Source organism: Mercenaria mercenaria, chromosome 3, assembly GCF_021730395.1.
Source record: "Mercenaria mercenaria strain notata chromosome 3, MADL_Memer_1, whole genome shotgun sequence".
In the NCBI taxonomy this organism is placed as follows: Eukaryota; Metazoa; Mollusca; class Bivalvia; order Venerida; family Veneridae; genus Mercenaria; species Mercenaria mercenaria.
The window spans coordinates 43,823,346-44,111,703 of record NC_069363.1 but is presented as its reverse complement, the minus strand read 5'-3'; the positions used below and the strand labels follow the sequence as shown (position 1 = coordinate 44,111,703).

Below are 288,358 nucleotides of genomic sequence, written 5' to 3'. Positions count from 1 at the left end.
TGTGGCTTGTCAAGGAGATGAAGTTCTGATAAAAACTTATAGTAACTGGCAAACCATTTATCCAGCTGTTGTGAAGTCACCTTAGCTCTGGAATTTTCAAGAGAAGATTCTTGTCTCTTCTCAACCAAATGAGAATTGCGCGCCATGAAACTATAATACCAAGTGTAGCTAGGTCTGTCATTAATAAAGTCAGTTTTTCTCTTTTCTTTTTTTCCCACACCTTGAACGAAATCTAAAAATTCTGCTGGTCCAAGCCCCATTCCTCTTTTTGACATTTCTGACAACCACTTTGCCATTTCACACTCTTCAGCACAAGAAAATACTGGGCTAGGGCCATTTCTACTGTCAATCTTTACTTCACCATTCACTCTTCTCCTAAGAAAGCTTTCACTAAAGCCAAATTTCTTGGCCATTTTACAAACAGAACTTCCATTCTCTACCTCAGTAATAGCATCTCTTATTCTGGCAATTTTCCCAGGTAATTTTCTGTACCCCCTTTTATATTTCAAAGTCACTTTCTTTGCCTTACTCTGTGCTGGGCTGACAGGAGTTCTACAGGCCACTTTCTTACTTTTTGTTGGGGTCTTGTTGAACTTACAAGAGCATGCCACCTTCATCATGCAAATAGCCAAAACAAACAAAATCAGAAATTGTAATTTCTTGAAAAATGCAGCCCACATTTCCATTTTACAAATAGGTAATATTACAGACAGGTAGACAGAGACAGACAGACAGACAGACAGACACCCTGGGAAACAGAAAAAGTTACCTTTAAAGGCAAATTAATGTTAAAACATTGATTTTCTAATAATTGCTACTAAATTGCATGAAATCAGCTGTTTACACATTTCCCCACTGGATGCCTCTTCTGGATGTTAATTCAGTAACACATGCTTAGGAACTTACACAAATGGCTATATGATATAATACACAGATAAAGTAATTTCTGTACTTTTTTCCAACTAAGTTTAATATGTAACATACACATCTGACATGTAAGTCCAACCAGAAAAAAAAATAGATTGAATTTGTTTGCAAAAAAAACAAATGCCCGCCATGTGTCAACGAAACACTCAAAATGCTCTAATCTGACATATTCGATTTACATACACTCGACACATTGTAAATATGATTTTGTTTACCTTTTTAACTTTAATGGGAGCTGAAATATATATGGTTAATAGCTTGTTTGAGGAGGAAAATAAATGGCTATTCAGATCAGTAATGTCACGTTGTTGACAAGAATTACATTCGGAATACTTCGGAACCGGTGAATGCGTCGGAACCGTCGAATTAACTGTACTGATTAGGGCCTGTTTAGACGTTACAGTGCATGTTGAAAATAAAATGTAAAATAATGAATGTTGAAGGTGAAATGAACATGTACACATCTAATATTTTGGACTAACACTTCGAGGTCATCCTCCCCAATTCGACTGTCCCCGCACCTGGCAATGTCAGCCGATATTTCAGCCATTTAAAACAACCTGAATTTAGGTCTAGATATTTAATGTTTTGTTACAAATTCAACATGTTTTGAAAAGTTCCATTGACTATGCATAAAGAAGTAAAGACAACTTTCTTAGAGGAATTCAAAACAATTTGGTTGTCCAAGGAATACGAGAATCAATATGAGCTTGATTGTAGTTGCACAGTTAAATTTACTAACAGCTGGGAGACAGACAAAGTCTTATATGGTTGTACAAATTTAAGGTCAGAGACGCTGGTTTTTAATATCAATTTTTTGTCAATGATGAGGGTTTACTTCCCCTTGTGGACAATGTTTTTCTTTAAATCTGTTTCTTATTGAGATCATAAGTATTAGAATTCATAAAATCTTGATCGTTTTTCTTTTTGTTTATTTCAGAGGGTTTACGATGAATGGAACGCTCTTTCGCAGAAATGATTTTGTGTTTGTGTCAAATGATATGACCTCCAAAGCCACCCATATCTACAAACTGCTGGATGTTTTTGATACTGGTATAGAATACAGTCTTAATGACTTTCAATAGTTACAGTACTTAGTAGATGTTACAGCTATGTTGACTAGATAACGTAGACATCAGATTGAAGTTGAAAAGTTCATTTGATCCAAGAATAGACTTTTTATATTTTTCTCAGCCAAAGGTGGAGGGATATAAATATTGCATTGTCCATCCGGCTGTTTGTCCGCACATTTAGTGGAATAGTTATGTGGCTACGAAAACCGTAATTCTATTCATTCTGTTTCTTATGTGTAGCTAAAATTCTTTTACATGGCTTAAAAGAGCAATAGAGAGAAAAAAAGGAAAAGCCTCATTTAACTTCTTTACTGCAAGAATGAATGTCTGTCCATCTGTAGTCAGAAATTGAAAATCTGTATGATTCAAAAAGTGTTCTAACTAGAATCACCAATTATAAATTAGCATATGACCTTTGCTCAGATGTAGTATTATCCCCCTTGACCTAGTAAAAGAGTTTTTCCCCTTGATTTTGTAAAAAAATAGGCACTTTTAACTAAGTATTATCTAAGTAACCTGTTGCTGGATCTTCATGAAACTACACAAAATGTAGATCACTAGTGCACATGCAACTTTCATCAATTTCAGAGTTACTGCCTGTTTAACAAAAGCTGTCGGACAGCAACACTTGACTACTCAACAGCCTTCTCAATTGATTTTATTTTATTTTGTTGGGTTTAACGTTGCACTGACACAATTATAGATCATACGGCGACTTTCCAGCCTTGATTGTGGAGGAAGACCCTAGGTGCCCTTCCGTGCATTATTTTGTCACGAGCGGGCACCCGGGTAGAACCACCGACCTTTCATAAGCCAGCCTCACATGAAGAATTCAATGCCCCGAGTGAGGCTCGAACCCACATCGATGAGGGGCAAGTGATTTGAAGTCAGTGATCTTAACCACTCGGCCACAGAGGCCCCGCCTTGTCAATTGAATGAATATAAAAGTCGAAAAAGGGGCATAATTTTGTAAAAATGCAGAACAAAAATTGTCGAAGTCGAAAAAGGGGAATAGTTCTGTAAAAAAAGTAAAATAGAGTTATGGAACCTGATCAGTATAAGTCAGTTTATCACATTGTGTGAAGTTTCAATCCATTCCCAAAAGTTGTTACTGAGATACCTACTTACATACAAAAACTTAACCAAAAACTGCTAAGTCAGAAAAGGGGCATAATTTTGTAAAAATGCAAAGTAACATTATGGAATCTTTGCACTGCATGTTAGATCATGCCTGAACAAGTGGGTGAAATTTTAATTGACATTCCAATAAGTGGGTACTGAGATACCTGCTTACATGCAAAACCTTAACCAAAATTTTCTAAGTCAAAAAAGGTGCATAATTTTGGAAAAAAAGCACCGTGAACTCGTTTATTTTGTCGGCATGAAATTTATTGGTTTTGGTCAAAATGGCTGTTTCGAGGGGACGTAAATTTGTGGATTTCAAATTTTTATGCCCCCGGCATCTACTGATGCGGGAGGCATATAGTGATTGTTCCGTCAGTCCGTATGAGGTTAACCAAATGGGACCGTTTCGTCTAGCATCAATACCCCTTACTAGAATGACTTGATACTAATGCAGATGTAACCTGTGACCATTCCTCATCTTCAGACATCACCTGACCTCAGTTTGACCTTGACCTCGTTTTGGACTTAGGTCGCTTTGTATGGGCTATCTCTTGGTTAACCAAATGGGACCCTTTCGTCTAGCATCAATACCGCTTACAAGAATGAATTGATACTAATACAGATGTAACCGTGACCATTCCTCATTTTCAAACATCACCTGCCACTGGGGGCATCAAGCGTTTATTGAACGCAGCTCCTTGTTTATTTTATATTTTTAGCTCACCCGTCACAAAGTGACAAGGTGAGCTTTTGTGATCGCGCGGTGTCCGTCGTCCGTGCGTTCGTAAACTTTTGCTTGTGACCACTCTAGAGGTCACATTTTTCATGGGATCTTTATGAAAGTTGGTCAGAATGTTCATCTTGATGATATCTAGGTCAAGTTCGAAACTGGGTCACGTGCCATCAAAAACTAGGTCAGTATGTCTAAAAATAGAAAACCTTGTGACCTCTCTAGAAGCCATATATTTCACAAGATCTTCATGAAAATTGGTCAGAATGTTCACCTTGATGATATCTAGGTCGAGTTCGAAACTGGGTCACGTGGGGTCAAAAACTAGGTCAGTAGGTCTAAAAATAGAAAAACCTTGTGACCTCTCTAGAGGCCATATTTTTCATGAGATCTTCATGAATATTGGTCAGAATGTTTATCTTGATGATATCTAGGTCAAGTTCGAAACTGGGTCACGTAGGGTCAAAAACTAGGTCATTAGGTCTAAAAATAGAAAAACCTTGTGACCTCTCTAGAGGCCATATTTCTCAATGCATCTTCATGAAAATTGGTGAGAATGTTCATCTTGATGATATCTAAGTCAAGTTCGAAACTTGGTCACGTGGGGTTAAAAACTAGGTCAGTAGATCTAAAAATAGAAAAACCTTGTGACCTCTCTAGTGGCCATATTTCTCAATGGATCTTCATGAAAATTGGTCAGAATGTTCACCTTGATGATATCTAGGTCAAGTTCAAAACTGGGTCATGTGCGGTCAAAAACTAGGTCAGTAGGTCTAAAAATAGGAAAACCTTGTGACCTCTCTAGAGGCCATATTTTTCAATCGATCTTCATGAAAATTGGTCAGAATGTTTACCTTGAAGATATCTAGGTCAAGTTTGAAACTGGGTCACGTAGGGTTAAAAACTAGGTCAGTAGGTCTAAAAATAGAAAAACCTTGTGACCTCTCTAGAGGCCATATTTTTCATGAGATCTTCATGAATATTGGTCAGAATGTTCATCTTGATGATATCTAAGTCAGATTCGAAACTAGGTCACGTGGGGTCAAAAACTAGGTCAGTAGGTCTAAAAATAGAAAAAACCTTGTGACCTCTCTAGAGGCCATATTTCTCAATGCATCTTCATGAAAATTGGTGAGAATGTTCAGCTTGATGATATCTAGGTCAGGTTCGTAACTGGGTCATGTGCGGTCAAAAACTAGGTCAGTAGGTCGAAAAATAGAAAAACCTTGTGACCTCTCTAGAGGCCATATTTTTCACGAGATCTTCATGAAAATTGGTGAGAATGTTCACCTTGATGATATCTAGGTCAAGTTTAAAAGTGGGTCACGTGCCTTCAAAAACTAGGTCATTAGGTCAAATAATAGAAAAACCTTGTGACCTCTCTAGAGGCCATATTTTTCAATGGATCTTCATGGAAATTGGTCAGAATTTTTTATCTTGATGATATCTAGGTCACATGTGCTCAAAAACTAGGTCACTATGTCAAATAATAGAAATAACGATGTCATACTCAGTTGAACACTGGGTCATGTGGAGATAGGTGAGCGATTCAGGACCATCATGGTCCTCTTGTTTAGCTCACCTGAGCACAAAGTGCTCAAGGTGAGCTTTTGTGATCGCCCTGTGTCCATCATCCATCGTCAACAATTTGACTGTTAACATTCTAGAGGTCACAATTATGGCCCAATCTTAATGAAACTTAGTCAGAATGTTACCCTCAATAAAATCTTGGACGAGTTTGATATTGGGTCATCTGGGGTCAAAAACTAGGTCACCAGGTCAAATCAATGGAAAAGCTTGTTAACACTCTAGGGGCCACATTTATGACAATATCTGTATGAAACTTGGTCAGAATGCTAACCTTGATGATCTTAAGGTCAAGTTCGAATCTGGGTCATGTGGGGTTAAAAACTAGGTCACCAGGTCAAATCAAGGGAAAAGCTAGTTAACACTCTAGAGGCCACATTTATGACCTTATATTATCTTAATGAAACTTGGCCAGAATGCTAGTCTTGAAGATCTTTAGGTCAAATTTGAATCTGGGTCATGTGGGTTCAAAAACTAGGTCACCCGGTATAGATAAACTGGTTGCTAGACTTTCATCCAAATGCTTTTTGCAAAATGAATGCACGTCTGCTTCTAAAATTACAAGCTGTTGAACTTGTGCATGTGTTACATGTATTTGCTGCCAAAAAACATGTATTGTAATGTGAATTGGGTAATAATGCATCAAACGCAAATCTAGCAATTGATTTACAATAATTAAAAGTCCCAAAGTACTAGTAGTTTACTACATGTCAGTAAAAATAAAGGCTAGTGTATAAACATTTCAGAGTGGGTCTGAATAAATGCAAATAACAGCCGCAACATAGTGCGGTCTGTCACATGACACTACATCAAACTACTTTTTTTAGTATCTACCTTTACTTTGACGAGCATGTTGTAAACAAACCACGGGTAAATGTCTGAATGAACTAGTTGGTTTTGTTTCGATGCATACCTATGTTTATCAATGGAGCCTCCATAAACTGCACGAAAGCTGCAGGTCAGTACTGCCACATGCACACTACTACGGACCAGATCGGACGGCTATGGTGTCTATTTTCTGTGACTTTAAGTACAATTTACATTATCTTGGGCACAAAATTTTTCGTTGGGACTTAATTTCATGGTTGGGCAGAACCACGAAATCCACGAAAATTATCCCCCACAAAAAATAATGATTTCACAGTAAAATAGAGTTATGGAACCTGTGCAGTGTAAGTCAGTTTATCTCAGTGGATAAGTGTGTGAAGTTTCAATCCATTCTGACAAGGTTACTGAGATACCAGCTTATATATAAAATCTTAACCAAATCGGGACACAGATGCTCACCCATGGGTGAGTCCCATAGCTCTTCCTATTCTTTGGATAGTCAAGCTAAAAAATGACAAACCCTAACACACACACGCACAAACAAAAGGAAGTAACCCATTGATGGAGCTTCATGAAGCTTAATACAAATATAGACCATTTTAGGGGGTAGATTTGCACAACTGTTGTGATCTCTTCAGTAACTGCAGAATTACTGCCCTCTAATTGTTTTGAAATTCATAAATTTCCATGTAATAAAGTAACTTATTAATGGATTTGCATGAAATTTAATAAAAAAAAACTTGTAGAGCAGTTGTACACACGCAATTTTTGTCGGGATCTCTTCACTAACAAGTGTTACTGTCCTTGAAATTTTGTTTCAAATTCTTAGATAAACAAAGTAGCTAATGAACAGAATTTCATTACTTAAAGTAAATATACAACATATTATTGCAGTGGTTCACAATCAACAGTGTTTAGGATCTTTTAAGTTGATTCTTTCTGCCATTTTTTTTTTCAGGTAAAGGAAAGCATGCTCAGGTCAGGTACTATATAACCAAGGATTTGATCCAGAAACCTGCCATATCCATACTGTCGTCTAGAGGTTACACCTGTCACCCCCAGGAGGTCTTCCTCAGTACTGACCCCAGGGATAACAACGTTATAGAGCTGTCACAGATCAAAGGCAAATGCCAGGTATACAGATGATATTTGATTAAATTTGTGAGCACGAGTTGGGTTTAACGGTTTTTGAAAAACATAGTTCTTAGAAGGTCGGACCTGTTCATGCCTTAAATGGTGCCTGAAGGGGGCACCTTGGGTTCTGCACTACTTACCGGTGAATGAACACAGCCCAACAGAAACAAAATAAAAAGTGATTTTCTTGCAGTACGGTACCAATGTCCACAGAACTGAATTACTCTACAGTTGAATTATACTTGTAAACTGTCCATTGTTTCTTACTACAATAGTGTTTTCTACATAGTATGAAAGTCATATTGTATACAAGGAAGAAAAAGTTGATGTATTTAAATGTTTGGTTTATGTACCATTTCTAGGTAGAGGAAGTAAAACAGATACCAGCACAGTCGCCAAGCAGCCGTAAACCGCGAGTGCCAGTATTCTATGCTACTATGAGTTACGATGGACGTAAATTTTCACCAATTTTTGATGACAACAAAGAAAACACTTACAGGAGCAGCAGTGCTTCATCCAGACGGAAAAACTTAAATATGGAGGGCACTGTTGATTCCCCTATAAAGATTACTGACAGCGTTCCTTTGGCTTTAAGCCCAAAAGTATCTCTTAACCAAGTAGGTAAGTGAGACTTTCAAAACAGGTTTTGATATTTTCTATGAATATAATATTTAAATATTGCAGTTGTGTTTTACCACGAAATTTAGGCAGCCATGTTAAAAATACTCTATTTCTTGAACACTATTGCCCCCAAAAATTTATGTGGGGGGCATGTAGCATTACTGCTGTACGTATGTCCCGAAAACTTGTATGTCCAAGTCCTCCCACGCTAATTACAAATGAACAAGCTTGATGTGCAGATGACCATAAAGGAAGGAGTTTTTTCTATGAATATTTTTACTGCAGTTATGGCCCATTGATAATTTTTGCCTCAGTGTCACTATATCCTATGGACACAATTTCTAGATACAGCTTAAGTTGATGTCATTGCTGGTTTGGTATAAGACCAGCTGTTAGACTAAACCACTGTTTCTTTAAAAATGAAAGTGACAGAAAGGACATCGGACATTATGCTAGGGATTTTGCCCTAAGTTCAATGCTGTGTTTTTACTTCAGTAGCTGATAGTTTTATATAACAGCTTCAAATACTGATAAATAAGTTATATTCCTATCAAATTGTCACAAAAATTACTTTTATTTCATATTCATTTTCTTGAAATTCGAACAGTTTGTAACTAAGGGTCATATTTTTGAAAAATTTAAAATGTGTTTTTTTAGTTAAAATAAGCATTGGTATTTAAGGTATGTCTACTATGAAATATTTTAACACAATAAATAAACTGATACCATGCAGATTATCAGTTTTATTGACATTTTTGAAAATAAACGAAATGGAAAAAATAAAAGGAGAACAAAACATTTGGTCCCTAACTGTACTTCAGTTATTTCCACCCGAGTGCCCATGATAACACTGATGCATTGATCATATCCTATTGTTTGTTTTCTATACATCTATTGCTATACTGTATTTATACACATGTATATTACTGACCGGGCATTATGTGGAGGATTATTATTGAATACATGCAGTGGTGTAGCTGGCCATACATTGGCGTAGTTGGCCTTTTTCAGTTGAGACGGAGGGGTGCAGGAGACTGCGTATTTCACTGCGGGTTCAGGGATGCCTTACTTTTAGCATTTTATATCAGTGGAACAGAACTTCACTAGCTAGTATCAATATTTATATAGATATTCTTGGGGTGTCTGTGTTTGTTCTTTGAGGTCCTTACTAGTATTTCGGTTGGCTTCGAAATAAGTTTCAGTCGTGTGAGCGAATTGATGTTAATTCTGGGAGTGTCAGTGTTAGTTATGGGCGAGTCAGTATTAGTTCTATGGGTGTCAGTGTAAGTTCTAAAAGCAACTAGGTTAGTTAATGAGATAGTGTCTGGTGTAGTTCTGTTAGGGTATAGTATGCTGGATCGAATAAAAGCAAATGTTGCTCTTAAAATGCATTCTAGGTTCGCTTCAACTGTGTCCTACAAAAGGTAAAAAAATTGCACCTAAGTGGCACTATTCCCATAGAAGTTTGTTTGTATTTCTTTGTTATGTTTAAGTTGAAGACACATATGTAATATGTCGAAGCCACTTGCTTGGTTCTTGACTTATGACTTTCTATGTCCACTATTTATTTAGTTTAGTGTTTTCTGTGCTTGAAATATTTACAAAAATGAGTAAAGCTGTATATATGTAAGGTTTAGGAAACACATGCAATAAGTGTCAAATATTTATGTAAAAATTTATTTGCTGACACCCTGTACATAGTTTTTTTTCAATTTTAAACACTTTCCCACCTGTGACCAAGTGCCATTTTTGCAGCATACGTATATAATAATTAATTACAAAGGCATGTGAACTATTTTGTTGCGTCACTGGTGGGAAAGATGTTTAAAACGTAAAAATGATTTATGATCATATTTTAATAGAAAAGAGAACGAGAAATGTCTACAAAGTCTTCTTTTTTGTTCATAAACTTGTAAAATGAAGTCGCATTTATCAAGAAATGATCTTCAACTATCATAACTATGCAATTTCAGAAGTCTATCCCTATGTCACTTTTTCCTTAATCGGATAGGCAATCTGAATAGGAAAATGTCCGAGGTCCTTTGGGATGTTAAAGTAAATGTGTAAGACTTGTTACTGTTCAAAAAATAAAAACTGCAAAAGTTAGTCAGTTAATTAGTTCCAGGGCATTGTGCTGTCAATATCCATCAGTAAACACTAGTGAATGGGCTCAATGCAATCTAAACTGTAGTAAACCATGAAAAGCTTTAATGTACAACAATGTTATGCCTAAATTAGGATGTCATTCACATAGTTCCTTTATAACAATCCGGTTAAAAAGAAATATTTGTCATTTGACAAGAGTGTTTTAAATTGAATTTACATTTAGGGAATGGGAAACATAAGTATTTCAAATTATACATGTAATCCTTCAGCCTTTCTACCTGGTGAAAACTTGAAAACTCACATAAAAACTTCAGACATAATTAAATAGGAAAAATATACAGCAGATGATACTGATAAATCTCTAACTATAAATGATTCAACAAACAAGTACATACCAACATTTATATATAACAAACTGTCTCTTATTTGGATATAACAATAAAATTTTCACTGTTCCGACAAGTTCACTTTATCCAAGTTTTACTGTATTGTAGATTTTTTTCCTTCTTGACAGAACATTGAAAACATTTGTATTTGTGTCTACTGTCTGTGTTAAACCAAAGTCCCAAAAGTGTCTTGCCAAAATGAATAGAAAGTATCGGATATTTATTAACAAGTCCAGTCGACATACTGCCATTCACAATGCCTTTCAACTTTATTGAGTCTTCATCTGGTGAATTTATTCAGACATTTATTTTAACTTCCAGCTAGATTTTGGAGTGATTTCTGACATAATTATTGCTTATTGACGTAGTGAGTCTCTTGTATGTCTCTATTTTATGTATATTAGCTTAACATGTTTTATGTCTACAAGTTTGTGTTTTTAGCTCAACTGAGCACAAAGTAGTTGTGGTACATGCTTATAGTGAGCTTTAACCTTTACCCTGCTAAATTTCTAAAATGAACCGGTCCATCATTCAATTTGGGCAATACCATTTATTATTCAAAGGGGTGTTCACTGAAAATTTACTGACTGAATAGCGCACAGTGCAGACCATGATTAGCCTGCATGGATGTGCAGGCTAATCTTGGTCTGAACTGGTCGCAAAGGCAGAATAACTCGCCGCCAGAAGGCTAAAGGTTAAGGATCAGTAGATGGCCATCTTCTGACTGTCCCTCATCCTAAATTATGTAAAGAACATCTCTTACTCAACAAAGCTAATTTCAGCCATAATTCACAGAAATGTTTCTTTTGTATGTCAGTTTCAGATTCCTTTAGATCAGTTTTGATTGCCATGGCAGCTAGGTAAAAGTTAAATTTAAAAACGGCAGATCAAATTTCAGTATAATTTCTTAGCAATGTTCTTTCGATGGCCGTCTTAGTCAAACAGATTCCTTCTAGGATGGTGATTTTAAAAAAGTTATGGCCTCCGGAGAGTGTGTCTGGGTTAATCTATTTGGCTATATGGAAGACTTCAAAAAAAGTCTTCTCTTGAAATTGTTGACCCAGTTTCAAAATAATTTCGCAGTAAAGTTCCTTGGGTGACCCATGAAACTCCTTTAAGCCATGTTGAAAAACATGGAGGCCATTAATGGAGCTAATCTTGCTGTACATGGACTAATGGACTCTGATGCCTCTGGACTGATTTCAAATAATTTCATTGAAATGCCCCTTAGGTGCCTCTACCAAATCCCTTCAAGTGATGTTGATTTGCTGAAACAAATACAAAGCCCTTAAGGATGGTGACAAGTTTTCTTGTTAGAAAACACTGATCCCAATTTCAGAATTAATCATCAATATTTCCCTTGCTTGACTCTCCACCAATATGGTTTAAGCAAGCTGGGATACTCAGGTGTGCAATCTTCCGCCCTCTTATTGAACTAAGAGGAAAAAGGGCCTGTGCCTGGTTTTTTTTTTAGGAAAGTAGATTGGTAATTGGATAATTTAGGAAGAAAAGTCTTACTTGGAGTAAAGTTAATGAGAAAAACTGTATGAATTTAAAGAAAATTGAAAAAGAAAGTTGAAACGTTTTAAATCCATTGAAAGTTTCTACCAAGAATGATAGTAACATAGTCCCTATGCAGTCAGATTCTGTCAATCAGACTTAGTTTGCTTGCCAGGTTGGAGCACTGTTGCAATTCATAATTTACAGAATAGAAAGTCTATGAAGTGATGAATACTGTTTTCTCAAGTAATACATATTAAAGCTATTACATCTACTGTGCTTTCTGTATGTACAATGTATTTTTGTTCTTTATTTGACAGATCTCACCAGTCCTAAAGTCAAGGGAAAAAATTTCTCCTTTTTGAAGGGTGCAGATGTCACAAAAATGATAGAAGATGATGCATTGTCTCTAATATCAGACTGCTCCACAAGCACCGATCATAGCACGGCAACAAATTCAAGTCTAGGTTCACGTCGTAGCAGAAGAAATACTCCTGTAAGAGAGGTAAATACTCCTGTCAGAGATGTTGCACCAAGTTCAGTTTCTAAATTAATTGTAAAAGGTTTAACAAGTTCACCTAGTCGTACACCTGACAGACAGGCTAAAAAGTTTATTGTAAAAGGACAATCAAACACGCCAAATAAAAGTAAAGTTTCTGATAAAGTTGACATGCCAAGTAAAGAAAGTACTGCAAGTAAATCATCAGGAAATGCTACAAGTGATGATGAAACTAATAAAAGAAAATCTGTAAAAAATGAAGTTTTTTCTCCTAAGAGATTAAAACTCGATTCACCTAGGACAACTAGATCCGCCAAAAAAGCAGAATCTGATAGCTCAAAAAGCACACCAAAATCTGTGAAGTCAGAATCTGTGGAGTACTTAGAAAAAAGGTCAATGACAGAGCCAAGACGGAAAAGTTTAGCAGCGTGTGAGGACTTGACACAGAAAGAACCTCCAAAAACTGAAGGAAAGGTTCGAAGAGTACAGAGTGTAAGAATTAAAAGACTAGGAAGTGTGTATCAGTCTTTCAGAAGTAGGACCCCAGATAGTGAGGGGAGGGTGGTACGGGCACGACTTACTGACAAATTTATGGAAAAAAAGGTTGGAGAAGACTTGAGAAAATCTGGCCGAGGGGTTTTCACTGAGATGACAAATATCAAGTCTCCAAAAGTGAGAGCAGCTAAATCAAGGTAAGTTCTTTAGTTCGTTGACAGTAAGATTTACAGCAGTTTACTTTGCACTTCAGTAGGGCTGTCATCGATAGAAACGATATCGATGTATCAACGATTTTTTTTTTGTTGATCGATTATCGATTCCCGTTTTCAAAAATCGATATTTTACAGGGAGAAAAAACTACCCAAATAAACACTCAGACCCTAAAAAACAACTTAAGTTCACAAAGTTGTAAATTTGGATGAATGCAAAAAAGGAGTGAAGTCAAAATAAAAATGAAAGATGTTATTAATTTTTATGTATTTCTTTTATTTCATAAATACAAATACAACACAAACAGAAATATTGAAAGTAGGCAATAAAACTTAAAATAGCATTTACAGGAAGGTTTATAGTATTATATGAACAAATAGGTTGTTAATCTAACTTAATAATCAATATATCGATGTATCGTCGATATTTGTCTTCTGATATATCGGTATCGTCGATACGCCTAAGACCCAATCAATGACAGCCCTGCATTTCAGAATTAGCAGTTATGACACCATTCAAACAAGAGGGGTACAGTAAACCTCACTTATAAGGAACTCGGATATAAGGAACACTCGGTTATAAGGAACAGTTTTCAATTCCCCGATCTAATTCCTTCTTCATTCAATTTAAAAATCCTCGGTTATAGGGAACTCGGTTATAAGGAACACCTTTTTCAGTCCCAAAGTACGAAATTCAATGGAAAACCCCTCGGTTATAGCGAACAGACAAAAAGAATAAAAATTATTAAAAACCGGAAAAAATTAGGAGAATCGCTGATGAAGTCGGAGTCACGTCGGCACTTGCATGTGCTTTCATGCGCATGAATAAACACAAATTATTTCATTTAGAATTATGATCTTTATTTTGTGAATTCATGGATACGATAAAAAGAAAATATATAATATCATCATTAACATTTACCAAATACTAGACGATAGTAGACTTATATATTTACTCTCAAGATTATGTTCGAGAGCTACATGTATTAGGTATTTTATGTTAACAATGGTGAACGAAAATCAGTAACGGCCACCAAACCTTGGGATATTAATATTGACCCGCCCGCTTAGCTCAGTAGGTAGAGCGTCGGTCTACTGATCGCGGGGTCGTGAGTTCGATCCTCGGGTGGGGCGTATGTTCTCCGTGACTATTTGATAAACGACATTGTGTCTGAAATCATTAGTCCTCCACCTCTGATTCATGTGGGGAAGTTGGCAGTTACTTGCGGAGAACAGGTTTGTACTGGAACAGAATCCAGGAACACTGGTTAGGTTAACTGCCCGCCGTTACATGACTGAAATACTGTTGAAAAACGGCATTAAACCCAAAACAAACAAACAAAAAATATTAATATTGGTCATTATTGTCTCATATCCTAAATAAATATGCTAATTACGTGTAATTTACAATGGCAAGCAGTCCAGTTTATAGCAGGTGCTAAAATGGACAATAGCAAAACTATATAGGTATAATTTATACTTTAATCCGTATGTTGATTTTGCTATATTAATGTTGAAATTTGAGTTCTATACGATATTTCCCTTGTACATGTACATGACAATGTGTGAAAAAATAAATATTTGAACATTTATGTTATATTAGTACTGATTATTCTCGAGCAAGGTAAGGGGAGAAACTGCAACATATCTTATAGTCATAATGTATCGCTCTCTAAAAATGAAGATAAGTTGAAATGAATTAATATAAGTTTTCGTTGAAAACTTGTTTTCAGATCCTTTACATCATTCTGATTGTGAATGTTACTGTATATAATTATGTACGTGATATATCTAATAAATACTGTTTAAACTAAAAATGAAGATAGAAATAACCGACAAAAATAAACACAAATTACGGACATTCTTACCGATGTACATTTTGGCTTAGTTTAGGATTAACGCCGTGTTTCAACACCATTTCAGTCATATACATGCAGGCAGTTTACCTTACCATCTCTCTAGGAAAGGACCGGTACTACTACTAGACTCGCAACTTTATCACATAAAGATTCATGGTCGGCCCGAAGTGTGAACACATAGCCCTTTTCAGATGTCAGTCAGATAGTGTTCGCTATACAAATTGTGTTCGTTATACAAACCTCTGTTACAAGGAACTAGTTTGCTATACGGATATAAGGAACCTCGGTTATAAGGAACAATTTTTTGAGGTCCCAAGGTGTTCCTTATAAGCGATGTTTACTGTATATTGTTTTGCTCATGTCAGTTTGTCTTGTGATCTGACATTTTTTAGCTTGTCTATCCGATGAATAAGGAGAGCTATCCTAGTCACCATGGCTTTGACGTTGGCCTCAGCATCAGCATCACACCTTGGTTAAGTTTTTCATACCAGTCCACATTTTGACAGAACTTTTTGACATTATAGCTTTGAAACTTCACCACTTGTGTACCATCACCATGTCCAGTTTTAGGCAAGAGTACATAACTCCATCCATCAAGGATTTTGTCTGAATTATGGCCCCTTTTATTATTATTATACCAGATTTATATAACACTATTTTCATGATAAACACGTTCAAAGGCGCTTTACATATAGCAAACGCAGCCGCGGCGCGAAATTCATCCTCTACTAGTTCAGACACAGAGCGGTCTGACCAGAGGGACAGAGTGAGATAAAGCCCCCAGAACAGATAGAGAGAAATCCTTTTTAAGTACACACTTGTCCGGCTAACTTAGCCTAGCTCTTTGCGAATAGACAGTCTGGTTCTTTAACATGCCCGGTGTATAGCACCGATACATGCGAAGCCGTCTTTCCTGGGAAGAACCAGTACAGGCCTCTAAGTTAGGTGGGAGACACTCAAGAGCATCTCAGAAATTTTCAGTGTCTGGACTGGGATTCGAGCCCCGGACCTCTGGATTGACAGTCAGGTGTATTACCACTAGACCACCGGCCCACCTTCAACTTAAAAATCTTGGTTAAGGTTTTTGTACCAGTTCATATTTTGTGTAAACCGTTTGACATATGGCTTTGAAATTTTATCACTTGATTATTATAACAGTCTCCATCTGTAGGCAAGAGTACATAACTCTGTCAAGTATTTTGACAGAATTATGGCAAATTTTGGACTTGGAAATTGGTTCAGTGTTTTAAAAGTCATTGTATTGTCAAAACTATTTGACATGTGGCATTGAACACTTGTTCATCGTAATGATCTCCATCTGTTGTCAAGGGTATGTAATTATGTCAAAGATATTTGGCTGAAGTATGCCCCTTTTTGGACTTGGAAATTAATTTAAGTTTTTCGTACCAGTCCATATTTTTCTAAAATGTTTGACATATGGCTTTGAAACTTTGACCACTTGTTTACTATCATAGATTCCATATGTAGGCAAGACTACTAACTAAGATAAGGATTTTGGCACAGTTATGGCCCTTTTTAGCTCAACTATTGGAAGAATAAGTAGAGCTATCATACTCACCACGGCGTCGGCGCCACCCTTTGGTTAAGTTTTTCGTACCAGTCTGCATTTTGACAAAGTCTTTTGAGATAAAGCTTTGAAACTTTCAGCACTTGTTTACCATTTCCATGTCCAGTTATAGGCAAGAGCACATTACTCCATCAAGGATTTTGGCTGAATTATGGCCCCTTTTGACTTAGAAATCATGGTTAAGTTTTTCGTACCAGTTCATATTTTGACAAAGTCTTTTGAGATAAAGCTTTGAAACTTTCAACTCTTGTTTTCCATCACCATGTCCAGGTACAGGCAAGAGTACATAACTCCATCAAGAATTTGGCTGAATTATGGCCCCTTTTGACTTAGAAATCTTGGTTAATTTTTCGTACCAGTTCATATTTTGTGTAAAGTGTTTGACAAATGGCTTTGAAATTTTTATCACTTGTTCAGTATTATAGTCTCTTTCTGTAGGCAAGACTACATAACTCTGTCATCTATTTTGGCTGAATTATGGCCCTTTTTAGACTTGGAAATTGGTTTTGTTTTCGTACAAGTCCATGTTTTGTCAAATTATTTGAAATATGATTTCCATCTGTAGGGAAGAGTAAATAATTCTGACAACTATTTTGGCTGAATTATGGCCCTTTTTGGACTTGGAAGTAAGTTAAATTTTTCATACCATTCCATATTTTGTTTAAACTGTTTGACTTTGAAACTTTGAACACTTCATAACCATCATGGTCACACATTGCCATTAAGTGCAAGACTTATCGAATCCACAAATAAAGGAACATGGTTTGTCTAATCTATTTTTAGCTCACCTGAGCACGAAGTGCTCAAAGGTGAGCTTTAGTGATCACCCTGTGTCCGGCGTCCGTCGTCGTCCGTCGTCCGTCCGTCCGTCCGTCCGTCCGTCGTCAACAATTTGACTGTTAACACTCTAGAGGTCACATTTTTGGCCCAATCTTAATGAAACTTGGTCAGAATGTTACCCTCAATAAAATCTTGGACGAGTTCGATATTAGGTCATCTGGGGTCAAAAACTAGGTCATCAGGTCAAATCAAAGGAAAAGCTTGTTAACACTCTAGAGGTCACATTTTTGGCCCAATCTTAATGAAACTTGGTCAGAATGTTACCCTCAATAAAATCTTGGACGAGTTCGATATTAAGTCATCTGGGGTCAAAAACTAGGTCATCAGGTCAAATCAAAGGAAAAGCTTGTTAACACTCTAGAGGTCACAATTTTGGCCCAATCTTAATGAAACTTGGTCAGGATGTTACCCTCAATAAAATCTTGGACGAGTTCGATATTGGGTCATCTGGGGTCAAAAACTAGGTCACCAGGTCAAATCAAAGAAAAAGCTTGTTAACACTCTAGAGGTCACATTTTTGGCCCAATCTTAATGAAACTTGGTCAGAATGTTACCCTTAATAAAATCTTGGACGAGTTCGATATTTGGTTATCTGGGATCATAAACTAGGTCACCAGGTCAAATCAAAGGAAAAGCTTGTTAACACTGTTGAAGCCGCATTTATGACTGTATCTTCATGAAACTTGGTCAGATTGTTAATATTGATGATCTTAAGGTCCAGTTTGAATCTGGGTCATGTAGGATAAAAAACTAGGTCACCAAGCCAAATCAAATGAAAAGCTAGTTTACACTAGAGGCCACATTTATGACCATACCTTAATGAAACTTGGTCAAATCTTGATGATCTATAGCTCAAGTTCAAATCTGGGTTAGGTGGGGTCAAAAAACTAGGTCACTAGGTCATATCAAAGGAAAAGCTTGTTAACACTCTAGAGGCCACATTTATGACTATATCTTCATGAAACTTAGTCAGAATGTTAAACTTGATGATCTTTAGGGCAATTTTGAATCTGGGTCATGTCGGGTCAAAAACTAGGTCACCGGGTCAAATCAAAGGAAAAGCTAATTAACACTGTAGAGGCCACGTTTATGACCATATCTTAATGAAACTTGGTCAGAATGTTAATCTTGATAATCTTTAGGTCAAGTTTAAATCTGGGTCAGATGGAGTCAAAAACTAGGTCACTAGGTCATATCAAAGGAAAAGCTTGTTAACACTCTAGAGGCCACATTTTTGACTATATCTTCATGAAACTTAGTCAGAATGTTAAACTTGATGGTCTTTAGGTCAAGTTCGAATCTGGGTCATGTCGGGTCAAAAACTAGGTCACGGGGGTCAAATAAAAGGAATAGTTAGTTAACACTTTAGAGGCCACATTTATGACCATATCTTAATGAAACTTGGTCAGAATGTTAATCTTGATGATCTATAGGTCAAGTTTAAATCTGGGTCAGGTGTGTTAAAAAACTAGGTCACTAGGTCAAATCAAAGGAAAAGCTTGTTAAGACTCTAGAGGCCAGATTTATGACTGTATCTTCATGAAACTTAATCAGAATGTTAATCTTGATGATCTTTAGGTCAAGTTCGAATCTGGGTCATGTGGGGGCAAAAACTAGGTCACCGGGTCAAATCAAAGGAAAAGCTAGTTAACACTTTAGAGGCTACATTTATGACCATATCTTAATGAAACTTGGTCAGAATGTTGATCTTGATGATCTTTAGGTCAATAGGTCAGGTGAGCGATACAGGGCCTTCATGGCCCTCTTGTTTTCTTTTGTCTGAAAATCTGTTGTAATATTTTGACCCCATTCTTCAATCAATTCTTCGAATAGTTGAGCGCACTGTCGTCCGACAGCTCTTGTTTCACATAGAAATCAGTGAAGTTTGCATACCATTCATGATTCCGTATTTTGTCTAAACTGTTTGATATATGGCTTTACATTTGTAAATATCATTACACATTGCCATATAGTGCTAGGCTTATCCAGTTCCACAAATACCGGTACATTGTTTGTCTTATCTATTTTCCTTCTTTTGTCCAAAAATCTCTGGTAATATTTTGACCCCATACTTACATCAGTTCTTCAAATAGTCGAGCGCCTAATGGTTTCCTAATGATGATGGGCAGGCAAACTTTATAGGATGATATCTCAAGGTCAGTAGATGGCACTGCCATTTTTAGGTTTGTTAGATCAAAGGTAAAGGTCGTAGCATAATTAACACCCAGTTATCGAACACAGACCATCATGGGGGATATGTGTATTACAGACAGGTTGTGTTTAATAATAGCCTAAAGCAAACTAGCTCTATAACTGGCCAGTTTCTACAAGTTTATTTGTTCTGGTTTAAATTAAAGATGGCAACATTATTAAGTTGATAATTTATTGCCAGGGCTTCGGAAATTTGCCGGTTTGTCGGTTTTGGACCGATTTTTGACTTTTCAGACCGATTCGTGAAGTGGAAAAACGAAAAAAATCGGTCCCATAAAAATGGAGAAAAGCATAAATTTCGGTCTGATATCTCAATACACGACCACCTGCCAAGCAGGAAATTGTTGGTCGCACCCTCAGATAATCAATAAACGTGTCAATCGGTCTGATTGTCACTTTGATAATCGGTCCGTAATTAGCACGTGACGCAATCAGCGCTCGCGCGGCACATCCTTTAATGTTTGCAGACAGCCGACTGCAATGTATTAAACATTTTTGACTGGTTTCCAAATGTTTCTGACTGGATCCAAATCATTTCGACGGGGAGCCACTTCTTTTATTTAGAATCCGACGGATGTTTTATTTCAAAAGGCTATTGTTTGACCATGGTAAAAAACAAATGGTCACTGCATTTAATGAGACATCATACGGAAAACCGATAAAACTAATTTTTATAATTACTTGATTTGAAAAAATTACATGATTCATTCGTTTGGGCTCCAGTTGAAACAAGTGCAGAAAATCGTCTTTGCAACCCGAAAAGAAAAAGAAAAAAAATGGACTGGCAAACACAAATGTTAAAGAAAACTGGAGTGGCGCTGTTTATCAATTCGGTCTTTTAAAAAACGTTTCAAAATGAAATTTTGTTAACATCAGAAGAGAACATGTAACTTTATAAAATGCAGAACTTTGCTTACTGAAATACAACGTAAGTGAAATGAAATATCCGTGGCCAACCCGCATGACCTTTTGGTACTATATACATGCGGATAGTTCGATCTTAGCGTTCACATAACGTACACATTCGGTCCGCGGCAGAGTATTCTTAAAATACTGAGGCTGTTTAGCAGAGAATATGTGCCGTGTAATTCACTTTGACGCATTCTATTTTATAGAATTCCGTCAAAGAATGAGGAAACAGCATAAAGTATCTGCCGTGTATACGGTACCAAAGTCACGTGCGATGGCTTTTAGACTAGTTACGCACACGGTGTCAATGCCTCGGCAATTTTCCTTGCAAGTATTTTCTCGGAAAAACATCGAAATTTAAACAAAGTAACGATCACACATAACGCTGAATAACTGTCTTCATTGTATGGTAACTCGCAGCGACCGGTAACTCAGTTTTAATGCATGACATGCTTATTTCTTTACTCTATCACGTTTTACAAAACGTATTATTGGGAATGCGGTGGGTGGGGTAGCGCCGATGTCAGGATTTTCGTTTCGGACCGATTGAGTTACCAAAATTTCCGGAGCCCTGTTTATTGCGATATATGTAAATTGGTCCAAATTTCTGAGCATCACATATTATTGAAAACTTGTGATGTAGTTATAATTTCAATGTTTTTTCATGTATTTAGACCTATGAGCTATGTAGAAAGCCTGAGTGATGCTTTTGACTCGGAAGATGATGAAGCGTTAACAGGGTCTAAGTCTGCTAGAAAATCTACAGGCAAAAGATCTGCTCGCTCTACCGCAAGGTGAGGTTTATGTCACAGGCTTTTATGATATTTAAGTCAAGGGTACCATAGTACAAAGTTTTAAAGTATTCAGGTAATTGAAACATTTTTCTTGTGACCAAAAGGAAATTGTGCCTGTGGACAGAGTCTAATTTGATTGACTATAGAAACTGTCTAAGACCTGTATTTGCTTGCTCACAAGACTATATGTGCGTGAAAAGTGGTACAAGAAGCAGTATTGTATAATTAAATTGTTAAACACAGGGTATTATTATTATTAGTGCAAAATTGCTCATAGCACTGTTGATGGTTGGACCCTCATAGAAGGTCTGCTTCTCAACAGTTTATCTTTATAAATTTATGGAGGTTAGGGAAATGATTATAGGGGAAGGAATGCTTAACTACAATTTGTTTAAAATTAATTTCATTGTCCATCCATTCATAACATTCATAACTTAAAAGTGGACTGTTACTGAAGAATGTACAGCATTTTAAAATTTTAGAAAGTGGTAAACTATTAAGGCAGCCATTTCAGTATTTTAGTGTGTTTATGATGTCATTTACACACTGCTGAATTATATATATACATAATACCCTTTAAAATAGATTAATTTCTATAGTTTCTTTAGATTTAAATTGTGAAATTTTCTTCCATTTTAGAAAATTACGAATGTATAATAAAGATTAAATCCTCCATTTGTTTTATGTTGCCATGGAAACTAAATAGCTGCTATTTTGATCATTATTTCAAGGCTAATTTTGAAAATTTCTTTACTCCTTAAATAATTTAAGAAGAACTGGCAGACACATTATCACAATTTTGCCTTTCCTTTCTGATCAAAGAAATAGATTATGTCTAGACATACATGTAATTGTATCACTCTTACAGTCCTTAAAAGACGTTTAGAGACAGTACTTCTGAACAATGGTACAGATATTGACTGAAAATATTCAATGTTTTTGGTGCCCCCACCTCTCGGTGGATTTGGTCTTGCCTGTGCGTCCGCCCATCCAAAAAAAGTTGACGTGCCAAGATCAAAAAGTATTTGATACAAATTTATGAAACCTTGCATGATTCTTTATCATGATATGAACTTGCACACCTCCTATATTTCCGTTGGCTCCGTCCCCTGTTTCCAGAGTTATAGCCCCTGAAATCGTCAAAAATGCACATTTTCACCTTGTATCGCGCCTAGCTCAAAAAGTGTTTGATATAAATTGATGAAACCTTGTGTAAGTCTTAATCATGATATTAACTTGGGCACCACTTATTTTTCTTTTGGCTCTGCCCCCTATTTCCAGAGTTCTGGCCCCTGAAATAGTAAAAAATGCACATTTTTACCTTGTGATGTGCTTAGCTCAAAAAGTATTTGATATAAATTGATGAAAACTTGCATGAATCTTTATCATGATATAAACTTGCACACCTTCTATTTTTTTGTCTTGCTCCATCACCTATTTCTACTGTGTTGGTGCACCGTAAAACCCAAATAAATAAAGTTATGGCCCCTGAAATAGTAAAAAATGCACATTTTCACCTAATGACGTGCCTAGCTCGCGAAGTATTTGATGTAAATTCAGGAAACCTTGCACGAGTTTTTATCATGGTGTGACCTTGCACACTTGGCATTCTTGTTGAGATTTTAGCGCTAATTACTGAATTATGGCCCTTGAAATAGCCAAAATAGTTGATTTTTAGCTCACCTGAGCAATGTTATTGTGATCGCTCGATGTCCGGCATCTGTCTTCCGGCGTCTGTCTGTCGTCTGTCAAGATTTAGCTTGTGTATGCGATAGAGGCTGTATTTTTCACTTGATCTTCATAAATTTTGGTCAGAATGATAACCTTGATAAAATCTAGGCCAAGTTTGCAAAATGGGTCATGTGGGTTCAAAAACTAGGTCACTAGGTCAAATCAAAGAAAAACATTGTGTATGCGATAGGGGCTGTATTTTTTATCTGATTTTCATGAAATTTTGTCAGAATGTTTACCTTGATAAAGTCTAGGCCAGGTTCGAAAATGGGTCATCTGGGATCAAAAACTAGGTCACTATTTCAAATCTAAGAAAAACCTTGTGTATGCGATAGAGGCTGTATTTTTCAATTGATCTTCGTGAATTTTGGTCAGAATGATTGCCATGATATATTCTAGGTCAAGTTTGAATATGGATCGTCTGGGTTCAAAAATTAGGTCATTAGGTCAAATCAAACAAAAACCTTGTGTATGCGATAGAGGCTGTATTTTCAAACCACTCTGCGTCCGTGGTCCGTCGTCCTTCTGTCCGTTAACAATTTCTCGTAATCGCATCTCCTCAGAGACTACCTGGGGGATTTTGATCAACCTTTGTCAGAATGATGTATTGGTACCCTAGTTGTGGCCCCCTGAAAATCAGACTGGTTCAACAATTTTTAGCTCACCTGTCACAAAGTGACAAGGTGAGCTTTTGTGATCGCGCAGCGTCCGTCGTCCATCCGTGCGTTAACTTTTGCTTGTGACCACTCTAGAGGTCACATTTTTCATGGGATCTTTATGAAAATTGGTCAGAATGTTCACCTTGATGATATCTAGGTCAAGTTCGAAACTGGGTCATGTGCGGTCAAAAACTAGATCAGTAGGTCTTAAAATAGAAAAACCTTGTGACCTCTCTAGAGGCCATATATTTCACAAGATCTTCATGAAAATTGGTCAGAATGTTCACCTTGATGATATCTAGGTCAAGTTTGAAACTGGGTCACATGCCGTCAAAAACTAGGTCAGTAGGTCAAATAATAGAAAAACCTTGTGACCTCTCTAGAGGTCATATTTTTCATGGGATCTGCATGAAAATTGGTCAGAATGTTCATCTTGTTGATATCTAGGTCAAGTTCGAAACTGGGTCACGTCCGGTTCAAAACTAGGTCAGTAGGTCAAATAATAGAAAAACCTTGTGACCTCTGTAGAGGCCATATTTTTCATAGGATCTGCATGAAAATTGGTCAGAATGTTCATCTTGATAATATCTAGGTCAAGTTCGAAACTGGGTCATGTCTGATCCAAAACTAGGTCAGTAGGTCAAATAATGGAAAAACCTTGTGACCTCTGTAGAGGCCATATTTTTCATGGGATCTGCATGAAAATTGGTCAGAAAGTTTATCTTGATGATATCTAGGTCAACTTTGAAACTGGTTCATGTGTGGTCCAAAACTAGGTCAGTAGGTCTAAAAGTAGAAAATCCTTGTGACCTCTCTAGAGGTCATATGTTTTTTGGGATCTGCATGAAAATTGGTGAGAATGTTCATCTTGATGATATCTAGGTCAAGTGTGAAACTGGGTCACGTGCGGTCCAAAACTAGGTCAGTAGGTCAAATAATAGAAAAACCTTGTGACCTCTGTAGAGGCCATATTTTTCATGGGATCTGCATGAAAATTGGTCGGAATGTTCATCTTGATGATATCTAGATCAAGGTTGTAACTGGGTCACATGTGGTCAAAAACTAGGTCAGTAGGCAGGGGTTTTTTTCGGCCGTTTTTATAGCCGTTATTGGGCTATATTCCCAATGCCAAAAAGTATGTTTTTTTTCCCAATATGAGTGCAAAAATTCCCAATCTACATCCTGAAAAAAATTTCATCAAAATTGCACAAACACTGACCAAATTATGGACAATTTTGTAATGGAAGTATGTTAAAGAGGTTGTATAATTTGAAATAAGTGTATGAGAAAGTGCTAAAACATATCCTTTCTATATCCTATGGGACTAATTATTTCCCAATTTGGAACATTTAAGCGTCAAAATTCCCAATTTTGGGGGTATAGGCTATGTTCCCAAATTAGCTAAAAAAAAACCCTGGTAGGTCAAATAATAGAAAAACCTTGTGACCTCTCTAGAGGCCATATTTTCATGGGATATATATGAGAGTTGGTCTGAATGTTCATCTTGATGATATCTAGGTCAGGTTTGAAACCGGTTCAACTGCGGTTAAAAACTAGGTCATTAGGCCTAAACATAGAAAAACCTTTTGACCTCTCTAGAGGCCATATTTTTTAATGGATCTTCATGAAAATTGGTGAGAATGTTAACCTTGATGAAATCTAGGTCAAGTTCGAAACTAGGTCACGTGCAGTCAAAAACTAGGTCAGTGGGTCTAAAAATAGAAAAACCTTGTGACCTTTCTGGAGGCCATATTTTTCATGAGATCTTCAGGAAAAATGGTCAGAATGTTCACCTTGATGATATCTAGGTCAAGTACAAAACAGGGACATGTGCCTTCAAAAACTAGGTCATTATGTCAGATAATAGAAAAACCTTGTGACCTCTCTAGAGGCCATATTTTTCATGGGATATGTATGAAAGTTGGTGTGAATGTTCATCTTGAGTTTAGGTATTTTTGAAACGGGTCAAAATGCGGTCAAAAAACTAGGTCATTAGGTTTTAAACATAGAAAAACCTTTTGACCTGTCTAGAGGCCCTATTTTTTTATGGATCTTCATGAAAATTGGTGAGAATGTTTACCTTGATGAATCTAGATCAAATTCGAAATGGGTCACGTGCGGCAAAAACTAGGCGTGGGTCTAAAAATAGACAAACCTTGTGACCCCTTGGAGGCCATATTTTTTCATGAGATCTTCACGAAAATTGGTGAGTATGTTCACCTTGATATCTAAGTCAAGTACAAACTGGGGCACATGCTTCAAAAACTAGGTCATTATGTAGATAATAGAAAACCTTGTGACTGTCTAGAGGCAATTTTTCAATGGATCTCCATAAAAATTGGTCAGAATTTTTATCTTGATGATATCTAGGTCGGGTTTTCAGAACTGGGTCACATGAGCTCAAAAACTAGGTCACTATGTCAAATAATAGAAAAAAACGACGTCATACTCAGTTCATGTGGGGACAGGTGAGCGAATCAGGACCATCATGGTCCTCTTGTTTGGTAAGTTATGGCCCTTTGTTATTTCTATAATTTACATAGATTTATATAGGGAAAAAACTTTAAAAAATCTTCTTGCCCAAAAAACACGGGAGCTAGGGCTTTGATATTGGTATGAAGCATATCTAGTGGTCCTCTCCCAAGATGATTCAAATTTTTTCCCCTGGGGTCTAATACGGCCCCCCCCCAGGGGTCACATGGTTTATATAGACTTATATAGGGAAAAATTTTAAAAAAAACCTCTTGTCCAAAACCACAGGGCCTAGGGCTTTGATATTTTGTATGTGACATCATCTAGTGGTCTTCTACTAAGATTGTTCAAATTATCCCCTGGGGTCAAATTTTGGCCCGCCCTGGGATCACTGGTTTTACATAGACTTATATAGGGAAAAACTTCGAAAATCTTCTTGTCCAACCACAAAGCCAAAGGGCTTGATATTTGTAAGGGTAGCATCATCTAGTGGTTCTCTACCAAGTTTGTTAAAATTATCCCCTAGGGTCAAATAGGGGCCCCCCGTGGGGGTCACATGGTTCATATAGACTTGTATGGGGAAAGTTTTTAAAAATCTTTTTGTCAATAACCTAAAACATTCAAGTTTGGCCCACATGTATGGTTTTGAGTGGCAAGATGAACCCTTTACATGAGTTGACCTTGATTTTGACAGTGACCTAACTTTCACATTTCTGTAGCTACACTCTTCAAATTTGTACCACATGCATAGTTTTGTGCACTGAAAAAAAACTTTGACCTTGACATTGACCTAGTGACCTACATTCACATTTTGAAGGTACGACTTCAAATTTGGACCACATGCACAATTTTATGTTCCGAAATGAATTTGACCCTTTATTTGACCAGTGACCTACTTTCACAATTCTCAAGCTACAGCCTTCAAATTTGGACACATGCATGGTTTTGTGTACCGAAACAACTTTGACCTTTACATTGACCTAGTGACCTACTTTCACTTTTTTGAAGGTACAGGCTACAAATTTGGACCACATGCATAGTTCTGTGTTCGAAATAAAAAATTTTACCTTGATTTTTACCTAGTGACTACTTTACATTTCTAAGTACAGCTTCAAATTTGGACCATTGCTGTTTGTGTTTCCGAAATGAACTTTGACCTAGTGACCTACTTTCACATTTCTGTAGCACAGGCTCAAATTTAGACCACATGCATAAAATTGTTTACCGAAACAAACTTTGACCTTGACATTGACCTAGTGACATACTTTCACATTTTTGAAGGTACAGGCTTCAAATTTGGACCACATGCATAGATTTGTGTTTTGAAGTGAAATTTGAACCTTGATTTTGATTTGTAGTGACCTACTTCACATTTTTCATGCTACAGCCTTCAAATTTGGACCACTTGCATAGTTTTGTTTTACCCAAATAAACTTTGACCTTTACATTGACCTAGTGACCTTTCTTTCACATGTTTGAAGGTACAGGCTACAATTTGGACACATGCATTTGTTTTGTGTTCCCAAATAAATTTGACCTTGATTTTGACCTGTGACCTACTTTCCATTTCTCAAGCTACAGCCTTCAAATTTGGACCACTTGCATGTTTGTGTACCGAAATGAACTTTGACCCAGTGACCTACTTTCAAAATTTCTGTAGCTACAGGCTTCAAATTTAGACCAATGATAAGATTGTTTACCCGAAACAAACTTTGACCTTGACATTGACCTAGTGGGCATACTTTCACATTTTGAAGGTCAGGCTTCAAATTTGGACCACATGCATAGATTTGTGTTTTGAAGTGAAATTTGACCTTGATTTTGAGTGTGACCTACTTCACATTTCTATGCTACAGCCTTCAAATTTGGACCACTTGCATAGTTTTGTTTTACCGAAATAAACTTGACCTTAAGATTGAACCCAGTGACCTACTTTTAAATTTCTCAAATAAGCCTTCAAATTTGATGCACATGCATAGTTTTGGTGTACAAAGAACTTTGTCCTTGAAATTGATCTAGTGACCTACCTTCACATTTCTCAAGCTACAGCTTTCAAATTTGAACCGCATGCACAGTGTTGTGTACGGAAATGAAATTTGACTTTGAGCTAGTCAATAAGTCTTGAAATTTGGAACACTCAAAAATGGCACATTGGTGGGCGCCAAGATCACTCTGTGATCTCTTGTTCAATTGATCTTCATGAAATTTCGTCAGAATGAATGCCTTGATAAAATCTAGGTCGAGTTCGAATATGGGTCATCTTGGATCAAAAACTAGGTCACTAGGTCAATTCAAAGAAAAACCTTGTGTATGCGATAGAGGCTGTATTTTTCAATTGATCTTCATGAAATTTGGTCAGAATGATTGCCTGGGTGAAATCTAGATCTAGTTCGAATATAGGTCATCTTGGGTCAAAAATTAGGTCACTAGATCAAATCAAAGAAAAACCTTGTGTATGCGATAGAGGCTGTATTTTTCAGTTGATCTTCATGAAAGTAAGTCAGAATGATTGCCTTGGTGAAATCTAGGTCAGTTTTGAATATGGGTCATCTCGGGTCAAAAACTAGGTCACTAGGTCAAATCAAAGAAAAACCTTGTGTATGGGATAGAGGCTGTATTTTTTAATTGATCTTCATGAAATTTGGTCAGAATGATTGCCTTGATGAAATCTAGCTCGAGTTCGAATATATCTGGGTTCAAAAACTAGGTCACTAGGTCATATCAAAGAAAATATTTGTTTAAACTCAAGGGACCACATTTTTGGTCCAGTCCTAATGAAAATTGGCGAGAATATTTGTTTCCACGAAATCACTAGGTCAAACATGTTTACACTGTTATGGTGCGTTTCTCAGGTGAGCAACCTAGGGCCATCTTGGCCCTCTTGTTTGTTTGTGATGCTCATAGCTCAAAAATTATAAGTTATGGCCTAGAATAATGAATCCTTTATTAACCAGATTTTCAACGAAAACCTGAGTTATTAGATTGGGGTAGATGTCGGTCGGTCGGGCGGGCGGGCGGCGGCGGCGGCGTCAAACTGGTGTTTCCGGTCAATAACTTTTGTTTCGGTAAAGATATTTGAATAAAACTTGGTATGTATGTAGCTTATATCAAGACAAAGGCTGGGATTGATTTTGGGGTTTCTGGGGTCAAGGTCAAGGTCACTTACTTAAAATAGAAAAGGGGTTTCCGGTCAATAACTTTTGTTTCGGTAAAGATATTTGAATAAAACTTGGTACATATGTAGCTTATATCAAGACAAAGGCTGGGATTGATTTTGGGGTTTCTGGGGTCAAGGTCAAGGTCACTGTTACTTAAAATAGAAAAAGGGTTTCCGGTCAATAACTTTTGTTTCGGTAAAGATATTTGAATAAAACTTGGTATGTATGTAGGTTATATCAAGACAAAGGCTGGGATTGATTTTGGGGTTTCTGGGGTCAAGGTCAAGGTCACTGTTACTTAAAATAGAAAAAAGGTTTCCGGTCAATAACTTTTGTTTCAGTAAAGATATTTGAATAAAACTTGGTATGTATGTAGCTTATATCAAGACAAAGGCTGGGATTGATTTTGGGGTTTCTGGGGTCAAGGTCAAGGTCACTGTTACTTAAAATAGAAAAAGGGTTTCCGGTCAATAACTTAACTTAGGAATGAGCTATCATGATGAAACTTGGTGTATAGCAAACTTATATAAAGTTGTAGCTTGGGATTGATTTTGGGGTTTCTGGGATCAAGGTCAAGGTCATTGTTACTCAAAATAGGGTTAGGGTTAGGTTAGGGTTAGGGTTAGCATATCTTCTACATGCATGGAGGGATTTTGATGAAAGTTGGCACAATTGTTCACCATCATGAGACAGAGTGTCATGCGCAAGAACCAGGTCCCTAGGTCTAAGGTCAAGGTCACACTTAGAGGTCAAAGGATACAAGAATGAAAAGTTTGTCCGGAGCATATTTTCTTCATGCATAGAGGGATTTTGATGTAACTTGGCACAATTATACACCATCATGAGACGAAGTGTCTTGCGCAGTTCCATTCTTTAGAACTACTTCCCTTTGTTGTTGCTATAAATAGCTTATATTGTAACTTTTTCATTACTAGACGTAGGGAAAAATCGAGACCACTTTTCTGTAGTACAACATACATGTTACATCCAATTTTGAGGTGTATTTTGACCAATCTCTACCTGGTAAGGATTTCTGTGTGGACTTAAAATTATTTTTTTTTTATTTTTTTTTTTTTTTTTTTTTTTTTTTTTTTTTTAAAGATTAACTTCCCTTAGTTGTTACTATAAATAACTTATATTGTAACTTTTTTTATAATTGACCGTAGGGAAAAACCAAGACCACTTTTCTGTGGTACAACATAGTTGTTACTTTCTAATTTTAGGTGAATTTTAAGGTATCTCTACCTGGTAAGGAGTTTTTTTGTGGACTTAGAAAAACAAAAGAATTACAGTGATTACTAAACAACCACAAAATTAAAATTACATCTGCAAATACAGGTGCTAGAGTAAAGAAATTTGCTGTGACGGGCGTATATTGTGACATTCTGGCACTCTTGTTTATTCTTATGAAAAGTGTTGAAAACCTGGTTTCGTGGCATTGCCGCGTTTCTTGTATAAGATATTTGTTGAGGCTATACCCCTTTAGTCTACAAACATTTGAATTATTGCCCCTTTTTTGTGACAAATGTACCAATGGGGGCACACCCTGTGTCTTACAGAAACATTCTAATCTTTTTAACTGGTTGATCCCTAGTGTATGGTTTTTATATGATTTTCCTTTTCTCCTTTTCTCCTGCACATCTTTACAATGACCACACTAGATTTAGAGATAAATTTATATATGCATTTATTATATTTCACAGAGGTAAGAAAACATCAGTTGATGATGATTACAAGGCAGACAATGATTTTATGGACGGTGATGATGATGATGATGATGATGTCTTTGCTGATACTAAAACTCATTTGAAGCGTAAATCTGCTCAGAGTCGGAAGAGTTCAACAGCAACACCCAAAGGAAAGAGAACTCCAAAGGTAAGTTGTAAGTCTTTTGATAAATCATGTTTCAGGACTTGTGGATTCTACAGGCATAAGTTTAAAGTCATTTTTTCTAGTCTCTCACTGTAACTGGTCTAAGCTTTCCTAGTTATGGATTCAGTTCCGATTGGCTTGCTGAAGGTCTCAGCGTTATCTGATTTCTAGAGGCTTTATTAAGCAAATATCAGTAATAGATTGTTTAAATTATTGTTAAAGGGATCTCCTTGGCAGAGTGGTTTAGGTCGCTTACTTAAATCACAAATTCTTCATCATGTAAGGAAGCCATCCAACTGACTTACTGAAGATTGGTGGTTCTACCCAGGTGTCGGCCTATACCTGAAAAAGTTCCCCTTGGATCTTCTTCCACCACCAGAAGCTGGGAAAGTAGCCACATGATCTAAATTATGTCAGTGTGACTCTGACCTCAGCAGGAGAAAAAGATATGTTATTGTTTATAAATATGAACTGTAATATTGTACTATTTCAGGCAAAGGTTTCAGTGCTTGATGCTGCCTCAGCAACAGTGCCAAGTAGACAGCGGCCTCTCATGTCCCCCAATAGTGTTCTAGAGGAAGCAAGAGCCAGGTAAAGTAAAATGTACACTGAATTCTTTCTAAATTGTTGAGGCAATTTTGGGTTGCCAGTACCACAAATGAGTCTTTGACTGTAGAAAATCTTGAGTAAAATTTATAAAGTTAGAACATAATGAAACAAAATTGTACAGCTCTTAGTTAGGATTTTCATGCAAAGAATTCAGAGCTTAAATTTATCTGTACTTAAGCCCTTCATAACATGCAATTTGTAGTAGATACTGACAATATGTTGAGATCTTTTTCCAGTGCAAGGAATTATGATACTTACACTGGTGACAGACCTGCACTGTTAGGCCCACAATCAGCCTACATCTCAAAAGTTCCAGGTTTTATTATGTTTGACCAAAGACATTTTTCCCAATGGTATGAATTGGTTACTGAAGATAGATCTAGTAAGAAATCCAAAAATGCTGTACAGTTGTTGCCTTTGTTGGACGAAATTCTGAGCTTCAGCACAACAAAAACAACCAGTGATACGCAAGCCTTGCTTTGAAGATTTTGGAGAAGGGCCTCTATGGTCACATGGTTTTGGTCAGTGACTTCAGTCGATTGCCCCCCACTGCTGTGGGTTTGAAACCTCACTTAGGGTGCGAAATTCTTTCTGGTGAGGAAGTCATCCAGCTAGGTAACTGAAGGCCAGTGGTTCTACCCAGGTGCCTGCCCTGCCTGGAGTCCTTGTCCACCATCAAAAGCTGGAAAGTCACCATGTGACCTACAGTTGTGTTGGTGTGAATTTTAACCAAATGAAATTGAATTTCTATTTTCCGTTAAAGTTGCTTTGAATAAACTCTAAATGAATATTACAGGTTGCATGTGTCCGCGGTTCCGGATACCTTACCATGTAGAGAGAATGAGTTTGATGATATATACAGATTTGTTGAGGGTAAAGTTATAGATGGGACTGGAGGGTGAGTATGGCGTGAAATATTACCTTGTTTTGCAAACATTTTATAAGTTTTGTTATTAACCCTTACCCTGCTAAATTTCTTTAATGAACTTGTCCATCTTTCAGTTTGGATAGTACCATTAACTGTTTAAAGGGGTGAATACCAAACAGACACCTACTGAATGGCGAACAGGGCAGATCATGATCTACGCTGCTCGCAAAGGCAGAATCAATTGTGTTCAGCATGATAAGGGTTAACAGATTCATGCTTCTTTGTTAGAAAGATTGAATGCATTGTGTTGCTTAATTGTAAACTATGATTAAAACAAACTTTGAATGAGAAATTAAACCTGATGGCATTTTAGAGATAACTCTGTTTCTTTCCTGTTCTTCTTAATTTAGTTGGAATAAATTTAGAAAATTTGACAATTAAGGAAGCTAGTTATATTTTTACAATGAACAATATTGTTTCAGTTGTATGTACATATCTGGTGTACCAGGGACAGGAAAGACGGCGACTGTTCATGAGGTGATACGATCTCTCACACAGGGGTATGAAGACGGGGAATTGCCATCATTTAAATACTTAGAGGTCAATGGCATGAAACTAACAGAGCCTCGACAAGCTTACGTAGAAATACTGAAGGTAAAACTAATCTTGTAACTAATCAAATGTCGAAGAAGCTCTTGCACTTTTCCCTATTAAACATTTTGGTGTTTGGTATTTTGGTGAGGTTGATATGAGATTTCACGGAAGATCAGAAGTGACTATTATTTCTTTGATTTAAAGAAGTACTGACATACACAAATTTCATGTTGGGCTTTTGAAATGCTATGTTTTCTGTGCCAAGCTCTAAAGTCCATATGTCTGTATTTTTAGGTGAGGTTGTAAAATGAAGGACCATCTTACAATAGCTGTTAAATCTGTTAGATTTTGGCATACATTTCAGCAACTTACAGGTCAAAAGGCAACACCAGATCATGCTGCTGATCTGTTAAACAGAAGATTCTGTGGTACCAGTTCACGGGAGACTGTTGTTTTACTCGTGGATGAGGTAAGACAAAAAGAATAAGTGATAGCTTTAGATTTCTTGGAATATTTGAACCCAGGCTTTTCATGTAGGTGAACTAAATAATGTATTTTAGCAAAGGATGTTGTTTATTGTTGCAATTTATAACAGCCTTAAGATTTCTTAGTCAGCTCATGAAAAGAAATTTACGTACTTGAAGATGCTATTGTATATTTTCTATATTGGTTGCCCATGTACCATTCTTATACATGACTGACATAATGTAAATGTTTCCCTCTAACCTTAAAAATTTCGCCAAAGAACAAATGAAAATGACTAAAATTCAATAAAAAAAAATTAGAAAGTTGTTACTAAAATGTTTGTGTACACTTTTTAAATTCTTCTATATGATCTAGTTGGAACTGGAGATTATGAATTTTTGCTTTCCTTTTACTGCCCCTGTATAGAAAGGTAAAGTTGAATGATATTGAGATGTAGTATAATATGATTTGCTACCCTTCAATTAGCATATTTAGCATGTATTGTAATAGGGTTTCAGCATTAATACTTCCTGTATTAATTTATTGGAATTTTATGTGTGATAGTGGATAGGATGATGTAGTGGCTGATTTACATAATAATGTCTGATTGGATTATAGTTGGACCTTCTCTGGACAAGAAAACAAGATGTGATGTATAACGTGTTTGACTGGCCGAGTAAACAACATGCAAGGTTAATCGTGTTAGCTGTAGCGAATACAATGGATTTACCAGAAAGGATCATGATGAAACGAGTCTCAAGTAGACTGGTTAGTTCAAACCTTGTTATCTGTACGAGACAATCTTATTACAATTTGAGATCAATGATGCATGATAAGACTGTCGATAGATTTCAATTGTTAGTGTCCAAGTGGTATGCATCATTGGTGAAAGTTATTTTCTATTAACTTAAGGCAGATACTTTCCTAACTAGTGATATATTTTTTAGGGATGTCAACGAATACCAAAACTGGTATCCGAATATTCGGTCAACCATCCGAACGAATATCCGGATATTCGTTCCGCATATAACTTCTTTTTTCTGGTGACCTAAACGTATTTATATAAAGGTTTATAACGTTTTTCTAGGACCCGTCGTACTTGCAATAAATTAGCGGTCGCCATTTTGAAATGGAAGAAAGATAACTCTGACAAGATTTTTCTACTTTCGGTTTAGTTTTATTATGCAAATTGGAAGGATTCGAATCCCTTCTGTCAGTAATATGTAATTAGTTATATTAGTCCGGGTCCAAAATATATTCTTTCAAAAATAGGCTTTTATATAATGGCAAACTCGGTATGAAAAACGGATTTGTTTCTTTAAATGCACAAACACATTATCAAGTGCAGCGCCGATATTTATCGGCAAATGTTTGTCACAGCCGTCGTCAATAAAAGAGCATATAATGCACGTGCACTAATTATCACTTTTGCACTCTCTTGCATCTTTTCTTTAAAGCCGCAATATTTGCCGACGATTTGTAAACACGTGTTTTAAATTATGCATAATTATTAATTGACAATAATTGCATTGTTTGATCAAACAGGACTAGCTAAGATGACAAGTATGTTTCGCACACCTGTCGGGTAGGTGTCATCGCCATGGCGACTGTGTATTACGTTTTGACACGCTATCTACGTGACGAAAAATTATAATGCTATGAACATGAAAATAAATATTTCAGTAATCTGTATAGTACTACCGAATATTCGAATACTTAAATTAGATCCGAATATTCGGACCCGTGACCGAATAACCGGATATCCGGATATCCGTTGACATCCCTAATATTTTTAGCTCACCTGTCACGAAGTGACAAGGTGAGCTATTGTGACCGCTTGATGTCCGTCGTGCGTAGTCCGTCATCAGTCGTGCATCAACAATTTCTAAAAAAATCTTCTTGAAAACCACTGGGCAGAATTACACCAAACTTCACAGGAATGATCCTTGGGTGGCCCCCTTTCAAAATTATTCAAAGAATTGAATTCCATGCAGAACTCTGGTTGCCATGGCAACCGAAAGGAAAAACTTTAAAAATCTTCTTGCCCAAAACCACATGGCCTAGGGCTTTGATATTTGGTATGTAGCATCATCTAGTGGTCCTCTACCAAGATTGTTCAAATTATCCCCCTAGGGTCAAATATGGCCCCGCCCCAGGGGTCACATGGTTTATATAGACTTATATAGGGAAAACTTTGAAAATCTTCTTGTACAAAACCACATGGCCTAGGGCTTTGATATTTGTTATGTAGCATCATCTAGTTGTCCTCTACCAAGAATGTTCAAATTATCCCCCAAGGGTCAAATATGGCCCCGCCCCGGGGGTCCCAAGTTTTACATAGACATATAAAGTTTAAAAATCTTCTTGTCTGAAACCACAACACTTAGACCTTTGATATTTGGTTTGTAGCATTGTCTTATGGTCCTCAACCAAAATTGTTCAAATTGTACCCCTTGGTTGAAAAGAGGCCCTGCCCTGGGGGTCCGCAGTTTTATATAGACTGATGCAGGAAAAAGCTTTAAAAATCTTCTTGTCTGAAACCATATGACCTAGGCTTTTGATATTTGGTATGATACATTGTCTAGTAGTCCTCTACCAAAATTTTTCAAATTATGCCCCTGGGGTGAAAGAGGCCCCGCCCTGGGGTCACTTAGTTATTATGTGAGTTCTATAGGAAAAATACTTAAAAAATCATCAGATCCTATTTCCAAGACTGTTTAATTATAATTACCTGATGACCCCAAGTAATATGATGTCACTTGACTGTGACCTTGACCTACTGACCTACTTTCTTGTTTTTTAAGATACAGCCTTGAAATTTTGATGACATACAAAGTTTTGCACACTAATTGTAAAACTGAATTTCATTTACCATGAATGTGACCTACTGACTTTCTTAATATTTTATCATCAGTTTGACATTTGAAACATGTAGCTCATATTACTCAGGTGAGCGATCCAGGGTCATCATGACCCTCTTGTTTATTGTGTTCACAGAAGCATAATTTCTTATAAGCTAAGCTAAATATTAAACTAAAAAGCTTTCCACTTTATCCCTCTGACATGTTGTTATATTAAATGTCATTTTGATGTTGCCAATGTAAATTGACGCCACAAACAAAATCACCACAGAGAGAATTTCTTCAAAATAGTGCTTGAGCAAGTGCCACAGACTGTTGCAATAGTATCAAAATAACGTTGATGTAATATCGGTAGAACTACAATTCTTTCCACAGTACCAATGATAATATTGCAGAAGTTAAGATTTATAAGTGAATAGGCATGGCTCAAGTTTAGATACTGCAGACTGGTCATTTTACTTAAAAAGAGGACCATTCAAGTATTACCTAGTAGTCATTGAAGATTATGAAGAGAATTTAGACTGTATATAATGAACATTATTATGTCTTCAATACTGAGGGGAAAATACAGATTTTATGTCTAGTAAAGCTGGAATTCAGCCAAATTCGTTAAGAATTGTCGATACCAAATCTTGTTAAGCAAGATGTTCTATTTGTGTTGATACTTATATCAATCCTTGAAATGTTTATCCAATAAATGTTGTCTGGTCTACTACTGAACTCATAACACAATTTAAAAATATGTTTGTTGGTAGAAATTTATAAAGAATACAATATAAAGCAACCGTAATCAGGAATAATTTCAGGTTTAGTTTGTTTGTATTACAAAGTTGCTACACCACAGTATATATAATAACTTTGTAAGCTATTAATAATGAATTGATATCAAGTTTACTGTATGTAAAATTTACAGGGTTTAACTAGAATGACGTTCCAGCCGTACACGTTCAAGCAGCTTCAGACAATTGTACTCTCCAGAATGAGAGGATTGGAAGCTTTTGATGAGGATGCCATTCAGTTAGCTGCTAGAAAGGTCGCAGCTTTGTCCGGGGATGCCCGCAGAGCATTGGACATTTGTCGTAGAGCGACAGAAATTGCTGAACTTATATCTCAGAGACAGAAGAAAAATGTTCTAGTCGGGATGACCCAGGTTGACGCTGCTCTACAGGAAATGTTCTCCTCTCCAAAAATTGTTGCTATCAGGTTTGTTGACATTCTAAGAGAATAAAATTAGCGTTTTCTTTACATACTGGGCCAAAATTAAAAATATGTTTGTTTGCTGTTTTCCTACCTACCCACTTAAAATGCTGCACCCCAAAAGTTTTTATTGGACAATGCTAGTCAAATTTTTTTGTTTGTTTTTTTAAGTTGCAATATGGCAAGTGCCGCATAGATTTTAAAGTAAGCAAAATAATAAGTAAGAAAGTTTTAAAATGTATTGTTTAATTTTATCCTTTTATACAACAGATACAGATTAGTCTTAATTTTACAGAACAAATATTCTGTATGAAACAATCATATATATCTACTGGTGAAAGTATAATCCCCCCCACCAAAAAAAAAAAAGAAAGAAAAGAAATTGCCTACCTACCTACCCAACTTTAAAATGTAGGGTCGGGAGACAGCAAACAAAGACTTTTTTAAATGTGGCCCTGTCAGAAAATACTGGCATTTGAAATTCTCCGGCCTTGTGGTAATAAAATTAAAACCTGCATTTTTGAAATTTGAATATCTTGAATATGTTAACAAGACAGTTTTATCGAAGTACCTGGGTTCACAAGTTTCCGTTAAGTGCATTATAGGCGAAAACACGCCTTTAGTATCAGCTAACCTGACTGAATATGCAGAACTCTTGTTGTAAAAGTTCTCCTTGGCCAAGTGGTAAAAGGTCACTGATTTTGAATCACTTGCCCCTCATTGGTGTGGGTTGGAAAACTTGCTTGGGGTGTAGAAGTCTTTCATTTGAGGAAACCTTCAAGCTGACTTAGGAAGGTCAGTGGTTCTACCTGGGTTCATGCCTGAAATAATATACTCCGCTGGGAGAAGCTGGAAAGTTGCTTTATGACCTGTACATGTTTTTGTGTGATGCTAAAACCTAACATAAAATGAACGAGCCAAAATAATACCTAAATATAAGTATTCTAGAAAAACAAATTTTCAAGTTATTTGTGATGATACACTGAAATGATATCCTCTGTAATTTCATACTGAATTCTTTCAAAAAGAAAACATTGGTAATCGCCTGTCTGAATTACAGCACATAATTTGATTATACAAATGTCTATGTAATATTTTGTAACTGTTTTTGCGCGCGGGACCTTTAAGGCTGAGTCACTTGCCCATCACAGATGTTGGTTCGAACGTCACTAGGGTAGTAGGAATGTTCTGGTGAAGGAGCCATCCAGCTAGCATTCGGAAGGTTGGTGTTTCAATCCAGGTGATAGCCCGTGATGTAATAGTGCAAAGAGGAGCGCCTGGGGTTTTCCTCCACCAGAAGATGGAAAGTCGCCATATGCTTACCCCACGAATCTGAACTTTACTGGAAGTTTTTTATGTTACTCCAGTCACCAGTCACTGATCCTCCTTGGTATGCCTTCTGTATTAAATTTGTTTTGTATTTACAGAAATGCCTCTGATCAAGAGAAAACATTTTTGAGAGCAGTGGTGGCAGAATTTCAGAGGTTAGGATTGGAGGAAGCTGATTTCTCTAAAGTGTATAATCAACATATATCACTGTGTAGACTGGAAGGTATACTGGTTTATATTCAGTTCACATAAAAATAGCTTTAAAATTAAGATACTCTGTCACAACATGTTAAAAGTAAATTGCAGAAATCAAGATCTTTTATCCACTTTCTAATACTCGTCATTTCTGGTAGAAGTTCGGTCTTTCAGAATTCAAAAGTTGTCTGGTGTCAGACACATGAATAGGTGTAGAATGCTGGCAATTCTTTCTAGAACAGAAATCTAACAGCTGAGAAATTTAAATCCATTTTTTTGATTAAAAGTTCTGTTTTAATTACTGGCATTTTATGAACTTTGTTATCCCCCGACAAAAGTTGGGATATAGTTTTGGTGTTGTCCGTCCGTCCGTCTTTCCGTCCGGAGCCATATCTAGGAAATGGTTGGGAATATTTATTTAAAACTTCATATACATGTTCACCACTATGAGTACTTGCGGCCCGTCAAGTTTCAGTCAGATTGCCTAAGTAACACCAGAGTTATGGCCCTTAGAAATTTCTAGTGTTAACTATATAGGGTACTATAAATATGGCAATTTCTGCATCATAAATTTTGATATATTTGACCTAGAACTATGAAACTTAAACAGAATTTAGATCACCATAATGTGGTTGTGCACAGACAATTTTGTACGGATTTCTTTTGTAACTTCAGAGTTATTGCCCTTTAATTGTCTAAAAATCCACATATTTGAACATAACAAACTTACCATTTGGCAGAATTTCATTAAATTTCTTTCATTCTTTTCTGTGAACATTTATTATAAACGTGAAGTTGCGCACCCACACCTGGTCACCCACTTGCCTTGGTCACACCCCCCCCCCCCCCCCCCAAAAAAAAAAAAAAAAAAAAAAAAATCATTTCTTATTTTAGATTTTTTTCAAACCTTCCAAGTTGTACCATTCCCCCACCTCACTTCTCCACCCAGTCATGATCCTCTGCCCCCCCCCCCCCCCCAACTTCACCCTTTTACCCGTTTTTTTTTCAATCAATATTTATAATCAACATGTGAAATTTTGTTTCCTCTCCACTTCCCCTGCACCCCCACCCCCTAAAAAATAAATATATACATAAAAAAAAATTATATCTATAGATACATATATTTCCATTCCTCTTTTTTTTTTTTTTTTTTTTTAAATGTTACAACCTTCAACATGTTAAGTTGTGACTGCACAAACCTTGCCCTCAGCCATGTTCACGATATCTTACCTGTGTTCTCTTAAGGACATCTGTTCTTTTAGTTCAAATGTACATGTTAAACAGCAACCACTCAAAGACAATATTTCGTTCCAGTTAAACTTCAAGCTCACATTTCAATTAACTGCATTTAATTTTAAAAGCTAAGCTTATTACAGTAAGCATATCCCATTCAAAATAAATTCTTTAGTCAGGATCAAAGTATCATACATTTATTATGTACTCTTTAATTAAACATTTGTTTTCTGTTAAATTGATTTTGACTAATAAAATTATTTGCTTCTTATTAACATCCTTAACTTTTTGCCGGATATATCTTTTTGCCGAATTATTGGGTCCTAGTGTGTTACTGTAGTGATACCCTTCCAAGAATCAGTATTTCAGTCTTCTGCAGAATACAGTATCCGACCTTTTTCAGCTGTAGTGGAGGCCTTTAATAGACCTCTATCCCTCAGAAAATTTCTTCAAAGTCTGAAATTGAGTACAAGAATTTTATTCCCCTTTGACCAAATACCGAGCTTTTTCCGGACAAATCACTGGTACTGGTGCAAGTATCTGCACTGAACTGCTTTAAACAAGCAACACTTCTATTAAATCATAGTGAATATTGGAAGCGGTATTTTTAAAAACAAAATGATTGTACACCTGAGACATAGAATTGCTATATATTTAATTTTGAAATCATTCATGTGTGAAAACAGAGTGAAGAATTTAGTGTTTAAATCACGATTTCTGGCCCATGATAAATTGGATATATGAGATCAGTATTGATGAAAATCCCTTTACTATCAACTGTAGTTCCTAAAAGCATTCAAAGCTTTCTTTTAAATATGTAGACATGGATACTTTTGACTTGTTTTCTGTCTCAAGGCACATAACTTGTGATTCTAGGACACAAAAAGAAATTTTGAAGTATCATGCTCTATCGCATCATAAGTTTAACACAAAACAACATGTTTTGTTAAATATCAGACATCCCAACTCTCCCGATCCGATCGGGTTTCTCCCGATTCTGGTTGTAAAACCCGATCACCCCATCAGAAGTCTCAATCTCCCGATTAAAAAAAACAACAACAAAACAACATAAACACACAAAAATTATGAAATAATCCGCTTCTTTGCGCCTATCTGATACTGTATCACTACTGACGAGTCTGTAAACAACAGCTTTCGGATATTTTCGCACTTTATTCTACCCGTGCTGATTATTGTTTATTACACGATTTAACAAAGCCAGGTGTTGATTAATGTGTCACAGTTGAAATTAAAATCCAGACTTTAGATATCTAATTAAATTCAATCAAATTTAGATTAGAAATTATACTGGCTTTACCTTTTTCTGTAACTTTTTGAAATCGAAAGTAGATGGTCGCCGAGTCAACCTGCTAGGTTTTAAAAAACATTTCTCTTAAAATCATTTTGATAAGAGGAAATGTCATGGTAAATTTTAATATCACTTACTATCAAATGCTGTTAAACTGTCTTTGCATCATAACAATTTGTCAAACACATCCTTTTAAATGGAGATTTAGGCAAATCTACTAAAGTGTAACAATACCCGGACATTCAATTTTGGATAACAGGATTTTGATCAATAAAAGTATTTGAGCCAGGGGTTTTAAATACTGGTTGACAGGGATGAGAATAAAACAGTAAATTTTCTATTGCTTGAACTTTTATTCTTTTAGCTATATACATTTTGTACTGTTTGTCATGTAAAATTCACCTGGGGAGTCTTCTTTCCAACAAAAGAAATAAAAGTGCAGGTTTAATTCTCAGTGGTGTTTTGAATTTAGACATAGTGCTTAAAGTGCCATAACTATTTAATTTTGCACAGAAGGCTTCATATATTATTGTTCCAAAACATTAAAAATGCATGAATAATAAGATATAGACAAGTGAATTTTTTTTAAGACTAGCGATTTTATAAGGGCAAATAAGTTTATATTATCATTAGATTTGTTAAAAGCTTCGTTATCATGAACATTATTACTGCGGTATAAAATCTCCCACTTGAACACCTCAATCTCCCACTTTGGAAAGCAAAAACTCCCACTTGGCATTCAGAAAAAGTTGGGATGTCTGAAATATTTTCAAAGAAATCTAAACTTTAGGCTCATTTTGGAAACTGTTAAGGAAACATGAGTATAGGCAGTTTTGACTTTAAAATTTTCAACTGACAATAAAGAATACATTGAAAATCATTTTAATGATAAATAATCGCAGATTTGATCAGTACATGAGGCAAAAGTCCATATTTTGATGAATTTTGTGACTCATTTCTGTAGTATGTTTTACTAAGCATGTTATGCGAATATGCATTCTTTCTAATCAAGCATGAGTTACATAGAACGCATTCTTAGAAAATTTGTCTAAAATAGAAATTATTAATTGAAGACCTATGGAAGTCTTGTGTTTCTAAAGTGGTTTAATGTTGGAATCCATAAATTTAAAATGCTGATATTAAAAGTACTTTTTTGTGCAGTCTTGTTCCAGTGTAGTTTGTCCTAGAATAATTGGTATAAAATTATTTATAGTCCACATTGAAGAGCTGTCATGTACATAAATATTGTAAAGATTCATCTAAAATTTATGCAATTTGTAAACTTCAGGTATGCAGCCCCCGTCAACAGGTGAGCTGGCTGGTATATGTTCACGATTGGGAAGTATACGTCTGCTTTTAACAGAACATTCGCGTCATGACCTCAATATGAGAGTGAGGCTCAATGTCTCGCAGGATGACATCATTTATGCTCTTAGAGACCAAAAGAATATATGAACACCTCAACAGTATCCGAGTGCTTTCATAAAAATAGTAGTAAAAACAGAGGGTATGCCATACGAACAGTTAGAAATGGAGGGAAGTGACCAACTGTGAGTTGAAAATAGAGGGAGTTGGATATATGAGCTCTTCTATTCAAATGTGCAATAATGGAAGAGAACTGACATGGTGCATGAAGAACAGTGGACAATTAGACGGTAGATGTTTTAACTGTTTACTTAGAACGAAGCAACATGTTGGCAGATGAAAGTAAAACTGGTGATTCCATAGAGTCAGGAATGTGACTTTTGTTGTATTAAGTGGTGTTATTTCTTTTATACTGATAAAAAACATGAAGAATGATGTAACATCTAGATAACATGCATCATGATTAGTATCAAATATATTCATAGGATGTGCAGTTGAGGTAGTGATTTTGGGACTTGAATGGAGTTGGAAATTCTGATGCAAAAATATTTCAGTGCTACTGAATTAGGATTTTTATTTTTCAGTCCCATGAAGTGGACATCTTGATTTAATGACGTTATGGTCAGTTGTCAACATTATTCCTCACAAACAAAATTTCTTTTGATGCAATCAGATATAGCAATACAAGTTCCAAGATTCCTTGTAGAAAGTTTTCACTGCTTACGCAGAACTTGTAGCTTGGTTATTAGGCCAAAATAAAAAATGTGTGGTTCAGGGAACCCGACTGACCCTAATTTTACCCACCGACCCTAACAATATTTTTCCGATTTTTTGGGTACGAATATTTTTTAGTACAAAACAATTATGATACCAAAGTCATAAAAATTGACCGCTGTCTTCACTCCCGCGTCAATTCTCGCTACCAGTTTCCCGGGTGAACTCGAGAGTTTGACGAACCTCCGATGGATGAGAATGTCCTGCATTTCGATTTGTAAATTTATACAAAGCCGTACTTTGGAGGCAGTAAACAGTTTTCAGCTGTTAGTGTCGAATTGGCCAGGGTCAGATTTACAAATAAGAGGCAATTTACGGATTGAAGTGCATATTTGAACTTTAAAATAATAATAACTGCTAGAAGTTTCAGTGGCTAGAATTGAGTTTCACTTATTTAAAGAAAATTAGTTCTTGATCTTGAAATTATGACGTAATGACTTGCAGATGCGAATACATGCCTCTGCTGAGCTAGCTTAAAGTGGAGTTGTCATTTTAGCAGGGGCCTCGGGGAAAACTGGAATAGTGGAATACCGGTATGGATGGCACATATATTTGAGCTTATTTTCAGATTTTACAGTGTTACTGGAGTATGAAACCGTGTAGCAGTTGGGGCTATCATTTGCAGGGAATTTTCTACAGCGATTTGAAAATTGGTAAATTTATTTTTTTTCGTCATCAGTTTACGCGATGGGGAGAGCACAAAATTCAGGTCTTGTAAGCAGAAAACTAGATATTAGAGATGTACTGCAGATGGTTTGTAACGATAGTCATACAGTCATGTTAATGTTGCAATATCTTTATTTCAGGTGGGTGGTTACAGACTTTTTTTATGAGGTTTTGAAAGTTGGGTAGGCGACTAGGTCGAGAAGCTCTGAAAACTGTTTACTGCCTCCTTTTTTCCGATGAAAAGTCGCCGCCAACTTGAAAATTGAAAACATACATCAGTATGAAAATAACCGATAATTTAACGAAAAAGTTATAAAAACTTACCGAGTTTTCAATGAATCAATTATAAATGCAAGGCCCTAGTTATTGTTTCATAAATAATTTGTCAAAATGATTTTATAAGGCCAAAACTTGAGTTGAAAATGCCTGGCCGCAAACATCACTATACGCCGAAATTTCGAGTTGAAATTTACACAAAATAGGTTTGTTCAAATTACATGTGTTTTGTTTATTTTGCATTTTGTGGTTATATTTGTCTAACATTGAATTAAGATAATAAAAAGGAAGAGAATGAAGTTTAAATTACCAAAATACAGAGTTACAAACAACGGACAGCACCGCTTGCGGGCACCTGTTATTACTCAGAATTCAGATAACATCTTTTTGGATATGAACATTCAAGCATACTTTCTCCTGATATGTTTGAAGTTTATCTAGCTTTTAATTTTCAATTTGTTGTTAAAAGGTGAAATGTTATTCAATTATCGCCTTCTGTAGCACAGTGGAATATCCTGGTGACTTCTGTCAGCAGATAAAACTAAGATGATAAATGTATTAAGTCGGACTGTCTGGAACTTGGAAGTATTACTGTACTATCCTCGTCAATGTAAAGAATGGTATTGTTGTTGAACTCTTGGGATGCAGCATAAATTGCTGGGAAAAATTGTTGAAAACGATTGACTCAACTTCTTCAAGACTTACAGTAATTGAAACATTCAACTTTATTTTATTTATTCAAGTGCTTCCACTAGGTGGATTGAGTAGCCTAGGAAATCTGACAGTCTTTTACTTTCTCTACCCTCCCCCACTCACCCCCCTACCCCTATGCAATGCCATAATGTATCACCATTACTATAAATGATGATGAAGTGCAACATATTTTATTTGTGTAAGATGACTTTCTCTTCCAATCATCATATTCTTGCTTAATTCTCTGATTGTTAATAAAAATCTGTTTAAGGACAATCCAATTCACTGAATGTTAATAAAAATTTGTTTAAGGACAATCTTATTCATCATTTATTTTTTATTTAATTCAACAAAGCAAGCATAGGAGAAAGGAATATACATGCTACATGGTTTAAATAGTACAATCTTTCAGTTAAGCAGGTAAAGAAGCACACATGAAAATGAGATGATTTCAGAAAACCGACCTGAACCACATATTTTTTTTTTATTTTGGGCTTATCCTTATCTATCCATCTGTAGACTTTTCTTGGATTTTTGTCATTAAATGTTTTAATATGGCTTGCATATGTAGTTTGAAAGTCTAGTCAACATAATGATATGCCTAAGTTCTAAAAAAAAAATCAGTGATGGAACTGTGTTGTGTTTGCTGGTTGTAGATATTTAGAGACTAAAATAAAAATTGTCTGGTCAATGTCTTTAACTGAAACTGAAATGACAAGACATTTTAATGTCCTCATTTTGTAATAAGTATCATTCCTTGGGATTGCACGAATCCTTTTGTGGGCAAGATCTAATGGTTGAGTCCAGCAATTTGTTAATATTAGATTGATGGAAGACACATAGAGCTGTCCTCTCCAATTTGTAATGTCTTCCCATTCGGCTTGTATTTTGCACAGGTAGGAATCTTTCATAGAACCTGCCTGGCACACTTGTATTTATTTTTTTTAATTGTATATTTACATTCATTACATCAACTTTATTTTATTATACATTAAAATGGAATAAACTTTTATATGTTTTAAAGTTTGTTCTCTTGTTTTCATTTAGATCTTATGCACTGTTAGTTACTTGGCAACTGTATTTTTCACTTGCTTACGGTGAAGTCATTGATGTTTGTGTGGGACCAGTTCATATGTATTTAAGGATCATGTCCATCTAGGAAACTAAATACCAACAAGCACAAAATAATCCCTTTAATTTTATCTCCATGAATTCATACCCCATGAAATAATGTTCTGACCAAAACCATGAAATATGTTTCTAGCGATCGTCTCAGTTCATGAAACTAGATCCAAAGTAACCCCTTTAATTTTGTCTCCATGAATTCATACCCAATGAAATAAACGTTCTGACCAAAACCATAAAATTTATGTTTCTAAGGATAGTGTCAGTTCACGAATCTAGATCCTAACAAACACGTGTAAAAATGGGTAAAATTAAGCCTGTGGTATTTAAGCCAAAAATGACAGAACATATCGGTTGCTGTGAGATTTTGAATTGTCATTTTTAGCTCATCTGATTTTTTGAAAAAAAATGATGAGTTATTGTCATCACTTGAGCGGTTGTCGGCGTCGGCGTCGGCATCGGCGTTGCCTGGTTAAGTTTTATGTTTAGGTCAGCTTTTCTCCTAAACTATCAAAGCTATTGCTTTGAAACTTGGAATACTTGTTCACCATCATAAGCTGACCCTGTGTAGCAAGAAACATAACTCCATCTTGCTTTTTTCAAGATTTATGGCCCCTTTTGTACTTAGAAAATATCAGATTTCTTGGTTAAGTTTTATGTTTAGGTCAACTTTTCTCCTAAACTATCAAAGCTATTGCTTTGAAACTTGGAATACTTGTTCACCATCATAAGCAGACCCTGTACATCAAGAAACATAACTCCATCTTGCTTTTGCAAGAATTATTGCCCCTTTTGGACTTAGAAAATCAGTTTTCTTGGTTAAGTTTCATGTTTAGGTCAGCTGTTATCCTAAACTATCAAAGCTATTGCTTTAAAACTTGCAACACTTGTTCACCATCATAAGCTGACCCTGTACAGCAAGAAACATAACTCCATCCTGCTTTTTGCAAGATTTATGGCCCCTTTTGGACTTAGAAAATATCAGATTTCTTTGTTAAGTTTTATGTTTAGGTCAACTTTTTCTCTTAAACTATCAAAGCTATTGCTTTAAAACTTTCAACACTTGTTCACCATCATAAGCTGACCCTGTACAGCAAGCAACATAACTCCATCCTACTTTTTGCAATAATTATTGCCCCTTTTGGACTTAGAAAAATCATTTTCTTGGTTGAATATTATGTTTAAGTCAGCTTTTCTCATAAACTATCAAAGCTATTGCTTTAAAACTTGCAACAGTTTTTCACCATCATAAGTGGACACTGTACGTCAAGAAACATAACTCTATCCTGCTTTTTGCAAGAGTGATGGCCCTTTTTAGACTTAGAAAATCATGGGTAGGACAATATTTCTATTATACAAAAAAAAATCAGATGAGCGTCAGCACCCGCAAGGCGGTGCTCTTGTTATACGCCCATCTCTGAAAGAGCGGGGTGTAATGTGAACACCCAGGGTGGCGGGCGGCGTCCAAAGCATATCCGCTCGAGTCGAGCAGTTTCGCCCGATCTTCACCAAACTTGCTGACAATGTTTGTGGACATAATATCTCGGGCAAGTTCGATAACCAGCCAAATCGCCCCAGGCACTTGGATTATGGCCCTTGAATTTACATACCTGAATATTTAGACGGGCATATTTTGTGATAGTCTGGCACTCTTTTGAGAAATGTATACACATAAATAAGACTAGTTGTTAAGACAACATTGTCATATCAAGACAATTTCGAGATAATTATTCTACATAAAGGCAGTTCCATACTGGACAAATAAAAGCAGACAAAGGCAGTTGTAATAAAATTCCGCTTAAGCAGATTCTGGAGGGGTGTATCGCTCATGAACAAACTAGAAAACCGAGTTTGCTAAAACAACTTTCAGGTTGCATTCTGTGCTTCCAAAGGGTGTATAAACTGTAACAACAGCAGTCTGTAAGTGCTGTGTTGGCAGTAGAATGTCTCCATACTTGGGAATCGGTGTTGTTATATTATCAGGTCTTTCTGGATCATAGCAAGAGTCCATTCATTTAATAGGTATGATGGAATTCTGTTGCATGATTATAAGGTCTCTGCCAAAGTTTGTTGAAATGGGGGCACCTGGCCCCTTTTTGAGGCCACTAGAGCTAAAAATAGAAAAGATTTTAAAAATTCCTTCTTATGAACCGCTTGATTGATCTTCATTTAACTTGGTCTGTAGCATCATTATAAGGTCCTTCCAAATTTTTGTCGAGCCCACTGGCGGAAGCAAAGATATAGTTGTCCAAATGGCTGTTCTGTGTATGTGCATACGTCCATCTGGATTTGTTCGTCCGGACCATAACTTTGACATGCATGTTTATATTTAGCATGAATGTTAACCTCAGTGAGATGGAGTGTCATGCTCAAACCCCAGGTTCCTATCTGAAAGATCAAGGTCACACTTAGAGGTCAACGGTCAAATTCAATAATGACTTTGTCCGGAGCATTTCTTTTTCATGCATGAAGGGATTTGATGTAACTTAGAGGTCAAAGGTCAGATACAAGAATGACTGTTCGGATCTTTTCTTTTTCATGCATGGAGGGATTTTGATGTAACTTGGCACAATTGTTCACCATCATGAGACTAGAGGTCACAATTTTAGCCCAATCTTAATGAAACTTGGTCAGAGGGTTACCCTCAATAAAATCTTGGACGAGTTCGATATATAGTCATCTGGGATCAAAAACTAGGTCACCAGGTCGTATCAAAGGAAAAGCTTTTTAACACTAGAGGTCACAATTTTGGTCCAATCTTAATGAAACTTTATGATTGTATCTTCGTGAAACTTGGTCAGAATGTTAATCTTTATGATCTTTAGGTCAAGTTTGAACACACATCGATGAGGGGCAAGTGATTTGAAGTCAGCGACCTTAACCACTCGGCCACGGAGGCATTCAAATTGGGGCACTTGGCCCCTTTTTGGGGCCACTACAGCTATAAATGGAAATACCTTTAAATGACTTCTTTGATGGATCTTCGTCAAACATAGTTTGTAGCATCATTATAAAGTCCTCTCTCAAATGGGGGCAGTCAGCTAGGTCTAAAAATAAAAATAGCTTTTGATTTCTTCTTATGAACTACTAGATGGATCTTCATCAAACTTTGTATGTAGCATCATTATAATGTCCTCTCCAAACTTTGTTCAATTGTGGGAGAGTGGGGGTGGGGGGGGCAGGGAACTGGGCCGCAAGAGTTAAAAATAGAAATGCCTTCCAATGACCTGATGAGCTGATCGATGGGTCTCCATCAAACCTTGTCTGTAGCATCATTATAATTATTATTTAGGTCCTTTTACATGTTTGTTCAGTTTGGGGCAATTGGCCACTTTAAGGGGCCACTAGAGCTAAAAATAGAAATACCTTTAACATACTTTTTCTCATGAATCTTCATCAAACTTGGTCTGTAACATCATTATAAGGTCTATAAGCTTATCCCAAATTGGGGCACTTGTGCCCTTTTAGAGGCCACTAGAGTAAAATAGAAATACTTCTAAATGATTTCTTTGGATGGTTACCGGTATGCATTTTTGGTACGTGACAGCAAAATGTAGAAAAACCTTGAAATAACTTGTTTTAATAAACAGCTTAAAGGACTCACCAAACCTAGTTAGAAGCAAAATCAGATGATTAAGGTTTTCTTCAGGTGAGAGACTTAGGTCCATTAGGGCCTCTTGTTAGCTGTAGCAGCCACTAAAAGAGGCTAAATGTCATCATTGGAAAAATATTTGGAGAGGACCTTATATTGATATACTGGTTGTTTATTTCTATTTTAAGCTCTAGTGGCTTCTAAAAGGGGTAAAGTGCCAACATGGGACTTACTGTTATGCTACAGGTCAATTTTTTTTTGTTTTTTCTCATGCAGCCCATAAAAGGGGCCAAGAGTCCAAAACTGAACAAAATTTAGCGGACCTTACAGTGATGTTACAAATAAAGTTTGCGGCCATGTATTGTATTGTATTGTATTGTATTGTTCAGGTAATTTCCACTTCTTGTATAGGCGCATCCTCCGGAGAGGTAGTTTTTCCTTTTTATATAAACTGTGCTATGTACAAGTGTCTGACAGGTGCAGATTGTTGAAGAGATGGATATTCAGATACAAGGGAATCCGGGTACCAGACCCTCGATCTTTTAAGCTCACCTGAGCGTTTTTCTGATCACTCGATGTCCGGCGTCTGTCGTCTGTCTGTCTGTCAACATTTAGCTTGTGTATGCGATAGAGGCTGTATTTTTCAACTGAGCTTCATGAAAATTGGTCAGAATGATTACCTCGATTTGAAAATGGGTTATCTGGGGTCAAAAACTAGGTCACTAGGTCAAATCAAAGAAAAACCTTGTGTATGCGATAGAGACTGGTTTTTTTCAACTGATCTTCATGAAATTTGGTCAGAATGATGACTTTGATGAAATCTAGGCCGAGTTTGAAAGTGGGTCATCTGGGGTCAAAAACTAGGTCACTAGGTCAAATCAAAGAAAAACCTTGTTGTATGCGATAGAGGCTGTATTTATGTCTCCCCCAGGAGACATATTGTTTTTGCCCTGTCCGTCCGTCCGTCCGTACGTCACACTTCATTTCCGAGCAATAACTAGAGAACCATTTGACCTAGAACCTTCAAACTTCATAGGGTTGTAGGGCTGCTGGAGTAGACAACCCCTATTGTTTTTGGGGTCACTCCGTCAAAGGTCAAGGTCACAGGGGCCTGAACATTGAAAACCATTTCCGATCAATAACTAGAGAACCACTTGATCCAGAATGTTGAAACTTCATAGGATGATTGGTCATGAAGAGTAGATGACCCCTATTGATTTTGGGGTCACTCCGTCAAAGGTCAAGGTCAAAGGGGCCTGAACATTGAAAACCATTTCCGATCAATAACTAGAGAACCACTTGACCCAGAATGTTGAAACTTCATAGGATGATTGATCATGAAGAGTAGATGACCCCTATTGATTTTGGGGTCACTCCGTCAAAGGTCAAGGTCACAGGGGCCTGAACATTGAAAACCATTTACAATCAATAACTAGAGAACCACTTGACCCAGAATGTTGAAACTTCATAGGATGATTGGTCATAAAGAGTAATTGACCCCTATTGATTTTGGGGTCACTCCATCAAAGGTCAAAGTCACAGGGGCCTGAACATGGAAAACCATTTCCGATCAATAACTAGAGAACCACTTGACCCAGAATGTTGAAACTTCATAGGATGATTGTACATGCAGAGTAGATGACCCCTATCGATTTTGGGGTCACTCCATTAAAGGTCAAGGTCACAGGGGCCTGAACATTGAAAACCATTTCCGGTCAATAACTTGAGAACCACTTGACCCAGAATGTTGAAACTTAATAGGATGATTGGTCATGCAGAGTAGATGACCCCTAACGATTTTGGGGTCACTCTGTGAAAGGTCAAGGTCACAGGGGCCCAAACATTGAAAACCATTTCCGGTCAGTAACTTGAGAACCACTTGACCCAGAATGATGAAACTTCATAGGATGATTGGTCATGCAGAGTAGATGACCCCTTATGATTTTAGGGTCACTCTGTTAAAGGTCAAGGCCACAGGGGCCTGAACATGGAAAACCATTTCCAATCAATAACTTGAGAACCTCTCGACCCAGAATGTTGAAACTTCATAGGATGATTGTTCATGCAGAGTAAATGACCCCTATTGTTTTTGGGGCCACTCCGTTAAAGGTCAAGGTCACAGGGGTCTGAACATTGATAACCAGTTCTGATCAGTAACTTGAGAACCACTTGACCCAGAATGTTGAAACTTCATAGGATGATTGAACATGCAGAGTAGATGACCCCTATTGATTTTGGGGTCAGTCTGTTAAAGGTCAAGGTCACAGTGGCCTGTTCATGTAAAATCATTTTTTGGAAATAACTTGAGAACCACTTGACCTACAATGTTTAAACTTAATAGGATGACTGGACATGCAGAGTAGTTGACCCCTATTTATTTTGAGGTCACTTGATCAAAGGTCAAGGTCACAGGAGCCTGAACAGTGACTTGAGAACCACTAGGCCAAGAGTGTTGAAATTTAGCGGGATGACTGGACATGCCGAGTAGATGATCCCTATTGCAGCCAACCATCAGTGTCTCTTTGATTTTTGCTCCTGACCCCTATTGACTTCTTGCCTATAGGACTTTGCATTGGGGAGACATGCGCTTTTTTACAAAAGCATTTTCTAGTTTTCAATTAATCTTCATGAAAATTGGTCAGAATGATTAACTTGATGAAATCTTGGCCGAGTTCGAAAATGGGTCATCTGGGGTCAAAAACTAGGTCAAATCAAAGAAAAACCTTGTGTATGCGATAGAGACTGTTTTTTTTTTCAACTGATCTTCATGAAATTTGGTCAGAATGATTACCTTGATAAAATCTAGGCCAAGTTTGAAAGTGGGTCATCTGGGGTCAAAAACTAGGTCACTAGGTCAAATCAAAGAAAAACCTTGTGTATGCGGTAGAGGCTGTATTTTTCAATTAATCTTCATGAATTTTGGTCAGAATGATTACCTTGATGAAATCTAGGCCGAGTTCGAAAATGGGTCATCTGGGGTCAAAAACTAGGTCACTAGGTCAAATCAAAGAAAAACCTTGTGTATGCGATAGAGGCTGTATTTTTCAGTTAATCTTCATGAATTTTGGTCAGAATGATTTTATTGATGAAATCTAGGCTGAGTTTGAAAATGGGTCATCTGGGGTCAAAAACTAGGTCACTAGGTCAAATCAAAGAAAAACCTTGTGTAAGCGATAGAGGCTGTATTTTTCTATTAATCTTTATGAATTTTGGTCAGAATGATTATCTTGATGACATCTAGGCCGAGTACGAAAACGGGTCGTCTGGGGTCAAAAACTAGGTCACTAGGTCAAATCAAAGAAAAACCTTGTGTATGCGATAGAGGCTGTATTTTTCAGTTAATCTTCATGAATTTTGGTCAGAATGATTTTATTGATGAAATCTAGGCTGAGTTTGAAAATGGGTCATCTGGGGTCAAAAACTAGGTCACTAGGTCAAATCAAAGAAAAACCTTGTGTAAGCGATAGAGGCTGTATTTTTCTATTAATCTTTATGAATTTTGGTCAGAATGATTATATTGATGACATCTAGGCCGAGTACGAAAATGGGTCGTCTGGGGTCAAAAACTAGGTCACTAGGTCAAATCAAAGAAAAACCTTGTGTATGCGATAGAGGCTGTATTTTTCAATTAATCTTCATGAATTTTGGTCAGAATGATTTACTTGATGAAATCTAGGCCAAGTTCTAATATGGGTCCTCTGGGATCAAAAACTAGGTCACTAGGTCAAATCAAAGGAAAAGCTTGTATATGCAATAGAGGCTGTATTTTTCAATTGATCTTCCTGAAATTAAGTCCAAAATGATAACCTTAATGAAATCTAGGCCGAATTCGAAAATGGATCATCTTGGGTCAAAAAGTAGGTCACTAGGTCAAATCAAAGAAAAACCTTGTGTATACGATAGAGGCTGTATTTTTCAATTGATCTTCATGAAATTTGGTCAGAATGATAGTCTTGATGAAATCTAGGTCAAGTTCGAATATGGGTCTCGTACTCTGGGGTCAAAAATTAGGTCACAGTTCGAATCAAGGAAAATACTTATTTAAACTCAAGATTTTTGCTTCAATTTTAATGATAATTGGTCAGAATATTTTTTTCCATGAAATCACTAGGTCAAACATGTTTACACTGTTATGGTGTGTTTCTCAGGTGAGCGACCTAGGGTCATCTTGGCCCTCTTGTTTAATAGGCCCCTTGGTTCTTTAACGTGCCCGGTGTATAGCACCGATACACGCAAGGATTGCTTGGGTTTCTGACCAGTACACTATGTTTTTTAACGATGTTGTCATTTTATGTAAAAAAGTCTAACATATAGCTCTTTGTTTTGAACATGATTATCTAATAACTCCCCAGGATCCAGCAAATTATATTTCCAGAATAAACGCTTTCACCCTCTATTCTACTGCTTTCTCAGGTTGTAGACAGATGTTGTTGAACAGTACAAGCGCTATTTTATCAATGTGTGCTTCTACAGGTAGAAAGCCCGTATGGTATACACTGCTACATCAGAAGTGTTATATTAAAATTATAACTGTTTAAGAAGTCTTTTTTGGTATACTTCGAGTTTATTCAGAAGTCCTTTATTCGGAAGAATGGTTTCTGAACGGTAATACTTAAGTTCCAACAATGAGGAGCGCTGTTTGTACGTTTACCTTAACGCCTAAGAAAAGAAAATTACAGTTCTAGGACAAGGGGTAGCTGGAGAATCAATTTTGATTTGGAACTTTCAGGCTTATTGTCTTGTCAGCATGATGTCCCATTAAGAATCAGAAAATGTGAATTAATGGCACTGACCAATTTGATAAGCTTGGAATCTGTTCTAATGGTGGTTTGAGAATTTTTGAACATGTTTAATGATTGTAAATTTTTAGTCAATGTTAAATTTTGTGTCTCACAACAAGAATGAATGTGATAACTCAATAGTTGTTTTATTTTGAGATGTGTTTTATTAAAAATCTTTATTGAAACTGTTTTACAAAATGAAGTTAAGAATAAACAGTGTAAGCATTTTATATTGTAACGTGTGATAAAATATAATTTACATTGTAATTAGCAATGTTTTATTATACTACAATACAAATGCAACTTTGAATCACAAGACCTAGGGCTTGAAATTTATAATTCAAGGGTTTAGTTAGGCTAAAATGGAATTGTAGGCCACTGTCCAAGGAGTGTATGGTATGCTTCCACAGAAAATGTTCACATTATAGATGCAAATTGGTTTTTATCTGGACTTTTTATGTTTTTTATTCGTCAAAATGAAGTGTAGACCCGTGATAGCTATTGTACAATTTAGAATGTACACCAGTGTTAAAGGCGTAGCTGAACCGTAATGAAAGTAGAAGTCACTGTTCTAAGGGTGATAGGGGGATGTCTTCCCAGAAAAAAATACATTCTAGATAAAACATGATGCGTTTTAGCGAAATTCATATTCAATTTATATTTTAACATTATGTACAATTAGTAAATATTTAGAATTTACTTAGAGAATTTTACTTTTTGTTGATTCTACCTGACAATAATTCATAATACCTATGCTCTTAAGTCAATGATTACGATCTTAAGTCAAAACGCATGAGAGACCTTCCGTCAGATTGTCTGACCTTTATTCAGAATAACTGGGACTAATAATTTCAGAATGCCTGTGCCCTTAAATCAAAATGACTGCGATCACAAGTCAGAATAACTGTGACCTTTATTCAGAATATCTTTGAATCAAGTTCAGAATGCCTATGCCCTTAAGTCAAAATGACTGCGATCACAAGTGAGAATAATTGAGACCTTTATTCAGAATGTCTTTGAATCAAATTCAGAATGCCTATGCCCTTAAGTCAAAATGACTGCGATCACATGTGAGAATAACTGTGACCTTTATTCAGAATGTCTTTGAATCAAGTTCAGAATGCCTATGCCCTTAACAAGTCAGAATAACTGTGACCTTTATTTAGAATGGCTTTGAATCAAGTTCAGAATGCCTATGCCCTTAAGTCAAAATGACTGCGATCACAAGTGAGAATAACTGTGACCTTTATTCATAATGTCTTTGAATCAAGTTCAGAATGCCTATGCCCTTAAGTCAAAATGACTGCGATCACAAGTCAGAATAACTGTGACCTTTATTCAGAATGTCTTTGAATCAAGTTCAGAATGCCAATGCCCTTAAGTCAAAATGACTGCGATCACAAGTCAGAATAACCGTGACTTTTTTCAGAATGTCTTTGAATCAAGTTCAGAATGCCTATGCCCTTAAGTCAAAATGACTGCGATGCCCTTAAGTCAAAATGACTGCAATCACAAGTCAGAATAACTGTGACCTTTATTCAGAATGTCTTTGAATCAAGTTCAGAATGCCTATGTCTTTAAGTCAAAATGACTGTGATCACAAGTCAGAATAACTGTGACCTTTATTCAGAATGTCTTTGAATCAAGTTCAGAATGCCTATGCCCTTAAGTCAAAATGACTGCGATCACAAGTCAGAATAACTGTGACCTTTATTTAGAATGGCTTTGAATCAAGTTCAGAATGCCTATTCCCTTAAGTCAAAATGACTGCGATCACAAGTCAGAATAACTGTGACCTTTATTCAGAATGACTTTGAATCAAGTAACTACAATGATAGTGACATTAATTCAGAATTAATTCAGATTCAGAATGACTATGACAGTTTTGTAGAAAAACCTACCTTAACTCAGAATGACTTTCATGGATGACTGATAAAAATGAGTCTAATTTTCAGTGCAAAGAATAACTCTTATGTGAAGTTTGGTAAATAAAAGTCTGTCGACCATACAATGACAAAGTGTGTAGCAGTTGTCAGTCTAAAGATGAGAAGACAGTGCAAACTGCTTTCAGTGCAAAGAATAACTGTCACCTAAGTGTAGTAAATGATATTTACTTCCACAAACATGTAAATTCAAAGGAAGAATTCAGGAAATCAGACACTGAACTTGTTGAAAAAGAGCCGTGTGATTTTCATTAATTATAAAAACAAATAAATGCATTTGCTTTTACATTGTGAACATAGTTGAGATGCAACACACATTTTTGATAGCAAAAATGTATCTCACTGCATTTTATACATTAATAAAATTATGCAACATTGAAACATTGAGACTAAAAATAGAAAGCTAAGCCATCAAAACTGTGGACTTAAAAGAGTCTGTGCTGTTGCCATATACATGTGTAGTTATTTGTTTTACACATTCCTTCTTATCATTTCACACATTGTCCAGATTTGACCACTGTCGTAATCTATAGCCCAATTGCTGAGTGTTAATGTCCATTTTATTGACTTGGGGGTTAATATTAATTACATGCATCATCCTAGCAATCTAGGAGAAATTCCCTCTCTACCCTTGTCCTATAACTGATTAGTGGCGTGCTACCTAATCACAACAACAACAACAACAAATATGGCGAACAGAACGGTGAAAGATGCTCATTCAATTAAAGGCACAAATCCCCAGTATTTAATTGAGAAGATTATTCGAACAAGAATATATGAATGTAGATACTGGAAGGAAGACTGCTTCGCTCTTACAGGTATTTTGAGCTTTGTTTTAGAGGTGTTTTAGTCTTCAACTGTTCATGATTTTGGATAGTATTTATTCGGATAAAAAATGAATTCAGAGACCATTCCTCGGGTTATGGCATTTGTTGCAGTGAATGTAACACGTGCTTAATCTATTTTATTAATTTTCACTGTATATATTATTTTATTACAAACCAATATTGTTTTTTTTTTTCAGCAGATTTTATAGCCATTGTTCACCAATAAAAAAGCGTTATATTCCCCAAATTGTATATTCTCAGACAAGACTTTCCTGTCAAAACCTCCAAAACAGTAAATTTGTATGTAAACTGTAGTTGCAAGCTGTCATCTCAGGGTTCTCGGGAAGGCTTACTTCTGCGTATTTGTATGCATACTTTTTGGAAAAAGACGCCAAAATATTCCAACTGCGAGTCTACGGGACGGGATGCATGCATATAGCTTACCGAGTACACAAAATAACTACTTGTCTGATGCTATTTCGCCTGTAAATCGAAGGTGGAGTTTGCGGTGGCTGCTTTGCGCTCTCGACCAATCAGAGATCATTGTTTTCCAGTAACGGCATGGTTGGTTAAGGTAGTAATGTTTACCCAGGGTTTCCGCTGCAATTCGCCAAAGGCAAAAAAATAAAAAAGTTGCGAAAAAATATTTTGCCGTACATGTATTTTTTTATAATGTGTATTTCTTTGCCAGAAGTTCTCTCTATCCAGCCTAAAAATCAATATTGCCCGCGGCCGTTTCCGTTCATAATACACAATACACAGCGTGTCACCAACCGAGGAATAAGCGATTCGACATCCATTACACAAAGCTGCCACGTGCATCTTGATCTTTGACTTTAATCTAGATATGCAATAAACCAATGACAGCTTTGGTTGTACAATGCGTGACGTATTTTATCGGCAAAATTATTTAGCTCCACCTTTACATATGTCATCATTGATTGAAGTAATTTGGCGAGGTAGTTAACCGTTTACTGAATAAAAAGCCAATGACAGGTGTTAATTGAAAAACACAAATCAGTTATAAATTTCGTGGCAATGTTTTTTCGTATAAATTTGATTTATACATGTTTTTACTAGCGGAATAACGAAAGAAGTGTCAAAGTAGCCATTTCAAAGTTATATTTTGTAGAACGACGGGACATCCGCGATAATTTCCAATAATTTTTAAATCATGATTGTAGATTGATTTTTGCAAATTCCAATAAAAAAACTGCGATAAACAAGCAGAAATCAATACCTCTGGTCTTATATCTAGGTGTACAGTGATGAGCGAGCCAGATGTCCAGTGTTTCAGTTCTTAACAGTCAACTAATATTTATACACTTAAATCTTCTTATGCAGACCACATGCTTTGACATTTTTTAACCTTGGAAATTCTGTTAGAGGGTCATCATGACCCATTTGTTTACGATTTGGACCATAAACCTTATTACCTGAGCTGTGCACTCTGCATTTCTAAAGTGTGATTTGGACCTTGTTGCCTGTGTTACATGCTCTGCATTCCATCTTTATGAGGCAATTATTTGATGCATGTTTTTATGTAAATCTTGGGGCACACTGCATTCAAGATGGCGGTCTGATGAACATGCATTGTTGATATTATTCTTACAAGTACGAGGCCTTAAGTAGGAGTCTACCCATTGAAGAGCTGTTTCACACTTGAAGGCCAACAGTCAGTATCACAGTATTTTAGTTACCCAGTATCAAAGGCTTCAAACCAATGTCTCGGGGTGTTAATCACCTTTGGTGATAGCTCTAGTTACTTTTGTACTTTTCTAACAAAAACACATTTTTTATAAGGCACAATTTGGATTTTTTCTCAGATTTGAGAAAAGATACTTATTCAGTTTAGAATATGACCCAATAATGACTTTAAAATAAGCTGAAAAAAACTCCAGTGGTATGTTTGCTAAACAAAATTAGTGGATATAATTAAAGCGTTTTAAGAATGATCTCTTAATTACTGTTGCTGGATAAACATTTAAAGTGAAATCCTCCATTTTGAAAAAAATATGCTGTGTTTCTCTAGATAACACCACCAAGGGAGTATGAGAAGAAAACAAGCAATATAGTTGGTGAAAACATTGTAAACTGTACTCCTAAAATCAGAAACATTATTCCAGGGCAGAATGTTCTGGCAGGGCTTTCATTATTTGAACATTTTGTATCTGTATTATATCAGCTGACAATATCAACACTATTTGGATTAATCTATTATAAAACTCTTATTCAGAAGTTTTGGCAGCAGGAAGAACCCTTCCAGACCCATTGCATTGAAAACTAACAATTATTTCATATTCTCCTTCCAGCGGAACTTCTTGTTGACAAAGCCATGGGCCTGAAGTATGTCGGTGGAGTATATGGAGGCAACGTCAAGCCAGCACCATTTCTGTGTTTATTGCTCAAGATGTTACAGATCCAGCCAGAGAAAGATATCATTGTAGAGTTTATCAGAAATGAAGACTTCAAGTTAGTATCAACTGTCTTATATCAGTTAGGAACCACACTTTATTAACCAATTGAGCCGTGCCATGAGAAAACCAACATAGTGGGTTTGCGACCAGCATGGATCCAGACCAGCCTGCGCATCCGCGCAGTCTGGTCAGGATCCATGCTGTTCGCTTACAGTTTCTCCAATTTCAATAGGCTTTAAAAGCGAACAGCATGGATCCTGACCAGACTGCGCGGATGCGCAGGCTGGTCTGGATCCATGCTGGTCGCAAACCCACTATGTTGGTTTTCTCATGGCATGGCTCAGTTTTTAAAATCACATGTTTAAGTAATATTTCAAATATTTCATGGACAAAAACATACCTGTAACTGTGAGAAATATTGCACATGCTTAATGAGCGAAACAAAACCAAAAAAAATCATATAAGGCAGCTGATATAAGGTCCTTTCTTTCTAGTAGATTATGATGACTTTTCAGCCAGACAAAATGGGTTTATTGCCATATGTTTTTTTGCAAATAATTCCTGTATATTTGCTTATTTCAAAGATCTAGCTGAGAAGCATACATATATTGTATTGTTGCGTTTGAGCATTATTATAAAGTCTTGAAGTTCAGTGTTGAAAGCGGGTTGTAGGGAAAGGGAATTATTTATACTTGACAAAAAATTTGTTTCCTTATAGAAAACTTATGTTTTTTTGAGGTATTTGAAAAAAAGAGCTCGTGCAAGTGATCTTGACTGAAAAAACAAACTTACAGAAGTGATTTAACATATGCTGGGCAATAAATAAATAAAATTGAAAATAAACTGGCAGTTACCAGCTTTGCAAAAAATCCATTAAAAATTTGCATGACCCCTGACTGATTACTGGTAAGATATAACAGTACTGAATTCAGTTTACTAAAATTTGTTAACTTGTATACATTTTGCCAGGCCCGTGTGCAGGATTTGTTTGCTGGGGGGGCCCAACCTGGGGTGGGTTCGGGAGGGGTATCCCCTCCCGATTGTGAAATTTTTTTAATATGGCACATGAATAGATGCATTTTCCTGCTACCTGAAACACCTTTAAGGATGCATGAATGTATTATATATTTAAGGAAAAGTCTACTTTTTAATAATTTCATCAAGCCTTTTCAATGTATGTATGATTGTACAGTCATAGTGTATGAACTTATTTTTCTGTATGATACCCGGTTGAAAAAAATGTTGAAGTTTTAAGATGATTATTAAGTAGACTAGCTCCTAGACTGATGATTTTTTTTCCACATTTTTATGATTTCATGTAGTGAACTGAGCCAGTCTATATACTATGTCCAATATTACAATTTTAACATCAGTCCTCTTAGAAAATCTCTAGAATAGACTGGCTTTTGTCTCTATAAGCATAAAAAAGAAAAAAAATCATAGAAATATCGTAATTATCAGTCTAGTGGCTAGTCTAATTATTAAGGGTATCCTATTTGCAAAATGGCCAAATGTTTTTAGATTTCCAACAAAACAAACGAAGTATTATGACAATTACTATTTACACCACAGATTTCAAATGACAATGAACTCTTAATTGTACCAAAGATCTATAAAAATAAATAGATGTGTATTTTTTACTTCTTTGACTGTACAAACTATAACATCACAGCACATATTAAATGATATTTTTATGTATAAAACCCCTCATAAGTAACGAGTTTTAGATGCGTTTTGTAAGATTTACTGAGAAACTACTTTTAAAACTATGAGAGTTTTTAAGTAAGGTTATTGGACCCAAAAGAGTAAAATTGATACAGTAGTTTCAAATTCATAATTGTTGTAAAATAAAAAGATAGGATAAATATCTATCAATTTAATAAATTTGGGGAATGTGTCTTAATGTAAAAACAAAATACAACCATCATAATGTTTCAATTTTCAGATTCATTTTATGATTTACTTAACAAAACCAACAATGTAATGATCATTTTATAACACTTCCAAAGAGTAAAAAACATAATAGTTTCTCCACTACCCAATCAAGTACCGATCAAGCGATCAATGAAGCATGCACAGATAAACTTTTACCTGTGACATGCCTGGGGCTAATTTCCACTACTGGACACCGTTTTATGGCTCTTTAGCCTGTGTATTGCTGTCAAATCAAGCCAGTTGTGCTGGTGTATAAATTTGTTAATTGAGGGGCCCATAGTAATAAAAATCGTAACTAGCCAGCCAGCTGGGGGGGCCCGGGCCCCCTGGCCCCCCACCTGGACACGTGCCTGTAAAATTGCTGTGCTATTAATGTTATTATGCTGTAGATATGCTATGCAAATGTAATGTTATAATTATAACTGTTTGACAAGGCCCATGTGCCATTATTCATTAACCTGTATCATTCTGGACACGATGGATTCTGCCTTGCGACCAGTGTAGATCATGATCAGCCTTCACATCTGTGCAGCCTGATCAAGATTTGCACTGTTTGCCATTCAGTCAGTATCTTTTTGGTAAGCACCCCTTTTAACAGTTAATGGTACTGTCCAAATTGAAAGATGGACAAGTTCATTATAGAAAATTAGCAAGGTAAGGGTTAACAAAAACCAGTAATTTTCCTTTAAAATTAAAACCACAAAATATATTTTCTTCAAACTTCTGTGATTTTTTGAAACGCTTTTAGAAATTTGTCCTAGGAATATAAACACAGATTAAAATAATTTATACGATCTGTATTATTTTGCAGATATGTTCGAGCTTTGGGATCATTGTATATGCGTTTAACAGGATCTTCTATAGACTGTTACAAATACCTCGAACCTTTGTATCTTGACTACAGAAAACTGAAAAGACAGAAGAAAGATGGATGTAAGATCTTATTTTATTGTTATTAATCTATACATGCAGATGATGTAGCTGCTGCTAATGCTTAAACTAGCATCAATTTACACACATGCAGTCATATCTGCCTTGTTCAGAAGTAGACACATTTCTTTCCATTTTTCACTGTATTGCCTGACATATGCTTGAGTTTTGTTTTATTTCTTACAAAGTTAGAACACAGAACACAGAGACTAATAAGCACTGATAAGATTCCAACTTGTTGCAGATTATATCTGACTTACGTTACTGTGAAATCATTATTATTCGTGAGTGATTAATTTTCGTGGATTTTGTGGTTCAGCTGAACCACGAAATTAAGTAACAAGGAACAAATTATGCACACGGTAATGTAAATTGTACTCAGTGTCACCAAAAAAGACACCATAACCATCCGCTTTGGTCCATATAGCTGTTTACTGACCTGCAGCTTTCGTATAGTTTATGGAGGCTCCATGAATGTTAAACATAGGTATCCGACTTTTTCTTTCAGACATGTACCCTTGGATTGTTTACAACATGCTCATCAAAGTAAAAGTAGATATTAAAACTAGAAGTTTGACATAGCGTCACGTGCCAACTGCACTATGCTGTGGCTGTTATTTGATTTTTTTTCAGCCCCGCTCTGCAATATTTATATTTACTGAATTGTAGTAAATTACCACTACTTTGGTACTATTAAATATTATAAATTAATTGCTAGATTTGCATCCGAGGCATTATTACCCCAGGGCTCCAGATAAGATGCGTATTAGCGTAAATTACGCTTTGAAATAATGCATATACTCATGTCTGATAATTTGTATGCGTATAAAAACATATATGAAATTGCAGAAACGCACGCAACGGCTTTTTACTAGCGTAAACAAAATCTGAATCGTCTGGATGCTTTACGTAACAGAGAATGGTCGGCATTAATTCTTCCACTTTGAACGTACACACACATTGAATGGTGCTCTATACACCTAGGTTAAATAATATTATACACTCAATGCGTGCATAAATCAAATAGTTGGGAATTAATATGGATGGTACAGTAGTGTATTTTAAAGCGGTATCGATTTAAAATATCAACTTCTAGTGCAGAATAAACAACAAAAATGTCTCTTTCTATGAATGTAAAAAGTGACCAAAGCATTCTTTAAACCAACTAAAATGATCCCCAAAACATAGTTAAAGGTATATTGAATATATATTCTATTGGATTCGGTAGCGAGGGTGAAGCCAAAACAAGCCAATGGAGTAAAAAAAGAAGCAAAAACTTGAATGCTGAATATTGAAACCATGAATTGATATTGAATTCATGGGGGTTACACCCAATAAATATGTTATAAAACTGATTTCCAGTTTTTCACATTTACAGATTCTCAGGAGTAAAATTACTCCTAGTCAATTTCAGATTTTACCATTTTACTCATTCACATAAATTATAACGAGTAAATACTCATAGGCCAAAAAAAATATCTGTAGCCCTGTTACCCAATTCACATTACATGTTTCTCGGGGCGCAAGTTCAACAGCCTGTAATATTAGATGCAGACGCGCATCCATTTTGCAAAAAAAAAAAAAACACCACAAAAACATTCAGATGAAAGTCTAGCAACCAGTTTATAATAGTTTATGTAAGGATTACTATGGTTATACTAGTACTACTTAATAAAAACAACAGCCATGTACGGAACCTTTTTATCATGAGTCTAAACCAATTATATTGTATCAATCATATGCAAAAACACATTTTTAGCAACATGAAGTCAGTAAATATGCAATACAATAACTAGTTCTTGTTCGAAACATGATCAATGTGGATGAACTTTATATTTGTTTCGATTATGAAGTCTAATTGTGCAAGTCTATGTCCAAGGTGCTACGGCTTTTACACTTTTTAATTGGCGCCCACTTTTCTTACTGAATAATTCACAGTTTCATTAAGTTTTGCAAAGTAGGGTTCGTATGCTTATAGATAACGCGGTCGTTAGTTGGCACATGATCACTTGCTAATCTCCCGCGGTGTAGATTGCAAATTCAGTAACCATGGTAGTGTTGTTGGACATGTGTAGGTTTCACATCTTAGAACAAAATGATGTATTAGATCTATTCCTGTGGAAATTATGAAAAAATTTTTTTTTTCAAAAATCGAAAATCCACAAATTTACGTCCCCAAGAAACAGCCGTTTTGGTTAAAACCATGAAATTTGTGCCGACGAAATTAAATGATTTCACAGTATATTCCTCCTAAATCATGTTTTCATTTTTCAGAATTATGATGAAAAAATTAATGAGCACTTGTATGTGAGGTTAGCTTGAATGTTTTCTTTCCACACTTTAGACCATATTTCTAAACCATCTATGTTTTTTTCTTTTTTAAAAAAGAAGTTAAATGTAAATTAAAAGTGTTATTTAGAGTTATGACTATATTATTGTGATCAATATGTTTTTATATTCCAGCTTTTGAATTGATTCATATGGATGAATACATTGATGACTTACTGAGAGAGGAACGCAGTTGTGATATCATATTACCGAGAATCCAGGTAATACCAGTAACATTTGGGGGCTTAAAACAAGTAGCAAGTGTGATGTAGGTATTTATGCTAGTTTTATGCAAGAAACAGTCACATCCCAGAAAAAGAATGATTAGTCCTGTTTGGAAAAGACTTGCACAATGTTCCACAGACTGTGCTTGATTTAAAGGAATATTTATTATGCACAACCACATAACCTTGGTAACCTGCCAGGGAGTAGGGATCCACTGTGAAATTAGTAAAGTAAATCAAGAACTTCCATTCTTGGTGTTTTAAACTTCTTTGTGTTCTTTAAGACATGGTATTTTTTGATTGGCATAGAATTTTCTGTTTCTGATACAGACTTCTTTGGTTTACTCCAGTTAATGTACATGCAAGATCATGCATATTTCTATGTACATGCATATGAAAATATTTTTCTTAGTATCAAAATTGAAAATGTATGGTGTTTGAAGAAGAAGGCAGTAAACTACTGGACTTGAGAGTGAGTAACTTAGCTATGAGATTATCCCGTGTGTTTATGAAGAAGAATATTTCTTTGTTTATCTTGCACAGAAACGAATGGTGTTGGAGGAGAGTAACCTTCTAGACTCGAGAGTGAGTGCCCTTGATGAAGATCTGGAGGATATGGAAACATCAGATGAAGAGGATATAATGGTAGGTTCACTAGACCTGCCACAACCCAGTCTAGGTTCACTAGACCTGCCACAACCCAGTCTAGGTTCACTAGACCTGCCACAACCTAGTCTAGGTTCACTAGACCCACCACAATCCAGTCTAGGTTCACTAGACCTGCCACAACCCAGTCTAGGTTCACTAGACCTGCCACATCCCAATCTAGGTTCACTAGACCTGCCACAACCCAGTCTAGGTTCACTAGACCTGCAATGCTAGGTTCACTCGACCTGCCACAACCCAGTCTAGGTTCACTATACCTGCCACAGCCCAGTCGCTTACTATCTTCCCTCTACAGCAACTTCATGAAAATCATTCTGATAACACAGTTATTACAGCTACAATACAATGTGACAAGTAGATGATTTAATTTCCTTCCAGAGTCATTGTAATTTTGCATTTATCTGTTCATTTTTTTATGCCCCCCGGTATCTACTGATGCAGGCGGCATATAGTGATTGTCCTGTCCATCCGTCCGTCCGTACGAGGTTAACCAAATGGGACCGTTTCGTCTAGCATCAATACCCCTAACTAGAATGACTTGATACTAATGCTGATGTAATCTGTGACCATTCCTCATCTTCGAACATCACCTAACCTCAGTTTGACCTTGAACTTGACCTCTTTTTGGACTTAACTTGCTTTGTATCGACAAGGATGCCACCGGGGGCATCAAGCGTTTATTGAACGCAGCTACTTGTTTTGCTTTAATTTTATTCACTTAATCTTTTTGCCAGTATATATATTAAGTTTTAAAAACGTGGCTAAATAAATATTTTACAATGTAGTAACAAAGGTTCATCAAAACCTGACTAAATACACCAAGTACTGTACTTTCTGCCATATTGATTTATAAACTAGACAATAAGCGCCCAAGTCTGAGCCGCCTAAATGTCACTGTCAGTTTTTACTGGGTAGTTGTAAAATTATAGTACACTCTTATATTCCTCAATTTTTCTATGTGAATCGTGTATAATTACTGTCATGGCAACACAATAGAATACAGTTATTCTGTGGTGTATCTTTAATCTTATTACTATCTTGTCTTCAAGTTATTTTGTCTGCAGCCAGTCTGGTAAGTTCAATAGCGAATAAGCTAGACTATCAACCCAGAGGTTGTGACTTGCATCTGTAGGTTAGTTTTTTTCGGTGACAACTTTACAGAAGGCAATGTCTGATGTTGTTTGTCCTCCATCTCTGATTGATGTGTAGAAATTGTCATTTGCTTATGGAGAATTACTTAGTTCTTGAAAAAAACATGTCATAGATTGAATGATTTCTGTTTCCTCATTGAAATGCCATGAAAAATTTAAGACTGTTTTTTTTATCTGATTCTTGCATAAAAGCTACTTTTTTCACTGGTTCTGCCATGTATTAATGGGAGAAAAATTGGGTGCAAACAAGCAAATGTGCTGTTAATACATGATTTTTATTTTTGAAATGCTTTCCCAGAGACGTATATGTATTTCTTCGCAGAGTGACATTTGGTATCTGCATCTTGTTTCTTCCATAATGACCTCTTTTTGTAGCATAAAAGATGCAATCTGAACCATAAAATGTTTTGCTGTATCAGTTACCAATGCCAAATGCATTGCCCCCAACAATGTTCATACTCGTTTCTTCCCTTGTTTACTCCCCTTTTTGAACTCGGTGTCATTTCAGTTTTTGTAGATAACCATGAATGTTTAAGAATCGCGTGTACTTTGTGTGATTGTTTGTTTTCAGTATTGTTTTTGTATTTATGATTTTGGTTAGTATCAGTCAGTATGTTTGTATCTAAAATCGCGAAGAATTAAGTTATATGAACAGTTATTGGTAATTTCATGTTTGTAATAATGAGAGATTACAAAAAGCGTTTAAAAACCTTCAGTATGTGCTTTTGGCAGTGTTGTTGATTTCTAGGCCCTGGTTATTGATATTTAAAACCTGTTTACCATTTCCAAGAACAACAGAATTGTAATTAAAAAATGTACCAGAATCGTAAATTCATCACATATGAAAACAATACATGTAGCCGTCGTGTAATGTTTTTTATGCAAGAATAGCGACAATACACGTTTGTTTTGTGTATCAACAACTGCAGAAGTTTAGAAACAAATGTATTTGCTTATAAATTACATCTGTATTATTTGATTAGGATATATACAAAGAAGCGGAGAAAAAGCGTTCAAGTTACAGAGAGACCGAGAAGTCAGCTAGAAGTCCTTCACCAAAGTCAGGTAGAGCTGCATCACCACATCATAGGTGAGATATTTTCAGTGTATGTCTTCTAGTTATACTAACATTCAGCCAGAGGAGTTGAAAAGATGGATTTTGTATTGACTTTGACTTTTTTGTCTGTATTTCCAACTACTCCTATAATTTGACCAGTTTCCATACTTATTTGAATTCTGTTTACCTGTGATGACTGCTTTATCTTCCAATACTTTGTGGTTAAAGAAAAAGTTCATGGCATTGTTATTTTCCTCTCCTGCACAGATAGTAAGTAAAGGTATTTTGATTTTCAGGGACCGAGGTAGAAAAAGATCAAGGTCAAAAGAAAGGTCTGATAAAGACAAGAAAACAGGTACGTAAGCTTTGTTTTAAAGTGGTAATGTTTACAGATTACTGTGAAATCATGAATATTCATGTGGAACTAAGTTTTTGATTTCGTGGCTATGTCAAGTAACAATGTTAAACACCAGAAAAGAAAGAAAATACCCATTCATTTCTCTTCAGAAGTTGAACCAATTTAATTTCCAATGAAATACCTAGGTGTTTTGGCAAAAACTATGGATTTTGAAGCCTGGGAAATTAAATTTTTTCACAGTATGTTGTGTCATATTAAAGGTAATGAAACATTTCTAACTTTTCTGAATTTTATAAAAATCTACAAGGTATTGTCACTAGATTGCCTGCATTGGAAAAGATTTTCGTTTCAGACCACTTTTCAAAAAAAAAAGCCATGAGAACTGTAGCTTTGCAAAAATCTTTGCACACTTGTTTATCTTCATAATAGATGGACCAAGAACCATAATTACTTAATGCTTTAGGTAGGTTAGAATTATTTCAGAGCTATAAACATGACAAATGTTAAAAGGATTTCAAAAATATTTATTCTTGCTATTTGATATTGCTTGCTTTAACGTTTTTTAATCCATTCAGAATAGTTAAATTACAATTATGTACAGCGAATATTTCTTTCTCTTTAGATAAAAGGCACAAAGATGAAGACCGGTATGTGTTTAAGTTTTTAATGACCTGCTATATACTGTTTTATGTCTTTTGGTAACTTGATCGAAGTGTATTTTTAAAGGATGATTTGAGAAGAAAAAACAATTTTTAGAAAAATATTATACATGAACTGTTCTAAAGTTGCCATATGACATAAACTGCGGCTTGTGACTTACTAGTATAAAGAAACATGAAACAACTACAAAAACATTTAATATTTATAAGCATAACTTTTTATAATGGCTTTAATTGATCTGTCAGAGGGGAGTCATACTGGCCACTACATATTTTCTGATCACTTCAATAAAACTACTCATTTATTAGTAAAACATCAAATTCAGTTATAGCCGATTCAGTGTTCTGTAAGATTTCTGGCTGTGATAACTAAAAGGTCTTTAAATAGCTCTTAGCTCCAGGAATTAAATGTGTGTTTGGTTTTGCATCACATCAACACAATTGAATGTTATATGGCAGCTTTCCAGCTTTTGTTGGTAGAGGAAAACCCCAGGTGCCCCTCAGTGCATTATTTCATCATGGATGGGCACCCTGATAAAACTTTGTCTTGTTTCTAATAAAGATCTATTAGAAATAAAGCCCATTTTTAGCTCCACTTTTCGGAGAATAGGGGGGCTATTCTACTCACCCTGGCGTCAGTGTCGGCGTGAGCTTTCTTGGTTAATATGTTTCGGCAACCTTTGTTTTTCTGTCATTTCTTTGTTACTTTTGCTTATATCTTACTGTAACTTCACATAAACATTATCCAGCATATAAACAAAGTATTTGCAGGGGCTGGGCCCATTATACGTAAGGTCAAGGTCACCAAGGTGTTATACTTAGGTTATTTTTAAGGTTAAAGTTTTTGGGCAACCTTTGTTTTTTTCTGTCATATCTTTGTTACTATTGCTTATATCTTACTGTAAGATCACAAAAACATTGTCCATCATACAAACAAAGTATGTGCAGGGGCTGGCCCCATTATACCCCAGGTCAAGGTCACCAAGGTGTTATACTTGGGTTATTTTTAAGGTTAATAATAAAGTTTTTTGGCAACCTTTGTTTTTCTGTCATATCTTTGTTACTAGTGCTTATATCTTACTGTAAGTTCACATAAACATTGTCCAGCATACAAACAAAATATGTGCAGGGGCTGGGCCCATTATACCCTAGGTCAAGGTCACAAAATTGTTATACTTGGAATTATTTTCATGTTGAATTTTTTGGAAAGCTTCGTTTATAGACATATCTTTGGTGCTTTAAAAGATAATGACTTGAAATTAAAATTAATTCTTTATAATCATCATCTGCATGTGTGGTTACAATCCCCATAACTCGAATTGTATTTTTGACAGAATTATGCCCCTTTCATACTTGAAGTTTTTTGCCAATCTGCGCTTTCTGGATATAACTTTAGTACAGTATAAGATAAAGACGTGAAACTTAAAATGTATCTTTATCGTCATCATCTGCATGACTTGTATGGTAACAATCCCCATAACTCGGATTTGTATTTTTGACCAAATTTTGCCCCTTTCATACTTAAACTATTTGACAAACATCTTTTTAATCCCCCGCCACAAGTGGTGGGGGGTTATAGGAATGGTCTCGTCCATGTCCTGCCGTCGTCGTCCGTAACACTTATTGTGTCCGCTCCATATCTCCTAAACCCCTTGAAGGATTTTCATGAAACTTGGGTCAAATGATCACCTCATCAAGACGATGTGCAGAATCTATGAGTCAGCCATGCCGGCTCAAGGTCAAAGGTTTGAGACTTCCATTTTGTGTCCGCTCTATATCTCCTAAACCCCATGAAGGAATTTGATAAAACTTGGGTCAAATGATCACCTCATCAAGACAATGTGCAGAACCCATGAGTCCGCCATGTCGGCTCAAGGTCAAGGTCACAACTCAAGGTGAAAGGTTTGAGCCTTCCGTTTTGTGTCCGCTCTATATCTCCTAAACCCCTTGAAGGATTTTCATCAAGCTTGGGTCAAATGATCACCTCATCAAGGCGATGTGCAGAACCCATGAGTCAGCCATTCCGGCTCAAGGTCAAGGTCACAACTCAAGGTCAAAGGTTTGATTATGAGACTTCAATTTTGTGTCCGCTCTATATCTCCTAAACCCCATGAAGGAATTTGATAAAACTTGGGTCAAATGATCACCTCATCAAGACGATGTGCAGAACCCATGAGTCAGCCATGCCGGCTCAAGGTCAAGGTCACAACTCAAGGTGAAAGGTTTGAGCCTTCCATTTTGTGTCCGCTCTATGTCTCCTAAACCCCTTGAATGATTTTCATCAAACTTGGGTCAAATGATCACCTCGTCAAGACGATGTGCAGAACCCATGTCAGCCTTGCCGGCTCTAGGTCAAGGTCACAACTCAAGGTGAAAGGTTTGAGCCTTCCGTTTTGTGTCTGCTCAATATCTCCTAAACCCCTTGAAGGATTTTCATCAAACTTGGGTCAAATGATCACCTCATCAAGGCGATGTGCAAAACTCATGAGTCAGCCATGCCAGCTCAAGGTCAAGGTCAGAACTCAAGGTCAAAGGTTTTAGTCTTCCATTTCGTGTCTGCTCTATATCTCCTAAAGCCCCTTAAGGAATTTTATAAAATTTGGGTCAAATGATCACCTTATCAAATTGATGTGCAGAACTTACGAGTCAGCCATGCTGGCTCAAGGTCAAGGACACAGCTTAGGGTCAAAGGTTTGAGCCTTCCATTTTGTGTCCACTGTGTATCGCCTAAACCCCTTGAAGGATTTTCATCAAACTTTGGTCAAATGATAATCTCATCAAGAGCTCATGAGTCAACCATGTCAACTCAAGGTCAAGGTCACAACTCAAGGTCAAAGGTTTGAGCTCTGTATCTCCTAAACCCCTTGAAGGATTTTCATGAAACTTGGGTCAAATGATCACCTCATCAAGACGTTGTGCAGAATTCATGAGTCAGTCATATCAGTTCAAGGTCAAGGTCACAGCTAAAGGTCAAAGATTTACCCTTTCACTATCCATAACAGTGGCAGGGGATTTAGCTGTCTTTCAGACTGCCTTGTTCTGGACATAACTTTGGTACCTATATAAGATAATTACTTGAAACTCAAAATATATCTTTACCATCGTCATCTGCATGTATGGTAACAATCCCAATAACTCCAATATGTGTTCTGCACATAATTATGCCCCTTGGTGTATCTTCCTTTTAAAGTAGAGGTCTCTTATTGAGACATATATTCATTTTACTGTCAAATCGCCGAATAGTGGAGCGCACTGTCTTGTGGACAGCTCTTGTTATATTAAATTATTAAAAAAATCTTTTAGACCAATAGGTAGAAGCAAATTGTTGGTGTTTCATGGTCAATAAAACATTATCTCCTGTTCATTTTCAGAAAACATCGTAGTCACAAAAGTGGTAAAGAACACCGTGAGAAAGATCGTGGAGAAGACAGACATAAGGACAGACACAGAGATCGCCATAGAGATCATGGTTCTCGCAACATGTCAAAGGATGATCTTGATATACAAGAAGCAAATGAACTTAGAGCAAAACTTGGAATGGCCCCCTTGAGGCCTTAAGTGTGGATTGAAAATGTTATGAATGAATTTTCTTTGCCTGAAAGAACTGCATGTTTTTAAGACACAGACACATTTAGTTTATATCAACGTCCCAGAAATAAAAAGTTGTATGTTAAAGGTAGTACTTTTGAGAAGACTGTAAAAGCTAAATGTTTTTACAGATTACTCAACGAAACTATTCATATCTATATTGTAACATTATAACGAACGCTTTTGTCATATATTTAATTGAGTTTATGATTTTCATTCGTCACTGTTAAAAGGTTATATCTGTTACTTACAGCCTATTAACTATATAATTTTTAGCTTGACTATTTGAAGAAATTGAATAGGGGAGCTATCCTACTCGCGTCGGCGTGAGCTGAGCATGTTAGCGTTAGCATCACACAAATGTGAAAGTTTGCCTACCACCCCAAAAGTCCATTGAGATATTGCTTTGATATTTTGCATACTTGTTAACCATCATGACCCCAGTCTGTAAAAAGGAGCAGACAACTCTATCAAGCATTTTGACTGAATTATGGCCCGTTTTTGACTTAGAATATGCTTATTGTAATGTTAAAGTTTGCGTACCACCCCAAATATTTTCAAAATCCATTGAGATATTGCTTTCATATTTTGCATACTTGTTTATCATCATGACTCCAGTCTTTAAACAGGAGCAGATGACTCTATCGAGCATTTTGACTGAATTATGGCCCCTTTTCAACTTAGAATATGCTTATTGTAATGTTAAAGTTTGCATACCACCCCAAATATTTTCAAAGTCCATTGAGATATTGCTTTCATATTTTGCGTACTTGTTTACCGTCATGACTCCAGTCTGTAAACAGGAGCAGAACTCTATCAAGCATTTTGACTGAATTATGGCCCCTTTTCGACTTAGAATATGCTTATTGTAATGTTAAAGTTTTACCATAGTATATTTCATCAAGCACTGAGAATGTCCAGCGTCTGTCAATCACCAGCTCTGTTATATGCAAAATTACACATAGCAATCTAAAAGGTTGTAAGTGGAAAATAGCCTTGTTTTCAGAGTATTCTAGAATATGCAATTGGTTGTAGTAACAGAAACTTGTATTCTGACTTGATATTAAAGACATTTTTGAATATTTAACATCAGATATCACTTGAAATGTCCAGCAAATCATTGAGACATTTAGAGTATTCTTAGAAATGTGAAACTGTATGCAGTAAGCCAGATTTTATTCTTCCATTAAATTGTGACCATAATGATGCCTGCAAGTTTACAACTGTTGTCTTTTCATTATGTTTTTTTTTTAGCTCATCTGAGCCAAAGGCTTATGGTTAGCTTTGTGACCGCACAATGTCTGTCGTCCATCTGTCAACAATTTCTAAAAAAAAATCTGCTTCTTCAAAACCACTGGGCAGATTTACACCAAACTTCACAGGAATGATCCTTGGGTGGCCCCCTATCAAATTTTTCAAAGAATTGAATTCCACACAGAACTCTAGTTGCAGTGGCAACATAGACATATAGGAAAAAACTTTAAAAATCTTCTCTTCTGAAACCACAAGACCTAGGCCTTTGATATTTGGTATGTAGCATTGCCTTGTGGTCCTCTACCAAGATTGTTCAAATTATTACCCTGGGGTGAAAAGAGGCCCCGCCCCGGGGGTCTCAAGTTTTACATAGACTTATATAGTAGGCATAGGAAATAGAGATCAATATAATTGCATCTATACTAATCCTACCAGGTGTTCTGTATTACAAAAGTGCTTCTATTGTGACATTTTGATACAAGCAAAACTGTATTATCTGCACTATTATTTACTTACTGGTACTTCATTTTATTATTGGCTTGTTAAAAGTTAATTTTTTACCATATGTAAGTTGACAAAATCATAGGAACCATGTTTTGAGGGGTAAATCAAACACAAATAAATAAATCCTAAATGTTTTTGTTGTGCAAAAAGTATGACATTGTGTCTTAAACCGTTTTCATTTTCCACTCAATTGTGTAATTGCAAGGGAAGTAAGCTAATAGGTATCTCTGCTTATAAGTACAAGCCCAAGGCAAGAGTTGTCATTCTTTGTGGATCACAACTTTAAATTAAAAATTTAAACTTCTGTTATTGATATTAACAAAACTATCATAAACTTCACATTTGTGAAATCATTTTTTTTTTCATTTCTAGGACTTGGGAATCAATTTCTAGACTTTATTTAATATATTACTATCATTGAAAATTTTAGGGTCTATCTCTATATATAGGAAAAGACTTTAAAAATATTCTTGTCTGAAAATGCAAGGCCTAGGCTTTTGATATTTGGTATGTTGTGTTGCTTGGTGGTTCTCTACCAAAATTGTTCAAATTATGCCCCTGGGATGAGAAGAGGCCCTGCCCTGCCCTGGGGGTCCCAAGTTTTACATTGACTTATATAGGAAAAAACTTTAAAAATCCTCTTGTCTGAAAGTTCAAGGCCTAGGCCTTAAAACTGACTTTCAGTGACCACGAATGTGACTTGCTGACCTACTCTCTTAATATTTTAGCATCAGTTTGACATTTGAAACATGTTCACACAACTGGGAAAAGATTTCAATGCTTACTTATATTTGACTGTCTTACCTGATCTCTTACACTAGTCGAGATATTTCATATCATGACATAAGAGCCGTATGGGGAATACGTTTGTTGTTGTTGTTTTCTAGTTACAGGTGGCAGATTTCAATACTTGTGCTATATTTTACCTTTTGTCTTATGACAGGTGGGCGATCCAGGGTCATCATTTATCTTTACCTTTGGCTTACTTCAATTTTTTTTGTTACATTGAAAGTCTTTCTTCTAATTTCAAATCTTTGGCTCACTTAAAATTCTTTTGAATTTGAATCTTTGTGTTCTTGTAAAATCTTTGGTTTCATAAAAATCTTTCTTTTGAATTTGAATCGTTGTATCCCTTTCAAATCTTTGGCTTCATTTTAAATCATTTTTCTCATTTTATATCTTTGGCTTGCTTTAAATTCTTTTGTTTCATTAAAAGTCTTTCTTCTGATTTTAAATCTTTGGCTCACTTAAAATTCTTTGGTTTAATTTAAAATCTTTCTTTTGAATTTGAATCTTTGTGTCCCTTTAAAATCTTTGGTTTCATTTTAATCATTTTTCTCATTATTTATCTTTGGCTTGCTTTAAATTCTTTTGTTTCATTAAAAAAATTTCTTTCGATTTGAAATCATTGGCTCACTTAAAATTCTTTAGTTTCATTTTAAATCTTTGCGTCACTTAAAATTCTTTTGTTTCATTAAATGTCTTTCATTTGATTTTAAATCTTTGGGTCACTTAAAATTCTTTCGTTTCTTTAAAATCTTTCTTTTGAATTTAAATCTTTGTGTCCCTTTAAAATCTTTGGTTTCATTTTAAATCATTTTTCTCATTTTTTATCTTTGGCTCACTTAAAAGTCTTCTGTTTCATTTCAAGTTTCTTTTGAATGAGAATTGTTGTGTCCATTTCAAATCTTTGGTTTGCTTTAAATTCTTTTGTTTCATTAAACGTCTTTCATCTGATTTTAAATCTTTGGCTCACTTAAAATTCTTTGGTTTCTTTTAAAATCTTTCTTTTGAATTTGAGTCATTGTGTTCTTTTCAAATCTTTGGCTTGCTTTAAATTCTTTGGTTTCATTAAAAGTCTTTCTTCTGATTTTAAATCTTTGGCTCACTTAAAATTCTTTGGTTTCATTTCAGATCTTTTTTTTTTAAATTTTAATCTTTGTGACCCTTTAAAATCTTTGGTTTCATTTTAAATCATTTATCTCATTTCCAATATATCGGAAACTTTAACAACCTTCTTGTATGAACATACTGGCCCAAGTTTGATGTAATTTCACACAAAATTTAATGGTCCTTGTGTGACTCATCTCTACAGGAATACGGTCAGTAATTCGGTCGAAAATGTGCTTCAGTGGTGTATCGAAAGAAGTCCATAATAAATAGATCCTAATTTTCCCATTTTCTGCGCAAATTCGTGTAGAATGAGTGCTTTAATCACACTTTTTCACTACTAGAATACATTCTGCATGAAATGAGACGGTTTTCATGTTCATACAACCCACATGGCAAGTTTTGCAGATCGAAACCGGAAGTAGGTGTTTATTGCGCGGAGGAGAGCAAATATGTGCCATTTTTAGAGTAGCAGACCACAACTGACTGGCATTTCACTAGGAACTATTCAACCCCCTATTTTCTTTTCACTTTTTCTTTAATTTGTGATAGAACTTTCATGAAAAATTGGTGTAGGAAAAAGTGATGTTCTCTAAAGATAAGTAAAGACGACATGAAGTTGTCGTTTTTTATATGAAACAAAGAAGGATTTGAATTACTGACCTTCAACCTACAAAGATTGATTCATCAAAAAACATGGCCACCAGAGAGCATGGTCACTTTTCCCTATACGTGTATAGTGGAAACTTTAAAAATCTTCTTGTATGAAATTGCTGACCAGATTTTAAGATAATTTCACACAAATGGTCCTTTTGTGACCCTCTACCAAGAGTGCAATTTTTTCTGATTCATCAAAAAACACGGGCTCCAAGGTCAGTGGTCACTTTTCCCTATGTGTATAAAATTAATGGAAAGTTTACAAATCTTCTTTGAAAATGCTTGCCCGATTTTAAAATAATTTCACACAAATGGTCCTTGTGTGATCCACTAACAAAATTGTTCAAATTATTCTGATTCGTTAAAAAACATTGCGGCCAGAGGGCATGGTCACTTTTCATCAACAGTTTCTTTAAACAACATCTCCTCCAATACGACTGAATGGATTTTGATGAAACTTTACACAAATGATCTCTGGATAGCCCTCTTTCAAAGTTGTTCAAATGGTTTTTGTTCATTGAACATAATTATGGGTCTTTTTTTGTTAGAAATCTGTTTTCAGCTATTAGACTTTTCTATATTTTCTATAGAGCTTTGATATTTGGTATGTGATAGAAGGGTGCGACTCTCTACCATAATGGTCTAAACTTTTGCCCTAAGGTCAAAAATGGCCATGCCCCTGTGTGTGATATGTACTTACTATAGGCTTATATATAAGAAACTTTGAAAATCTTCTTCTCTGAATCAAAAATAGCTAGAGCCTTGATATTTGGCATGACTGTGATATCAGAGTTGTACTGTCTACCATAATTGTTCAAATTATTGCCCTATGTTCAAAAATATATGGGATATGTATATAATATAGGCTAACATAGAAGAAACCTAACTTTGTACCAGTATGTTACACAAACATGCTTGAATCCTTTTACACAGGTGATCACTTTAGGGTCAGTGATCCTCTTGTTATTAAGTGGGACTTTTCGGAAATTATTTTTGTGTCAAAATATGAAAACAAATAAGGGGATTATGCCTTTAGAGCATCAGTAAGTTGATTTCTAACATCACTGACCATGTTTAAATCATAAAAAGTGCAGTTTTTTTCCTTGGATAATTTTTTTTCTCAACATTTTGTTAAAAGTTGAGAAAAAAAATTATCCTAGGCCATAAAAACATTGAGGGTCGGGCCAAAAATTTAGGGTAGGTCGGGATACAGGAAACAAACAATTTTTTTAGGCCTTATAATAAACAGCAGGCCCAATTTTAAATTCATTGTCAGAAACTGCTGGCCCTTTACAAAGATTGTCGCATATACTGTTTCATAATAATTTCACAGACATTTTCCTTGCATAATCATTAATTTTTCCAAAACTGTTGAAGCAAGCAGTGAATCTTAGGTGAGCGACCTAGGGCCATCATGACCCTCATGTTTTAGTTGTGCCACTCAAAATTCTAAATCCAAGATGGCAGACTTGGGCTTAACAAAATTTATTATCAGTATTCAAGACTGGTGAATACTTTGAACAACAAAAATGATTCGACATCATAGATGTGGCAGATAATGCTGTGGGAAAAAAAAAGAAAATCTTATTTTTGAATCATTAATTACTACAATTCGAGGGCTCAGCGCGAAACTATTGTAACTTATATTCTTGAAATTGTTCAGGAGAAGGAAAAAACTGTTTCTTTTTTTAAAAAATTCATAATATTAGATAAGATTTAAGTATACTGTGTAAAAATGTTATGCATTTAGCTATTGAGAGCTTAAACCATGATAATATTGTAAATTTTTGATAGATTTGGAATAATGTCACTTACAATACTTTCACGCTGAAAATCCAATATGAATGCCTACAAAATTTAGCGTGAAACTATGGTAACTGACTTTTTTTCTAACAAATACAAAATATGATATTGTTATCCATCTCAGTGTCTGAAGTTAAAAACCAGAATGCTTTTAATGAGTAAAAACAAATTTCAAGGCAAGTCACTTACAATAGTTTTGCGCTGAAAATCCAACAATGAGAACCATAAATCTCAGCGCGAAACTATTGTATCTGAACGTTTTTGTCTGACAATTTCACCCTAGTTTTGAACCTTCAATTACTTTCATACTGTTTTAGTTAAAAAAAAAAATGTAATGATTTTGAAGGGGTCAAAACCAAATATCTTTTCTTCAGTAGTATGCTAAATTAAGCTATTTCCATTCTACTATTTTATGTAGAATTTATACGTTTGCTTCACACATTATGAACAGACAATCAAACTAAAAGTAGGTATCTTGCATGTTTGTTGTGATACAACATTTGTATACAAATGGTATTTCAATATTGTAATAGAATATATATACATGAAAATAAAAATAAAATATTTTGTTGACCATGATGATAATACACAATCTTATCCAGTATGGTTTTGAATAACACTGTAAAAGCAAGAATAAGAGCTATCAAATACACCAAAGTGGGGAATTTTCCAACAAATTCTTATAACAGCTAGCTAGCAGGAAATTCAAGGGTGTAAACTAAAATGACAAATGATGCATACTAAGCACAGGGTTCTGTCTCATTTTGTTATTCACTGCTAAGCATTACAAAACCTGCGAAGTAACATTATTTGAATCAGCAAAGAACAAAGCTCAACTACAATAGTTTAATAATAGTTTAGCTTCCAGTTTACTTAATAAAAAAAAAGAATTAATATACAATGTACCTCACTTAAGCTATTTTTCTCTCGAGTCTTAAAAATAATTCCCAGAAGATCACGGGAAAGTATAAAATAAAATTCCTTTGCTGCGACAATTTTTTAAGAGACACAAGAGCTGTCACAGGAGTGACAAATAATACCCCCACAATACGGCTTTGTCACAGAAGTACGGCAAATTTTAAGTTGGAAAGGGACCATAACTGCGTCAAAAAATAGGTGGTTTGTAGTTGAAGTCAAACCTGTATTTCATGAGGTAAAACCTGTGTACCAAGATTTATTTATATATAATAAATCGATCAAGCCTTTCATGAGTTATTGCCCAGAAACCATGAAAACAGACAGACCGATAAGCTTATTCCTATAATACCTCCCACTTTGTGTCAATTCGCCGTAAAACCCAACTCACTCACTCACTATATACCATCCCCCACCTAACTTTGTTTGTGGGGGTATAAAAATGTGTATAAGCAAATATCATGATTTTGAGTATTCCTTATAAAATTTGAAATAAATTGCAGAGCATTAGATTTTAATGCCCCCCTTCGAAGAAGAAGGGGTATATTGTTTTGCAGATGTCGGTCAGTCTGTCTGTGTCATTTCTCAACTGGTTAAGCACTGGGTACATCTGAAGTACATGGAGAACGGCTTAGCAAACTGACATTGTGGACAGACCCTTTAAACTTATGGTCTTTATTATTTGATGAAATTTCAACAAATGAAGTCCATTCCAATGGACCTTTTGTTTACTTGTGTCAAATTCAAAATTGTTCAGTTTATCTGCCAAAAAAGTCATTTAAGAGACTAACCATTTGAACTTTTGTGGGGGTGGGGGCTGAGATTTTACTCTGAGTCAAAATTTTATTTTCTTCGCTTTCTATTAAAGTCAGAATTTTTTTTTCAGAACTTGAAGGTCAAAATATTTTTTTCTAGAGTAAACCAGAGGTTTTTTGTTCAAAATAGTTTTTGTTATTAAAAAAAAAAACAAAATAAAAAACAACAACACACACACGATAAAGAAATACATTCTGTTCTGTATTGAGTAATTTGCTTTAGAAGGTACACATGAAATAGCTTAAAATACAAATCCCTTTGATTTTTATAATTATTTAATTCTTATACTTCTATACGCAAAATGGTTAAACAAGGTGATCGGTAACACTGACAGATGTTCCATGAAATTACAGTAACAAAAGGGTCTTTACAGACACCGAGGTTGTGTTAAGGAAAAATGTGGTCGAGTTGTGGTACTTTAATACTACACTCCAAAGCCTGGGAAGCCGTTGATAATATTTTGCTTTGTCAGAATAAATCATACCTAATATCTATGCATTAAAGATCCCGATTAATTTGCGCTACTCGGTGTTAATTGGCATTCATCGTGTTTCTGATATTATCAATGCCTGGGGAAATCTGAAGGAGTTTCCATGTCACTACTGATTATCCATTTTCTGTAAATAACCTAATTAACAATTGATCATATTTGTGCTTGTTTGAAATGAAAACGAGGCAATGCTGCCAAAAATTAGGCAATTTTCATAGATAATTAGGTCTGCATTAACATAACATCTTTCAATTTGATAGCTATAATGACGCACATTTAAGTTTATTCTGACATATTTAATAGTCATTACAACTTGCTGGAAAAACTGTGGTAGGTACAAACTAGTGTATGTCTATGACCTGGAAATGTTCCGAAACCTTCGTAAGTACATGATTCCGATCTGTCTCTTCCGTGAGAATTCTGTTTCTATTTTTGGATTATTGCTTTCAGAAGTTATCGTTCTTTATCATACACCAGCATATCTCGAGTGTAATATAGGTGGTGCTGCGGTCAAAAAACAGGCTTCCCAGGCTGTCAATTTGCAGGTAGAAACAAGGAGCTGTGTTCAATAAACGCTTGATGCCCCCGGTGGCATCCTTGTCGATAGATTTTGCACCAAATTGAGGTCAGGGTCAAGGTCAAACTGAGGTCAGGTGATGTTTGAAGATGAGGAATGGTCACAGTTTACATCTGTATTAGTATCAATTCATTCTTGTAAGCAGTATTGATGTTAGATGAAACGGTCCCACTTGGTTAACCAAGAGATAGCCCTTATAAAGCAACCTAAGTCCAAAATGAGGTCAAGGTCAAACTGAGGTCAGGTGATGTCTGAAGATGAGGAATGGTCACAAGTTACATCTCCATAACTATCAAGTCATTCTAGATAAGGGTATTGATGCTAGACGAAACGGTCCCATTTGGTTAACCTCGTACAGATTAACGGACGGACAGGACAATCAGTAGATGCCAGGGGGGGGGGGGGGGGGGGCATAAAAAATTGTTAAAAATTGTCAGACTGGATTCCCAGGCTATGCACTCCCCTCCCTCTCTCGGATCTCAATTAATATGGAAAGTATCAGGGGAAATATTTGAACTGTACAAGTAGCTCTGGAGCACTGTGATATATATTTGGAGAAATTAATAATATTCTAGTTTGGAATTGTCACGCCAAGGCCTTTGTACTTAATAGGTCATTCTGCTAATAGCTGCCTGTACCTGTTTTAGCCTATAAATTTTTAATGATTGCTTTTAGGTTAAACAAAGGTCAAAATTATTTTAGAATTTATTCAAGGTACAAGCAGTCTTGTTGGTAGTGTAAAACAAGAGCTGTCCGTAAGACAGCCAATACTCGACTATTTAAATTATTGTCCCAGAAGCAGGAAAATGTTTCCCTAAATGTTAAAATATCTATAGAATTTCAATCCCGTATCTGCATTAGTTTTGGAGATAGTAACTTGCATGCAAAACTTTAACCAGAAGTTTTATATTCAGAAGGGGACATAATTTGACCAAAATGCATGTCAGACTTATGGGACTTGATGCAATCAACTAGTTTTATAACCCCAAAGGCACATGACTGTGAAGTTTCAATTTGATATCTGCATTTGTTCTGCAGATTGGAACTTGCATGCAAAACTTTAACCAGAATTTTCTAAGGTCTTAAAGGAGGCATAATTTGCCCAAATTACATGTCAGAGTTATGGGACTTGACCCAGTGAAGTTGGTAATTGATCTAGAAAAATTAAAAATAAGTTTCAAATATATATGCCTTTAAGTAATAGCTGTATGTACTTGCTCGCAAAACTTTAACTAGGATTTTCTAAGTCAAAAAGGGGGCATAATTTGCCCATAATACATGTCAGATTTATGGGACTTGACCCAGTGAAGTTGGTAATTGATATAGATAAATTAAAAATAAGTTTCTAATAAGTATACTAGTGTGTATCATTTTTATCAAAGTTGGGGTAGGGGTGCCAGGGTGGGGATATCGTGGAAGGAGGCCCCAGCCTGCAAAACTTTGGTATTTAAACCCAAAGTCCTGCAGTTTTAACAGAAAATTATTTCTGTCATCAATAATTTTGCACTTTTTTACCAGAAGACTAGTTCTATTTTAATTGATTTTTTCTATCATAAAGAGTTAAAAAAAATCATAAGTATTTTTATTTCAGTTTTTTAGTTTGTCTGACTTTAAAAAAAAATCTACAAGATACTGTCGTCACTTGATCGTCGGTGTCTGTGTCGGCGTCAGCGTTGGTTTAAATTTTGTTTAGGTTCAAATTTTCTAAAACATTGTAAAAGCTACAGCTTTGAAACTTTGCACACTTTTATACCATCATTAGATGACTATGCAGGCAAAGAAATAAATCTGGTATGCATTTTTTTGTCGGAATTATGGTCTTTTTTGTACTAAGAAAATTTTAGTTTCTTGGATAAAATTTTGGTTATGTCCACCTTTTCTCAGAAACTGTAAAAGCTACATCTTTGATACTTTGCATACTTGTTTATCATCATTAGGAGACTATGTAGGCCAAGACCAATAACTCTGATACATGTATGCATTTTGATAGAAATATTGTCTTTTCTGTGCTTATAAAATTTGAGTTTATTGGTTAAAGCTTTGAAACTTTACACAACTGTTTATCATCATTAGGGGACTATGTAGGCCAAGACCCATAACTGTGATATGCATTTTGTTAGAATTATGGCCCTTTTTGTACTTAGAAAATTTGAATTTATTGGTTTAGCTTTTTTGTTTAGGTCAACTTTTCTAAAAACTATAAGCGGTACAGCTTTGAAACTTAAGAGGACAATGTAGGTATTCAAGAACCATAACTCTAACTTAGATTTTATCAGAATTATGGCCCTTTTTGTACTTAGAAAATTTGAACAAAACTCTTTTTCTTAAATATTGTCCAGCACTTGCATACAAGCGATGGCACCCATAGGCAGTGCACTTGTTTAGTCTAATAGTATCTTTTTGAGAACTATTTTCTATAAAATTGTCATCTCACTTTTTAAAAGTGTTGCAACCTTTATATGTATGATGGTTGTATTGGGTTCTCCCCCAGACAGAAAATTTTGAAATTTGTGCATGCCAAATCCTGAATTCTAATTATGGCAGTATGTTACTTTAGGTGAATTATGTCCAATTGTCCAATTATCCTTGAAAAAAATATACTTTTGTGTAGTATCATTGGTGTTTGTTTCAAAAGTTAAATGCAGAATTCTAGTGAGCTTTTAAGATAAAATTATCTGTATATTCTTATAAATAAGAAGGAAAGGTAGGTATAATAGTACTAAATAGGTAATCAAACAACACTTCCAGACTATTGAGGTATAATGGCAAAAAGAAAAAAAATCCTCATTTTATTCCTAGTTAAATTGGCATTTTCATGTTTTATGTAGCCAACTCCAGTGGACCTATCCTTGACATTCTTGTAGCATTTTCAAGGATATTTTTTGCATTTATAGAAACCTAAACAAACCTTATAACTTATGTGTTCATACCCACATTTTAGCTGTCAGTTTAGAAGAGATAGTGTTGACCTGTAAGACAAAAAATCTCCCCTGGAAGATCTATACCTGGCTCCTTCTTTTCTTGGTGTTTCTGTGATTTATAGGTCAGCTTGTAATTCTTTTTTAGAAAGAGCCTGTCTATGTGCTACAGTTCTCAGAAGATTGCTAATTGTATAAAGAATATTATAGCAAATAAATAAATAAAAAAGTTCAGTTCCTTTGAAGTCAGTTTTTTTTTCTTCATGCTGAAGCCAGAATTTTTTTTTTCCAGCAAATCCAAAACCAATTTTTTTTCTCTCTAAAAAATTCCAACCCCCTAACAGTCAGTCCTGACACACAATATGCAATCTTCAAACCAAAAATACCAACAATGATACAAATGGAACCTCTAAAAACATGACATTTTAAAGCAAAATGAATTTTGCTAGGTATTGTAACTGACTCAACTAGATTTTTTTCCAGCGCGAAACTATTGTAACTACACTTTTTCCTTTTTTCTCTCTCGTCAGATGAAGAAGCTATTTCTATACCAGTGTACTATATAACAGACCTTGAAATGAATGACAAAAGTACATTAATTATTATATGGATACAGTTACAATACTTTTGTACCAATGTAAAATTTAAAAATCTTTGTGCGAAACTATTGTAAGTGCACTAGTACACTTACAATAGTTTCGCACTGAAAGTATAAATGAAATGCACATACAATAAAATGACAAATATCATTTTTCTCCTTTTTTTGTTGGAACTGAACTCCAATATTTTTTCACATATTGGAGGATATAAAAAGATCTATAAATCTGCAAAAAGATCATTTTAGGCCAGAATGTCACTTACAATAGTTTCGCGCTGAGCCCACGAATTGTACAAAACTTGAATAAATATTGTAATTTAAATATTTTCTTTGTTTGCTTTAATATTATATTTTCTTTGGTTATAGGAAAAAAAGATTCCGGTTACTAAAATTATATATTTTATGGCAAGAGTTACCAGATTTTGACACAGTTTTTAGCCCACCATCATCAGATGGTGGGCTATTAAAATCACTCTGCGTCCGTGGTCCGTCCGTCCGTCATTCCGTCCGTCCGTTAACAATTTCTCGTTATCGCATCTCCTCAGAAACTACTGGGGGGATTTTGACCAAACTTTGTCAGAATGATGTATTGGTACCCTAGTTGTGTCCCCCTGAAAATCAGACTGGTTCAACAATTTATGAGTGAGTTATGGCCCTTTGTTTATTTCTATAATTTATATAGATTTATATAGGGAAAAACTTTGAAAACCTTCTTGTCCAAAATCACAGAGCCTAGGGCTTTGATATTTGGTATGAAGCATCATCTAGTGGTCCTCTACCAAGATGATTCAAATTATTCTCTGGGGTCAAATATGGCCCCGCCTGGGGTCACATGGTTTATATAGACTTATATAGGGAAAAACTTTGAATAACCTCTTGTCCAAAACCACAGGGCCTAGGCTTTGATATTTTGTATGTGACATCATCTAGTGGTCTTTAACTAAGATTGTTCAAATTATACCCCTAGGTCAAATATGGCCCCGCCCTGGGGGTCATATGGTTTACATAGACTTATATAGGGAAAAACTTTGAAAATCTTGTCCAAACCACAAAGCCTAGGGCTTTGATACTTGTAATGTAGCATCATCTAGTGGTTCTCTACCAAGTATGTTCAAATTATCCTCCTAGGGTTAAATATGGCCCCGCCCCGGGGGTCACATGGTTCATATAGACTTATATAGGGAAAAGCTTTTAAAATGTTCTTGTCAGTAACTACAACATTCAAACTTGGACCACATATATATTTTTGAGTGGCAAGATGAACCTTAACATGAGTTGACCTTGATTTTGACCTAGTGACCTACTTTCACATTTCTGTAGCTACAGCCTTCAAATTTGGACCACATGCATAATTTTGGGCACTGGAAAAAACTTTGACCTTTATTTTGACCTAGTGACCTACTTTAACATTTTTGAAGGTACAGGCATCAAATTTGGACCATATACATAGTTTCGTGTTTCAAAATGAAATTTGACATTGATTTTGACCTAGTGACCTACTTTCACATTTCTCAAGCTACAGCCTTCAAATTTGGACTACATGCATAGTTTTGTGTACCGAAAAAAACTTTGACCTTGACATTGACCTAGTGACCTACTTTCACATTTTTGAAGGTACAGGCTTCAAATTTGGACCACATGCATAGTTTTGTATTCTGAAATAAAATTTGACCTTGATTTTGACCTAGTGACCTACTTTTACATTTCTCAAGCTACAGCCTTCAAATTTGGACCACTTGCATAGTTTTGTGTACTGAAATGACCTTTGACCTTTACATTGACCTAGTGACCTACTTTCACATTTTCAAGGTACAGGCTTCAAATTTGGACCACATGCATAGTTTTGTATTCCGAAATAAAATTTGACCTTGATTTTGACCTAGTGACCTACTTTTGCATTTCTGAAGCTACAGCCTTCAAATTTGGACCACATGCATAGTTTTGTGTACCGAAACAAACTTTGACCTTTACATTGACCGAGTGACCTACTTCCACATTTTTGAAGGTACAGGCTTCAAATTTGGACCACATGCATAGTTTTGTATTCCGAAGTAAAATTTGACCTGGATTTTGACCTAGTGACCTACTTTTACATTTCTCAAGCTACAGCCTTCAAATTTGGACCACTTGCATAGTTTTGTGTACCGAAATTAACTTTGACCTTAAGATAGACCTAGTGACCTACTTTCACATTTCTGTAGCTACAGGCTTCAAATTTAGGACCACATGCATAGTTTTGTGTACCGAAACAAACTTTGACCTTGACATTGACCTAGTTACCTACTTTCACATTTTTGAAGGTACAGGCTTCAAATTTGGACCACATGCATAGATTTGTGTTGTGTACGGAAATGAAATTTGACCTTGAGCTAGTCAATAAGTCTTGAAATTTGGAACACTCAAAAATGGCACATTGGTGGGCGCCAAGATCACTCTGTGATCTCTTGTTTCACTTTTACTGTAAAAAGAGTAATTTAAGTTTAAACAGGGCCAGTATCATCCAAACTTCCAAGTCAGAAAGGCACAAGTGGTTACTATCAAACAGCAAGATGTACCTTCACAGCTTAGCACATATTTTACACATGCCATATAATTCATAGTATTTTAATACGCTTTTTTTAATCATTGATGAATACAGATCCTAAAATTGCCCTACAAAATATTAAAGCAGCTGGCATTATAATGAACAAGTTCATCCGTAGAAGCCTGCCCACTTAGCTCAATAGGGAGAGCTCAGATATAAGGATCATGGAGTTGAGAGTGCAATCCTTGGGTAAGGCATATCTTCTCGATGAATATTTGATCAAAGACATTGTGTCTGAAATCATTCGCTCTCCACATCTGATTCATGTCATGAATTTGGCAGTCACTTGCAGAGAAAAGTTTTTACTAGTACAGAATCCAGGAACTCTAATTAGGTAACTACCCACCGTTACATAACTGAAATACTGTTGAAAAACGACAAACCCAAAACAAACATGGTCCGCAGACAGTCTTACAAAAAATAGCTTGCCTTGCTACATTTGTTCTCTCCATTGTCTGAGCAAAACTACAGAAGGAATACATTTATCATTTATATAGATTGTGTGTAGAGTTTGTTGAGTGGCAGAAATATCAATCCAGTTTTCTCCTGTTTAAGTTGGGTAGGGTGTCAGGAGGTATCATCAGTAGCCCCCTCCCACTTTGCCAATCGTCTAGGCATATATTTATGTGGGGGCATATAGCATTGCTGCTGTCAGTACGTCCCAAAATCTTGTGTCCAACTCCTCCCACACTATATCAGCCTGATTTGCTTCGAACTGACAGGTGAACAAGCTTGATGTGCAGGTGACCTTAAAGGAAGGAACTTTTGCTGGGACTATTTTTACTTTGTTAGTTTTGCTATATAGAATATAGAGAAAAATATTCTGTGTTCAACTCCTCAAACACTATTGAATGGATATGCTTGAAAGTTTCACAGATGAAGGACCTTGATGTTAAGATGACCATAAATGACTTTTTCTGTTGCTATTTTTCTAGAAATATGATCCTTTCTTAAGTTCAGAAAGTAGGCCATGGTAAAGAAATTTGGTGTGTTCAACTCCTCATACACTTTTTGAAAGAATGGATTCAAAGTTGCTCAGATGCACAATCTTATCTGAATACAATTTGTTTCATACTCTTAGTCAAACATCCTTCATGTGAAGATGGTCTGTACTAAAAACTTTGCTGTTGGGTATGGCGCAGTATGTGGGGACATCCGTGTCCTATGGACACAATTCTAGTTCCAGGCTGTCCAGCACCTTCTGACAAAAATTTAGGGTGATTTTAAATAAACTTAGTGCTAGAAGTAGGAATTTGTTACAATTTCTTCGATATTTTCTGGCAAAAATTAAGAATGTTTACTAAACTTTAGACCTTTAGAATTCACACCTCTGTCATCCAGTCACAGCCAATAACAGACTGAACCCATGGAACCACAGGTCACTTGTCTATAAACTGGATAAAACTGCTTGCACTGAATAAGGCCTATATAACTACATTAAAACATATTTAGCATGAAATAATTCCCAAACTCCAATTTTATATTAAAACAAATATGAATTTAGGGAAAAAAAGTAGGGAATTTTTAGGAATTCCCGTTGATTTTTTATTTTTTCTAGGAATTATAGCCAAATTGAAAGAAAGTAGGAATTTTAGGGACACTGTAGTTCTGTATTACTATGGAGCATTTGCATCATTTTAGCCAGCTGTAAAGAACCACTTTAAACAAACGACATTGGCTGACAACATGCAATCTTTCTTCAAGTCAAGTCTGTACCTCCTTATTTAATCTGTATAATGTGAAGGAGGGGCCAGCTTGGGAGGAGTGGTTACTGGTAATGTCGCAGACTTCAAACTACTAGTACTTGACCCTCAAATGTTTGAAACCTGTTTGCGGAGACCGTCCAGCTGGCTTAGAGAAGGCCTCTGGTTCTCAGGTGCCTGAAACAATGCCCCAGAGAAGCACAGTTTAACTTCCTGCATAATTACAAGCTTGTAAAGTAGCCCTGACTTAAATTGTGCAAGTGCGACTATTAAACCTCAACAACAAAAAGTATGGTGAGGGTAAGCACAAAATTTACATTACAAGAATGGTTTTGGTTGTAAAGGTAAGTAGTTACCAAAGTGATGTTCAAACCTACAAATTTCATGTCCAGCTGCCAATGCCTTGCTGATGATTAGTCTAGAGTACGGCTTATAGCCACGCCTCTTCCTCAGTTGAAGAATATTACAGATAGAAGTTAACAGTTATAATGAGACTGCAGGTAAACAATGATACAAGGACCATAATCTCGCACAAATATTTAATTAATTATTCCCCTCTATCTCTATTACCAAATGGATTTGATTCAAGCTTATTTTTTTTTTTTATGTAATTTCAATAAATATCTTGTCATTACTGACTGGAATTCATTTGAGCTTAAAATAATTGTTCCACATCATCACCCACATCATATGGCACAAGGGCCTTAACTTATGCACCAATATTTCATGAACTGTCCATCCTTTTTTACTTAAATTTAAGGTTAAAGTTTTGATGCACTTTCAGGTTCAAGTTTTGACAGACGTTCCACCTGACGGACAAGGGCAACTCTAATGAAATGGACACAAAACTCGGAACAGGCAGACGGTCAAAATCACAATCCTATTGTCCCCAAAATGGGTTTTGAACCAGAAGGGGACTAATAAATATATGTGCTATATGTGCAGTGACAGCAAGTTATATCCCTTTAACCATATAGGAAATTTTAGGTCTTTTTTTTTCTTTCTTCATAAATCTTGTGACACAATTCCTCCAAGCAGGGAGTGTTTAAAATGCAGTAAACCTTGCATTTTAGTCGCTTACTGACATATTTTTTGTGGTCACAAAGACTTACTGTCTTAATGAAATAAGGTGTTCCTATATCTTATGAGTGAGTCATTTTTAGCCCGACTATTCGAAGTATAAGTAGAGCTATCCTACCAAACAGTGTTGGCGTCACACCTTGGTTAAGTTTTTCATACCAGTCCGTATTTTGATAAAACCTTTCGAGATAAAGCTTTAAAACTTTCAACACTTGTTTACTATCACCATGTCCAGTTTTAGGCAAGAGTACATCACTCCATCAAGGATTTTGGCTGAATTATGGCCCCATTTAATTTACAAATCTTGGTTAAGTTTTTCATACCAGTTCAATTTTGTGTAAACTGTTTGACATATGGCTTTGAAACTTTTATCACTTGTTTATTATAACAGTCTCTATCTGTAGGCAAGAGTACATAACTCTGTCAACTATTTTGGGTGAATTACGGTCCTTTTTGGACTTGGAAATTGGTACAATTTTCGTACAGTCCATGTTTTGATGTGGCTTTGAAACTTTGAACACTGTTTATCATGGTTTCCATCTGTAGGAAAGAGTACATAATTCTATGAACTATTTTGGCTTAATTATGGCCCTTTTTGGACTTGGAAATTGGTTCAGCTTTCGTACAAGTCCATGTTTTGTCAAAACTATTTGACATGTGGCTTGAAACTTTGAACACCTGCTTACCAATATGATTTCCATCTGTAGGCAAGAGTACATAACTCTGTCAACTATTTTGGCTGAATTATGGCCCTTTTTCGACTTGGAAATGTTAAATTTTTCATACCAGTCCATATTTTGCCCAACCTGTTTGTTATATGGCTTTCAAACTTTGACCACTTGCTTACCATCATCGTCTACTTATGTTGGCAAGACTACATAACTAGGACAAAGACTTTAGCTCAGTTATGGCCCTTTTTGACATAGAAATTAGTTAACTTTTGCATACCATTCCATATTTTGTCTAAAATGTTTGATATATGGCTTTGAATTTTTGAACACTTGCTTACTATCATGGTTTCACATTGCCATATAGAGCAAGACTTATCCAAATCCATAAAACAGGTACATTGTTGTCTGATCTATTTTTCTTTTTTAGTCCGAAAATCTCTGGTAATGTTTTGACCTCATACTTCATCAATTCTTTGAATAGTCGAGCGCACCGTCAACAGACAGCTCTTGTTGGATGAGAAGTTAATCTCTTTCGCTAATTACAATGCATCCAAGCTCCTGCCTATATTTCATTCTTGAATAAAATACAAGGGCAAATTTATTCCATGGAAATTTTTAGCAAATAAAATTTCATGAAGGTGTTATATTATGCCATCTTTAAGGTAAAGCTTTCGGCATTGCTTCAAAATTAAAGTTTGCATACCAGTCCCCCATCGTTATACCCTCTCACTGGTACAAACATAGCCAATCGCAACTTCTGTTCCACAAACATTTGTTCTGGTTACGACAACAAATATATAATAAACTACAATGTTCCTTCAAAAACATGTTATTTACAAAAATATCGTACTGCCTTACACATTTATAAAGACACTAAACAAGAATAAATTCAAGAAAAACATCTGCTACCTTGAAGTCCTTTGGTCACGGACGCAAGTGGTAGGACACATTTTTAACTTTCAAAAGTCAACCAGATTTAGACCCATCTGAAACTGTAAAAGTTTATGGCAACTTGAAACTCATATATTTTTCAAGGAACATATTATGGAAATAAGTTCTGATTAGTACACATAAAGAATATTTTATCTACATCTTTATTGTGACAAAGATAAAGACAGTTTCGACACAAAGTGCTTACACTGTTGCTGGAAGTTATTACATACCTTACTAGGCAATGCAAAAAATACCTTGAGAAAGCATTATATGGGAATAGCCGATTACCTGTATGCCTAACTCTAGATTTAACAAGTCTTTAATTAACTTTGTACTTTCTTGGTACTTTACAGTTGCTGAAACAACTCCGAGGACTATCCAAAGTTGAAATTTAATGCAGTATTGTGAAAAACATTTTAAAATAGCAACCACATTTAAATAATTGTGTTATGTAGAGTCCAGATCTGAGCTTTTCATTGAGAACAACTTCCTACTGTTCGTCCGCTACCCCTCCTTTAATTTACAAACATGACAGAAGCTACCCCTGGGGCAATCAGAATTGCCAAAATTCACTCTCATGTCGCATCCATAAATATTTAGTTAAAACGGATCATTCTTGCAAAAATCATTTACATGAACTTTACCAGAACTGATGAAAACCTATAAAACAGTAATTTTTATTAAAATAGCATTTCATTCCATTTTACTGCCGATAATTCTAATACATATTCATATACAAATGATATTTATAAACATGGCTACTCTTTCTGTGATTTAACACCGATTTCATGTAAAAACATCAACAATAACTGTTTACACAAACTTTGCTATATACAAGAATACAATATACAACAAACACAAATCAACTTCCTGTCTAAAAAGATTTAAACTGTTAAAAATATACACATTCACACATCCATTCTGACAGAATCCATGCATTTAAAAAAAAAAAAAAACACTAAAAACTTTCTGTTTTCTTGAACCTACAACAACACTTCACTGACTCCAAGAATACTGGAACTGATTAATATTTGTTTTTAATCTTTGCTTTATTCTCAAATGTTCAAAAACCTAGATCTCTTGCATTTTCTGTACTATACATCTTGTGTACTCTTAAACTAATATATTTCACCAGGGTTTGACAATAACAGGATCCCAGGGCCCAGAGAGTCCTTGATAACTAGGACAATTTTCTCTGACAGCTAGGTAGCAAGCCTGTTAGGATCCCTTATCTCAGCATAACTCTTTCATTGAAATGCTACTTCTTAACTAGCAAGTTGGAATCCAGTCTGACAATATTTTTTTTTCTACCTGCAAATTGACAGCCTGGGGAAACCTGTTTTCTGACCACAGCACCACCTATATTACACCCAAAATATGCTGGTGTTTGATAAAGAACAATAACTTCTGAAAGCAATAATCCATGGCTAAAAATATAAACGGAATTCTCACTGAAAAGACATATCGAAATCGTGTACTTCCAAAGGTTTCCGAACATTTACGGGCTATAGACAAGTAGGGCTGTAACGATACATTCGAATATTCGATTTAGTCAATTACAGTTTTGTCCAAATTGTATTCATCATTCGCCATGTCCCGAACCGAATATTTACGAATATAACACAAGAAATCTACCGAAAATGCTCCCATTTCATAGCGCATTGTGCATTAATTTTCGTTTTCTTCGTATATTACTCCACCCGCAACAGTAGAAAAATATTTTCACGACATTGATTTGATAAGTCATAGGGCCGATATTTGATGTTGGTTTAGCATTAATAAAATGCTTTTCATGATTTTCTGGGTTTGAAATGTGATTGAATTTATACAAGGCAGTCTGAAAGACAGCTAAATCCCCCGCCACTGCTATGGATAGTGAAGGGTAAAACCTTTGATTTTAGCTGTGACCTTGACCTTGAACTGACACGGCTGACTCATGAATTCTGCACAACGTCTTGATGAGGTGATCATTTGACCAAAGTTTCATGAAAATCCTTCAAGGGGTTTAGGAGATACAGAGCTGAAACCTTTGACCTTCAGTTGTGACCTTGACCTTGAGTTGACATGGCTGACTCATGAGTTCTTGATGAGGTAATCATTTGACCAAAGTTTGATGAAAATCCTTCAAGGGGTTAAGGAGATACAGAGTGGACACCAAATGGAAGGCTCAAACCTTCGACCCTTAGTTGTGACCTTGACCTTGAGCTGGCATGGTTGACTCATAATTTCTGCACATCATCTTGATGAGGTTATCATTTGACCCAGGTTTTATAAAATTCCTTCAAGGGGTTTAGGAGATACAGAGTGGACACGAAATGGAAGGTTCAAACCTTCGACCTTCAGTTGTGACCTTGACCTTGAGCTGACATGGCTGACTCATAAGTTCTGCACATCGCCTTGATGAGGTGATCGTTTGACCCAAGTTTGATGAAAATCCTTCAAGGGGTTTAGGAGATATAGAGCGGACACAAAATGGAAGGTTCAAGCCTTTGACCCTAAGTTGTGACCTTGACCTTGAGCCGGCATGACTGACTCATGGGTTCTGCACATCATCTTGATGAGGTGATCATTTGACCCAAGTTTTATAAAATTCCTTCAAGGGGTTTAGGAGATATAGAGCGGACACAAAATGGCAGGCTCAAACCTTTGACCTTGAGTTGTGACCTTGACCTTGAACCGACAAGGCTGACTCATGGGTTCTGCACATCGTCTTGATGAGGTGATCATTTGACCCAAGTTTCATGAAAATCCTTCAAGGTGTTTAGGAGATATGGACCGGACACGAATTTGTTACGGACGAAGGACGGACGCAGACCATTCCTATAATCCCTCCGCCACGGCGGGGGATTAATAATTAATATTTGATTTCAACATAGCGCAAATAAGTGGGATCTTTAATGCATAGATATTAGGTATGATTTCTTCTGACAAAGCACAAATATTATCAACGGCTTCCCAGGCTACTTCTTAACCAGATAAAAGCTTTGGTTTACATTTCCAGTTTGTTCAATCTAATCGATTCAACACATTGGTTTAGTACCCATGTCTAAAAGTTGCCTCTGACCTTCACTTGTAACTGGTTTTCACGACCTAGAATTGTGGAAATTTTTCAAAATTAGGAACCCCCATCACTGCACCCCCACGTCAAAAACTTGAGGAGTCCTTCTGGATACTTAGAAAACATGTTAGTGCCAAACCCTGTTCACATTTTTCTTCTTCAAGCAAGGTATACTAATAGTAGAGTTTCAATCCAAGTGCGAATTTATTCTTTTCTGACAAGAATTTTTGTTGCCAATATTAAGTCTGTCCCCTTAGGCTCCCACCTTAATAAATTTTGTAAACATTTCACAATCAAACACACAATACTGTTTAAACGGCCTTCAGTTCTTGCCTTCAGTGTAACCCTACACGTTTTTCTGCTTCTATTACCAGCGGACCAAAGTCATAAATGCCTGCTCAGACTCGCATTCAAGGTTATCTTTGGTAACATTTTACACTAACAGACAGGAAAACACTTTGTTCAGTTTTATGAGCAGTACAATATTTTGATGGTTTTACACTTGACCATTTTGTTTAACCAGGTAGAAAGTTTGTAAATGTTTTCCAATCAACCAAAACATACTGTGAAATCATTAAATTTCGTGGGCATGAAATTTCGTGGTTTTGGTCAAAACGGCAATTTCGTGGGGATATGAATTCGTGGATTTAAACTTTTGAACATAAAATGAAGGGGAATTTTAATTGTTCGTTGGGATTAAATTTCGTGGATTGACTCAACCACGAAAATTAGTCCCCCACGAATATTAATGATTTCACAGTACACATTGAAACGTTGAAGCCTTGATATCCCTTAAATAGAAATATATTTGTGGCAGCACTGAATACAACGACTTCAGCCTCTTAATCAATCTCTTTCCTTGTACACTATTTTCCAGTTTTCATACACTCGTCAGTGACTTTATGCATTATCTTGTCTTGTTTGTGATTCCCTTACGGCTATCACTTGGCTGCCCTGTCCGCTTCCATCTCTCGACTTTTTCCCCTCCTTGTAGGTAGGCATATATCCATTTAACCACCAAGTTAACATGTCTCCTTTACCCTGCAATATTCACATATTCATGTAATTGTAAATTACAGGAAGGTTAAAGTACGTCAAAAAGCAAATTCATTGAACTGGCATCACCTGCAAATGGGATAAATGTTTCACCTTTGAAAAAGCATTGTCTGCCTATAAAAAACACATTTATTTTCAAAATAGATGCAAGTTTGGTCCTATGCCTCATTCTTTACTCAAATTATTTAGATGAAACAGCTTACTTCTTTTCAAGAACAAGAAATATCAGTAAAACCAATGGATGCTCCCTGAAATGTGCATATTAAAAGAACACAAGTGGATACTGACTGGGCACATATAGTTACTGATGCTGATTGATAAAAGGGCAATATCTCATTGAAAACTCCAACGGATAATGAAGAAAATATGCACAACTTGCATCCCTTGAATTTTTGCTTAATCCCAACCAGTGGTTGCAGAGAAATACTCCTGACTATGATGGCGTTATAGTTTACTAATGTTGAATAATCAAAGGGCAATAAATCAGTGAAAAATCATCCAGCTAAAACACAAAGGTAATATGCGCATCTCCTCTTGATAGTAAAGCTTCCTACGAAGTATGGCTAAACTAGAAATTGCTTTTGTAAAAAAGCACATGTCTCCCTGTCTCCCCCAATGCAAAGAAGTCAATAGGGGTCAGGAGCGAAAGTCAAAGAGACACTGATGGTTGGCTGCAATAGGGATCATCTACTTGGCATGTCCAGTCATCCCGCTAAATATCAACACTACTGGCCTAGTGGTTCTCAAGTCACTGTTCAGGCTCCTGTGACCTTGACCTTTGATCAAGTGACCTCAAAATAAATGGGGGTCATCTACTCTGCATGTTCAATCATCCTATTAAGTTTCAACATTCTAGGTCAAGTTGTTCTCAAGTTAATTCTCCAGAAATGATTTTACATGACCAGGCCCCTGTGACGTTGACCTTTAATAGACTGACCCCAAAATCAATAGGGATCATCTACTCTGCATGTTAAATCATCCTATGAAGTTTCAACATTCTGGGTCAAGTGGTTCTCAAGTTATTGATCGGAAATTGTTTTCCATGTTCAGGTTCCTGTGACCTTGACCTTTAACAGAGTGACCCCAAAATCGATAGGGGTTATCTTCTCTGCATGTTCAATCATCCTATTAAGTTTCAACATTCTGGATCAAGAGGTTCTGAAGTTATTGATCGAAAATGGTTATCAATGTTCAGGCCCCTGTGACCTTGACCTTTAACGGAGTGACCCCAAAAACAATAGGGGTCATTTATTCTGCATGAACAATCATCCTATGAAGTTGCAACATTCTGGGTCGAGTGGTTCTCAAGTTACTGACTGGAAATGGTTTTCAATGTTCAGGCCCCTGTGACCTTGACTTTTAACGGAGTGACTCCAAAATCAATAGGGGTCATCTACTTTGCACATACAATCATCCTATGAAGTTTCAACACTCTGGGTCAAGTGGTACTCGAGTTACTGACTGGAAATGGTTTTGAATGTTCAGGTCCCTGTGACCTTGACCTTTGACGGAGTGACCCCAAAAACAATAGGGGTCATCTACTCTACATGACCAATCATCCTATGAAGTTTCAACATTCTGGGTCAAGTGGTTCTCTAGTTATTGATTGGAAATGGTTTTCAATGTTCAGGCCCCTGTGACTTTGACCTCTGATGGAGTGACCCCACAAACAATAGGGGTTATCTACTCTAAGTGACCAATCATCCTATGATGTTTCAACATTCTGGGTCAAGTGGTTCTCAAGTTATTGATCGGAAATGTTTTTCAATGTTCAGGCCCCTGTGACCTTGACCTTTGATGGAGTGATCCCAAAATCAATAGGGGTCATCTACTCTTTATGATCAATCATCCTATGAAGTTTCAACATTCTGGGTCAAGTGGTTCTCTAGTTATTGATCGGAAATGGTTTTCAATGTTCAGGCCCCTGTGACCTTGACCTTTGACGGAGTGATCCCAAAATCAATAGGGGTCATCTACTCTTCATGATCAATCACCCTATGAAGTTTCAACATTCTGGGTCAAGTGGTTCTCTAGTCATTGATCGGAAATGGTTTTCAATGTTCAGGCCCCTGTGACCTTGACCTTTGACGGAGTGACCTCAAAAACAATAGGGGTTGTCTACTCCAGCAGCCCTACAACCCTATGAAGTTTGAAGGTTCTAGGTCAAATGGTTCTCCAGTTATTGCTCGGAAATGAAATATGACGTACGGACGGAAGGATGGACAGGGCAAAAACAATATGTCTCCCCCCCTCTAGGGGGAGACATGATTCCAACTAGTGGTTGTCGAGAAATATTCAGGACAAGAATTGTACTATAATATACCACGGTGCAGTGATTTTTTTTGCGCCGATTTGACTCCGAAATTCGGTGTCTTCCCAATTGACAAAAATGGTCAAATTTCCCAAAAAATGCTTGAAAATTCCCCAAAACAAGATGATTTTTCCCAATTAGATTGATTTCTTGTGAAAGTTGAACTAAAACGATGCGTATAATCATAAAAATTCCGACTCTAATTATGGTTTATTCGCAGAATTTTGTTGCCAACTGGAAGCGCGTTGTTTACATAAAACGGGTCACGGCATAGTACGGCATTTAGAAAGTATGACTTTCATCACGGTCGCTAAACGCCTTTTCATGCGTCAAAATGAGTCGGTAAAAAAATTTGTTAGAAACTTACCTAAATTATCGAAAAATGTAGCATAATTCCAAATATTATAATAAGAAAATAAAACTAACACGCCATCAGTACTCCGGACATTCAAACATCTTTTAGTAAAGTTAAAGAGAAATTAAATTCAAATCAAACGTCAGAAAAGCAAAGTGATCTGTCCAAGAAATCCGAGTCCCCACAAAATGACCCTCAGAAATCAACAGAAGCTTATGGTGACCACCCTCAGAAATCAACAGAAGCTCATGGTGACCCTAAGCTTTCTGAGCCATCAGAAAATAACCTGTCTGTTCAACCTCAGTGCATATTAATGAATGAAATAAATTTACCTTAAAATAAAACTTTTCAAAATGATTTCTTTATTAAGGTTTGTTAATATTTCCCAATTTTGAAGTTTATCGCGCTAAAAATTCCCAATTGAAAAGGCATGGGCTGTTGCCAAAAAAAGTAAAAAAAATCACTGCTGTGGAATAATTAAAGTGCAATAACTCGGTATGAAATCATCTGACAGGAACACGAAGAAAATATGCCCATCTCCTCTTGATGATGAACTTTCCTATGAAGTATGCCTAAATTCCAATAAGTGGTTATAGAGCAATACTCTGGACAAGAATTGTACTATAGTATATTATTGTTGAATAATCAAAGGGCAATTACTGGGTGAAAAATCATCCAATGGGAACATGAAGATTATATACGCACCTCCTCTTAAGAGCAAAGCTTCCTAGGAAGTTTCACTAAATTCCAACTAGTGGTTGCTGAGAAATACTCCGGACAAGAATTGTACTAAAGTATACTACTGTTGAATAATCAAAGGGCAATAAATCAGTGAAAAATCATCCAACCCAAACAAGAAAATATGCGCATTTTCTTTTGATAGTGAAGCTTCCTATAAAGATTCACTAAATTCCAACCTGTGGTTGCAGAGAAATACTCCGGACAAGAAATGTACTATAGTATACTATTGTTGAATAATCAAAGGGCAATAACAATGAAAAATCATCCGACCGGAACATAAAGAAAACAAGAGGACCATGATAGTCCTGAATCGCTCACCTCTTCCCATATGACCCAGTTTTGAGTATGACGTCATTTTTTCTATTATCTGACATAGTGACCTAGTTTTTGAGCTCATGTGACCCAGTTTTGAACCTAACCTAGATATTATCAAGATAAAAATTCTGACCAATTTTCATGAAGATCCATTGAAAAATATGGTCTCTAGAGAGGTCAAAAGATTTTAATAATTTTAGACCTACTGACCTAGTTTTTGACCGCAGTTGACCCAGTTTCAAATTTGACTTAGATATCATCAAGATGAACATTCAGACCAACTTTCATACAGATCCCATGAAAAGTATGGCCTCTAGAGAGGTCACAAGGTTTTTTTATTATTTGACCTACTGACCTAGTTTTTTATGGCATGTGACCCAGTTTCAAACTTGACCTAGATATCATCAAGATGAACATTCTGACCAATTTTTATGGAGATCCATTCACAAGTATGGTCTCTAGAGAGGTCACAAGGTTTTTCTATTTTTAGACCTAATGACCTAGTTTTGACCGCACATGACCCTGTTTCGAACTGGACCTAGATATCATCAAGATGAAGACTCAGACCAATTTTCATACAGATCCCATGAAAAATATGGCCTTTAGAGAGGTCACAAGGTTTTTCTATTATTTGACCTACTGACCTAGTTTTTGATGGCACATGACCCACTTTCAAACTTGACCTAGATATCATCAAGATGAACATTCAGACCAATTTTCATACAGATCCCATGAAAAATATGGCCTCTAGAGAGGTCACAAGGTTTTTCTATTATTTGACCTACTGACCTAGTTTTTGACCGCACATGACACACTTTCGAACTTGGCCTAGATATCATCAAGGTGAACATTCTGACCAATTTTCATGAAGATCTCATGAAATATATGGCCTCTAGAGAGGTCACAAGGTTTTTCTATTTTAGACCTACTGACCTAGTTTTTGACCGCACATGACCAGTTTCAAATTTGACCTAGATATCATCAAGATGAACATTCAGACCAACTTTCATACATATCCATGAAAAATATGGCCTCTAGAGAGGTCACAAGGTTTTTCTATTATTTGGCCTACTGACCTAGTTTTTGATGGCACGTGACCCAGTTTCGAACTTGACCTAGATATTATCAAGGTGAACGTTCTCACTAATTTTCATGAAGATCTTATGAAATATATGGCCTCTAGAGAGGTCACAAGATTTTTCTATTTTTAAACCTACTGACCTAGTTTTTGACCGCACGTGACCCAGTTTCGAACTTGACCTAGATATCATCAAGGTGAACATTCTGACCAAGTTTCATGAAGATCTTGTGAAATATATGGCCTCTAGAGAGGTCACAAGGTTTTTCTATTTTTAGACCTACTGACCTAGTTTTTGAAGGCACGTGACCCAGTTTCGAACTTGACCTAGATATCATCAAGGTGAACATTCTGACCAAGTTTCATGAAGATCTTGTGAAATATCTGGCCTCTAGAGAGGTCACAAGGTTTTTCTATTTTTAGACCTACTGACCTAGTTTTTGAAGGCACGTGACCCAGTTTCGAACTTGACCTAGATATCATCAAGATGAACATTCTGACCATTTTTCATAAAGATCCCATGAAAAATGTGACCTCTAGAGTGGTCACAAGCAAAAGTTTACGGACGGACGGACGCACGGACGGACGACGGACACCGCACGATCACTAAAGCTCACCATGTCACTTTGTGACAGGTGAGCTAAAAATGCACATCTCCTTTGGATAGTGAAGCTTCCTATGAAGTTTTACTGAATTCCAACTAGTGGTTGCTGAGAAATTGTAACTTCGGTGTCACAAATTGACATACGGGCCTTATTTTATCTGTAGTGTAAATGCAGGTATTGCATCATCTTTTTGTAAATTTTTGAGTTATTGAGGTAAATGTCAGATTTCACGCATGAAATACCTCTCATGTTTTTCTGTATTTCATAACTTAAATTTCCATGTAAATTTCATTAAATTCTGTTTAGTAATAAGAAAGTTGATATTTTATAAACTTCAGTAATTTATGTTTTTATCCCCAAAACCACTATAATGGGCCTCAAATTGTCAATTTAAATTCGCGCCAAAGTAGTTAGATTTCCCGGCTATATCGTGAATCCCGTGAAAATGACAATAGTCATAGCTCACGGCTTAGCCGTGAATCCCATGAAATTTAGTATTTGGCGGGACATTATCCTTTAAATAGACTGGACTAGATATGCCTTGCGCACACCACCTTACGACTTTATAGACGAATCTATGTCTGAATTATTTTCTTGCTAGAAATTTATGCTCGATCGAGGTAAGAAATTTATTTGTTAGATTTTTGTATGATTTTTGCATTACGATTTTTATTTGGTAAATTTTTGTTCATTCTACAGAATTCTGTAACATTTACTTTTCGGCATATGATTTTAGCTAGTTTCGGTATGTCAGGATAATTTATTAAATTTTTCAGACTTTTGTAAATTATTTGGAAAGAGGAATCTAAAATATTTCATTTATATAAGATGTAAAATTTGTACTGAAATTTGTAACATGATATTTATAAAGTACTTTGTTTCAAAAACTTATGTCAAACATTTTGTTAATTATGGAACGCCATTACTGCATTGTATTGTTATGTATAAATCTATATGGCAAGTCTAATACCATGTATGTAATATATTATTGTAATTTGTAATTGTGTGCCAGTCTATAGCACATCTAATTAATGTCCGTTGTAGTGTATGGCATTAGATATTATATGGATGCCAACTATCATATAACGTTTGATTTACATTGAATTTTGTTAATTTGTAGTTGTAAATAATGGCTGCAGTTTATCATGTCCGTATCTATAATGTTTCATCATATACTTTTCGTATCTTTTTCATACTTTAACTTTAGTCTTTTAAGTAAGTAATCTTTGTAATAATGGAAGTAATAAGTGACGTATTTTAATCACGTGACGTATGAACTTAGTAGCACATATGTTTTGTATAAGTAGCACGTATTATTTATGGGAGCCTACGGAGGTATGGTGTACCCAAAGGAGCAGCTTTATGCCCTGACTTATTTGTTTTGCTATGGTGCTTACCATATGTTATATATTTTAGCTTCTTCCGCCAGACGATTTTACCTGGTGATGTCATAACCCGGAAGTACAATGCCCGAGGTTCACTTGTCTTCACTCGCCTGGATGTGATATTCCCAGCGCAGAGCTTACGTCCCATGGTTGTGCCGTAAACCGCAAAGACGATGATTTTTGTTATCCTCTGAAGTCAGCTCAGGGATGCAATCACCTACCACCATAGGGAGCCAACACGGAATCAACGTATTCACGGTTTAAAGGGACTGAATTTAGAAATCTGTTTTGTTTGTGCTACTTAAAGTTCACAATTACATTAAGACCTGTGTCACGTCAGATTAGAATGGACTATAAGAACTTTTGTATCTAGAGATACTGAACTTTCTTTTTTTTCTTTCTTATAATCAGTTTTTTTTTTCTTTTCATATCTATCCATTGTTAATAATCATCTTTTGTAAATAAATTTGTAAATATTGTAAAGGGTGTTGATTTGTTCTGATGGTTACTGTCGCCGGTACGGCCTTTCCTGTCACAATGGTGTCAGAAGTGGGATTGGTCGACCAGTCACAGTAGCTATTCGAACATTATTAACACCCATTTAACTGCAGCATTAATTTGTAAAGATTCCTCTTGCTTTGTTCTATTGGTACACATATAATAGTTTTATTCATTTTTCAGAGTGACGTCTTACCTCAGACAAGACAAGACAGTTCCGTAGCTTCAGCTAACCAGCTTTTGTGGTCACAGACTGATAGACAGTTGCTTACGACACTTGGATTCTGGGGTGAGTTCGTTCCTTTTATTTTTTTATTTTTTTACCTAGTTTTTGATGGCACATGACCCACTTTCAAACTTGACCTAGATATCATCAAGATGAACATTCAGACCAATTTTCATACAGATCCCATGAAAAATATGGCCTCTAGAGAGGTCACAAGGTTTTTCTATTATTTGACCTACTGACCTAGTTTTTGACCGCACATGACACACTTTCGAACTTGGCCTAGATATCATCAAGGTGAACATTCTGACCAATTTTCATGAAGATCTCATGAAATATATGGCCTCTAGAGAGGTCACAAGGTTTTTCTATGTTTAGACCTACTGACCTAGTTTTTGACCGCACATGACTCAGTTTCAAACTTGACCTAGATATCATCAAGATGAACATTCAGACCAACTTTCATACATATCCCATGAAAAATATGGCCTCTAGAGAGGTCACAAGGTTTTTCTATTTTTAGACCTACTGACCTGGTTTTTGACCGCACATGACCCAGTTTCAAACTTGACCTAGATATCATCAAGATGAACATTCAGACCAACTTTCATACATATCCCATGAAAAATATGGCCTCTAGAGAGGTCACAAGGTTTTTCTATTATTTGGCCTACTGACCTAGTTTTTGATGGCACGTGACCCAGTTTCGAACTTGACCTAGATATTATCAAGGTGAACGTTCTCACTAATTTTCATGAAGATCTTATGAAATATATGGCCTCTAGAGAGGTCACAAGATTTTTCTATTTTTAAACCTACTGACCTAGTTTTTGACCGCACGTGACCCAGTTTCGATCTTGACCTAGATATCATCAAGGTGAACATTCTGACCAAGTTTCATGAAGATCTTGTGAAATATATGGCCTCTAGAGAGGTCACAAGGTTTTTCTATTTTTAGACCTACTGACCTAGTTTTTGAAGGCACGTGACCCAGTTTCGAACTTGACCTAGATATCATCAAGGTGAACATTCTGACCAAGTTTCATGAAGATCTTGTGAAATATATGGCCTCTAGAGAGGTCACAAGGTTTTTCTATTTTTAGACCTACTGACCTAGTTTTTGAAGGCACGTGACCCAGTTTCGAACTTGACCTAGATATCATCAAGGTGAACATTCTGACCAAGTTTCATGAAGATCTTGTGAAATATACGGCCTCTAGAGAGGTCACAAGGTTTTTCTATTTTTAGACCTACTGACCTAGTTTTTGAAGGCACGTGACCCAGTTTCGAACTTGACCTAGATATCATCAAGATGAACATTCTGACCATTTTTCATAAAGATCCCATGAAAAATGTGACCTCTAGAGTGGTCACAAGCAAAAGTTTACGGACGGACGCACGCACGGACGGACGACGGACACCGCACGATCACTAAAGCTCACCATGTCACTTTGTGACAGGTGAGCTAAAAATGCACATCTCCTTTGGATAGTGAAGCTTCCTATGAAGTTTTACTGAATTCCAACTAGTGGTTGCTGAGAAATTGTAACTTCGGACAAGAACTGTACTGTAGTATACTATTGTTGAATAATCAAAGGGCAATTACTGGGTGAAAAATCATCCAATGGGAACATGAAGACTATATGCACACCTCCCCTTAAGGGTGAAGCTTCCTATGAAGTTTCACTAAATTCCAACCAGTGGTTGCTGAGAAATACTCCGGACAAGAATTGTTCTATAGTTTACCACTGTTGAATAATCAAAGGATAATAACTCTGTGAAAAATCATCCGACCAGAACATGGAGATAATAGAGAGTTTGAGATTTCAAACTTCGCCTTCCCCTTCAACGTCTCTCATATATATTTTGGGTAAAACGTCACCGATATGCGTGTATTTTATTTATATCACACGTTGCTACTAAAGTTTTCCATGTAATATCACGTAAGCCTAAGACTTCTCTTTATTACTATGCGAAATATAAAGCTTAGTTTCAGGATGTCTGCTTATTAAGCTATTTGATTATCCATATATATAATTAGACTAAATTTGATGCGAAACACTATCAACAGGTATAAGAATAATGAAGTTTTGTATGGCTAATGATTTTAACTAAATACATTGAATTGAACCTGGAAGTATGAAGTTATTAACTGATTTTGAGAAACTTTGAGATTTTGTTCAAACTTTAACTTCTACGGCATATTTGTGTCCCCAGGCGGTATCGATTATACCAGATGGGCCTTTTTGTCGTATAAAGTGAAGTTTTGAACGTCCGAAGATGTGAAATCACGAAAGTCGAAACTTCAGTCTTTTTACATCTACTCTGTCCACATACTCGGCATCGAAGACTGAAATCTGGATGGAGGCACATGGCATGACAGTCATTTTACTTGATAAATAAATAATTACGCGCAATTAACATTTGGTGGAACATTTTATTTTCTCATCCAAATTAAATCAATCTGTTTCTGTCGGATACTTAATACGACAATTGCGTTTTAATCATAAACATAAAATGGTACTAGTAAGACGGAAATTCTTCTGAAGTATCAAACAATTTCAAATATATGATATCATGATGAGAGACGTTTCCTGTTAGCCGTATGGGATAACTCCATTTTTAAAATGCACGGAACCAGAGCCTGGCAGAGGGACATTGTGGGTTAATTCCCCCTTTGTTTCTTACATTTTACAAAGAAAGTAGGTCTTGAAACTCGGTGTGTCCCTACCCCCCCCCCCCCCCTCAGAAATGGGTGACCCCCTCTTTAATGTTGGTGTCCCTCTAACCAAAATTCCTGGATCCGCAGATGCTTTTCTTATAAAATAGTATATTAAAATCATATTGTGCTGTCTGAGAGTTTGGCATTACATGTATACAGAGTCATACAGAGTGTCATTATCACTTTGATTATTAGGTTATTAACTTTGTATGTGGATATATGTACGAGTTCTGCAGCGGTAATATTGCGCGACTTTAGGAGCGCAATATTGTCTGCGAAAGAACGAGTGCCTATATCCACATACAAAGTTGATAACCTTTTTATTACATATCCATTATCAAATGATTAATTTATATCTAAATTATCGTTGTGTCACGAAAGACAGGAAAATACGAAAAAAAATTCTCCGAAAACGCAATTAACAAATCAAACTGACGCGCATTAATATTTTCCGCGAAAATGACGTCAACTTGTTATCGCAACGTGCGCGTGGTCGCCATGCACGTCACGCGATTCTTTCCATTACAACGTTAAGAAACCATTCCACGTCCTATATTAGTCCAACTCATGACGTTATTATAACTTTCATTTCATTTCAGTCTGATAAATTACTATATGCCAGTATCTAATAGGTCAGATTAATCAAAGTGTAAAAGTAAACAAAATGTTGCATAAATTACAAATTAAACAAACACACAATAGCAACAAAAAATCTAAAGAAACGAGATCCGCAATGGACGCACCGTCAGGGGAGGTAACTAGAGTCACGGATTGGGACTAGTCCGATATGAAAGCGTTCAACGTCATGATATGGAAAAATATTGCACGATCGCGGTCCATTGAAACCGAATGGAAAATAATTTTAGGTATGTAATAATCATTTTTATTTCCTCTCATGTATGATTTACAATCGTGCATTGTATACTGACTATACTGACATAAGTTTATATAAAACCTAAATGTTTGGAGCAACACTAACGACTTTTTACATTGTTCACATTGTTTTATCGTCTGATTTTTTTTTCTTTTTTTTTTTTTTTGGTAATCGCTCTAATATCCATGCGATGATTATATTAATTGAAATGTTTTTTATTTAATTTTCAATTCCTGCCCTTTCGGACAATTGGTATCAAAATGCACGAAAAAACGATCATAATTACAGATAAATTGAATGGGCGGATTAAAAGAAGTAAGGTTCATTCTAATGTTTGAAATCTCAAGCAATTTTAATCGAACTTCAACTTTATACGTTAACTTCGCAAGAGACGTTGAAGGGGAAGGCGAAGTTTGAAATCTCAAACTCTCTAATATGCGCATCTCCTCTTGATGGTGAAGCTTCCTATGAGGTTTCGCTAAATTCTAACAGGTGGTTGCTGGGAAATACTCCAAACAAGAAATGCGTGACGGACTGATGAAGCAGTGACTATTATGCTACCAAACTTCCCCTTCGGTGAGCATAAAAAGTATATCTTTTCTCAAAGAAATTATAGAGTAAAACAGATTTTATATTTTAAGTACATGTGTAACAATTACCTTGATCCAAGCAAATCAAAATACTACTAAATCTTTGTCTCTGTGGAAAATAGCTTAGTAACAAGTTTAGTGTAAAGTGTTATATTTTTCCTCTTTAACTGAAGTTACTGACCATAGTATTTTGTTCTACTTTAGTAACACTGTCCTGAACCTCGACCAAAGCAACCCAAAATGAAACTGAATTTTGTCCTTTGTGAATGTTACATATTATAAAAAGTTTGATTCAATTCTCATTCGTAAGTTAAACAAATCACATTTAAATAACAGAAGCATTCTCTAGTTAAAGATTAGAAAACAAATGGTCTAAAAAAAAAAACACATATCTGTCAACATTAAATAATTTATGGCCCCCTATCCTTTGAAGGGGAGGGGGCATAAAAAATCATATATCACAATAAGAGAATCAAGTCTCTGTGTTCCATACCTTAACAGCAATTGTTCCTCTCTTTTCCATATCAAACACATTTTCATATCTCACCAACTGTTCATAGCAAGGGTTACTGATATGGATTTTATATGCTGCGAAATAAAGAAAATGTTAAATGCAGTAAAATGCTGATCTCTATAGGTCGCAATGAGTTGTTCAAGATGTTCATAACTGAGAGTAATGTGTAATTAAAGATCTTCTCAATTACATTTAATGATAAGTTAATTCATTACTTTGTATCTTGCTGTACATATCAATTTCTTTTAACTACATTTCACTTACAGGTGCTCTTTATAGAAAATATATACTAATTATGTGGGTCTAAGTGTTCAACTAAGTGTTGAACACACTGTTAAGCAGGTGGTGTGAGATGAGAAAACTGGGCACCACAAAAGTAACAAAGTATTGTCTTTCAAACTGTTGCTACTTGTATTAAGAACATATGTACAATGCAAACATGTCTAAATTCAACTCAGTGTTAGAAGAATAAGACTTGTTATTTTTTTTTCATTTCTGAAAAATTTAAAGGTTTTTTTCTAATAGTGCTCAAAAAATTACATCTAAAATTGAATATGAAAATATTAAAAGTCCAAACTTTTATATCTTACTGAATTTCATTTCTGACAAATTTGACAAGAGAGCTATTCAATATTACATATTTCTGCTTTACTCTGCTTGAAACCACTGATTTTTTATGTGTGGAAAAAACATTCCCATATGTACTTGTTATATCTTTACATGCATGGAAAAAATAAACTATATACAAAACAACCTAAACATCTTGATAAATCCAAAATTAATTCCAACTGTCCACTTCCTTTCAATTTTCAGTTCAAAAGTGTCTATAAATAAAGCAAATCCATGTTAAGTAACTCTCAAAAGCGAAGTTATATGGTTAGTTTTCAAATTAATGAGGCTTTTTCTTCTCTCTCACCTTACTTTTATTCAGTTCAGTTTTAGAAAATGTTTTGGGCAATTTATATCCAAATCAATGTAGTCAATAAATGTGTGCAATTTCAGCTTAATGGCTCAAGCAGTTTCAAAGTTATATTAAAATTATATAGCTAAATTTTTCCCCTGTGCACACCAAAAACTGACATTTTACATGAAGGCTAGTAACTGCTTTCAACTGTGTTTTATTTTTTTCAAACCAAGCTTAACTGTTACAGCTATGATTTTTTATGTAACAAACTCTGCACATTTAAAGCAAAATACTTTTTGGCATAAAATGCATCTATAAATTCTTACCAATATTTCACATCTTGTGATGGAACCCCCTTCACAAAAAATAGTGAAAAAAAAAACACACTTAATTTAAATGTTTAACACTACAATTTCATAACCACATCACTTCTCTAAAGTCCTAATGTTTTTCTTAGACCGAAAACCTTTCAGCTTTGAAGACACAATAAGATTTTTTTGTTTAATAAATCAACTTTCTCAGAATCTTGATGGATGTCTATACACCCAAAAATGTCCCCTATGCACCTTTTCACTAGTTAAGTGTTGTGTTTCTTTTATTCTTTAAATAAAATGGTTTTTTACTTTATTTTCCTTGAATGGGAGTTACCATGGATATAAAAGCAGCTTTCAACTTCACATATAAACGACTGTTAAGCATTCACAAAGTCAAAAGTGATGTCCCCTGTGCACCCATTTTTGACATTCATCAATTACCATATGTGGTGGCAGTTCTATATTCTAAACAATGTGTACACAAAATATAGGCATTACTTGATAATTTAGCATTATATTAGTTTCAAACCATGCACATACACCTTTTCATTTACATGTGTATGTAGAAAAAATTACTATTCTGTATTTCCTTGTCATAAAACACTGTACTGGAAATACACTGAACTTTCGAATTGAAGGCTGAAGTATCTTCTGATTGGGCCCCTATGTCACGCTTTTGCTTCATTATTTTGAAAACCACCCATATTATAGACTTCCCAAATTATTGGTTATTCTATTTTTTCAAATTGCCCGAGTCTGAAACCATTCAGTAAGATGAGAAACAGGAGCCTAAATGTATTTAGTGTATATTATTTTATTCAACCTACCCTCACTATTAGACTCCATTCTGCTTGCTGTGTTAACAGTGTCTCCAAACAGACAGTACCTCGGCATCTTAATGCCAACCACACCTGCACATGCTGGACCTGAAGAATGGTACAATCAAATTTTCTTTTTCTCAGGAGTAAAAAAATCAGATTACCTAATTTTGGTACAGTCCAAGTTGGTAGTCTGACGTCTCAGCAGTTTTTTGACTACTTTAGGTATGGACAGAAAGTCATGTACATAAATCACCGATTTGCAAAAAAGGAAAATAAGTAAATAAAAACACTTTAGGGATGTTTTGCCTGTCATAAGTTAACAATGCTTTAAGCATGCTAAGGATCACATATTTGATCGTTACTGCCCTTTTCTGCCTACTTTGGAAAAAAGTACCTGATAAGATTGGGAATTTTCAGGTCCTAGCTACAACTGGCCAAACTGGGAATAAATTATGGACAGAAAGAAAACAAACAACAACAAGAGCACCGCAATGCGGAGCAATATACGTTCTAAGGTATGACCTTTGGCCCCAAAGTGTGACCTTGATGCAAGCCATCTGAAACATGCGCTCTGCACATCGTCTCGATGTGGTGAACATTTGTGCAAAGTTTCTTTAAAATCCTTCAAGCAATTCAATAGTTACAGAACGGACATGAAACAAAGTCATATGACCTTTGACCCCTAAGTGTGACCCTGACCTTGAAGTGAGCCATCCAAAACATGCGCTCTGCACGTCGTCTTGCATGGTTCATACAGACCTTTCCAAAAAAAATTCAAGTAGTTTTCAAGGAGTTTTCCTCCATTTTCAAGGACTAAAATGGGTGCAATGTCACTGTTGCTGAGACATGAAATAACCAATTTAAATCCAATTTAGGACAAAATTAAACAATGTAAGGTGGCAGGGGAGCGGTTTCATAGTTTTGGCCCCTGTCGATTTTCTGTATAAACAGGACAGGGTAGATATAAAGGCATATCTATCTTACTGGTTATTTATCATTATTAATTCTTTAATATATCTGGGGAATGTGGAACGGTTAATGATTCTACATGGCGGGTGTTTTAAAATTCCTAGCTCCGTACTTCCGGTTGAGGCTAAAACATAAATATCAGAACAAAAAGTCGGCCAGATGCGCGGCTGTCATCCATCCACTGTTTTTCCAAGTGAAAATTAGGGAAATAAAGCGGTGGTTGGCAGACACATTCCACACCACCTGGGTATGCATCTATGTTCGTACTATACATATATGCTACTAAATTGGATTTAAAAATAGAAATGGATGAATGGCAGAGTTCAAAGTGAGGCCCGGTTAGGCTATTTTTGGTCTATAAAATTTGGGTGCTTTGGCCGATTTTCACTACATCTGGCGTGGAAAGCGACAGGTGCATAGGACCGGAGAGGCATCTTTATGTAGTCTATAGTATCTGCAATGGTCCACAGTAGTTTCAAAGAAAAATAAGCAAAAATGAGATTTCTATGGATATTTCAACACTGGTACCCACACGTCAATGTGGAATTCGCAAATTTGCACTCCCCTGCCACCTAACACAAGATTTACCTTCAACGCATCGCGGATAAATTATACAGTGTGAAAATTACTTGAAAGAGCATAAAACCCGTAAAGTACAGTACCGTACCATACCATGGTTCATACAGACCTTCCCCAAAAAAATTCAAGTAGTTTTCAAGGAGTTTTCAAGTAGTTTTCCTCCATTTTCAAAGAATAAAATAGGCGCAATGTCACTGTTGCTGAGACATGGAATAACCAATTTAAATCCAATTTTGGACAAAATTAAACAATGTAACAGAAGATTTACCTTCAACGCATCGCGGATAAATTACACAGTGTGAAAATTACTTGAAAGAGCATAAAATCCGTAAAGTACAGTACCGTACCGTACTATCGCAGACTCCGTGGCACGCCCTAATGGCGGTAACGGTTGATTTTTTTTCGTCTTTTTTTAGTTTATTTTGGTCTGTTTATAATGTTTGTCCGTTTTCACTTCGCACCCAACGAATTTAAGGACTATTTGCCATCTTTTGTACGTTTTTTCCTAAATTCAAGTAGTTTTCAAGTAGTTTCTGACTGTTACAAAATTCAAGTAGTTTTCAAGGAGTAGGCATCAAATTCAAGGACTTTTCATGGCCTGTGCGAACCATGCGTACTATCGCCGACTCTGTGGCAGGCCCTTTTGGCGGTAACGGTTGTTTTTTATTTTGACGTTTTTTAGTTTATTTTGGTCCGTTTATAATGTTTGTCCGTTTTCAATTCGCACCCGACAAATTTAAGGACTATTTGCCATCTTTTGTAAGTTTTTTCCTAAATTCAAGTAGTTTTCAAGTAGTTTCTGACTGTTACAAAATTCAAGTAGTTTTCAAGGAGTATGCATCAAATTCAAGGACTTTTCATGGCCTGTGCGAACCATGAGACCTCGACTGCCTAATCATCTGACATGAAAAGGTCTTGGGGCATAAATGACCCCTATACTACTAATGACTAGTAATATAGGAGTCATTTATGTGCCCAAATACCTGAGCGTTTTTCAGTAATTCAAAGGCCATAATTCTGCAGTACCTGGGCCGATTTCTGCCTAATCATCTGAATAGTAGTATATGAGTCAACCATGCACCAAGACCTCAACTGCCTAATCATCTGACATGATTAGGTCTTGAGGCATAAATGACTCCTACACTACTAATGATTTTTAGTATATGAGAACTTTATGTGCCCCATTGAACCAGAGCGTTTTTCGGTAATTCAAGGGACTTAATTCCGAAGTGCCTGGGCCAATTTGGCTAGTTATCGAACTTGGCCGAGGACTTATTGGCAAACACATTTTGTTCAATTTTGATGAAGAGCGGATGAGAACTGTTCGACTTAAAGAGTGCGGACAAGATTTGTGACAGACAGACACACAGACAGGAGTAAATCTATATGTCTCCCACCACACAGTTGTGTGGGAGACATAATTCTACATGAGATTCTAAACCTCAAATTTACCTGTATGTAAACCAACTCTTATCTTTAGCGGTTCATCTGGCATGTGGGGTATGACAAATGATTCACAGGCAATAACAAGGTCAATTGACATTTTGGCAACTTCACTGGCGTGATGTTCTGTGAAGATTGGAATCCCCGACACTACCATATCTAGATTAAATAAAACAAATTATATCAAAGCTATAATTTTATTTTATTGAATTTTAAAACAGTTATTTTTAAACAAGAAAAGTGGCAAAGCCAAAAAATCAGGTTAAATGTATGACCATTTTTCTATTTTAGTGATAGTGACCTTTACTCCAACAAATGAAATACAATCACAACCTTTTAATTTATACTAATTTATTTCAGCTCAATCGTGATGAAATCTTCGAGTGTGTTTCTTGGAAAAAAACATTATTAGTGCCATATGAGAAGGTAAGGTTGCGACTCCCACGGGGCCCCCCCAAGTTGAGCGACCAACACTTTAACCACTAGACCATCGCTCAACCTTTGAATCTACACATCAGGTTTTGTGACCATAGTTCTATCAAAACTAAGAATGGAAAAAAAGAAAAAAACAAAACTCACAAGCATCTCCAATTGTTTCAACTTTGTATACATCATACTTGTCAATGATGTCATCAAAGGTGACATACAGCTTGTTCAGCAAACCCACAACCTGTATGGGGGCACTTCTACCAGAAATTGTGGTGAATCCAACAATATCACTGTAAATGAATGAACAGTGTTAAAAATACAATAAGCAAATTCAGTGAATATATATTCGCCGCCAATTAGGTTGTTTTGTAAATGAGGGGAAGATATCTAATTTTCAGATACACAAGTCATGTACAAAAGAATCATGCTTCAGTTTGTTTGTTATATTTTACAAAATCAAGGTGAAAAACTTTGCCCTACAGTGATTTTTATTTGTACATGTATTAAGTTTCAATGGATTACTTCGTTTTATGGAAATTAATCAATTTTAAAACAAAGGACAATAACTCTGCAGTTACTGAATAGATCCCAATGAAAGATATTCATACACCACCACCTTTTAGTGACTTAAATTTGTGTTAAATTTCAGGAAGCTCAATCAAAATGAAACGGCAATAACTCTGGTTAACGAGGTGATCCTGACAAAACTGTGCATGCATCACTGCCCTATAATGCTAAAATTGTGTAAAATTTCATGAAGATCTATCAATAGGTTACTTAGATACAGTAAAAGATCCTATTTTTTTACCAAATCAAGGGGAAAAACTTTGCTTTAGTGGATCAAGGGGGATAATACTACATGTGAGCAAAGGTTGTGTGCTTATTAATCATTATGTGAGGTTTGGCAATTCCAAATAAAATACTTCTTCAATTAACGGCATTCTGAATTTTTTAACCAAATCAAAGGCAGGGGTGTAAAATTCTTTTTCACACCACTCGCCCTGCAGGACTAGTAGCTAGTAAAATCTACTCGCCCTCAGTGGACAGTCACTCGCCCTAATATTTTAATACTGTCATGTTTTGTGGAAGGAGTATTATATACTACAAGAAAATTTCAAACATAACACATAGCTCGTACACTACGTTTCCTTTTTATTATTCATTTTTGTTACTCTTAAATTTCCTTTTCAAACCAGACATTTTTCTTTCACTAATTTTGTCATCTCCCCCATCAAGTTGCTCTCCATAATAACTGCATTGATAGTAAAAATAATCACAGTCTAACCCCTACCGTAGTTTCCCAAAGTGTCAGGAAAGTATTAAACATCAGTTATTTTCATTTTCTCAAGACTTATTTCCCGAAAAATAATTATTTTGAAAAGTGTCCTAAAAATATGGACACAATAATCATCATACACCTACCAGTCTTGAAAGCGAAAAAAAAGCTGACGATCATCGGTAATTATTCTGTCGATAAACTAAGTAATTGGCCTGTTTTCATCATCAATTAACATCCTCTAAAAGAGCTAAAAGAAGTGTGTCGGTATCATGACATCTGAAGTGGAGATCAAAGCGGTATTGTTGCACGAGATTGTCATGGCATTACGTCATATTACAGTTTTTGCGCCATGTGACCTGTTTGCCCTCAAGGAATTTACATTATCGTTTGAGAAGAATACTTTATAAAAAAAAATACATGTAGATCTACAAAGATTCATTTAAAACTTATTTAAAAACGCAACAACATCATTTTGTTTTATTTTAAAACCACATTTCTATTTAGGTTCACGAGGTCACGTACCCTATTCCGCTGCACTAACAGAAACCTTTTTACCAAAAAAATCGTTTTACTCAATGTATATAAATTACAGCAGCTTTTTCATTATTTAAGATTTTTTAATTCTGTCTTTTGTTCTTTCTGGTCAAAAGTCCGAATTTTATGACCATAGTATGTATCACTTATTTTCACTTAGAAAGAAATCAGTAATTAAGATCGCGCTGTTTGAAATTCAACAAATGATTATATGAAAATTCGACCGTTTTCATACAAATTTGCTTACAGGTCGCACGTGCTCTCGGAATGGAAAATTACCGGCATGACATTTTGATATCTTTACGATTCGCGGGTAAATTCCAGTCAATCAAAGTAGCAACTGAACTATCTTAAAGTTTGTTGACTTATTCAAGATGTAATTTCTGAATTTCATTAAAGCTATGACGTAAAAACCACTCGCCCGATCGGTCAAGTATACAGCGAGATCCACTCGTCCTATCCAGATTTTAAAGTAGCAACTGAACTATCTTAAAGTTTGTTGACGTTTTTCAAGATGTAATTTCTGAATTTCATTAAAGCTACGACGTAAAAACCACTCGCTCAATCGGTCGAGTATACAGCGAGATCCACTCGTCCTATCCAGATTTTAACTCGCCAATGCGAGCGGGCGAGTGGAATTTTACACCCCTGAAAGGTGGAAGCTCTGCTTTGACTGGGTCAAGAGGGATAATAAAATATGTGAGCACAGTTCATGTGCTCATTAATAATTATGTGAGGTTTGGTGATTCTAGCTCAAATTTTTTTTGAATTTATAATAAGCATTTTCTGTCCAGATTAATTTGTATTATCTTCGTTAAGAGTAATCCAAGAAACATTTGTAAAATTTTACTTTAAAATCTGGCTAGCATTTTCTGACAAGATTTTTAAAGTGACCATGCCCCCTGGCAGCCATCAGAATAATATAAACAATCTGTGTGGAGGGTCAAACAAGGACAATTTATGTATTTTAATAATTAAAAAAATTGAGCCTGCTGTTTCTTACAAAGCTTTTAAAGTTTCCACTTTATACATAGAGGGAAAGGAGACCACGCCTCCTTGCAGCCATGTTTTTTGACGAATCAAAATAATTTGAACAGTCTTCACGTTGGCAGAAGGTCACACAAGGACCATTTATGAAAAATAACTTCAAAATTTGGCCTGCTCTTTTTGAAGAGAAGGTTTCTAAAGTTTCTAACATATACATACAGCGAAAAATGACCACATCCCCTGGTGGCTAAGTTTTTTTACCAAAAATTGGAAAACTGAGCAATCTTGGTTGAGGGTCATACAAAGATCACTTGTGTGAAATTATTTTAAAATCGGGCCAGCAGTTTCATACTAAAGGATTTTTAGCTCACCTGAGCACGAAGTGCTCAAAGGTGAGCTTTTGTGATCACCCTGTGTCTGTCGTCTTCCGTCCGTCCGTCGTCAACAATTTGACTGTTAACACTCTAGAGGTCACAATTTTGGCCCAATCTTAATGAAACTTGGTCAGAATGTTACCCTCAATAAAATCTTGGAAATGTTTGATATTTGGTCATCTGGGGTCAAAAACTAGGTCACCAGGTCAAATCAAAGGAAAAACTTGTTAACACTCTAGAGGTCACAATTTTGGCCCAATCTTAACGAAACTTGGTCAGAATGTTATCCTCAATAAAATCTTGGACAAGTTTGACACTGGGTCATGTGGGGTCAGAAACTAGGTCACCGGCAGGTCAAATCAAAGGAAGTCTTGGTCAGTAAAGTCTTGGATGAGTTTGATATTGGGTGATCTGGGGTAAAAAACTAGGTCACTAGGTCAAATCAAAGGAAAAACTTGTTAACACTCTGGAGGTCACAATTTTGACCCAATCTTAATGAAACTCGGGTCAGAATGATATCCCCAATAAAATCTTGGAAGAGTTCAATATTGGGTCATCCCGGGTCAAAAACTAGGTCACCAGGTCAGATCAAAGGAAAAGTTGTTAACACTCTAGAGGTTACAATTTTGCCCCAATCTTAATGAAACTTGGTCAGAATGTTATCCTCAATAAAATCTTGGACAAGTTTGATACTGGGTCATGTGGGGTCAGAAACTAGGTCAACGGCAGGTCAAATCAAAGGAAAAGCTTGTTAACACTGTAGAGGTCACATTTATGAATATATCTTCATGAAACTTGGTCAGAATGTTAATCTTGATGATCTCAAGGTCCTGTTTGAATCTGGGTCATGTAGGGTCAAACACTAGGTCACTAGGTCAAATCAAAGGAAAAGCTAGTTAACACTCTAGAGGCCACATTTATGACCATATCTTAATGAAACTTGGTCAGAATATTAATCTTGATGATCCATAGGCCAAGTTTAAATCTGGGTTAGGAGGGATCAAAAACTAGGTCACCAGGTTAAATCAAAGGAAAAGCTTGTTAACACTCTAGAGGTCACAATTTTGGCCCAATCTTAATGAAACTTGGTCAGAATGTTACCCTCAATAAAATCTTAGATAAGTTTGATATTGGGTCATCTGGGGTCAAAAACTAGGTCACCAGGTCAAATCAAAGGAAAAGCTTGTTAACACTCTAGAGGCCACATTTATGACTGTATCTTCATGAAACTTAATCAGAATGTTAATCTTGATGATCTTTAGGTCAAATTTGAATCTGGGTCATGTGGGGGCAAAAACTAGGTCACCGGGTCAAATCAAAGGAAAAGCTAGTTAACACTTAGAGGCTACATTTTTGACCGTATCTTAACCCTTTACCACACAGAACAGAAGCCAAAGTAACCTCCTTTACATAACACTGATAAGTGATAATCAATAATCAATAATCGGTATATGGCTGATAAGCGTGACTGTCTTATCTGAACAGAGGTGTTGGCATTATTTTGTGATTACACCCACTTATGTTAAAAATATCATTATTTTAGTATTTTCTGCAAGTTTGACATTATTTTTGTCAATATAAAGTTTATAGCAATTTAAATTCTCTTTCCGATGATATAAAGTGTTAAAGTAAGGGAAATATATTTTTAGGCATAAAATTCTGTTTTGGATTTCTTTCACATTGATATTCATATACAATTTCATTTTGATGTTTGAAAGTTTGATTTATAGTTGATAAACTCATCTTCCGAATTGGAATCGGTAAGTATTTATATTAAAAAACAACCATCAAACTGAATAACACTACATAAATAACGGATCGTAAAATTTCTGAAAGTGCAAAAAGATCGCTGACATCGAGACTCGTAACCGACAACAGTATTCTTGTGCTAAAAATTAAAATATTTTTAGATAACATTATGTAATATTTTGCTGATCAAACATCGCTACATCACGGGTGACTACCGCTGCAATTAACTCTTGGGGTGTCATTAAATATTTGGAAGTCGGGGTCCTTCTGGCCATCGTATACACAAATTGTTGTTTAGGGGAAATCCGCATAATATCACGTGTGACCTTCATGACCTAACACATTTAAAAATACTTAGATGTTAAATGGTTGTTATTTTTAGAACGAGGCAAGTGCCGCGAACCAGCCAGTTGCATGTAGTTTTCACAGTAATTTTCCATGACGTAGCGTCGTGCACATGTAGGAAAAAACCCTGGTGTCTTTTTTTGCAAAGTACTCGATAAATTTAAATAGTAACCACATGATCTTTTATTGATGACGAAATCCCATATTTTGCATTAGTAAACATCCGGAATTCTTTTCTTTAGGAAAAGAATGAAAATAAAGCGACTGATTATGAGATATGGGGATAGACATTTTTGTTCAAATGGCCGATACTCGATAATATACGTTTTTATCGGGTAATCGATAGACACGGCTCAATACGTTTCAGTTTGGTAATCGATAGATACGGTGATAAACGTATCGATGTGGGAAAGGGTTAATGAAACTTGGTCAAAATGTTGATCTTGATGATCTTTAGGTCAATAAGTCAGGTGAGCGATACAGGGCCTTCATGGCCCTCTTGTTTAAAGTTTCCACTATATACAGAATATATGATATGGAAAAGTGACCGTGCCACCTAGTGGCCATGCTTTTAACAAAGTGGAACAATTTTGGTAGAGGGTCAAAGAAAGACCATTTGACAATGTATGAAATTTCGTAGTTGGACTAGCGGTTGATTTTTTTTTTCTAATTTTAGTTCTGGTAGCTTCAAGGTGCAATCAAGCGGAACTGTTTCCATAATTTTAGAAGAAGACCACCCAAGAAACATCCAGGCCAAGTTTCATCAACTACCACCACACGGTTTCAGAGGAGATGTTGTATGAAGAAAAGTGTGGACTGACAATGAGTGATCAAAATAGCTCACCCCTGAACACTATCAGGGCCCTCGATTGGCCGTTTTTACCGCCGAATATCGGCTGCTTCCCCCGCCAAAATAGTATCCTTTTTTCCCCCTCCAGAGAAAAAAATTCCCCCTTACTGGGCATTCGGTTGACCTGAGGTCCCAGGTTTTTGACCCACGAAAATCGAGAAAAACTCGTATTTGACCCGCAAAAAATATGCTCCGTGTGTCGGGTTGACTCACGGAAATTTTCTTTGATGCGTCTCGAGTTCGAAAGTTCTGCACCTTGTCAATCAAAATCCCTGTCAATTTCAATATTGTTTGCCATCATACACGGAAGTATGGCAGTGGGCGGAGCGTCATATGTTAATTAGCTGCTAACAGATGTCAATCACGCCAAGTGCCCATTGACGCGTGGTCATCTTGTGGTTTATATTCAGTACAATAACCCCTGTCATTATCAAAGGGGTTTACTGATCAATATGTAAAAATTAATTGATAAACAATGCAGCTTTAGATTATCGTCTTTGCACCACTTGTTAATCTGTGGTATGCAACTTGTGTCTTGCCTTCTTAAAAATAAAAATTATCTTATCTTATTACTAAATAGAACAATAAATTGGATAATTAAAATCATTATTTTGTTTGCTTGATACGATTACGTGAGCCGGTCAACCGTTACGGTCTATAGAAAATTTATTATCCTTGCCGAGGCTTTGTTTGGTCCAAAATAAATTAAATGCTTTAATAAGCAGAAATTGTAAGTATTGAATAGGTATGGTGAAAAAAAGAAATTTCAAACAGGTACTTCATCAGGAATTTTAAATGTTTACTTTCGTTTTCCATATTTGTCACCCGTTTTCGCGACCGTGATTTTTGGACATTTTCATCATTTCTTACAAGATTTTTCTAGTACAATCTAAATAAAAAGCCATTTAAAAGTCTGCATTTAAGAAAAATATGATCACTGTTGCAAAAGCAGCCCTTATTTTGAAGCATTTTTTGATAATAAAATGCAAAGGCACCAAACCCCACCCATGGCCGCACTTTTAGACAACTAAAATGTAAATTGATTAAAAAAATCTGTAATGATAAATATACTTGTTTTAGATAGTTTGTGGAAGTTGCATTAATAACAGTATAGCTTGACCCCTGAAAAGCTGATCTTGACATGATATAATTGCAGTTACCAGAAACAGTTTTAGTGTAATGAGAGTTATACATGTTACAGTTCTTACATAGTATGTTATTCTTTGATGGAAATTCCCCCTTTTGGCTAAAATGACGCGAAAATTCCCCCGCCTGAGGGCTGCAGACCCCTTCCCCCAAAGTAGAGTGAGGGCCCTGACTATGTGCTCTAGCACTATGTGCTCAGGAGAGCCAATAAGAAATGAATTATATGTCAAAAGGACATCATAAATCCAAACATTCAAAGTTCAAAGATCCAATGAAAACTATGACCTCTAACACATTTGACTTTTCAAAAACTTGACCTTGTGACCTCAAAAAATTATTCTTTACAGTGTCACCAAAGAACATTTCATGGAAATTATTTTTATATTGGGGTATCAGTTAAGGAGATATTGTTAAAGTAACAAAGGTAAATAAAAAAGGTGGTAAAAAAGTAGTGTTTTTTGACAAATTAGAATAATTAATTTTGAACAATTTGAGTAATCTATCACCAAAGGAACATTAATTTTGTGCAATCTATTTTCAATTCAGGCCAGCAATGTCTGACAAGGAGATTTTTAATGTTTCCACTATATACATAAAAGGGAAAACTATTCATGCCCCTTGGCGGCCATATTTTTCGATGAATCTAAATAACTTGAAAATCTTTGCAAATGGTCCCCCATGGAATATACTTGTAAAATCATTTTAAAATCTGGCCAACAGTTTCTGTAAGGAACATTTTACATATAGGGAAAGTGACCATGCCCCCTGGCAGCCATAGTTTTTGACAAATCAGGATTAATTTTCTTCAAGCGAGCTAAAGAGCAGCAACATGGGAAAGTTACTGTTCATTAAACAAGAAGGCCAAGATGGCCCTAGGTCGCTCACCTGAGTACCATAACAGTGTAAACATGTTTGACCTAGTTACCCGGTTTTTGAAACCACATGACCAAGTTTCAAACTCGCCGAGTTTTCAAGGAGATAAACATTCTGACCAAGTTTCATAAAGATTGGAGCAAACATGTGGCCTCTAGAGTGTAAACAAGATTTTTCTTCAATTTGGCCTAGTGACCCAACCTGACCCAATTTTTAATCCGTCCGAGATTGATTTCATCGAGACAAATATTCTGACCAATTTTTAATTTAGATTCAACCAAACATGTGGCCTCTTGAGTGTAAACAAGCATTTTCTTTTATTTGACCTAGTGACCTAGTTTTTGATCCAACATGACCTAGATATAAACTTGTCCAAGATTTCATAAAAACAAACAGTCTGACAAAGTTTCGTGAAGATTAGAGCAAAAAGTGGCCTCTAGAGTGCATGGTTCATAAAAAACATCTGAGACAAAATTCAAGTACTTTTCAAGGACTTCTTACAATTTTTAAAGGACTATCTTTTTCAAAACCATGACCTAATCATAATAACTTTTATTGTGTTCATCATGTAATGCAATTTAAAGGTGGCTAATCAGATTTTGGCCATGTAACGGATTTGTTCAAAACTTTAGCATCTGATCATTTACACTCATTTATGTTCACTTAACACTTAATACAAATAGATTTTCACTGGAGGTATTTTTAAAATTTCATTTTCCTATCCTGGTTGCCCAACCAAGATAGAGTTATTTTATCATAAGTATTAATTTGATAAATATACTTTGCCTCAGGAAATGTATAAATATTAGACATATTGTAATATATTTGTAAAATATTTGCGTTAAAAATTATGTATTTAGATAGAATTCATTAGAAACGCAAGTTTGAAAAATTATTATTACCTCCCTTTGCCTATCTTGGTTGCGCAACCAAGATAGATTGAAAATAAATGAATTCAGAAGCTACACACAGCTTTAAAACTTGCATTTTGGTTCAGATTGTTCAATAGTTGATATGTCTATCAAATGCAAATGTAAAACTAGACATTGTATCGAAATAAAAAGAAATACCCAGCTTTTTATATACTTTCATATTAAAGGGGAGTAATAACAAAATTTTATAAAAATAATAAAATATACATTTCAAATAGGAATCTAACTCTATGTAATCGGTCTTTTTGTTCCTTAAATAATTCTCTACCAAAATATACAAAAAGTAAAAAATGTCATTAAATGTTGATTAAATGTGATTGACCACCTTTAAGTAAAACAACATTCAAAATAGCATCAGCAAATACTCATCACTTGTCAGAACAAATGCATGGCTTTATACTTAAGGCTGCTATATAAAATCATGTGAAAAGTAACAGCACAAAAGCATTGTTTTCATAACTATTTTACTGATGTTTATATAACTTTAACACTTTTCATGTGGCTTTTAAGTGCAGTCTCTCCACAATTTTGTCACAAGACATACAAATACACTTTGTTCTGTCAGCTTTGAACGGCTTCAACTGCTGTATACATTCGTATTTGTCTCCCACTTACTTGAGTAAACACATGTATTGTTTTACTCATTTTATTCACAGAAATCACTAGCAAGTTCAACCTAAATCTGCAAGTTAACGTTTACTATCACAATCCCCGTGCTTCAGTTAAAGTGGAAATGGAAATATAAAATCAGTGATATAGTAGAGATAGCACACTGTGTAAATCTCTATAAAATGCGTCCACAGACAACTATTAAAGCATACGAGGTAATCAATTTGTGACCCAATCCAGCGTTTTCAAATATTGATTACCATTTTCTCCAATTTATTTTAAAGTTTTCAAGGAGTCTTGAGGTGAAATTCAAGCAGTTTTTTCCCAGAATTCAAGTACTTTTCAAGGTTCTTTCAAGGTTTATGTCATTTTCAAGGACTACCATCGAATTCAAGGACCTTTCAAGGCCTGTACGAACCCTAGAGTGTAAACAAGCCTTTCCTCTGATTTGACCTAGTGACCTAGTTTTTGACCCAACATGACCCAGATTCGAAATCATAAAATACTTTATGATAAACATTCTGATCAAGTTTTATGAAGATTGAATCAAAAATGTACAGTGTAAATAAGCTTTTTCTTAGTTTGACCTGGTGACCTAGTTTTTTACCCAATGTGACCCAGATAAAAACTAATCCGAGATTTCATAGAGACAAATATTCTAACCAAGTTTCATGCACATCAAATGAAAATGCAGCCCCTATTGTATACACAAGGTTTTTCCTTGATTTGACCAGGTAGCCTAGTTTTTGACCCCAGATGACCAATATTCTAGCTTGACCTACATTTCATCAAAAAGATCATCTGATCAAATTTCATGAATATCCAGTCAAAAATGCAGCCCCTATTGCACACACAGAGGTTTTCTTTGATTTGACCGGGTGACCTAGTTTTTGAACCCATATGACCCATATTCACACTTGACCTAGATTTCATCAAGACAAACATTCTGACCAACTCTCATGAGTTTCAAACTTAAAATGTGGTCTCTAGTGTGTTAACCTGATTTTCCTTTGATCTGGCCTAGTGACCTTAAGTTTTTGATCCCACATAACCCAGTTTCAAACTTGGAAAAGAAATCATCAAGAGAAACATTCTGACCAACTTTCATGAAGATAGGGTCATAAATGTGGCTTCTAGAGTGTTAAAAGCTTTTCCTTTGATTTGACTGGGTGACCCTAGTTTTTGACCCCACATGACCCAGATTCAAAACTGACCTAGAGGTCATCAAGACAAACATTCTGACCAATTCTCATGAGTTTCAAACTTAAACTGTGGACTCTAGAGTGTTAACAAGATCTTCCTTTGATCTGGCCTAATTATCTAGTTTTTGACCCCATTTAACCCAGTTTCAAACTTGGTCAAGGAATCATCAAGAGAAACATTCTGACCAAGTTTCATGAAGATAGGGTCATAAATGTGGCCTCTAGAGTGTTAACAAGCTTTTCCTTTGATTTGACCGGGTGACCTAGTTTTTGACCCCACATGACCCATATTCAAAACTGACTTAGAGGTCATCAAGACAAACACATGAGTTTCAAACTTAAAATGTGGTCTCTAGAGTGTTAACAAGATTTTCCTTTGATCTGGCCTACTGACCTAGTTTCTGAACCCCTATGACCCAGTTTCAAATCTGGCCTAAAGATTCTCAAGATAAACATTCTGACTAACTTTCATGAAGATAGGGTCATAAATGTGGCCTCTAGAGTGTTAACAAGCTTTTCCTTTGATTTGAACGGGTGACCTAGTTTTTGATTCTACATGACCCAGATTCAAACTTGACCTAGAAGTCATCAAGACAAACATTTTGACCAATTCTCATGAGTTTTAAACTTAAACTGTGGATTCTAGAGTGTTAACAAGATTTTCCTTTGATCTGGCCTACTGACCTACTTTTGGATCCTACATGACACAGTTTCGAACTTGACCTAAAGATCATCAAGACAAACATTCTGACCAAGTTTCATAAAGATGGGTCACAACTGTGGCCTCTAGAGTGTTAACAAGGCAAATGTTGACGCACAACGACGGACAATGACCAGTCACAATAGCTCACCTTTGAACACTTTCTGCTCAGGTGAGCTATCAAAATCTATGAAATGTATTTAAGACAAAATTTCAGAGAGAAATTAGAGTAAAATATTAACACTTTACATTAAGATTCCAAATGAAAGTCTTGAGCCATTTTGGAAAGACATCTACTGTATTGTGAATTCAGTTATTTAACAAATGTTGATTTGGGTAAATACAAAGATTCTGCAAAAGTCAATTTTATTTTGAGAACTTGCAATGTGTTTTTGATATGTTGCCTGGTCAAAGATAACTGCCTGGGTATAATTATTTTCTTTTATAAAAACGAATAATATATTAAAGGTTTTAGGGTTTTGATAGTTTGTTGATTTATGCAGAATATTAAAAAAAAATGTTGCCTGTTTGGAGAAAAATCTACGAAATTTGAAGGCAGTAGGCCATAAGATTCTTTCGTTATTGATTGGGTCATCTACTGACCATAGGCAGCCTCTGATTTTTTATAATTGTAGGCCAAAGCTTTCTTTAATAACTGAGAAGAACCCACTGTGAACTTGAGCTTTGATCCACAGACCTCCAAAACAATGGTCAATTTAGTTAGAAGCCAGAAGGCAAAAGGATTCTTTAGTTACTGAGCAGAACAGTCAGTGACTACAAGCAATCACCTTATGAAGTTTGATCACTGCATTAACAAGAATTCTCCAGTTACTAACAATAAAACAAAACTAATTATCCATCTTTAAATTTAATCATCTGTTAAAAAAATTAAACTAGAGATTTCATCCATATTGACAAATTACTGAGCAGAGGGATTTTGTCCATATTCCTTACCTGAAATATATAGTACAGATATCATGAAACTTGGCATCAATTGATTTTCCTTGTCTGAGGTCATCAGCAACAGCTTTAGGTAACATACCTGTCAAATACATGTATAGTAATATTAGACAATTTTCATTAAGCAATAGGGGAAGTTCAGAAAGTCAACCACTGGGTTTTTCCCTACTTTTGGGAAGTAAAATCCTCATTTTTTGACAAGTATTTTCATTCAAAAGACCCGATGCATAAATATATACATGGGGACTGAAGGGCCATAGTGACCCTCAGTCTCACCACACACTGAATTATGAACAGTAACAAATGGGTTAAGTATAAACTAGTGACTCATAAAAGGGCTAAGTGCCACCATTTTGACAGATCTGGGAGAGGATCATTCAATGATGCTACAGACCAAGTACACAAACTGAACAAAATTGATGCCACAGACCAATTTTAAAAAAGATCCTTCATCTGGTTCATGAGAAAAAGTCCTTTAAATGTATATCTATATTTAGCACTAGCTGCCAATGAGGTCAAGCACCCAAATATGAAGAAATTGATGCTTACAATGAAGCTACAGACCAGTTCTGATGAAGATCCGTTAAGCTGTTCAAGAGAAGAAGTTGTTCAAAAGTATTTCTATGTTTAGCTCTAACATCCCCTTAAAAAAGCTGGGTGTCCTTATTTGAAAACAATAGGTAGAGGACCTTATAAAAATGCTACAGATAAGTTTGATTAAGATTCTACAGAAGAAGTTGTTTAAAGGTATTTATATTTTTAGCTTAAGTGGTCCTTAAATGGGGTCAAGCAAAACCATTTGAACAATTAATTCTGAGGGAGGACCTTGCAAGTTATCATGCTGCAGATCAACTTTGGTGTAATTCTTGAGGAGTAGTTCCAGAGATGTTTTTGTAAACTATGGATGATGGACAAATGATGCCAGACTATCCACCTACACTATAAACTCGCCCGAGCTAATAAAATACACACTGTAAACCTGTAAGATTGATCTTAATGTCTACAGATCTACAATTTTTTTTGATGTCCTTATGAAATTTTCATTCACACTGAATTTACTTAATTTCAAAAATTCCTTGAATTGGAAACTTAACTTTCCTGAATTGGGAAGCCAAGGTTTCATGAAGATCCACAAAGCAGCTCATAAACAGAAGCCTCATTTAAAGGTTTTTCTATTTTTAGCTCTAGCAACCTCCAAAAGGGACCAAAGGCCCCCATTTGAACAAATTTGAGAGAGGACCTCATAATCATACATCAGATTAAGTCGTTTCAAGGTAATTTTATTTTTAGCTCTAGCAGCCCCTGAAGTGCAGTGTCCCCAACTGAAGAACTTGAGTGAAGACCTTACAATGACGCTACAGACCAAGTTTGATGAAGATCCACGTAGTGGTTCATGAGAAGTTGTTTAAAGATACAGCTGACATCGTACTTGCGACCACCTCTATTAAGCGATTTTTGTATTAAATGACCAGTCAAAATCCCTCCCGAACGTTTTCAGTATATAAATTCATTCCATTAAACGACTTTTTTATTAAACGACTAGCGACCACATTAATGTAGTCCCGACAGGTAAAATATTCGACAAAAGTATCTATTAAGCGACCGGGTACCAAAATTCTACCGGGCATTTCTTCATCTGTGTAATTAGCGAGTCCGTTTTGCACGTGACTGAATGCAATTAACCTTTGTATCAATCGAACTGACAAACAATCTAGTCATAATTTTCACGGTTTGTGGACTTGGGAAAGTGTCCACGATGTTAAAACAGATTTTGAAACCATACATGTATGTTCATAATAAATACAGTTACATTAACAGTTAAAAATAACTTTCCTTTTCATCTGACTGAAATTCATTAAGAGACCATTCCATTAAGAGACCACTTCTTAGCAGTCCCTTGGGTGGTCTCTTAATACAATGTCGACTGTATTTCTGTTTAAAGCTCTAGCGGCCAATAAAATGGTCTAAGTGCCCCAATTTGAAGAAATCTGAGAGGGAGCCTTGTCATTTATGGGAAACGGTTTTCCATGTTCAGGCCCCTGTGACCTTGACCTCTGAGTGACTCCCAAAGTCAACAGGGGTCATCTACTCTGCATGTCCAATCATCCTAGTATGAAGTTTCAACATTCTGGGAAAGTCTGTAAAATTGCAGACTTTTTCAATTGTTTTATGCAAATTGCAAGTTCTGCAAAGACAAAATTGCAGATTTTTTCCCCAACTTTTTAGGTGTATATGATCTTGTGTATAGCACTGAGCTAAAGTTGCAGAATGCCAACAATGGAGTCTGGCTTACATAAATACACTAAAAGGCCCGCAGGACAAGTTACAAAACCTGTTATTTGTTCTTTGTAATTATTCAATATTTTGATCGTTACTACTGCCATGGATACAATATATCAATCGATCCTAAAATACCTGGGTCAATTATATTCAGAAAACTGTACACATACATTGCAACACTGACTCCAAATATAAGCTGAGCCAATTCTTAACCTAATGTGCCTACTACGTTCAAATTACTTACTGTATAAAAGACGATCAGTCTTGGCTTTTTCTGCAACTAAGTCTGCAGTACGTTCTCCTACAATGGTCTCCAAGTGCCGAGAATATTTTTCCATCTGAAAAAAATACATTCATACTGCGACATAAAATCTTGAAAGTTTTGGTATGTTCCACGTAAGTAAAGCCATACCAACGGTAAAAGATAATTAGATTTTTTTTACCAACTTTGAACATTCTTGCTTTTTCAACATATCTTTAATTTCAGATGGCTCTTTACAGTATGACTTTTTTCAGTAGCAAGTTTGTTATATGCTACTGAAAAAATTAATAGGTCTGTATAATATGAAGTGTAAAATGGTTAAAACAATGTTGAATAAGGTAAGACAACATTTAGAAAAGTATATCATTAAACCAGACCAATGATTGGCAAAATATTACAAAATAATGTTATTGCATCATGGACACAACAGCATTACAGACACTACATTTTGCATTTGATCCAGCTTTCTTAAACAAGTGTTGAAAATTAAATTGATATTATTCTGACAGTAGGTCTCAATACTCTATCGAGATTCAAAACCAGCTTCTTCTAAAACACAGCATTCTAAAGTTATGGATTTTCCAGAATTGTGTCAAACATGTAGATATTGGCGACCTTTAGAAAATATTTTGTATGACATTTCAGACCATCCACAGAATCGGTTTTCATCCACAGCACCCGGGGGCAATTCATTTATTTTATACATACATGAATTCAAATATTTACATAGTTTTCTGTCAAGGATTAAATGATAAATAAAAGAAATATTTCATAGCAGTTGTAAGACGATGCAGGGATTATTTTCGGGCGCGATTTCCACGATTTCTCGCAAAAATATTGAAGAAATCGCACCTAAATACTAAGATGAGAGAAATTCTGGCATCGAAGTTTTCAGTCATTATCGTTTCTGGTAAATATTCTTTTCGGAATAATACCAGCCTGTCGAACGAGTCAATCTTCTTAAACAATTAGTAATTCCTATAATTTTAAACTTAATATCTTATGCGAGACATATACGACCAATTAAATTTTCTGATATGTACTACGCCCAATCAGCATGCAGCTTGATACACAATTTACGAAACTTCTAATGGCTGCTCCCATGAAAGATTCTGACCTGTATTATATCAAAATTTTAGAAGTTATTTTGATGAAAATGCAACAGCTAGCATTCAAAATTGCAACGTAGTGCTTTCTTGGGAAAATGGACAATTGTCGTGATATGCAGTATGTGTTTTAGTACGGCTGTGTTTAGGGTAACTGTCGTCCCGACAGCTAAATGCTTATTACTGTGATTCTATGCATCGCTTATTACGTGGACTTAAAGGCAATTTTTCCTGAATTTTTTTATTTATACGCATAATGATGACAGTACTTGATGATATAAACTGATACAGGGCACTTCAAAATGGTGTAATTTTAAGGCCTGGGCCTGTCCACAAGGGGTTTTCTTGGTGTCCGTTAATCTATTTGTTTATGAATTACATTTTTTTTTTTTCAATGAAATTATAGTTCTTTGCATATTAACATCAGATTAATATTTGTATCAAAAGTACTGATGATTATAGATCATAATTATGTAATTACTGTCTTTTCAAATGTTGTTGTGCAGTAGATGTGCCAAATGTGGGAAATAAGATTCTTCCCATCTGTTGTTTTAACACAAGCAGTGTTAACATCTGACGGCTATGCCTTCCTTCATTTAATATGCGAGAGTAAATGCAGATTTTATGGAGGATAGTGATGTTCCCTTCTAAGAAAAATGTTACAGCTAAATGCCTAGCTGTATATTACTGTAATTTTACTGGAATGCAAAGACAAACAAGCAAATTCGATGAATTGGTATCCCCCGCCGAAAGGGCGTGTGGTGAGGAATGGCCAAAAAATATATCCGGCAAAAAATTATAAAGGATGTAGCAAATAATTTCATTAGTCAAAATCATTTTAACAGAATATGGATGTTTTTTTGTTTTTTTTTGGGGGGGGGGTTGGGGGGGGGGGGACGCTCAGTGGGGGGGTTACCAGGTGAGAGTACAAAATTTCACATGTTGATTATAAATATTGATGGAAAATTAAAAATGATTTTTTTTTTTTTTTGGTGAGGGGTGGGGGTGGGGGTGACCAAGGCAAGGTGGTGACCAGGTGTGGGTACAGAACTTCACATGTTTATAATAATTTTTCATGGAAAAGAATGAAAGAAGTTTAATGAAATTCTACCAATTGGTTGGTTTGTTATGTACAAATCTGTAGATTTTTAAACAAAGGGCAATAACTCTAAAGAAAATTGACCAATCCAAAAAAAAACTTGACGGACATCATCGCAGTATGTGGTGCATGTTTATTTCAAGTTTTATGATATTCTACCTGATGGTTACTGAGAAATGGCGGTGGATGGACATTTTTTGGCATTTTTCATTAAATCAAGGGCAATAACTCCAACGGAAATTGACCAATCAAAAAAAAAAAAAACTTGACGGGCATCATCGCAGTAAGTTTGTTCATGTTTATTTCAAGTTTCATGAAATTCTACCAGCTAGTTACTGAGAAATGGCTGCAGACGGACTGACAACGCCATTTCAATACCCCCCTCCCGATTTCATCGGCTGGGAACAATAATTTTTCTAAAGCAGCTACGACAAGCCCCAAGGTTCATTTTTAACTAAATGTCTCAGACATTTTTGAAAGAGACAGCTTCACTGAAAAAGTGGTTAAGGGTAGAAGAAAGTCTCAGGATATCTGAAACTTCAATTAATTAATGCCTTTAATAGTTAGAAAAATATGAAATGTTTATTCAAATTTAATTGTACACGGTATATTATAGCTGGTGAAAAAATTAAATCTCTCACTAAGATTTGCCAAATGAGAGCATTTCTCTCACTGAAAATATTGGCCAAAATAATCAATGCGATGACAACGATATATAAAACTAGCGTAAGTAATTGAAGCGTTTGTAAAGAATAACAAATTAACCAATTAATATAAATAATTCAATCAGATTTCATAATCCATTTTGGTAAAAACATATAAGTTTCAATTAACTGCCCATAAAATGTGACGTTTTGAGAAAATTTGAAAATTACAATCATTGGTCTTATAACATACAGTCTAACCTGTCTTTAGCAGCCAGCCAAGGGAAGCAGACAATTTGGCCGCTAAAGCCAGGTGACCGCTGATCGGAGGTGCAGCCAATATATGTATTTTCAGACTCAGGGCCCTCTCTACATTTTGGGGGATTGGGGCCGGGGCCCTTGGAGGGGGGAATTTCGCGTCGTTTTCAAGGGAGGGGGGAATTCATTCTGGAGATATGACATCTGATCATAACCCCTTAAATTAAGGTCAGTTGAGTATTACAGATATCAAACTAATGTGAATATATCTGAAGTATTGTACAGAACATAATCTATTAAAAACAGGCAACTTTTATTTTCTTTTATTAAATCAGTTATGTGATATCCAATCGAGGTTCACATGTCGTCATTATCGGTAGCACTAGCAGTATCCACGGACATTGTCTCAGCAGCAGCCGGAGCAGGGCTTCCCTTCATCGTATCTACCTGATTGTGCATGTCTGGCCCTGATGAAACAGCGGTGGCCGTGACAGTATTTTTTTTTTTTTTGAGAGCATGCTGCTTAAAAAGCAAATTTTTTTTTTTGCGCATTTCGCCTCTGTTGCATCCGTGATCTTTTTACGGTATGATGTGCATTATGCGACATTTTTTTTTCAAAGGGAAGTAACTTTGCATACACGCATCCGGGGAACTGAAAAACGCGCGTATTATACGGATCAGTAAAACCAGGGGTTCCACTAGACCTGGAAACCCAAGAGTCCCGGGACCCTTGGGTCCAAAGTTTGAAGGGTCCTTTTTCAAAATACAAGAGTCCTGCCCCAACACATCGATACAATTGACTATATTTTCTTATAAAGTAATACTACGTAATTAATAGCTACTACAACCAAGAACATGTTACAGCATAATAACATAATAATAATTTCTGTTTCAGGTCATATAATCTCATTTTGTTTTTGTTTGTTAGCAGAAAAGTGCTAAAACACTGTAAAAATGTATCCAAAAACGTACTATCCGGATACTGGTACACTTTTGGAATGTCGTCGGAAATGTTGTTTTTGCCAGTTAACTTGGTCCACTAAGGTAAACCAGAGATAGTTCCTCAAATAATGATGCTACTTTTCATTAAAAATTGCATTGAAAGTCAAGTTTTTTTAGTGAATTTTGGAAAAATTGCATATGTCATCGGGTGTAATTAGAATCTTGAACGGACATTCTAAACTTATTTTTACTTTCCAAATTCATTTAAGTTTGTGGATTTTCTCGTTGATATTAAGGTACAATCATTAAACAATGATCTAATTTAAAGTTTGCATGAAGAAATCTTGCAGGACCCTTTTCACATGCTCGGTAATCAGCTGGTCGCTTAATTACGATAATTTAATAATGGAAGTGTCTAGGGGTACGGATCCGTACCTCTAGAATCTGATTCTAGCGGTACGGATCCGTACCTCTAGACAAGCCTGTTAGGGGTTTTCTAGGGGTACGGACCTCCGTTTTTCTAGAGATTAAGGGTCATTTACATTTCAAATTTTGTTGAAAATGAAATAACAAATAACACTTCATCAAAATTCACCTTAAACTTGGATCTAAATGGTTTACAGATTAACAACAATCATCCGATTTGTTACATTTTCTTTCGGAACGTAAATAACCGAGGAACACCAAATAAATCACGAGGATTCGAACTGGCAGAAAAAAGATATAAAGATTAAACAAAATAATGTTACATATGTTGGGATAAAACTTTTTTAATTTCTAATTAACCCTTAGTGTATTTATGTTTTTCACACATTTGATAGCCGTTACGAGATACAAGGGACGTTTTCACAAACAGTTTCTTTTACTTAATGTCGCTTAATTGATTATTAAACAATCAGTTCCGCACCGATTATCATTATACCTTGTTAAATAACAAAATAAATAGGTGCATATTATTATGCCTAATATATTTTTTTTTGGTGCTAAATTTCAAATAGAACTCATTTAAGAGATAGATTCATTCATTAATCTAGCTGTTATCAACAGTAAATTGGCACGGATCAGCGAGCGTGTTGATTTGGAATTCCTCGGTTATTTAGGTATTGAAAGGGAAGATAAACAATCGGTAGTATTGTAAACACTGGTATCTGTAAACCAATTAGATCCAAGTTTTAAGTGAAGACTGTTTAAGTCTTACTTGTTATTTCATTTTCAACAAAATTTAAGATAAAAATAACCCTAAATCTCTAGAAAAAGGAGGTCCGTACCCCTAGACACTTCCTTTAATAATTGGCGCCTTTTTTTCTCAATACGGGTACCGCTTTATCAATTAATGTTAACACTTCAATGATTCTCATTACCTATGTTCACTCGCCGTGACGTAACTTGCTGATAAAGAAAAATCAACGTGGCATGTCCACAGGATAAAGGGCGGGAATTTAGCAGAAGATCAAAGGCAGGAGGGCATGACCACGAGTGTTTATTTTGAATACAAGTGTTTATCCTGGACATAGTTTTACTGTAGGAAATGACTGATAAGAGGAAGGAGTAAAACTTTATCAGGCTTATTAAGTTACGAGACGCTCCTAAGACTATCGGGTATCGATTTTTTTCTTGATTTTTTTTTTCTTTCGAGGGGGAATTTTTCTATACTTGGGGGGAAAAAAACATACTATTTCGAGGGGGGAACGGGGCCGAAATTCGGCCCCAAAAATCGGCAAACGAGGGCCCTGAGACTTCTGGCCAGTATAGCCTTTAGGCCCATTTTTGGGGGGTTTCCCATTATTATTTTACCAGGATACAATGACGTGCATTTGCCTTCGCAATACGAATGGTCTTCTTAGCAATCTAAAATTCCAGCGTGATCTTTTTACTACAAAAAATTGTTACAGACAATTTTCCAACTTCAAAACAAGTTTGTTTACAATTTTCGCCATTTTGGTAAGGGAAGCTACTCTCCGCGCTTATTGTCTACGCTAAAATCTACGATAGCCGTTACGTTCGTTAAAAGATGGAGTGGTTTATATTTTTTTACAAACACAATTAATTTCGTATAAATTTAATAGTATTTTGATGACAGAAGTATAAAAAAAATCACAAATATTATGCTACTAGTTAGTTATCGAGTATTATCTTTAACCGAGGTCAAACTGTGAACAACAAAATTGACACGAGGTGACACGCTAATTGCCGATAATTACTGGCAATTTGTTCATAACAAAAAGGGGATTACACCTTTGGTTATCAGTTTTAATTGAGAAGCTCATGTCATTTTGTCGTTCTTGTGGTGAAGTCAAGCGAAACTTAGCAATCACGTGATTCTCAAAAATCGTGTATCTTTGGCGATTATTGCCTAAAAATAATTGATTTTGGAAGAAAAATGGCCGCTGAAAGGGGTCAAATACGGCGGTCGGGAGGCAATTTCGGTGGCCGCTGGCCGCGGACGGCAGGTGGCCGCTGAATAAAGTGATAAAATAGAGGAAAATCCGTCGGGGGCGTCATAAAATGGCCGCTGAACGGAGGTGACCGCTGATCGGAGGTGACCGTTAGTACAGGTTAGACTGTACATATATTTTGGACAGGAAATAAATTCGGATAACTATAAAGTTAACTTAAAATGGTTAAATAATAGCGCAGTCTTAAATTCGCGCATTGTTCAAAATATTTTAAAATTTGTCCTGTGCAAACAAAAATGATTTCACAGTAAATAAATAGATTTAAAAACCATAAATATATATATAAGGATGCATAATTCTATACAGATACTTTATATTAGATATAAAAGTTCTGTATTTGGTAAAAGTGGAAAACTCATAAGGAACCAGACTTTACTAATTAGATGCCCACAGGCAACATGTTGAGCCCATCAGCTGTCAAAAGGACTTGGAGTTGCACATGACACTGTCTCATTGAGGCAAACATTTACGCCAAATAATTAGTATTTACCAGTAGAGATAGGTAAAAATACGCCTCAAAATTGGATGTAACATGCACGCTGTACTACAGAAAAGTGGTCTGACTTGGTTTGTCCCTATGACCAGAAATAAAAAAGTTACTATATATGCTATTGATAGTAATAACAAAGGGAAGTAATAATAGGTTCTTGTGCATGACACTCCGTCTCATAATGATAAACAATTGTGCCATAAGTTTCATCAAAATCCCTCTATGCATGAAAATGAAATGCTCCGGACAAAGTCGTTCTTGTATCTGACCTTTGACCTCTAAGTGTGACCTTGACCTTAGACCTATGGATCTGGTTCTTGTGCATGACACTCATGGTGGTGAACATTTGTGCCAAGTTACATCAAAATCCCTCCATGCATGAAAAAGAAATGCTCCGAACAAAGTTGTCATTCTTGTATCCTTTGACCGATAAGTGTGACCTTGACCTTAGACCTATGGACATGGTTCTTGTGCATGACACTCTGTCTCATGATGGTGAACCTTTGACTTATAAGTGTGACCTTGACCTTAGACCTATGGACATGGTTCTTGTGCATGACACTCTGTCTCATGATGGTGAACAATTGTGCCAAGTTACATCATCCCTCCATGCATGAAGACTCCAGACATCATTATTGAATTTGACCTTTGACCTCAGTGTGACCTTGGGTTTGCACATGGCACTGCATCTCACTGAAGTTAACATTTATGCCAAATATAAACTAGAAATTGCTTTTGTAAAAAAGCATATGTCTCCCCCAATGCAAAACCCTATAGGCAAGAAGTCAATAGGGGTCAGGAGCGAAAGTCAAAGAGACACTGATGGTTGGCTGCAATAGGGATCATCTACTTGGCATGTCCAGTCATCCCGCTAAATTTCAACACTATTGGCCTAGTGGTTCTCAAGTCACTGTTCAGGCTCCTGTGACCTTGACCTTTGATCAAGTGACCTCAAAATAAATAGGGGTCATCTACTCTGCATGTCCAATCATCCTATTAAGTTTCAACATTCTAGGTCAAGAGGTTCTCAAGTTATTTTCCAGAAATTATTTTACATGACCAGGCCCCTGTGACCTTGACCTTTAATAGACTGATCCCAAAATCAATAGGGGTCATCTACTCTGCATGTTCAATCATCCTATGAAGTTTCAACATTCTGGGTCATGTGGTTCTCAAGTTATTGATCGGAAATTGTTTTCCATGTTCAGGCTCCTGTGACCTTGACCTTTAAAGAGTGGCCCCCAAAATCGATAGGGGTCATCTACTCTGCATGTTCAATCATCCTATGAAGTTTCAACATTCTGGATCAAGAGGTTCTGAAGTTATTGATCGAAAATGGTTATCAATGTTCAGGCCCCTGTAACCTTGACCTTTAACGGAGTGACCCCAAAAACAATACGGGTCATTTATTCTGCATGGACAATCATCCTATGAAGTTTCAACATTCTGGGTTGAGTGGTTCTCAAGTTACTGACTGGAAATGGTTTTCAATGTTCAGACCCCTGTGACCTTGACCTTTAACAGAGTGACTCCAAAATCAATAGGGGTCATCTACTTTGCATGTACAATCATCCTATGAAGTTTCAACATTCTGGGTCAAGTGGTACTCAAGTTATTGATTGGAAATGGTTTTCAATGTTCAGGCCCCTGTGACCTTGACCTTTGACGGAGTGACTCCAAAAACAATAGGGGTCATCTACTCTACAGGGTTAGACACTAACTTATTTGAACAAGGTTCCCAAAGGAATCTCTACTTTTTAAATCTGGGGGTCCTCCTCGGGCTTTGGGATCCCTCATAATATGATATATAAAAACAATCACAACAGGTGTCTTATGAGAAGTTACAGTCGTGACCCCAGAGGGATTCGAACCCGCAACCTCTGTATTGAGTGGCTGACAGAAGAATGTATCCAAACTGATATCAATTTACATGTTTGCCAATGTCAAGACAAGGTCTTGACTTTCGAGACACTTGTATCTTATAGATATAATCATTGTCAAGTCTGTTGTGACATCCACTAAAAATTATAATATCAAAAAAAAATTCTTGAAATTCTTGACTTCTCTTCATATATTTTAAAATATAAAATCTTAATATTACCAGGCATTTATATTTCCGATGAAACAAAATTTATTGTAGTTTCTCTTTGAGGTTTGAAGATATAAAGTGTTAAAGTAAGGGAATTATATTTTTAGGCATAAAATTCTGTTTTGGATTACTTTCACATTGAAATTCATATACAATTTCATTTTGATGTTTGAAAGTTTGATTTATAGTTAATAGACTTATCTTCCGAATCGGAATCGGTAAGTATTTATATAATAAAAAAACAACCATCAAACTGAATAACACTACAAAAATAACGGATCGTAAAATTTCTGAAAGTGCAAAAAGATCGCTGAGATCGAGACTCGTAACCGACTACAGTATTCTTGTGCTAAAAATTAAAATATTTTTAGATAATATTAAGTAATATTTTGATGATCAAACGTCGGTACATCACGGGTGACTTCCGCTGCAATTAACTCTTGGGGTGTCATAAAATATTTGGAAGCCGCAGTTCTTCTGTTTTGATTAACACTTCCCGTTATGTAAGGCAAAGAGCTATAAAAATAAATATATTTTATACTTCTTTGTGTTAGGCCATAAATTCCAAGCCATCGTAAACACAAATTGTTGTTCAGGGGAAATCTGCGTGTATCACGCGTGACCTTCATGACCTAACACATTTAAAAATACTTAGATGTTAAATGGTTGTTATTTTTAGAACGAGGAAAGTCCCGCCAACCGGCCAGTTGCAAGCAGTTTTATCAGTAATTTTCCATGACGTAGCGTCGTGCACATGTAGGAAAAAACCCTGGTGTCTTTCTTTGAAAAGTACCCGATATATTTAAATAGTAACCACATGATCTTGTACGTAAATAATGATGACGAAATCTCATTGTTTTGAGTTAGTAAACATCCGGAATTTGTTTCTTTAGGAAAAGAACGAAAATAAAGCGATTGATTATTAATTAAAATATTTTTCAAACAGGTATTTATATTTTACTTTTTGGATAACATTGACAAAAAAAATAGGTATCCAGCCGGAATCCCAGCTTTTAGAAGTTGGTGTTCCTCCTCAAAATTTGGGATCCTCGGGCCCCCGGGACACCGTTAGTCGAACCCTGCTCTACATGACCAATCATCCTATGAAGTTTCAACATTCTGGGTCAAGTGGTTCTCTAGTTATTGATCGGAAATGGTTTTCAATGTTCAGGCCCCTGTGACCTTGACCTTTGACGGAGTGACCCCAAAAACAACAGGGGTCATCTACTCTTCATGATCAATCATCCTATGAAGTTTCAACATTCTGGGTCAAGTGGTTCTCTAGTTATTGATCGGAAATGGTTATCAATGTTCAGGCCCCTGTGACCTTGACCTTTGACGGAGTGACCCCAAAATCAATAGGGGTCATCTACTCTTCATTACCAGTCATCCTATGAAGTTTCAACATTCTGGGTCAAGTGGTTCTTTAGTTATTGATCGGAAATGGTTTTCAATGTTCAGGCCCCTGTGACCTTGACCTTTGACGGAGTGACCCCAAAATCAATAGGGGTCATCTACTCTTCATGACCAATCATCTAATTAAGTTTCAACATTCTGGGTCAAGTGGTTCTCTAGTTATTGATCTGAAATGGTTTTCAATGTTCAGGCCCCTGTGACCTTGACCTTTGACAGAGTGACCCCAAAAACAATAGGGGTCGTCTACTCCAGCAGCCCTACAACCCTATGAAGTTTGAAAGTTCTAGGTCAAATGGTTCTCCAGTTATTGCTTGGAAATGAAGTGTGACGCACGGACGGACGGGCGGACAGGGCAAAAACAATATGTCTCCCCCAGAGTGGGGAGACATAACAAGACTGCTCCATGCATGTCAAAGTTATGGTCCGGACAAACATACACCGAACAGCCATTTGGACGACTATGTCTTCGTTTCTGCAAGTGGGCTCGACAAAAATCAGGGTGTCGGACGTATATAATGTCTCTCGGGTTTTTAAGTGAGAATTCAATGTCATCTTGGCAGAAATGGCGATGTAAACAAAGAAACGGGTGTATTTTTTTCCAAAAATATGTAAGTACATGCTTATTTGCCATTTGATCAAACTGCTGATATACTCTTTCGATAGCCACATGTGTAAGATGAGATCGACACATTCGTTTTTGGTCATACAGTTGACAATACAAAAACTATTGAAGGGACAAATTGATTTGAAGTGACTTTTTTTGGATTTCTGTCATGTTTTTGTGCAAGTTTTGACCAAAACAGACATTCTGCTCATGTTAGATTGACTGTATTACGTACTACATTATTATGTCTCAATTTCGGAAATGTTTGCACGTTTCTAAAACCTGGCATCGCCGGTTTTTTTTAACTTTAAGCATATTTGGATGTCTGTCGGACCTATTTAAGCAAATTAAATGTATCAACTGGTTTTAAAGCATAAGCAAATCAAATGTTGAAACATACATGCTAATTGTGAAAAAGTAAAACTTAAACCAATATTTGCATTTGAAACGTATATGCCATTTGAATACTGTGTTTACTGTGTTACATTGTAGGCCCTTGTATGTAATAAATTTCTTTTGGTCTTAAATCATGTACAGTAAGATACGGTACAAAAAAAAATCGTAATACTCTGCATTTTAAAATTATTTTTTTTATTTCACTGAAATAGTAAAATATTATTTATGAGCAATCATCTTTATGGAAATTGCAGATAATAAGTTTGGTCATTTTTAATTACAGCATGCCCACTCATTTTTAAAGTTGAGGGTACATGTACCCCCTTCTTTTGCAAAATAGGGGTACACTTCAAAATTTGGGGGTACACTACATGGCAGATCTGAAATTTTTCTATTTAACTACTGAAATTTGTATATTACATTTTTTTCATACAGAACTCTCGTGCGTGGGGTATAACAGATGAGATAATTTTAGAAAATGTAAAATGTTTTTCCAAAGTTAAGATAGGAAATTCTGAATCAAAAGACCCCTCCCTATATTATACTAAATATAAATAAATTTTCAGCAAGGTTCATGTATTCCTAATTTCGTGAACAGAACACGATTCGTCCGAAATAACATACAGTCAACTGAAGACTGGTAAAATTCGTCCATCAATAATAAATGCCCAAACTATTACAGATATGCAATGTGTATCAAAGTTGCAGTTAAATATCGAAAAATAAAATACTGTTAACCTTTTGCTGAGTTTATTAAAGCTAAAATGCCTTTTTGCGTTTCGTATCCATTCTTTTTTGCACACGACTCGTGTGACGTCCGACTAAAACATTTACCAAACCCCTCTATACAGCTGACAATTACGCCGAGAATTCGGTGATGGAAACGAAATTATAACGTTCGTGGACCGGATCTGCGTTTTAGACCATACCAAACAATTGGCAAGTGCGCGATGTAATAAACAGCGATTTGGCAGCTGAACTGGAGTTCCGAATCTCTGCATGCATGTACCCCCAACAAGTGATTTTTATGCATGCATTTGATATTTTGTGCATGATTCACGTACTGCAGTGCGTGAATGGGCATGCTGAATTAGCAGCGGTATTTTAATTGGAAACAGTTCAATCGTTTTTTATCGGCAATCTCCGGAGAAAAAAAGCACGTCAGAGCATTTTCAAATGTTCATATTGAACTTCAAAACTTATGAAATAGAAGTCATAATTAGACTAGTTTACATGCATTAACGTTTCTGAAGCCGTCGCAGCAAGTAAAAGGTAGCCCTTTCGTATTATGACCATAGCGTTTAAGGATTGAACCTTTCCAGTGCTCATTTAGGTCTGTCTGTCAGTGTAGATCATAGATATATTGTAGATAACATATATTACTTATATGTTGTAAATTTACCCTCTCCATATCTCCCTTCTGCTGTAAAGATAATAGTAACGGGTGTCATTTTTGTCTTCTCTTATCTTTTTTAAAGCAGTTTAAATGCAAAATATCATGTTCTGATATAAACAAGTGAATGAAGTATTGCCATGCAATACAAAGTCCCCTACTGGAAGGCACCTAATTTTCTCTACTGCAGTATAACATAATGAACTGATATCTGTCAATGATGTATAAACAATATTGTACTACATATACAATATGTTATAACAACACACTTGGATTAAAATGTGCATATATAAAAACCCACAGCTGTTTTCATATTGAATTTTTTTTGGCTGATTATAAAAATGTTATCATGTAAGTTATTCATAGTAACAACAAAGGGAAATTAATCTTTAAAAAAAAAAAAAAAAAAAAAAAAAAAAAAAAAAAAAAAAAAAATCTATATAATATAAGTCCACAAGAAACTCTTTACCAGGTAGAGATAGGTCAAAATACACCTAAAAATTGGATGTAACATGCATGCTGTACCACAGAAAAGTGGTCTCGATTTTTCTCTACCGCCAGTAATAAAAAAGTTACAATAAAACCTATTTATAGTAAAACAAAGGGATGTAATTCTAAAAACAAGGGTGCCTCATGATGGTGAACATTTGTTCCAGGTTACATCAAAATCCCTCCATGCATGAAGAAGAAATGTTCCGTACAAAGTCATTCTTGAATTTGACCTTTGACCTCTAAATATGACCTTGACCTTAGACCTAGGCACCTGGTTCTTGCGCATGACATGTTGTCTCATCCAGGGGAATATTTGTGCCAACTGATATCTAAATCCTGCTTTGCATGACAAAGTTATAGACCGGACAGGAAAAAAATCCTCTTGACCTTTGATCTCAAAGTGTGACCTTGACCTTTAAGCTAGGGTACTGGGTTTTGCGCATGACACGTCGTCTCATCATGGGAAACATTTGTGCCAAGCAATATTAAAATCCCTTCATGGATGGCACAGTTATGGACGGGACAGGAAAAAAACTCTGTTGACCTTTGACCCCCCAATTGTGACCTTGACCTTTGAGCTAGGGGTCCGGGATTTGCGCATGACACGTCGTCTCATCATGGGGAACACTTGTGCTAAGTGATATTAAAATCCCTTGATGAATGTCAGTTATGGACCGGACACGAAACAGACCCTGTTCATGCTATGTTAACATTTGACTGCTTAGTGTGACCTTGACCTTTGAGCTAGGGGTCTGAAAGTTGTGCATGACACATCGTCTTATTAAGAGGTACATTTCTGCCAAGTAATATTAAAATCCCTTCATAGATGGGAGAGTTATGGACCGGACAGGAAAAAAGCCTTGTTGACCTTTGACCTCCAATTGTGACCTTGACCTTTAAGCTAGGGGTCCAGGTTTTGTGCATCACACGTCGTCTCCTCATGGGGAACATTTGTGCCAAGTAATATTAAAATCTCTTCATGGATGGGAGAGTTATGGACCGGACAGGAAAAAAGCCCTGTTGACCTTTGACCTCCAATTGTGACCTTGACCTTTGAGCTAGGGGTCCGGGATTTGTGCATGACACATCATCTCATCATGGGGAACATTTGTGCCAAGTAATACTAAAATCCCTTCAAGGATGGGAGAGTTGTGGACCGGACAGGAAAAAAGCCCTGTTGACCTTTGACCTCCAATTGTGACCTTGACCTTTGAGCTAGGGGTCCCGGTTTTGCGCATGACACGTCGTCTCATCATGGGGAACATTTGTGCCAAGTAATATTAAAATCCCTTCATGGATGACAGAGTTATGGACCGGACACGAAATTGCGGACGGACGGAATGATGGAAAAGTGCATTCCTATAGTCCCCGAAACTGGTTTTCAACCAGTAGGGGACTAATAATGTGTCAAAATACTTTTTTTGGCAAAATATCTTTTGCTTAAATGTGTGGGCTATAGTCCCTTATACAGAATTCAATTCTCGTTATATCCCGTGTATCACAAGTTTCACAAATTAATCCATGTATAGTTGGCTAATATTTAGGTACGTGTACTGTCTTATTCACTGAGAAGCAGGCTCCGTTTGTTTGTCGATAATACCTTCTTTGTATACACACACATATGTATGAAACAATTATATGTTACATACCGGTATATCATTATCTTAAATGTATGATACTGTATATATAAATATGAGGAGCCACCGTGGCGCGGTGGTAGCGAGTCCAACAAAAGATCAAAAGGCCCTGGGTTTGCTCCGTTTGTTTGTCGATGATACCTTCTTTGTATACACACACATATGTATAAACAATTATATCAGTGTTCGAAATTCGCGGTAGTCCGATAGCCCGTGGCTACCAAATTTCAGCTCGGGCTACCGATTTTCCGCAGATACAAGCCCGACCAGACTACCGAATTTTCCTAATTTGTTTAAAACAAATCATGCTAATTAAAGGAGTATAGCATCCTGATTTCATATGATCTCCATTAATAAACACTAAGAAGGCATCACGCATCGTTCAGACTGAGGAACGCTTATTGAATTATTGTTGGTTTTTATGCACTCTCATGTGTTGACAAATCAAACGCAAAGTGTCAAAGACGTAACCGCAGCGCTAATGGCTGAATACAATCACCTCTAGTGTAACGGGTAATTTGATTAGCTTTCACACTTCTCGCGAAAATCTCACAAGTACCTGCAGTAGGCGGAGCTTAAATTATGCTATCAGCGTGTGTGTATGTGTGTATTCAGCACTCATTTTTACATCTTGCAAATTGTCAGCAGTCCGAGTACAGAGCTCCAGATAAGCTGCGTATTTGCGTATTTACGCAATTAAAATTGCAGAAAACCCAATTGAATTCATACAGTGTGCGTACTGAGACGCAATTAAAATTCTTAATACCCAATTCGTAAAAAATAGCTTGCGTATCGCATTTTCCTTATAACTAGAACGGGTACGAGACTTTAACGCTAGATTTGACTGACTGGTTATACGTTACTGCAGAACAGGTTGCAATTTATCGGAAAAATAACAGGACCATTCAGTCGGCTGATCAGTGTTATTTGGACGCTTTGTAAACAATTTTACGCCGATAAAATGTAAAGAGGTTGCAGGACAAAACATTGTTGCAGCACAAACAAACAAATTAGTGGGATATTTTGCTGTTCAACAATGACAGTTATCTGTTTGTGACGATGTAGTGTCACCAATACTGGATGACATCTTTTGGGAGAATGCATATTGCGGTGACCACATCGTTCGGGATATTGTGGATGAACTGATCTCAGACTGCATTAAAAGTGAAAAAGAAAACAACAGTATGAAACATTCATTACAATTTTAAATACATTTTTGTATTAAACATTGAAGGGCGCCATTAAAATACTTAGTCAGTCCTGTTTAATGATATATACCATGTATACTGTAAGCAAAAAAATACTCAGTTGTTAGTGCGAGATTGGTAAAATACCCAATTGGTTTTAGCAAATACCCAATTACTTCTGAAAAGGCTGGGTAATGATATTATTTTTACCCAATTCAAATTTCCAATACCCAATTCAGACAAAAAGTGATGGGTAAATACCCAATTGCACCAAAAGCTTATCTGGAGCTCTGCCGAGTAGCAGTAATTGGCGTGTGCTGATCCTAAAAAATCAGGCATTACAGTTTAGATTTCGTTTGGCAAGGAGTGTCATGTCCGATGCTTTTGTACTCTGGCGATGCTGATCTGGACTTGAGTATTTAGAGTTAAATTTTTTCGAAAACATGGCAAACATGTACTGTATGTCTTTTTTATTCCTTCAAACATGCATAGAGATGTCTGTAAAACAAAATTTTATATGGTGCAAAAATTAAGTATTTTAAGGTGTTAAAGTTCGGGCTAGTGAAATTGGTGTCGGGCTTGAAAAAAATTTCCTATCTGGTAGCCCGAACGGGCTAGTGGATTCAAATCTGAAATTTGTACACTGTTATATGTTACATATATCAGCGTCTTAAATGTATGATACTGTATATAAACATGAGGAGCCACCGTGGTTATTATTACTGGGGAAGTATTAGTCACAATACAATCAGAAAAGCAGGGCTCAAACATTGCAAGATTCAAATTCAAATGGCCAATATCTGTTACGATACGTTTTAGTTGTCACATAATCTATTTTTTTCGGACAGACAGGCGCAAGGACTTAGGAGTGGTTCACGTACCGCTCATTGAGAGCCCTCTCTCTAATGGCGGAATGCGGTGTTTTGAAACCAGTTGATACATTAAATTTCCCTCTCTCTAATGGCGGAATGCGGTGTTTTGAAACCAGCTGATACATTAAATTTGCTTGAATAGGCCCAACAGACATCCAAATATGCTTAAAGTTAAAAAAACTGGCGATGCCAGGTTTTAGAAACATGCAAACATTTCCGAAATTGAGATATAGTAATATAGTACGTAATACAGCCAATCTAACACAATCAGAATGCCTGGTTTGGTCAAAACTTGCACAGAAACATGACAGAAATCCAAAAACAGTCACTTCAAATCAATTTGTCCCTTCAATAGTTTTTGTACTGTCAACTGTACGACCAAAAACGAATGTGTCGATCTCACCTTACACATGTGGCTATTGAAAGAGTATATCAGCAGTCCGATCAAATGGCAAATATGCATGTACTTACATGTTTTTTGGGAAAAAAAACTCATGTTTCTTTGTTTACATTGCCATTTCTGCCAAGATGACATTGAATTCTCGCTTAAAAACCCCCGAGAGACATGATATACGTCCGACCCCCTGAAAAATGTTGTTCCATATCAATTGTTATCCGATTTTCATAAAACAAGTGGCAAAATATGAATTATCAGAAGTATATTATGCAAAACTTACAGTAGCTCTTTATTTGTTCAACACACACTGTTGAAAACATAAATCTTCAAGTGCCTTTCAGGGTGCATAAAAATGGCTAACCAATTATTCACTGCAATAACAAATGATTTACCATTGCCATCATAAGATCTACAGCACTTAGTTTACTTGGGTTAATCTTCTTCACTGTTGCTCGAATATGATTGTATGTTGGTCGCTGAGCAGGATCATCTTCCCAGCATGCTTCAATCAACTGAATTATAACATACATGGTTACAATAAAAGATAAAAATACATATACTTAACAAAGCCATGTTAGTTGCCAATATTTTCTAAAGAATTTTAACAAGAAGGTCAAAGTGGCCCCAAGTTGCTCACCTCACACTGACTGTATGTATGACATGCTGAATCATCAACAGTTACAACTGTGCATTGCTTAAACTAGTGGCAAGAATAAATTTGGGAGAAGACCATACAATGATGCTATAGACCAAGTTTTATGAAGATCTATCAAGTCACTTTAAGGTTTTCCTTTAATAACTCTAGCAACCCCTAAAAGAGACGAAATACCCCCATCTTAAAATTTGGGAGAGGACCTTATAATAATGCTACACAAGTTTAATGGAGATCCATCAAGCCTTTCATGAAAAGTTGTTAGGTTAATTTCTATTTTTCGCTCTTGCTGCCCCTAAAAGGAACTGAGTGCCCCTATTTAAACAAATTGGAAGAGGACCTTATAATAATGCTACAGACCAAGTACAATTGTTCATGTGAAAGATTTTACAAGGACATTTTTGTTTTAAGCTCTAGCAGCCCCTTAAAAGGGCAGGGCACCCCCACTGGGATAGGACCACAACCATGTTTAGATGAAGATTCATCAGGTGGTTCACGAGAAGAAGTCATTTAAAGATATTTCTGTTTTAATTAATGTTGCCCCTCACAGGGTCAAGCAACCAAAACAGGATTAGACCAAACAGTCAATCAATCAATCCAACAAACAGTTCATACATCAAATTTTTAAAATCACAAAACTTGTGTAAAATTAAAAAAATACAATGTTTTCTGTGAAATTTGGAATATTTCACAAACTGTGTCTTATTGAATGCATCACTTTTCAATAATCACTTTAGAATAGGTGTCAGTCAGCATTTGGCCTCTATATGCCATTCAACAGAGAGGGTAGTTGTGTTAAAAGAAAGATTGTAAAACAAATGATGGGAATTAAGCCTTTATAAAATTGCTACCTTTTGGTATCTGGCATGTTAACTTAGAGTGCGGACAAGCTTTGTGACAGACTGACAGGAGTAAATCTATATGTGTCCCACAACACTGTGTGCTGGGAGACATAATAATCTAAAAATTTAAAATTACAGCAAAATCAAATCATAAAGTCACATAACTTTATTCACTTAATTGTACGTCAGCCCAAATTGAATAGTCACAGAGTCACAAATATGAAATTATTATCATTATTATATTATTATTATAACCTGATTTATATAGCGCCCTTTTCATGATAAACATGCTCAAAGGTGCTTTACATATAGCAAACGCAGCCACACAGGGCATGAAATTCATCCTCTACTAGTACAGACACAGCGCGATCTGATCACAGGGACAGAGTGAGATAAAGCCCAAAGAACAGATAGAGGAAAATCCTTTTTAGATACAGACTTGTCCGGCTTACTAGCCTAGCTCTTTGCGAGTAGACAGTCCGGTTCTTTAACATGCCCGGTGTAAAGCATCAATACACACAAAGCCGTCATTCCTGGGAAGAACCAGTACAGACCTCTAAGTTAGGTGGGAGACACTCAAGAGTATCTCAGAAATTTCAAGTGCCTGGACTGGGATTTGAACCCTAGACCTCTGGATTGACAGTCAAGCGTGTTACCACTAAACCACCAGCCCACCTATGAAATAGCAAAGTTAATAGTTAAGTTAGATTTTGAGTACATCTGCTTCTACTTTCATTTAATACAGCAGCTTAAAGTAATATGAGTATTAACTATTTTGGCATTCAGGTTGAGGAAGCACGCTTTCCAAATCGTCAACAACTCAAAATAAACAAAATTTCCATTTGCTAAGTTGCCTCAGAAATGCAAACATACATTATTGGCTAATTTTAAACCAGTTAGTGTTTGCCTGGGTGTTGCAAGTCCTCTAAACCAAAGTTCTGACAAGAATTCTCAATCCAGATGAAAACTTTTATTATTTACATGTAAACTATTATATAGAATTGTGACCAGTTAAATGCAGCCAATCATTGCAATTACATACAAATATACAAAGCATATTTCTGAATTTAGGACAACATTGCTGCTTGGTAGGGGGAATGTTTCAATACTCAGAGGAAAAACAAAGGAAGCTAACATGTACCTGAATGTATTGCTCTGGACAAGGACAGATATCATCTTTGTTCTCAAACATTTCTGGATCAAAGTTCGGAAGTGGGGGCTTCCATGTTGGTGGTAGGCTAAAGCAATCCTCATCCTGTAAAATGTTAAAGTTGATCTATGAGACATGGTGTCAGCTAGAGAGGCTTAAAATCTATTATAAACAACAAACAAACATGTTTCCTAATACAGTAAATCACTGATCATTACAAGAGGGTCATGATGACCCTATATCACTCACCTGTTGAACTTGGCCTTGGAATTATCAAGATAAATTTTCTGACCAAGTTTCATGAAGATAGTCATAAATTTGGCCTCTACAGTGTTAACAAGTGAATGAAGTATTGCCATGCAATACAAAATCCCCTACTGGAATGCACTTAATTTTCTCAAATGCAGTATAACGCAAGAGCGCCGCCAAGCAGGGCAATATACACCCGAAGGGTTATATCAGAGGATGGGAGCAAAACTTAAAGAACTTGACTGTTGAAGCCCAAAGGACAGGAACAACAAAGGAAGAAATTCCAAAAAAAAATCTAAGTCCACAAAAAAATCCTTACCAGGTACAGGTATGTCAAAATACACCTGAAAATTGGAGGTACCATCCATGTTGTACCACAGAAAAGTGGTCTCGGTTTTTCTGTATGGCCAATAATAAAAATTTTTCAACATAAGCTATTTATAGTAACATAAAAGTGAAGTAGTTCAAAAACAATTTTATTGTATGTGAACAAAAAACTATCTGCCAAATAAAAACAAGAGCACTGCAATATACACAAAACTAAGTCATATTCGACCTCTGACCTCTAAGTGTGACCTTGACCTTGAAGCAAGTCATCCGAAACCTGTGCCCTGCACATCGTCTCAGTGTGGTGAACATTTGTGCCAAGTTTCTTTGAAATCCTTCAAGGAGTGCAAGAGTTACAGAGCGGACACGAAACAAACTGATATGACCTTTGATGCCTAAGTGTGACCTTGACCTTGAAGCGTGTCATCCAAAACATGCACTCTGCATGTCGTCTCGGTGTGGTGAACATTTGTGTTTCTTTTTTTTTTTTTTTTTGAAATCCTTCAAGGGGTTCAAGAGTTAAAGAGGGGACACGAAATTGCTTACGGACGGACAGAAGGACATCGGGGGTATAACATAATATGTCCCTTCGGGCGTATAATAATGAACTGATATCTGTCAATGATATATAAACAATATTGTACTATATATACAATATGTTATAACAAAACACTTGGCTTAAAATATGCATATATAAAAACCTACAGTTGTTTTCATATGGATTTTTTTGGTTGATTATAAAAAAGTTACCATATTTATAAGTTATTTAAAGTAACAACAAAGGGAAATAAATCTTAAAAAAATAAAAAAAATCTATATATTATAAGTCCACAAGAAACTCTTTACCAGGTAGAAAAAGGTCAAAATACACATAAAAATTGAATGTAACATGCATGATTTTTCCCTACAGCCAGTAATAAAAAAGTTACAATATAATCTAAAAACAAGGGTGCTCCATGGTGAACATTTGTGCCAAGTTACATCAAAATCTCTCCATGCATGAAGAAGAAATGCTCCAGACATTTGAAGCAAGTCATCCAAAACATGCGCTCTGCACGTCGTCTTGATGCAGTAACGTTTGTGTCAAATTTCTTTGAAATCCTTCAAGGGGTTCAAGAGTTACAGAGCAGACACGAAATTGCTAACGGAGGGACAGACGGACACCAGGGGTATAACATAATACATCCCTTTGGGCGTATAAAAATGGCTGTACTTGCAAAAAAATTTGTGTGACGTTTTTATCTACTTGCTTTCAGTGAAATCTACTCGCATTTAGTGAGTGCAAAATTTGAGCCCTGGTTCATTTTAGTGATTTGCCTACTAAAGAGGATCTTATGTCAATGGGATCTCAAGGTACTGAGCAGAAACAGTTTTTGTACTAACATTCACTGTGACCTTAATGTCTGACCTCAATATGAAACGGTCATTAACTGGCAATGATCAAGGCACCCACAAGGTTTGAGGATCTTAGATCAAAGCATTCTTGAGTGGGAATGTTTTTGTACAAACCAACAGCCAATGTCACCTTGACCTCTATCAACTGACCTAAAAATCACTGAGCCATCTATAGGCAGTAAGACTGCCAAGTCTAAATGGCTTATAGAAAGGGTTCTCAAAATAATGAGGAGAAATGGTTTTTTTATAAACACAGTCACCTTGACCTTTGACCCTATTACAATAAAATTCAAAGGAGGAAGTCAATGCCAAATATGCCTGCAAAGTTTTAGAATCATATGTCAAGGCAATTTCTCAAAACACTGAGCAAAAATTGCTTTAAAATTTGTATTAACAGTCACCAAGACCTTGAACGTTTGACACACTGACCTAAGTCAACAGTGATAATCCACTACCCATGGGCAATGTGCCAGTTTTGAGGATTGTAGGTGAATAGTTTACTATGACCTTGATCTTTTACCCACCAAGGGGTCTTTCACTGTCTATGAGCAACAGGTTTGCCAAGTTTGATTATTGTAAGTCAGGGCATTCTCAAGATATTCGGCATTTATAGCTTTTATTTTAACAGTTACTGTGACCTTATCGTTTGACGTACTGGTCACAAAATCAATACAGGTCATCAACTGCCAGTGAGCAATAGTCTTATCAAGTTTAAGGATCACAGGTTAAAGCATTCTTAACAAGTATGTCCATGGGCAGAATGTCGAGCCTGCTAGCTGTCAAATGTGACCTTGACCTTAGACCTAGGGACCTGGTTCTTGCGCATGACACCGTCTCATAATGGTGAACATTCATGTAAAGTTACACTAAAATCCCACCATGCATGAAGAATTGCTCCAGACAAACTTCAATTTGACCTTTGACCTCCAACTGTGACCTTGACCTTTGAGATAAGAACATGGGGTTTGACACACCTTCTCATTGAGGTAAACATTCATGCCAAATATAAACAGGATTGGTCCATGCAAGTCCAAGTTATGCTCTGGACAAAATCGAACACACAGATACATGCACGCACGCACATACACCGAACCGCCAAAAGTGGCAGTCGAGCTCACCGCAAGCAGGCTCGACAATAAATTACAGTAGATCTTTGCCACTATTAAACAGTGAATGCTAATGACCTTGTTTGATGCAGGAGGTATTAAGTTTGTAACTGCAATAACCAAAACTAAACTAAAGTATCGTTTGCAGTGAGAAACAAGAGCTGTAACTAATGGTGACAAATGCCCCCGCAGCAACTTGACATTTAACCTGGTGACCTTGACCTTTGACCTAAAAGTCAGTAGGGGTCATGTACTCAATAAGTACTATCAGCCTGTGAAGTTTGAAGGTCCTGGGTGCAGTGCTTCGCGAGTAAAGTGCATTCATGCAAAAAGTTAACATTGTGACGAACGGACATTTGAAAACTAATATGCCTCCCTTCGGGGGCATAAAAAAGATACCCCGAGCTGTAAACTAGAGATTTTTTTAAAATGTTCTATTAATATCTTTGTAGTGTGCACTTGTAAGACGCAACCCTTTCATTGCAATAAAAATATGACCCCTAAAAATGCATCTTGTAAGCAAAAACAGACGGTATATAGTCAAAATGTACTTTAACTTACCCCATATGGATCATTCCTTATTGCAATTTCAATCATAATAATAGCAAAGGCATAAACATCCCCTGCCATAGTTGCATCATAATTATATGGGTCTGCAGCTGCAAATTCTGGGGCCATATATATGCGTGTACGTCTGTTTTTAAAAGCCAGCTCTTCCTGCGCTAATGGATCTACGAGCACGTTAGCTCGCAAGAGATTCAAACCATAATCTGAAACAAAAAGCACAGGTTTTTTCAACAAATCTGTTATGTAGCAAGGTGTATATGATAGGAACAATTACAGTAACTACAGTTTGAGGTAAATTCATAGAGTAACTGAAAGTCAAATATCTGATGGTTTAATTACTGAAACTGTGAGTTATGGATGATGAAAACTATAATTTAATGTCTGAAGCTTAGCTGAAAGTTATTCTACCATAAAATTTACAGACAGTTTTTTCCCCAGGTTTTTGGGTTAAAATCTGGTGATCATTTTAAACTTGGGTTGGCATTATACATGAGTATCTACAGTTCTATAATCATATGAAATTGGCGACTATAACAACCCAATTTTTAAGGGAAGTTTGAGTTGAAGTGTATCCTTCGAGTCTGACTACGATTGGGAGGTATGATGAAAAGTGCATTTACTTTACAAGGATGCAGACTCAAACAGGTAAACTCTCTCTCACTTGCATATACTTCCTAAAGATATTAAAAAATCAAAATAGAAAAAACCATGTATCAATTATGCCTCTCCTGCATAGTAAAGCAGATCTAGCAAACCAATTTATATATATGATAAAGTTTGGTTCTTTCTGAGGTCTGTACCAACCCTTTTAAATTAACCTGAAATTTTTACTGTCCACCTGTCATCCACAACACAGTTGCTGGACGTCAGACGACCATGGATGATCTTGCGGGAGTGGAGGTATGCCATTCCTCTAGCAATGTCACCTTCAAATGAAAACCTGTTCAATACAGAAGTAAATGTTTCAAGCATAAATTGTGGTTAATAAACATCTGGATGCTTATGTTCCATCTTAGGACCTAGGCCTTTGGTTTGCTTTCCCATTGATCAACCACAGACCTCTGGAACAACACAATCGTACACTAATGGCAGCTGTTGGAAAAGCAAGTGTTTTAACAATGCATTAAAATGCATGCTTTTTATTAATAATGTCCAGTAAATCTATACATGTATCTTGTATGGTGACATTGTTGATCTCTATTGGTAATCAGACCAAATACACACCATGCACACAAACAATGGTATAGAAATGACTACAGTATACTGAAAAACTCAAAACTGAGAAAACATATTTCCTTTAATTCTCAAGTCCATTGGTGACATGTTAGTTAATTCAAATCTCTTTCCCTTATCAAAAAAAACTGTAATTGCTACAACTTCTTTTTGGAAAAATAAAGGTCCAAGGTGAAAATCAAATAAAGGTTCAAGGTGAAAATCAAACGCTTTTAAAGGTTTTCCAGCAAAATAAAAGGTTTTAAACCTCTTTCAAAAAAAGTAAAGGTTTATAAAGGTTTAAAAGCCCCCAGCCCCCAACTCCCAGGAGGCCAGTATAATATTTTCAAACTTGCCCTCATGCTTTCAAAACTGGTTTTAACTAGAGCTATCACTAAAGGTGATGAATGTACCCCCCGCATGCACTGACACAGTACATTGCAATTTGACACACACAAGATTGCATTATTATGTTGACTGTATGTATATAGACTGTATATGTACAGTTTAGTAACAAAAAACAAAGTCCCATAACTATGCAGAATATTTATCTAAAAGAACGTAACATGCACCATGCACAACTAGGGTTGGTACTGATCACTTGTGTGAAGTTTCATTAAATTGTGTGCAAGGGTTCGGAAGATTAAGCGCGCACAAGACTGCATATGCAGACTGTATGTACATAGTATGTTAACAAGAAACAAAGTCCCATAACTCTGCAATTTTTGTCGTTGAAAGAACCTAACATGCCCCATGCACAACTACTGTTGTTACTGATCACTTGTGTGAAGTTTCATTAAATTGTGTCAAGGGGATGAGGAGAGATGGTGTGCACAAGATTGTGTCTATGTATATAGTTTAGTAACAAAAAACAAAGTCCCGTAACTCTGCAAAAAAATTTTCTGAAAGAACCTAACATGCCTCATGCACAACTACTGTTGTTACTGATCACTTGTGTGAAGTTTCATTAAATTGTGTCAAGTGGATTAGGAGAAATGGTGTGCACAAGATTGTGTCTATGTATATCATATAGTAACAAAAAACAAAGTCCCATAACTCTGCAATTTTTTTTTCTGAAAGAACCTAACATGCCCCATGCACAACTACTGTTGTTACTGATCACTTGTGTGAAGTTTCATTAAATTGTGTCAAGGGGATGAGGAGAGATGGTGCGCACAAGATTGTGTCTACGGACAGACAGACGGACAGACAGACAACCTGAAACCAGTATACCCCCCCTTACAACTTTGTTGTCGGGGGGTACAATTACCCAAGGGTAAAGTTACATTACCTAAAGCATTGCATAAGGGTATATACTGGAGGAAAAGTATCATAAACAGAGCAGATTCTATAAGAAGGTAGTCAGTGGCTGATGCTAGATGGCCAACTCTCATTCTACTTTAACTTTAATGAGAAATGCTTGTAATAATGCTTGTAATATTCGCCAGTGACTAATCAAATAAGTTACACAGAAACTAAAGACAGTACCTAGAAATTCACGAAAATTAGTACCCCACAAATATCTATGACTTAACAGTATCTATCAATTACCTGAATGCCCAGTTGAGTGGGACTTCTTCATTAAGTACAACATCAAGAAGACTTCCTTTTGGACAATACTCATTCAGTATACACATGTTTGGTACCTCAATACAAGCACCAACAAATTTACACAAGTTCGCATTGTCACATTCTCTGTAAAAAGAAGATACAAACAAAATTACTCATATGTTTGGAATATTATTTTGTAGGTCTTTTTGATCAGTCAACAAACTTTCAAATGTCTCACTGTGCATCTATCAACTGTCTAAAGTAATTTCTTTTAAGTTTCAAACAGACTGGAAAAGTAGTAGGTACCGTAATTTATTTTTTTCTGTACAAGTCAACAGATAGTCAACTGAATCTTTGAAAAAAAAAAAAAAAAAAAAAAAAAAAAAAAAAAAAAAAACCCTCCACACTAACATCTTTGATATGTTTGACAGTACATTACAACAAAATCTTTCAACTTGATGTCTCACTCCAATTAATAATAGTTCAAATCCTTTTATCAGTGCAGGTATCTGTATCATTTGTATCTGTGCATAGGAAGAAATGTTAAAACACTCTCTTGTTATCTAACTGATGCATCAATCTACATTTCAAAGTTACACCATATTGAATGTATGTCAGAAAAATGCAAATATTAATAAAATAAAATTACAAATTTCGACGGACAACTAATTTGGCACAATTTAACCTTTTAAAGTAAAGACTGTTTTTAAATTTGTTTTTACTTTTTAGTACATTTTTTTAAACTAAATTGCTCAAATTAAAACACTAATACGCACGGTAACAGCATATAAAAGTTGTGCCATAAATATAATCAGTGTTGATGGAATTTCCCCTCAAATAAGATTTAAGTTGCACTAGCATGACATATGAGCTGTGTCAATAAATATGTTAAATATACCATTTTCTACAATTTCTGCATGTTAGAGGGTGTAACACAACACAGTAGTAAGCTGTTGATAAATAAATGATACACTCACTTTCTTCGGATGGGGTTATTGCTAATAACTTAATAAATGAAATTCATTTATTATGTTTTTGCAATATGTGGCATAAAGGTTAGATCCCCACCTTTGATGATGCATATCAACTGTTAATATTTGTCTTTTCTTGATAAAATTAGTCACCTATCACATATTATGTATGATGCTGTAACAGAACCATTTATTGTTAATTGTGTTTTCAAATTCGTCATTTAATATAAATGACAGATTTCATTTAAGATGAGGTTTGGGTTTTGATTGATTTTATACATCATCAAACAGAGCTCATTAAAGTGAGTGTAAATATATACCTTGGTTATATGGAGCAAATGCTACACTTGCATAAATACAGATTTATTGAAAAATAAATATATTTATGCAAGTATGGGACGGTACGGGTTTTAATATTATTCAATTGCGGAGCACGAAAAGCTTACGCGCAAATTATCAACAACTTCAAACCCTCCCTCCCATCCCTGGTATGCTCAGTATACCTATAGTTGTAGATAGTTCAACATGTGTCAGTCAATATTTGTTGTCTTGATAGATATGTCATTACAGTTTCATTGTAAAAATGATGTTCAACATATGGTATTCATTGTTATAATAGATATTTCTCATACTTCTTAATTGTTAGCATGGCATTCAACATACATTTATAAATGTTGTTTTGATACTTCACATGTAAATATAAATATATTGATATCATTACTTTTAACTGTAAGGCTGACATTCAGTGTGCTATTATTATTATGCTAGTTATTGTGCCATTACTTTTTGACTATAAGACTGACATTCAACATAATATTATACTGATCATTGTAAATTAATGGATATGTATTTTAGTATTTTCCTAGATGTAAGACTATCATTCATTGCTTATTGGCATAAAGGTTAGATCCCCACCTTTGATGATGCATATCAACTGTTAATATTTGTCTTTTCTTGATAAAATTAGTCACCTATCACATATTATGTATGATGCTGTAACAGAACCATTTATTGTTAATTGTGTTTTCAAATTCGTCATTTAGATATTAAATGACAGATTTCAATCAAAGATACGTGTTGGGTTTTGATTTGATTTACCACATCATCAAACAGAGCTCATAAAGTGAGTGTAAGATATATACCTTGGTTATATGGAGCTAATGCTACGGAGCTTGCATAAATACAAATAGCCAATGAAAAAATGGATTTTCCTTAAATCATTTGCATGATTTATGTGAGATATCTTGCTTTTTCGGTGGGTGACTTTGAACTTAGCTATCAACAAACTAGATCTTTTGCAGCGTAAGTAGGCAGTGATATGATGGTGAGTGGAAGAGGTTTGGAAAAATATACTTTTCTGTTAATTTCACTGAATATTTTAGTGTTGTGACAAAAAACAGAAAAATTATAATTTGATTTTTTGTTTAAGAGGGGCGTCACTGGCTGTATGGATACACGTAGAAAGTCAATATGCTTATTGGTGAACAATATACCAGTATACTAATCCAGCTCGTCTCAAAAAGCTGAACTGACATGGCCCTTAGTTATCATCTCCAGATAACTTTTAAAGGTAACAGAAAAGTTGTTTCAGGAGTTGGAAAAGGTTTGAAGCGGACATGATATATGCCTAATTCTGACATAAAGGTATGAAACTTGCCTTAACCCTTATCATGCTGGACACGACTGATTCGGTCTTTGCAACCAGTGTAGATCATGATAAGCCTGCACATCCATGCAGTCTGATCAAGATCTGCACTGTTAGCTATTTGGTAGGCATCCCTTTTAACAGTTAATGGTACTTACAAAGAATGCACAGATAGAGTGGAAACAAAATTGTATACTAGAGAATACCCAAACACACACATCAAGAAAGCCATTAGAAAAGCATCAAGTCTAGATAGACCTCAACTTCTCAGCCGCAATGTAACACAAACACGCCCTTACAGAAGCAAGCATCTGCGGCGTACATAACGTGTACTTGCTGCGTACATGCCGGAACACAGTAGTACGCCAGAGAAGTACATTTTACATACACTGCATGCTGCGTACATGCTGCGTACTATTTTACAGAGTACACAGCATGTACGCAGGGGACAGCAGTACACAACATGTACGTGGCACAGTGATTGAAATTTTCAGAAGTACACTTCATATACACAGCAAGAAAACAGATTTTTTTAGCAACTCTGGTTATAGATTAGACCCTTCATGTGATCTCTTTGGAGCATGCCCAGTAATAACTTCCTGTCTATTTGAAAATTGGAGCTAAAATGACAACAGTCTCTTAGAGTAAAATATACTAAAACAAGAGCCATATTAGACATGGCCAATCCCCCTGCCGGGCATATTATAATTGAAGGCTAAAGTTCCTGGCAAGTTAGTGTCTGAAAGTATTAATTTTGGGGAAAGCTTTGAAGAACCGTTTAGATGTGGTCCATATCAGGGGTTTTAAAGATGTGGAAGAAAGAATAAGTCAGTGGTGAGGTGGTTTACTGCTAAATTCTATTAATTTTCATGAACAGTATAGCTATGATGTTTTTCTATATGGCTACTGTAAAAAGAAGGAATGGAAAGCTAACAGGGAACAAGAGTGCCAGCATGTCACAATATATGCCCGTTACAGCAAATTTCTTTACTCTAGCAGCTGTATTTGCAAGTGGAATTTTAATTTTGTGGTTGTTTAGTAATCATTGTAAGTCTTTTGTTTTTCTAAGTCCATAAGAAAACTCCTTACCAGGTAGAGATATCTTAAAATACACCTAAAATTGGAAAGTAACATCCATGTTGTACCACAGAAAAGTGGTCTTGTTTTTTCCCTACGGTCAGTTATAAAAATGTTACAATATAAGTTATTTATAGTAACAACTAAGGGAAGTTAATCTTAAAAAAAAAAAAAAAAAAAAAAAAAAAAAAAAAAATTGCAAGTCCACACAAAAATCTTTACCAGGTTAGAGATTGGTCAAAATACACCTCAAAATTGGATGTAGCATGCATGTTGTACTACAGAAAAGTGGTCTCGATTTTTCCCTACGACTAAAAATGAAAAAGTTACAATAAAAGCTATTTAAAGTAACAACAAAGGGAAGTAATTCTAAAGAGGGGAACTGTGCATGACACTTCGTCTCATAATGGTGTATAATTGTGCCAAGTTACATCAAAATCCCTCCATGCGTGAAGAAGAAATGCTTCGGACAAAGTCATTCTTGTATCTGCCCTTTGGCCTCTAATTGTGACCTTGACCTTAGACCTAGGGACCTGGTTCTTGTGCTTGACACTCCGCCTCGTGGTGGTGAACATTTGTGCCAAGATATATCAAAATCCCTCCATGCATGAAAAAGATATGCTCCGGACAAATTTTTTTTAAGAAAATATGATAAAGGGGAATAACTCAAAAAATAGGCAAGGTAGAGTTATTGTTCTTGCACACTGCACTTCCTCCCAATGTGTTCTATCGGTGTATGAAGTTTGAAGAAAATCCCTCCAGTACTTATGGAGTTATGCTCCGGAGAAAATTTTTTAAGAAAATAAGATAAAGGGGAATAACTCAAAAAATAGGCAAGGAAGAGTTATTGTTCTTGCACACTGCACTTCCTCCCAATGTAGGGCTGGGTACCGCCTTGAAAAAAATACCGCGGTATACCACAGTTTTTCCTAATTACCATGGTATATACCACGGTATACCATCATATTTATTGTAAGACTTACAGCAATGGTAGTGGTCATAAAAATATTGAAAAACTCTCAGAAATACTTAATTTATTATGAGCAACAACGAAGACTAGTTACTTGACTAGAATTAAAGAAAAAAATACACTGGAATATTAACTTGACTAATGACTAGTTAGATTAATAACCCTTAGTATTTTTTACCAGCGTGTATTCGTCGAAAGACGCCATACTGTCTCTAGGGAAGCACTGGGTCACATGTATATAGGTTCGATTCGTGCACCTGTTTGATAAACCAGTAACGTTTATGAAGGCTTCATCAGATTGTTTTCAAACAAAAAAAAAAATAAATTTCGACTGAACATTTTCCATACTATCATTCTTTTTTAATACGTGCAAATACATACTGGGATATTTTAAACTATCATCATTTATACAAGAAGTCGGGACTCGCCGAATTTACCAGACTCAAAGTAAAAACAAGTGCGCCCATAACGTCATCCATCTATACGTAATAATCTGGAGGTTATCGAAGGTTTTGATTGGGGATCACGTGGTCGATCATACATGTTCAATTGCACCATTGGGTGGTTATTTTTGGAAACTAATAATAGAAGCATGGGAATTCCAGAGATATAAATCGGAAAATCATGCATGGTGTCAATTGCTGTTACGGAAGGCTACATAGACAAACTATATTAAAAATAAACAGAGGTAGGGATAATGTTGATAAAATACCGGTATTCCCCGATGGTACCGTGGTATCGTACCACGGGAAGATGGTACCACTTTTACCAGTATACAGGTAATACCGCGCACCTCTATCCCAATGTGTTCTATCAGTGTATGAAGTTTGAAGAAAGTCCCTCCAGTACTTTTGGAGCTATGCTCCGGACAAAGATTGTTGCGGACACACGGACGGACACATGCACGGACGGAGAGCATTTCTAATATCCCCTTCGCCTTTGGCGGGGGGATAAATAAAGGACTAACATACAGTATCAAAGTTTTGTAAGTTGAATTTGCTTTTTGTATTTTAACTGAAGTTAAAATATTCATGTAGTGTAATTATTTACTTCATACTTAGCTGTGTTTGACTTTTGTATATGAATTATAATTGTTCTTTTCATAATTAACTTAGCAACTTGATCAAGACAACTTACATACCACTATATATAAAGGAAATATTATGTATTATAATTTAGGTTATGATTTTAAATGTAACAAACTTGCCACAGCAAAACTTACTTTATATTAATTAGTAATTCAACTTCTCTTTCAATTATAGTGATCAATAAACATTTTTTTTCTTTTACATTTTGATGTGGCTTAAAAACTTATGTTCGTTACTTTACTTAATTATATAAAATACATTGCATTCCATTGCCTAAATGTCTTTGCACAAATTAAGTTATACGGACTGAATGTGTAAAGAATTTTATATATCGATGCAAAAATACCAGAAAAGAATACATAATTTGCACCTTGTTGACAGCATGTACACCGGAGAGCCTATTTGCGTGTGAAAAGTGTATGTGCTGCGTACATGCTGTGTACTATTTCTCCGGTGTACTTCTCGCGTACTAAATTTCTCCGGTGTACTTCCTGTGTACTATATATTCGCAGCATGTACGCGGCAGGTAGTACACAGCATAGCTCATTTGCATGTCAAAAGTGTACTACAAATGTACTATTTGTGTATATGCCGTGTATGCGATATGCGATATCCTGCATACTATTTCAAGTCCAAGAATTTAGTACACATCATGTACGCGACAAGTACGCCGCATATACGCAGCAAGAGTACACGGCAAGCCCTTTTCTTTGGTAAGGGAATGTCTATTATTTCGTTGCAATGTTTGCACATGGCTTTGTACCGGTTTTCGTGGCCCACCAACCACAATATGTTAACAATCATTTTTTATTGAAAACACAGCTGTTTTTGTCGCCATTTTTACTGTATTTTTGACAACGGAAATACAGTACACATAATAATCACATGTTGTGAAAAATGTAACTTAAATGTTTCGTACTCAATACAATTTGTACGTCGTTTGCGATGCACTTTTTATGTGACATGCGCATTTTTCACTACTTTTCCGAGCAAAAAGAGATTATTCTACTTGAAAGATTCGAGATTGAGGAAATATAAATTTAAGCACTTTATTATAGTACTTTTCATTTTCCTGTGGAAATTCAAGTACTTTCAAGGACTTTTTTTTTTTTTTAAGTACTTTTCATGCAACAGCTCCAAATTCAAATACTTTTCAAGGCTGTGCGAACCCTGTTTTCTAACAAATCTTTGCTTGGACCCTTATCATATATTTACCTTATTTCCCTGACTTCAAGTCGAATCTTTTTGGTGAGAGTGAACTCCTGCTTTGCTACTGGACGAACTGCACAACTACGGCCATCACTAAGAATAGAAATACAAGAATAAACATGAGAATCAAAGTTTATGTTGAATAAGCCAAATGAAAATAACAAAGTTTTCTGACCTAGAAACTCTATAGTGTTAATCAAAATATAAATTTTAAATACGAGCACTTGAATTTGGCTCCATCAAAGTCACAACACCCTGAAAACTAGGAGTCAGAATTTTTGTGGTCAGTACATCAAAGTGGATATGGTAATCATTTAAACTCCAATGAAACATATGGCACGTTTTAAATATGTATACATTTTATGATTTATCTATAAAAAGAACAAGAGCTGTCACTAATGGTGATAACAGGCTTTCAAGTGACCTTTGATGAAAAAGTAGGAGAAAAGTAGGAGCCTCTGATATAAAAAAAGTAGGAGAAAAGCAGGAATCTGATGATAAATAGTAGGAACTAAATATGAGAAGAGGGGATAGGTATGGGATGGGGGCCTCTGTCCTAGTTGGGGGAGGGATAAGTGTGGTCTCTCCTTGAATGTTTTTGATATAATGTCTAAGTTCTGAAGTACTGGAGGGGTCTCCCCTCCTTTTAGGAGTGGGGGTGGGGGGGGGGGGGGTGGTCAGGGGGCTGTCCCCCTGGAAAATATTGAAATACAGGTATGAAACGCTTGGGCTATGGTGCATTCTTTGTCTAAATTTTGAGGTACGGGAGCAGAGTTCGAATTTAAGCTCGCATACTCGCGAAATGCGAGTGCAAATTTCAAACTGCGAGGTGAGATTTCAGACACCAGCATTTTTTTGCGAGTGAAAATTTTTTCGCCGAATAATGTGCATTTCTAACGGTCGTCTCGATCTTACACTGTTCTTTCTTTAACAACTCGCGGTCATTGCAGCGCATTGTCATTTGCAGAACGAATTTCGGAGCACTCTTTCATCTTTCGTCGTAAACGGAAGTTTACACTCGATACTAGAGGTGCGCGGTATTACCGGTATACCGGTAACCGTGGTACCATCTTCCCGTGGTACGATACCGCGGTACCATCGGGGAATACCGGTATTTTATCAACATTATCCCTACCTCTGTTTATTTTTAATTCACATTTTCTATGTAGCCTCCGTAACAGCATTTGACACCATGCATGATTTTCCGATTTATATCTCTGGAATTCCCATGCTACTATTATTAGTTTCCAAAAATAACCACCCAATGGTGCAATTGAACATGTATGATCGACCGCGTGATCCCCAATCAAAACCTTCGAAAACCTCCAGATTATTCCGTATAGACGGATGACGTCATGGGCACACTTGTTTTTACTTCGAGTCTGATAAGGCCTAAAAAAATGTTGTGGTTCTGGTAACATTGCCAAAATTGCTAGGTAGGGTAGGTCGGTTTTTAATTTTTTTCGTACCGCCTCGGTTCTTTAAATTGCTGAGAAGAAATCAATAAAAAAAAGTTCCTTCTTTAATTTTTTTTTGAAAGCGAATGTGCAATATCCCGTATTAACTGACAGGTAAATGTGTCAAAAGATAATAGTAGATATCCTACCTCTGTGACTATTTTGCCCTCAAGGAATTTACATTATTGTGAGAAGAATATCTTACATAGTGTCGTGTCAAAAAATAACTGTACAAAGATTCATTTAATTCTTATTAAAATCCACGACATCATACTGCTTTATTTTAAAACCACGTTTCTATCTACGTCCACGAGGTCACGTAACCTATTCTTACGGAAATCTGCTAACCAAAGATCGTTTTACTCCATGTATTTAAATTGCTGCCGCTTTTTCATTATTTAAGATTTTTTAATTCTGTTTTTTTTTTTTGTACTTTCTGGTCAAAAGTCTGAATTGTATGACCATAGTATGTATTATTTATTTACTTTTAGAATTAAAGAAATAATTAAGATCGTGCTATTTGAAATTTTACAAATAATTATATGAAAATTCGATGGTTTTTATAGAATTTTGCCTACATTTCTGTCGATATCTTATTTAAATCGTTATAGAATTCAAACTGTATTACTTCTCAAGCGGTGATGAAAATTTGAAGCGATTATATTAAAGAATAAATGCACTACGCGCGTTTTTCGTGTACGTGTCGATATTTAAAACAAAAGTAACGGCGATGTAAATGAGATATTACGATAGGTCGCACGTGCTCGTGGAATGGAAAATTACCGGCATGACCGTATTGATATCTTTACGATTCGCGGGTAAATTCCACGAAATCTAGGTTATTTTTCTGGATGTAATTTCTGAATTTGGTAAGTTACGACGTAAAAACCACTCGCCCGATCGGCCGAGTATGCCGGACGGTCGGACCAGCTTCGACTCGAAAAAATCTTCCGGTCTTGTCCGTCGGACCGACGAATTTCGCGATGTCTGGCGTCGAAAAAACAGCAAGGTCGGAGCCTTTTGCTAGGTAGGGTCGGGTGACCCGAACCACAACGTTGTTTTAGGTCTATATTCGGCGAGTCCCGACTTCTTGTTTAAATGATGATAGTTTAAAATATCCCAGTATGTATTTGCACGTATTAAAAAGAAATAAATAGTATGGAAAATGTTCAGTCGAAATTTATTATTTTTTGTTTGAAAACGATCTGATGAAGCCTTCATAAACGTTACTGGTTTATCAAACAGGTGCACGAATCGAACTTCAAACAAGCGCGACCTATATATATGTGACCCAGTGCTTCCCTAGAGACAATATGGCGTCTTCCGACGAATACACGCTGGTAAAAAATACTAAGGGTCATTAATCTAACTAGTCATTAGTCAAGTTAATATTCCAGTGTATTTTTTTTTCTTTAATTCTAGTCAAGTAACTAGTCTTCGTTGTTGCTCATAATAAATGAAGTATTTCTGAGAGTTTTTCAATATTTTTATGAACACTACCATAGCTGTAAGTAAGCGATAAATATGGTGGTATACCGTGGTATATACCGCGGTAATTAGGAAAAGACCGTGGTGTACCGCGGTATTTTTTTAAGGCGGTACCCAGCCCTACTCGATACGTCCCGTGCGCATGTCTTTTCAACTGCTGACAAGTACCTGCGCTAATTTTGATGATGTTTACCGCATCCGGTGGTTTTTTTTGGTAATCTGTAATAAGTTACTATTTACACAGCGCAGATACGATTGGCTTGACTCGTCACGTGGATGTTTGTGTTAATGTTGTAATAAGGGACAAGTCGCGGAAAATGCAAGTTGTTTTTTCATTTAGCAAGTTAAAAAAATACCACTTGCGAAAAAATGCAAGTAGAATATCTGGCTAAATTCGAACCCTGGGGAGGAGGTATCACAGTCATTTTAGGGGGGTCAAGGGGCTCTCCACCTGGAAAGTTTTGAAACACAGGTACGAAATGGTGGGCTCTGGTGCATTCTTTGGTCTAAATTTTGTAGTATGGGAGGAGGTATCCCAGTCATTTTAAGGGGTTCAGGGAGCTCTCCCCATGGACAATTTTGAAATACAAGTACGAAATAGAGTGCTCAGGTGCATTTTTTGGTCTTAATTTTGAGGTACTGGGAGGGGTACATACTTTCCTAATTTTAGGGGGGCCAGTCACGTTCTCTCCCTGGAAAATTTTGAAATATAGGTATGAAATGGAGGCATCTGGTGCACTTCTGGGTCTAAATTTTGAGAAAATATTAATCCTTAGCCAAAATAGTTGGGTGCAACTGTGATGAGTATAGGTCACTTCTCAGCAAGCTGCGGGGAGCATGGGCACCCTCTTTCCAGCCCTGGATCTGGGCCTGAACCTTGTACATTTATTCACAATTACACAGCAGCACAATATATACGGTCTTTCTATTTTCATGATGCTTTGAAGTCCCCATCGTACATAGCTACCTGCAACCTCTTATGCTCCAATATTAAGGTCAGTACTCAATAAAATCTGTAAAAAGATCCTTTGGAAGCAAAGAATCCAAGAAGAATAACAGCAGACTCACATAAGAGAGATTAATTTATTTTAAATATTAATCTAGTTTATTCTGGTGTAAATTTCTCGCTTAACTTGGGTTAGATATTTACCGGAAATTAGCGTTGCAAGACGCCGCGTAGTGTAACCATGGTAATTCTCGCAAGATCGTTCGTAACTTCGCCGAGTATAAAAGTCACGTGACCGCCACGTTCTATCTTTCAGTCCGCAAATTCAGCGTCGCACAACATTTAAAAATTCTAGAGTAAATTCAGTTAGCAGTTTTAAACATGCCAGGTCGTGGAAGGGGCGTGAAGAGAAGGGGCACTGATAAACGTGGCCAGACAACAAGGGCAGCCGAGGCTAAACGAGCAAGGCCGGCAATTGACGACGGCACAGGTCCGGACAGAGGTAGGCAAAATACACCAATTATTGATTTTGAACAGATAATTCGTGATTCTGAGGTTGTACATGGCATTCAAAGTAGAGAAACTCAAACTCTCAATAACGATTTTGAGTCTAATAATTTATTTTCAAGTAGAAATAATCCCGACTCAGAACAAAACAACACTCAAGGTGAATGTCCGGTATTGACCGCGCAAAACGTGGACGTTGCAAACCAAAATGATGGCTCAAATTGTTATGCTAACGCTACCGACAATTATACAATGTTAGGTAGTAATGAACCGTTAGTGCATTTTAACAATTCATTGAACTATGCAAATTCGTTTCCTCAAAATTATGACACGACACGCTTAGCGCAAGATGATATCGCTATTCATGTTCCCTCAAGCATAAAGCAGAAAATATGCGGGGGTGAATATATCAACATGGCATTACTTCTTAAGGGTGCGGTGGAACTTTCAGATTTTGCCTCGGGAAGTACTTTGCAGTTTTCTCATGATGGTACAATTACTTGTCGGCCTAAAGAGTGTAAAGATGACATCGGAAATATCGAACACTGGTCCGATGCTTTTATCATTTTTATGTCTGTCTATTTAACGGCATACCCAAACAAAGTTCACAAACTCCTTCAGTATTTCTATGTAATACGGTAATGCGCATCTCGTCATGGGGGAAAATTTTGGAAAATATATGACGAGCAATTTCGTCTGCGTCAAGCTAGCATGCCTTCGTCATGGGCTATCATTAATCATGAATTATGGTCGCGGTTAATGCCGTCCATATACGAGCCTACAAGGCAAAGCCAGATAAAGCAAAAGCCAGCAGACATATGTATTCCTTTTAATAAAGGCACGTGTAACTGGTCATACTGCAAGTTTCGGCACGCGTGTTACCATTGTGGCCGTTCACATAGCTTGATGAATTGTTTTACCGGTACAAAACATAACAATGGAGAGACGTTCTCATTGCCAGAAAACACGGGGTAATTTTCAACAAACTGGCCGAAAAAACCTTTTTCGAGGGCGTGGATTCTGGCGTGGTCGTGGATTCAACCAGTATCGGGGCTCAAGGGGTTCAAACAGAAAGTAATAACTTACCTTGCGATGATGTCCATTTTAAAGTAGCACATTCACCTATAAATATCCAATTTTTAGGAATTTGGCTTAGTAAGTACAAGTCGCATGATGCAAATATTTTATTAAACGGTTTTAAGCACGGTTTCAGATTGAACTATTCGGGCCCGCGTCAAGCTCGTGTATCAAAAAACCTGAAGTCCGTAAAACAACAGCCTGAATTAGCACAACAAAAAATACAAAAAGAGGTAGACGCAGGCCGAGTTGCCGGTCCATTTACCGTTAGCCCATTTAAAAACTTGCAGATTTCACCAATTGGCTTGGTTCCAAAGAAAAGTCCGGGCGAATACAGGCTTATACATCACCTGTCATATCCTGAGGGATTATCAGTCAATGAATTTATAGATCCGAAAATATGCTCGGTTAAATACACAGAATTCGATGAAGCGATTCGTATTATACAAGACCTGGGTAGAAACTGTTATTTATTTAAAATGGACATAAAAGTGCATTTCGATTACTTCCGATTCATCCCGACGATTTCGAACTTTTAGGATTTTCTTGCATGGAAAAGATTTATTTCGATAAATGTTTACCATTTGGCTGTAGCATTTCGCCTAGTTTGTTTGAGAAATTTTCTACTTTTCTAGAATTTTGCATTAAATCAAAAATGAATTCAGGACGTCTTATACACTACCTTGATGACTTCCTTGGCGGGGAGAAAGGGTACGAGTCTTGTAAAAGCCTAATGCTATTATTCGAAACAATCATGAACGAGCTAGGCGTTCCATTGGCAGACGAAAAAACGGAAGGTCCCTTAAAGGTCATTGTTTTCTTGGGCTTAGAACTTGATTTGGATAAAATGGAGATCCGAATACCGATCTTAAAAATTGATGAAGTCATTCAAAAAATTGAATTCATTTTGTCAAAGAATTCCGTTACTCTTAGATTAATGCAGTCGCTTATAGGATCTTTGAATTTTTGCTGTCGCGCGATAGTTGTTGGAAGACCATTTTGCCGACGTCTTATTAATTCAACTTGTGGCGTTAAGCGTCCATTCCATCATGTCCGACTGAACAAGGGAATAAAATTAGATCTGGAAATGTGGCTTAGATTTTTTAGAAACTGTAACGGAATTTCAGTCTTTCATGATCGGTTTTGGTTATCTAACGATGATGAACAGTTGTACACAGACAGCTCTGGGGGCATTGGTTTTGGTATCTGGTTTAATGGGCATTGGTGTCACGCAAGATGGCCTGTTGCATGGCATAGTAATGGTTTAACAAGGGACATAACCGTATTAGAGCTTTTCCCAATTGTTACAGCTATTTGTATTTGGGGCGGGCAGCTACGAAATAAGAAGATACGGTTTCACTGTGACAACCAGGCCGTAGTACATATATTGAACACGATGTCTTCCAAGTCCTCACAGGTTATGTCATTAATAAGGGTACTTACGTTACAGTGTCTGCGCTTTAATTGTTTGTTGAGAGCTTCTCATATAGCCGGGGCAAAAAATGAAATAAGCGACGCATTATCTCGTTTTCAGCTCACCCGGTTCAAAACGTTAGCACCAGAGGCCGATTCGTCACCGACACCAATACCAGACTATCTTTGGGATATCTTCAAAGCAGATGTAAGCACTTGGTTCGAGCAGGAATAGCAAATAATACAGCGTTTTACCTATAACACGGCTGTAAATTCGCTAGAATCATTCAGAACATTATATAATTTGTCTAGAATTTGGCCATTACCTTTAAAACATGTCGTGCTCTTTATTGTGTACTGTTTTGAAAAAGGCAATTCAGCAAAAACCATAGCTACATACACGTCCGGTTTATCATTTTTTCATAAACTAAATAATTGGTTGGATTTATCACAATCATTCATCATAAAAAAGTTAATAGAGGGTTGTCATAGGTCTCGCCGATGCACTGATAATAGAGCACCAATTACTGCTAATATGTTGGAAGAAATTTGCACATTGTTATTGTCAGTTTGTTTTAACGATTATGAGGCAAAATTGTTTAAAGCTATTTTTTGTTTAGCATATTTTGGTTTATTTCGGGTTAGCGAGCTTGTAGCGAGTAGATCTCAAAATTACACACTTCAATCAGGTGATATCTCTTTCTGTCAATTTCGTAATAACGTGCGAATTGTAATGCATACATTTAAAACAAATCAACGTGGCCATCCAATAATTCTGAAAATACCATGTGAGGAAAACAAAGCTATCTGCCCAGTGGGCACATTGAAGGAATATATGCTTGTGAGACCGAGTCAGACTGGTCCTTTGTTTATTCACAAAAATAGCCAACCGGTAACAAGATATCAATTTTCAGCTATCCTTAAGAAATGCATAGACAGGTCTAAGTTTAAGTCGCCAAACTTCAAAACGCATAGCTTTCGTATTGGTAGAGCGTCCCATTTAGCGTCAAAGGGGGTTCCGGAATCTTCCATCATGAAATTAGGTAGGTGGCGCTCCAATGCCTATATTTCATATATAAGAACATAATTCAATAGTATTTCAAAGGGAGAAAGTTTTTCAGTATTTTGTTTGTTCTGAAGATGAGAGTACATACCGGATATTTTCCTGGACCGATGATGTTTCATATAATGAAATAGTGTAAAGTCACTCGCTTTTATTTATCAGGCTGGGTGCGATTCCTATTTGAAACATTATTTTACTGTAGATCGATAGTAAGTTTACAATTATAGATTTACGTAACCTAGGTTAGGTACGTCATAGTTTCATCTATTTTATAGTAAGTTATTAATTATACATGCAATTTTACAGACATTTGGGTCATTGGGGACTCTATACCTCATTGGGCAGGTGTGAGAGCCAGTGCAAGGGGGATTGACAATTTACGGCTACCCTGTACAATAGCATGGTGGTGCAAAAGAGGGATGAGTCTGGATGAGCTGACACATGCATTACAACTCCCAGCCCTCTTTAGGAGTCCTCCTCAGGTGATTGTGATACATCTAGGGGGGAATGATTTAACAAAGCATTCTGTTAAGTGCATCTTTAAAATTATACAGGACTCCTTTGATTATATAAAGAGGGCGTTTCCAAACGCAGTAACGATCTGGGTTGATATAATTCAGAGATTAAATTGGGGTGTTCCAGACAATGAAATCAAGAGTATAGAAACTAAAAGAAAACGAGTCAACCAGCTAGGTAGGAAATTGTCCGTAAAAAATCTCAGAGTCGATATAGATGTGAAAACTAAAGGCTTTTTTCGACCTGACGGTATTCATTTGTCTGACGTAGGTTTAGATTTTTATCTAAATGCTCTTCAGGAATGTCTGGAGACATACAACGCGTAAGAATTTTGGGGGGAAATAAAGGTTTATTTCGTGGCGGAAAATTCTTTCGCTAGGACGCGATTAGGGGCATATTATATCTATCGCTAATTTAATAACAATCTTTTTGCATCCCCGTGGGTGTCACAGTAGTTATCTTAGGAGGCTGAAAGCCCATGTGGTCTAAATTACAGTCGTTGTGACTACAGTTTTTTGTGAGCTTGTAGGAACTTGCCAGAGAGCGAAAAGGGCTAGGCGTTCTTACAATGACTCCCTCTTTTGCATAGGTTTGTTTTTCTCGAATGTAAGCATTGTTGCGCTAATGGTTATTGGTACAAATAGGGTACCTGGCTATTTGGTTTATCGGTTTAATATGGTACAACGGTGTACCATTATTTGGTACAAATAGGGTACCTGGCTATATGGTTTATCGGTTTAATTAATATGGTACAAGGGTACTATTATTAGGTACAAATAGGGTACCTGGTAACCGTATATGGTTTACTTGGATACATTATGGTACTAAGGAGTGCCATTGGTTTAAAGGTACTATAGGGGTACCTTGGTATACTGGATATTTGTTTGCAGCGCAACAAGGTTAGGAAAATAAGTTTTAAAAACATGCCCTCGGTCGCTTCCCAGCGCGAGATTTTACGGCTCTAGCAAAAGCTGACATGACCAAGTATGCTCCATATCTCTTTAATCTTTATAAGAAATTGAAAACAATATATTATGTTTCTAAGAAGCTAATTATTCGAAGCTTTGTGAAAACTTTTACAAATTTATAATAAGTAAAGGATTGAAAATCGTATGTTGTTGTTTTTGAAATTTCATCCTAGAATAAGAGAGATTAATTTATTTTAAATATTAATCTAGTTTATTCTGGTGTAAATTTCTCGCTTAACTTGGGTTAGATATTTACCGGAAATTAGCGTTGCAAGACGCCGCGTAGTGTAACCATGGTAATTCTCGCGAGATCGTTCGTAACTTCCCCCGAGTATAAAAGTCACGTGACCGCCACGTTCTATCTTTCAGTCCGCAAATTCAGCGTCGCACAACATTTAAAAAAACCCACCCACCGCTCCCTTGTATGATTTAAGCCTGGTCTGATTTATGAAGACATATTATTTCTTATTTTATTAATGCAACTTTTATTTATTCTATGAAACATCTGTTCAATTTCACTGTCTGCCGCCCAGTTTACTCTGTATTTTCAGTCTGCAATGTGTTTGTTCGCCGACCTGAGGCACAGCTTGTAAATACTGGTGGTAACGATAGGACTGGAGCAATGCTGATGTTGAAATCAAGCTACAAATATACACAATCACGGAAGCACTGACTGAAAAAGTGAGCCACCCGTATAACGTAAAGTGATATGGTTATTTCCAGTGCTAAGAAGTTTAACCAGATAAACTGTTCAAAGTTTGTTATCTGCCGATATCTCCAGGATGGGTTTATATACTTTTGATATCATCATCGGATCTGTGTCTCAGGCGTGCATTTGCTAACTTTCGCGATTCTCAGTGTTGATAAGTCATTTAAGTTAATATGACAGTTTCTTATATCATCATGGTATTTAGGCTTACTACAGTAGTTATCTGTTGAGGCTGAAAGCCAAGGTGGTTCGTAAGTTTGTACGTAAAGAAAGAACAGTCAGACTTTATAAGCAACAATGGCTATTTTGAAAATTTTGTACTTTTAGTAATCCTCATCGAAACTGTCTCAGACGTGCATGTGCAAATATATACAAGTTGTAATTCGCGATCTTCAGTGTTCATTTGAGTTACAATGACAGTTTCTAATATCACCATGGTAGGCCTACTACAGTAGTTATCTGGGGAGGCTGAAAGCCAAAGTGGTTCTGTAAATCTTCTGTGTGAGTTTGTTTGTAAATATGAAACAACCGAAACTCAGAAATGACAAAGACATGATCATATGGTTCGAACTTGTGTTCTATTACTATGTTTTATACATTAGTGAATTTGTACTTTTCATTAAGTATATTTTGTTACATAATTATTATTATTATTATTGTTATGTCAGCGGAAAATTCTTTCGCTGGGACGCGATCAGGGGCATATTATATCTATCGCTAATTTAATAACAATCTTTTTGCATCCCCGTGGGTGTCTCGGCCTACCACAGTAGTTATCTTAGGAGGCTGAAAGCCCATGTGGTCTAAATTACAGTCGTTGTGACTACAGTTTTTTGTGAGCTTGTAGGAACTTGCCAGAGAGCGAAAAGGGCTAGGCGTTCTTACAATGACTCCCTCTTTTGCATAGGTTTGTTTTTCTCGAATGTAAGCATTGTTGCGCTAATGGTTATTGGTACAAATAGGGTACCTGGCTATTTGGTTTATCGGTTTAATATGGTACAACGGTGTACCATTATTTGGTACAAATAGGGTACCTGGCTATATGGTTTATCGGTTTAATTAATATGGTACAAGGGTACTATTATTAGGTACAAATAGGGTACCTGGTAACCGTATATGGTTTACTTGGATACATTATGGTACTAAGGAGTGCCATTGGTTTAAAGGTACTAAAGGGGTACCTTGGTATACTGGATATTTGTTTACAGCGCAACAAGGTTAGGAAAATAAGTTTTAAAAACATGCCCTCGGTCGCTTCCCAGCGCGAGATTTTACGGCTCTAGCAAAAGCTGACATGACCAAGTATGCTCCATATCTTTTTAATCTTTATAAGAAATTGAAAACAATATATTATGTTTCTAAGAAGCTAATTATTCGAAGCTTTGTGAAAACTTTTACAAATTTATAATAAGTAAAGGATTAAAAATCGTATGTTGTTGTTTTTGAAATTTCATCCTAGAATAATGAACTGTTAGCAGGTTTCTGCAGGCATAAGAGGTCACCAGCAGCATATCAAAGGTCTCTAGAGCCTCTCCAGTACACCATCAGTCCTTACATTATGTAACAAAATTCAGTATACAAATAGACTAACATTTGTTAACATATTTTTCTTCTTTAGATAAAAAAGAAGGAATAGTAGGAGTTTTTTCAAAAAAAAAAGTAGGAAAAAAGTAGGAACAGACCTAAAAAGTAGGAAAAGTAGGACTACTTGAAAGCCTGTGACAAATGCCCCAGCAGCGCCTTTGACCTTTCACCTGGTCACCTTGACCTTTGACCTGGTGACCCCAAAGTCAGTATGGGTCGTGTACTCAATAAGTACTATCAGCATGTGAAGTTTGAAGGTCCTGGGTGCAGTGGTTTGCAAGAGACAAGTGCCTTCATGCAAAAAGTTAACGTTGTGATGAACGAACTAACCAACGGACGGAGAGTTGAAAACTAATATGCCTCCCTTTGGGGGCATAAAAAAGAGCAAAAAATTTTTTATTACAGGCTAACTTGTTCAAACAAGTGATCTGCAAATTCTGATAATGCATTGAAATGTTGAATAAAACCATCAAAACAAAATAATCCCCAAAATATCGTCATACAAGTAACATTTTCTGTCACTTTGGTTGCACTTACTGAACCTGCAAACAGGAGCTGCAGCAGCAATCAAACAAAATACACACTTGCAATATGCATAACCATGCACATCATAATAATTATCATCGTTGTGGAGTTGAACTGTTTCATTAAAATTGAATTTGGAGCAACAGACAAGATCTTATGACCTGCATGGACAGGCACAAAATAAAAACTATACATCTGCACTTACAGGTGAATAGAATAGGTGTTTTTGTCACAAAAACATATGTCTCCCCCCTATGTATACCTTTAGTTCTGGCAGCCATTTTGTGCAGCGAAGCGGAAGTGTCGGTGATATGCACAACTAGACTTGGTACAGATCACTCCTGAGAAGTTTCATTGAAATCTGTCCAGCAGTTTGACCTGTGAAAGCCGGACAAGATTTTACTATTTTTAGCTCTGGTGGCCATTTTGTGCAGCCATATGCACAACTAGGGTTGGCACTGATCACTCCTGTGAAGTTTCGTCAAAATCCAGCAAGCAGTTTGACCTGTGAAAGCCAGACAAGATATTTCTATCTTTTTTTTCTTTTTTTGGGGGGGGGGATTTAACGTCACACCGACACATGATAGGTCATATGGCGACTTTCCAGCTTTAATGGTGGAGGAAGACCCCAGCTGCCCCTCCGTGCATTATTTCATCACGAGCGGGCACCTGGGTAGAACCACTGACCTTCCGTAAGCCAGCTGGATGGCTTCCTCACATGAAGAATTCAACATTTCTATCTTTAGTTCTGGTGGCCATTTTGTACAGCAAAGCGGAATGTGTCAGCGATATGCACAACTAGACTTCGTACTGATCACTCATGTGAAGTTTCGTTGAAATCCGGCCAGCAGTTCGACCTTTGAAAGCCTGACAAGATTTTTCTATTTTTAGCTCTTGTGGCCATTCTGTGCAGTGAAGTGGAATGTGCTGTTGATATGCACAACTAGACTTGGTACTGATAACTCCTGTGAAGTTTCATTAAGATCAAGCCAGCAGTTTGACCTGTAAAAGCCGGACAAGCTTAATGCAGACAATTTGACAGAGGGACGGATCGACAGACGGCAAAGGTAAAAACAATATGTCTCCCCCACCTATGGGGGAGACATAATACTTACTATGTTGCAAGCTGAGCAAAAACTTGTTTCCCACCAGTTTGCATCACACTCACCCCACCTGCAGATTGTTTCTTATCTATATCTAATCCACTCCCAATCATGCTCCCAAAGGCTCCCCGTAGACCCTCATCTGAAAGACGGTGTGCAATAATATTGTCCTCCATATAACATTTGACTCTAAATTGGTTTGGACAGACAAACTGACAAAATTTCACTATTTTTCCATAGATAAAAAGGATTTAAAATTACTAAGACAACACATTCTAATTAGTTTCGTCAGAAATAACAACATACAATATCAACCACGTCATAATACGTATTTATTGAAAAACCCTCATACTGTAGTTATCAAGCAGATTTGACCGATTCAAGGGCCACAACTCAAGACATATTCGTCCTAACTTACCAATTATTTAATTCAGCCTAAACTTTTAGAGATACACACTATATATACAAGTTTAATTTTGGTCTAACAAAAATCTCTAGATAGCACGCGGACAACAGTAATTTTTGTAATCTTAGCTAATTCAAGGGCTATAATTATAATTTGACCTATATCATAGATAGCGAAATATTTACAGTTATCAAGCAGACAACTTCAGATACTGGTCTGAACTAGCTGGTTATCAAGCTTGTCCTAGATTTTACAGAGATACACACTTTGCATATTAAAGTTTAGTTCTGAGAAAAAATACTCTGGTTATTCAGTGGACATTGATTTCATCCACCAGAGAGTCATGCCAAAACAGACATACAAAATGAAGCCTTGATAGTCATCTCTACATAGTATAGCTGCATGCTGTCATAAATCTGCGGTATCTTAGAGAAAGACTTAGTTTTACATTTTTCCAGGGCGATTATAAAACTTGTCTGTGCTACTGTACATATTACTGCTTGTCAACTCAAAGAAACTACCAAGAACAAACTGTAATTAATATTACCTAATTTAATATCTTCAAAAGGTATAATCCATTTCTCATCCCATAACAGCTTCCTCCTCTGCCAAGCAAAATACTGCAATCAAAAAAAGGAAAATACTGCAATAATGCCAGTAATACAGCAAGTATAAATGTAACATAGAATTAAAGGGCTGATAATCAATACACCCACTGCCTCTCCGAAGACCAATTCATGCCATTCATGTGTACAAAGTTTCAATGGAATCAATTCAAAACTGCTGATTCAAGCAGTTTGCAACTCTGTACCGATAATGCCGGTATACATATTTTGTCGAATTTCAAGGGCCTATAACTTTGTACCGCTTGGGCAGACCCTCGGGGGGAGGGGAGGGGGGTGGGGGGAACACTATTCAAGGATATAAATTAACACTCAGACCATATTAGCCATCTGGGCTCCTTACAGGTAAATTCTAGGGGACCAACCTAAAAGCTAGGGGCCCAGCTATTATTAGCATAAAAATATACTGACTGTGGTTTAGATCTACATACATGTACTTAATAATAAGTCTTTTAATCTGCTTCCTTCCAAAATACATCAATTTCTTAAATACAGAACACTCATCAAAGTCACACTGAAAGAGAGTTTCCACCAGTGCATGAGATGTTCTAAACATAGGACACAGCCTCTCAAACACGGACGCATTTAATTTAAAGTTTGATTTTTGCAGAACTAGAGGATTTTGGTTGATTATGGGCATTTTTGATAGAGGCTGCATGCTTATGGACATCCGAATTCCAGTATTTTGTTACATTGTCGAGTTACAGGACTCCCAACCTGTCACGAAAATATTACTTGTACAAAAAGTACAAACCATATTGCAGTCAGCATTCTAAGCAGCCACGGTCTGTTAACAGCCAATTTTTCATTAAAAGTCCTCTTTGGCCTTTAGGACTTTTCATAATCCTGTTAATATTTTTGTTTGTCGCCATGACCGGCCATTCTAAGCTCATTAACAGCCTTCAATAAACCTCTACTTTCTAGTGTTGTATTTGTATGGGCGCAGCCAATTTGTTAGAGACGGAGTAAATAATCCGCGTATGCCGATCGGTCGTAGTATATATCAGCAATTTTAATTGGTCAATTTAAGTGACGTCGTGCATATTAATAAGACGGAAAACCCAGAATATTGACATTATATAGGAAAATCCAAAGCCATTCGCCAGCTGGGCGACTATCTTGGAAAATTGACTCGACCAGCGTTAAATCTGGTCGCACTGGGCGAGTGTTAATTTATATCCCTGTATTATTATTATTATTATTATACCAGATTTATATAGCGCCCTTTTCATGATAAACACGTTCAAAGGCGCTTTACATATTGCAAACGCAGCCACACAGGGCCCCTTACAGAAGAAAAAGGCCTGCTGCGTACTCTTGCTGTGTACATACAGCGTATATGATGCGTACATGATGTGTACTGAAATCAAGGGCTTTAAATAGTACGCAGGATATACACCGCACATACACCGATAGTACGTTTGTAGTACAGTTTTGACATGCAAATGAGCTCTGCTGCGTACTACTTGCTGCGTACATGCTGTGGACTACATAGTTCACAGGATGTACGCTGGAGGAATTTAGTATGTGGGAAATAGTACACAGCATATACGCGGCACATACACTTTTCACATGCAAATGAGCCTGCGTGTACTACCCCTGGGTCGGCGACCGATACATGACTCTGTGTACTTACTAGGCCCGAGTCCTGCGGCGTACATGCTGTATACTCCTGCTGCATACATGCTGTGTACTCTTGTGGCAACTGCTGTGATAATGTAAATTCCTTACCCCACCAACTTTCGTATGCAAATGCTGATCATTTGGACAGAAAAAAACAGAAAAAAGATAAGTGACATGCATCAATAAGTATTTACCCTTACCAAAATAATGTAGATTGATGTTATCAAATAAATTAGTATGCTTTTCTTCATCCACTTTTCAATGAAATAAATCAATTTTTGCAGCATGTAATTTGGTAAACATTTGAAGAAAATGGCGTAACTGCATCAAGGGGAAACAACTTTAATGCAACTAAATATAATGTTATGATTTATTATAGAAGATGTGTGCGTAGTATGTATTTATTTTGATTAAAATCCATCTGAGAACAATCTGGGACTGGAATTATATATTTTGATCATTTCCAATGGGGTGAGCGCAATTAGCCAAAAACATTCTGAAAATATATGAGCGGCAAATCCAATGAACAACTTTTTAATTTGGTGAGGCCTTAATGAGTTAACATAATGAGCATTAAAGCCTTTATAAAACATGATAGAATGGTGTTTTGCTTAAGAGTATTCAAATAACAGTGAGAGCTATTAATTCTTCTCATTCGGGCGCTGTTGAGGCATTATCTTGGTAATTATTTCATGTATTACAAAATGTAATGCAACGAAGTTCAAATAAGGCTTTTCAATTATCCAAGTTAGAAAGCTCCAGGATTAATTCAAAATGAAAAAGAATATATTTTTACACTGCATGCAAGGTGCAGCTCAGAAATCACTAAGATGTAAGCTTCAAAAATGAACATTGCAAATAGTTTGGCAAATTTTCATTGTTCAGAATACCGGTAATCTGAACTATTCTATGCTGTTAAGATAAAAGTTACTCGGAAATCAAGTTTTTGCTTCCAAAAAAAATAAAAAAATGTACAAATCCTTCCTGCATGAAGTGTACTTCAGACTTTTACCTAAAAAAATTCTAAGTATAAACACCAAAAGAAAATGAACAAGTCCCTCCCGCGTATATGAAGTTTACTTCAGACTTTAACTTATTAAAAAAAAACTAAGTACAAATGCCAAAAGATACTGTACAAGTCTTTCCCGCGTATATGAAGTGTACTGCACAATTTTCAAAGTATCTGCGGTGTACATGCAGTGTACTATTTTCTTGTACAAGTCCCTCCGGCGTACATGCAGTGTACTCCTTAAATTTTCAGAGTCTGTGCTGCGTACTTAAAGTGTACTAGTGACCTCCTGCGTACATGCTGTGTACTCGTCGAAATAGTATGCGGCATGTACACAGCATGCAGTGTATGTAAAATGTACTCCTCTGGCGTACTACTGTGTTCGCGGCATATACACAGCAAATACGCAGCATGTACGCCACAGAGGCTTGCTTCTGTAAGGGGCGCGAAATTCATCCTCTACTAGTACAGACACAGAGCGATCTGACGAGAAGGACAGAGTGAGAAAAAGCCCTCAGAACAGACAGAGAGAACGTTTTAGATACAGACGTGTTTGGCTAACTTAGCCTAGCTCTTTGCGAATAGACAGTCTGGTTCTTTAACGTGCCCGGTGTATAGCACCGATACACGCGAAGCCGTCTTTCCTGGGAAGAACCAGTACAGGCCTCTAGTTAGGTGGGAGACATTCGAGAGCATCTCAGAAATTTCCAGTGCCTGGACTGGGATTCAAACCCCGGACCTCTGGATTGACAGTCAAGTATGTTACCACTAGACCACCGGCCCACCAACTATATTTGCAATAAGTTTCATTTCAACTGTGGAAGTGGCGCATGTCTTTTTGCAACAGACTTACCGAAAAGCAATGACTCCAATATACTCCCATTAATTCTCTTTCAGAGGTATAACTATTTCAATCATAAAGTTAGAATCTGTTTGCTTCACAATAGGAAAACATACACCAGATATAGCCCCAGGAGTGCCATGCTGTTATTGCATATGACCACCTACTTTTTTACACATGATCTTCGCATTAAACATTAAAAAATGAATAAAACCTTTAGAACAAGATGTGTTTGTTTTTAACACACATACCCATGATGGCTTCAGTAATCATGATGACCTTTGTCCTTTGACCAACTGCCTCCAAAAACAATGTGATATCTGCTGACCACTGGTAATTATCATAAAAGTTTGACACCTGTAGGCCAAAGCATTCTTCAATTGACTTGTCATTTGGAAACCAATGGTCGAGAGACAGACAGGCCTTGTCACAATCACTAGTGTTCTTGACTCCTGACAGTAAACTCATATAGATGGAAACAAATTTCCAGGTTAAGGTCACCATGACCTTGCTCATTACAAATGATCAACCAACCTCAAATTCAATGGCGGTCTTCTGCTAACCAAGCTGGAGGTTCATGTGTGCAGCATTCTTCAGTTATCATTTTCTGTCTCAAGGTCATTTTGACAATGACCTGTGACCAACTGACCCTAAAAATACCAGAGGATATCTACTGATCACAGGCAATCATCCTATAAAGTCTGACATCTGCAAGCCAAAGCATTTTTAAGGTACTGATCAGAAACCGTTTGCAGTCTTAAGGTCACTGTGACCTTTACCTTTGACCTTCTGATCTCCCCAAAAATAAGGATTCTCTTAATTACCACAGGCAGTTCTCCTATGAAGGTTGACGCCTATAGGCCTAAACATTCTCATGGTTCATACAAGACTTGGCAAAAAAAATTCAAGGACTTTTCAAGGACTTTTATCGATTTTCAAGGACTATTTTAATTGCTTTAAATCTTAAACTAGAAAATGCTTTTGTAAACAAGAGGACCATGGTGGTCCTGAATCGCTCACCTCTTCCCACATGATCCAGTTTTGAGTATGACATCGTTTCTTCTATTATTTGACATAGTGACCTAGTTTTTGAGCTCATGTGACCCAGTTTTGAACTTGACCTAGATATTATCAAGATAAAAATTCTGACCAATTTTCATGAAGATCCATTGAAAAATATGGTCTCTAGAGAGGTCACAAGGTTTTTCTATTATTTGACCTATTGACCTAGTTTTTTAAGCCACGTGACCCAGTTTCAAACTTGACCTAGGTATCATCAAGGTGAACATTCTGACCAATTTTGATGAAGATCTATTCAAGGGAATGGTCTCTAGAGAGGTCACAAGGTTTTTCTATTTCAAGACCTACTGACCTAGTTTTTGATCGCAGATGACCCAGTTTCAAACTTGACCTAGATATCATCAAGATAAACATTCAGACCATATTTTATGGAGATCCATTCACAAGTATCGCCTCTAGAGAGGTCACAAGGTTTTTCTATTTTTAGACCTACTGACCTAGTTTTTGATGGCACGTGACCCACTTTTGAACTTGACCTAGATATCATCAAGATGAACATTCAGACCAACTTTCATGAAGATCCATTGAAAAATATGGCCTGTAGAAAGGTCACAAGGTTTTTCTATTATTGGACCTACTGACCTATTTGTTGATGGCACGTGACCCACTTTGAAACTTGATCTAGATATCATCAAGATGAACATTCAGACCAATTTTCATACAGATCCCATGGAAAATATGGCCTCTAGAGAGGTCACAAGGTTTTTCTATTATTTGACCTTCTGACCTAGTTTTTGATGGCACGTGACCCAGTTTCGAACTTGACCTAGATATCATCAAGGTGAACATTCTGACCAATTTTCATGAAGATTTTTGAAATATATGGCCTCTAGAGAGGTCACAAAGTTTTTCTATTTTTAGACCTACTGACCTAGTTTTTGACCACATGCGACCCAGTTTTGAACTTGACCTAGATATCATCAAGATGAACATTCAGACCAACTTTCATACAGATCCCATGAAAAATATGGCCTTTAGAGAGGTCACAAGGTTTTTCTATTAATTGACCTACTGACCTAGATTTTGACGGCACGTGACCCAGTTTCGAACTTGGCCTAGATATCATCAAGGTGAACGTTCTGACCAATTTTCACGTAGATCTTGTGAAATATATGGCCTCTAGAGAGGTCACAAGGTTTTTCTATTTTTAGACCTACTGACCTAGTTTTTGACTGCACATGACCCAGTTTCGAACTTGACCTAGATATCATCAAGGTGAACATTCTGACCAATTTTCATGAAGATTTTGTGAAATATATGGCCTCTAGAGAGGTCACAAGGTTTTTCTATTTTTAGACCTACTGACATAGTTTTTGACTGCACGTGACCCAGTTTCGAACTTGACCTAGATATCATCAAGGTGAACATTCTGACCAATTTTCATGAAGATCCATTGAAAATTATGGCCTCACAAGGTTTTTCTATTTTTAGACCTACTGACCTAGTTTTTGATGGCACGTGACCCAGTTTCGAACTTGACCTAGAATTTACCAAGATGAACATTCTGACCCATTTTCATAAAGATCCCATGAAAAATGTGACCTCTAGAGATGTCACAAGGAAAAGTTTACGCACGCACGGACGACGGACACCGCACGATCACAAAAGCTCACCTTGTCACTTTGTGACAGGTGAGCTAAAAAGCGCATGTCTCCCCAAATGCAAAACCCTATAGGCAAGAAGTCAATAGGGGTCAGGAGCGAAAGTCAAAGAGACACTTATGGTTGGCTGCAATAGGGATCATCTACTTGGCATGTCCAGTCATCCCGCTAAATTTCAACACTCTGGGCCAAGTGGTTCTCAAGTCACTGTCCAGGCTCCTGTGACCATGACCTTTGATCAAGTGACCTCAAAATAAATAGGGGTCATCTACTCTGAATGTCCAATCATCCTATTAAGTTTCAACATTGTAGGTCAAGTGGTTCTCAAGTTATTTCCAAAAAATGATTTTACATGAACAGGCCACTGTGACCTTGACCTTTAATTGACTGACTCCAAAATCAATAGGGGTCATCTACTCTGCATGTTCAATCATCCTATGAAGTTTCAACATTCTGGGTCAAGTGGTTCTCAAGTTATTGATCGGAACTGGTTACCAATGTTCAGGCCCCTGTGACCTTGACCTTTAACGGAGTAACCCCAAAAACAATAGGGGTCATTTACTCTGTATGAACAATCATCCTATGAAGTTTCAACATTCTGGGTTGAGAGGTTCTCAAGTTATTGATTGGAAATGGTTTTCCATGTTTAGGCCCCTGTGGCCTTGACCTTTAATAGAGTGACCCCAAAATCGTTAGACATGGTTCACACAGAATATCAGAGACAAAATTCAAGTACTTTTCAAGGACTTTTTACAATTTTTCAAGCACTATTTTTTTTCAAAACCACGACCTAATCTGAACAACTTTTATTATGTAATGCAAAAATAAAACAACCATCACTTGTCACACCTTTGAAAATGATGTAATTCAATTATAAGATTGATATGATTCATTATTTGCCTGAGGTTTAACGCTTTTCTTGTGATTTTTAGCGCACTCGTTCTAATGATACCTCAAAATTTTGTCACAGGACGTACAAATACAGGGTTTTCCCTGACGCACAAATCCTGCGTCATAGTCGCACTTTTCTGACAAATGACCCGTAAAAATAAATTCTGTGCGTCACAGTGGACGCAATTTCTTGAAAATCAAAATCAGGCCAAGTTTGTTTACAATGAGCGATTTTCTGAAAATGTACTTTCAGTTTCGTAATTATATGCAGACTGTGTCACCAATTTTCTATATTTGCGTCGATTCACATTTCAAAAATTTAATACCCAGTCTGATACTTTGACTGATTAACACTTTGTAACAGTTGTTATCGCTGCTCGCTACTACTACCAGTAGTACCAGTCTGCTGTTTACTAAAAAAAAGATGGTCAAAATCAAAGCAAGCTGACGGTGTTTATGACATCGTCGGCAGCAAGTAGGACCCAGTGGTTCAGATCGCCTGTTTCTACTATAATACTGCCTGGTAAAAAGTACTTAAACCTATTTTAGCACATATATAAATAAAAGTCAAACATCAGCTGTTTTTATCATTTTATTCAGTGACAAATACGAGGAAAGACTTCAATCTGTATAATCACTAGTAAAAGATTTTAAGAAAAACAAAGTTTTATTCAAAATACTAATTTTAGTATCTCTGTATGACCCCCAAAATTTGAAAATGACCCCCACATGTGAAACACTGGGGGTCACAATGACCCTTATTTTCAAAAGCCAAGGGAAAACACTGCAAATACACTTCGTTCTGTCTGCTCTATAGGGCTTCAGCCACTGTTTATATTCGTCTTTTGTCTCCCGCTTACTTGAGTAAACATGTTTATTTTTCTTACACATTTAAATTCACTGCAAACACTCGCAAATAGCTAAAAATTGCGAGTTGAATATTCCCCGTATTTTTTAAAACGGAAACGGAAACAAGCAAACGGTGATATAGTAGAAATAGCACTCTGTAAATATCGATAAAGTGTGGCCGTAGACCACTATAATAGCATACGAGTGACCCGATCCTGCAATTTCACAAATTTATTTTTATTTTCTCCGATTTATTTTAAGCCTTTAATACTTTTTGCAAAGCAAAGTTACGGAAAGAATATTTTCAAGGAGTGAAAGGTCAAATTCAAGGAGTTTTTTTCAAAATTCAAGTACTTTTCCAGGTTTTTGTCATTTTCAAGGAGTTTTCAAGGACTACCATCGAATTCAAGGACTTTTCAAGGCCTGTGCGAACCCTGTTAGAGGTCATCTACTCTGCATGACCAATCATCCTATTAAGTTTCAACATTCTGGGTCAAGTGGTTCTCAAGATACTGACCGGAAATGGTTTTCAATGTTCAGGCCCCTGTGAGCTTGACCTTTAATGGAGTGACCCCAAAATCGATAGGGGTCATCTACTTTGCATGTACAATCATCCTATGAAGTTTCAACATTCTGGGTGAAGTGGTTCTCTAGTTATTGATCGGAAATGGTTTTCAATGTTCAGGCCCCTGTGACCTTGACCTTTGATGGAGTGACCCCAAAATCAATAGGGATCATCTACTCTTCATGACCATCATCCTATGAAGTTTCAACATTCTGGGTCAAGTGGTTCTCTAGTTATTGATCAGAAATGGTTTTCAATGTTCAGGCCCCTGTGACCTTGACCTTTGACGGAGTGACCCCAAATCAATAGGGGTCATCTACTCTTCATGACCAATCATCCTATGAAGTTTCAACATTCTGGGTCAAGTGGTTCTCTAGCTATTGATCGGAAATGGTTTTCAATGTTCAGGCCCCTGTGACCTTGACCTTTGACGGAGTGACCCGGAAATCGTTAGTGGTCATCTACTCCGCATGACCAATCATCCTATGAAGTTTCAACATTCTGGGTCAAGTGGTTCTCTAGTTATTGATCGGAAATGGTTTTCAATGTTCAGGCCCCTGTGACCTTGACCTTTGACAGAGTGACCCCAAAATCATTTGGGGTCATCTACTCTTCATGACCAATCATCCTATGAAGTTTCAACATTCTGGGTCAAGTGGTTCTCTAGTTATTGATCGGAAATGGTTTTCAATGTTCAGGCCCCTGTGACCTTGACCTTTGACAGAGTGACCCCAAAAACAATAGGGGTCGTTTACTCCAGCAGCCCTACAACCCTATAAAGTTTGAAGGTTCTAGGTCAAATGGTTCTCCAGTTATTGCTCGGAAATGATGTGTGACGTACGGACGGACAGGGCAAAAACAATAAGTCTCCTGGGGGAGACATAATTACAAAACCATTTAGGCTCTTCATAAGGCATTATGATAGAAGAAAAGTTACAGAACAGCTTTATTTTCCATAAACCTTTTATGAGCTATATTTGCCTGTATACATACTAGTACATGTTTCTTATAAGTCTTTCAAGCTCTCAAGACTAGTTTTCAATTTTGGGGCCACTCATTGTTGTTGATAAGTCACGCTACAGGACGGATTACACCAAACCGGAAGTGACTACTCAGTGTTACATGTGAAGTAGTCCAAAATGTAGTTCCATGCTATGGATGAAATCTGGTATAATGAGTGACATGAGGAGGTGACAGTTAAATTTCTGGCTTATGTTTATTGCTTATAGTATTGAGAATAGATGTAGACCATTTTCATTGTAAATTTCTTGGAATAAGTTTTATTCTTTGCGAAAAATGTCTACCTATGCCCAGTATGCCCATTCACGCACTGCAGTACGTGAATCACGCACAGAATATCAAATGCACGCATAAAAATCACTTGTTGAGGGTGCATGCACGCAGAGATTTGGAACTCCTGTTCAGCTGCCAAATCGCTGTTTATTTCATCGCGCACTTGCCAATTGTTTGGTATGGTCTAAAACGCAGATCCGGTCCACGGACTTGATAATTTCGTTTCCATCACCGAATTATCGGCGTAATTGTCAGCTGCATAGAGGGGTTTGGTAAATGTTTTAGTCGGACGTCACACGGGTCGTGTGAACAAAAAAAGAATAGATACGAACAACAAGGAAATGCAAAAAGGCATTTTAGCTTTCATAAACTCAGCAAAAGATTTACAGTATTTTATTTTTCGATATTTAACTGCAATTTTGATACACATTGCATATCTGTAATAGTTTGGGAATTTATTATTGATCGGCAATTTTTACCAGTCTTCAGTTGACTGTATGTTATTTCGGACGAATCGTGTTCCGTTCACGAAATTGGGAATACATGAACCTTGCTGAAAACTTATTTATATTAAGTATAATATAGGGAGGAGTCTTTTGATTCAGAATTTCCTATCTTAACTTTGGAAAAACATTTTACATTTTCTAAAATTATCTCATCTGTTATACCCCACGCACGAGAGTTCTGTATGAAAAAAATGTAATATACAAATTTCAGTAGTTAAATAGAAAAATTTCAGATCTGCCATGTAGTGTACCCCCAAATTTTGAAGTGTACCCCTATTTTGCAAAAGTAGGGGGTACATGTACCCTCAACTTAAAAAATGAGTGGGCATGCTGCTACACGTAACTGCTAAACGGCTATTTTCATGGGGGCATTTTTAGAGGTTGATGTTTCTCAGAACAGATTATTTTTCTTATATTCAACATAACATGTCAATATTTTTCTATTTTTGATAAGAAGACATGTTATACTAAATGACCATATATGCTTTTCATATCATTGAAATGCTCTAAAGTGCTGAAAATGAGGTCTGAATGTTTTGTTATTAATATGAAATAAATAAGGAATTGAATTGGTAGAATGTAACCTATAAGCTTTCAGGGGTAAAAATTTAAACTTGTTTAGATGTGGCTGTAAACAGGCTAGTTTGGCCAGATTATGATAGAAGATGACAATTTCAGTGCAATTTAGCAGAGAAAAAGAAGAAAAACTAAAAATATTTCAAAATCACTGTTTTGGGTGTATTTTTTTCAAAAAATGCATATTTATTGACTAAATATTGGTATGTTTTAGGTGTCAGGGGTGAGTTTGGGTATATTTTACAGTAACAGTGTGTGATTTGAGTGCAGTTTATGGTAAAACTTGATAAAATATGGCAAAAATAAGCTCAAGCAAGGAAAAGTGGTCAAAAATGATGTCGCGACAGCTTTTTTCCAGGAAATTTGGCGCGCTAGCATACGTTACTGAAAAAGCCATAAAACCTTGAAAATTGATTGTATCAAACTGAAACTGTTATTTTTTTCATGCATTTAGGTTACTGGTACAATGTAAGTGAAAATAACACATTTTGAGTATGAAAAATGTTTCTTTAAGGACGGATTACACCAAACCGGAAGTGACTACTCAGTGTTACATGTGAAGTAGTCCAAAATGTAGTTCCATGCTATGGATGAAATCTGGTATAATGAGTGACATGAGGAGGTGACAGTTAAATTTTTGGCTTATGTTTATTGCTTATACGGGAAAACCGAAGGTTTTTCCGTCTATAGATAATGTGTACGTGTATATATGTCAAAGTAAACCTATATACCATTCAACTTGGGAATAAGTTCTATATCTTCACCAGTTTTGTTGTTGTTGTTCTCCCATAATTCTACCGGACCTGCTGCCATGCTTGCGCAATAAATAATTTTCAGGAGGACATTTGATAAAATAAAATTTCTTATGAACGATCGGGCGCCGCATTTTTAAAACTAATTATTCTATCGAGTTGAAAATTCGCGGTATCAGTAGAAATCGGTGTTATTCAGGTTTCTTCATGAAACGAGTTTATGGATGATTCAAGCGGCCCGCTTTTTGTTTCCAATAATGAATTATGATGTAACTTACAGTAAGCTACATTACTGCACTGTTTGAATAACAAAACCATTGTTTATTTATTTCTTTGATTGTAGAAAAGCCAATGATTTCAAAAAGGTCAATGTAAAACAAAATTTATAAACATAATTTTATCATACGTTTATGTCAAAAGTCTCTGTGGTCCAGTGGTTAGCGGACATATTTTCCATGCCTGAGGTCCGAGTTCGAATCTCGTAAATTGCTCGAATTTTTTTTTTTTTTTTTCAGCTTAGGCCCAATTTAATTTTTTTTCTTGATATTTATCACACCTTTTTTTAATTACTGGAACACAAATCAATAATAAGTTATAGTTAACCAATGTTCTGTCTGTAAATTTTGAACAAAATATTCGAAGGCATGGAAAAGCATATATCGATATTGCTTATCTCCCCTCCCTTCCACAATCTTTCACATACATTGCAACTACTTTCTAAAAGTCAATTCATTGACTGGAGTTTTAGTAAAATTACACTTGGAAATCAAAGGCCTGAAGGGCCTGAGTCGGCTAATGATTGATGCACTGACAGTATAGTCTACCAGTTTCAGTTTGTTTTTAGTTTTTTTCTTAAAATTTCATAACACAGCTCGATATTTACCCAAAATATTATATCCGGATACGATTACACTTTTCTCCAGTTTCAACGATACATTTTACAAATTGTGATGATACGAAGACATTTAGCAGCAATTGGCAGTATCTGACATTGAAGTTTACGGTTAAATTACCTCTTAATTAAATCTTTTCATAAAAAAGTTGTTTCGTTTCGTGAAAGCAGCCAAACATAGACGATCTACTTTCGATTTCAAAAACTACAAGAAAATACAATTTAATGTTTCGCCAATTTGTTTATTTCTCGAAAAATAAGAATTAAAATCATTTTTAATATCAGTAGTAACTAAACAAACCAGTAAGAGCTTCTTCTTCCGATAATTTATCCGTTTACTGACTGCAAAATTCAACCCACGCAAAGTTTATAGAAATCATACGATGCGTGTTTACGTTCAATGTGGGAGAATTAAGGCTGATCGGCTATGTTACCTAAGGCATCCAGACGATTCAGATTTTGTTTTTAAAAAAGCATTGTGTGCGTTTCTGTAATTTTATATACGTTTTTATACGCTTAGAAATTATTAGACATGCATATTTGCATTATTTCTATACGTAATTTACGCTAATACGCATCTTACCTGGAGCCCTGTGGAACTATTTTTTGTCTTTCGCTGGATGTTACACAAGCTTTGTAAGCCTGCGCAATTCTTAAAATGCACATTTATGCTTAATGAGTTACATTCGAGTATTGCACAATTACAAGTCATAAATATGACAGATTACATCGTATATTGGTCATAGCAAAGGGAATTGACACAACTTAACTTTATTCATGCAGTGAACTGTTTGAAGTTTGAGAAATCTAATGGAACTACATCCCTTCACGTGTTATTCGGTCCATTTAGAGAATCGCTGAACAGCAAGGACTCGTCAAAAGGCTTTCAGCCTTTAGCCGACTCAAAAAATGTTGGCTATAAACTTTAGAGGCTCACTACGATCCCTATCAAGCTAAGAAATTAACCTTAATCATAATATTATTCAAAAAAAGGTCCCAGACTGTTAGCAGTTAGGTAAATTAAATTGAATTTCGACCAAGAGTGTTTGTGTTAATATATATAAAATTCTGGTCAAGAACTTTTTACAATGAATTTGAAATAAGAATATACAAGTAAATGGTTGTTTGTCATTCTCACATACACGAGTTTTACCATAGCTGTATTGGTGGAACACAATTTGTCCTAAAAGAATGTCATTTGACAATAATGGCATTTAAGAGAATTAAAATAGTCCGTGTTTAGGATAGCAGGATTATGTAAGTTCCGGTATCTATACTACAAAAGAATATCAGAACAAGATGATATTGAATGTGATGTTACACAGGCATAATGTGTAAAATGTTTTGTTTTATTTTTTGGATTGTTTTGTCGTTTTTAGAAACTATTTGTTTGTAACAAATGAACTGAAAAGAATATGTGCATTCCCGGATTCAGAAATTTTTATCAGAGAAACAAGTTGATAGCAAAGGCATGATCGTTGTAAACAGAAACAAAATTGGTAATATTATGTATAGATAAATGACTTACATTAAAATATTTATCCAAAACTACTGAGGAATAGTGTGTTTTACGCATGCTCACTGACAACACATAAAGGGCTGATATTGGGTCACTTTTGAATGACTGTTGCACCATATATAAAACTATGAGGAAAATTTTGTAAATGACAAAGTGTTCGAATTTATCAATGTTCGTACAGCCCCCATTTTACATATCCCTTTCCGGCGCTCACTTCGTGTGAGTTAAAATTAGCTTACTAAATATAAATTTGAATTATGTAAAGTTTTCAGCAAAAGCATCATTATTTTGATAACAATAAATGATAACAATTTGCAGATATAAAAAAGTGACAGGTAAAAAATCCCTTGTTATCTGTCCGGGTTTATGCAACAGTTTCGTTTTTGTTGTGTTGAGCGACATGTGAAGTTTCCACTTTTCTCTATTTTATCATCAGTACAACTAATGGTGCATTTTGGGACTAGATTCTGTGCACCCAAATATCACTATTATCTTTAACTCATGAACACTATATTCCATTGTCTGTCTAGTCTTGATACATTTGAAGAAATGATTAGATCTATGTTCATTTAAACAAAACTTTTTAAAACATTTCCCCTTCTTATTTTTATAACAATAGCAAAACCATCAGGCTTTCTGTCAAAACTGAAAGCCGAACAGAAAATATCAGAAAGAACAATTTAATGCAGGAAAAAAGAAAGAATCCGTATCACTATCACTAGGTTTTCCCGTCAGATAGGCAGGGCCTAATTTCATATTAGTATTGAGAATAGATCTAGACCATTTTCATTGTAAATTTCTTGGAATAAGTTTTATTCTTTGCGAAAAATGTCTACCTACGCGTAATTGCTAAACGGCTGTTTTCATGGGGGCATTTTTAGAGGTTGATGTTTCTCAGAACAGATTATTTTTCTTATATTCAACATAACATGTCAATATTTTTCTATTTTTGATAAGAAGACATGTTATACTAAATGACCATATATGGTTTTCATACTGAAATGCTCTAAAGTGCTGAAAATGAGGTCTGAATGTTTTGTTATTAATATGAAATAAATAAGGAATTGAATTGGTAGAATGTAACCTATAACAATGACCTTGCGCATAATATTTTAACGTTGTGAAAAATCGCTATTCCGTACCGAAACGGTGTTCAACTAGCGTTCCCTCCGTGGGTGTGCATGTATTTTTATTTTACACCGTTTTTTTCACTCGATTTCATTTATTTATTATTTATTTTTTGTATTTTTCCCCTACAATACGATTGCACCCCCGTTTTTAGCAAAATTTAAGGACTTTTCCACCTTTTTTCCCAAAATTCAAGTACTTTTTCAGGGGATTTTTTGGAAGAAAAAAATCAAGGACTTTTCAAGGACTTGGGATCAAATTCAAGGACTTTCAAGGACCTGTGCGAACCATGATTCTTCACTTATCAATCACAACAGACTACTGATGGACAGTTCAACTACTATAGGCCTTCCCGTTGGGGGGTATAAAAACCCAATTTGTAATTGCTTATCACTTCTAGGCTAAATCTACTGTACATTTCCCATACATGCTAGGCTCATCTTTTTTCTTTTCTTCTTTTCGGAGGCCTAGTGGTTCAGACAATGTCAAATCCACTCACCTGCTAGCAACTGGCTCTTGACCAGTGAAAATTGTTGTTGCAAGATCAGTGCAGTCTTTTACCAAAATATATAATAAATCAAATGAAAACTGAGCCATGCTGGTCAGACATATAAATTATCAAAAAAGAAGTTGATTTATTGGCTGCAACTCTAAAATAAATCCAGCTTTAACTAGATGCCCCACAGGTGCCCGTGCCCCCCCCCCCCCCCGCCACTGTAACATGGTTTTATGATTCAGGTTAAATAATTTTCAAATTGTTTGCAACACAAAGATGTTTCACAAACTTTTTTTTTTGAGTAAGTCTGGACAAGAAGTCTGGTCTTGTGTAATGAAAAAACTTGAAAAACAAAATAAGTCAGGGGTAAAACTCCTACATGACTGAATGATTCCGGACACGAAACCCCAGGTGCACAACTGCACATGCTGACCAACATTCCTGTAAACTTTGGTGACTCTAGGTCAAATACTTTTGGAGCTACGCGCGAAACAACATTAAAATGACCAATTTTTTACTAAGTCAGGTGCCATAACTCCCTCACGACTGAATGAATCCGGACGCGAAACCCCAGGTGCACCACTACACATGCTGACCAACATTCCTGTAAAGTATTGTGACTCTACGTCAAATACTTTTGGAGCTAGGCGCGACACAACATTCTCAGGATGAACGGAAGGATAGACGGACAAGAGCAAATCTATATGCCCCCATCACTCATGTATTACACGGTAGTATGAATACACTAGATGCACAATAGGCCATGACAAAATTCTGGTATGTAACATTTTCACACCCGACTTTTAGAGATAGATGATATAAATGAAAGTTGATGAAATAGTGAAAATTGTTTTTCCATAGTGAAATACAGGCAAAGTAAAAACGGCAGCAGGAAAAGTGTAAGCAGCTCATCCTGCAGGATGACTTACTTTGGAAGAATTTGTTGAGACCTGCAAATAATAATACTTTTTCTGTCTTGGGTTTATAACGTAATTATTTCACTTTAATAGTTACCTACCCCATATATACCAGCTATTGTACCAATAAATACAACTCCTGCAACTGCTATAAGAGCTATCTCCCAGGCTTTCAGTGGACACCGACCACAATCTTTTGGACACACCTCGCAATCTTCTCCCTCTGTTGTCTCACACTTACCATCACCACAGACTAAAAACCAAAACTTTCGCAAATATTTCATGCAAGACCCCCAAAAGTTTCTGGGATGAAGTAATTGCAAGCAAATGAATAAATCCAAAACTAAAATTTGCCAAAATCCATTTCTGAAAATGTAGAAGTTCAGCAGAAGAAGTATAGAAAGACTGATTCAGGGCCAACAAGAAAAAGTGGAAACTTTTCAAGAATTTTCCTACATAACAATAACTTAAATTATTTGATCAAGCTCTCCAATCTGTGGACATTGGTCTCTACTTATGCTAATGATAAATCTGACAACCAATGTCACCTGCAACATGTGTGCTTTGTAGAGGTTTCACAATTAAACAGAAAAAATATGCACAATCATACCTGCTGTTAAAGAAGATATTTTGTTGAAAAATAATGCAGTGATTCATTTTGAAATCTGAAGATATGAGTCCATGGGACTCGCATATTTTGAAACAATGAGTCCCAGCCAGTGAGTGATGAGTCATGCAAGTTGAAAAAGGAACTAAATATGCTTAATATATAATTTATAACGTAACTTATTTTTATTATTTCCTGTCTTTGTTTAAGTCTATTAATTTAAAGTAAATAAATTCACTGAAAATGTCAGTGATTCTGTTTTCTTATCTTTGTAAACCTTGTGAATCTAATGTGATTAAACTGCAAATTAAAGTTTTTTTCACTCTTTCCAAACCAAGAAAACCCTTTAAATATGAATACAATTAATTAAAAATGTTAATTCCGTATCAGCAGAAAATAAATCAAGCTCCCAGTGCTAATGCACTCAAAGTCAGTCACTTTAAATAACAAGTACTGGTTGGGAAAAATTTTCCGGACAGGACCAGTTTCCGGACACATGTAATATCCGCTTTATTTCTTTGTTATTCATGTAATTGTTTCATCTAGATCATTTGGATGTTTGTTCTTCATGTCTACAACAAACCACTATTTTATAAGGCTGTATAATGTTTGTTTTTTTGATGATAACTCACCTACGTTTACAGAACAACTTTCTGTCTTAACGGGGCATGAAGATATCATTGCGCATGCGCAGTAGTTCACACATGCCGAGGTATCGAGTGGGGAAGAAATAATCAAACTGCATAATGATTGTCTGCTGATAACATGTTCTACTTTTAATTTCACGCTAAAAGTTACGTAAGATGCAGGGCTGTCGATTTTTGCACTAATTTTATTCTATATCCAGGGTTCATACAGCCAGACTGACAAAAAATTCAAGGGGTTTTCAAGGAGTTTTCAAGGACTTTTATTACGTTTTCAAGGATAAGCAAAAAATTGAACAAGCACTTATTGCACATGAAATGACTGGCTTACAATTGGTGAACACTTCGTACATCCAAAATGACTATCACGTGATATAAGTTTTTCTATAAAGTTCCAATCTGCAATTGATCAACACTTTATCACACACAAAATAACTGGCAAAAAATTGATCAACACTTCTTACATCAACAGCGACTTATCATGTCATATAAGATCAAGTTTTAGGTGCCTCTTGCTGCTGGGGGCGAAGGTGGAATAGTAAACACATCAAGAGTGGCCGTGGGTGACTCGATCAGGTACATTTTTCTTGTGCTTCTCAGACTTGACGTGCGATTTCAGCGCCGATTCACCCATTGAACTAATGTCAATAACTTTGTTACAATATTTGCACATGGCTTTCCGTTTGTTTTCGAGCTCGAGCAGCCACGGATAGGATACAAGCCACTTTTTGTTGAAAATACACGACATTTTCTTCGATATCGGTAACGGAAATGGTGTCCGTAACTCTTACACGTCGTAATTTTCCTAGTCCCGGTCTGTTTAAAACCCGTATCGTACGGTACACATAGGTTATGCAGACATAAAACATGGCGATGCGTACATATAACAAAGCGTCTTTTACGATCCTTTTTTATTAAGCTGACCAAAATTTCTGAAGAAGGAAATTCAAGGACTTTTATCATAAAATCAAGCACTTTTCAAGCAGTTTTCAAGGCAAGAAACGAATTCAAGGAGTTTTAAGGAGGTTTTTGCAAATTAAAGCACTTTTCATCTAGCAGCTTGAAATTCCAAGAGTTTTCAAGTCTGTGCGAACCCTGATATCTATTGGAATTATCAAGAATTTGTATAAGACGAAATTCGAGTTTTTATAGTCAACCTCAGTTTGCTTTCGTAGCTGCTATTGAACGTCGGGTTATGTTTCATGTGCAATTTTGAAGAGATGAATGATAAAGAAATGTGTAGAAATAGTTTAATTACTTATTTTGATATCAAATTATCAACAAAACACCGCCAAAATATTTGTCCGGATACTGGTTTACCCGACGGGAAAAATAACTTATTTTAGTGACCCCATTTGAGGCCCCATGGAACCCATATTTTACGTCACAACCCGATGCTGATTACTACATCGGATGTGGAAGGAGCTGAAGTTTGTGCAGTGTGAGCTTCATTTATGTCAAATATTTTTTTTTAGGGAATAATGGAGCCGAAATATGAAAATGTGTCCGGAAAATGGTTCCCAACCAGTATGTGAATTAAATACATGTCAACAGCAGTGACATCACTATGACATCACTTGAATACTGTCTTCTTTGATCTGCTGGTGTCGGCTCACATCAAAAGATACAGTTGTCAAACATGTTTAACCCAATTTCTAAATTTGATGCCTCAAAAATTTGGGTAAATTTCAGTTGTTATTTTAATCTCAGAAAGTGTCAGTGATTAAAATTATGTTTCTAAAGTCTTGGTTTTGAAAAATATGAGTAAAAATAAGTGGATTTAAGGAAATTATTAGAGCCAGTCAAGGTAAGATATTTTCTACAGGTCAAAAAAGCATGTGTAAGCTAATGTACCGGTAATATAAATCTCTACTGCTTTGTTTATCAACAGTTAGTTTACAAAACAAGTGTCACCTTCGCACTTCTCGGTAATCTGAAGTAGGCGGAGCTTAAATAATGCCATCGTATATTCCAGTCAAGTGTCAACAGGCTGATAGTGGATAACTGGTGGAGTGTGGATAAAAAAAATCGGACTTGAATTTTGCTTTGATGTTAGATTTGAGCGAAGTGGGGAGCTACAAAGCGACTATTTCGCTCAAGTCTCTCCCTAGCTCAAGCCCTATACTTTACAAATCGAACGGTAATAAGGTAAATTTTGTTTGCGTCCCGCGGCTGCACACATTTTAAATTAATGCGTCCCCCATGAAAAATACGCGTCTTTGACGCAGGACGCACGGCAAAATGAATCACTGATAATGTTCACATTATTAGATCATTTTTCATGCATCTAAAGTGTATAATTAAAAAATAATTAACAGATATGAATTGATATAATTATGGTACATATGAAAACCAGATTTGCACAATTATTCAACTATATACATAAGCATTGTAACCAAAAAGAAATTTCTCTCAATTCATAACTGTTATACAAACTACTACCTGTCACCTGAATTGCATACAAACACTAAAACATTTCAGATTAAGTATCATTACCTGTTCTTGGAAGAACTCTTATGGTTGCTTGCAAGGCCAGTTGCATATTAGCAATCTTGAAATGGGCTATCAAATCTGTCAAGCCATCTTGGGCAATCCCTGGTATAGTACTTGTCCAATTTCCTTGATCAACTGGTCCAACTATTCAAATACGAAAGTAGATCCAGATTTAAGAAACAAGTACAAATGACGTCTTTTCAATATTTATAGAAATAATGAAACTCTAAATGAATGCTCTTCAAAATAAACTAGCAATACTTGGCCATCAAAACAGCTTATACAGTGAGTCAGCAGACATTCTATGAAAAAAAGGTTTTATGTAATAATGAGTTTGATACTATCCCAGTAAAACTGGCATCAGACCACTGATTAATTTCAAAATTATGTACCAACACAGCCATTAATATGCATGCACTTTAAGAACCTTTTACAAAATTCAATGGCATTTCGAAGCATTTCTCAGGCTTCACAACGTTGTCTCCATCAACCTGTAAGAGTTTTCACCATCACCTACGGCAGACTTCAGGAAAGTTGGAAAAAAAGGCTGGACATTTGGTCCAGCAATGCCGGACCGAAAATCAATATACCGGGCAGAAAAAATGTTTAAGTCCATTTCTCATTAAATGTTCGGTCAACCCTCTTATTTTCGTACATTAATTTCTGGTTCTACCCCGGCATAATATGTTAGAGGCACCATTTTGATGTTTTGTCCGAGATGTTGTGGTTCTCGGGGTAAGATAAATGCCGGTCAGTAGGACCGCATCCGGATTAAGAATCTGCGGACCGCATCAAAATTTTCAGGTCATGTACGTAGACTTTCTGGAAGTCTTACTTACGGTCCAACCAACTGAATTTAAATTTATTCTTGACAAGCCAATTGCACTCCTTGATCTTATATCCATCTTCTGCCTTTATAACATCCAGTTTTCTGACTTATTTTCTGATTATTTACAAATTTCTGCAGGACGTCATTTTTTTTAAGAACTTATCTAATGGGCCTTTTCATTGGCTGTTGGTTGGAACATCGCCATCGTCTAGATAATGCAGGGTAGAGTAAAAATTGCGCCCAGATAGTCATCATCACCCCGCTAATCCCCCTCTAAATTTTCTCACTGAATTTGCATGATATCAAAAACAGTCCTGGCAACCCAAAAACCCGCATATCCGCAGAAAATTCTCATCCCTGCCTTTGACCTCCCAGTGTGACCTTGACCTTTGGGTAAGGGGTCTGGGTGTTGCGCAGGACAAATTGTCTTATCATGGGGTACATCTGTGCTAAGTTATATTAAAATCCCTATAAGGATTGTTGAGTTACAGACTGGACAGGAAAAAAGCCCTTTTGGCCTTTGACTTCCAAGTGTGACCTTGACTTTAAGCTATGGTTCTCATGGTTCATACAAAATTCTCTTACCAAAATTCAAGGACTTTTCAAGGACTTTACAAGGTTAAATTTGTATTTTCAAGGATTTTTTTTTTAAATCCGTACCCAGTTCAAATTATACAATTATGACAATGTATTTCATGAACACGATAAGGCGTAAAAAAAAAAATTGTTTCCGGTGACCCGACCTACCCTATTTTTTTACCGTCGACCCTAAATTTTTTTAGCGGTAAAATCGGGCCGCATATTTTTGCAAATAAGTATATTATTATTTTTATAGCTCTTTGCACGAATGGACTACTCCACCGATCGGGCGAGTGGATTTTTCGTGGTAACTTTACCAAATTGAGAAATTACATCAGGCAAAATTACCTGGATTGACTGGAATTTACCCGTGAATCGTAAAAATATCAAAACGTCGTGCTGGTAATTTTCCATTCCACAAGCATGTGTGCCCTATTGTAATATCTAATTTACATCGCGGTTACTTTTGACACAAAAAACGCGCATAGTGCATTCATTTTTTAATATAATCGCTTCAAATTTTCAACACCGCTTGAGAACTAATACAGTTTGAGTTCTATAACAATTTTAATAAGATATCCACAGGAATGTAGGCAAAATTCTTTATAAACAATCAAATTTTCATATAATGTTTTGTAAAATTTCTAACAGCGCGATCTTGATTATTTACTTCTTTCTTAAAGTAAATAAGGCCTAAAAAAAAAATATGTATGTTTCCTGTAACCCGACCGACCGTACGTTTTTACCACCGACCGCAGTTTTTTTACGGGCCTAAATACAGGGTTCTCATACCTACATCGATTGGAGCGGTAATTTAGTGGTATCCGACCTTGTCGCCCATAGTAACAAATGTTTCCGCTTCCGCCGAGGATGAAACAACATGGCGAAAAGCTTATTTGCGGTCACTATCACCTGTCCAAAGATGGACAACAAAATATTAAAGGTGATTGTGCCAGTCGAACACAATAAAAGTGTAGACGCCCTCTATTCCTCCGTACATAAGGACAAGCCATGCCCAAAATACATTGCTAACTGCTCGGTAAGTAAAAATGAAAATGGGTAAATATACGGGTAACATGATAATGTCAGATTTTTGAACATATTTACATCGGTGAAACTTCCGATTTAATACATCGATATGACTGTAGTTGGTGCCAAAACTTATCTAAAGGTCCTATGTTACTCAAATACGTCCTGTAAATGCCATTTTAGCTGGTCTAATAAATTCATTTTCAGAAAACGCTGCCTACTTTCGTTTTCTATACGTATTGAAACCGGTGTCTGGGTAGATATCACATCGCATTTGTACACATCATTTTTATGAATTATTTAAAATTGTGAGTTATAATTAACCCATTTGAAGTTTAGTATACTATTAGAATGGATAATTCATTGGAGTAAGAAAAGTCTGACCTGAATTTTATGTCTCTTAAAAAAGAAATGTAAAATGCAGGTACAGGGATTAGGCTTAGTGGGTTGACAAGTATAAAATATCAGCTCTAAAATAAATCATCCAGTTTAATATTTAATAGTAGATCTTTAGAAAATTGTTGTAGACTGTATGTGCATTCGGCATTCACCAGTTTCCCAAATAAATTCATGAAATCAAAAGATTATAAGATGTATATAAATATTGTAGTGTTTTTATTATAAACTTTTCAGACTAACATTGAAGGAGATAGAGCTTTTGAAGTGTCCCCGGACCTGGTTTTAGCAGACTTGAGGACTGTTGGGGACATGAGGGCAGTGACATACCAGTGTGCAAAAGAACCAGATGAAATACCTTTGGAGTCTGGAAAAAGCTCTGCTGCTGTCTTGAATGCTTTTAATATCCTCATGGATGGAGAAAAGGTCAACATTAAACAGAAGACTACCTGGTGCGAATTAAGACACAATTTTAAATATCTGACATTTGAATTTTTTATTTATTTTCAATCTGAAATATCACTTGCTTGTGCAAAATGCATATGGAATACGTCATAGTCTATGCTATTTCCCTATAGAAGCCAAACCCTTACAGAAGCAAGCCTCTGTGGCGTACATGCTGCGTATTTGCCGCGAACACAGTAGTATACCAGAGGAGTACATTTTACATACACTGCATGCCGTGTACATGCCGCGTACTATTTCGACGAGTACACAGCATGTACGCAGGAGGTCACTAGTACACTTCAAGTATGCAGCACAGACTCTGAAAATTTAAGGAGTACACTGCATGTACGCCGGAGGGACTTGTACAAGAAAATAGTACACTGCATGTACACCGCAGATACTTTGAAAATTGTGCAGTACACTTCATATACGCGGGAAAGACTTGTACAGTATCTTTTGGCATTTGTACTTAGTTTTTTTTTAATAAGTTAAAGTCTGAAGTAAACTTCATATTCGCGGGAGGGACTTGTTCATTTTCTTTTGGTGTTTATACTTCGATTTTTTTAGGTAAAAGTCTGAAGTACACTTCATGCAGGAAGGATTTGTACATTTTTTTATTTTTTTTGGAAGCAAGAACTTGATTTCCGAGTAACTTTTATCTTAACAGCATAGAATAGTTCAGATTACCGGTATTCTGAACAATGAAAATTTGCCAAACTATTTGCAATGTTCATTTTTGAAGCTTACATCTTAGTGATTTCTGAGCTGCACCTTGCATGCAGTGTAAAAATATATTCTTTTTCATTTTGAATTAATCCTGGAGCTTTCTAACTTGGATAATTGAAAAGCCTTATTTGAACTTCGTTGCATTACATTTTGTAATACATGAAATAATTACCAAGATAATGCCTCAACAGCGCCCGAATGAGAAGAATTAATAGCTCTCACTGTTATTTGAATACTCTTAAGCAAAACACCATTCTATCATGTTTTATAAAGGCTTTAATGCTCATTATGTTAACTCATTAAGGCCTCACCAAATTAAAAAGTTGTTCATTGGATTTGCCGCTCATATATTTTCAGAACGTTTTTGGCTAATTGCGCTCACCCCATTGGAAATAATCAAAATATATAATTCCAGTCCTAGATTGTTCTCAGATGGATTTTAATCAAAATAAATACATACTACGCACACATCTTCTATAATAAATCATAACATTATATTTAGTTGCATTAAAGTTGTTTCCCCTTGATGCAGTTACGCCATTTTCTTCAAATGTTTACCAAATTACATGCTGCAAAAATTGATTTATTTCATTGAAAGTGGATGAAGAAAAGCATACTAATTTATTTGATAACATCAATCTACATTATTTTGGTAAGGGTAAATACTTATTGATGCATGTCACTTATCTTTTTTCTGTTTTTTTCTGTCCAAATGATCAGCATTTGCATACGAAAGTTGGTGGGGTAAGGAATTTACATTATCACAGCAGTTGCCACAAGAGTACACAGCATGTATGCAGCAGGAGTATACAGCATGTACGCCGCAGGACTCGGGCCAGGAGTACACAGCATGTACGCCGCAAGAGTACGCAGCATGTATGCCGCAGGAGTACGCAGCATGTACGCCGCAGGCTCATTTGCATGTGAAAAGTGTATGTGCCGCGTATATGCTGTGTACTATTTCCCACATACTAAATTCCTCCAGCGTACATCCTGTGAACTATGTAGTCCACAGCATGTACGCAGCAGAGCTCATTTCGAGGGCTTAGAGCGAAACTGGTCTATCTGTATATAGAAATAGAAGCAGATAGACTAGTTTCGCTCTAAGCCCTCGATTTGCATGTCAAAAGTGTACTACAAACGTACTATCGGTGTATGTGCGGTGTATATCCTGCGTACTATTTAAAGCCCTTGATTTCAGTACACATGTACGCATCATATACGCTGTATGTACACAGCAAGAGTACGCAGCAGGCCTTTTTCTTCTGTAAGGGTTCAGCACTTTTATGAGTCTAGGTGATTCATTAGTTATTGTCAAGGGCCATAATTCCGAAGTGTCTTAACCGATTTGGCTCGTTATCGAACTTGGCCAAGGTCTTATTTGCAAACACATTTTGTTCGAGTTTGGTGAAGATCGGATACGAAATGTTTGACTTAGATTGCAGACAAGATGAATGGTTTTTGGTGCATGTTTAAGAATGAAGACTTCAGCATTTTTATGCATCTAGGTGATTCATAAATTATTGTCAAGGGCATTAATTCCGAAGTGTCTTGGCTGATTTAGCTAGTTATCGAACTTGGCTGAGGTCTTATGGTCAAACACATTTTGTTCAAGTTTGGTGAAGATCGGATGAGAAATATTCGACTTAGAGTGCGGACAAGATGAATGGTTTTTGGTGCATGTTTGAGAATGAAGACTTCAGCATTTTTATGCATCTAGGTGATTCATAAATTATTGTCAAGGGCCATAATTCCGAAGTGTCTTGGCCGATTTAGCTAGTTATCGAACTTGGCTGAGGTCTTATGGTCAAACACATTTTGTTTAAGTTTGGTGAAAATCGGATGAGAAATGTTCGACTTAGAGTGCGGACAAGCTTTGTGACAGACACACACACAGACAGACAGACTGGAGTAAATCAATATGTCTCCCACACCACTGTGTGGTGTGAGACATAATAATGGCTTCTAATTCTGGCACTTTAGGGTATGAAATGGTCCCAAGATTTTGCAACTGGCTCAAGTCATGGCTAAAAGTGTGAAACAGCCAGGGGAGGCCTTGATCTTACTCAATCTGTGTTTTTGTTTTTTAGCTCAACTATTCATAGAATAGTAGAGCTATTGGACTCGCCCATGCGTCGGCGTCCGCGTCGGCGTCCCGATTTGGTTAAGTTTTTGTATGTAAGCTGGTATCTCAGCAACCACTTGTGGGAATGGATTGAAACTTCACACACTTATTCACTGTGATAAACTGACTTACATTGCACAGGTTCCATAACTCTGTTTTGCTTTTTTACAAAATTATGCCCCTTTTTTGACTTAGAAATTTTTGGTTAAGGTTTTGTATGTAAGCTGGTGTCTCAGTAACCACTTGTGGGAATGGATTGAAACTTCACACACTTATTTACTGTGATAAACTGACTTACATTGCACAAGTTCCATAACTCTATTTTGCTTTTTTACAAAATTATGCCCCTTTTTCGACTTAGAATTTTTTGGTTAAGGTTTTGTATGTAAGCTGGTATCTCAGTACTCACTAATGGGAATGGATTGAAACTTCACACACTTGTTCACTGTCATGATCTGACATGCACAAAGCAGGTCCCATAACTTTATTTTGCTTTTTTACAAAATTATGCCCCTTTTTCAACATAGAAATTTTTGGTTAAGTTTTTGTATGTAAGCTGGTATCTCAGTACCCACTAATGGGAAAGGATTGAAACTTCACACACTAGTTCACTGTCATGATATGACATGCAGTGCAAAGGGTCAATAACTCAACTTTGCATTTTACAAAATTATGCCCCTTTTTCAACTTAGGAGTTTTTGGGTTAAATTCTTATATGTAAGCTGGTATCTCAGTACCCACTAATGGGAATGGATTGAAACTTCATACACTTGTCCACTCAGCGATTTTTTTTGCCATTTTGGGAAAGCGTCCGCGTCCGGACGATTTGGGAAAAATAGCGTCGTTTTCATCCTAATTGGGAATTTTGTGTAACATACAAAATTACAAAAACCCCTTTCCTGGATCTAAATGAGTTACACTAGAGCTAGTGTTCTGATCATCACAACATGATACAGTGGCCTGACTCTGAGATAACGATGGTTGTTCTAAAAGCACACACTGGCACAAATTCAACCCGAGTTACGCAAGAGTTCTCCTGACTCTGACATGAAAACGACACCGATGTCGACGATTCAACGGACGTTTCCTCAGTCAGAACAGGCTGTGAAGATGCCCGTGAGAATCTGAACTCCACAAGGCTTTTGCAGCCAGCAAGCTTGGATTTTGTTAGCCTTTGAACATTATATTTGCTGTTGTGACTCATTGTTCGCACAGCTTGTCACTGGTTCTACAGAAAAAGATCGTGGAAACCGGTTACCGAAAACAATGCATGGTGCGATTGATTAAATGACAGAGAACATGTTCTGAATTTTAATCGATTATTTGCCCTTTGGTCAAAATTAGCGAACACTCGATTAAAATTCGGAACATATTTTCTATAATCGGCGAATTTCACGATGTCGGGACAGCAGCCGTTTCAAAAATGTTTGTAGGTCATTTTTGGGAATAATTTGGTCTGAAATTGGGAAAAATGGTCATTATTTTCAATTGGGAAAGGGTCCGTTTTACGGACCCTATTAAAGAAGGAAAAAAATCGCTGCCACTGTCATGAGCTGATAAGCACTATGCAGGTTCCATAACCCTATTTTACTCTTTTACTAAATTATGCCCCTTTTTCGACTTTCTTATTCATTCAAGCGACAAGGCTGTTAAATAGTCGAGCGTTGCTGTCCTCCGACAGCTCTTGTTTTATAAATTATTAAAAAAAAATTCCCCAATTTGGTATTTTACGACGCAAATTTCCCCATCAGAAAGGACCCGTCACCCTTCCCCAAAACAATAAAGAAAACGGCTGTTATCTGAATCAGTCATGCAGATTCCAGTCACTGACAGTGTTATTGTTAGTTTTTCTACATTTTTACTTTGGGTTTCAAATTGACTAGACGTAGCCGGTAAATGGTAATTTGAGCTGTAAACGAATCTGTACTTTTAAGGTTTGTCTGACGAACAAAGCATCAATTTTGGCCTACTTTTAGCGTCATATTTACTGATTTTCTATAATTATACTTACAAGTGTTGACGACATGTTTACGATCAGCAGACCCTTACAATATCATGCCATGCAATGACGCGGTTTAAGGGGAAGTAACTACAATTGACTGTTTATGAAACAAAAACCATTTATAACAACATCAACGTAATGGATTTCGGAACCTACTTTTCGTGTCATGTTGTGAAAATTTTCAGGCATTTCTCCAAACTTTCAATTGGGAATTTTGGAGTTAAAATTGGGGGAAAAACATACTATTTTTCATTGGGATTGGGGTCAAACATTGGCCCCAAATCCACCCTAAAACTAGAATGTGTCTGTAGGACACAGGGTGTGCCCCCACTGGTACATTTTAATAAGGGAAAATCATTCAAATGCTTGCAGTCTTAATGGGGTATAGCTTCAAAAAAAAAAATTATGAAATGGATTCATTATTCTGTACCATATACTTTCAGTGATTTTTTTTGCGTATTTTTACTGCTGAATATCGGCACTTTCCCCTCGCCAAAATAGGCCATTTTTTCCCAAAAAATCGTCTATTTTTCCCCTAAAAAAGAGATGTTTTCCCCCCCTCAAATTATAATATTTTATTTCCAAAATGTAACAGTATATATTCGGGCGTGAGATCCGCGATATCCAACATGAAATTGGCAGAAATGACATCAAAAACGTCCTTTTTAAGATCAAAATCGTATCAAGGTAACCATCGCGAAAACACATGACAAACAAAACATTGCCCATTTTCAAGAGATATATGGACTTCAGTCAGTTTAAATATGTTTTATTATGTCAGTTAATCATTTATGTTAATGAAAATATCTCTCCTAGTTTTTGAAAAATTGGAGATCAAAATCGCCGCGATTGTACCCATTTTCGGATAGTTAAAATTTCGGACGTTATCAAATTTCAAGGGAATGAAGTGAAAATTGATAAATACAATTATTACAAGTTGTACTGGTGTCTTAATTTACTTTATCACACAAAAATTTCACAATTTTAAATCCAAAAGTGGTTTTGAAAAAATATAAACTCTTCAAACAAAATTCAGTTAGGAAATGTACAGATTTATATCACTTAGTATGGAAATTAAAACATATTTCTATTTTTCCCAATTTTGGGAATTATCGCGCTTATTTTCCCAATTCAGCGGGCACAGGCACCTTTATTTTTTCCAAAAAAAATCACTAACTTTTTGAACTATGAGCATCTCAAACAAAAAATCCACTATTTTGGCTATTTCAAGGGCCAAAACTGTAATAAACGCTAAAATTCTCAAGAAGATAGCCAGTTTGCAAGGTCACATTATGATAAAGACTCGAGCAAGGTTTCATGAATTTACATTAAATACTTTTTGAGTCAGGCACATAATTAGGTGAAAATGTGCATTTTTTTACTATTACAGGGGCCATAACTCTGGAAATAGGGGGCGGACCCAGATGAAAAATAGAAGGTGCGCAAGTTCATATCAAGATAAAGATTCATGCAAGGTTTCATCAATTTATATCAAATACATTTTGAGCTAGGCGTGTCACAAGGTGAAAATGTGCATTTTTGACTATTTCAGGGACCATAACTCTAAAATTAGGGGGTGGAGCCAGACGAAAAATAGAAGGTGCGCAAGTTCATATCATGATAAAGACTCATGCAAGGTTTCATTAATTTATATCAAATACTTTTTGAGCTAGGTTTGTCACGAACTTCGGACGGATGCACGGACAGACGGACAAGAGCAAATCTATATGCCCCCATCACTCATGGGGTTGGGGGCACAAAAAACACTGAAGAGGGGCATAACTCTGTCGAAATTCAAATCAGAGTTATGGGGTTTGTTTCTTCTGGTGTAGACTTTGATAGTGAACTAGATGGTGATTTTTTCACAAAAACATGTCTCCCCCCCATATGTATTCTAAGGATGAAAGAGGGGCATGTTTGACCTGTGAAAGCCAAACAAGACTTCTCTATTTTTAGCTCTGGCGGCCATTTTGTGCAGTGAAGCGGAATGTGCCAGCAACATGCACAACTTGGGCTGATACTGATCACTCCCTTGAAGTTTCGTCGAAATCCAGAAGCAGTTTAACCTGTGAAAGCTGGACAAGTTTTTTCTACCTTTAGCTCTGGCAGCGATTTTGAGCAGCAAAGCGGAACGTGTGGGTGATATGCACAACTAGACTTGGTACTGATCACCAGTGTTTCAGATTAGCGGTCGCCCACTCGCCCAGTGCCACCAAAAATTGGACTGTGCGAGTAAAAATAATAAGCTGGGAGCCCAACTTGCGAGCGATTTTCTGAGCCATCATGTTTTGTTTACACCGGAAATAATGCATGAGCACACGCACCTGACCGCATTTACATGCCATCTTATCCCCTTCCAGGTATCTGGAAATCCATTTCAGACCGTTCCGCTTTTTGTTATCTGTTTCTTTTATTTCAAAATGGTCCAACGTGAAGTTTTTACAATTCAGAGTGTATTATAACTGCACTGCAACATAATCACGTCAGGGCTGTTCCAGGAAAAAAGGCCTGGGGGGCTAGGAACGAGCTCCAATTTTTAGGGGACCACCTATAGAATTTTGTTTTTGGGGGACCACCAACAGAATTTTTATTGCTTTGATACCCCCTACCCACAGAATTTTAATTATTGGATCTGTATGAATTTTGCAGTCAAGATGTTTTCATTTGTATTTTTTACATGTCAATAACTATGTAAATAAATTCATTTTATGAATATAACATCACGAAAAGATATCAAACATAATTTCTTGACTTGTATGACAAAGTAATTGCATTGATGTGTTGTTGAATTCAACCTACTTATTTCACCATTAGGTGCATTTTGCCATTATTTATATTCTAAAACAGTATTCTGACACCTACAACAAAGTGATGTTTCACAACTGGGGTTCTAAGGATGTCCCATGGTACAGAGAATCTGCCTACTGATGCAGAGATTGTGGGTTCGAGTCTTGTCAGGGTTGAGACTCTCTGTTTGTTTTGTTTGTTTCAGGTTTTACGCCCGTTCTCAACAATTTTTCAGTCATATTCAGATGGGTAGTTTCCCTACCAACATTCCTGGGAAGTACCAGTACTAGACTCCCATCCTCCGACACAAACCAGGCCTCGACCTTAACTTTTTTCAGCAGTTGCCAGCAGGTCCACCAACTGCTAAAATCTACTAGACCTACTCAGACTTTAGTGGACCTCCAATTCTATCATATAAATTGTGATGTTGTAGACATCATAACTTCATATGACTCAAAGAAACAGGAGCTGAGGACTTATTTCTTAAATAATAAACAAGAGCTGTCCGTAAGACAGCGCGCTCCACTATTCGGGGGATTTGACAGTAAAATGAATATATGTCTGAATAAGAGACCTCTACTTTAAAAGGAAGATACACCAAGGTGCATAATTCCATCAAATTGTCAATTTGAGTTATTAGGATTGTTACATCACATGCAGATGATGATGATAAAGATATATTTTGAGTTTCAATTCATTATCTTATATAGTAACAAAGTTATGTCCAGAAAACGAAGTTTGTAAAAAATTTAAGTATAAAAATACAAATCAGACTTATGGGGATTGATACCACACATGCAGATGATGATGATAAAGGTAGATTTTAAGTTTCAAGTCCTTATCTTATATTGCATTAAAGTAGTATCCAGAAAGCAAAGATTGCAAAAAAGGTTTAAGTACAAAAGGGGCATAATTCTGTCAAAAACACAGAGTTATATGGTATGTAGCCACACATGCAGATGATTATAAACAAATACTTTTAATTTCAAGTCATTATCTTTTAAAGTACCAAAGAGATGTCTATAAACAAAGCTTAAGAAAAAATTTAACATGAAAATAATTCAAAGTATAACTCCTTGGTGACCTTGACCTTGGGTATAATGGGCCCAGCCCCTACACATACTTTGTTTGTATGCTGGATAATGTTTATGTGAACTTACAGTGTGATACAAGCAAAAGCAACAAAGATATGACAGAAAAACAAAGGTTGCCGAAAAACTTTAACCTTAAAAATAACCTAAGTATAACACCTTGGTGGCCTTGACCTTGGGTATAATGGGCCCAGTCCCTACACATACTTTGTTTGTCTGCTGGACAATGGTTATGTAAAGTTACAGTAAGATATAAGCAATAGTAACAAAGATATGACAGAAAAACAAAGGTTGCCGAAAAACTTTAACCTTAAAAATTAGAGGTGCGCGGTATTAACGGTATACCGCAGTGTTCAAAATTCACGGTAGTCCGACAGCCCGTGGCTACCAAATTTCAGCTCGGGCTACCGATTTTCCACAGGTACAAGCCCGACTGGGCTACCGAATTTTCCTCATTTGTTTAAAAAAAAAACATGCTAATTAAACGAGTACTGCATCGTGATTTTCCAGACTGAGAAACGCTTATGGATTATTGGTTTTTGCACTCTTACGTGTTGACAATCAAACACAGTGTCAAAGACGTAACCGCAGCTCTAATTGGCTGAATACAATCACCTCTAGCGTAACGGATAATTTGATTAGCTTTCACACTTCTCGCGAAAATCTCACAAGTACCTGCAGTAGGTGGAGCTTAAATTATGCTATCAGCGTGTGTGTAATGTGTATTCAGCACTCAGTATTACATCTTACAAATTGTCAACAGTCTGAGCTGCAGTAATTGGCGAGTGCGGATCCTAAAAAATTGGGCATAACAGTTTAGATTTCGTTTTGGCAAGGAGTGTCCTGTCTGATGCTTTTGGACTCTGAGGATCCTGATCTGGACTGGAGTATTTCGAGTTAAAATTTTTCAAAAACATGGCAAACATGTACTGTATGTCTTTTTTATTACTTCAAACATGCATAGAGATGTCTGTAAAACAAAATGTTATATGGTGCAAAAATTATGTATTTTATACATTGCTTTAGTTTTTTGCGCATTTAAAATCATCGCGTTTTGTTTGCACCATCTGTTTAGATTGTCAAGGTCAGCTTGAAGGTTTTGGCATAATTCAGGAACAGAGTATCCTGAGGCTGTTATTGTAGTATCATCTGCAAACATATCTGTGGTAGAATTGTCTACATGAAATGGCAGGTCATTTATGTAAATGATGAACAGTAAAGGCCCTAAATGGCCCAGCTTGTAAATGTCATTATTGTAATTCAGTATTTATTCTCCAAATTATACCATTCAAATAGTTGGGCTACCAAGTTTCAAGCTGGGCTACCACAGTGTGTGAAATAAATCAGAATTCCAACTTGCCCGTAGGGCAACCTAGAACTGATTTCAACTTGGCCCCTTAGATTCCAACTTGCCCTGGATCTCTTCTTTAAAAACACGTTCAATCCCAGAACGTTCGGGCTAGCGCCTCTGAAATAGTACTAGCCAAAATTCAAGTTAACTTTGCTAGCCTGAAAAATAATTCGTATTTCAGCACTGTATGAAATGAAACAGCATTGCTTTGTTGAGCAATACATTCCTGTAAATGAATAGTCATAACATTTTCTTTATCATTTGTTCTCTGAGAGTCAGAACAAACAAAAACACAGCCTCCTGTGGTAACTCTGGCTCATCATCATCCTAATCATCAAAGTTATATTTCTCATTCAGAGCAGACCGCTTCCATAAGGAACCAATTTCATGGAGTCGGGACTGCCTAACATTCAGATTTTGCAGTCCCTTTTAAATTTTCTTGGGAGTCCTAGTATTACTTTGTACAACAGAGCTCCAGATAAGCTGCGTATTTGCGTATTTACGCAATTAAAATTGCAGAAAACCCAATTGAATTCATACAGTGTGTGTACTGAAACGCAATTAAAATTCCTAATACCCAATTCGTAAAAAATAGCTTGTGTATCGCATTTTCCTTATAACTAGAACGGGTACGAGACTTTAACGCTAGATTTGACTGACTGGTTATACGTTACTGCAGAACAAGTTGCAATTTATCGGAAAAATAACAGGACCATTCAGTCGGCTGATCGGTGTTATTTGGACGCTTTGTAAACAATTTTTTTTATTTTTGTTGGGTTTAACGTCGCACCGACACAATTTAGGTCATATGGCGACTTTCCAGCTTTAATGGTGGAGGAAGACCCCAGGTGCCCCTCCGTGCACAATTTCATCACGAGCGGGCACCTGGGTAGAACCACCGACCTTCCGCAAGCCAGCTAGATGGCTTCCTCACGTGAAGAATTCTACGCCCCAAATGAGGTTTCGAACCCACATCGATGAGGGGCAAATGGTTTGAAGTCAACTACTCTAACCACTCGGCCACGGAGGCCCCGTAAACAATTTTACGCCGATAAAATGTAAAGAGGTTGCAGGAAAAAACATTGCTGCAGCACAAACAAACAAATTAGTGGGATAATTTGCTGTTCAACAATGACAGTTATCTGTTTGTGACGATGTAGTGTCACCAATACTGGATGACATCTTTTGGGAGAACGCATATTGCGGTGACCACATCGTTCGGGATATTGTGGATGAACTGATCTCAGACTGCATTAAAAGTGAAAAAGAAAACAACAGTATGATCATTCCTTACAATTTTTGAATACATTTTTATATTAAACATTGAAGGGCGCCATTAAAATACTTAGTCAGTCCTGTTTAATGATATATACCATGTATACTGTAAGCAAAAAAATACTCAATCAGGGTTTTCCCTCGGGTTTTTTATTTGGGAGTCCCTAATAATTTTTGGGGGTCCACAAACTACTGATCTTGAAAAGGGACATTATTACTATAAAAATTTACCCTGAAACCGAATGAACTTGTATCTTTTTAATTTAGATAGCAGATGATTCAATATTTCGGTATGGCATCTTTCAAAATGACATGAGCTTCTCAATTCAGACCGATAACAAAAGGTGTGATACTCTTTTAGTTAAGTTCAAATAGCCAGTAATTACCTGCAATTAGTGTGTCACCTCGTGCCCATTATGTCGTTCACAGTTTGATCTCGGTTAAAGATAATACTCGATCCTTAATTAGTATCATAATTTTTGTGATTTATTTATATTTTTTACATCAAAATACTTCTAATTCATATGAAATTAATTTTGTTTGAAAGAAAAATAAACCGCTCGATCTTTTACGGAACGTAACGGCAATCTTAGATTTTAGCGGTGACAGTTAGCGCGGAGAGTAGTTTCCCTTTACCAAAATGGCGAACATTGGTACCAAAACTTGTTTGAAGTTGGAAAATTGTCTATACCTAAGTATAAATGCGCACACACGATTCGGGGGTGGTCCCGGGGGTCAAAAAACTGTGCATTATACATGTGTATCTGCGCAAAGGTGGCTTAAGTGCAAAGGAGTTTTGTGACCGATTTTGCGGGTCCATTGGACGAAGAGGCACTGAAAAATGCGAGTTCAAAGCAGTAAAAGCGCGTCAGGGACGCAGAAAACCTGCGTCCGGGAAAACCCTGCTCAATTGTTAGTGCAAGATTGGTAAAATACCCAATTGGTTTTAGCAAATACCCAATTACTTCTGAAAAGGCTGGGTAATGATATTATTTTTACCCAATTCAAATTTCCAATACCCAATTCAGACAAAAAGTGATGGGTAAATACCCAACTGCACCAAAAGCTTATCTGGAGCTCTGGTACAATGACCCTTATCATCATCGTCATCAGGAATATCATCTTCATATTTTACTGGTTCAAAACATGGTGTAAAGTAATACAATTTAAAGAAAAGGACCACTAGAATGATAAGAAAACATTATATTTAACAAAAACAATTTTATAGTTTTATTATAAGTATAGCAACAGTCAGCATTAAATATTAAAATCAACAAACTTACTGTTCATCCTCTACGTAATAAAAATCCACAAAAAAACTAATGTACATTTTTATAAACCTCATGTAAAATTATGTCAAATAACGTCAATCCCCCCCCCCCCCCCCCCAATGTCCGATCAGTTAACTTTCATCCCACATCAAAGAGCAATACCGAAAATCAATAAAGGAAAATTTGCCTTTGAGGTCAGCTGCCATGTGCATCAAAATGTGTCATAGATATCAGTTGTGTAACCTAAATAGGAGACGGATTGAAGTGTGTGTGTGTTTGTGTTCTTTTTTAATACTGTAAAAGCAGGATTTATAATTGAAATTTCAAAGTAAGTAGCAAATTTATTACTCATCGGAAAAAAGTTTTTTAACTTTGACTTTGAACTGTCTATTTTACTCACCAATTTGCAAATAAAATTTATTCATTTATCTTTTTTTGTGCTGGAATTGTCGGTATCATTGTGACAATTATTTCTATTGTCTTCCGACTTCGGAGCAAACAACTTACCAACTCTTAATCTTTTTATTATCGGCAATCAGCGCCTTCCCAACATGTCGGCTGATGTGAATGACGGATTACATTTTACAGACGGTCTCTTTATAAAACACGATTTACTGATGTTCTCTTTATCAAACATGATGCTTTAGGAGGCAGTCAGTCATCAAGAGTTAAACACCGCTTTGATTAGTTACGGGGCGGAGCTAATCACGTTACGTCACAGTGTATTGACTTTGTTTTCCTTCGAAAACTACAGATGTAAAAAGTGTACACAATTGACATTTGTTGGATATTAGGGGTTCAATTCACTCGACCAGTTGAGCGTGAAGGTTGGATTTTATACTCGACTGATCTGCAAATTACTCGACTCGAGCTTTGGGCTGGCGGTGTAAGTCAAAGACTATTTTCACTGCTTGCCCGTTGGGCAATTTAGCAGTCAGTTTTACTTGCCCGTCATGGTTTTTTACTTGCCAAGGCAATCGGGCAGGCGCTTATTTCGAACACTGCTACCAAAATTTTCAGTCTAGGAGCCCAGCTGGCTGCCAAGTTCAAAAGTTAATTTGAAACACTGATCACTCCTGTGAAACTGTGAAAAAAAAAAGTTTTGTCGAAATCTGTCCAGCAGTTTGACTTGTGAAAGCTGGACAAGATTTTTCTATTTTTAGCTCTGGTGGCCATTTTGTGCAGTGAAGCGGAACATGCCAAAGAAATGCAGCAGTAACTTGTATGCAAAACTTTAACCAGAATTTTAGTCCAAAAGGGGGCATAATTTGCCCAGAATGCATGTCAGAGTTATGGGACTTGACCCAGTGAGGTTGCTAATTGATCTAGAAAAAGAAAAAATATGTTTTAAATCTATTGCAAAATTTTAACCAGGATTTTCTAAGTCCAAAAAGGGGCATAATTTGCCCAAAATGTATGTCAGAGTTATAGGACTTGATGCTTTCACCTAGTTTCATAACCCCAAGACACATGTGAAGTTTCAATTCAATATCTGCATTAGTTTTGCATGTAAAACTTTAACCAGAATTTTCTAAGTCCAAAACGGGGCAAAAAATGGCCAAAATACATGTCAGAGTTATGGGACTTGACCCAGTGAGGCTGGTAATTGACCTAGAAAAAGAACAAGAGGGCCATGATGGCCTTATATCGCTCACCTGTTATTGCACTTGAGGACAAGAAGGTCCTCAGAAAAAATATCTAAGTCCAAAGGACAGGAACAACAAAAGGAGGAAATTTAACCAAAAAGAAAAAAAATTCTTACAAGGTACAGATATGTCAAAATACACCTAAAAATTGAAGGTACCATCCATGTTGTACCACAGAAAAGTGGTCTCGGTTTTTCCCTACGGCCAATAATAAATAAGTTACTAAAAATAAGCTTTTTATAGTAACGTAAAAGGGAAGTAATTAAAAAAAAATTATTGTAAGTGAACAAAAGAAGGATCTGCCAAATATATCTGTTGACATAAATGAAATTTCAGATCAGTATCTTCATTAGTTACGGAGATATACTCATTTTAATTTGAAATAAAGGGAGGTAATTTGACATAAAATCAGTCCATAGTTACCCTGATTGGCTCAGTCCAACTAATGACAATAATGAAATTTCAAATAAGTCCTATAAGTACTTACTGATATAAATCCATTTTGATTACAATCAGGGGAGGTAATCAGATATAAAATAACTCTGGAACCTACGATTGGATCTGATTTGTCATGGAATCCAAGATTTATTGCTGTTGTAGATATTTTGGAAGTTTGTATCAAATAAAACCATAAACGAAGTATCTATATGGCTGCAAAAGCCAAAATAGCCAATTTTGGACCTTTAAGGGGCCATAACTCTGGAACCCATGATGGAATCTGGCCAGTTCAAGAAAGGAACCAAGATCTTGTGGTAATACAAGTTGTGTGCAAGTTTGGTTAAAATCAAATCATAAATGAAGCTGCTATTGTGCAGACAAGGTCAAAATAGCTAATTTTGGCCCTTTCAGGGGCCATAACTCTGGAACCCATTAAGGGATCTGGCCGGTTTAAAAAAGGAATCGAGATCTTATGGTGACACAAGTTTTGTGCAAGTTTGATTAAATTCAAATAAAAAATTAAGCTGCTATTGTGCAGACAAGGTCAAAATAGCTAATTCTGGCCCTTTCAGGGGCCATAACTCTGGAACCCATAAAGGAATTTCGCCAGTTGAAGAAAGGAACCAAGATCTTATGGTGATACAAGTTGTGTGCAAGTTTGGTTAAAATAAAATCATAAATGAAGCTGCTATTGTGCAGACAAGGTCAAAATAGCTAATTCTGGCCCTTTCAGGGGCCATAACTCTGGAACCCATGATGGAATCTAGCCAGTTCAAGAAAGGAACCAAGATCTTGTGGTAATACAAGTTGTGTGCAAGTTTGGTTAAAATCAAATCATAAATGAAGCTGCTATTGTGCAGACAAGGTCAAAATAGCTAATTTTGGCCCTTTCAGGGGCCATAACTCTGGAGCCCATTAAGGGATCTGGCCGGTTTGAAAAAGGAATCGAGATCTTATGGTGACACAAGTTTTGTGCAAGTTTGATTAAATTCAAATCAAAAACTTAAGCAGCTATTGTGCAGACAAGGTCAAAATAGCTAATTCTGGCCCTTTCAGGGGCCATAACTCTGGAACCTATAAAGGAACTTCGCCAGTTGAAGAAAGGAACCAAGATCTTATGGTGATACAAGTTGTGTGCAAGTTTGGTTAAAATAAAATCATAAATGAAGCTGCTATTGTGCAGACAAGGTCAAAATAGCTAATTCTGGCCCTTTCAGGGCCATAACTCTGGAACCCATATTGGAATCTGGCCAGTTCCAGAAAGGAACCAAGATCTTATGGTGATACAAGTTGTGTGCCAGTTTGGTAAAAATCAGGTTATAAATAAAGCTGCTATTGTACAGACAAGGTCAAAATAGCTAATTTTGGCCCTTTCAGGGGCCATAACTCTGGAACCCATAATGGGATCTGGCCAGTTCAAGAAAGGAACCGAGATCTTATGGTGATACAAGTTGTGTGCAAGTTTGGTTAAAATAAAATCATAAATGAAACCACTATCGTGCAGACAAGAAATTGTTGATGCACGCACGCACGGACGGACGAAGGATGATTACAAAAGCTCACCTTGTCACTATGTGACAGGTGAGCTAAAAAATAAGTTTCAAAGCTATATGCCTTTAAATGATAGCCATATGTACTTGCATGCAAAACTTTAACCAAGGTGTGACGCCGACGCCTGTGTGAGTAGAATAGCTAGACTATTCTTCGAATAGTCAAGCTAAAAAGGAAAATATTAGTTATACACATGCCAACTGTGTAATTTTGAACGTGCGCCCCAAAGTTTGGTTATTTAGATAGTAATCTCCATTTATATTTTGAATCAACGTGATAGGGACTGATGTAAATATACCCTATGTCAAGTTTTACTGAAAAATATTTAACTGTTTAAGTTTATAATCAATTTTTAGAATCTGAATTTTCGAATTTGTCCTGTTTCATCAGCCTTTGCCATAGAAACACCAACCACTAAATTTCTGCAACCGATCTCAAAAGTCAGTTCTTATTTTACTCAGTTGTATTAATGTAGTAAAAATGTTTTGTATGATAGGTAAATTAAGTGAGGCAGATATTTTTAAAGATACCAAACAGAAGTTTGATATTGATGAATATTAACTCTTGTCTTTCATTATTAATTTCATCTCATTAATAATCAAAATTTAATTTTGATTTATACCTATTACAGCCGAATGTGTGTAAGTTGATCCGTCGTGTTTCAGCCACGGTCCACATAAACCTTGTTCTGCTTTTGGACAAGAGTGTACATTCACATGGTGTATACAACAATGTGTCTTTTTTACGGTCACACCTGTTGGACAAGGGGTGGTTTCACACCATGTTTTTGCCTGTGCTTCTGTCCTGAAAGTAATCTTAATATTTTGTATCACAACACATTTTATTCCCTGAACTTTTGTTTCATCTTAGAATGCCACCAATACTGTGGAATCACAGCTAATCTGTAAAGGATACAACGTAGCACAATTTATCAGATTATCTCAGATTACATTACAAAGTGCTTCTTTAACAGATACATTTTGGGTTTATAAGTTTTACTTTTATGTCTAATAAACCCTGTCAATGTATACTAGTTATCTAGGCAAGATATTTAGAATTTTTTTTTGGGGTGGGTGGGGAGAATGTTGGTGGAGAGATGAGGGGAGGGGGCTGAAATTCAGACCCACCAATCCCCTCATGTTCCCCAACCCATATGAAGTCTTTTTACATATTCCAATAGATCTACATCATCATGTAAATCACACCATTTAAAACGAATGCCACAATCTGCTTAATTTCCTTTTCAAATGTAGGATATTTCTTAAATATAATTGTCTTGTTATAATGTGATCATCTCCAAATTTTAGTAGTTACAGCAAGACTTCCCCTCCTACCATCCCCCAAAACTGAAAACAAAAACAAAAACAAACAAGCAATTTCGATGAATTGGAATCCCCTGCCGAAAGGGTCAGAGTTGAGGAACGGCAAAAAAATATATCCAGCAAAAAGTTAAGAATGTTACCAAGAAGCAAATAATTTCATTAGTCAAAATCAAATTAAAAGAAAATGAATGGTTTGTTTGGGTGGGGCTGGGGGGGGGGGGGGGGATACAACAGATTACATGTTGATTATAAATATTGATAGAAAATGAAAAAATAAAAAATAAAAACAAGAGCTGTCTCCGTAGGATGACACATGCCCCCGATGGCACTTTGAATGAATAGTTATGGCCGATGTAAGAGTTTAGGACCTTTAACCTACGGAGCTGGGTCTTGCGCGCGACACATCGTCTTACTATGTCACACATTCATGCGTAGTTATTTTAAAATCCATGCATGAATGACAAAGATATGGACCGGACATGCCCATCAATGCACTATCATGAAAAATGATCTTTAACGTCTAAGTGTGACCTTGACCTTTGAGCTACGGACCTGGGTCTTGCGTGTGACACGTCGTCTTACTGTGGTACACATTCATGCCAAGTTATTTGAAAATCCATCCATCGATGACAAAGATATGGACCAGACACACCCATCAATGCACTATCCTTTAACATCTAAATGTGACCTTGACCTTTGAGCTACGAACCTGGGTCTTGCGCAGGACACGTCGTCTTACTGTGGTACACATTAATGCCAAGTTATTTGAAAATCCATCCATGGATGACAAAGATATGGACCGGACACGCCCATCAATGCACTATCCTTTAACGTCTAAGTGTAACCTTGACCTTTGAGCTACGGACCTGGGTCTTGCGCACTGCACGTCGTCTTACTGTGGTCAGGGTGGCCACCAAAAATCTGAAGTAAATTTCCCTGATAATTCCCTGAATTTTCCCTGACAGGATAGTCAGTTTCCCTGATACTTTGTTCGGCGTAGCAACAATTGTGAATATAAATGTAGTAATATTATGGCCTCCATCCTTCCCTTCTATATATACCTTCTCCACCAATAAACTTGTTTATTTTACATCTATTTTATATACATATGAAATTATATTTATTTATCATATTTTGAAAATATATTCATTATTTATTTTATTTTCAGAATCCTGTTTGAATAATCAATTATATAGGTAATTTAAGATCTCACTGAGCAACTTCAGTAAGAGTAGTAAGCATGGTAACAACTCAAAACAACTCAAAAAAGAAAACTTCAATACTTCAGCAGCAATGACTTACATTTCACATACATGTACATACCATTATTTATTTTGTAACTTGTTGTGATACTAATTCCAGTGTCTTTTATTGATTATTCAAATTAACAATGTGATTACAGCTTTAATCAGTTATCATGTTTTAATGTAAATGAACTGAGCCTGATTTTTAATATTCTCCTTTACAATGCCACAAAGACACTACAATCTTCATAATCATACTGCATATTAAAGCAGACGGTTACAAATAGGCCTTTAAAGGGGAATTGCTGGTAGCTGCTACACACAATTTGTAGGTGTGGTTTATCTGTAGCAGAGGATAAGATTCCAACAGGTATCTGATATGTTTGCCTCCAGTAATGACTAATGGTCACCAGCATAGAGAGCACCAAGTACTAGTATTTCATGTATTTCATAAATAATGTGTATTTACATTTTTAGTTAAAATGTAAACTTTATATTAGTCATATTAATCAACAATTGATAACAAATGCAAAAACAATGTTGTTATTCATAAACTTAAATCACTACACATTATTGTAACATCTGTATAAAACATTGCAATATTAATTTTTAAATCAGTAAAACCTTGAATAAATTTAGAGGACTATCAGCCTTTACCAGCCCATGTCACCACAACTGCGTATTTTTACAAAAAATAAATACAACGCATTTCTGGTAAATTCCTGAAAAACCTCTCTCTGATAAAAATTGTTGCAAAAAACAGCCACCATTTGAAATTTGACTCCTCCCACTTCTTTTTATAGCAAAGATTGGGGTTTAAGCTTTACAAATATATAACTTTCTAAACATTATCAATGTTCTACATCACAAATATTCTAGCCATTCAGGTTTCTAACAAGCTATACTCACAAAACTACCAGTAACTGCAGTTTTCACTTTGAATTTAAAACACTATTAATGTTAGTACAACTATGTGAATCAAAACAGGATGTTACGTATACACATAAACAATCCAGCACTTTAGTTTCTAATATAAGGCAATGGGAAAAACTTTTCCTGCAGTTTTAACTTTTAACTTTAAAAGAAAAATATTAAATCTAGACAAATGGTCTTCAAGATTTGACATAAAAGTTTCTTCGAAAATGAATTAGTCCACTAAATTAGCATACAACTGTCAACACCTCCTTGCATTCATAACAACAATTTCATCTTTCTGGTAAACTGAGTTTAATTAAAACTCAAGTCATGACATGGGACACCAGCATAATGACTTTGTGGCCAGTATGGATTAAAAAAGCCTGTACTCTGATCAAGAACCATCCTGTTCATTTTAACTCTTAATAGACCTATGGCTGTTACAGTTAATATGAACAAACAAACAACATGGATCCTGATCAGACTACATAGAATGTACAGGGTAGTCTTGTTTCCATTACTGGTTTCAAAGCCAAAGAGTTTTCTCATGAAGTTGCTAATTGTATGGTTTTAAAAATACATTTCATAATTATGCTATTCAAGACTAATGTTAATGTTTGTTAATAACTAGCAAAAGTCTAACAAGCAACTACTACCAATACACAGGTACTTCTAATGCATGATTCAAATGTTGGTATACATTTTGTTAATGTCAGTAATGTACTGACACTCAATTCATTTTAGTTTTTAGTTGTGTAACAACTTCTGCTTGCTTTCAAAGTACAATGTTTTATGATGCATAATTTTCTATTACAGAACATCATATACTGTAACATATCATGTAAAAACAAAAATAAACATTATTGTATTTTAAAAATTCTCATTAAAACATGCAGATTTTGAAAATTATACTTTTAATTTAGAGGTCTAAATATTATTTCAATGTTTGATTAGTTTGTATTTTGAAAAATTTACTTCTTTATCATCATAATCTGTGCCAATCTTACATATGTCAAGAAAGCTAAGGTGTTTGCATTATAGCACTTGTGTCCAGTCTCTTTAAGAAGTTGTCAATGGTATTTATCTAAAGATCTTTATTTAATAGGGCCATCCTTAAAAAATTGTTTGTTTGCGGTAACGCGACCGACTCACGAAAATCGCCGCGACTCAAACAATTTTTTAACCTAAAACTCGGAATTTTTTTTTTTTCGGTGCCATGTTTTTATACTTTCCTGTTTCGTTATTTCTTTTGGGTAACTATTTGTATTTGTATAAGTTTTCCTAGACAGTGTTCGTTGAGGTTCAACTGCATGAATGATCGATATGACCGATAAGAAACAAAATGTGTGAATGTTACGCTTTCTGTATACCGCTAATTAACAAGTGACACAAATACGATAATAGGCTGCTCTTCTATGCATTGTTTATCAATTAACTTTAACACATTGATCAATAAATACCTTTGGCAATGACGGGCATTATTGTATCAAATACAAACCGCGAGAAGCCCACGTGTCAGTCGGCGCGTGGCATGATTGACATCTGCCAGAAGCTGATTAATATACCAAGCTCCGCCTACTGCCATACATTTGTACTTCCGCTTATGGCGGCGAACAATATTCGAATTCACCGGGATTTTGATTGACAAGGGGCAGTTCTTTCGAACTCGAGACGCATAAAAGAAAATTTCCTCGGGTCAAGCCGACGCACGGGAATTTTTTTGTGCGGGTCAAATACGAGATTTTCTCGATAAGTTCGAGTGAAAACCCAGAATCTCGGGTCTACCGAACGCCCTGCCGATTTCCTGATATACTACAAAATTATGCAAAAAGTTGTTTAGAAAATTCCACATGGACAAATCGTGGTACATAAAGTTATCTGTGCAATACTGCAGACGTATTTAACCGAGTTTTAGATTTGTAAAATAATGATTTTTCTCGTACGTAAAACATCTGGGAAAGATAAATTCTTGGATATCATTCTGTCATAATTTCTCAAACAATTTTGCAAACAAATAATAATTTTAGTTTCGATCTTTTGTCGTTGTATAATCTTTTTAATCTGCCCCGAGGATAAAACTGCAGTGACACTGCACAAGTCACTTGGAAAGAGCACAATAAACGTCAAAAATATTAGACAAACAAAATTTTCTTACCTGAAAATTTATTTATAAAGTTAAGCATCCTTTCAATGCAATGACTAAAACCAGCGAAAGAAATCCATAATGTTTACATTTCTAGATTTTCCTTTTTGCGTGAAATTAAATTTCCATGGGTCCACTTTTTCCTATTTTTCAAAACACAGACTTTAGAAACATGATTATTATTACTGAAACTTTCTGTGACTTAAATAATGTAACTGAAATTCATACAAATTTTTGACACCTGCCATCAGAAACTGGGTTTAATCTGTTTGACAACTGTTTCTTTTTATGTGTGCCGACAGTAGCAGATCAAAGAAGACACTTGCAGATCAAAGAAGACCTGTATTATGTGTGATGTCATAGTGATGTCACTGCTATTGACATGTATTTAATTCAAGAAGTGACTGTGAAATGCTTTTATGGGTTTTTGTGTTTTGACTTTGAGTGCATTAGCACTGGAAGCTTGATTTATTTTTGCTGATTTGGAATTAACCTAGCTTTTTTTAATTGTATTCATATTCAGATTAGGCTTTTCTTGGTTAAGGCAATCATTGCAAGAGTGAAAAAAACTTTAATTTGCAGTTTAATCACATTAGATTCACAAGGATAAGAAATTAGGTTTACATTGCTAAGTATATTTAGTTCCATTTTAAACTTGCCTGTCATGGCGCTATTAAAAATCTTTCCGCGTTTCCCTAAAATCACTCCACTTCTCCATAATCTTAGCTGAGGAAGAAATGACTTCTCCCTAAAATATTAACATAGCTTAAGCCCTGAGTAAACAATGTAAAACAATTAAGTATTGTCTTAAAATTACATGATACATAGGCTTTGAAGGAGTGCGGTGCTAGTAATCAGACTCGGGTCTACAGGGTATTAAAATATCAAAGATTTTGCTATGTACTTCAATGCTGAATCCTAAGGAATGTAATGTTTTTTTTTCTTACCCTAGCCAGTGCAAGGACATTCAAAAGGTCTGGCCAATTATTTTTGTTAAATATATTGATAATCTTAAATTTTTAAGTTCATATGGCGATAATAAGCTCTGTTTCTGACTGGTGTCAGGCTTATAATCTGTTGTTTTTATTGTTATTAAAAAGGTGATATTACTAGTAATATTAGTATTCATACTATGTGAAAACTACCACCCTTGCAGATATGTTACAATCAAGTTAGCATTCTACAGAGAAGTGTTAGTACCCAGAAGGTGTATAAACCAGAGGGTTAAAATGGAAATGCAGGTGTTGTACAATTAGCATACAAAAAAAAAAAAAAAATGAAAAAAAAAAAATCCCTACCTACCTACTCACACTAAAAATTCTGGGTCGCGTTACTGCAAACAAACAATTTTTTAAGGATGGCCTAGATTTAAATATTTGTTTTATCACCAAAGACTTCCAGGTTTTAGATCTAATCAGATTGTTGTTGTTTGATGATTTTCAAAAGTGATGCATCCTTTGTTAAGCCAAATAATAAGAAGGTATATAAACCTGATATATAGATATTTTGTGTTACTTAAGCTAGTCACTTTACTTTGTGAACAAATCAAGGACTCTTAGTGATCAACTCTGTGTAATTAATTTTTAAGGAAACTCTGTGTTTTGATCTTAGTAACTTTGTGAAAGTGAAGAAATATTATTGTTGAAATTTAATTGTTGAAATATCAGAAATAAAAATTCAGAAAACATTTAACAGGAGACTTGTGTGTATTTTAACAAGGCAGTCTGAAAGACAGCTAAATCCCGCGCCACTGGTATGGATAGTGAAAGGGTAAACCTTTGACCTTGAGCTGTGACCTTGACCTTGAACTGACATGGCTGACCCATGAATTCTGCACATCGTCTAGATGAGGTGATACAGAGCTTAAACCTTTGACCTTGAGTTGTGACCTTGACTTTGAGTTGACATGACTGACTCATGAGTTCTTGATGAGGTGATCATTTGATCCAAGTTTAATGTAAATCCTTCAAGGGGTTTAGCAGATACAGAATGGATACAGAATGGAAGGCTCAAACCTTTGATTTTAAGTTGTGACCTTGACCTTGAGCCAGCAAGGCTGACTCATCAATTCTGCATATTGTCTTGATGAGGTGATCATTTGATCCAAGTTTGATGAAAATTCTTCAAGGGGTTTAGGAGATACAGAGCGGACACAAAATGGAAGGCTCAAACCTTTGACCTTGAGTTGTGACCTTGACCTATAGCCAACATGGCTGACTCATGAGTTCTGCACATCGTCTTGATGAGGTGATCATTTAATCCAAGTTTCATAATTATCCTTCAAGAGGTTTAAGAGATGCAGAGCGGACACAAAATGGTAGGTTCAAACCTTTGACCTTGGGTTGTGACCTTGACCTTGAGCCGACTCATGGGTTCTGCACATTGTCTTGATGAGGTGATCATTTGATTCAAGTTTCATGATTATCCTTCAAGGGGTTTAATAGATACAGAGTGGACATGAAATGGAAGGCTCAAACCTTTGACCTTGAGTTGTGACCTTGACCTTGAACCAACATGGCTGACTCATGGGTTCTGCACATCATCTTGATGAGGTGATCATTTGACCCAAGTTTCATGAAAATCCTTCTAGGGGTTAAGGAGATACAGAGCGGACACAAAATTTTACGGAAGGACGGACGGAGACCATTTCTGTACCCCCCCCCCCCCCCCACCTGGGGCAATGGTTGCTCAATTCCATTTTAGCTTCTCTCCATTTTAGAAACAAAAACATCTCTTATAGTTGATGAGTAACAGTTTTAGAATCATCAAACAGTGAGTGAATTTGCTAAGTATAGTATTCTGTATTATATGAAATAAAGGTAACTATTATGAAGAAGAGAAACCACCAGTAGCCAAAACATAATTATACAGTCTTTTAAATTTTTTCTTTCAATTTTTGAAAAATTCCCTGATAATTCCCTGATTTTTTCAAAATTTTCAAATTCCCTGAATTTTCCATGCAGGGAATTTTTTTTAGCCTTTTTCCCTGTTTTCCAGAGTCGGTGGCCACCCTGGTGGTACACATTCATGCCAAGTTATTTGAAAATCCATCCATCGATGACAAAGATATGGACTGGACACGAAAATTGCGGACAGACCGACAGACCGACAGACGGTTCAAAAACTATATGCCTCCCTTCGGGGGCATAAAAAAAAAATATTTGGGGCGGGGGGGGGGGGGGGGGACCAAGGTAAGGTGGTGACCAGGTGTAGGTACACAACATGTTTATAATAAATGTTCATGGAAAAGAATGAAAGAAGTTTAATGAAATTCTTCCAATTGGTTGGTTTGTTATGTACAGATCTGTGGATTTTTAAACAATTAAAGGGCAATAACTATATGGAAAATTGACCAATCGAAAAAAACCTTGAAGGGCATCGTCGCAGTATCTTGGTTCATGTCTGTTTCAAGTTTGATGAAATTCTACCTGCTAGTTACTGAGAAATGGCTGCAGACGGACATTTTTCATTTAATCAAGGGCAATAACTCTGACAGAAATTGACCTATCAAAAAAAAAACTTGACAGGCATCAGCATAGTATCTTGGTTCATGTCTGTTTCAAATTTGATGAAATTCTACCTGTTAGTTACTGAGAAATAGCTGCAGACAAGACATTTTTTTATTAAATCAAGGGCAATAACTCTGAGGGAAATTGACCAACAAAAAAAAAAAAACTTGACGGGCATCATCGCAGTATGTTGGTTCATGTTTATTTCAAGTTTCATGAAATCCTACCAAGTAGTTACTGAGAAATGGCTGCGGACGGACGGACTGACGGACGGACAACGCCATTTCAATACCCCCCTCCCGATTTCGTTGGCGGGGGATAAAAAAGCAATGCTTACTTTGCACCCATGGCTGTTATAATTCAGTTACCAGTTGAACAATTTTTTTAATTCTTCCAACAACGTTTTTTAACCGATACCAGTAACCATATATAAAAACTTACGTTAGGTCACCTGGTCCCACTCCATCAAAATATCCATTGTCTACTGCCCACTTATAGAAGTTTGGCTTAACTTCTAGGTTGTATGTGACGCTGAAATTTTCTTGAGCACGCATTTCATCTGGTGGTGGAAAAACCCATTTCACCTTAAAGGCATCTGAAAGAAATGTACAGGTTTACAAACTACACTCACAAGCTTAAAGTGGCATTATGTGCATCTAATACTGCACATAGTGTGTTTTGGGTGAGTGTTCTATAAAAACAATTTTCGGTTGCTGTGCAATTAGATGTGTTAAATTAACGATAATGCCGCATTAGTATTTAAAATTGATGCTTTAAAAATAAATAAATCGGACGGATAAAATAATAGATATTTTTTCAATCTTCTGCGAAATGATCTCCCTTACCTGAAAATAGAAATTTCTTAAGTAGAAGGGAAGCAACTCCTGCTTGCAGTTTGACGATTTTTAAAGACTGCCCCAGTCAAAATAAGAAAAGTATAGAAGCGTCCTGGTGCCAGCAGAAATTTGAATTTGTCTTACATACGACTTACTATCTCCTACGTAGGACATAGTATCTCCTATGTAGGACTTAGTATCTCATACGTAGGACTTACTATCTCCTACGTAGGACATAGTTTCTCCTACGTAGGAGTTAGTATCTCCTACGTAGGACATAGTATCTCCTACGTAGGAGTTAGTATCTCCTACGTAGGACATAGTATCTCCTACGTAGTACTTAATATCTACTACGTAGTACTTAGTATCTCCTATGTAGGACATAGTATCTCCTACGTAGGAGATATTAAGTACTACGTAGGAGTTATTATCTCCTACGTAGGACTTAGTATCTCCTACGTAGGACATAGTATCTCCTACGTAGGACTTAGTATCTCCTACGTAGGACATAGTATCTCCTACGTAGGACTTAGTAACTCATACGTAAGGGTTCCTATTTTGGGGCGCTGCAACGTTCTGTGGTCCTACTCGCGTTTCCGGTACATGTATTAATTGAACATTGCTGGTTGACTTTTTAATTGCGTGCTGATAAATGACATTTATTGCAATATTTGATTTAATTTCTAAACTATTTATATTCTTGTATTTTATGTGTTGTCTCGAGAAGGGGCTTAAATAAATAACTTTTCATTGCAATCAGTGAAATTATCTCTTAAACACTGTTTCTAACCAATAACAAAGAATGAATTTATATAGACCTGATTGCATGACACGATTGTCAATGTTCTATAACATTTAGTTAGTTTCAACTTGTCAAATATTCTTTTATCTAGTCACTCTGATCAAACAAAATTGTAAATATTATTTCGCATGAAACTCTTATATAAAAAAATAGACTCTACTGTGGACAGCGATAAAGGGGAATAAATCATGTTTACCAAGTTACTCATCCTTAATTTCTTCTCTCTAGGCATACACTTAACAAAACAAAGGATTACCAGATTTAATGACTGAAACCTACAAATTCCGTGATATTCGGTAATTAAAAGATTTTACTGTCAAAAAAGCTTCACTTTATTTAAATACTATTATATTCTTCCTCTTTTTCACAACATATACAATATATAGAAGATACACACACCATGTTAAAGAAAGCAAAACCGTCGGACCACAAGTTGATTTGACATTAGTTTTTCGGAACACTGTAGACTCGCATCAGTCGTTAGAGTAATTAAATGTAAAGTACTTTCCTCTCTGATACCACTTTCTGAAAAGAAAACAATACCTCTTACCTCTGACTCGAATGACTGGACAAATGTGATTCTGAGCTAGGCAGTTTTCATCCCAGCTATAATAATCACCATCTCATTAGAGATCATTGCAAATGTGTTCATGATGTAACATAATCCTTGATTGACTCCAGTGCCCTGGATCCTAGAATATCCTTTATGACCTTCACAGTCTGCATAACGAAGTGCTTGCCAATGAGTACCTTTTATCACCAGATGAATGGGAGAGGTGTTAATGAACTTTATACCTTAATAAACTTCATAAATGTATCATCTTTAATATGCAAATAAAGTAGAAATGAGTGTTTGAAACAAAAAAGTATCAATAGTTTATTATCATGTTAAATCATGCTTTAGATGCAGTTACAGTAATTTCCTGTAACTAGTTAATGCTTGACCAGAATGTAGAAAAAGAAAATTGACCAGCTTTGTGACCAGCATGGATCGAGACCAGCCATCCGCACAGTCTGGTCAGGATCCATGCTGTTCACTAATGGTCTCTCTAACTGCAATAGGCTTTAAAAGCGAACAGCGTGGATCCTGACGAGACTGCGCGGATGCTCAGGTTGGTATGGATCCACCCTTGTCGCAAAACCACTATGTTAGTTTTCTCCTGGCGCAGCTAAAATGATGATAACACCTAATAAATATTGATTATTTAAGGCACTGTCCTTGAGATCATACACAACAGAAAAAAGAGGAATTTTAGGTACCAGTATCAAGAAATTAATGCTTATACTGCTTAAGAAAGCTTTGAATTAATTACTAACAGATTATATGTTATTGAAACACATGAGAACTAGCTGTCTTAGCTATCTTTTACACTGGAAATTGAAAAGCGTTTGTAACGTTTTACTAAGGTAAACTGCCTAATTATTATATATCTACATTCAAGGGTCATTGTATACATATTCCTGCGTGGTGTATATTGTTAAAGACAGCAGGACATTTTTCATTGCCGTGGCGGCCCGGGTTCGATTCCCGGCTCCGGCATCTTTTTTGCTTGATTGAGTAGATTAAGGATAGTTTATAAACAAAAACTCGAATTTTAATGTCCATAGTATGACCGAACTTCAGAGACCATTTTAGCCAAAATTTGTAGGTCAGTGCCTTTATTTAGAGAAAGTTTATTAATCAAATCACACAATAGGTCAAAACAATAACTGGCGGTAATTATATTTAGTAACTTTCATGATATACTTTAATCATACTTTTGAACTCTCTACATAATTTCAAGAGAGGCCTCCATAGCCGAATGGTAAAGGTTCGAAACCTCACATGACATGTTTCAATTCTTCATGCTCATAAACTGCCCGGTTGGCTTACGGAATGCCGGTGGTTGTAACCTGATGTCTGCCCATGCCTGGAGCAATGCCTAGAAGTGCACCTTGTGGGTAGCGCAGTGTGACTATACCCAAACTACGTAGTCCCCCAAAAATACAAAAAAAAACAACAAAACAAACAACAAAAAACAACAACAACAAAATAAAATGTTCAAAAATATCTATTAAAACAAATTTATTGACTACTTCATCTGTCAAATTCAGAACTTGGTCAAATGTGTCTTTAACTCATACTTACGAAGTTTGTGTGAGACAGTGAAAGAAGGGAGATGTTTAATTATTTACAAATATGTAATCTACCGGTATCAGATAATCAGATAATCCTTACTAAATTATAGTACACACTGGTATATTGTTCCACTGCACATGCTTGACAGTCTTTTAGTCAGTGACATACGTACGAGTTACTAACTCCTACTTAGGAGATACTAAGTCCTACGTAGGAGATACTAACTCCTACGTAGTACTTAATATGTCCTACGTAGGAGATACTATGTCCTACGTAGGAGATACTAAGTCCTACGTAGGAGATACTATGTCCTACGTAGGCGATATTAAGTACTACGTAGGAGATACTAACTCCTACGTAGGAGATACTATGTTCTACGTAGGAGATATCAAGTCCTACGTAGGAGATACTATGTCCTACGTAGGAGATATTAAGTACTACGTAGGAGATACTAAGTCCTACGTAGGAGATACTATGTCCTACGTAGGAGATATTAAGTCCTATGTAGGAGATACTATGTCCTACGTAGGAGATACTAACTCCTACGTAGGAGATAGTAAATCGTACGTATGACAAATTTAAATCTCCCTGCTGGCACCAGGATGCTTCCATAGAAAAGTCATATTTGGAAACTTATTATTTCGTACTGTTAACAGGAAGAGTTTGGTATGATGGGTTAAAAGCTATAATTTTCTCCACCCTTTTTTACATACACATCTATTTAAGCTTGATTTTTACTTGAAAAATGCATATAATTCCACTTTAATAGCTGAAGGACAAGCTGAAAATTAATTGGCTGTCACTGACAGAAACAGAATCAATATATTAATGATAGAGTATACTAACAGATTTCAGGTTAAATCATTAATTTAACATTTATTTTTAAAGTAGATTTATGAAACAGTGTTCGAAATTCACGGTAGTCCGACAGCCCGTGGCTACCAAATTTCAGCTCGGGCTACCGATTTTCCACAGGTACAAGCCCGACTGGGCTACCGAATTTTTCTCATTTGTTTAAAAAAAAAACATGATAATTAAACGAGTACTGCATCGTGATTTTCCAGACTGAGAAACGCTTATGGAATTATTGGTTTTTGCACTCTTGCGGTTGACAATCAAACACAGTGTCAAAGACGTAACCGCAGCGCTAATTGGCTGAATACAATCATCTCTAGCGTAACGGATAATTTGATTAGCTTTCACACTTCTCGCGAAAATCTCACAAGTACCTGCAGTAGGTGGAGCTTAAATTATGCTATCAGCGTGTGTGTAGTGTGTATTCAGCACTCGGTATTACATCTTTAAAATTGTCAACAGTCCGAGTTGCAGTAATTGGCGAGTGCGGGTCCTAAAAAATCGAGCATAACAGTTTAGATTTTGTTTTGGCAAGGAGTGTCATGTCCGATGCTTTTGGACTCTGACGATGCTGATCTGGACTGGAGTATTTCGAGTTTCAAAAACATGGCAAACACGTACTGGCTGTATGTCTTTTTTATTACTTCAAACATGCATATAGAGATGTCTGTAAAACAAAATGTTATATGGTGCAAAAATTATGTATTTTAAGGTGTTAAAGTTCGGGCTAGTGAAATTGGTGCCGGGCTTGGAAATTTTTTAATCTGGTAGCCCGAACGGGCTATTGGATTCAAATCTGAATTTCGTACACTGATGAAAGAGTGTTTTTAATATGGAACCACTGCAAACACAGTACTCTGAAACATGGGATGTTTCTTTGGTATTAAACTATTTAGAAAGTTTTCCCTGTGCTAAAGAGCTTTCTTTAATGTTACTAACAGTTGAACTTGTAATGTTGATGGCACTGGTGTTGGCTTCTCGATGCCAGTCTTTGAATTTGCTTACTATTGAAAATATATCCTATGTGCACATACTAAGGTATGATGGGCCTTTAAAGCAGTCAAGAAAAGGTAAAAGTATACATGCTTCCCAACCTTTTTTGGCCATCAAGATGGGTTCTCATGATTTCTAAGTGGGATATTTGGAGTCTCAAGTGGGAGGTTTTTCGTGGCACAATTTTTTGCTGCGCATACTATAAAATTGATGGTCTTTTACCTTACTTTGATGGTTTTTGACCTTAGTTTACTAGATAAATAGGATTTATAACCAAATACAACAGTTTTATCTTTATTGTATTTTTTAAAATAATCAAATCATAACAGGATATGTATCATTTATACATACAATCTATGTTGTGAAAGAGCGAGCTCGTTTCTTTTGTTCAAAGATGACACTGATGATTCATACTTTCAAACATTCTTAATTCTGTTACCCTCATGAAGTGTTGGCTTGCATTTTCTGAGACAAATATCAGCTGATAACTAATAACACACTAGGTAACCTGATATGTTCGGCACAGGATGCTATGTTTGGCACAGGATCGATACATTGATCCGAAAACTTTAGTGGTGTTAGTATTCTCCTTATTTCGGCCTATAAAAACAAATAACCAGTAAAATCACCTTACTCGTCTTATTACGTAATAAATGAAGTTTCCAAAGCCGTTTTAAAATCCTGAAAAGATGCCATTTTAAGCAAAAACAGCGAAGTTAAATGTTAAACTTTACACCAATTTCAGCAATTATAAAGTTTATAGCCACATTTCTTTGAAAATATTGCAAATCAAAGCCAATATCTTTATGGACTATATTTATCAACCTTTTCCCTGTCATCCTTCCAAATCCTAATGTCTAAATCGGTGTTTTAGTGAAGATTTTTAAGTTTAAAATACACCATATGCCCGAAAAAAGGCGATGTTTGGCACAGGATAAAAATTTTGCGGCGATGTTCGGGAGCAGGTTATTGTAAACTTCATCATAAATATTGCAACGACTGTTTTGACGCTGTTAAGCAAATTTTTGATATCTAATAGATTTTTACTGTATGTATTTAACGGTTTGTAACAAATGTAAGACGTGTTATATAACGTTTTTGTACATATATGTATGTTGTAGCAAAAGTTGTTACCACTGGGTTTATAGGTTTATTAAAGAAAGTCAAGACCTGTAGTGTAAATTTATTTTTTTTTTGTAGATTTCATATACATGTGGGCAGTGGTCTTCTGGCTGGAAATATATATTCATTCAAAACTCCAGCTTTGAATTTAAGGAGGTAGGTTACCTTTATATTTGTATGTGTGCATGTCCAACCGGAAGCTAAATGTGTTTGTATATTCACTCTTCTGAAAACAAATCATAGACCTGTCTTCGAAAGAAAGAAAGAAAATGCGTTACCATGGAAACACGAGTCCCGCGACAATATATTTTAAGCTTATATTAGAAAGCTAACGTGCATACTAGTAAAATTATAGATTATGCTGGCTTCTACGGATATTAATGAAACTAAAATACACTGAAAAGTGTTAAATATCCATATTTTCCTTCTTCTTTCAATATGAAATACATTTTTAGGGTCATGTTCTTCAAACCTGGATAAAAATTGAACTTGAAGGGACAGACGCAAACGAATCTGAGATTTTAGCAGTTAAAACTTCATATTACACGAAATACAAAACGATACTGCGGTTCAACTAATTTGATTTCACCCTTATAACAAGGTAACCTACCTCCTTAAGTCTCATCTGGAAATGGAAGTGTTATGACGTAAAAGAATCCCCCCAAATAAACGAGTCTTACCTTGTAAGTTGAAAGTTGGTTGGGATTCTTTGTAGTCATATTAACATTGAAGTGATCAGATGCCCTGCCTAATTCTCGCTACACTTCACCGTCCCGGACGTGTTTCATTATTGCGTCATTTTACCATTGGGTTTATATTCTGATTAAATGGTCTAGATATCAGGAAGGTTTTGACTGAATATCTGGACTCTGAAGCACTGAGGTTGCGCGCATCTCATCTGATCACTTCAGTGTTAATATGATACAAAGAATCCCAACCAAACTTCAACTTACAAGGTAAGTCTCGTTTATTTGGGGGAATTTTACATCAAGATCTTTCTTCCAAATTATACTGAGCTAACAATGGGCCACACACTCCTTCCCCTCCCTGTGAAAGAAGAAACTCTACCAATCAAAGAAAATTTTAATTGCTCCCTACCATCACAGGCATCGTCATCCAGTGGTGTTTGTTGAGCCTCTGATGCTGTAAGAGGCCAACAGTGGAATCGGAAATTGTTGAAACCATGCCAAGCTTTCACAAATCCTAAACTGCTAAAAACCTGAAAAAAAAGTAAACAAGAATTAAAACAATAGTGAATTTACATTATTTCTGAATTCAGATTAGCATCTAGATTCTAAAGAGGTGTTGGCACAGTTGCTATTCCATCTATGTTTCACCATGTATGCAGAGATAGGGATAGTAATGCAAAGTGTGATTTTTGTAAATTGCCATGAAAAAAAATCACATTTAAATCTGCATCTTTGTGAATCTTGTGCTTAATAAAATCTGGCATTGAAACAGCCCATCAGACACGTATCAATTTCCCACTGCAGGGCACTAGACAACTTTTGGAGACAGGTACCCATACCCTCAGGAAGGGGAATTTTTTGTCATTTTAAGACAAAAGGGGGAAGTTTTTGGCCATCTATATGTTACTACTTTTCACACATATAATTACTGTTTTCAAACATTTCTAAATAACATAACTATATTGCAGCAGTACCCTTCCATAGAGGCACTACAATATAACTTGAAAGAGAGTTCATATCTAGTTGTGTCAAACTACCTATTATCAGGGGAATTTTCTTCTGAGAAAGGGGAAAAAAAACATTATTTTATGAGGGCAATGGGGCCCATACTCGGCCCAAAAACGGCCAAAGGAGTGCCCTGCACTGCTAAAAAAAATGACGTCAAGAAAGGACCTGAACCTTCCAAAAATCAGTAACCGACGTCAAAAAAGGACCTGAACCTTCCAAAAATCAGTAACCACAACTATTTAGCATATGCAACCTTTTTTTAAAAATCACTCCATAAACTAAATTGCTCAAGTTCAAATTTAGACAATCTACAGGAATTTTAGACAAAAAGCTAAAATGGGTCTTAGTCACTCCCCTGAAGAGAACTAACAATCTGTCCTTGCTTCTAACTAGGTTTGGTGAAAATCCTTTTAGCAGTTCATTCAAAAAAAGTTATTTCAAGTTTTTTTCTATGCTTTACTGTGACGCACCAAAAATGCATGACTATTAGAAATAACTTCATGATAAGATTCTGTATTTTTTTCTAATTTTAGCTCTGGTGTCCCCTTAAAAAACTAGAACTGTCACAGGAGTGACTCATACCCCCACCATACGGTCTTGTCACAGAAGAATGGCAACCATTAGAAATCTTAAAAAAATACTTCATCCTGGGCTTCCACATATAAGTAATACTGGTATAGTAATACTAGTAAATATATTAAATCTCTAATTTTAGAGATACACAAAAAATGAATACAAAAAAGTGTCTTACCGACCCATGTTACCACAGAAAAATGTATTTACGTTTTACATAGGACTTTTAATAAAAAAGTTAGAAAAATACCTAAAATATTGAAAATCTAAAAATTGGATTTCTAAAAATAGACTAATTCCTGGAATTTAAGGGGAAGAAACTCAGTACAAAAGTTAAAAAAAGGTTACTTCCCTTTGGCTCTAAGCCAATCAGAATGAGATATAGTGAAAATACATCAAAATTAACCTTAAACTAGAAAATGCTTTTGTAAAAAAGCGCATGTCTCCCCCAATGCAAAGTCCTATAGGCAAGAAGTCAATAGGGGACAGGAGCGAAAGTCAAAGCAGTGATTCATTTTACCGTGCGTCCTGCGTCAAAGACGCATATTTTTCACGGGCGACTCGTTAATTTGAAATATGTGCAGCCGCGGGACGCAAACAATTTCACTGACATAATGTGTACCTTTGTTTACTTCCTCTAATGGTTTAAAAAGTAGAACGGATGTCGTGCATACTTTTCATGCGTCAAAACTACCTTATCACCGTTCGATTTGTAAAGCATATTCTGATTGGACAGTAGTGATTTTTTTAACCAATCAGTGACGGTCATTTATTTTATGTTTGGGATTATTGTTTTCAAAGTATCCGGATATTTCGGCCAAAATATTTCAACAATCTGACGATGCTGTTGAAAAAACAGCTGAAGTTAGAATCCAAACAGCAAAAACTTTCCGGTTTTTTTTTGGTCTAACTTCGAGTGAATCGTTGGGTACCGAAGAAGTGAGCACTTCAACAGAAAATGAAGCAGCGGCTGCGAGCACGTCGGAAAATCAAGATACGAAAGAAAAGAAAATTTGTTTCTAAATGACCTACTCTATATTCGTGGCTATACTATGACGAAAGTGATGATAATATGTACTGTACAATCTGTACTGACAACGTAAAAATGAACAAAGCTGCAAAGAACAGAAACTTTCAAAATACAACTTTAACAGTTTTTTTTCTCCTCACCCTGTTAAGTTCATTTCTGGTGTAGATATATAGGATGTAAAACCCATTAAATCAATCAATCAGTCAACCAATATACAAAGTACAGGATGTGAAAAAGCAAACAATTCAAATTTGGGACGTACTGTTTCATAATATATTGAGTCCCTTTTTGACTCATTACCCACTGGCTGGGAGTGGGACTCATTGTTTCAAAATATGTGAGTCCTATGGACTCGTATCAATGAATCACTGTCAAAGAGACACTGATGGTTGGCTGCAATAGAGATCATCTACTTGGGCAATGGCATGTCCAGTCATCCCACTAAATTTCAACACTTGTCCTCGTGGTTCTCAAGTCACTGTTCAGGCTCCTGTGACCTTGACCTTTGACCAAGTGACCTCAAAATAAACAGGGGTCATCTACTCTGCATGTCCAATCATCCTATTAAGTTTCAACATTGTAGGTCAAGTGGTTCTCAAGTTATTTCCAAAAAATGATTTTACATGAACAGGCCACTGTGACCTTGACCTTTAATTGACTGACCCCAAAATCAATAGGGGTCATCTACTCTGCATGTTCAATCATCCTATGAAGTTTCAACATTCTGGGTCAAGTGGTTCTCAAGTTATTGATCGGAACTGGTTATCAGTTTTCAGGCCCCTGTGACCTTGACCTTTAACGGAGTGACCCCAAAAACAATAGGGGTCATTTACTCTGCATGAACAATCATCCTATGAAGTTTCAACATTCTGGGTCGAGAGGTTCTCAAGTTATTGATTGGAAATGGTTTTCCATGTTCAGGCCCCTGTGGCCTTGACCTTTAACAGAGTGACCCCAAAATCGTTAGGGGTCATCTACTCTGCATGACCAATCATCCTATGAAGTTTCATCATTCTGGGTCAAGTGGTTCTCAAGTTACTGACCGGAAATGGTTTTCAATGTTCAGGCCCCTGTGACCTTGACCTTTCACAGAGTGGCCCCAAAATCATTAGGGGTCATCTACTCTGCATGACCAATCATCCTATTAAGTTTCAACATTCTGGTTTTCAATGTTCAGGCCCCTGTGACCTTGACCTTTAATTGACTGACCCCAAAATCAATAGGGGTCATCTACTCTGCATGTTCAATCATCCTATGAAGTTTCAACATTCTGGGTCAAGTGGTTCTCAAGTTATTGATCGGAACTGGTTATCAATTTTCAGGCCCCTGTGACCTTGACCTTTAACGGAGTGACCCCAAAAACAATAGGGGTCATTTACTCTGCATGAACAATCATCCTATGAAGTTTCAACATTCTGGGTTGAGAGGTTCTCAAGTTATTGATTGGAAATGGTTTTCCATGTTCAGGCCCCTGTGGCCTTGACCTTTAACAGAGTGACCCCAAAATCATTAGGGGTCATCTACTCTGCATGACCAATCATCCTATGAAGTTTCAACATTCTGGGTCAAGTGGTTCTCTAGTTATTGATCGGAAATGGTTTTCCATGTTCAGACCCCTGTGACCTTGACCTTTGATGGAGTGACCCCAAAATCAATAGGGTCATCTACTCTTTATGACCAATCATCCTATGAAGTTTCAACATTCTGGGTCAAGTGGTTCTCTAGCTATTGATCGGAAATGTTTTTCAATGTTCAGGCCCCTGTGACCTTGACCTTTGACGGAGTGACCCCAAAATCAATAGGGGTCATCTACTCTTCATGACCAATCATCCTATGAAGTTTCAACATTCTGGGTCAAGTGGTTCTCTAGTTATTGATTGGAAATGGTTTTCAATGTTCAGGCCCCTGTGACCTTGACCTTTGATGGAGTGACCCCAAAATCAATAGGGGTCATCTACTTTTCATGATCAATCATCGTATGAAGTTTCAACATTCTGGGTCAAGTGGTTCTCTAGTTATTGACCGGAAATGGTTTTCAATGTTCAGGCCCCTGTGACCTTGACCTTTGACAGAGTGACCCAAAAAACAATAGGGGTCGTCTACTCCAGCAGCCCTACAACCCTATAAAGTTTGAAGGTTCTAGGTCAAATGGTTCTCCAGTTATTGCTCGGAAATGAAGTGTGACGTACGGACGGACGGACAGAGCAAAAACAATATGTCTCCTGGGGGAGACATAATTCTAGGTAAAAGGAGACACAATTCAAGAAAAATTAGTGTCAGAGTTATGAACCTTGTGTCACATGATGTGGGTGATGAGGTGGAACAACTATTTTAAGTCTGAATCAAATCCATTCAGTAGTAACTGAGATATAGTGAAAGAACATCAAAATTAACCTTAAATTCTAAGTAAAAAGGGGCTAATTCATGAAAAATTGGTGTCAGAGTTATGCACCTTGTGTCACATGATGTGGGTGATGAGGTGGAACATCTATTTTAAGTTTGAATCAAATCCATTTTCTAATAATTGAGATATAGTGGAAATACATCAAAATCAACCTTAAATTTAAAGTAAAAGGGGACATAACTCATAAAAAATTTATGTCAGAGTTAAGCACCTTATGTCACATCATCTGGGTGATGAGGTGGAACTACTATTTTAAGTTTGAATCAAATCCATTTAGTAATAACTGAGATATAGTGAAAATACAACAAAATTAACCTTAAATTCTAAGTAAAAGGGGACATAATTCATGAAAACTTGGTGTCAGAGTTATGCACCTTGTGTCACATGATGTGGGTGATGAGGTGGAACATCTGTTTTAAGTTTGAATCAAATCCATTCAGTAGTAACTGAGATATAGTGAAAATCCATCAAAATCAACCTTAAATTCTAAGTAAAAAGGGGCTAATTCATAAAAAATGGTGTCAGAGTTATGTACCTTGTGTCACATGATGTGGGTGATGAGGTGGAACACCTATTTTAAGTTTGAATCAAATCCATTTACATGGTTCATACACATTCTTTCAGACAAAATTTCCTGACATTTCCCTGACTTTTCCCTGACATGAAAGCATTTTTCCCTGACTTTTTGGTTCGGTACGATACAAACCAAGTCACCTAACTAGTATGACTTTTGTTATCTTAAAATGTGCACATTTAGTGGTTCAATTTTAAATGAAAATAGAATGTTGCCTCCACCACCGCTACAGCCAACCCTTACCTCCTTTTTTGACAAACATTACATTGTTTAATATTTTGTTTGTTTATTCCAATCAACTGGATATGAGCTTGAGGTTATACAAAAACATTGGCAAGCAAAATGACATGAATTATCATGCATTAAAGTCATCAAATACACTGTTTCAAACAAACAAATGTTTTTATGTTATGACCAATAGACAATAAAGCAATTACTTTTGGAAACCTGAACATATTAGCCAAATCGAACTGTTTCTGAACATAGCTTTACTAAATTACATTAAAATGGAATTGTCATTTGATTACCAACTAAAAAGAGTAACGACTATAGGATATATACCATGCAAAACACCTTGGTAGCAAAAGCATGTCTTTAAGGTATTGTAGATAATTATATGTTCAATTTTATATATCGCATATAAATAAGCCCTGCATAATTAAGTGGACGTATTGCATACTATTATATACAAGCAAGACCATATGTTTGTGTTATTGGAGCCTTGTATGTATATATAGTAATGGCTATGTGTAATGGACACTATACAGAGAAAGGGGATCGAATCATTAGATATAGCCATCACCAGATTTTGCTCAGGAGGGAAGGGTGCAAATCCCTTTCAGTTTTTCTATATGGAATTTGAAAAATTATGTAGAATATAGATATATGCATATAATTTAAAATTATGCTTTAATTGTTTAAGTGTGATAGCTTCATGAAAAAGGAAATATTTGAAGAAACTGCCTTAACCTTTACAATTGTTGCCTAACCAGATCAGAAAATTCCCTGACATTTTCCTGATATTTTCCAATTTCAAAATTTCCTGACATTTGTAAATTCCTGCAATTCCCTGACCTTGAAAAAAATTTTTTTTCCCTGACTTTTCCTGACGCGTAAAGAACCCTGATTTAGTAATAACTGAGATATAGTGAAAATACAACAAAATTAACCTTAAATTCTAAGTAAAAGGGGACATAATTCATGAAAACTTGGTGTTTAGAGTTATGCACCTTGTGTCACATGATGTGGGTGATAAGGTGGAACATGTATTTTAAGTTTGAATCAAATCCATTTGGTAATAACTGAGATAACAGATTTCGGGATGCGACGGGACAAAACTGACTCCTATATACCCCCCTCAAACATGTTTGGTGGGGGTATAAAAAGGACCAAGCAGAACCATTATGATTACAATGATACTACAGACAAAGTTTGATGAAGATCCATCAGTTGTCATTTTAAGTCTTTTTGGACCGGCCTTGACTCAGAAAATGGCAGTCTGCGTCAAAATTTTCCGGTCTTGTCCGTCGGACCGACGAATTTCGCGATGTCAGAGTTTTTCTTTGGACTGGGAATTTTTGCTTCAGATTGGGAAAAATGGAGCATATTTGGCATTGGGAATGGGGCCGATAATCGGCCCCGCGGGACAGGTGGAAAAAGCCCGAGTCATTAAAATGTATTTTTACTTTTAGCCCTAGCCTTTGAAAAAATTTGAGAGAGGACCTTAAAATGACTCTACATACCAAGTCTGATGAAAATCCATCTTTTAAAGGTATTTCTAATTTTAGCTCAAGCAGCCCCTAAAAGGGGCAACCCAGCACATAAGCCTATATGGGGCCCATATGTGCTACATACCTGGGCAATGTACCATAAGGGTCCCATATTCATTATTGTAAGTATTTGCCCACAATGGACCCATATGGGATCTGGCATATACAATGTCTCAGCGATGTGATATACTAATGTATTTATTTTAGTCATAAGTATAGAAATTCGTTTTTGTATGCTTTCTTAGATTGTTTGTACATTTTCTTTGTCTCAAAAGAAACGTTTTCCAGAAGGGTCCCATATTGTAAGTATTTGCCCACATCAGACCCATATAAAATGTCTCAGTGAAGTGATATATCAATGTCTTGATTTTAAGCCTATAAGTAGTCTTACTGTCTATTCTAATATGACTAACAATTAGAGGTGCGCGTTATTACCGGTAACCGTGGTACCATCTTCCCATGGTACGATACCGCGGTACCATCGGGGAATACAGGTATTTTATCAACATTATCCCTGCTTCTGTTTATTTTTAATTTACATTGTCTATGTAGCCTTCCGTAACACCATGCATGATTTTCCAATTTATATCTCTTGAATTCCCATGCTACTATTATATTAGTTTCCAAAAATAACCACCCAATGGTGCAGCTGAACATGTATGATCGACCGCTTGATCCCCAATCAAAACCTTCGAAAACCTCCAGATAATATTCCGTATAGATGGATGACGTCATGGGCGCACTTGTTTTTACTTCGGCGAGTCCCGATTTTTTGTTTAACTCATTAATACCTGCAGCCGTATCGCCGCTTAATTACTGGTATCAATTTATCGATACATTCCTGAGCCACCTATCAATTTATCTGTTTTGTATGCCTGTGGATTTTACTGATAATCAATAATCGATAAGATCTAGGCATCCTTTGATCAATATTAGGGACAAACATCTGTTTATAAAAGATGAACATAACTGAAATTTTCACAACTGATACTACAATTTATGATCTATTCAATAATTTAAAATTTACTATTATTTTGATTTGCAAAATTGTTTTACAGGTCAATTGAAGCAGACCTTTTTTTTCATCAATTTGGGAATGCAACCGACACCGGTGGAGTTGGAAAAATGCTCTCGGAAATTGTCTTAACTGGGACAATTTGCAAATTACCAAAATCTACATAAATGTGTTTTTGTGTGAAATATTAATGAATTGCATTTCAGTAATTGTTCAACACTATTATAATTTACCTAAATACACATACAAATTAGCAAAACTATCTTAAAACAGCAAAAACCATAAAAGGTATAATCATTTGGGAATTTTAAATTCAACTATGGGAAAAAAACATACTTTTTTGCATTGGGATTACCTCCTTTTACCGGAGGTAGATTTATAAGGGGAAAAAGCCCTGTGAAGTAACATGAATATGGAAAACTGAAATAGTCAAGAAAGATTGGACATAGAAAAACAGCCATTATTTGATTATTTTATATTTATTCAATTGCTAAACTTTAAAGCAAATGACATTATCAAGAAACAAAATTATACTTTAAAAATACTGAATAAAAAAGAAAGATTCTGCAGTATAATAGAATGAGAAGATAAAACAGGCAATACCTAGAAATAACTTTCTAATTCCAATATTTAGTGATGAGTATATTAAATAATAAATATTTTGATTGTTTCGATCGCTTCCGGGTTTTATAAATCTTTAGAGTAAAATATTTTCATTGGTTGACTTTGACAGCAGTCCAGTCGTTAGTACTCTACAGACGTAAAATCACGTCACGCGGCATACAGTACTATCAGGCGGATAGCGCATTTTTGCGATCCTCGGCATACACGCCTGTTATCTTTTGACGGATAAATACGACCTGCGGTACTCGATTAGAGGTAAAATGAACGCATAAATGCGATCTGCGTCCTTAATGCGTTAAATGATGATAGTTTAAAATTATCCCAGTATGTATATGCATGTATTAAAAAAGAAATAAATAGTATGGTAAATGTTGAGTCGAAATTTATTATTTTATGTTTGAAAACCATTTGATGAAGCCTTCATACTATTTGTAAACGTTACTGGTTTATCAAATGGGTGCACGAATCGAACTTCAAACAAGCGCGACCTATATGTGTCAGTGAGTGTTTGCTGTATGTTTGCTTGTTGTATGCGCTGTTGTCCTGCTTGCTTTGTTTTTTGCTTGCTTTTTTTTCTCTCTCTATCATGCTTTGTCTTGAGTGCATATTTTGTTTTTGTGTTTTTAGTTCATATCCTTTGTTCAAACTATGTTTCATTTTTTAATTCTCTGCTTGTTTTAAAAATGCTGCTGTTATCACATATCATAAACATGACTCTCTGTGAGAAAGTTGCTGATAAGTTCTTCACAAATCTGATTTGAGGAGATATCTGTTCTTAATCTCATCTTATTTGTCACACTTTTGTGTTAGTTTTGCTAATCAGTTTTTTATATAGTTACTTTTTATGGCAGATTTTAGGCCTAGGTCAAGATCAGCAGCTTTCCCACAGGTTTTACTTTTTTTTTTCCTGTATTATATTTTTCATGCCTCATTTTTTTTTTTTTTAATTTCTTAGTTGCATCTTATAGTTTTAGTCAGAGTTCCCACTCACGTAAAATACTACGTAAATCACGTAATAAAAATAAAATTCACACAAGTATTTTTTACCCGGTGCGAGATCGCGCGCGTACAAAACTGCCGGGGACGAATCCGCTAAGCTGGAATCCCACGCTATGTGTACAAAAATAAACCTTGGAAATACTGCCACAGTGCGTCATCTGCGAATCGATTGGCTTACAGCTCTCTGACGTCAAAAAATGTAGACGGGTTGTATCTTTTAAGGCATTGGTAAATGAATGTACACTTATTAAATGGTTACCGATCTACATCCGGGTCCCCGGGAACTGTCTCGTCTGCAAGAATGTCGCAGTCGAAGCTTTTGGCGTTTGGCTTCACAGCAAATTTCATACCCCCAAAATTTGTGTTTTACCCCCAGTTTTTGTACCCAGGGGGTAAGTTTACCCCGGAAAAAAAATCTGAGTGGGAACACTGTTAGTTTAGTTTCCCTAGTATCAGTATGCATGTGCTTTTAAAAGCCTATTATTAATAATGTTCTCCTCTCTTAGTTTGTCTTAGTTTAGTTAATTTTATGTAAATATGTACTGTAAGTTGTTGTGTTTTTTATGTTTGAACTTGTTCGCTTCTTTTTTCCTCGTCTGGTGTAGCTTCAGCACGTGTAGAGTGGCCGTACCGCTGGCGTAGCCAGTCGAGGTAAAATGATATGAATGTGACCTAGGGTAGATATGGGTGTGGTGAAGTGAATGACCCCTCCAGGCCCTCTTCCCAAATCTACACCTTTCTTTCGGTAGTTTTTTGGGACACTTACTTTGATAAGGTTTTTGTTTTACACTTGCCAGAATACCCGTATGTCATCTATTTATTTGTAATTAACTGAAGTTTTACTTTGCTTGTTTATTTTGTATCCCTCTTTTCAGCATGTATGATTAAACTGAATTTTGCTTTGAAGGGGAGTAACAAAGTCAGTAATGTACTGTTACAGAGTTACTTCCCTTGCTCTTTTATGACAGTGCTTTTTCTCTACAGCTGTTTTATTTTTTCATTTTATTTTGTTATTACTATATAATTTGTTGTCGGGAAATAGCTTTAAGCTAATGTTAATTGTTAAATTCATATCTGACATTAAATAAAGTTTCTTGTATCTTGTATGTATACATGTAACCAAGTGCTTCCCTAGAGACAAATTATGGCGTCTTCCGACGAATACAAGCTGGTAAAAAATGCTAAGGGTCATTAATCTAACTAGTCATTAGTCAAGTTAATATTCCAGTATATTTTTTTCTTTAATTCTAGTCAAGTAACTAGTCTTTGTTGTTGCTCATAATAAATTAAGTATTTCTGAGAGTTTTTCAATATTTTTATGACCACTACCATAGCTGTAAGTCTTACGATAAATATGGTGGTATACCCGAGGTATAATACCCAGTGTTCGAAATTCATGGTAGTCCGACAGCCGGTGGCTACCAAATTTCAGCTCGGGCTACCGATTTTCCACAGGTACAAGCCCGACTGGGCTACCGAATTTTCCTCATTTGTTTAAAAAAAACATGCTAATTAAACGAGTACTGCATCGTGATTTTCCAGACTGAGAAACGCTTATGGAATTATTGGTTTTTGCACTCTTACGTGTTGACAATCAAACACAGTGTCAAAGACGTAACCGCAGCTCTAATTGGCTGAATACAACCACCTCTAGCGTAACGGATAATTTGATTAGCTTTCACACTTCTCGCGAAAATCTCACAAGTACCTGCAGTAGGTGGAGCTTAATTATGCTATCAGCGTGTGTGTAATGCGTATTCAGCACTCAGTATTACATCTTACAAATTGTCAACAGTCCGAGTTGCAGTAATTGGCCAGTGCGGATCCTAAAAAATTGGGCATAACAGTTTAGATTTCGTTTTGGCAAGGAGTGTCATGTCCGATGCTTTTGGACTCTGACGATGCTGATCTGGACTGGAGTATTTCGAGTTAAAATTTTTCAAAAACATGGCAAACATGTACTGTATGTCTTTTTTATTACTTCAAACATGCATAGAGATGTCTGTAAAACAAAATGTTATATGGTGCAAAAAATATGTATTTTAAGGTGTTAAAGTTCGGGCTAGTGAAATTGGTGTCGGGCTTGGAAAATTTTTAATCTGGTAGCCCGAATGGGCTACTGGATTCAAATCTGAATTTCGTACACTGTATACCGCGGTAATTAGGAACCGCGGTATTTTTTTCAAGGTGGTACCTAGCCCTACTAACAAAGCTTTAACCACCACAACGATATTATGTTGACGTCACGTCAACGTGATATTCAGCGCCATATACGCATCAAGAAATAGCGCTTTCAATTTTCATGAAATATTTTACTTAATAACATGTTTTAAACGAAATGTCACATTGCACAAATCGAGGGCTCAGCGCAAGACTATTCTAACTTGATTTTCAGAAATTAGTCAGGAAGTGAAAAAAATTGCGTTGTAGTTTTGGATTTGGCCTAATAAATTGTTTCTCATCATCAGTACATCTTAAAAGGCTAAATTGATATCAAACACTTTTCAGGATTTCAATAAAACCATTTATTTTGATTTTATACACATCTTTAAACTTAGCATAGTTTTGCACCAGAAACACACACTACTTAAAACTAATTTTTTATGCAAGACTATTCTATCTCAAGTTGGAATAGTTTTGCATTAAAAAAATGTTGAATCCAAATTATTTTTTGGTGCAGAATAATTCTAACTCCAGTTTGAATACTTCTGCAATATATCGTAAGCCATGCAGACTCGTGTCTTATGAAGAAAAATGATATATATTGGTAGTCCCATAGGAAAAATGGAACCTGGAGCCCCACCCCCAATATTTATTAAATGACTTTAGTAACAATTTCTGCTTAGTTCTTACTTCTGATCAAGTTGTTTCTCTTAGAGCATTCTAGCAATAAATATAACAGAATGTTATTCACAAGTGTTAAGATTTCACAAATAACTGAAATCATTAAAATGAAATTCTTGCAAATATATCCCCACTTACAATAGAAATTTAAGTACCAAGCTGTTACAGTAAAAGTTGTACAACGTTACTAGCAAAATGTGCATTTTCTTACAATTTTAGCATAATTTAGACTTACATTGCATTTCATACAACAATTGGTAAAATCATGCATGATAAAGAGATTCCACAAAGACATCTAAGACACAGCAAACTGGGTGTATTTTAATACACATATCATGTATTGACCTTTTCATTTGAAACTTTAAAACTGTAACAATAACTGTTAAGAGAAAAGACCCTCTGAAATGTTAAGTGCACTGAAAAGCAACATTCATTGCAGAGATCAAAAACACTTTCTAGAAACAGTTTAAACAGTTTTGTCATGAGGAAGAAGCAGATAAAACAAGTGATGGACTTTCGATATAATAACGCTCCAGCTCATGGAATTTAATTCTGCTAAGAAATATTTGGCTGATCTGCATTCAACCTGTCTGAAGCTATGTTTATGGGGTTTTTAGCTGGGCTTAAGCTAGGCTAAGATTTTAGGGAGAAGTCACTTCTCCCTCGGCTAGGATTAGGGAGAGTGAAGAGGTTTTAGGGAAACGTGGAAACATTTTAGCGCCATGACATGCAATTTGAAAAAGGAACTAAATATACTTATATCTGTTTGTATATGATTTCCTGTCTTTGTAAAGTAAATAACAAATTCACTGAAAATATCAGTGATTCTGTTTTCTTATCCATGTAAATCCAACCTCTTATCTTTGTGAATCTAATATGATTAAATTGCAAATTAAAGTATTTTTTTTCACTCTTGCCTAATGATTGCCCAAACCAAGAAAACCCTTTAAATATGAAAACAATTAAAAAAAGTTAATTCCATATCAGCAAAAAATAAATCAAGCTCCCAGTGCTAATTGCACTCAAAGTCAAAACATGAAAACCCATAAAAGCATAAATTTCACATTCATTTTAAATAACAAGTGGGTATTGCTCTGGTCTTGGAGTTACCATTGTCCCTCCGTCTGTCCGTCCCAATGTGTATCATTCATAAATTATCTAAAAAATTATTTCAGCCAAAGTCATCAAACCTCACAAGATTCAGCAAGGGAAGCAGAGCACCAGGGGTTTTAATTTGGATCTCACACAGACAAGATTTACGGCCCTTCAGACTTCTCGTCTAAAATAGGCATAAAAAGGGCCTAAGTTTGTGTCGCATGTATCTCAGAAAGTATCTGACCCAGTATTATGAAACATAACAGGAATATTAATTAGCATAATAAGTTGTACATTTGGGGTTTTGTTAGAGATATCACTCAGTCAGACTAGAGTTATGGCCCTTGACTTAGTAAAAAGATATGCAATGTTGTGTTGCATATATCTAAAAAAGTATAGGGTGATGAAACATCATCGGAATAGTGTTCAGCATGTGAAGTTGTGCACATGGGATTTTGTTCTGGATTTTTGTCAGTCAGACTAGTGTTATGGCCCTTGATTGTCAAAAATATGCATAAGTGGGATACAGCTTGTGTCACTTGAATCGATATTTGTCTAAGACTATTTTACTGTATATATCACCAACTTAAAGAATGTGGTCTATGTCATCTGATTTCCATAACATAGGAGACTGTGCATTTGTAAGAAGCATTACAGCTGTTACACTATTTGCCATGCATTTGCATCCAGCCCCACGGTACCTTGTATGCCCTTGATGATATGAACCTTGTACAGACAACATAATAATCTGAAAAGGTAATTTATTTAAGCTCTTTGAAGTAAAGTTAGTGAAACAGTGTCAACCCATTTTTAGCTCATCTGATTTTTGGAAAAAAAAAATGATGAGTTATTGTCATCACTTGATCGGCGTCTGCGTCGGCATTGCCTGGTTAAGTTTTAAGTTTAGGTCAGCTTTTCTCCTAAACCATCAAAGCTATTGCTTTAAAACTTGCAACACTTGTTCACCATCATAAGCTGACCCAGTACATCAAGAAATATAACTCTGTCCTGCTTTTTGCAAGATTTATGGCCCCTTTTGGACTTAGAAAATATCAGATTCCTTGGTTAAGTTTTATGTTTAGGTCAACTTTTTCTCTTAAACTATAAAAGCTATTGCTTTGAAACTTGCAACACTTGTTCGCCATCATAGCTGACCCAGTACAACAAGAAACATAACTCCATCCTGCTTTTTGCAATAATTATTGCCCCTTTTAGACTTAGAAAGTCAGTTCTCTTAGTTGAGTATTATGTTTAAGTCAGCTTTTCTCATAAACTATCAAAGCTATTGCTTTAAAACTTGCAACAGTTTTTCACCATCATAAGTGGACACTGTACATCAAGAAACATAACTCTATCCTGCTTTTTTCAAGAATGATGGCCCTTTTTAGACTTAGAAAATCATGGGTAGGACAATATTTCTATTATACAAAAAAATCAGGTGAGCGTTAGCACCCGCAAGGCGGTGCTCTTGTTCAATTCTAACAGTAGTGACACAGTTTTTTGTTTATTAACTTTTAAAGTGACGAAACAAGATATACTGTATTTATATTAGCTTTGTATCTGGACATATGCACGAGTTCTGCAATGGAAATACTGCGCGACGATAGAAGCGTAATATTCTCCGCTGAAGAACGAGTGCATATTTCCCAATGCAAAGATAATGACCTTTGTATTACATACCTATCTACACGTATAAATGTAATATGTTAATATTATGAATTTGTTTAATAGCCTGAATAAGATTGAAAATACTGATATAAATAAAAGTATTAATGCAACGACACATTAAATTATGTTACGCACCCGATATGAATTACATGCGTCAGTTTATAGAAAAATATTGGCTTTCCAGTACCATTGTAACTTAATGGTAACCACTTATAGTATCAAGTCTAAGTCTCCCGTGCAACCCAGATCAGGCAGCACTATCAATGCTGTATCATGGTTTGCTGTTCGAACCAGTAGGTATGATTAAAATGTCCAAGTAGCAAACACTACAGACTCTGATCAGCTGCACAGTTGATGAATGATTTTGAGCTACAGTCTGGTCGTCAAGTTCGATAAAGTTATTCAGCACTCATCCGGATTTCAAATATGCACAATTAAGTGACAAGGGAAATGAATGCAAAATCAAACACTGACGCCTATCTTGGAAATGAAGTCTATTTAACTCATTATAAATCTGTACAAAGAGCAAAGTCCTGTGGGCCTGTAACAGTTGTACAGTTTCATGATTGGTCCCACTGCGTAATGTTTGTTTGCACATGATTTCAAATACTATATATTGAATTTGTCACATTGTCAAGGTACTTCATCAAACTAAGCATAAAACACATTGAAACAGGTCACAGAAAAAAGAACGTGATTTTCTTGATGAGTGAGTTCAGATTCAAATTATAGTCAGTTCCTATGAGAACTGTGTGAAAATGTTGAGACGAGACCCAATATAAAGTTACAAGCTATAAAAAGCTGTCCATCATTAGTGTCGCTCTAGGAGTAACACTGTTTCTAAAATAATTACGCCTCTTATAAAGTGCCAATGAACAATATCAAATTTCATGATTCATATATATTAGGACCTTTTTAAAAAGAAAACTGTGATACTTACATTTAAGTTTCTTGAAGTCTTAAAAAATAGTCTTCCATTCTGCTTTTTATTAAAGATGGCTAACCCAAAAAAATCATAATCTGGCAGACATTTTCAGACAATACAATTGAATCACAAGTGCCAAAAGAGCTATGACATCATAAACTCATGTAATGACATCATCAAGTTTAGTTAGAATAGTCTTACATAAAACATATCACAGTTAAGTTACATTATCTTTGTTTGCAAAACTATTCTAACTCGAGTTAGAATAGTTTTGCATTAATGTGTAGTCAGTAATAATATAAAACTGTATTGCAAAACTAATCTAACTTGAGTTAGAATAGTTTTGCACGAAGTAATTTATAACTGGAAATAGAATATATTTTTGGTATTTGAAAAAAAATCAAAAAATCTTGGAATATAACTGCAATAATTCACAGAATTATGTAATTCCATATTTTACAAGAGAAAATGTGAAATAACCATTTTCTGTAAAATATCAAGTTAGAATAGTCTTGCGCCGAGCCCTCGAAATGTGCTGATTAATTTACACACATTCCGAGTTATTTGCTAAATGCTGAATAATTCGCAATAATTTTCACCCGAACTGAACTCTGCCGCAAGACACAGTGTTCGAAATTCATGGTAGTCCGACAGCCCGTGGCTACCAAATTTCAGCTCGGGCTACCGATTTTCCACAGGTACAAGCCCGACTGGGCTACCGAATTTTTCTCATTTGTTTAAAAAAAAAACATGCTAATTAAACGAGTACTGCATCGTGATTTTCCAGACTGAGAAACGCTTATGGAATTATTGGTTTTTGCACTCTTGCGGTTGACAACAGTCTTCACGAAAAACTTTTCAAAGTACTAGCCAGCCGGACTACCAACATAGCAGAATTTACTAGCCCGAAAGGAATTTTGGTAGTCCGAACAGTAAATTATTAAAGGTGTATTTTTTATTTGTTTGGTGTCATTTTTAAACTCTGTGTGATATTGTTTGATATTGTTTATTGCATTTTTATCATACATATGTAAATATATGAACATAACTGCAAAACAAGGTTCTTTTCTTTTTATTTTGGTTCATTATACATTTTATTCACGAGAGAACATTTCAAGCATCGTGTTGACATAATCCTCACTCATGTCACACTCTGACTCATCTGATGGTAAGAGTTTTATTCAAGAAATGTTATTACTTACCCATGATATTTGATTAAACATACATAAAATTTGTAAGTTTTTTTTTTTTATCTGACCCCTTTTATATACAGTCAATTTCCGCCGGTGCTAGTAGAAAACTCACGCTATGGATTTTTTGGTAATTCTCTCGATTTTTTTTTTTTTTTTTTTTTAATAGCCTCTCAGACTAGTCACCTAGACACAAATACTAGTCCGATCTAGGTTTTTACTAGCCTCGGGCTTCGGACTAGTGGCCAAATTCGAAGACTGTGACAATCAAACACAGTGTCAAAGACGTAACCGCAGCGCTAATTGGCTGAATACAATCATCTCTAGCGTAACGGATAATTTGATTAGCTTTCACACTTCTCGCGAAAATCTCACAAGTACCTGCAGTAGGTGGAGCTTAAATTATGCTATCAGCGTGTGTGTTGTGTGTATTCAGCACTCGGTATTACATCTTTAAAATTGTCAACAGTCCGAGTTGCAGTAATTGGCGAGTGCGGGTCCTAAAAAATCGGGCATAACAGTTTAGATTTTGTTTTGGCAAGGAGTGTCATGTCCGATGCTTTTGGACTCTGACGATGCTGATCTGGACTGGAGTATTTCGAGTTAAAATTTTTCAAAAACATGGCAAACATGTACTGGCTGTATGTCTTTTTTATTACTTCAAACATGCATATAGAGATGTCTGTAAAACAAAATGTTATATGGTGCAAAAATTATGTATTTTAAGGTGTTAAAGTTCGGGCTAGTGAAATTGGTGCCGGGCTTGGAAATTTTTTAATCTGGTAGCCCGAACGCGCTATTGGATTCAAATCTGAATTTTGTACACTGAAGACGTATTAAAATATCCAGTCCTGGCGTGTATAAACAAAGACCTACTATTGACGCCATGCTTGCGCGAAGAAACAGTTCCATCATATTTGATATAAATTTTACTATAAAGAACATATTAAAATCGAAATAATTTATAGCAAAACAGTACTTTAACACTATTTATACACTTGGACGGTTATACGTCTTCTGAAATTGTTACGCCCGACGTATAACCGCCCATTTTGTATAAATAGTGATAAAAAACTGTTTTGCTATAAATTATTTGTTAAGTTTAAACAATCGTTTTTCTATGTTTTTTACGAATTTTGATACATTTCTTCAGTCTAAAACAAGTATGCCCACAGGCAGAATGTTGAGCCTGCCACCGCCAAGTTTAGTGTGACCTCGACCTTAGACCTAGGGACCTGGTTCTTGTGCATGACACTCCCTCTCATAATGGTGAACATTCATGCCAAGTTACATCAAAATCCCACCAAGCATAAAGAAGAAATGCTCTGGACAAACTTCAATATGACCTTTGACCTCCAACTGTGTCCTTCACCTTTGAGATAGGAACACGGGGTTTGCACATGACACGCCTTCTCATTCAGGTAAACATTCATGCCGAATATAAATGAGATTGGTCCATGCATGTCAGTTATGGTCCGGACAAAATTGGACGGACACATGCACGCACGCACATACACCAACCCACTAAAAGTGACGAGCTCACTGCAAGTAGGCTCAACAAAAATACGTTTCCCAGAAAGGTCCCATATTTCCTATCGTAACTGTTCAGGCAGTGTATATAGCTGTATTTTTGTTTTTTATTTATCTATTTTGTATTATAAGTACATAGTATATGGGTCCAATATGGGTCCAATGTGGGCAAATACAATATGGGACCCAGATCATGATGGGACCCTCCTTGGAAACATGTTTCTTCTGAGGCCAAAGAAAATGTACAAACATTACAATGTCAAACATTCTAAGAAAACATAAAAAAAAGAATTTCTATACTCATGGTGATACCACTTATAAACTTAAAATGACTACATTTGTAATTCACATCGCTGAGACATTGTATATGGGTCCCATATCGATCCGATGTGGGCAAATACTAACAATATGGGTCCCATTTATGGTACATAAGTAACATTGCCCAGATTATAGCCCTGGCATATATTTGCGTGCTGGGCAAAGGACCTTAAAATAATTATGTTAAAGCAGGTCACGCCCTTCTATTCCTTTGTGTGTGGGAGACATACTGTACGTTTTTCATGACAAACAATCTAGGCTATAGCTTTGCCTCGGTTTTACCCCCGTAACATGTACTGTTCCCCTTTGTAAAACAAGTGGGTGGGGTAATATACGCTAAACATCTTAAAACCATATAGATCTACTGCATTCTTACAATCCTTGTGTTCAGTTGCACTCTTTTTGAAAGTAGATCTACAGTTTTAGTTACATTTTTCCACTTTTGAAAGTACATGTTTGTCGCAATCAAAAAGGATCTTTTTTGCTTCAAGAGCAGACGACATTGGCATTATAACGTGATAACATGGGCTCTTTTTTAAGTCTGTAGACTAAATAGATATAGATTCATTCTTTTTCTTAAATTTTTATGTTTTATGAACTCACCAACAAGCATCCTAAAGAAAAACCTAATGGAGAATGTGTCTCCATGGTTTTCGACCATATATGTATATTATATGTTGTTGTTGTTTTTCTTGTTGTTGTTGTTTTCTACGCGCTGAGCTAATTCGATTACGGTGATGTCATCGCGCGAGAATGACGTCATGAAGAAAGCATTGCGATTTGCAACTTTCTAATTCAGACTTATTCCATATAATAGGACGTTTAGTGCTGTCCCGTCACCATGCAGAAGGATGTATGGCAACTATAAAAGGTCAGATCATAAAATAAGACATCCCGATAAGCAGAATCATCGGCGAATGAGTAAGGCTAATGTACAATGATGAGGATTCATCCATGTGCAATGGCCTGTGCACATTTGAAGATGTGGAACTTGTAACATACATGTGCAAATGAGTTTTGCTCAACATTGGGCGTTCGGCAGCACGCATTTCCACTTCCGCAGATCTATGAACAAGCTGCAGCATTTTCATTTTTGGTTGCGGGTTTATCCCGCTACCAAAGTTAAAGTGTATTTCTGACAATCATATCATCTTTATTTGATTCCAAATCACATCCAAAGGATGTTCATGTGCTGCACAAAATAGTCCCATTCATGAACAATGCGGATAAATTTTCAATGAACAAGCATTCCTTATTCAACCTGTATCCACTCCATTGACCATTTAGATTTTATAAGATCTATCAATGATAAGGTATTCCAGCCCATGGTTACATCACAAGCTTGGTCAGGCAGAGTTCATCTTAGATATGAGGCACATTAAATTTGTATTTGTTTCTCATTCATGTATATTCAAAATGAATGAGATATTCATAGACTAGCATTTTAACAGAAATTACATCTACCAAAAACCCGCAACCATCAGACATTTCAAGGCTTTGATTTGTCAGAGGGACTACATGGTCCTGGTACAGGCGGGTTAGGTCCAAACAGCGCCCCACATTGTTGAAACTTATGTATTACCAATTCTGCTATACGGTTTAGAAATCATCTAAATCATGAAAGCAAAACTACCATGATTACATCTAAATAATATATTTCTACTAGCTGAGGTGATTACATCATGTAGACTACAATGGTATTATTTCCTTATAAAATTTCACCCCAAAATAGATTGATATGTGACATTGTTTCCTTTTTATACTTACAACTGTTATTGTTTTCAATGAACATAGTTCGTATACCATTGTGATAGTCGTGATTTTAAGGGTTTGGATAGTTACATTTTAAATCACAGTTATCTCCCTTCGTCTGTTGTGCATCCACGTGCATTAACCCTAGTTTGAAATTATTTAATTTCATAGGTGTTTACGATTGATTTCTGCTGTGTAACGAAGATACATGTATTAATTGTATGTTCTATCTGTATGTAATATAAGTTCCTGTAATGTACACGTAGATTACATTGATTCTTGCGACATAAATCAAATGCTATTATAAACAGTGCAAAAATGGTCTTACTCGCTCAATGTCGTGAGTAAATCAATTATTCACTAATTTCACGTTCCTAACTACAAAAACAAAAACAAAAATATAGGATACAGGTCTTAGTATTTGACAGCATTCCAATCGAGCTAAACAAAGAAGGTAATTGTAGTGTAATAAATTCAAAAGATTCATTTAGAAATATCCAAAGTTTTCATATTTTTATTTTTTTATTTATTTATTTATATTGGTTTATTTGTAATACAAGGCCACCGGCCCAAAATACAATCAATATGGCATTAATTATTGTACAATGTAATGACATTATATTTAAAATGTATTCTTTAACATTCTAGATATACTGTTTGAATATAACAACAAAGTTTATTGAGTCTGGAAGAAATTTACCAAAGTTTTATCATATTGCGAATGAAAAAGTAAACACTCAAAAACTGTTCTATGTAGACTGTTAACATATCTTAAGGATATTGACAGAAATGTGTTGAGAGACTGAGTAGGACCTTTTATACTTGAAATACACATAATCGATACAGAAGTTACAGTAATTTACTAGAATTAGTAACTTTGTATTTATTCTGAAAAAAGTCAGATATTACATCAATAATCACATAGGTAACGCATTATTATAACATTTTAATAATAATGATAACTGTTCACGTACATCATTTTTAAGCTTTGTCTAACACAGCTTAAGGAGTTTGTATTAATATTCTTTTAAACACAGTTTATTTAAAGCAGGTTCCGTTAACACTATTCAGTCTGTGCACATGTGCTTATATCTGTAAGATGTAAAAGTTACATATTTAAGTCTGATATTCTCGACTTCCTTAAGTCGAAAGCGTTAACTAAGAATCTCGAAAGTGAGAAAATACTGTCTGTTTCGCAGTCACTCATTATTCTTATAAACAGCTGTTCACAAATTATCGAAGATGTCCATTCTCGTTTAAAGTATCTTTCTCTTAATGTATGGTATAGCGGACAAATTAATAGAAAATGAATCTCGTTTTCGATAGTGTAAATGTTCATACTATGGCAGTGTGGACAAAATCTATAATTCCTATCAATTTTTAAATGTCTTCCTTTTTCTATCATAAGAGCATGACTAGAACATCTAAAATTCGACAACATATGTTTTTGCATATACGTGAGTGGTAGAGATAGGTATTTCTCCGGGTTAAGAGCACACTTATACAGTTTATAAGACAACGATTTCGACGAATTGTTAATGTCCGAGGATAACGACTGGTAAGCACAATCCCTAAGTCTGTTTGTAAAAACTTGTAGGAAAACCGACGGGTCGCCAACGTCGTTTGCGATCCACACATAACCAAATCCATACTGGTATAGTAAACGTTTTATATAAGTTGCCCATGTTATGCGACCAATTTCATCTAAACGTTTTAGCATGAAATAGCACTGTTTGGGGTACCTCTCTCTTGACATATGTAATAATTTAGTCCAGTATTTGACACATTTTGAAATGTAAGTTACTGACAACGGATATCGTCCACATTCACTAAGGGCAAAGAAATTTGCAACATTTTGGTTCATGCACGCTAGTTGTTTACAAAAACGGACTTGTACTTGTTCGATGACTGAACATTGTTGATATCCCCATATCTCTGCTGAATATGTTAAAATCGGTTTAACAGTTGCATCAAATAATTTAAATGCGTCTTTATGATTTAAATAACCAAAGTGTTTTTGACATTTAAATATTGCGTTTACAGCTTCATAACGCTAGCTAAAGTGAACACAGCCCAGCCAAAAATAAATGTTACATAGACAAAGCATTCAAAAAACAGTCAACGCAATAATGCACGACTAAAATAAACTGCCCGCGCTTTCTCAGCACAGCCAAAGTGAAAGGTCACATTTTACAGCCAATGTTTTCACAGCACGACCAAATAGGGTCACTTTTTTCAATACAGTACAAGCTTAACAGCACTACCAAAGTAAAACGTTCATTTTTTCCAAACACCCACAGCTTTCACAGCACAGCTGAAGTAAACTGACCACATAGCACGATACTCAAAAAAGTATACTTTCATTGCAGTTCTCACCAAGTCTTATATGAATTACATATCCATTTTACTATCTACATTAGGTTTGTACTGGTACAGACCAGGAACACTGGTTAGGTTAACTGCCCGCCGTTACACGACTGAAATACTGTTGAAAAACGGCGTTAAACCCAAAACAAACAAAACAAACATTAAGCTACTATACTTGCACACCATCTGAAAATATTAATTTACATATTAAACATTTCTTTTAGATAGAACTCGACAGAAATGAATTACAGACAGCATTTCAAAGTTTAGCAAAAATGAAACGGCTAACAGTTTCGCATCACGGACTCGAAATACAAAAATACAACAACATTCTGTCAGGTTATCAGGGCAGTTCTATCCAAATGCTGAAACTTTCTGAAATATATATCCATTATTTATTGATATACGTTAAACTATTCACAACATCTGAAAGTAACACTTAATATATTAAAATCGCATTTGGCTAGTCAGTTCTTTTGCGTTATAACCAGTCAAAACAGTAAAACCTTTTACAGTACAGTTAAAACAAAACAGATATAACTTCCTTAGCAAATTGAGCTTTAACAGGCAACACTTAACCGTACAAGCACAATGTAAAAAACAGTGCTTTCGCTTATCCTTCTGAAAAAAAAGTGAAGCGACTCCCTATTACAAATGTATACTTATCTGTTCATTGTTGTTCTTAGCCCAACAGCTTCTGAAATACATATCCACCAAACAACGTAACACTGTTCACTACATCTGAAAAGAACATTGATCTAGAAAATATATATATCACAGCACAGTAAAAATTGAATTCGTCAAAAATGAAAAGACAAAATCACTCGTTTTTAAAACTACTTCATTTATCAAAATATAATAATCATAGTTTGCTACATTAATGCAGTACCCAATTCTGTAGCTAATGATTTCACAAGACAGAAATAAGACGGTCAACAAAACGATACACGACTGAAATAAAACCGCCAACACTTCCATAGCACGGCCGACGTAAATTACAATACCTAACGATTTTACAACACTAATAATAAGGCAGTCAACGCAATTATGCACGACTAAAACAAAACAGCCCACACATTCAAAATACGGCCAAAGTAGAAGTGTCATGGCTAATGTTTCCACAACACTGACAATAAGGCAGTCAACGCAATAATGCACGGTAAAATTAAACAGCCAACGCTTTCTCAGCACGGCCAAAGTAAAAGGTTACTTTTTCACCAAAAAAAGCAAATGCTTTCCCAGCACGACCAATGTAGAACGGTCACTATTTTCGCATTACAGCCAAATATTTATCTTCCGTCGTAGTTCTCACCAATTCTTAATTAAGACATCTGAACAGTATATCAATCAAACAATCTCTTCGTTAAGCTTATAACTACAGTTTGAACACGTCTGAAATATATATCAGCCAAACAGTGTTACGGTTATCACATTTAAAATAATTAATGGATTAATGATTATATTTTTGTGTAAAAACCAAGGTAAGACAGACAGTAGCCTCATATTCAACAAAATTACAAGAACAAACACCATCACAGCACGGTCGTATTTTAAAAACGACTGAATATATCAAAACGTAATAATCTGTCATTGAAAAGAACATTATATATTAAATATTTTATATTTTCACAGCAGTTTTTCGTGCATTGCAATTTTTTGTTAGCCTAAAAAATTCTAAAATACATACCACTCACCAATCAACGTTTTACTAATCACGACATCTGAAAAGAACAATCGATAGATGGCCTCAACGTATGGCAAAAATGAAAAGACAAACGCATCCTTTAAAACAACTCAATATACCAACACATTATCATTCACAGTTGTACTTATTTTTGTAGCTGAAATTTTCACAAAACAGTAATAAGACAGTCAACACAACAGTGCATGACTTAATGTCAGTCACCGTGCTAAGGCACGAAATATAGCTCACAATTTCGAAGAACGGCCAAAGTAAAAGCAACATAGCTAACGTTTGGTGACTTTTCACGTTACAACTCAAAATGTTATATTAAAACAAATACTAAATTTTCATCGCAGTTCTCACCAATGCTGAATATTTCTGAATTGCATATCAATAAACGATCTCTACGTTAAGCTAGTTATCACTAATAATTTGTCTCAAAAATACATAAAAAGAGAGTACTCTGAAGTGTCTAGTGGCATAAGAGTTTTGTAAGATGCTCTTAAAAATAACCAAATATATTGTGCAGAACAGTTTCAACGCTTTTGAAGTAATGCAGACAATTTACATTATTCTTGCATTTTTTCCAATATCTAACTTATTTTCGCTCACTTCATCATTTTTTTCAGTGTCATGTATACATTCTATGCCAAACATGGCGGAAACTAACATATTGAAATTTTTTACCTACACTATGGCACGGGTACTAAACAGTGCCTGCGGTACTGACTGTGCCGACGAGAATTGAAGGCACTTCGCTTCCTGTACCGCAGGTACTTCGTCAGTGTTTACAAAACGAGCGAGATCGGCGAGCGATTTTTGTCATTTTTGTCATTTTGTTACTGCATGGAGTATTTTTTCAAAAATCGGGGAATGTAGCGGGGTGTAGATGTATCTTATCTACATATCCATGCTAAAATTTGTGGCAAATGATCAATTTCCTAGAAACGTAAGGACAAATAAATTGAGAATGAAACGTGATTTTTTCACATCAGTGACTGTTTAGACTCGATTTCTTTTCGCTGACCCAAACGATGTCGTCTCTGCCGTCGTAAATTATATTTATAAATGACATGTGATCTGCTAAAACATAAAATGTGTCCAGAAAATTCCGAATTTGAACGTTATGCCACTTTTGGAAGAGTGCCGCAGGCATTTTGACGATGCCGCAGCCCCTTCGAGGTGCCGCAGGCACTTTCAGAAAGTATCGGGACATAAATTTGGCCGAAACTAGACAGATGGAAGAACAGAGAAACAACATTTCCTTCAAGAAAACGAAAAGAAAAAGGGGTGTTGAATAGTATGCAGTGGAATGCAAGTCAACTGAAGTCAGGTACCTTCATATTGCCGCATTTCAGAAAGCGGTCCGCAGAATAAAAACCCTATGCTGCTCGATATGTTGTTGTTTGGTTTTTTTTTTTTTCAAAGTTTTGTTTGCAGGAAATAAAATAGGTTTTTACGTACATGTAAAAACTATTAAAATTCTCCCGTTTGGTCGTTTATGAGCTATACTTTTTAAGTTCTCATTTTTTCTGAAAACATTTTTAAATTTTTTTTTTTGTAGATATACTTAATATTTCTAGGAAACGTTAGGCTATTAAAATAACTACAGAAAATTTCAAACATCGATATAGTTTCTGATTTTATACCGTAATAACTGTCTAGCTAGTAAATGTCAGCTGTCCACAATGGGCTCTTACACAAATGGTATCGAGATTATAATGTGAATCATCGCAATAATATTTACAGGAAACTTCTGACTATTGAGACTCTTATTAGAAAACTTCGCTTTATCATGATAATTTCTTGAAGTATCCTGACAGCTACCTACCTATCTCGTGGCAGAGGTTATAATGCAGTAATCTGGTCAAAAATGTGCTTCCGTGGTGTAGGTGTAGTCGAAAGAAGTCCCTAATAAATAGATCTTAAGTTTTCTATTTTTCGCGCATTTTCGCATAAATCGGGAGCCAAATGGGCATCATTCCACTCGTGGAATTAATTTTACATAAAATAGGACACTTTTCATGCTAATATTCGCTTGTTTTCGAGTTGTTTTACGTGAAAACGAAAGTAGGGTTTTTATTCTACGGACCGCTTTCTGAAATGCGACAATATGAGGGTACCTGACTCCAGTTGACTTGCCTTCCACTGCATACTATTTCACACCCGTTTTTCTTTTCGTTTTCTTGAAGGAAATGTTGTTTCTCTGTTCTTCCATTTGTCTGTTTGTCTAGTTTCGGCCAAATTTATGTCCCGATACTTTTTGAAAGTGCCTGCGGCACCTCGAAGGGGCTGCGGCATCGTCAAAATGCCTGCGGCACTCTTCCAAAAATGGCATAACGTTCAAATTCGGAATTTTCTGGACACATTTTATGTTTTAGCAGATCACATGTCATTTATAAATACAATTTACGACGGCAGAGACGACATCGTTTGAGTCAGCGAAAAGAAATCGAGTCTAAACAGTCACTGATGTGAAAAAATCACGTTTCATTCTCAACTTATTTGTCCTTACGTTTCTGGGAAATTGATCATTTGCCACAAATTTTAGCATGGATATGTAGATAAGATACATCTACACCCCGCTACATTCCCCGATTTTTGAAAAAATACTCCATGCAGTAACAAAATGACAAAAATGACAAAAATCGCTCGCCGATCTCGCTCGTTTTCTAAACATTGACGAAGTACCTGCGGTACAGGAAGCGAGGTGCCTTCAATCCTCGTCGGCACAGTCAGTACCGCAGGCACTGTTTAGTACCCGTGACTACGGAAAATAGAAAAAAGTAATCAGTCTTTACCTTTCCGAAATTGCCACCTTTTTCTCTGAGTATCTATTAGATTGAGTGTTCATTTCAAGATGCAGATGTTGTCCAAAAACTGAATATTCATCTGATAAGGGTGTGTCAAGTTTTCTTACGAGAATAAACAAATAATCAAAATACTTGTTATGCTGTCAAATATTCAACCTCGAATGAAGAATTGTCAGTTAACAATCACTTAAACAGTGCACTGAAAACATGAGAAAATCGTGAATTTCAAGCAGAAAACGCGGTAAAATAACTACCGGGAACTGGAGACAAAAGTAGTTAGCAGACGATGAAAAACGTGAATAATTTCATATAACTTTAAAAAAAAAAAATATATATATATATATATACATATATATATATATATTCAGCAGTAAGTTTTCATGGCGTAATGAAATTTTTTTAATCGCATCTGTACTTAGTCAAAAGTCAGATTGTTTTATAGTGGAGAAATTCACACTGGCCATAGCTTTCGCAGAAGCGGTGGTTCCAACGCCGCGGCGGTGGAGGATTCGTCGCAGAAGCGGTGGATAAATATGGCCGGCAGACTACATTACGGTAAGTTTTCTAATGAGTTTTCCCATATTTTTTCACGTTTGAACGAAAATAACGAGTGAGACAGGAGCCCACATGTCATGCCGTGAATTCCCGGTCAAAATTACCATTTTAGATTTTCGCAGTAGAGAACTGTGGTAAGTCTATATCTGCATGTAGTTTTCGTGTGGCTATCGGTGTGTAACATTAATGTATTCGCATTGACCGTTAATTATAGGCTATAGCATTTATTTTTATCCATCGGTATTTAACAAGTTAGAAGAGTTAAAGACCCACCAATATATAGTGGTCTACTTTTCCTCCCACATGAACTTTGTGCAAATAATTCTGGTAATACTGGTATCATACAACTATTCTACAAGATGACAGGTGGACAAGCTCAGTCTGGTTTTTTTTCATAACTTCATCTGCAAACTTACTCAGTCATTCTCTTCTCAGTATAGTTTTATAAAAAAGAATAGAATAATAACTATCTTACCAGTGTGATCTAAACTCACCTTAATACATGAAGTACCGTGCATACTACTACATTAATTGAATAATATCTGTTACTGTCAAACTGTAATTAGACACTTGTTATTTCTCATTTCTCCGTACAAAAATGTATAATTACAATTATGGAACAATCTGACTGAAGTACTTGATCTTCTAAACGAAGATCCGAGAATGACCCATTCTTAATCGTCTTCTGTACATTTTTGATTTCCAGAATTGCTATTTTTTATTTCCGCAATTCTATTTTTTTTATTTTAACCAATGGGACGATTTGTTCGAATGTCAAAGATTAAGGGACTCGAATCCGGGACCAGTCGCTTACAGATTTTTTATTCTTACAAAATGTAGTAAGTAAGCCTTCTGTCTGGCTAACGGAGTGGTCGTCAGAACGAGGCTATCAATAGCACGTCTTCAGATCCTAAGTATAGCGTAATAGGAGATGTACTTTAGTCAGACAGCATTATGGAAATACAAAAGGTTACAGTTAGTTAGTAGTGTGTCTTTAAGGTAACTTGACAATAGCCACTACTGACCTTGACATTTTAAAGGGATAAGTACAAATATATATAACTCTCAAAGTTAGAATTGAAGCTCAAACAAGAGATGGCACTATTAGTGACAAACACCCCCGAGGGTTGTCCAAGAATGCTACAGTTCGATGCGTAAAATATGCCAGAATAGTTAAGGTATGACTAATTTTTCGACAAGAGAAAAAATTTCTCCGAAGGTAACCTTGACCTTAGAGCTAGGGTCTGGGTCTTGAACATGACACACTAACTCATCATAGGGAAAATTGTGACAAATAATGTTTGATGATGGCAGAGTTATTGACTGGACAAGAAACATTAATGTTAGCTTTTTAATCTAAGTTTGACTTTGACTTTGAAACTAGAGATTTTGGACTTGCGTCTGACACGTCATTTTAATATAGGGAACGTTTATGCCATGTAATTTTAAAATGTCTTCATCGACAAAATAGGTATGGAACTGACAAGAAACACACCATGTAAACCGTTAACCTCTAAATGTGACATCGATCGTGGATCTAGAGGTCTGGTTGTTATGCACGACACGTTTTCTCGTTATCGGGGAATATTTCTGCTAATTAATTTCGAAATTTCTTGATTAATGACAGAGTTACGAACCGGATATGAAACATACCCTTTTAACCTTTCATTTGACTTCTAAGTGTAAACTTGATCTTGGAGCTAGGGGTCTTGGTCTTGCGCGTAATCATTTTGTGGGGTCGAATCTACGTGAGTTTTTTTTCATGTTTTGTCTTTGTGTGTGTGTGTGTATGTGTTTTTTCTTTTCGTTTTCATTTTCATTCACATATTTTTGTTTCTTTCTTTGATGGTTTGTATTTGTATGTATGCCTTTATATAAAACAACAGTATGTTTATTATTTGCATGGCTTAAATGCATGCATTTAGTCAATATCATCTTTGATATATTGGTAAACTTTTCTAACCTGCCATATCGGCTTATGATACTTCTCTGTTGTGTTGTCACATAGTTCATGAAGGAATCTAAATGTTTACAAGAAAAAAAATAATGTCGATGGTGAGTTTCGAACCCACACGGTAAAAGATTTGTTTAACATGGACTGTATGCTTTACCACTGAGCTAATTTGCAATTGGTACAAAATCTTAAAATATTTAGATTGTAACATGATTAATGACAACGAGGACAAAACAAATAGTAAATATTGCAGACTCGATTTGACTGATAGTTGGTTTAACTTGTACGCTAGTCAGCAGTGTACATGTATTTAGATAATTTACAACCATGCTTTGCACGGAATGAATTTGCAACCATGCTTTGCACGGAGTGTCATGGATCAGAGGGATAGACTGGCCACATTCATCACTAAAACCCGGCAAACTGTATGAAATCTAAAGTGGTAGGATATTCATGGCATGATTCTCTTCCAGCCACAAACACTTGTTCAGTGCAATTCTTTGTCATTAATGTAAACACTTCTGTATAGTTTGACGAGGGACTGCCGTTTTTGTAAATTTCCATCAAAAATGGTAAAATATGACCAAAAATGATTCCAACGCAGTGTGCGGTGGGTACAGTTGCAACGTATTACGGTTATTCTTGTTTCTTTAATGTTCGTTATGGACTTTAACTAAACAGCACTTTTCCCGGCATTTTGATTGGGGTAGGTCCATGAAATCACTTGGGAATTAGACAGCAATAGAAACTGAATGTTTAGTAATAATATACTATTGATTTGCACTTCCGTTCTGTTGAATACATACACGAAAAGTAAGCTTAATGTTTTGAACCATAATTATGTTACTAAATCTGCTGCCAAGAAATAACATCATGATCTTTCTTACCAAGTACACTTCAATTATGATTGTTTATATGAATGCAGGAAATATTTCTTTAACTTCATTTTCCCTAAATATGTACAAAATATCAACTGACAATATCGATTGTTTGATTAATTGCTGACCACATGCGACTTTTACCTCATATAACATACCAACTTGACTAATGTACAGTATAATTACTAATACGTAGCATACCATAACAAAATGCCATTGAGCAGCTGCGTTACTAGTATTTGAGTTAAGACCTTTTATAAGTTTCCATTTCAAACACAATCAACCTGAACTCCGAGAAGGTTTTCAGTTTGTGTATATTTAATTTTTTCATTGTTTAAGTCTAGCTGTAGGTCTAGTTTTGTTTCATTTTTGTTTTGCAATTTGTGATGAGGCTGATATGTACATAGCTTTTGTTTTCTGTGTGTGTGGAATCATGGCATTTTGATCACACCAGTTCTGCACTACACTTGAGGTCGCTCTGTAGCACAGAATTTTATTGTTTCAATAGAGCTACTTGTCACAGTTATTAATAAAAATATTCAAAGAATTGAGTTCCATAGAGAACTCTGGTTGCCATCAGCCGAAAGGAAAAACTTTTAAAATCTTCTTATCCAAAACCATACGTCCTAGGGATTTTATATTTGGAAATACTATGTAACATCATCTAGTGGTCATCTACCAAGATTATTCAAATTACCCCATAAGTTCAAATATGGTCCCGCCCTGGGGTCACATGGTTTACATAGTCTATAGGGGAAAACTTAGAAAATCTTGTAAACCACAGGTCCTAGGGCTTTGATATTTGGTATGAAGCATCATCTAGTGGTCCTTTACAAAATTGTTCAAATTATCCCCCTAGGGTCAAATATGGCCCCGCCCTTGGGGTCACATGGTTTATATAGACTTATATAGGGAAACACTTTGAAAATCTTCGTCCAAAACGACAGTTCCTAGGGCTTTGATATTTTGTATGTAGCATCTAGTGGTCCTCTACCAAGATTGTTAAAATTGTCTCTCTAGGGCCAAATATAGCCGCGCCCTGGGGTCACATGATTTACGAGGGGCGTTCAATAAATACCCGGAAAAGTGCTCTCAATTCTTCATGAATCATCAAAAATAAATGAAAATGCTACAAAATGTAGACTAGGGAATAGTGAGTTGATATGTCAAAATAAGATTGTCTTTGGATAAATAATAAGTAAATGCGAGTCCCCATGGCAACGTCATGTGACGTCATCCGGCCCAATTTTGTCTCTTTTTCTATTTTACATGCGCTAAAACATTACTTGCCACTTACCTATTTTTCAAGCTACCTTTTCTTAAATTGGGTGAATATTGATATGAAAAGTAAGCGTTACGCCAATAACGTCAAATTATAAATGTGACATTATTAAAATATTAAGCAGGCATATTGAGTTGGTCGTCGCTTGAAAATCAGTGTTGAACGGAAATGTGAGATAACATTTTGTGTTTTGAGTCGAAAATGAAGGAAAGAGACAAATGCTATGCTGAAAAAGGTTTAAGGGACAATGCCCTGAAGGAAACAAAATTTTATTAGTGGGACGTGAAGTTTAAAAGTGGTCAGGAGAATATTGCTGACGATTTGTGTTACAGACATGAAAAATAACGTTCAGTCACATTTAATAAATTAAAGAGCTCCTTGATAGGGCATCAGTTCAGTGTCCAATTTCTTCAATACGACAGGAACATCATATGAACAGTATTTATTTATTCTTAGGAAGGTGTAAAAATGCATTTAATGGTGATAAACATTGAATCAATGGTAATCACGAGTTGTATTGATTAATTGAGTGTGATATGACAGCATCATAATGACGTTGGGCCGCTTTTGAGGTGATGGCGTTGCCTAGGATACGACAAATAAATATTGTGCATGTTCTGAAATCTGTAATTTAAGTATTTGCATTCAGTATGTTCATATCCGTCATATTTTTAAATTTTAGCAAAATGAGAACAGAAATGAAGAAATGAGAGCACTTTTCCGGGTATTTATTGAACACCCCTCGTATATAGACTTATATTGGTAAAACTTTGAAAATCTTCTTGTACAAAACCACATTGCCTAGGGCTTTGATATTTGGTATGTAGCATCATGTAGTAGTCCTTTACCAAGATTGTTCAAATTATCCCCATGTCCGCCCCGGGGGCACATGGTTTAAATAGACTTGTATAGGGAAAAAACCTTTAAAAAATTCTTGTCTTAAACCACAAGGCCCAGCTTAGATATTAAGTATTTGGTATGCTCTAGTGATTCTCTACCAAGATTGTTCAAATCATGTTTTTTACATTGGCTTATATAGGGAAAACCTTTAAAAAAATGCTTTTCTGAAACCGTAAGACCCAGCGCTAAGATATTTGGTATGTGGCACGCTCTAGTGGTTCTCTACCCACATTTTTTTCAAATGATGACCCTGGGGGTCAATATAGGCCACGCCCGGGTGGTTCATTGTTTTACATATACTTGTTTTTGAAGCAATTACAAAAATGTGGACCAAAAGTATGTCTGATACAGATTTCAATATTTATCTTAGTCTTATTATCGAGACCTACTGACCTACTTTTTGTTTTTGAAGTTACAGCATAGAAAGGACTTCGGACATTATCATATGCTTCTAGCCTACATTTTGAAAGCAAAATTTCCATTAAATATTTAAACAATACCCAAATCGTTTCGATTCAATGATAAACCATTGTGTTAGTTAATTTATTACAGCAGAAACTGGTTTGTAGCTGTTCCTATCAAGATGTTTTTCTTATTTTATCTAGGCCAGGGTATATTTTCTTGAAAAAATAAAATGTTTAATTTCCGTAAAAATATAATGTCATCACTTTACGGAAGTGTTAAATATATGAATTCCAGTCGAATAAAGTGACAAAATCATTTTATTTAAAGAAAAAATAACATTTTAAGATTAAAAATCCTATAGATAAATGAAAAATAAAACGATATTTTTGCAAACAACCTGTACTTGATTTATCTATACACTGTTCGTAATGTAAAGTTATTGATGCATTACATGTGTGAATAGGTATACATGTATAAATGACCGGTCAGTTTTATTACAGTGGTTCAGGTAGTTATTTAAGTACATGTACATGTCTGTATAGTTCTGTTATAAGTGATGGCAGATAGTTGTGTGCTGCATAATATTAATACTAAGAAAAGGCAGTCATCTTATCAAGGCCGTAGGGTTGGTTCTTGTTTGGGATAAGTACCAGTGGCACAGATAACAATTGAGCCGCGCCATGAGAAAACCAACAGATGGCATATATAAATACGGTTAGACTCGAAAACGAACTGAAAGGTCCAGCCGAGTTTCAGGTGGATTTTTATGCAGCGATCTGGGTACATTTTTATTATATGTTTGAACCAAATGAGCCGTGCCATGAGAAAACTAACATAGTGCATTTGCGACCAGCATGGATCCAGACCAGCCTGCGCATCTACGCAGACTAGTTAGGATCCATGTTGTTCGCTAACGGTTGGTCTAATTCCGATAGGTTTTGAAAGCGAACAGCATGGATCCTGACAATACTTCTTAGATGCGCAGGCTAGTCTGGAACCATGCTGGTTGCAAAGCCACTATGTTGGTTTTCGCATTGCACGGCTCATTTGGCTTAAACATGTAATAAAAATGTATCCAGGTCGTTGTATTAAAAATCCACCTGAAACTCGGCTGGATCTTTTAGTTCGTTTTCGCGTCTAGCCGTATTTATATATGCCATCTGCATGGAAAGCGACTTGACACATCACTTTCGTGGCATCACACTGAATGTGAAACCGTCGCTAATATGATCTGCCATTAAGCTACTGTTCTTGACCTATGCTTCACAGGCATATCAATGCCAAGCGTTATTTCTGTTGGATGGACTATAGTCAGGATCAGAATAACTGCTGTGCACATATTGCTTCTTTTTTGTTGTGTTTAGGCCTAGTCCGCCAAAAAGAAGTCTTCAATTCAGTTTTTACAGAAGGAAGAACATGATGTTTACGTGTAACATTTAGTATGTGTCTAAAAAAAATTGATAAAAGCGTACAGAAGAAGATGAAAAATGAAAAATATAAAAGAAATACAAAAAATAATAAAAACAAAATGGAAAACAAATTACATTATCATCGCTAGTGGCGTGCGCGTCCTGACGGGGGGGGGGGGGGGGGGGATGCAGAAGATTACCTGGTGTGTTGCATGCATGTTAAAGCACATATTTGTCAATCTACTGCAACAAACAACCAGGATAAGCCAATGAAAATTTAACCTAAAGAATAATAATGAATTCACAGTATTTGCTTCTTTCACTACTTTACATGTATAACCTGTCTATGTGTACCCTTTTAAACATTTGTATAGTATTTGAGTTACAAACAGATGTAAAAATATGTGACTATCAATTTATTAAAAATGAATATAAAAAGTATTGGTTACTTTACATTAGGGAACACCCTGTAGTTATATTTTTTGTTTAAAAGTACTGTTCCACCCCTTGCATCAACACAATAGTCACAGAAGATGTGTATAATTAATATCTACATATGCTGGCCAAATATGGTTTTGATGCACAGGTGGGAACAATCTTGTATAAAGCAAAACACTTTTTCTATCTATTTAACAGGGTACGTAATTCTGTTTAGAACAAAAATCGCTGTTCTATGAAATAAATATTGAAAATTTGCCTTTAAGAAATAATCTCAAATATGTGTTTTGATGGCATATGTACTTAAATACTTATTTCTTAGTAGTTTATGTTTCATTCTTGGAGTAGGCAAATTCATATAGAAAGTGTCCGAAGTCCTTTGGACATGAATAATTTTTGATACAGATTTAAATACTCATCTTGAATAGTCTTAATCGTTACCTACTGACCTACTTTCTTGTTTTTGAAGCTAAAGCTTAGAAATTTGGAAAACGTTTATAACTTTTGATAAAGATTTCAATACTCACCTTTAATGTTCTAAGCCCTGACCTACTTTCTTGTTTTTGAAGCTACAGCAACGAGATTTGGACCACCTGTATAATGTTTGATACAGATTTCAATACTCATCTTGAATAGTCTTAATCGTGACCTACTGTGTTGTTTTTGAAGTTACAGCAAAGAAATTTGGATCACGTGTATGTTTGATACATACATGTATTTCAATACTCAACTCAACTTGAATAGTCTTAATCGTGACCTACTGACATACTTTCTTGTCTTTGAAGTTACAGTACAGAAATTTGGACCGCCTGTATAACTTTTTTACACATTTCAGTAGTTATCTTGAATAATTTTTACCATCTTATTAATGTTTTCTCATACTTAGTAGTATGAGGTAATTATAGCGGAACAAAATATAGAAAAGCCTTAAATTGTGGAAGGTCTTTGAGAACATATGCAGGAAGATATCTAGGCACTTTTAATGGAATGTGTTTGTATACGCAAAAACGCAAATGTATTTGCGATTTAAAGTTTACTTGTAAGACGTAAGCTGTTTTCTGTAGAAATAAAATGCTTACTTATATCTATATAAAAATAATTTTGTAAACTGAAAACACTTTCGGTAAGTTCATTTTACAAAAACAACAACAACAAATACATTTGAACAAATACGATTTCATATAATATGTTTCGAGTCCACACAAGATGCAGGCTAAAATTGTATACATGTTTTCACATATATCTTTGTCTGCATCTTTTTTACTGCCAACGCAAATGCTACTGTAATATCAGTCCTCAAATATATATCCTATATTTAAGTAAACATTGTTGCTGATTGTAACATTGAGTAATTATAGCAGGCAGAAATGTAGGATAAGCATTGAATATGTATTTGATGAAATAGTGTGGAAATTTCATAATAAAGATATTGCATGAACACATATAAATGGGGTATTGGGAAGACTTGTATAAAATGCAAAAACCAAGAACAAACATAGATATTGTATTAGTCATTTACGTTTACTTTTACGCCGTCATTACTTCTGTTCAAGTAACATTTCTGCATATTCAAATACATAAAAAAGGAGAAATGTTTATTCTTCAATGAAGATAACATACACCTGAATGAAACTGAACAGTTGCAATCAGGCATGATATCAGTTCAGTCATCTAAATCATCCGAGTCAGTGTCATATCCGATGCACGCTAGCATTGTGTCTATATTGGTACAAATACCATGGTCTGTGTCTCCTGTATTGCCGTCGCAAGCACATGCTGCTGTACATGGTTGACCGCTGATGAAACAGGTGCACTCATCTGTACAAATGCTTTCACAGCCACAGACCATGTCGTTCAAAAGCTCTGGAGCCGCTACTGGCTGTGTCATCAATTTATGTTTTAAGTAATCATTCTCTCCATCGGTTTCATAACCGAAGTCTGTTGCTGGTGGTAGCTCTGGCTTCTGCAGAAGTGCGTTTCGCCATACCATTAACTGAAAGCAACATCGCAGCAAGTGTTGGTAAAAACTGTTCTCAGTTGGTGGAAGGATTTTCGGCTTGACAGAGTGTTTAGCCTTTTCGCAGCGGAGTTCATTTAAAGACCGGCACTCTTTCTTTCCATACATACTGCCCACGAAAGCTGTGCATGCTGTTTTGTGTACCTTTTTGACGATTGGCGAAGATCCGAAATCTACCATCCCTTGATAAGATGAAATATCGTCAGACATCATCGTTTTAAACGCTGTCTTCTTGCCTTTTCCGCAAAATGAGCTTGTGGAATCACATCTGGTGATGCAGTAATCAGAGAGCAAAATATTTATCTGATATGTGGTAAGTTTTTGATGTATGTCGTGTACAGGGATAAACCTTGATAAGTCTGTTGTGTAGACATCCGGCCTGTTTTCAAGAACACATATGTACAATGGATTTTTGAAAAATGATGGATAAGGAGAACTAGAACATCTGTATCTGGACTGCTTATAACAATGGTATCAGCACCATGATCAGCGGAGTAAGCCGCATGTAGTATCATCCGAGTATCTGCCTCTTCATGATTACATTCCAAATCATCTATGACACGGTTGCTGTCAACAGTGACTTCCATTGCATTATCACCTTGCCCACCACTTACGATTAATACTTCATCATTAGTAAGAATGTTCCTTGCATTTTGGTGTATATACTCTGTAAAATAACGAGCAAGTGTTTCCTTGTTTTGTCCAGTCAGGAGAAAACTTTTCCAATCTTTTGGAACTCGCAAGTGTCCTTGTACATATACGTTGTTAGATATGTGTATGTCACCTCTTTTCTTTCTTGTGCTTGATTTGATACTGTTGCTGTTGTATTTATCAAAAATGATATGTATCTGCTTTACTCCAGTTATACATCTTGACTTCAACAATATATGTTCCAAGAATATCTTTGCCATATCGTAGAATGTCTAATGTTGCAAAGCTGGTGCTCCAAGCATTTGGATAACTGCCATACCGTCAAATACAATGCAGTCGGCACTTCCAAGAGACGTGATATTGTTATCTTGTAGAGTTTCCAACTTTGCCATGAAATCGGACTTCTTTCCTGTCAACATTTCACCAGTTTCCGCATACATACTAAGAGGCACTGGTGTGTTTTCAGACGAAAACACTCTTTCAGGAGAAATCTTTTTATATGAATTTCCAGCCAGTAACCTCTGAAACATTACATCACCACTTATGATCACCTCTTTGGATCGTACGGTAACCCTTTTATTCATATCTGACATGGTCTTTAATTTGGTTCTAGGCATTGGGTCATAAAAGCTCTTTTTTGGTTTTCTTTCTTCAGGAGAGACAATCAAGCGTTCCTGAACAAATTTTTCAAGTGCAGTCGACCCATCGTTCAGATACTTGAGGTGTCCCTCAACACCCGTTGCTATGTTTACTAGACAGTCACAGTGACTTGATGGGTCGATAAATATATTGTTGAACACTTCTGACTTTTCTTTACAGCTGTCATTGTATTGCTTTATCTTTGCCTTTGTGTCAGAATGGTGGATTTTAGTATCATCAATCTTTGAAGATGTCTTAGTTATACTTTCGTGAAACACCATAAAATATTTTGATGTTAAAGGACGGGACAGGAACCATCTCAGCAATGCATTTCCCCGAAGAGTCAATCCGATTATACCGCCAGTTCCTTTTAAGGCTTTGTTCTCTGTGGCTTCTAAAACATAATCAATCCACACAGAATTACACTTGCCTTTAGACAATTTTGCAACAAAGTCTCCTTTCTCAAAGCCTGTTTGGATATCATCAGGTAACCTATTCATCTTCAGGAGCTGCACGGTTAAATATTTTGCGTAAGTCGATCTGTTAGATGCATAAAGCAATGGTAGAAGTTTAAGCTTCGCGTATTGATTGATTTCCCAGTTTCCAGACCGCGATGACGACAAGAACAGCTTGAGGGGTAACATCACCCTAGTGAGAAAATCATCCCAAAATCTAAAGGTTGGCGATTTCTCCCTGCCATACCGTCTGAACTTCGTGAGAAGTGGATCCAAAACCTCATTAACCTCTCCAAGTAGCTTGGTTATAGTTTCTTCGTCTGCTACATTTCTATTTGTTATAGTTTCAGCGAACTTGATTATACCGTCTTTAAGATGAAATGGAATGTCTTCGTCATTGGCTGTACACCACTTTTCAAACTGAATCAAGAATCTCCTGTTCAAAACTTCATCTACAACTTTGTAGGCAGTAAGACCTCTGTCAAAATCTTTTCCATGGAGAATCATATCTGTAGTACCACTTGCATAAACATTTGACCCGGTAAGAAGTTGATGGAGTCCTGCATCACCATACAGTCGGCCAATACCTGCAAATACTGACATCAACAGGTGCATTCCGCCTTCACAAGGTATCACGCCAGCTAGCTTTTCACGTTTTGTCCACACTATTTCTAGAGCCTTTGTCAATAGTCCCATATCAAAGAACACGGGAGCAGAAGCTTGGCTCAGTGCGTTCATTGTCTCTTTCATGCGCAAAAGGGTTGTGTATATGGTGCTGTAGTCCGTGGGGGCAGCCATGAGAATGGGGTTGAACGCAACATTTGAAACTTTTTGACTGTTTTCTGCAGAAAGTTGAGAATGAAAAATGCTCCATGGGGGAAATTCGGCATTTTCAGATACGTCTTCACAAAATATATCGCCACAACGGCCAATGTTAAACATGAGTTCTTTCATTCTAGCTAGTTTGACCTTTCTTGTCTCGATGGCCTGTAACTCTCGTAAATTCACTGGTTGATCAAATGTGGGTTCAGGTCTATGTGTAGGTTTTCTGTACGGCATCACATGGCATAACCCGCCATCTGAAAGAATTAAAATAAAAAAGACTATAGACATGTCCTTTGCATTCATTCTTAATTATACGTAAGAATATAGATCTTTTTTCTAAAAAGAAATAAAGATACTATTTAGAACAGGTATAACACAGATCTTTTTACGAAGCAACTTAATTGTTAGTAGTATATACTTACCAGTGAGTGTGTCAATATCTAATGTCCTCTGTTTCACTCTTGGCAAACGTGGATCAGAACTGCTTTCACAAGCCTTTGTTGAAACTAGTATACTTGTCATAGCATGAGTTGTATTTTTACCATCTACGGTTCTCTCGTTATGGTCCCAGTTGTCACCCGCACCTACGATTAGTTCTCCATCCATATTCCGAGGCGTTATATTTGATGGTACAAGTCCACCAGATCGTGTAGTCCTCTGGGTGTTAGCGGTGTATTGAGCAGCTGATGTAAGAAACATACTTAATTCCGCATATGAAATACAATGTCCTAGCTTGCTTAAGTCTTCAATTAAGTGACGGCTGCCAAATTCATAATGAAGATGTACCGCTAACCCAAGATGTTTTGGTGAGGCAATATCTGTGATCAGAGTAGTCATATCACAAGCTACTGAAAGGCACTGTTTATTTAATTCACCTTGTGGAAATTCACATCCATTGGAATGGAGTTCATCGTCGTACAACCATCCTACAACGGATTAATGAATTCCTTTTGTGATTGCAGTGTCATCTCATTGACGGAATAGTATTCATTATCTAACTGTGTACATGACTGCTTTGACACTCTTTTAAGAATAGTAGCCGCCTGGTGGATTATGCTTTCGTCAGTTGCTGCAGTATCAAAACGAAATTGGTCTTCAATTGTTTCATTCACGCAATCTTCTTCTTCAAGCTTCACGTTCCGATCTGCCATTAGAAGTGCTTCACCAACAGTTATCTCACTTGAACAAACTAGATCTGACATCCCTGGCTGAGTGATGAAAGACAGTCCTGGCATAACATGTTTCAAAAGCTTTTTCAGGTAGTTACTTTTGTATGTGTTTGAGATTTCTATATCCATATCAGTTGCTATTTGGTTAAAGCGCGCACGGAGAGAAGAAAGCCGGTACACCTTTTTGTCTTCAAAGATAGAAGAGTGTAGTTCTTCTTTTACTTTCAACGCAACTCTTTCGTATTTAAATTTTGTATTACTGTTTGGACTTTCACATCTCCTTGAGTTTTTGACATATTTCACATAGCATCCTTTTCTCCTGTGATATCTTTTGCTGCTACTAGGTCGCAGTTTGGTAAGCTTCGCATCCTAGCTATCATGACAGAGTCATTTCTTTCTTCAGCAGCCAAAAGTACCTTTGCATACATATTCTCTGAATTAGCATCAACAGCAGATTCTACTAAAGACTAACTCCTTGACAACCGACTTTTATCACGTTTCTTTTCACATTTTTCTCCGCAGATAAAGCAAGTGGTCTTCCAATCAAAATTAAATGATGTTGCTTTTGTTGAGATAGAAGACAACTGTTTATCCGCCAATGGCGAATCATCATTACTTTTTCTTCTAAGAATGTGATGCTTGCTTTGATAAGTCGATCTGCAGTTTCTATGATAGTTAAGTTACACCACGCCTTCGGTAATATTTCTAGCGTTCTCAAGAATAAATTTACCTACCTCATCTTCCCTCAGTTTGCTTGCTTCGAACAGGTTATCAAGTTTGGAGACATCTGCTGTTACAGATGGGTTGCTTGTGTCAAAACCTTTCAGACAAAATCCACATCGATTACTTTCAAAATTGAACTGTCTCACTGCCTGTAGTGCCGTTTTCACTGTTAGTGTTTCCATGATTGCTGTGTAGATTTTCTTCTTGCGTTAAAGGGGCGGTAGTCTGATCTTTCTGTTTTAAAAAAGGAATGTCAGTTTAATTTGTTAATGTTTGACAATATTATAGCAAATTTGCATATTTGTATATGCTATCCTCTATAATTGAAATGCATGTATACCATACTTAATTTTAGCATTTAACATGTAGCATGTTCATATTACGAAATCTAAATGTGCACCTTTTAGTTAAGATATCAAATGAATACTTTCAGTCCTTAGTCTTTATTTTAATAGGCATTATCTAATGCAGTTATCTGCTAAACCATATATTATTTCAAGCTTTAAGTTCAAAATATACATACAACTAAGCATAGTCTTTGACTGGAGGTACACAATTCTACAGTCTACATCACGTCTGCAATGTCGACGCCAGAAATCAGTGATACTAGTAGAAAGTATTCTATACAACCCTCAGCAGTCACAAATGCTATACTGGTAAACTGTTGATCTGAAAACAAAATGTTCAGCGGGTATCTATTATTATGAAGTTATACTATCATCAAAGCTTAGAAAAAAATATAGTAATATGCGATGATATTTCTAAACTGAGACAATAAAATGTGAAGTAATTTGTAACTTTTATTGTATTAAAATATTATCCGATAACTAAGATACACCCGAGTACTATTACACTTTTTTAATTACTAAATACGGGACCGTAGTACAATAACGTTTTCATAACATCTTTTTTTTTTCACCAGCATTGTTTTGTTTTTTTTGTTTTTATTTATCTTGCCATTCTTGCTCATGGTCTACATTGTAATGAGCATAATTTATCTTGAACGGGATTTTCGTTCTTTATCAACATACATTACTCCGTTTATAACCACGTGATCATATTCTTTATAGAATATACCAAGAAAGTAAAAATACTGAACACATTTATATATCAAACACTACCAACCTCATTACGAGTGTCCAGCATACTGCTACAAATCAATACATGATGTGGAAATTCGGAAGCAAATACCACGCGATTTTCAACTATTTACAAATGGCGGTGCAATCAACTGAATTCTAAGGGGGGTAATCATGCAACAGGATAAAAAAAATATGTTTGTCACAAGTGTTAAAAAGACAACATGCTACTGTTTTTCATTAAATATTTATTAGATATATGTATATTCATATTTACATTTATAACCTATATCTTGTATGCATATATATAGTACCTATATTCTGTTTCGTTTATTTTATAAATGTTAAAAAAAACAAAAATTACAGTTTACTATATAATTAACAATGTAATTAAATAATCAACATATGTACAACTGTTATAACGCAAGGAAATCAACAAGCTATATATCATATTCTTCAAAAGTGTTGCTGCAGATATAAAATATTAGTCATTGCAAAAACATTCGCGGCAGCCATCTTGGCGGCCATTTTGAATAAACTTGATACATTTTCGTCTAAACATATAGTTTGTATTTTATACATTGTTTTGATAATGAAACTATAGTAGGATATATACATAACTGAAGATGATTATCAATGTATTTTTATTTTACCTATTATTATTAAATATATTCTATATTGAGTTACCCCACCCACTTATATATATGTGTGTTATCAATAATTTGAATGTATCCTTTAACAAAATAATAATGTTATTACAATTGTTTTATCAATTGTTCAATGCGGAATTACATAGAGTAAGGAACAACAGTAAATAAAGGAATACAAAACAAAGTATATTGACCGTATGCTCAAGAAAACAGTATTCATCACATTTTAGTCCATATAAAATTGGTATAAATTTGTCAAAAAGTTGTATTTCATATCGATAAATGCATATAAGTTTGCAGATTTATAACTTTAACATTTTCATAATGATTTCAAATTAATTTACAACAGTTAAATGCTTTTATTTTGCAACTTTATGTATTGGGTGTCATTTTCATGTATCAGCGGCCATGTTGGCGGCCATTTTGAATTTGAGGACTTTGCCCAGTGATTAGAAACTGGCATTAGGCAGTTCTGAAAACTACATATTCTGACGAACATTTTGGTATGCAGAAGTTGATGTGCACATTCATAGACCACCTACTACCAATTTTAAGCTACTTATTTGGCCATATTTGCAGCATGATAATGTCGGTAAATTATTATACTGTATTATATTCGATTATTTATTATATTGCTTATATTTACGTGGCAAGGGCTTGTTTTTGAAAAGCAAAAATGATATGATTTTGCTTTACTGGTAAAAACCAACTCACCCCACTGTTTTCCCAGTCCGTCTAAAGTATATATTCTTCCTTTTTTTTCTTTTTTTTATGCGAAGTACGGATACTACCTGTACATGACAGCCGAAGGAAACGTTACATTGTATGTATTATAGGAATGTTTGTGTTATACACTTTTGATTTTGGAAAGCGGTCATCTTGATATGTTCAATTTATTTTATAATAATATTCCCTAAAATACGATGCCCATGAATTCAAATGAATATCTATAAGTAAGAAAAAATAAAATATTCCATTTCAACCGTGGAAAAAAACCCTGTTATTTTTCTGGACAATAAACTAGAGTCTACATTGAACAAACACCTAGCATAATAGATCTATGCGAATTTAAATTTTACCAAAATAACTTTTATCTTTTCTACATTTCGCACTGACTTCGTACGAAGTTTTGTGAAACAGAGCTACGAACTTCGCAAACCTTCCGTACATTTTGCGTACGAAGTTTGTGAAACAGGCCTTAGGTCTTTACACCTCAGCTGGGTCTTTACTCCTCTCTTATTTATATACAGTAACTATATAAATATCTATTGTGTTTGCCATATAATTATGGATTATTCAAGTTATGATTGATTTGTTTACATAGAGTTTATGGTTTTATTTTATTTATTCCATGAGGCTATAAGCCCATCATGGCAATACAAGCATACATACAGATATGGCGAACAGAGAAAACATATATATATTATAATTATATACACTTCAATGTGGAGAAGGTCTGACAAATGATTTTTACAATATTTTCATTTAACACAAATGATTTAAATTATGTTACAACGTTTCTGTTAATTATATCAACTACATTTGTATATAAAATATTGATATGGTAGACACATTCTGATGAAGAGAATAGAATGTCAAGAGATTTAAAGAATTATACATCTATAAATTGTGCATTGCTTGGTGAAAATTCTGATTGACAGTTATGCAGTTGCGTAGCATTTATATTGTCAAACCGTAAGAAAAGCTACATTTTGTACTTAATTTAACATCAATATACTATATCCGCAGATTTATCAATCTTACCGAAACGAAAATGCAAGACGGATAGCATGGATAAATTTCTTCTAAACACATATAAAGTAAAGATAATGAAATAGCCTCAAAATGACTGACTTAAAGATAGTTATTTTCTTTTTTATACAAAAACGTTATTGTAGTGAAATCTACATAGACAGTATCTGGCACACTTATAACAGATTAGCAAAACATCATCACACCGCATGAAACTCACTGCTTATGTCCAAACTTGATCTATTGTTAATGGTGAATTGAATACTACAGTATATTGATATACTGTTAAAGAAATAAAAGTTATGTAAATGGATTGATTTTTTTTGAGACTCTCAATTATATTGTTAACATGAAAACAAACAACACAATCCGATTGACATTGCCCCAAAATATTTCAGTTCTTTTGTAATTGTTTTTAGAATTAATGCTGGTTCAAAATGCTGTCAACTTTAGATATGGTTTATTTTTTCATATTTATTTTACAATACAGTATTCTGATTAATAATTCATTTTAAGCATATCGTGAATAGTAATTGACCACCTTAGAATTAATTGTCAAATACTGTGACAAGAGAAGAAATATAATTTGTTAAAATGATTTGTTATCAATATTATTTTATAACATACTAGTATAATGTATTGACAAACACTTTTTAATTATCGATTTAAGAGTTTTGAGAAATTGATTCTACAATCTTAGAAAATATAGATCATGAAGCAATGAGATATTATCCATTTGTCTTAAATGTGTATATATCTTTCACATTCATGTGAAATTCCAATTTAAGTAAGTGTCACTGTTAGAAAGTAATGACACAAGTGTCATCAATCAATCTGTATATTCCTTCAAATTCAGAGATGGTACCATGTCTAGCAATTAATTAATTTCTCCATAGCACATGGTTCTAGTTTTTTAGATATACGCCGCGCAACATTAGTGTATCAGCGAAAGTTCCATGTGCACCGCCGTATGAACACATCTACGGATGTCTTAAAATTGTAGCATTAGTAAATGTTGAGTTCCGCTCAACCCGGGGCTAGAGGGCGTGGATTTCATACTTACATGTTTTCAACCAATTGGAAGCTTTTATTTCTATCACGTGACATACAATAGACACCAGTATTGTACTGTGTAATTTCAGATGCATCCACACTTTCATAAGTATATATAGCAACATCCAAAATCTATAGTCCACAAACTCCATATTATTTTCGTATTGGACTCTAGTCCAAAAAAATCATTTTTTCCATATTGGACGGGACAACTCTTCCGATTCTTATCTAATCAGATTATCTATGCTTTAACACAGTATTGCCCATGAATTTATACAAAAAAAATGCAATTTTATTCATAGCTCGTGAATTTCCGTGATGTCTTTTTTGCAGGGAATACCAAGTCATTTAACAACTGAACACTAATTTTAATGAGTTGTTACAAGATAGTAGCTATGAGTATATGCAAGCGGCAACTACAAAGACAATGACTATTATCCTTTCGATTTGAATCGGGAAAAATATCTCGAACACATGACATTTTCAATTTTATTGTTATTTTTAGATCATGTGGATAATAACTTGTAGCCATAGTATACTAGTAAGTAATTCCTTATAAAAACTAGGCGATTAACAAGTCCACCAAAAAGACTTTTAGCAAATTTAATTTAAAAACCTAACTAAACAAACTGAAAATAAAATAGTTCTTTAAAGTTTGTTATCGATTGCCATATTGATTGCCACATAGGTCTGAAGTCAATAAAGGAACGTCTTAAATTATACATGTGTGATATAAATTCTACCAATTAATTTCATCCCCTCATATTAAAAAATCGCTATTCGCGATGTTGTTTAGGCCCTACTTGTCCCTACTTTTTCATCTCATTGAAATTGCCCAACTATCTATACTCATTTTTATGTAACTGAGTTTACGAAGCAAAATTCTTTTATAAATAAATCGTTTATATTCTTTATAGTTTTACTTTTGTTAGAGACGTTTAGACTATTTTAGAATGTGCAAGTATTGCAAAGTCAATTTTACGTGTTACCGATATTTTCCTCACTTTTTTAGAAACTAGGCGAGTTGTGAAACATTATGGCGGATGAAGCACTCACTCTCTATCCGTCCAATCGAGATTTGTTTTGTGGCAGCCATCGTTGACTTGCACAAATAGTCACTTAATTCATTTTCACCAAAATAACTTTACTTACTAGTAGTGGATATGTTCCTTTTGCACTTATGCATGTACCACAGTTAATTTTACATACACGTTTGTGTTTAACTTGGCTTGGAAGCGCAGACATTTTCTGGTAGATTTTCATTATATGGGAGGATCCCAATCTTACCCGTGCCCACAAACACAACACTTGTAACTATGGGTCTGGAGATCTAAAGAGAGTTTCATGGAAGGTCTATGTTTGGTTGAAGGTGGTCAATCTGGTTTTGTACATGTCATGGGTTTGTAGTGAAACTATACAAATATCAAAATTTCACGTGCGTTTGAGCAATGTTAGATTCGGGATTTTTCTAACTAGTAATGTATACATAAACATATGTTGACTTTTAAAAAATAGTTTTACTGAAACGGCGCCACCACAGTATTCACAATATTGGGTTACCTCTTTCCTCTGCAAAGTCAAGCCTTAGTGAATGGTCCTATCTGGGGGCCCGGAATATTGCCAAGAGGGTCTAGAATCATTTTTCAGCATCAGCAGCTGAAAAATCGTCACATTACTGCAGTTTATCGGTGTGACATAATTCCAAACAAAACAAAAGCGGAGAGAATGTCAGTTATTTGCGAAAATAAAGTGTGATACATGAAATTTTGATAAGTAAACTGACCGTCGTTACATTACTGAACTTTAGGAGTCTTCGTGTGTTAGTAGTTAAAGCCGCTGACTTCAAATCAATTGCTAATAACCTCTGTGGATTCGAGTCCTTCTCGCGATAAAATGTGTGGAAGCTATCCAACTGACTTGTGGAAGGTCGATGGTTTTACTTATGTGCCGTCTGTGGCTTGATGGGCGCATAGAAATTCCTTCTGTTGCTTTCAAGATGTGTTTCAATGAAAATCAAGAACATTTTCTTTTACATTTTCTTATATGTTTCGTATACATTGTATTTATGATATTTTGGTTTATTGAGGAAATGCAACGATATATCAACGGAACAGGTTTCTTTATTGGTATGCATTGAGAACATTTTGCTCAACCAATCGAAATGTGCTCTGTTATTCTATTATTACTCTCACTTTTATTTTTCCACTTTGTCTCAGTTGATTTGTCCAGCGGTGATATTGGATATACGGCCTTACATTTATATATCAGTTCTTCAAGTAGTTTTCAAATTAGATCTGCCTCATGTGTCCTTTTTCCGCCTTATGTTTAGTGACGTTACCACTTTGTAACTAAATACAATTGATATCATTTGATGTATTTCAATGAAGAATAAAACCAATAAAAAAATTGATTGAAAATTTAAGTGTACCCTCATTTCTTTCAGATTATGTAAATTAGAGGAAAGTGTCTAAAATCGGTTACGACTTTTTCAATTTCAGTTTCAAAAATGGCAAACAAGCAAAATTATATGCCAAATTAATCATAGAGCAATTCTATGATAGTCTGCCAAAATCTATGGTGGCTGATTTCTGCCATCTCGTTCTGGCGTGTTGGCGCGTTTGCAGAGCGCCAAGACGCCAACACGCCAGGACGACAATTATACGCGCCAAGACGACAAAATCCATATTTGTCGTTTTGGCGCGTTCATTTGTCGTCTTGGCGCGTTGGCGTTTGCAGGGCGCCAAGACGCCAACACGCCAGGACGACAATTATACGCGCCAAGACGACACAATTCATATTTGTCGTTTTGGCGCGTTCATTTGTCGTCTTGGCGTCTTGGCGCCCCCGCCAACGCGCCAACACGCCAAGGCGGCAAATGAACGCGCAAAAACAACAAATACAGATTTTGTCGTCTTGGCGCATATTATTGTCGTCCTGGCGTGTTGGCGCCCTGCAAACGCCGACGCGCCAACACGCCAAGACGACAAATGAACGCGCCAAAAGGCCAAATATGGATTTTATCGTCTTGGCGCGTATAATTGTCGTCCTGGCGTGTTGGCGTCTTGGCGCTCTGCAAACGCGCTAAGACGCCAGAATGCCAGGACGACAACTTCCCAATTTAGCGTGTTGGCGCCCCCGCCAGAACGACAAATGCCTTGTTTGTCGTCTTGGCGCGTATAATTGTCGTCCTGGCGTCCTGGCGTTCTGGCGCCTTGCAAACGCGCCAACACGCCAGAACGGGATGGCAGAAATCAGCCACCATAAAAATCCCTAGAGGGTGAATGATTTTACATAGTAGCCTAGGGACTAAGTGAAAATCACGTCATTGATTTAAGGAGAGAAACCTCATGGCTATAGCATGCGTGTGTAATTTTCATAAGGAGATTGGACACTGAAAGGCAGAGCAGAAGCAACACAAATGGTATAAAATCTCATATACAATAGGGAAAGTAATACAGAAATATATATATTCTACTATATCCGAAAGAATCAACAAATTTAAGAATTAGAACACATAAACAATTGACATTTATTAGAGTGGCAGTGGTAAACTTGTTGACAAACAGAAAGTTACTGACACTGTGGCTGTTAAAAAATAATATGAAATAAGGCACTGCCTCAATCGGGAATCGATCCGACTTCAACCCATCCCATAAGATTTGAAAAGAACTGTCTAATGACAGCATCGATTCCGTATCGTTTTAAAGGTAGATTTTGGAATAAAACGACACTGCTAATATTTGTTCTGACGTTCAAGACGTTGCGGTTCGGACCAGTTACGTGGACGCTTATTAGGCACAAGGAAAAAGCGTATTCTTCCAAAAAATCCGAAGTCAGACGCTCTGTGCACGTTCCGGAAGGACACATTTTTAATTCGATAGTATATATCTCATTCGGTATATATCGCATGTTAGCGTAGAAATATCAGTAGGGTCGATTCCCTACTAAGACGGAGTAACCAGACAGGCGAGCTTCATTACCTAATACATTGTGCATATCAATCATTTTATGATTATATTAACATAAAAACTGTAATAAGAAATAGCCTTTTTCTTTAATCTTTAAACAAGATGTACTGTTGAGAAAATGTTTAACTGTTGTTATAGAGAAAGATTGCTGACAAACAAAACAAAAAGAAACCGGACTCTGCGGCTGTTATAACGGCAGCTATTTTGATAAAACAAGATCATTTCAAAATTAAGTTTCAAAATTAAGCACATGAGTTTTATGATATTTCAAGATTATACAAGAGATATAAACCATGCATACACATAACAATATATTTTTATGGTTATTCCCTTAGGTAGTGCCGCTACGTGCGGATAGTTATAAGTTGAGATACTAAAGTTCGCGGAATAATTTAGTTGTTATTATTTAGCATATAGCCAGTGGTAATTGATTGCAATGTTATAGCAACCGAGATAAATGATTCTGTTATAATGTAGACAAAATTCCTCGGCGTCCCCTTTTAAAGACACTTGCTACAGTTTCTTGTATGAGAGATGGGGCAACAAATTCCCAATAATAGAATTTGTTAAAATTTTGTATATGAACACAGTTTCATGTTAGAAACAGAAAAATGCAAAAACAATCATAGGTCAACGCGTTAACGCGTTTGTTTAGGAGTTATCTGCCCTTAAAACTGGATTTTTCTTCAAATTTGCATATTCAAGGGCAAATAACTCCTAAACAAGCATGGTGACCTTCGATTTTATTCATAATTCTGTTTCTAACATGAAAATGTGTTCATATACAAAGTTTGAACAAATCTATTATTGGGAATATTTTTACTCAAAACTGCTGCAACCGACCTTAAAATTAGCTTGAAAGTTCAGCTTTATCGATTTCTAGAAACGGTTAGGATATTTTTCTTTTTCAAACAAACAGGCTTACAATTGTAGATACAACTCATAATAGGAAATAACACTTGAAGCTAAATGGTCAAAGATATTAAACAAAGCCTTGAGACGTCTGGTGGTTGCGGGTTTTGGTAGATTTATTTTCTGTTTAAATGACAATCTATAAATATACTTGAATTGGAAGAAATACTGATGTACCTCATATCAAAGATGAACTCTGCCTGACCTAGCTTGTGACGTAACCATGGGCTTGAAAACCTTATCGTTGATAGATCTTATATAATCTAAATGGTCAGTGTGAAATGGATACTGCTTGATCATTGATAATTCATCCGCATTGTTCATGAATGGGACTATTTTGTGTAGCACATGAACATCCTTTGGATGTGATTTGGAAAAAATAAAGATTCTATATGATTGTCAGAAATACACTTGTAACTTTGGTAGCGGGATAAACCCGCAACCAAAAATGGTATGGTGATTAAAAGTTTTACAGTTAAAAGATTAACACTGGATGGAAATCTCTCTCATTAAGTAACAAAACTCTCTGCAAACATGCATATGCTATTTTGGTCTCTCAGTGAATGCATGAATCAGCTTGGAACAACATTGGTGCAGCGCATTTCAGAACTTGGACATTTTATGTATTTCAGAATCACATCTTCTAGATAAAAATGCTTTAAATATTGACGGTTATCATTGGTTCGGCTTTCACAGAGAAAATATAAAAAAACGTGCCCATTGAAGGTCAGATGGAGTTGGATTTTTGTCAAAAATGAACTTTTTAAGTTTGTCGATAACTTTTTTTAAAAAAAGGTGTGAAGGTATCTTATGGTTGAAAATGGAACACAAATTTGAAAACTGTACTTTTATTACAATGTGTCTGCTATTTGCCACCAGAAAACTCATCTTAACTCTTTCTTTGATCAGCTCCTGATAAATGTTTATAAATTTCAGATCTTTCCTCGTCAGAAAAATTACATATAGTATTAGCTATAACTTAATGTTCTTTTTTTTTTAAATTTTGGTGTCCAATTTGTTTTTTTCAAACGACGCCATTATATTCATACATGTTTTTTATTTTGTGTGTGTGTCTGTGTGTGTGTGTGAAGGTGGAGGGATGACATCAGATTGCGCGTGCAATCTCGCGGAAAGGCCATCTTTGATATCATTACGCCAATTTTGTTAAATATAAGAAAATAAACGCTTTTTTCCATGATGTAAACGTATATAAATCTAGCTTCGAGACATATCTGTAAAACATGTTTAAAAAAAAAACCTATTTAAATGATCATTTGCTTGTGAAGGTTTCGAGACTTACGAAATGTAGCGCCATAATATCAACTGAAGTTACTAAGGACCAAAGGGCTTATCAGCTGTATCACGATCCATTTTTGCGATCAGATTTATTTATATCTCAACAGGAAAGAATACATTTTAACGGGATCTATTACTTTTTAATCTAATGGCCGACACTGGGAGACTTTTCTTTAGAATAAAGGCATAGCGCCACTAAATTGCAAGTTGTGGTATATCACTGAGAAATCAACTCCTTAATATTTCTAACCGTATTTCACTAAATCAAATTCAATAATGATTTTTTTAAAATTATGTTTAATATTAGAATGAGATTTTATATACAAGATACAATAAGAGGATAGGAAAAACTTGCCTTCTAATGGCGTTAAATCAACTTAAAATATCAGAGACACGCCGGGAGGACGTAAACATTTGAGGAGATGAAACATGTAACGGCTATGAGAAGGCTGAGAAAAGTTTTAAATGAAGCTACATAAATTGAGGCATATAGAGTCATATTTTTCACAAAACATTTTCTTTACACTGTTGTGAAGAAGAAGGTCATATTCGCCACCTTTAAGTCTTGTGAAGAATTGACTCTTGCACCAAATAACATTTTTTAACGCGCTTATGTCGAAGTATTGTATGTACTTGGATAAAGATCGTAACTCCACAGAGTAATAACTCCAATTATTTAATTTATAATTTTGCTCTAAGCATCAAAATTGCTGAAAAATGAAAACAATCTATAAATACCGTAGTTAGAATTATTTTAAGAGCTGTGCGCTATAACATTACTGTTTTTTTCTTTATTTGGCTTTATCATTTAAGATAACTTAAGACAATCTTAAAATCGATACAACTGACAGCTAAATTTTAATGTAACCTGGAAGAATACATGCATACTAAAACATCATTTTGCCATAAAGATTTAATGTTGTGTTTCCTGGAAAGGGTGATGGCGTCACTTTTCTAGAAATGGATGCTTTCCTTTTGTTGTACGACATTTATATTTTTCAACAAATGCATCTGCCAATTTACATCTAAACAACCACCTAATGACCGGGGTGATTATTTTCAATCTTTTCTTCGGCATCTGAAATAAAAACTTTTATATTAGCAAACAGTGATAATCGAAACATAACGCAAAACAGGTGTCAATGCGTGACCATTTCATATTATGTATACCCCGAAAAAAGAAACGAATCCGAAATGAAAAAAAATAGCATTACAACTTAAGGCAAATAAATTCAAATGCCACAAGGTACTACAGATTTTCATGCAGAATTTCGGATCATAATGTTGCGTAAATATGAAATCTCTAGCAGATTCCAGAACTGGTT

The 288,358-nt window shown here is 36.0% G+C and overlaps 3 protein-coding genes across 3 annotated transcripts in view; 2 read left to right on the top strand and 1 right to left on the bottom strand.

The window, feature by feature from the left end:
* The window catches only part of LOC123524908 (origin recognition complex subunit 1-like), a 50,477-nt gene extending 3,704 nt beyond the window's left edge, over positions 1–46,773 (top strand). The window contains exons 2-15 of the mRNA XM_045303520.2: positions 1,868–1,980; positions 7,229–7,404; positions 7,767–8,025; positions 12,338–13,208; positions 21,305–21,424; positions 31,148–31,319; positions 31,810–31,907; positions 32,722–32,823; positions 33,276–33,447; positions 33,752–33,856; positions 34,471–34,620; positions 37,627–37,916; positions 39,338–39,462; positions 43,265–46,773. Coding sequence (XP_045159455.2) covers positions 1,868–1,980; positions 7,229–7,404; positions 7,767–8,025; positions 12,338–13,208; positions 21,305–21,424; positions 31,148–31,319; positions 31,810–31,907; positions 32,722–32,823; positions 33,276–33,447; positions 33,752–33,856; positions 34,471–34,620; positions 37,627–37,916; positions 39,338–39,462; positions 43,265–43,431 — 2,920 coding nt within the window. The 3' untranslated portion in view covers positions 43,432–46,773. The remainder of the gene's footprint in view (positions 1–1,867; positions 1,981–7,228; positions 7,405–7,766; positions 8,026–12,337; positions 13,209–21,304; positions 21,425–31,147; positions 31,320–31,809; positions 31,908–32,721; positions 32,824–33,275; positions 33,448–33,751; positions 33,857–34,470; positions 34,621–37,626; positions 37,917–39,337; positions 39,463–43,264) is intronic.
* Positions 46,774–57,842: 11,069 nt separating this feature from the next.
* LOC123524907 (pre-mRNA-splicing factor 38A-like) lies at positions 57,843–74,043 on the top strand. Its single transcript, XM_045303519.2, has 9 exons — positions 57,843–58,009; positions 60,331–60,490; positions 63,182–63,303; positions 65,764–65,849; positions 66,396–66,497; positions 68,653–68,759; positions 69,023–69,081; positions 69,707–69,731; positions 73,115–74,043. Exons 1-9 carry the CDS (start codon positions 57,880–57,882, stop codon positions 73,299–73,301), a joined length of 978 nt encoding a protein of 325 aa, XP_045159454.1. The 5' UTR covers positions 57,843–57,879; the 3' UTR covers positions 73,302–74,043.
* An 18,561-nt stretch (positions 74,044–92,604) lies between these two features.
* LOC123524906 (atrial natriuretic peptide receptor 1-like) lies at positions 92,605–254,165 on the bottom strand. The gene is made up of 21 exons (XM_045303518.2): positions 254,011–254,165; positions 234,251–234,371; positions 226,867–227,020; positions 217,915–218,096; positions 197,753–197,893; positions 194,107–194,258; positions 177,392–177,464; positions 176,451–176,580; positions 163,089–163,175; positions 156,123–156,266; positions 154,178–154,299; positions 153,354–153,562; positions 149,707–149,820; positions 147,464–147,583; positions 129,576–129,669; positions 127,046–127,133; positions 114,662–114,801; positions 114,092–114,241; positions 111,098–111,196; positions 109,032–109,126; positions 92,605–96,823 (listed from the first exon to the last, which is right to left on the bottom strand). Exons 1-21 carry the CDS (start codon positions 254,053–254,055, stop codon positions 96,683–96,685), a joined length of 2,601 nt encoding a protein of 866 aa, XP_045159453.1. The 5' UTR covers positions 254,056–254,165; the 3' UTR covers positions 92,605–96,682.
* Between the last annotated feature and the right edge of the window lie 34,193 nt (positions 254,166–288,358).

Bases quoted from the DNA above. Each gene is read 5' to 3' on its own strand.
- LOC123524907 (XM_045303519.2), top strand. From the start codon at position 57,880: ATGGCGAACAGAACGGTGAAAGATGCTCATTCAATTAAAGGCACAAAT. The intron at 58,010-60,330 runs GTATTTTGAGCT...TTCTCCTTCCAG, and splicing joins AGACTGCTTCGCTCTTACAG to CGGAACTTCTTGTTGACAAA. The intron at 68,760-69,022 runs GTGAGATATTTT...TTTGATTTTCAG, and splicing joins GCTGCATCACCACATCATAG to GGACCGAGGTAGAAAAAGAT.
- LOC123524906 (XM_045303518.2), bottom strand. From the start codon at position 254,055: ATGGAGACACATTCTCCATTAGGTTTTTCTTTAGGATGCTTGTTG. The intron at 127,134-129,575 runs GTAAGTAATTTG...TGTATTTGACAG, and splicing joins GACTGATCGTCTTTTATACA to GTATGTTACCTAAAGCTGTT. The intron at 114,802-127,045 runs GTAAGGAATATG...ATTCATTTACAG, and splicing joins ATCTGTACTATATATTTCAG to TGATATTGTTGGATTCACCA.